Raw genomic sequence first — 246,620 nt, 5'->3', positions numbered from 1 at the left:
ATTATGTAAAAGAATTAGGTAAAATTATTGAAACTCTCAGGGACCCAGAGTCTTAGGTTTGAGTTATAAAAGCCTGGGCCCCACGCCCATGAGTTTCGGTAAGAGCAGGTGGGGCCCCAGTATTCTCAGCAGTTCTGCTCCTGAGCTCGAGCTTCCTCCCCATAATTAGGGGCTGGATGGAGGAAGAGAGATTCCATCTATAGGCTGTACTCACCAGAGCTTAGTCTCTGCAACAGGTAGGGGCAGGATGAGAAAGGATGACATTCTGTTCTTCCTGGAAAGTAGCCCTCGGATGTAGAACTAGGGAGGGAGGGAGCCCTGTGTCCTTGGGCTGCAGCAGTCTGGAGGAGAGTCATCTCACTGAAGTGGGGGGAAAGGAGTGGGTGGGGAAAGGCTCTTCCCTTCACATACCATAGACTCTTGCAGTTCTCACCGAGGTTTTGTAGATGTAAGGTAAGGGAGTTAGAGAACGCGAGGTTCAGAAAAAGAACGAGACTGGCACTTTACAGAACAGATCACCTTTAATGAGGCGAGAAGGGGCAGCAGTCAGATTAGCGAGCTGCTGCACTAACCTAAGAAAAGAGTAAGTATATATAGGCACGTATGTGAAAAGTTATTGTCTTAAGGGGATCTGTTCTTCTCCAAGGTTGTTCGGAGTAGTTATCTCTTATATGGCTGGGGCAAGGACTTTTGGAGATGGGCCAGAAGCTGGACCAGCTGGGAGCTGGGCATAATCAACCTTAATATCCATTTTTCTTCTGGTGAGAGTGTTCTTTGTTTTGCATGGAACGGTGGGGAGGGCCTGGAGGGGAGTTTTAACTCCAGGCTATTTTGAGCTGTGTGACTTTCCTTCAGTAGGTTTTCTTGAACAACTGTTTCTTCATTTGTTGTATGCTCTTAGAGCCATTTCCAGAGACTTAAACAAATCAAAATTATTTTCATTAGTTTCACTGGAGAGCTGTTTGTGGAGCTCCTTGTACTGTGAGGCCAGAAGTGGAACTCTAAACTGGGCCTGAGAAATTTTTTTTTATAAAGAGAAACTTACCCCTCATCAATTATTTGGTTACCCTAAATACAGTTCAGCCAAGAAAGGCAGATTAAATATTCGACTCCTTTTTTAACATTGTCTCAAAACAGACCAAATTAGAAAGCTGAAACTGCTGCCTATCCATTCTTCATCTTTTTCAAGACAACTCAAAATTATATGACTTCATTTGTGTTACTAGACTGAACTATTCTTAGCTGAATCTTCACAGTAAGAAGAAGCCAAGAGGCATCATGTGGACTGTTTTTCTGAAATTTTTTTCCTCAAATATACGTTGCTTTGCAGAGTGACTTCTGTGGGCTAACTTAAAAATTTATAAATCTTGCCACTTCTTCCTTAGCCTACCTTCAGAACTGTCTTCCTGAGAAAACCCCATTTCCAGTGGTCAGTAGGGGGCTTGAGGTTGCACAAGGCTTAGCTTTAAATCACTCATTTTATCTGAAGACTCAGAGAAGGTCTAACTCTTTCAAAACAAATTCAACTACTTTGCTTACTTAGTAAAGCAACTCCCACATTAAAGTTCTGATAGTTAATACAAAGTTACCTTTTGAATTGTGACATATTTTGAGTGAGAAAATAATTGTTATCTGAACACTGGCCTTTGCTTCTCTTTTCAAAGAGAGAAAAAATTATTGTAGGCTGAAACTTGTTTCATCTTTGTTATGCCAATCCCTCAAATTTGGATAATCACAAAATGAATATAGAGAAGTATAGCCTACGGAGCACATTACAGTTTTCAAGGTGCTTCATATCCACTATTTTGATTGGTTCTCTGGCCAACTCTATAGATAGAGGGGATTGTCTCCGTTTTATGGTTTAGGAAACTGAAGCTCAGAATACAGGGCTGATGCTAGGCCATTTGGGGACCTTTGGGTGAGTTAGAGAAAGGGACCCTTCAAGACACTTTACAAACTATTTGCTAAAAACTTATTTCAATGGATAAACAAATCTATGGTGATTACCATTTGAGCAACACCCCTGAGTTGGCCCACCACCTGCGCAATAGTACCTGCTGGTCTTGCTGGCGAGGTTAAGTAATTTTTCAGACATCCAAGGCCGGCAAGTGAAGGGGGTTGGGCTTAGAACCCGAGTCCTTGCTCTTCAGTCCACTGTGTTCTGATGCCTCTCTGGTTCCCTCTCTTTATGCACAGACGACAATCTTAATCAGACAGGAAGGATGAGGCCGTGTAGAAAAGAACTGACTGATGGCAAGGAGCCCTCCCGAAGCCTTTGCTTCAGCCTCTCCATGTTCTGAGAGAGGAGGAGCCAGGTAACTGTTGCTAACTGCCGTTTTCCTGCCATGTGGGCCGCAGGCAGCAGGAGAATCAAGGCCTAACAGCCAGGAGGCTCCAGGATCAGTTGGAGATCCACTTTATGTACTTAAGTAGGCTTCCCTGGTGGCTCAGATGGTAAAGAATCTGCCTGCTATGTGAGAGACCTGGGTTCGATCCCTGGGTTGAGAAGATCCCCTGGAGAAGGGAAAGGCTACCCACTCCAGTATTCTGCCCTGGAGAATTCCATGGACTGTACAGTCCAAGGGGTCGCAGAGTCGGACTGAGCAACTTTCACTTCAGACAAGAGGACCTGAGCCTTGGCCTGTTAGACTGGTGTCCTGGAGCTTTGAGTTCCTAAGAAACTAGATTCTGATTTCTTTTGTTCTTTTCTACTTTCTTTGTGATCTCTAGTAGGGATAGGCCACTTTGAGTCACCTTGGTTTTCTGAGCATACCTTCCAGTGACACTCGGCTCAGTTTGACCTGTGTGTAGAGAGTCAGTGAAAGCATCTTTCGACATTCTCTGCCCATGCTCTCCTCCTTGTAGAACGATCTTTTGTTTTGCCATTTGTCCTGACATCTGGGGTAACAGACTCTGTTCTTCATTGATTTTGGATAACAGAGTGCTTCCTTTGGAGTCAGGATTTCATTCATGGTGGCAATGACTTTTAAAATATCAGTTTATTCAAACACACCTAAAGGAGTTGTTTGCTGAATTAAGGACAGACATGCATCTGGCTTTTAGATAGAAATGTTCAGAGGTTCTTTGGAATCCAGAAGAATTAGGGGGAAAAAATGTAAATTTTCAACTGCCATAAGGTACCAAGGTATGAAATTCATTTGCTCTCCTGTTTATACATTTAATTAAAAGTATTAAGTACTTATTATATGTTAGAGAATCAACCCCTATATTATCTTGACAGAGAAAGGGAATGTTCTAGAGACTTGGAGAGTCCTTCTCAGGAATAAAGCTAGAAATTTTACTGGATCAAATGGTAAAGTTGTTTTTGACCACTAGGTGGCGATATCACCTTATGAAAATGATACTCTTCTGCGGACTGGAGGCCTCCGGTTATTTCTGAGACCGTGTGTATACAAAGAGACTTCTTTGTGAATATATGGAGGGAAAGCCATATATTATCGTTTACATAGCGATCTGACTGAAACGTTCAAGGGGACTGGCAACTCCAGGAGGGATGGGACTGTGTCTGTTGTCATGCTTATAGCCTAGCTTATAGTTCATGTATTGGGCACTCAGTAAATAAATAAAGCTTTTGAACCATTTAGATTGTCACTGGAAGAACCATTTCAAGAGTGTGGAAAATCCTGGAACATGCACAGGGGCCTAGGATTTGGAGAAGTTGGGGGCTATTGGTGATCCTGATGGATTATCAATTGAGCAGAGACTCAGCTAGGCAGCATTGGGAAGGTAGAAACATCAAGAGTGATCTGAGGCTCTTCTAATTGCTTTGTGTTTCCTAAATTTCTCTTGATGAGGAAAAGAATTTCTCCCTTTATAATCTAGGGGGTTGTAAACCAACAAATTTGAATTTTTTCCTTGCTTCTGTATTGCTTCTAATGATGGCTCTGTCTTGGAAAGGATCTCCAAAAATAATGTCCTCTTCTCTGCCTGTCATTCAGTGGTAAATTGTTTATTCTGTAATTTATTTATTGTTCATTCATTCAGTCCACAAATAGTCACTGAACAACTCTGATGTACAGAGCGCTCATCTAGACTGTGCGACCATCTCTGACCTTTTCCTATCGTGGCTCCTTTGAGTTCAGTTAATCACAATCCTACCAGCCGTAGCATCCACATCCGTGCTCCTCTCTGTTTCTTCTGCTCTCACCCTAGCCCTGGCCTCCATCTTCTTTCATGTAGGTCACTGCATCCATCCCTAATCTTTACCCCTCGCATCTATTTTTCCCATCTGTCCAGTGTGCAGATATGGTTATGTTACTCCTTTGCTGAAAACTCTCCCTTGCCCTCAGGGTCAAACCCAGCCTCTTTTGCCTTACAAAATAGGCTGTGACCCAGCTACGCCCTACTTGTCTCCCTCCATCCCAATTCCCCCTGACTTTAACATTTTATTTTATTTATTTATTTTTGGCTGTGATGGGTCTGGCTTGCGGCATGCAGGCTTCTTTCTAGGTGTAGCATTATGGTTTGGAAGTCGTAGCACAAGGGCTCTGTAGTGGAGGCATGAAGGCTTCTCTAGCTGTGGCGCATGGACTTCTTTGCCCTGTGGCATGTGGGATCTTAGTTCCCTGACCAGGGATAGAACCAGCGTCCCCTGGATTGGAAGGCAGATTCCTAACCACTGGACCACCAGGGAATTCCCTCCCCCTGACTGTCACCTTGTTCTATGTGCTCTAGCCATAGTTTTTCCTTTTGGTTCTTGTAATAAGCCCTGTTCTCTCTTACCTTCAGACTTTTTCTCCCCCCATACTTTTCCTTCAACCTATAAAATTCTTTCCTTCCTCCTTCTGCCTGGCGACTTTCTACTCCTTCTTCAGATCTCAGCTTCTGTTGTTCTTTGGGGGAGCTTTTTCTGATCACTGTCATGGTGAGGTCCCACTCTTTCTCTTTTCCTCTCATAGCCTCTGTGAGGTTCACAGCCTGTCCATTGTCACCCTCCACGGCCAGATGATCAGTCCTGAGACTGGCATCTGTCTTCACCACGTGTCTTTAGTACCTGATTGTGCCTGGCACATTGTAAGTGCTCAGTAATATATGCTGAATGAATGAATGAGTAAAAAGAACATGGTGACATATCTCCTTCCTTTGGGGGTACATATAATGCAGCAGTGTGAGCTGAGAGGTGCAAAGAAGGAGCTATAGTGGTAAGAAGGAAGGGGTACCTTGGGCGCTGCCATCTGAGGCTGAGTCTTGGTAAATGGAGATGTTTGTGGAGGTGGCCTTTGAGTGGAGGAAAGTGAGAAAAATTTGGAGGGTAGGCAAGGGGAGTAGTGTTCCCATCTGGCAAGAGTGGGAAGTAGGACTGGAGATAGCCTGTGCCCAGACAGTTCAGCCTGGAGAGAGTGGACTCTAGCTGATGGCCCTGATGGCTTTTGAACAGAGGAGCGATAGGACTAAATTAGGGCTTTAGATTCTAACATTTTAAAATTCTAAAGTTTAGAAATGGTTAATATAATGGCAGTGAAACGTAAATTGTAGAGAGACCAGTGAGACCTATTAGGAGGCTGTTATAGAAGTCAAGATGCAAGGTGACCAGGGCCTGGATCATGTAGGTGGCAATAAGAAGGGAGACAAAGGGATGCTGTGCAGAAGAAGGATTAAGAAGAAGCTGGAAAGTGGAAAGAAAAGAATGAGGGAGAGGGAAGAGTCAAAGAATTTTCAGCCTGATTCAGTGAGGGGCTGTCATTATTAGAAAGTGTGAAGTTAAAAGCAAGAATCAGTTTAAGGAGAAAGAAAGGAATTTGTCCATCAGACCTTTACAATGGAGTTCTTGCCATCCATGCTTTTCACTTACAGAAATTTTGTGCGGGGCCAAAAAATAAAACACAAGTGGGAGGGAGTGACAGGGAGAATATACGCAGCTGGTGGGGGCTATTGTGGCTCTGCACTCAGAAAAATACTTCTCAGAGGGAGTGTGAGATGGGGAAAGTGAATTTGCCTTCCCCTTTTGATTTACAATACCATGTGCATTTTATGGATGACTAAGGGCTTATTCGAGGGTAATTTTGACTATTCATAGTCTATGCTTTATATGCTGATTAGATTTGAATTCTCTGGCAAAATTTGGCTCTTTAAAATGTGTGCCAGACACTAGGCTGAGCAGTAGCAGCTACTAAGAAGACCTATCTCAGTCACTGCATTACAGAATAGTTGGGTAGAAAGATGCAAAAGCAGACACTTAGGGCTACAGTCCAGGTGAGCCATTGAAAGAAGGGGGTGGGTGCAAAGAGGAAGGGAAATTGCTGGTTAGAGAGAGCAGAGGTGGCCCAGGGCCCTGGTGTTGGAGAGAGATCAGGGTGTCATCATTAGAACAGGTAGCTGAGAGTGAAATAGGAGTGGATGAGAGCTCAGAGCAGGAGACTATTGAGGAAGGAGGGAGACTGAAGGGCACAGCTGGGTAGCATAGTCTCCCTTGGAGTCAGGAAAAGTCATAAAATAGAGGAATTTTCAGAGAAGTGAGAGGAGAGCTAAGGCAAGGGGATGAGGACTGAGATGAGGCAAGTGATATTCACAGTAAGGAAGTCAATGGTGACCTCTGAGCGAACAGTTTCAATAAGTGGTAGAAGCAGAAAAAGCGGTCCAAGAGTGAATGGTAAGAATCTGGAAGCAAAAGGAATACATGCCGCTGCTATGAAAGCTCCAGTGAAACCAACCTACATATATCCCCTAGTTCCCTAGGAAATTCCTCTGGAGAATGATTGGGATCCCTGGATGCCATGACCTCTGTCCCGGTATGACCTGTTACTGTCCACTGAAGACACATCGCCATCACAATACACTGATCCCGAAAAAGGCTTTGGTCTACATAAACTTTATATTCAAGCTTGAGTGTAACCCAGCTGAGCCACAGATCTCGGCTGTGGTTGCTGCATTTTGCACTAAACATATCCATATTATTTTCTTCCATAAGTAGAATCCACATTCCCACATGACTGCAAATGTGAACTTGCTAATAGCTTCCCTGGAGTTTACTTCTTGCAATTACCTCATCAGAATTTAGACAAGGCACCATATAACAATTTATTCCAGGATAAATTCCAGAGAGCTCTGGGTGTTTTTTTTTTTTTAGTTAATGGCTCCTTGTCCTACTTAGATTGTTCTTTTCAAGAGATTTAAATAATAAGAAAAAAAACTCTCTTTTTTTATGTACCCATATAGTTACCATTTCTGGTGTTCTCTTCATTCCTTTTGTAGATCAAGACTTCCATATGATGTTGTTGTTCTCCTTCCTTAAGACTTTAGCATCTCTTGTAGTACAGGTTTGTGGTTAAATTCAATCAGCTTTTGTAAGTCTGAGAAAATCTTTTTTTTTCACTTTCATTTTAAAAAGAAATTTTTGCTGGGTAAAGAATTCTAGGTTGACAGTTGTTTTCCTTTAAAGTTGTTGCTTCATTGTCTTCTGGCACCTATTTCTAAGTCCAGTATTGTGCTTGTCTTTGTTCCTCTGTATATAATGCGTGTGTATGTGTTTTTTCTGGCTGCTTTCAAGATTTTTCTCTTTGTCAATGGTTTTAAAACAACTTGCTTATGACATGCTTTGACATAGGTTTCTTCATGTTTCTTCTGCTTGCGGTTCACTGAGCTTCTTGGGTTTGTGGCTTTATGGGTGTATGTGTGTGTGCTCAGTCACTCATTCATGTCCTACTTTTAGCGACCCCACCAGGCCCCTCGTCCATGGGATTTTCTAGGCAAGGATCCTGGAGTGGGTTGCCATGTCCTTCTCCAGGGGATCTTCCTGACCCAGGGATTGACTCCACATCTCCTGCATTGGCAGCTGGACTCTTCACCACTGTACCACTTGGGAAATCCACGTGCATTTACAGTTTTCAACAAATTTGGGAAATTTCCAGCCATTATTGCTTCAAATATAACTTTTATCTCCTACTGCTGGAAGTTGTCCTGCAGTTCACTGATGTTCTTTTTTTTTTTTTTTTCTCTTTGTGTTTCATTTTGAATGGCTTCTATGACTATGCCTTCAAGCTCACTAATCTTTTTCTTTTTTCTACATTAATCCACTGTTAATCTCATCATATATATATATTAACCCCAGATATATTTTTTACCTTTAGATATTTGGTCTTTTTTTTTGCATCTTCCATAACTCTACTTAACATGCTCTGAAAGTGTTTCTTGAACATAAAAATATACAGTTGTTATAACTATTTTAATGTGCTGTCTACTAATTCTATAATCTGTGTCATTTCTGGACTGGTTTCTATTGATTTTTCTCATTATGGGTCACATTTTCCTTTTTCTTTGCATTCCTAGTAACTTTTATTGGATACTAGACACTGAATTTTGCCTTGTTGAATGTTGGATATTTTTGTATTCTTATAAGTATTCTTGAGTTTGTTCTGGGATGCAGTTATATTACTTAGGAAGTTTTTGATCTCTTTGGCTCTTGCTTTTAAGTTCTCTTAGATGAGAACAGAGCATCATTTAGTTTAGGGCTAATAATTCCCCACAACTGAGGTAAAACCCTTCTGAGTACCTACCCAATGCCCCCAGGAATTAGAAGGTTTTTCCAGTCTGGCTGGTGAGACTAAGAACTGGCCCTGGTCCTGTGAGAGCCTGGGAAAGATTATTAACTCTAATCCTTTTGGGTGGTTCTTTCCCCAGCCTCAGGGTACTTTCCTAATGTCTATGAGCTCATCAGCACTTAGCTGAAGATTTGAAAGGAGACCTCCGTAGATCTCTGAAGCTCTCTGTGCAGCTGTTTCCTCTCTGATGCTCTGTCCTGTGAACTCTAGCTGCCTTGGTCTCCTGACCTCCTCAGCACAGGGTCTGAAGTTGATCTCTCCAGGCAGCTGGGGCAATCAAGGGGCTCACCGTGTTGGTTGTGTTTCTCGGGATTGCCATCCTTTGTTGCTTGATGTCCAAGGTCTTGAAAACTGTTGTTTCATGTATTTTGTCTCATCTTTCAGTTGTTTCAGGTGAGAGGGAAAATCCACTCCCCAAACTGGATCCAATCCCAAGATGTTACTCTGTCTTGATGGGAGGCAGAAGTTTTTATTGTTTAAGTTTGCAAAACTTTTTGAGGGCCTCTGGAGCCCGTGGCTGTGCTAAGCCAAGCTGCTTATCCTCAGGTCAGGAAAAGGGGTGCTTCTTGAAGAGGCTGAAAGGGATTCCAACAGAACCACAAGGAAACTGAGGCATTCTAGGAGAGACAGGGGACTCTGCTTTTCTGTCAAGTCCTTGGCTCTTTTTATTGCACTGAACTCACTATTTTTCATTCCTTTGGCAGTGAAGGTTTTGTTCTCTTCTATTTTGAAACAATATCTCTCAACTTAGTTGAAATCCTGAAGCTTTTTTTTTTTTAAACTTGGTTCCTACTTAGACCCTGTTTGTGTATTTGGGTCACCAAAGGCTTCTATACCTGAGGCAAATTAAAATTTCTCAGTGGTATTTACAGCAACCAGCACCTGCTCCCATAGAAAACCATTGTGTTTTACCTTGAAGATGAATTACAGACATGCTTTTAAAAGATAAATCCTGCATTTCAAGGGTGAAAAAATACCACTTAACAAAACATTCCAGCTGGTTAAATTTAGAAGAAGAAAAAACCTGACCCAAGAATATTCTCTGGCTTTGAGCCCAGGGTATTTTTCCTTTTGGAGTGAATTTGGTACAGTTTCATTCATGTGGAGCTGTTGCCTCCCGGCATTTTATTCTGGGATGGAAGGTCAACAGCAATTGTCTTGTTGCTGAATCCAATGGACACTTCTCAGTTACTAACCTCCTTGACCTCTCAACAGTGTTTGAGATTGTTGACTATTATCTTTTCTTAATACACTGCCTGGCTTACCTTTTCCCTGTCTAGCCTTTCTTCCTCTGCCTGTCTTTTCAGCTGATATTCTTCTCAGTTCTTTTCTGAACCCTCTTCTCACAATAAACATTCTCTTTGGGCTCTTTTATCCATACCATGGCTTCATTGGGAATTCCTAAATCTATATTTTCAGCCTAAGTTATTTTCTCCTGAATTTATATCCAGTGTATTCAACCGTTCACTTGGCATCTTTGCTTGGACAGCAAGTCGGTAACTTGACCTTAGCAGGCTCAGAGTTGCTCTCATGTTCTCCATCTCTATAAATTGTACTTCTGAACCAAGCTAATTTCTCAGGTCAGAATTTCTCTTCTCTTACCTTTCAATCAACCACCAAGTCCTGTTGATTCTGCCTTTTTCCATCCATCACTTTATGACAAATAGAAGGGGAAAAAGTGAAAGCAGGGACAGATTTTATTTTTTTAGGCTCCAAAATTACTGTGGACAGTGACTGCAGCCTTGAAATTAAAAGACACTTGCTCCTTGGAAGGAAAGCTATGACAAACCTAGACAGCATATTAAAAAAGCAGAGATATCACTTTGCTGACAAAGGTCCATATAGTCAAAGCTATGGTTTTTCCAGTAGTCATGTATGGATGTGAGAGTTGGCCCATAAAGAAGGCTGAGCACCAAAGAACTGTGGTGTTGGAGAAGACTCTTGAGAGTCCCTTGGACTGCAAGGAGATCAAACCAGTCAATCCTAAAGGAAATCAATCCTGAATATTCATTGGAAGGACTGATGCTGAAGCTGAAACTCCAATACTTTGGCCATCTGATGGGAAGAACTGACTCATTGGAAAAGACCCTGATGCTGGGAAAGACTGAAGGCAGGAGGAGAAGGGGATGATAGAGGATGAGATGGTTGGATGGCAGTACCAACTCGGTGGACATGAGTTTGAGCAAACTCTGAGAGTTGGTGATGGACAGGGAAGCCTGGTATGCTATAGTCCATGATGTCGCGAAGAGTCAGACACAACTGAGCAACTGAACTGAACTGAAAGAAAATCAGTCCTGAATGTTCATTGGAAGGACTGATGCTGAAGTTCCAATACTTCAGCCCACATGAAGTGAAGAGCTGACATTGGAAAAGACCCTGATGCTGGGAAAGACTGAAAGCAAAAGAAGAGGGTGGCAGAGGATGAGATGGTTAGATAGCATAACTGATTCAATGGACATAAATTTGAGCAAACTCCAGGAGATAGTGGAGGACAGAAGTCTGGCATGCTGCACTCTGTGGGGTCACAAAGAGTAGGACGTGACTTAGCGACTGAACAACAACAATAAGCCCTACTGTTACTGCACTAGTTTTTTTTTTAAAGCTGGGTCACTGGAAAAGACTTTGCCTAATAACACTTCTGATTCCAACCCTCATGCCACCCCTCCATCTTCCCAATCCACTTTTGACACTCTAGCCAGAATGATTTTTCTAAAGCACAAAACCTGTTGGGACCTTACTTAAAATCTTTCAATGACTGTCCAACATTTAGGAGCCTGAGCTCCTTTTAATAATACCTGAAGCCCTGTAAGATGTTTATCTTCTTGTGTATTACTTCCTTCATCACACGCCAAGTTCCCTGCTGTATATCCATTGCTCTGTTCCTCAGATTCGTGAGCTTCTCTCACTTTCTGGTCCTTGAGTGTTTTGCTCTCTTTACCTGTAACACTTCCTTCACCTCCTTAGCTTGGCTAAATCGTCCTTTGGGTCTCACTTTCTTTGAGAAGTCTTCTCTGACTTGCTTTCTCATCCTGGTTTGTCCAGCTGCCCAGGCTACGTGAGATATTAATCCGTGTTTCTGCACGTTACCCTTTTTCCTCTGTTGTAACACTCATCCAGTCTTCCATCAGATTTTAAACTCCATCTTGTTCACTTCTGCATGCTCAGTGATCAGCACAAGGCTTGACACAACACAGGTGCTTATTAGCTTAGCAAACATTTGTTGAACTGATTCTTAATGTGTCAGAAGCCATGGAGGTCTTAGGCCTACCAGTTTGCAGCCTCATCACTCTGAGCAGGAAGGTCCCTGTGAATGGTGACATCCTATAATGGCTCTTCGGCTGCACTCTTATTCTTCCACTGTTTATTCACTACCCTAGCAACCTGATTCATTTAACAACTCTGAAACTCAGTTGTCTCATCTATAAATACAAAGGCTTGAACTTCCTGAAGGCACATGGTGGGATGATCTTTTTTCTTTTTTTGGTTACTAGTATTTATATATTCGGAGAAGCCAATGGCACCCCACTCCAGTGCTCTTGCCTAGAAAATCCCATGGATGGAGGAGCCTGGTGGGCTGCAGTCCATGGGGTCGCTACAAGTCGGACTCGACGGAGCGACGTCACTTTCACTTTTCACTTTCGTGCATTGGAGAAGGAAATGGCAACCCACTCCAGTGTTCTTGCCTGGAGAATCCCAGGGACGGCAGAGCCTGGTGGGCTGCCATCTATGGGGTTGCACAGAGTCGGACACGACTGAAGTGACTTAGCAGCAGCAGTATTTATATATTAGTCAATTATACTTTCTCTCCTGTGCAATGATTATTCATATGCTTTGATACATTTTTTTCTTACTGATTTGTGAGACTACTTCGTACCTATATACATATTTGCCATATATTTTGTAAATATCTTAAATTCATTAAAAATTATTTATTTATTTGCTGTGTTGGGTCTTAGTTGTGGCACACAGGATCTTCGTTGCTGCACATGGGCTTATTCTCTGGTGGCCCCGTGGCATCTGGAATCTTAGTTCCCAGACCAGGGATCGAACCCGAGTTCCCTGCATTGGAATGTGGGTTCTTAACCACTGGACTACCAGGGAAGTCCTAAACTCAGTTTTTAATTTTAAAATTTGAACTTTTTATGGCCATAGAAAAACTATTTTTATTTTTTAAAATCTTTTTCAATCATTAAAAGCTTTAAAATCCATTCTTAGCTTACCTGCTATGCAAAAGCAGGTTGGCTGGCCAGATCTGGCCCGTAGGCATAGTTTGCCAACCCCTGCACTAATATGTCAGAGAAGGCAATGGCACCCCACTCCAGTACTCTTGCCTGGAGAATCCCATGGACGGAAGAGCCTGGTGGGCTGCAGTCCATGGAGTTGCTAGGAGTCGGACACAACTGAGTGACTTCACTTTCACTTTTCACTTTCCTACATTGGAGAATGAAATGGCAACCCACTCCAGTGTTCTTGCCTGGAGAATCCCAGGGACAGGGAGCCTGGTGGGCTGCCGTCTATGGGGTCACACAGAGTCGGACACGACTGAAGTGACTTAGCAGCAGCAGCACTAATATGTTCATTACATTTGAGCCATCTTTGTGTTCCTAGAATAAATACCATTTGAATGAATCATGAATTTACTGCTGGATTTGATTTGCTATTATTTTATTTAGGATTTCTGTGTCTATATTTATAAGTCAGATTGGCCTAGCAGAGATTTAAAACTAGTTATAGGACATAGATGTATTTCATTTGACTTACATAATATTTTGAAAAGATTTGAATTGTCAATATTAAAAAATTGGGAAATACATTAAAAATTAGAGATTTCTGATTTTTAAAAAAGGAATGTGGCAAATCTGGGAGGATGTGGGCCTAGCTTTGTCACATTTTTAATAGATCTTCTTTTTCTATGTTTTCTATTTTATTAATTTCTACTCTCGTTTTTGTCTTTGGCCTTTGGTCTGTAGTTTGCTGCTGCTAACCTTATCTGGTTTTTGTCTTTGCTTAGCCTCATATCTAGGGCTGACAAATCTTCCAGCATTTCTTATAGTTCTGAAAAAGTTTTAAACTACAGAGGCATTATCTGTTTCTTGAAGGTCTAACAGAATTGGTCTCTAAAGCTGTCTGTCGTTTAGTCACGTCTGACTCTTTTGTGCCCCCGTGACTGTAGCCTGCTGGGCTTCTCTGTCCATGGAATTTCCCGGGCAAGGATACTAGAGTGGGTTGCCATTTCCATCTAAGTCTTCTATAATTTTGTCAGGTAGATTTTTTATTCCCTTTTGTATTTTATCTATGGTTAGTGATCTATTAAAAATGTCAAACTCTTGTATCAATTTTAACAATTAATACTTTCTAGAAAAGCATCAGCTCCGCCCCCCCCCAGATTTTCACATTTACAAATAAGGTTGCAATGGTTTTCTCTCATAATTTAAAGAATTACTTTTGTATCTTGGCTATCTCTCTCTTTCCTAAACTTGCTTCTTTATAGCTTTCTTTGTTTTGCCAGAATTCTGTTCTTTGAAAAGAACCAGGCCATGGTTTTATTGTTGAAGTCTATTTTCTAAAGATGAGTTTCAACTTTAAGCTTATTATTTTCTTTTAGAATTTCATCTGCATTAGCTGTTCCACTTTTAACTTTTTAAAATGTCTTTAAAGAATTTCGAAAATTGTTCTTATTTTCTAAATCAAATCATGTTTCCCCTGAACTTTTACTCTATTCTATTGATCTGTCTTCTTTCTATATTGTTTTAAGACTATTTAACATCTGGCAGTCTTTGTCCCCTTTATTATTATTTTTCAAAATTGCTTTGAATATCAGGTCAGATGATATCTTAAAGGCACTAGGTTTCTTTGATAGCTAATGTGAAAATGCACCCAAATAAATCTCTCTAGTCCCTTCCATCCAAACACTAGAAGTCCTTACTCTTCTAGAAACAGAGTCGGTCTTAAGAAAATATCTATAATCAATCTTTGTATGTGGATGTGGTGTATATGTATAGGACATTTAAGTGGGTTTTGTGTGTGTGTGTGTGTGTGTGTGTAGCATGTGGCTATGCACCTATGTATGTCCAGAGATGTGTTTATATATATGTGTGAGGTGTGTATGTGGTGTGTTGATTCGTGTGTGGGGTGTGTGTATCTATACGGTACATTTGTATATCTGGTGTATTTGTGAATGTACATCAGAAGTGTTGTGGTAGGTGTGTGTGCAGGTGTGTGTGTGCAGTGTTTACACTGTGTGTGTAGTTTGTCTACGTATGTGTGGAGTGTGTGTAAGTATAAGAGGGATACTGAGACCCATGGCCAGGGGGAGCTAGAGTGTTCAGGGCACGTCCCAAAGCCAGGCCTGGTTCTCACACTCCCTTGCCTTTTTGGAGAAAGCAGGGCCATAAACAGCGACCCTTTCTGGATGTCCCCTGTCGCCGGCAGTGTGGGTTAAAGGGCCAGTGTCTCTTGCAGTGCCGCTGCCCAGGCTCCGCTCACTTCTGTCCTCCCCCTTCCTGAGAAAAGAGCAACTTCCCCTTTAAGAGAAGGAAGCTTCATTGCTCTACTAAAGAAAGGGATCTAACGTTTGGTGGTGAGGGTGGTGGAGGTGGTGCCACCACAGGAGTTAGATTAGTATCGGAGTGGCACTGGGGTCTCCCAGCTGAACAGGTTAGCTGCTGACACGGCAGAAGGAGTCATGAGGGAACCTGCGAGGCAGCGGGACCTTGAACCCAGTGGGGGTGAAGGGCCCCGTGTGGGCCTCAGTCTTTTCTCCCCCAGGCCACATACGGATAATGTAAGTCTGCCCAGCCCTCCTGCTGGCTGTACCGTAGTACCTCTAAGATATCAACTGGTCTGATATCCAAAACAATCTGGAGAAATAATAATAGAGGGGCTAGGACTTACTGGGCTTTCCAGGTGGTGCTAGTGGTAAAGAACCCACCTGCCAATGCAGGAGACATGAGATGTGGGTTGATCCAGGGTCGGGAAGATCCCCTGGAGGAGGGCATGGCAACCCACTCTAGTATTCTTGCCTGGAGAATCCCCACGGATAGAAGAGCCTGGTGGGCTACAGTCCGTAGGGTCTTGTAGAGTTGGACACAACTGAAGTGACTTAGCACGCATGCATGCATGCAGGACTTAACAGATGTTAAATAGTCCTAAAATAATGTAGAAAGAAGACAAACCGGTCAATGGACCAGAATAGAATGTGCATCTGCCGGTTGCTCACAGCTTCCTGAGTTCAAGGTGGTCTTCCCTAGTGCAAGTGATCCCTGGCAGAGCTTTGAAGGGGCCACTGTCACCTGGGCTTGTCACTTTTCCCTTCATGGACTTCCCTTTCCCCAGGCTCTGGAATACCATACTTTCTAATTGCTACTGGGGTGAACCCCTCTCTCGGGGGCATCCTCAGGCGTGTCATGCTCCCATCTTGCTTCCACAGGTCTTCAGCACTTTCAGCCTCAGTGTCCTGTCTGCATTCTATGGCTTGAGCCTAAACTTGCCTATTTTCCCTGGCTGCATGGAGTGGCAGAGCCAGGATACCTCCCTGGCCAGAAAGGATGCCTGGACTCAGACTTCCCCAGCCAGGAGAAGGATCAGGTCCACTCAAGTCCAGGGTGCAGGTAAGTCTGTCTACTGTTGGGCTGGGGCCAGGGAAGCAGGCTTGTCCCTGCTATGGGCAGTGCTCAACAAGTGGGTGTGGAGAAAGAGGAGAAAGGGCTTTACCATGTGCCAGGATTCAAACGATCTGTGGGCCGTTACGTGAGTCATTTGCAGTTGACCACTAGTTTGTAGATTTCTGGGCTCTTCTCCAGTTTCTCCTCCCCGCTGGTGGCCAGTTGGCCCTGTGGCCTCTAGTTTCCTTGCCTGCCTCAAGAAGGCAGGTCTGTGACCTTCACTTGCCATTGGCCATGGGGCAGGCATGGAGGCCAAGGAAGAACAGAAGGAGGGTGGTCCTTGGGGCAGACAGGCCTGGGCTCAACTTTCAGCTCTGCCAGCCCTGGACAAGTCACCTGTTCTCTCTGTGTGAGATTCAGATTTATCCCTGGTGAATTGGAGCTAAAACTTCCTAGAGTTACTGGTAAAGATTAACCGAGAAGATGGCTGTAAATTGCACAGCTCAGCCACTGGCACTAGGTCCTCAATACAAAAAGCTTTATTCTCCACTTTCTCTCTTGCATCCCCCCATCTTGTCTTGAGTGGCTCAATGAGTCACAAATATCCATTTGGCAACTTCCAACACTCCCCATTTTTAGATTTACATAAGACCAGCAGCTTTCTCTCCCTCAGCAGCAACAGTCAGAGGGTTGCAGAGCAGATGTCTTGGTGTGAAACTGCTCCCAGAGGCATCCCATGAATGTTTGCTGACAAAAGAGCACAGGGGCTGTCCCTCCTTCCAGCTCTGCTTCCTCCCACCACTCAGGAGATTGGAAGGGCTTCCCTGGTGGCTCAGACAGTGAAGTGTCTGCCTACAATGCAGGAGACCCGGGTTCGATCCCTGGGTCAGGAAGATCCCCTGGAGAAGGAAATGGCAACCCACTCCAGTATTCTTGCCTGGAAAATCCCATGGACGGAGGAGCTTGGTTGGCTACTTACTGTCCATGGGGTCGCAGAGAGTCGGACACGACTGAGCGACTTCACTTCACTATCACCATCCCTCCACGTGGGCTTCGCAGTGGTAAAGAATCCGCCTGCCAATGCAGGAGGCGGGGGTTCGATCCCTAAGTCAGGAAGATTGCCTAGAGTAGAAAATGGCAACTCACTCCAGTATTCTGGCCTGGAAAAATCTCATAGACAGAGGAGCCTGGCAGGCTAGTTCTTGGCGTCCCGAAGAGTCGGATACTGCTGAGCACATCCACACCCCTCCACTCACTATACTGTGCTTTTCTTCCTCTCAGGTGCTAGGGGCCTGTCCCCCTGTCCCCTGGCACCAGGCTGCAGATGGTGGGCCATGAGGCTGGCTGGAGGAAGCTGCTCTGGTCTGGACCTGTGTGCCAGGCTGCTCCCACCCAACAGAAGGCTCAAGAAAGAGATGGAGGGGCCGGGGTCAGGGAAGGGGCCTGCAGCCTGGCTGCTGCTGGTGGCAGTGGTGGTGGGGGTCAGGGGTCCAAGCATGCAGAACATTTTCCCAACTCCCACTGCATTGGGCCAGGAGGTGCTCCTCTGTCCTTGCTTAGGGAGGGTGATTACTGGTCTGAACTTCAAAGCATGTTGAATCTGGCTAATTGCTGGCCTGAGGGTGCCAGGCGTGGGCAAGTCAGGAGTCCCAGGCCCGGCATAGAGCTGGTACTTGCAGCCCAGCCCGGGGCCTAGAGCCCCGATCGCCGGTAGGGTCGCCCGTCCACGGCTCCACCGGGAGGATCGCGGTCCCTGGCCTGTCCCGGCCGCCGTGCTGCTGTTGCAGAGGGCCCGCGGTCGCCTCCTTCCCCCCTGCCCGCGGCGGCTCGGTCAGGTGGAAATCTCCCCATTCAAACCCGCGAGGGCCAATCAGAACCCGGCGCGCCGCCGGTTCAAACATGCGCTGCAGCCGGCCTCCCGCCTGGCGGCGGAGACACTGGCGCGGGGGCGGGTGAACCTGCTGCCTCGGTTACTGGGAGCAACACAGACGCCTCGAGTTACAGGCGCCCTCGCCCTGGCCCGGCCGGAGCGGAGCCGCGGCCATGGAGCGCTCCCTGCACCGCGTCTCCCTCGGGAGCCGGCGCGCCCAGCCGGGCTTGTCCTTCTATCTCACCACCTTTGGTAAGTGCGCCGCCCGGGGTGGCTTCGCTCTGCCTGCATGCCCAGAGAGGGCAGCTCCCTCGGGGGTAGGTGAGGCCGGGAGCACCTGACTCCCGTGGTCATCCAGGAGGGGCTCAGGGCACAGGCTCAGGCCGAGCAAGCCTCTGGACACCACCTGCTGCTTGGCCATTGGTGTCAAGGGTAGTTGCTGCTGGCTCTCTTGGCTGGAATAATCATGCCCAGTTAATACTTGAGAGATTCGGTCTGCCACTGCTGAGTTTCCCATTAGCAAGCTGCTCAGGGTTAAATCAAGGTCTTGTTACTACATCTTGAGATCTGGATCCTCTTTCCTTTGGCTCAAGGACAAGACAGGTGCCAGGTCAGCCCAGGGGGCCTTGGCTTCCTGTGGGCTCACCTTGGGCGTGGCAGTGTGGTGGCTCCCGTGGACACCTGACCCTCAGCAGGAGTGGAAGGATTCTCTCCTCCAGGAGTTACCTGGCTCTCTGAAGGTTCACAGGGCTGCCCTGGGGACTGGAGGTAGAAAGAAGTGGGCAGTAGGCACCTGCTTCCAAACCCCTAGACAGCACAGCTGAGTTCCCCCAGTAACAGTGGGGCAGCAACCTTCCCAATGGTCTGGGCAAAGCCGGCCTCCCGAGTCCCCAGAATGAGGATAATTAGCCCTGGCCTAGGATGCAGCCCTTTGCAGCCCTTGTCTCCTCACTGGTTCTGCAACTCTGTGGGGAGGGAGTTATATCTCCTTCCTGAAGACTTGAGATATAGAGACGAAGGTCTCCCAATGAGCCAGTTGGTGCCTAAGCACAAGCCTTTTGAGACGCCATGTCTAGAACATTAAAAAAAAAAAAAAAAAACACTTCAAAACAGATTTTTTTAACACCAAAAACATTTTGTATTGGGATATAGCTGATTAACAATGTTGTGGGAGTTTCAAGTGAACAGTGAGGGGATTCAGCCATACATGTACATGTACAAAACAACTTTTATACAATTTTCTTTATGAAGGATGAAGTAGTTATTGCAACGTAAGTGGACTTTGCCCACATTTCAAAGACAGAGCACCGAAGGAGTTACACCCTCCCTGGGGTTCTGGCTCTCCTATTCAGAGGCTTACCTCTATCAGTACACTTGGGTGTTCACAACCTGCCTCTTCTCTGGGGGCAGGAGTGACGGAAAAGCAGTGGCTCGGCCCCTAGAAATGACCTGTGATCTGGCATCTTGGAATTCACGGGTCCAGTTGGTAGAGGGTAACAATAAGAGGAATTAACTTGCCACCGTTTGTTGCATGTTTATCTTTCGCCATGCCACATGCCAAGTGATTTCCCTGTGTCATCTCATTTAAGCCTCCCAACTGTTAGAGGCAATTCTCGTGAACCCCATGGGGATGTGGGGCTGTACCAGACAGGGAGGCTTCTGGGATGATCTGAGTTGGTAGGGCTGGGGTGGCCAGGAAAGAGTGGCAGAGCGGTGTGGTGGCAGAGGCCTTGGTACCTTAGCTGTGTCCTGATTAAAAAGTAAAAAATATGTTTCACGGTAAGATGTATTAATTGTTGAACACAGTGAGAAGAAGAAAGTGAAAATCCCCTGTAATCTGACTCCCCAGAGAAAGCCATTGTTAACATGGTTTATATCCTTCCAGACTTATTTCTGTGTGTGTGTGCCTGCCTGACTTTAACAAAATTGAGATCCTATTGTATGTACAGCTTTGTAACTCATTTCATTTCCTCACTAGTGTGGTGGGACTATTTCCTTGTATCAGCCTGTATTCCTCTGTTGAAGTAATCTCCTTGCCAGATCTGGGAAACTGGGGAGAGTCCAGCCCAGCAGGGCGTGGACGCCCTGCCCAGCCACACCTCCGGGCTGGGTTGGGTGGGTATCAGGGAAGGTTGCTGTGTGAACCTGCGACTGTGCCCTGAGTGTGCAGCAGGCGGGCAGGAGCCTGGTGGGGTGGGGAGCCTCTTGCTCCGTGTGTGTAGCCTCCTCTCAACTCTCTCCGAGGACAGACACTGGAAGAGTTTCCTCTGGTTTCCTGCATTAACTCCGTTTCCTTGACAAAATCAGCCCTCTTGCAGGCTGCTGGTTTTCTTTGTGCACTGATGACCTTTGCTTGTCTGCTTGTGAATGAGGAGTCTTATCAGAGGTTATCAAACGTGGCCAATAATTAAAAGCACCTGGAGAGCCTATTAAATATACAGATTCCTGGGGACTTCCCTGGTGGTCCAGTGGCTAAGATTTCATGCTGCTATTGTGCCAGCCCCAGGTGCGATCGCTGGTCAGGGAACTAGATCTCACGTACTGCAATGAAAAAAACAAACAAAAATATCTCACAGGCTGCAACAAAGATCCTGAATGCTGCAATTAATACCTGGTGCAGCCAAATAAATAAATAAATAGTGAAAAACAAAAGCAAAAAAACCTACAGATTCCTAGAATCTTCTCCTGAAGATCCTGGTTTAACAGGTTTGGTGTAGAGTCAAGAAGTCATAGAAGTAGTATTTTGATAATCAGCCGAGTTTGGAAGCTATAGATTCAGAGTCAGTTTTGATAGCCACCGTGGACTCCCTTAAAATGAAGGTCTTTGCTAAGCTTTCCTCAATTTCCTGGCTTTTCCCCAGCATGGCAGGTAGCTCCTGGCCTTCAGCTGTGGGCTTTGCCAGGGTGGAACCAGATGAAGCTACTGCCTAGCTGGTAGTTTTCCTGAGCACAAACAGTTAAAGGGAGGTAAATTTCCAGAATTCCTTTCAGGGAGAATGCTGTATGGAATATGTTGTGGTTTATGCATTTGTGTGTGTGTGTTTGTGTGCATGAGTACAAACCTTTGTCTCCCACTAAGGGCACCTTCAAGTAATGTTAATCGGCCATACTTTACGTTGCCTGTGGGAGATGACCTGGCTTCAGGGGAGAGGAGTAAGTAAGCTAGAGTTTGAACCTAACAACTCCAGAGGGATTTTTGCCTATGAGAAATGGTATAATTTGAAGAAGCCATTACTGGTGCACATAAGTTTTTTTTCCTTCAGGATTATATATTTTAATTTTATTAGTATATTTGCTGGCTTTAAAAAAATAGCTTTATTGAGATATAATTCACATATGTACAATTCATTCATTTAAAGTATACAATTAAGTGGTTTTCAGCATATTCACAGAGTTGTGTAACCATCACCACAGTCAATTTCAGACCATTTTTATCACTTCAGAAAGAAACACTATACCTGTTAGTTTGAAAGTGAAAGTTACTCAGTTGTGACCAACTCTTTGTGATCCCATGGACTGTAGTCTGCCAGGCTTCTCTGTCCATGGAATTCTCCAGGCCAGAATACTGGAGTGGGTAGCCGTTCCCTTCTCCGGGGGATCTTCCCAACCCAGGGATGGAACCCAGGTCTCCCGCATTGTAGGTGGATTCTTTACTGTCTGAGCCACCAAGGAAGCCCTAATTTATTACTCCCCAGTTTCCAGTCCCCTCTGTCCCTCAACTCTAAGCAATCACTAATTTACTTTCTGTCTCTATAGATTTGCTTATTTGGGATATTTCATGTAAATGGAATCATGTAACGTGTGGTCTTTTGTGACTGGCTTCTTTCACTTAGCATACTGTTTTCAAGGTTCATCCATGTTGTAGCATGTATCAACACTTCACTGATTTTTTATGGCTGGTAATATTCCATTGTATGGATATACCACATTTTGTTTATGCACTCACTAATGGAGATTGCTTCTGTCTTTTGTCTATTATGAATACTGCTCTGCTACAAACATTCATACACAATTTTTTGTGTGGACAAATATTTTCAATTCTCTTGCATATATACCTTGGAATAGAATTACTAGAAGGGACGAGAAGGCCTTCTTCAGTGAATAATGTTTAATAATAGAAGAAAACACCAAAAGGGGAAAGATTAGAGATCTCTTCAGGAAAATTGGAAACATCAAGGGAGCTTTCTGCCCCAAAATGGTCACAATAAAGGATAAAGGATAAAAAAGGCACCTAGTAGGTTCTGAAGAGATTAAGAAGAGATGGAAAGAATACATGGAAGAACTGTATAAAAAAAGATCTTAATGAACCAGATTACTACAATGGTGTGGTTAGTCACCTAGAGCCAGACATTCTAGAGTGTGAAGTCAAGTGGACCTTAAGAAGCAGCCGTTAATAAAGCTAGTAAAGATAGTGCTAAGTCGTGTGAGACTCTTGCAATCCCATGGACTGTAGCTTGCCAGGTTCCTCTGTCCTTGGGTTTCTCCAGGCAAGAATACTTGAGTGGGTTGCCATTTCCTTCTCCAGGGGAACTTCCCATAAATCTAGTGGTTGCGGTGAAATTCCAGCAGAACTATTTATGTCCCTAAAGGGCATAAATAAAGGTTTTGCATTCATTATGTCAGCAAATCTGGAAGAAGACCCAGCAGTGGCCACAGTACTGGAAAAGGTCAATCCAATTCCCAAGAAGGGTGGTACCAAAGAATGTTCTAACCAGCAGACAATTGTACTCATCTCCTGTGCTAAGGTCATGCTTAAAATCTTGCATGCTAGGCTTCAACTGTATGCAAACCAAGAGCTGTAGATGTCCAAGCTGAACTAGAGATCAAATTGCCAACATTCACTGGATTATGGGAAAAGCAAAGGAATTTCAGAAAAATATCTATCTCTGTTTCATCGACTACACTAAAGCCTTTGACCTTGTAGATCGTGACAAGCTGTGGAAAGCTCTTAGAGAGATGGGAATACCAGACCATCTTACCCGAGAAAACTGTATGCAGGTCAAGAAGCAGCAGTTGTCTGAAACCTTGTATGGAACAACTGATTGGTTCAAGATTGAGAAAGGAATATGACTAGAATGTCTGCTGTCACCCTGTTTATTTAACCGATATGCTGAGCTCATCATGAGAAATGCTGGGCTGGATGAGTTACAAGCTGGAATCAAGATAGGTGGGAGAAACATCAACAACCTCAGATATGTGGATGATACCACTCTAATGGCAGAAAGCGAAGAGGAACTAAAGAACCTCTTGATGAGGGTGAAGGAGGAGAGTGAAAGAGCTGCCTTAAGGCTAAATATTAAAAAAAACTAGGATCATGGCATCTAGCTCCATTACTTCATGGCAAAAAAAAGGGGAAAAGGTGAAAACAATGACAGATTTCTTCTTCTTGGGCTCCAAAAGCACTGTGGATGATGACTGCAGCCATGAAATCAGAAGACGATTGCTTCTTGGCAGGAAAGCGATGACAAACCTAGACAGTGTGTTGAGAATCAGAGACATTACTCTGCCGACAAAGGCCCATATAGTCAAGGCTATGCTCTTCCCAGTGGTCACATATGGTTGTGAGAGCTGGACCATAAAGAAGGCAGAATGCCAAAGAATTGATGCCTTCGAACTGTGGTGTGGAGAAGACTCCTGAGAGTCCCTTGGACAGCAAGGTGATCAAACAAGTCAATCAATCTTAAGGGAGATCAACTCTGAATATTCACTGGAAGGGCTGAAGCTGAAGCTCCAGTATTTTGGTCACCTAATGTGAACAGATGACTCATTGGAAAAGTCCTTGATGCTGGAAAAGATCGAGGGGAGGAGAAGAGGGTGTCAAAGGATGAGATGGCTGGACAGCATCACCAGTGCAATGAACATGAATTTGGGCAAACTCTGGGAGATGGTGAGGGACAGGGAGGCATGGTGTGCTGCAGTCCATGGGGTTGCAAAGAGTTGGACATGACTGGTTGACTGAACAACAACAACAGCAAGAATTGCTAGGTCAAATGGCAACTCTGTGTTTAACTGTTTGAGAAGCTATCAAACTCTCTTCCAGAGTGGTTGTACCATTTTACATTTCCATCGGCAAAGCTGAGGTTTTTGATTTCTCCACAATCTCACCAACACTTGTTATTGTCTGACTTTTTGGTTCTAGCCATCCTAGTAGATATGAAGTGGTATCTCATTAAGGTTTTGACTTGCATTTCTCTGATGACCAGTGCCATTGAGCATCTTTCATATGCTTATGGGCTAATTATATATTTGCAAAAGTTTATTCAGATTATTTGCCCATTTAATTTAAAATTAACTTAAATAGCCAATTTCAGGACTGAAAGTGAAAGTCACTCAGTTGTGTCCAACTCTTTGTGACCCCATGGACTATACAGTCCTTGGAATTCTCCAGGCCAGAATACTGGAGTGCGTAGCCTTTCCCTTTTCCACGGGATCTTCCCAACACAGGGATCAAACCCAGGTCTCCCTCATTGCAGGCAAATTCTTTACCAGCTGAGCCACAAGGAAAGCCCATGAATACTGGAGTGGGTAGCCTATCCCTTCTCCAGTGGATCTTCCGGACCCAAGAATCCAACTGGGATCTCCTGCATTGTAGGCGGATTCTTTACCAACTGAGCTATGAGGGAAGCCCTGATTCTAGGACTATTTGTTTTTTATTAAGTTACAAGGGCTCAGTGGTAAAGAGTCTGCCTGCCAAACAGGAGATGTGGGTTCAATCTCTGGGTCAAAAAGATCCCCTAGAGAAGGAAATGGCAACTCACTCCAGTATTCTTGCCTAGAAAATCCCAGGGACAGAGGAGCCTGGCAGATTACAGTCTGTGGGGTCACAAAGAGTCAGACATGACTTGAATGATTTAAACTACTACCACCAAGAGTTCTTTGTACATGCTAGATACTAGTCCCTTATCATAAATTATTTACAAAATTTTTTTTTTCAATCTGTGGGTTTTTTGACCCACTTTCTTGCTAGTTTTCTTTGAAGCACAAATGTTTTTCATTTAATGAAGTCCAGTTAATCCATTTTACATTTTGTTGCTTGTACTTTTGGTGTCAAATCTCAGCATCTACTGTCATATCCAAGATCACAGAGATTTAACTCTGTTATCTTCTAAAAGTCTTATAGTTTTGACTCTTAGATTTTGGTCTTTGAGTTTGAGTTTAAAAAGTATTTTTTAAAGAAGATTTTGAATTAATTTTTGTATATGGTGTGAGGAAAGGATCCAACTTAATTTGTGTGTATATGGTTTCCAGTTGTCTTGGGATCATTTGCTGAAAATGCCATTATATTGTCATTGGATGATCTTGGCACCTATGTTGAAAATTAATTGACCATACATACTTGAGTTTCTTTTCAGACTTTTAATTCTTTTCTATTGATCTGTCTGTCTATTCATTGGAAGGATGCTGAGAAAGATTGAAGGTAAAAGGAGAAAGGAGCAACAGAGGATGAGATGGTTAGATAGCATCACTGACTCAATGGACATGAATTTGAGCAAACTCCAGGAGACAGTGAAGGACAGAGGAGCCTGGTGTGCTGTAGTCCATGGGGTTGCACGGTCCAACAAGATTTAGTGAGTGAACAACAAAATTCTTGTGCCAGTATCACACTATCTTGACTACTGTTGCTTTGTACTAAGTTTTGAAATTGGCAAGTGTGAATCTTTCAACTTTTTTCTTCTTTTTCAAGATTATTTGACTATCTTGGATTTCCTGAGTTTCTATGTGAATTTTAGGCACAATATTTTATATAGAAAATATAAACCCAAGTTCATAAAAAGGTTTGATAAATATCTAAAGAGTATCTTCTTGAAAGGATACCAACTTATTAGCTGGCCTGAGGCAACAGATAATTAACCTACCTGGGATTCGGTCCAGGAGCTGAATGTGGTGAGTGGTCATGGAAGAGAACAGGTTGCCTTTCCTCCAGGGTGTCTGAGCCAGGAGCTGATAGGCAGTCTGGACGTGTTTTGAGGGCTGCAGGGAACTGTGAACATTGGGTGACACAAGACACAGCCCACCTCTCTTTAGGACTATTATCCCCAAATGAACCTGCAGGATAAAAGCTGCGGGTAGTGGCTTTGCGTGTCAGCTCTAGAGGAAGTGACCGGAATCTTTGGTTCGCCAGAGGGACAAAGTGAGAAAGATGTGCTTCTGAAGGCAGAGTAGACTAAGGAATGTCATTAATTTACTGGGCATCTGCTTTGTTTTTCTGTTTGTTGTGCTAGTACCATGTTAGCCGGGACTTGTCCCTCTCCTTTCTCGGCCTCATATTAGAAGCTACAGAGATAAAAAGTCCATTTCCATAGTGAGAATGAAGCTTGGGAACAGATGCCAGGAGGATGATGTGTTGGGCAGTGAGAAGTCAGGCCCTGAACTGGAGGCCCGAAACATGGCCCTGCCAGCTGCCCCTGGCTCACCCTGCTGCCCTGAGCCCGCAGTAGTCCCTGGGCTTGGCTGGGAAACCCGTTAACCATGTCTCAGGAGCTTGTCATTTGCTGGTCAGGGTTCTCAGCCTTTATTGGCCTTCCTGTCAGCTGGAGACCATTTGCTTGGGAGCCTTCAGAAACTCAGAGTTTCTGGCCTGTCAACAGCCCTTTGTTCTCTTTCCCAATTCTGCTTTTTATGTTCTTTTTCTTTCTTTTTTTGCCATGCCACGCATGGCCTGTGGGATCTTAGTTCCCTGACCAGGGGTCAAACCCTTGCCCCCTGCAGTGGAAGCACAGAACCTTAACCTCTAGACCACCAGGGAAGCCCTCTATGTTCTTTTTTTTTAAACAAAACAAAATGAAACTCTTTATTATGAAACATAGCACACAGACAGAAAGTGTCTCTCCAAATGATGTGCGGTTCAGTGGTTTATCATGAAGCAAACATGATTGCCAGAATCCAGAAGCCTTATATTTGATGTATAGTTTTTTTTCCTTTATCATTCAGTTCAAAATATTTTCTAATTTTCAAGTAATTTCTTGTTGAATTCATTGGTTATTTGGAAGTGTATTTCTTAATTTCTATGTATTGGGGATTTTAGTCGTTTTTTGTCCAATGTATTTTGGATTCTTTCAGTCCTTTGATGGCCCAGCATAATGTCAGTTTTTATAAATGTTCTGTTTGTGCTTGAAAAGATCTGTAGTAGATGGGTGTAGGGTTCTTTGTATATGTCAGGTTTAGGTCAAGTTCGCTACTTTTGTTGTTCACATATTCTGTCTTTGCTGATTTTTTTCCCCATCAGTTACTAAGTAGAAGTGGGTTAAAATTCCTGTTATGACTGTAAATTTATCAATTTCTCATTTTAGTTCTTTCATTTTCTCCTTTATGTATTTTGAAGCAATGGTAAGAGCATAAAAATTATTATCTTTCTGATGAGTTGAAACGCTTATTATTATGATCTTTTATTGTTTGAAGTCTTCTCTTTATTTTAGTGGAGATAAAGTCTACTTTTCTTGACATTGACATAGATAGCGGGTCTTCTTTTGGTTAATAATTGCATATCTCTTTCCATCGTGCTTCTTTAAATCTTTCTGTTTCTTTACATTTTAGATGCAGTGTCTATTATAAAGGGCAGGCACAGACTTGTTTTTTTTTTCTTCGTAATACAGACCTGGAATGATCTCTTCCTTTAAAATGATCTTTATTTGCTTCTGACAGGTGCTTGAGGTCACTAGCAATCTGGAATAACCTTAATTCAGTGTTAGGGACTGAGACTGAGTTGAGCTGCAGTCCTGTGTGGAACTGTTTAGCTGTGGTGTTGTTGCTGTTCAGTTGCCAAGTCACGTCTGACTCTTCGCAATCCCACGAACTGCAGCACGGCGGTCTTCCCTGTCCTTTACCACCTCCCAGTTTGCTCAAATTTATGTTCATTGAGGCAGTGATGCTGTCTAACCATCTCATCCTCTGCCACCCAATTCTCCTCCTGCCTTCAGTCTTTCCCAGCATCAGGGTCTTTTCCATTGAGTAAACTCTTCATATTAGGTGGCCAAAGTATTGGAGTTTCAGCTTCAGCTTCTGCATCAGTCCTTCCAGTAAATATTCAGGGTTGATTTCCTTTAGGATTGGCTGGTTTGATCTCCTTGCTGTCCCAGGGACTCTCAAGAGTCCTTGGATTAACATGGGACATTTCCAGATTGTGCAGTTTGGTGATGGTGAGTATGGTTTAAATCTATCAAAATTCTTTATTAAGAAAATCAAGGACCTCAAAAACTGGAAGTCTTCTTTATCCTCAGTCATACTATAGTGATTTATCTTAGAAGTGTATTTTCTTAACAATTTTTAAAGTTGAAAAATTGCTTGAGAATTGAGATCAAATTTATGTCATCCAACTGTGGAGGCAACGTGAGTATGTATTAGTTATCTACTGTGTCATAACAAATGGTCCCACTAAGTGTTGGCTTAAAAACCAACATTTTTAATCTCACTCTTTCTGTGTGTCAGGAGTTTGGGGATGGCTTAGCCAGGTGGTTTTTTCTGAGAGTCTCTCACAGAGGTTGCAGTCAAGATGCTAGCAGACTTATGCTGGCAGTGCAATCTGCTGCTGGAAGGAAAATCAGCTTGGGAAGCCACATTAATGTCAAATTTCACAGGAAGCAGAGAGTCAGATGAATGGGGTTGGATTGACCCATCAAAATTTTTATTCCACCACAGCAGCCCTCTGCTCACTGTTGTTCTGCCAGCGTGCATGCGTGCATGCTCAGTCACTCAGGCGTGGTACCATTAAACACCAGGGCCGCCTTTTCCAAATGGAACTCAAGAGTCTCCCTCCTTAAAACAAGACGTTTGAAATTCTGCAGGGCCACCTCCTGAGAGCTGGGTGGCTCCAGTTCCTCAGTGCCACTGCAGCTACCATATCTCCCTTGGAGGGCAGGGAGTGAAATTGATAACACAACCCCTCTGAGTGTTAGCAACTGGCTCCACGCAGCCCCAACCTCCTCGTGAGTTTGTCCTGTTATCATCCTCCTTCCTGTGGCTTTCAACACATGGCAGTTCTTAAGTGGGGAATTGATTTAGAGGTGAATAGAGTTTGGAGGTGACTGCTGCTCCACGCTAGCCAGACAAGTCCCTCAGATCTGTATTCTCTACAGACCCCTGGGTGGCATGAGTTCCTTTTAGGACACAGTCTTGCTGAACCCTGCATCCAGCTGTGGTCTGCAACCTCCATCTTCTTCCTTCCTTTTCTGGGTAGGTCTCTTCCTGATGGTGTCCTGAGAGTCAGAGCTCATCTTCCTGTAGCCCTCTACTTAGTAAGGTCTGCTGGACGGAATTTTTTTTTTTTAATAACTCATTTAATGTCATCTGGTAATCATCAAAATAGCAATGGTTATCTTCAAAAGTTATCACACTAGCTGTGCTACCATTTCTCAAGGTTGATCAGATACCTAGAGTCACAGACATTTCCCACACAAGATGCGTCATGTAAATCAGACTTGGTTTATCACCAGCATTTATAAAACCAGACCTAGGCAAAGAACTAGGTCTGGGGACACATGCATGGTCTTAATATAGCAAATGTTTAGCCTGCCTTGATTATTACAAAGTCATAACAGTGAGAATATTCACAGTGGATGGAATTTCTTTAGCCAGCTTCCATACCTTTATCCCTGGAGAAGACAATGGCAACCCACTCCAGTACTCTTGCCTGGAAAATCTCATGGACAGGGGAGCCTGGTGGGCTGCAGTCCATGGGGTCACAGAGTCAGACACGACTGAGGGACTTCCCTTTCACTTTTCACTTTCATGCATTGGAGAAGGAAATGGCAACCCACTCCAGTGTTCTTGCCTGGAGAATCTCAGGGACGGAGGAGCCTGGTGGGCTGCCGTCTATTGGGTCACACGACTGAAGTGACGTAACAGCAGCAGCAGCAGCAGCATACCTTTATCCCCATGGTGTCCAATGAGCCTGAAACCCCCAGGTCCTGTGCCCAGCAGAATTTGGGTTTGTTGCCATCCCTGCCTGCACTTTTGGAAGCTCGCTCTCATCAAGTATTTCTGCCATGCGGGGCCTGTTTGGCCTCCATTCACCTCTGGGATCCTGCTCCCTGCTGTGCTTCTGCAGGCTCTCTGGGTGCCCGGGGCCACCACCCTTTGTAGACAGAGTTGGTGCCCACCTGCAGCCCCATGGGAACTGGGGCCAGGCCTTTTCCAGTTCTCCTGAACACCCGATGAGGATGACTTCAGGTCCTCTAGCCTGAACTTCCTGCACACTAACAGTCCACACTCTGAGCCAGGGGAGAAGGTGGGAATATTGACAAGACCAGAGATTTGGGGGCTTGTGAGGGGCTTGATGAGCTGGTACCTAAACCCGCTGAAGGCCCTAGGGATTCAGCCTGACTTCCTCTCCTCCCAGTGGCTCATTTCTCTACACTTGGAGACATTCTTGGAGCCTGCCCTCTTTTGGGCTTCCTCTTGGCTTCTAAGCAAAGGAAAAGCCTTGTCATGTGTCTGATGGCTCTCTCTGCTCCTGGACCCCAGGGTTTCATTGGCAGAGGCAGTGGTGCACAGAAGAGTGTTGGAAAACCAGTTCTGAGCACAGGAAAGGAGCTGGAGTTTGGGCATAGTTCTGGGCTCTATCTCTGGCTTGACCTACCTTGCTACCGTTGGCCCAGGACAAGTCACCTTCCATCTCTGGGCAAGACTGTTCTGGCTACCTAATGAAAAGGTTGGACAAGGTGATTTCAGGAGCCTCAAATGTTCAAGTTGGACCATAAAGAAGGCTGAGCACTGAGGACTTTGATGCTTTCAAACTGTGGTGCTGGAGAAGACTCTTGAGAGTCCCTTGGACAGCAAGGAGATCCAACCAGTTAATCCTAAAGGAAATCAACCCTGAATATTCATTGGAAAGACTGATGCTGAAGCTGAAGCTCCAATACTTTGGCCATCTGATGCAAAGAGCCGACTCATTGGAAGAGACCCTGATGTTGGGAAAGATTGAAGGCAGGAGAAGAAGGGGGCAACAGAGGATGAGATGGTCAGATGGCATCACCGACTCAGTGGGCATCAGTTTGAGCAAACTCTGGGAAGTAGTAAAGGACGGGAGCCTGGCGTGCTGCAGTTCATGGTGTCTCAAAGAGTTGGACACGACTTAGCAACTGAACCACAGCAACAGACATTCGATGGATTGGGCTAAGGGGGAGGACAGAGAGGACGGGCATGGCTGAGGGAAGGCTCCCACACTTCATTGTACCCTCCCTCATCTGTGAGCCTGAGGATGGGCTGGAGTAGGGTTGTACTGCCCCTGGGGGCCTGGAGCCTGGGCTGCTGGGTTTGGTTTCTCTGCTGTAACAGGCTGTAGGCAACCTGGCCTTCCCTGAGGAGCCCTGCTTGCAGGGCCTGGAAGGGGAGCTGTGTGGAGCTGTGCAGACTCATCTGGTTTCTGAGTCAGTCTGCACCCCAGTCCTGTCCTCTGCTCTGGCTCCACCCTTGAGCTTGCTCAGGCCCTTGTCCTTAGCCCCTGGGCTCTCAGTTCCCTGAGGACAGGCGCTATTCAGATCTGCCCTTCCTCCCTCAGGCCTTAGTGCAGAGGCCCAGCAGAAGTTTATCAAATGGAATTAGTGATCCTTTGTGTTGGGAGATTTCTTGGTTCTGATTTCCAGGAAAGGGCTGTTGGAAGGTGATAGGTGTTGGGCAGCACAGTGGTTCCAGTGGCCACGGGAAGCCTGATGTGTTTGGGTACAGGTTGGCTTTGCACTGGTTCAGTTCAGTTCAGTCACTCAGTTGTGTCCGACTCTTTGTCACCCCATGGACCGTAGTATGCCAGGCTTCCCTGTCCATCACCAACTCCTGGAGCTTACTCAAACTCATGTTCATTGAGTCGGTGATGCCATCCAACCATCTCATCCTCTGTCATCCCCTTCTCCTCCCACCTTCAATATTATCCAGCATCAGGGTCTTTTCAAGTGAGTCAGTTCTTCACATCAGGTGGCCAAAGGATTAGAGTTTCAGCTTCAGCATCAGTCCTTCCAATGAATATTCAGGACTGATTTCGTTTAGGGTGGACTAGTTGGATCTCTTTGCAGTCCAATCGACTCTCAAGAGTCTTCTCAAACACCACAGTTCAAAAGCATCAATTCTTTGGAGCTCAGCTTTCTTTATGGAGAAGGCAATGGCACCCCACTCCAGTACTGTTGCCCGGAAAATCCCATGGATGGAGGAGCCTGGTAGGCTGCAGTCCATGGGGTCGCTAAGAGTCAGACACGACTGAGCAACTTCACTTTCACTTTCCACTTTCATGCATTGGAGAAGGAAATGGCAACCCACTCCAGTATTCTTGCCTGGAGAATCCCATGGACGGAGAAGCCTGATAGGCTGCAGTCCATGGGGTCGCACAGAATCGGACACGACTGAAGCGACTTAGCAGCAGCAGCAGCAGCAGCAGCAGCTTTTTTTATAGTCCAACTCTCACATCCATACATGACCACTGGAAAAACCATAGCTTTGACTAGACAGACCTTTGTTGGCAAAGTAATGTCTCTGCTTTTTAATACGCTGTTGAGGAGGTCATAACTTTTCTTCCAAGGAGCAAGCGTCTTTTAATTTCATGGCTGCAGTCACCATCTGCAGTGATTTTGGAGCCCCAAAATAAAGTCTGTCACTGTTTCCATTGTTTCCTTATCTATTTCCCATGAAGTGATGGGACCAGATACCATGATCTTAGTTTTCTGAATGTTGAGCTTTACGCCAACTTTTTCACTCTCCTCTTTCACTTTCATCAAGAGGCTCTTTAGTTCTTCTTCACTTTCTGCCATAAGGGTGGTGTTATCTGCATATCTGTTATTGATATTTCTCCTGGAAATCTTGATTCCAGCTTGTGCTTCACCCAGCCCAGCGTTTCTCATGATGTACTCTGCATATAAGTTAAATAAACAGGGTGACAATGTACAGCCTTGACGTACTCCTTTTCCTATTTGAAACCAGTCTGTTGCTCCATGTTCAGTTCTAACTGTTGTTTCTTGACCTGCATACAGATTTCTCAGGAGGCAGGTCAGGTGGTCTCTTTAAGAATTTTCCACAGTCCGTTGTCATCCACAGTCAAAGGCTGTGCAGAGTTTGCGCTGGTAGAGTTTCAGGGAAAAAAAAAAATGTGTTAAACACAGATGCCTTTGGATTGATGAGGTCCCATCCATGGCTGCTGGCCTTATTTGTCTGTTGCCAACCTCCCTCTCCCACCCCACACTGGATCGGGCAGGTTTTGTAGGAGGTTTCTCAGCTCTAGGGAGCCTCAAAGTGGTAATTGCTCAGACCTTGAGCTAATAATACTGTGGATTCTCCTGGCGCCTTTCATCCAAGGACCTCATCACCCTCCAGCATTATCTGATTCCCACACAGCTCAGAGAGTGTGATAACCCCTATTATTACTCCACCCCACAGCTGAGGACATTGTGGCTCTGAGAGACAAGGGTCGTTGGGGCTGGAACTGGAACAGGCCTCCTGGGCTTCTGAGATCAGTGTCCTGGGCAGGAAAGCAGCAGAGATTTCTGATGGGTGAAGAGCTGGATCAGGGTTGGCTGGAGTCTAAATTGCTTGGGACTGTAGCTTAAGCAGCCCAGAGTATGAGAGGCAAGATCATAGTGGTTGGTGGACTGCTGCAGAGCTACAGATGCAGAGCTTCCCTCCTTTCTGTGCTCTGCCTGCCCCTCCTGCAGCCACCAACAAAGCACGAACCCCAGCCACCAGCCCAGTTTCATGGGGCATGTCCAGAAATGAAGAGTTGGGATGATGAGGGATGTCTCATTGTGCCCTGAGGAATGGTGGAGAGATTTTAGACTTTGATCTAAAGAAGAGAGCCTAGAGACTGCAGAGTGAGGTCCAGTGAGTGAAAGGTACCAAGAGACCGCATTTAACTCTGTAGAGATGGGGCATTGAACAGCCAGAATTATCTCAAAAAGGAAAGAGCTCTCATTTCAGGAAGTGAGCTCCCCGTCCCTGGAGGTGATCAAGCAGAGGCAGATAACTGCTAAAAAGGTTGTCATGGATGCAGCAGATACAGGCTTTCTGGTTGATGTACTGGTTCTCTGCAGGCCCTGTGTCCACTGCGAAGACAGAGTTCCATGGCTTCTTGAGGTTCTAGGAGGAGTCTATTTGACTTGAGATGCGATTTTTCCCACATGTCATTGAGGACAAAGAGGGTCCTCTCTCTCTCTCTCTCTCTCTCTCTCTGGAGAGCTGCTGGATGCCTATGAGGATGACCTGATGTTCTGTTTTTATACTGTGTTTTTAAAAATAAAAATTGTGAAAGCCACAAGAGAAACGTCATGCCGCCCCTCAATTCTTCATCTGTATTCCAGCCCTTGTCCTTCGATTATCTTCATGTTTCCCCTCTCCGTCCCTTCCTTGCTTCCCCCTTTTCTCTCTTTCTCTTCTTTCCTGCTTTGTCTCCTCTTTAGTTTTTAAAAAATTTTTATTGAAGTATAGTTGATTTACAATGCTGTGTTGAATTGTCCTGTGTAGCAAGGCGGCTCAATTTTGCATATATATATATATTCCTTTTCACTAAGGTTTATCACAGGGTGTTGAATATAGTTCCCCACGCTATACAATAGAACCTTGCTGTTTATCCATCCTATATTTAACAGTTTGCCTCTGCTAGCCCTAGACTTCCATTCCTTCCCTCCCCTCCCCGCTCTCCTCCTTGGCAACCACAAGTCTGTTCTCCGTGTGTTTCCTCTTTAATTTATTTTTAATTATAGAAGTGCTATAGGTCATGGATATATTTGTATTGTTACAACAACTCCAGGAATGGGAGATTGAAATTCCTCTTGACTTCCCTCCCTCCAATTCCCAATCTAGTCCCTAGAGGTGATCACTGGTTTTAATTTGACATCCTTTCAGAACACACACACACACATACACAGACACCACACCAAACACAGAGAGATATATATTATGCGTATTGTTCCACGATTTGTTTTTTCCACTAAAAAACTTGTCTCAGGACCTCCTGGCAGTCAAGTGGTTAAGACTTCGTGCTTCCAATGCAGAGGGCATGGGTTCGACCCCCTGGTTGGAGAATTAAAATCCCATATGCCTCTTGGCATGGCCCCAAAATAATAATAATAATCTTGTCTCAATAATGTTCCTATTCCAGGATGCATAGCACTCTCCCATTCTTTATATCGGCCCATACTATCCCACAGCACAATTATAATTGGTTCATTTAATGATTTTCATTGATGGGTTTTTTGAGTATTTTCAACTTTTTACAGTGTTATAGAGCCACATGAGTTTTTGTCTATGATAGTTACCTGGAAGTATAATTGCTAGGTTGAAATATAAGGACATTTATATTTAATAGATATTGTAAGAAATTACCCTTCATTTACACTTCCTCCATCAGGGCCTGAGGGTATCTGTTTTCCTTTGTCTTTACCAACATTTGACATTGTCATCTCTTAGATTTCTTGCCAGTCAGATTGGGGGAAGATGATATTTGATTGTGAATTTGCATGTCTCAGATCTCCATGAGCTTGAGCTTCTTTTTGTATGTTTATTGGCCATTTTGTTATCCCTGAATTTCCAATTAGCTGTCCTTTGCTTGTTTTCCTATTGCATTGTCTCATAAATTTGTTTATGATACATTTAATTGTAACAGACATTTAAAAAGTCTCATGGAGTTAAATTCATCTCTTTTCCCTGTGACCTCTACATTTTTGTGTCTTGCTTAAGAAGGCCTTCTCCTAACTAAGAAACATGTTAAGAGACTCTTCAGTGTGCTCTGGTCCAGGGCTCCTCAACCTTTAATGTGCATGCAACTCCCTGGGGATCTTGTTAAACTGTAGACTCGGAATTCAGTAGGCCTGGGCCAGGGCTTGAGACACTGGATTTTTTAAAATCTGGTTTTGCTGGGTCTTAGTTGCAGCACACAGGATCCCAGCTGTGGCATGCAGAATCTTTAGCTGATTTGTAGCACATGGGCTCTACTTCCCCAGCCAAGGATCGAACCGGGGTGCGCTGCACTGGGAGCACAGTCTTAACCACTGGACCACCAGGCAAGTCCTGAGATGTTGAATTTCTAACTCCCATGCTTCATGAGATGTTTCTCATGCTTCCACGCTTCTCATGCTGCTGGTTCTTGGACCTCACTTTGAGTAGCAAATCTCTGTGCCAACATCAGAGACAGTCTCCTCAGCATTTCTTTAAGGAGGTCAGGATCCTGTGGAAGGATTAGGGGCAGTAGCATTGACTTTGAAAGATCTCTCTGCCCACGGCTGATCTCTTTCCGTTTGCTTTTCCCCCAACTCATTCATCCCATGTCCCTGTATTGTTACTGCCTTCCCAGAACATAGCCTAGCTGTCTGTACAGCTGGAGAGCTTTAGCCAGTCACTTAGTGTGGACTCCCGACTGAGGCCCACCCCGGGTCCTTAACTCTCAAATCTAGCCCTACTGTCATGCGGATGCAACAATTTTTCTGACTCTAACAGTGAGAGCTTGGCTACCTGGTAAGGTAGTGAGCTCCCCATCACCAGGGGAGTGTAAGATTAGGATGGAAAACCACCACTGGAGATATTGAGGCCATGAGGAGGCTTAACTAGGTGGTTTCTGAGCTCCTTTTTAACCCCAAGACTATGCAAAACCTTGAATCGCTTCACATGAACAAAAGCTCATACCTGTCAATGTCACCCCATGTTTCACCTGGCAAGGAAATGAGGTGAAGTTGTTTCTCTTGCTGTTTCCTCAGGTCAGCTAAAGCTGTCCATTGATGCCCAGGACCGGGTTCTGCGGCTGCACAGTAAGTATGGCTGTGCTCATCGGGGCTCACTGGGGAAGGGGTGGGCCACTTGACCTTCCACATGGAGCAGGAACGAGTGGAAGTGTTACGGTGGCCAAGGCTTCTTTCCCCTCTTCGTATAGTGTCCTGCCATGTGTCCATAGGAAAAAAAATGGATATTCACTTGGGACTCCTAGAGACCATCCCCTGGTCCCGGCCTGATGTGGAGTCCATGGCAGGCTGGAGCAGTCTTTGGCAACTCACCATCCTCCTTGGCTCCATTGGAGTGGGGCCACAGAAGAGCTGCCCTTACCTCCCCTTCTCCTTGCTTCCTTTCTTTCCTCTCTCTCTTTAGCTTTCTCATCTGTCCATCCGTTCACTGACGGCAGTGTAGCGTCACCGCTAGCGTCACAGTGCAGGAACACAGTGTAGCTTTCCGTCTTTGGAACCAGACTGTGTTCAGTCGTGTCCAACTCTTTGCAACACTATGGACTATAGCCTGCCAGGCTCCTCTGTCCATGGGGATTCTCCAGGCAAGAATACTGGAGTGGATTGCCATGCCCTGCTCCAGAGGGTCCTCCCAACCGGGGGATCAAACCCAGGTCTCCCGTGTTGTAGGTGAATTCTTTACCATCTGAGCCACCAGGGAAGCCCAAGAATCCTGGAGTGGGTAGCTCATCCCTTCTCCAGGGGATCTTTACGACCGAAGAGTTGAACAGGGGTCCCCTGCATTACAGGCAGATTCTTTCCCAGCTGAGCTGCCACGGAAGCTTTTGGAACCAGACTGTGCTTAGTTGCTCAGTTGTGTCTGACTCTTTGTGACCCCACAGACTGTAGCCTGCCAGGCTCCTCTGTCCATGGGGATTCTCAAGGCAAGAATACTGGAGTGGGTTGCCATGCCCTGCTCCAGGGAATCTTCCCAACCCAGGGATCAAACTGCTTTTGGAACCAGACCGCTTGTGTCCGAATCTTGGCTCTGATTCTTTTCCAGTGACCTTAAGCAAGCTCAGCTTCTCATCTGCTGGATGGTGATATTGGTACCTATCTTACGATAATAGTACCTATCTTATGGGTTGTGACAAGGATTAAAGGAGTCAATTTTAGTAAAGCACTTAGGACAGTACCCAGCATGTGGTTAACGCTCTATGAGTGTTTGTTAAGTAATACAGAAAACCATAAGTTCCCCGAATAGTGATTGAACACGTCCCTGTGCCAGGGGCTGGGGATGCCAAGGAGAAGTGCCCACCTCTGGGTGGTGCTGATAGGGTGGCTGGGACAACTTGGCAGAGGGAGTAATGTCCACACTCCGTCCTGAAGGAGGAAGGGGCCTGAGCCAGGCAGAGGGGAACAGGCAGGCCAGGCACTCCACGAAGAGGGAGCCACAGGCGCCAAGGCCGGGGGTCAGAGAGGGCATGATGCACTTGATGACTGTCTAACATGCCTGTGGCACAGAGGGGTGCAGGGGTGAGCTGGGACCAGGTTGTGACGGTCTGATGTGCCGCCCAGAGGATTCTATACTTTACCCACCAGTTATCCGTTTGTTCGTCCTTCCATCCAGCACACAAATAGTTACTGAGCTCCCGTCATGGCCCTATCCTTCTCTTTGGCCCAGCAGATCCTGCCTGTTTCTCCCACCTTCCTGGCTCTTGCTGTTCCAGGTACCCTCCACCCCCGTTCCATCCAGTTTTGTGCCCCCCTCACCCCCTGAATATATCGGGCTTGCTCGGGCCTCTGCCTTCGCACCAGCGGTTCCTTGTTTCTGAGCCTGCCTTCTCTTTGAACGCCTTTTGAAAAGTAAGTCTCCCTTCCTCTGATGTTGTAAGAAATGTGCCTGTTTTAATCTCATTAAGACTCAGGAAGGAAGGCTCATTTTGCATCATTTTTCCCTCCCAGGAACCACCGCCTGACCCACCTACAAGGCTGTTGCTTCTGCTCTGTGTCCTCATCCCAATTATACTGTATACCCTGGTGTGTCCAGGGCACAGCTGGCTTCTACAGCAGACGGGAGTGTAGTGAGAGTGGGACCAGATCTGCCTCCCCTCCACGGGGGGCCAGGGAGACCCAGGGGTTCAGCAGCAACCACACCCACAGGAAGGGTACACGCAGGAACAGAAACTAGGATGCCAGGCAGGATGGCCAGCAGGCGCCTGGGGTCCTCCGGTCCTGGCCTTGGGGGGCCAAGGTGAAGTTCCCAAGGACCAGCAGAGGGGGGTGCTCTGCCTGCCAGAGCCTGGCTGCAGCTGTGCAGCTTTTGCCGAGTGCACTTGGCCTCCCCCAGTCCATTTGTCCTGCGCAGTTTGCTTTGGCTTCACCCCAGTCTCAGGCTCTTCATCGCTTCCAGCCCGTCCCCCTCTCTCCTTTGGCCTCCTAGGCCTCACGCCTCAGGCTACAGGGGCTCCGTCTGAGCCAAGGCCTAGGGCTCAATCAAAAGCAAACAGAAAAGAGAAGAGAGGCTCAGCTTCTGTCACGTCTACTGTCTGATTTCTACAGGCCTCAGACAAACGAGCCACACTCCCATTCATGGCCAGTCATGAACCTCACCCTGCACCTATCCCTTGCCTTTATCTCTCCTTGTTTTCTTTAGCAAATCTTTTTGAGTAGTTACTTTGCCAGGCACTCTGCTAAGCACCTTAGCAGATCATGAACACATGATCTCATTTAATCTGGCCACTACTGTGTGAGGAGAAGGGGGTGACAGAGAATGAAATGGTTGGATAGTACCACCGAATCAATGGACATAAGTTTGAGCAAACCCCGGGAGATAGAGAAGGACAGGGAAACCTGGCGAGCTACAGTCCATGGGGTTGCAAAGAGTTGGACACAACTTAGCGACTGAGCAACAACAACCACGTGAAGTGGATATTATTATCACTAGCCCACTGTTATCACTGACCCATTAAAAGGGGCAAATTCAGTCTCCTGGGTGAAGCAGCTTACTCACATGGCTAGTAAGTGACGGGCTAAGTTCTCCAGCTTGGCGCCTCCATCCCAGGAGGCAGTCTTGTGGGATAGCACTGGACTGGGAGTCTAGAGGGAGGGATCCAAACCCAGCTTGTTCATTCCCATTGCTCTGTGACTGGGCAATTTTCTTGCCGCCCCATAGCCTCATGTTTGCCATTAAATGAGGGCTTGGACTCAATAAACTTTACATTCTCTCCTGGGAAGTCAGGGAATTGAATCCTGTAATGTCTCAGTGAAGGTGCTGCCTGAGCGTTGGAGATGGTGGGAGTGGGCTGGACCAGAGGGGGCTTAATTTCCAGTGGTCGTTATGCAAAGTAAGAGCCTGGTGATGATTTTCCCACTCACCTACCCCATTTTTTCCTCTGTTTAGTCATAGAAGGCAGAGGCCTGATGAGCAAGGAGCCTGGCGTCTGTGATTCCTACGTCAAGGTATATGATGAGCAGGGTGTCGGGGTGGGTATGAGTGGGGTGGGGGTTGGCGAGGGACCACCTTACTGAGTTCCAAGGTCCCAGCATATCTGTGCGCCTGGGGCCGTTCAGTGTGGCAGCTACAGTTCCATCATTTGGTCAGTAGGCATTTATTAGGCCTAGCGAGGGGCACTGAGCTGAGAGAGACCGGCTTCCTGCAAGGACTGGAACCTTACGGGTGAGCTTGTGCCTTACCACGTGGGTGAGCACCTTGAGCGTGTGGATAGAGGAAACCCAGAGGCGATCCCAAATCTTCTCATGAAAAGCAACGTCTTCACCCCTCTCCTCCCCCAAACCAGAGGCAGTTTGGCAGTTTGGGTGGTGGAGTGGAGAGAGGATATCTGAGGGCTGGAAGGTCCTGAGTGGAGACCTTACAGTGAAAACAGAGACACCACAGGGGCGGGGGCGGGTGGAAGCTACTTCCAGCTGGAGCCAAAGGCCAGGCACCTCCCAAAGCATGGCGGTCAGGTGTCAGGCGCACCACGCTGCCTTCTTCCCGCAGCCCCCAGGCTGGTAAGAGGCCCCTACGGGCCAGACCAGGGTCAGGATCAGGGTGGGAACCCAAGGCAGGCAGCGAACGACATGAGGACCAGAGCGTGGATGGGGGGGCTCTTGGCGGATGCTGACCTGGAGCCTCCTGGGAAAGGGCATCCGGCAGCTGCTGGGGACTCAGATGACAAGAGGCTATGTGCTTTGGGGAGAAACCTCTCTGCTTGGAGGAAGAGCAGTGGTGGTCAGGCTGTACCCCATCTCTGCCTGGGCCTGGGGCTGCCTCCTTGGTAACCCCCCCAAGAGGCCCTGTGCCGGCATCTGACTACAGTGCCTCCGGCCCAGGGCTCCTCTTTCTTTACCGGCATCTGGAGGACTCCACTCTGTCCTCTGCAGAGGCTGGTTTGAAGGGTGCTGGAGGAGACTAACTTGGAGATACACAGAGTCAACCATCGGGCTTAGGTGATTATGTGGCTCTGACATCATCTCACCCTTACTTTTCTCCAATTCAAGATTTCTTTGATCCCTGAAGATAATCGACTGTGCCGCCAGAAGACACAGACCGTTCCGGACTGCAGAGATCCCATCTTCCACGAGCACTTCTTCTTGTAAGAGTCTGGTGTGGCTGGGTCCTCGAGAGGAGAGGCAAGGAGTGTTTAGCTGAAACAACTCTGTCTGCCAACTCTAGAACCAGATCTAAGCAGAAAAACAGTGACTTCTAAAGGATGTCTTTGTTTTCTCATTCACTTGTATTCTCGCATCCCTGGCACCTGGCCCGGCAGCGAGGTCCACAGTGATAAGGTATCACGTGGCTGCTTCTCAGAACTAAAACGCCCAGCCCGAGGCTGGTAGCCCCTGAAAAAAGGAGGCAATTTCCCACTGTGCCTTGGGCCAAACTTTCTCCTTTAGCAGGAGGAATTTTCCAAGCTGAGGGCTGTTTTGCTTCCCCACCCGCCCCTCCGCAACTTGCTAACCTCTCTGAACCTTGGCTTCCTTATTTGTAAAATGGGGCTAATAATAGTACGGAGCTCAGAGAGAGCGGAGGTGTAGATGAGATAGTGTAACACAGTGTCCGGTGGTGTAATTATTATTATTTCTTTCCCTCCTCCCTGAACTCTGGGGCCAATGGAAAGGCAACGGACATTTTGTATTTTCTTATTAGTGAAGATTAATCATATTTTGTTATTTTCCTTGCTACACCAGGTAATTTTGCTTATGGTAGAAAAATAGAGAAGATCAGTACACAGAAAGAAGAAGAGAGAAAGTACTGTAGCCCTGCTACTCCCTGAAATGTTTTGTGGCATTTCTTTTCAGGTCTTTGAATTTGTGTGGGCGTGTGTTTACAAAGATGGAATTGTTCTATCATATCGTGTTGTAACCTCCTTTTCATCCTTAACAATGTAATGTAAACTCTTTCGTGAATATAAATATTCACATCCCACTCTATTTGGGCTCTAGTTTGTTTAACCGGCTCCTTACGGTTGGATGTTCAGGTTATTTTCAGGAGTTGCCGTTATGAGGGACTGTGTGGGGCTGGACCAGAGCTTGGCTCTGCTAACACTCTGTGCGGTTTGCTTTGCAGTCCTGTCCAAGAGGAAGACGAGCAGAAGCGCCTCCTGCTCACTGTGTGGAACAGGGCGGGTGACTCCAGGTGAGGGGAACTGCTGAGCTGAGGGGAGACCTGCTCTGGGCTTGTGGCTGGCAGCCAGACAGCTAGCATATAGTGGGGGCTCAAGTAGCGCTTGGATGAATGAATGGTAGTGGTTAAATCTGAGAGGCCGCCACCCCCGTGAGTTCCTGTCACTCCAGGTGATGCCACGGATCATGTTAGCAAGGTGCATTTACTGAGACCTTGGGGTCATCGGGACACTGTCTTGGCCACTGAAATGCCAACCAGCCTACGTGTGGCTTCTGCTCCCTATCCACCTACTTTGGGAGGGGATAACAGGCTCTGCGTGGAGGCAAACGATAGTCACAGGACACACAGGCTCAGCCCCACGGGAGTAGAAGCTCCGTGAAACACAGGCCCATTTCTCTCTAAGTCACCACTGTACCCAGTGCCTAGCACGTAGATATCTGGTGATTATTGAGTGAATGAATACAGGAATGCAATGAGTACTAGGATAGTAATATGGGACGAAGGAGAGTTCATTATGGGCTGAGGCAACCAAGGAAGGCTTCATGCAAAAAGTGGGATCTTCAACTCGGGGCAGAGTGCAAGAATGAGACGAGGAGAGTAGTAGATTGGGAAGGGCATGGCAGGCAGGGGCACAGCACGAGCTCAGGCAGGGAGGCAGGAGCATGCTCAGTGGGCTCAGGCTGCCACGAGGAGGCCAGGAGCTGCAGAGTTGTGTGTAGGAGAATCCACACGGGTCAATCTTTCAGGCAGCCCAGGACACAGGAGGTGGATGTAGTCATGAGTCACGGCGGCCAGTACAGAGCAGAGCAGAACTGCTGGGTGGTGAGGGTGAGAGTTGGCTGCTGAGGGAAGGGAAGAGGGTGAGAGCACCTGACTGTGTGGCCCGCTGTGAGCATCTGGGGCTCGTTCAGCTGGTGCACTGCAAGAAATCTGGGAGACTCTGTGGCCAGTAACATCCATGCAACAGTCGTAGAACTGAAAATGGTGACTGAAAAGGAGCCCAGGTGAATGAAAATTGACTCAATTCACCAGGTTAGACCCAGAGAATATTTGGGGACTCAATGCTTTTGGGTACCCTAAATTTGATAGCCAGTATAACTTTTCAAGTTGAGCCTTCCTCAACCTGCATTGCGGAGAAGGCAATGGCACCCCACTCCAGTACTCTTGCCTGGAAAATCCCTTGGATGGAGGAGCCTGGTAGGCTGTAGTCCATGGGGTCGCTAGGAGTCGGACACGACTGAGCAACTTCCCTTTCACTTTTCACTTTCACGCATTGGAGAAGGAAATGGCAACCCACTCCAGTGTTCTTGCCTGGAGAATCCCAGGGATGGGGTAGCCTGGTGGGCTTCTGTCTATGGGGTCTCACAGAGTCGGATACAACTGAAGCAACTTAGCAGCAGTATCAGCAACCTGCATTGATGCTTTTAAACTGTGGTGCTGAAGAAGAAAATTCTTGAGAGTCCCTTGGAGAGCAAGATGCAACCTAAGTCAGTCCTAAAGGAAATCAGCCCTGAATATTAATTGGAAGGACTGATGCTAAAGCTGAAGCTTCAACACTTTGGCCACCTGATTCGAGGAGCCAACTCATTGGAAAAGACCCTGATGCTGGGAAAGATTGAGGGCAGGAGGAGAAGGGGACGACAGAGGATGAGATGGTTGGATGGCATCATGAACTCAATGGACATAAGTTTGAGAAAACTCTGGGAGATAGTGAAGGACAGGGAAGCCTGGTGTGCTGCAATCCATGGGGTCACAAAGAATTAGACATGACTGAGCACTGAACAACAACCTGCATGGCGAAAGATCTGTCTTTCAGCAGAGTATCTACTTGTTATCGTGGACTGGTGCTCATGGCACTGTAGATCTCATTCACTGAGCTGCCATTTCGTGGCCACCCATGTGGCAACTCTGTTGCAGGTGCTGGGGACACATGGGGTCAGTCAGAGACTATCCTTCTTGGGAGAGGACCTCTGACAGAGACTTGAGGGTGTGGGTGAGGAGGAGACACAGTTGATAACAAGAGCAACCATTTCCTGGGTGTTACCACAAGCCAGGGGTTAACAGTGCCTTATCTCATTTAGTTCTTAAGACAACTCTAAGGAAAGTACAAGAAAAACATCGATTTCTGCTTTATTGACTATGCCAAAGCCTTTGACTGTGTGGATAACAATAAACTGTGGAAAATTCTGAAAGAGATGGGAATACCAGACCACCTGACCTGCCTCTTGAGAAACCTGTATGCAGGTCAGGAAGCAACAGTTAGAACTGGACATGGAACAACAGACTGGTTCCAAATAGGAAAAGGAGTACCTCAAGGCTGTATATTGTCACCCTGCTTATTTAACTTTTATGCAGAGTACATCATGAGAAACGCTGGGCTGGAAAAAGCACAAGCTGGAATCAAGATTGCAGGGAGAAATATCAATAACCCCAGATATGCAGATGACACCACCCTTATGGCAGAAAGTGAAGAGGAACTAAAAAGCCTCTTGATGAAAGTGAAAGAGGAGAGTGAAAAAGTTGGCTTAAAGCTCAACATTCAGAAAACGAAGATCATGGCATCCGGTCCCATCACTTCATGGAAAATAGATGGGGAAACAGTGTCAGACTTTATTTTGGGGGGCTCCAAAATCACTGCAGATGGTGACTGCAGCTATGAAATTAAAAGATGCTTACTCCTTGGGAGAAAAGTTATGACCAACCTAGATACCATATTGAAAAGCAGAGACATTACTTTGCCAACAAAGGTCCGTCTAGTCAAGGCTGTGGTATTTCCAGTGGTCATGTATGGATGTGAGAGTTGGACTGTGAAGAAGGCTGAGTGCTGAAGAATTGATGCTTTTGAACTGTGGCATTGGAGAAGACTCTTGAGAGTCCCTTGGACTGCAAGGAGATCCAACCAGTCCATTCTGAAGGAGATCAGCTCTGGGATTTCTTTGGAAGGAATGATGCTAAAGCTGAAACTCCAGTACTTTGGCCACCTCATGTGAAGAGCTGACTCATTGGAAAAGACTCTGATGCTGGGAGGGATTGGGGGCAGGAGGAGAAGGGGACGACAGAGGATGAGATGGCTGGATGGCATCACTGACTCGATGGACGTGAGTCTGAGTGAACTCTGGGAGTTGGTGATGGACAGGGAGGCCTGGCATGCTGCAATTCATGGGGTCTCAAAGAGTCAGACACGACTGAGCGACTGAACTGAACTGAAGGAAAGTACATGTTTGTTTTTAAGTTTTCAGAAAAGGAAACTGAAGCTAAGAAAGGGAGTAACTTGCCTAAGGTCACATGGCAGTGAACAGTAGAGGCAAGATGGAAAGCCAGGTATTTAGACCCTGGAGTCTTCAGTCTCAGCGGGTAGAGTGCAGAGGGCAGGGCCAGCATGGGGCGGGATTTGCAAACTTGTTGGTGTTGCTGGAGGTTAAAAGTAGGGATTGGCTGGAGATAAGATGAAGAGGATGGCGTAAACTAAACGGATGAGTCTATAGGTTTTCTTTGGAGTGTGAGTTTCTCCAAAGGGTCAGTAGTTCTCAGTCCTGGCAATGCATCAGAATCATCAGGGATGCTTGTGGGGAACCTCGGTTCCCAGGTAACACATCAGATTGATTCAGTCCAGATTTTCAAGGGCAGGGCGGAGGAATCTGCATTTACACAAGTTCTCAGGGTGAACCTCATGCAGCCAGTTTGGTGTTTGGGAATCTGGTCATGGGGCGATACTGAAGGGTGCTGAGCAGAGGAATGACAGGGGTGTATTTAGCTCTATCAGTCTGGTAAGTCTTGGGAAGGTTGGGGAGGAGCTGGGAGATTCTTGTGGTGATCTGTGAGAGAGATGATTTAGGGATAGAGAGGCGGGAAACAGACTCAAATGCATTTAGCAGCCTAAACCAATAGTGCTTACTGGTGATTTGGCTGTGAGCGCAGTGGGAGAAGCCAAGGATGACTCGTGGGTGGCCAGCGATGTCTCTAGCGAAGTCAAAGTGCACTGGAGGGGAAGGGAGAGCAGCTTTGGATAGGGCGGGATGGAGGTGCCTGGAGGGCAAGCAGCTGAGAGCTGTGCAGGAGAGATGCCATTGCTGATCTGGAGCGCAGGGGAGAGAGAGGTCTGTGGAGATGTGGGAGCCATGGCCGCCAAGGTGAGGGGGGAAATTTCGAGCAGCTGAGAGCGCCCAGGAAGACAGTGAGTACCCAGGACCATCAGAATCCTGTCTTAAAGGGATGGACACAGGAAGGGAAGGCCCTGAAGGAGACAGAGGAGCCGAGTGTGCCGAGTCGTTTCAGTCGTGTCCGACTCTTTGTGACCCCATGGACCATAGCCCACCAGGCTCCTCTGTCCTTGGGATTCTCCAGGCAAGAACACCGGAGTGGGTTGCCATGCCCTTCTTCATGGGCTCTTTCCAACCCAGAGATCGAACTCGCGTCTCTTATGTCTCCTGCATCGGCAGGCGAGTTCTTTACCACTAGTGCCTGGTGGGCCGCTGTCTGTAGGGTCGCACAGAGTCGGACATGACTGAAGTGACTTAACATGCATGCATGCATTGGAGAAGGAAATGGCAACCCACTCCAGTATTCCTGCCTGGAGAATCCCAGGGACAGAGGAGCCTGGTGGGCTGTCGTCTAAGGGGTCGCACAGAGTCAGACACGACGAAAGCAACTTAGCAGCAGCAGCAGTGCCATCTGGGAAGCAGACAGAGGAGGAGTGGCAGACAAACAGAAGGATGCCTGCTGAGCCCAGCGGACAGAGGCGAGGAGTGGAGCGGGTGCCAGAGGCAGACACCAAACTGTGGGAGTCGCCATTTCCCGGGCAAGAGCGGAGCGAGCCAGGCAGAGCCGGCTGGAGAAGTGGCAGCAGAGCACTTGTCGGTTTTTGGAAAAGAGAGTGAGGCTGGGGAAAGTGAGTCAGCACCCGGGGAGGCAGCGTGACAGAGGCAGTGTCTCCACTTGTTGCCTATTTTGGGAAAGTGAGATTCCTTATTAAACAAAACACAGTCAAGCTTGTGGTCACAGTCCCAACCCAAAGCTCAAAGAGGGACACAGCAGGCGCAGACAGGCCTGCTTTCTGAACAGATGGCCCTGCCCGAGGTGCCAGCTCCACAGTGACCGGCTCGGCGGGCGGGAGGCATGGTTATCGATCCATCTCTGAATGAGAAGGCCTCTGAGCTGCGGGAGACAGGCAGAGCCATTGCCGGAAACCCCTGCGCTGCTGAACACTCTCAAATCAAACTGTGTGTCTGTGAAGGACGGACATTCAACTTCACAACGTGAAGGACAATTGCAGAAGGAAGGGAGCAAACATTTATGAACCCTTCTCTGTGCCAAGCACTTTACATACATTAGCTCATTTAATCCTCACAACGACCCTGAGAGGTAGGAATTACTACTGTCTGTCTCTTCAGAGGAGAGGAAACCGAGATTTACTAAGGCCAAGGAACGTGCCCAAGGTGATATCATTGCTCTTGTTTATCAAGCACTGCATGTCCACCAAGTGTGTGGACCTTAAGCATATTTAATCATTATCTATTGTGTGAACACAGTATCCTCACAATACCATATAAGGTAGGCATTCTTAATGTTTCTCTTTTACAGGCACAGAGAGGTTAAGCAACTTGCCCAAGGTAACACAGCCAGCATGTGGTGAAAACAAGACACAAATCCAGGTAGCCTGGCATCAAGTCACATGATACAGTACACCTGACTGGCTCACACAGGTGATAAAAAGCTCCAAAGCCAAACCTTTTCTGCATCGGTGTGCTTATGCCTCAGGCCACCTCTCATAGCATTTTTAATACAGTTTTATGTCAGTCGTCCAGCTGAATATGTGGCAGTTACATTTTGAGACTGATAGGAGATGAAAGGGGGGGCATCTGTTTCATGAATTCTCGCGATCCTTCCAGGGACTGCTGTAAACATGTAGTAGAGAAACAGGACGGTCCATTGCTGGGAGGGGCAGGCTGATTTCGGCTCCTGTGGTGAGCACGGTGGGAGCTGAGGAGAACCAGGCCTCAGGGCAGTAGATTCTGGCGTAGCTCCTCCTCGCTGTGAGACCGTGGACAGGTCACTTCCCGGCTCTGGGCCCCAATTTCCTCATCTGTAAAAGGCAGTGATTTCAAAGGTTTCTTTCGACTTGGGGTTCTGTGAGTCTTTAAGAAATTATAGACATTTTCAAACATATGCAAAGTTAGAAAATATATAATAAGCCCTCACATACTTGTAGCCCAGCTTCATCAATGATCAATATGTGGCCGATTTTACTTCATTTACGGCCTCACCCACTGTCCCTTCCTCCAGTGGATTATTTTAAAGCACATCAGCTCATCTGAGCTATAGATCTCTCTAAAAGATGACTTAAAAAACAGAACAGCCACAATGCCATTATCACATTTAAAAATTAACAGTAACTCCATAATATCACTGACTATGGAACTGAACTACTTAAAAGTTTTGTTCAGTGATGTGGAAAGAGCCAAGCTGAAGCTTCTAATGTCAGTCCTGGTGTTTTCAGAACTTGTGGTAAGAGAACAGTCTTAGAATTGTGCTGTTATGCACCAAGTTAAAAAAAAAAAAACAAAAAACAACCTAAAACACACACAATATACGTTTGCAGAACATAAGCTTTTATGCTGATAGTAATTACACAGATGGAGAGGCTGTTTGCTGTACACTTTCTTTGTACCCTCTCCTCTTTCAACTACTTTATAAACCATGCCAGTGCCAAGTACAGCACCCTAAAGTTAGGAAGCTTGTGACCAGAGATGGGGACTGAGACCAAGGAAAGAGAAGATGAATGGGAAAATGTGTGTGCAGTTTAAGTCATCAAATTCAAAATAAATTGAGATTCAATGGGATAAGTCTGTAACAGAAATAGTTTAAGGCCCCTGGGAGAGAAAAGTAAAGTGCATTCCCCTAAAATAATGCATTTTCTTTTTGTTAGTGGGTCTCCTACCGTGTGCTAAAAAATAAACTGAGCCGAGTATAGCCATCTCTCCGTATCCACTGGGGATTAGTTCCAGGACCCCCGTAGATACCAAAATCCATGGATGCTCAAGTCCCTTCTATAAAGTGGTGTAGTACAGTTGGTCCTCCATATCCACGGGTTCCTCATCCTTGCGTATGGAGGACTGTCTGTACTATTGCCCGTGAATGCTCCATGAAGCCTTACCTCTGAGCCTTTGCACCAGCTGTTCCCTTTGCCTGGAATGCTCTTCCTTTCCCTCTCTCTGGCTTCACTCTCTTAGGTCTTCTTTGAACGTCTCAGTTCTAAACCACTTCTTGCCGCTCTGAGCATCCAGCATTTATTGCCTGCACTGCTCATCTGTCAATCTCGCCCTGTCTAGTGACATCCCTTGTATTGCTGCCTTGAACTGCTGTTTAAATTCCTGAGTGTTTGTCTTGTTTCCTTAATGCTGGGGCTCCTTGCCCAGAGCCTGCCAACATGGGAATGATGGATTCATCCATTTGTCAAACCTTCACCAAGTTCAGGGTTCAGCTTTCAGAAGTACCCAAGTCTTGGCCCCTGAGACTCTGTGCCTAGCAAAATTTCAGGCGATCACCAGTTCCCAAGTTTATTGCCTGACTAGTAGATTGCCATGTATTCAGGTTCCGCATAAAAGAAGTCTTTCTTCTTCCAAAGGTTTTTAAAAACAGGCTTCAGGAGTAGCTAATTGAAGAACACTTAGAGGTTCCTGTTTATGGACATTGATTGTGACAATTTGCTGGGCCTGAAGTATCATGAAATCATTGGAGGCCCCTTCGCAGGAAGCAAAGCTCATGGGAGGCTATCAACCATTTAGCATTCTCTGAGCACCAGGGGATGAAAACTCCACTTACTGAAGAGCAGGAAGAGACAGCCTTTACTACAGCTAAAGCATCGTGCCTGGGAGATTTAGACAGTTACGGCCGTACCCAGTGTGAAAGGAAAGTGTGCAGCAAGGCAGTGTGGGCACCTGGATACCAGCTGCGTTGCTCTTGAATGTGTTGACAAACAGAACGAAATCCATGATGAGGACTTTGGCAAAGTCTTGACAAGGCTTTTCTGGAGCGGCAGCTCAGGTCAGCGGCTGCCACTCATTCTGGTCACTGCGGCTGCCCCTCCAGTAGTGCCGACTTGGCCATGTACCAGGAGGGAGGAGGGTTTGTTTTTGGTGGTGGGTTGGGGGGTGGATGTGGATGGGTGGCTTTAATGGAGTGACTGCACTGTCCTCTAGGGGGAGATGATTAATCCGCCTGGTGAGATAGGAGGGGGCTGGCAAGGGGGGGTGCTCCCTCCCCCTTGTTAGTGCAAGGGGGAGGGAGCACTCGCAGCCCAGGCTGCAGGAAAGGGGGGCAGGAAGAGAGCGCGGGGAGTGAGGAGTAGCAGAATGAGAGCAGCTGGTGAGACAGGGCCCGGTGCAGAGCGTGCCTCTGCAGGGAGGGGCGCCGAGTCTCAGGATCAGCGGCCCTCATCCTGCCTCCCTGCCCCTCACTCGGCAAGGCTATCTGCGAGAACCCATTTTGCTCACTTTCGGGTGGTAGGCCGCTGCCACTCTTTCTGGAGAATCCAAACAAAGTGTATTTGTAAAGACGTTGTAGACCTCTGGTGCTCATGGGGCAGGCATGATGGGTGCCCCGTAGGATCCCCTGGACGGCTTTCTCCAGGCGCCTGTGTCCAGAACCCACCTTGAACCTTCTGGGTCTGGAGCCCGGGAGCAGGCTCTGGGGCACAAGACTCAGGCTCTTCAGGGGGTTCCATGGACTGGCTCAGGCCCCCCGCAGCCCAGTCTCCAGGGAGGCTCATCTCCAGGGAGTTAGTTCTTTACAGGCAGTTCACTCCATCCTCGGCTTTGAAATTGCACCTTCCCCAGAACTCCTTCATCCATGTGGATCCCTCAGATATTGAAGTTAACTGTCAAGGTTCTGCTCCAGTCTTTTCATTTTTAAATATTTGTCTGTTTATTTGGCTGCGTCGAGTTGTAGTGGCAGCTTGTGGGATCTTCATTGCATCGTGTGGGATCTTTCATTGCAGAGCATAGATTCTCTAGTCTGCCCGGAATGGGCTCCGGAGCTCAGGCTTTAGTAATTGCAGCAGGCGGGTTCTCTAGTTGCAACGCTCTGGCTTAGTGGCTCTGTGGCAGCGGGATCTTAGTTCCCGGACCTGGATCGAATCCGCCTCTCTTGCACTGCAAGGCAGATCCTTAACTGCTTGACCATCAGAGAAGTCCCTTCCGCTCCAGTCTTAATACCTATGTTGTTTCTCGATTAATAGCTGTTAATATTAAACCAGTCTCTGAAGGGAACTGACTTGGAGATGTGCTAAGAGAGAAGAAAAGAGAGGTGGGGAAAAAAAGCGACTCTAGTGTTAGGCTAGAGAAAGATGTGGTAGGATAGAATACTTTTGAATACATTTATACTGTTTTGTTTTGTTTTTTTTCTGATTCTGAAAGAAGTGCTTGTTCCCTATGAAAATTTAAAAATGCTAAAAAACTCTAAGGAGGAAACAAAACCCTTTCTTATCCCACCTACCAGGTACAACTATTAATATTTTGGTGGGCATCTTTCTCATTAATCTATAGATTTGTAAACTTTTTTTTCATAATAGCAGGATTATATTTTGCATTTCAGTAATGTTCATCTATACTGTCATTCTTGGGCTTCCTTGGTGGTTCAGTCGGTAATGAATCTGCCTGCGATGTGGGAGACCTGGGTTTGATCCCTGGGTTGGGAAGATTCCCTGGAGGAGGGCATGGCAACCCATTCCGGTATTTTTGCCTGGAGAATCCCTAAGGACAGAGGAGCATGGCATGCTGCAGTCCATGGGGTCAGAAAGAATCGGACATGACTGAGCAGCTAAGCACAGCACATACTGTCATTATTGAAAGCTGCCAAGTATCAATCCGTCCCTGATTGTTGGACCTTGGAACTCAGCGATGAACATTTTTCAGGAACTTTGAATTACTCTTGGTCAAGTAGGATCCAACTGAACTCAAGCCTGTCGACACAGCATGACATTCCCATGAGTCCTGACCTTGGCTCATGTCTGCTTGCCCAGCTGGCAGTCAAGTCAGATTGGAATTGGGAACTTTTGTGTGTCAGGTTGGTTTGAACCTTGATTTGAAACTGTCCAAGCACTAACCAGCTCCTGTCTGGACCCAAGACAAAGCTTCTTGAGCTTTAGGTCCCATCACTTTTCTCCTGAATTCAGCATCACCAGCTGATGTGTGAGCTGAAATTCCCTGTGGGGACCAGCTCTTCAGACCCACAGCACCAGAACAACTCAAACCTCCAACGTAGCTCTGAGCTTCTCTGATGGGTTTCCCTTGGGGCTCAACTACTGTAAGTCCTGTGACCTTAGGAAGGGGATCAACTCAGCCTCCGTTTTTTCCTTTGTGAAACGGAGAGAATAGCGCCACTCCAGCCTAACTCACAGAGTTGGAAAGATCAAATGAAATGGTGCAGGTGAAAGTGCTTTGTAAACCGCAGTGCACCAGGCAAACCTGTGTTACCCTTGACAGTTGGCCTCTTGATATAGTGCGACGAGAAGGTGCTGATGCGAGCGTCTCTTGTTCTCCCAGACAAAGTGGACTTATCGGCTGTATGAGCTTCGGGGTGAAGTCCCTTCTGACTCCGGACAAGGTGGGTCCAAGGGAAACTTCTCGTAGAGTCAGGCCATCTCGGCCGGGGCTGGTACAGGCAGAGGCGTTTGTCTGGAAGCCCTGGGGCAGGGCTTCTATCTCTGAGATGGTACCCCACTGAGACCACACTGTCACCCGCGTGACCATCGCTCCCTCATCTTAGCTCTTTGATATCACAGACCAGTTGTGTGGCGGCTCCAAGTCTTCCCAGGAGGCTCTGAGTCCAGTGTCTTCTCTAAGGACACTGGTAGGTCCTTGAGAGCTCAGAGCAGTCCCTGCCCCGGAGGATGAAGGCTGGGTGCTTCTCGTAGTCTGTTCTAGGAGCCCCTTGACGTTGTGGGCCCAGGCTTGTGTTTCTGGTCCTAGCTAGTGCTCGGGGATGGAGTGAGTGTCCTGGTGGAACTTTCCTTCAGGCAGGTGAGGACTCTGGGATCTGGAGGGCCTTGTCTCTGGGTGGCCAGACCCTTACCCACCTCTACTTGGACTGCACTCCCCGCACTGGAGGCTTTTGAGCAGGGAAGGGAGTGCTCCCCTCGCACATCCCTGGAGATGTCCTGGTGACCTGCTCCATCCTGCCACCCAGCTCTGCGTCTTGGAAGTGAAGTCCGGGGTGGGTGGCTGAGGACTCTATTCTGCATGTGGGTCACAGATATCTTAACTGCAGCCTTGGCTTTCCTTCTTGGGTGGAGATGTCCCTCCACCCCCACCTGGAGCCTGCTCAGGAGCCTCAGGTTGCCTGCTTTCCTCTCTTCCCGCCCTTCTGTTTTGTCAAGCTTTATTTTGCTCCTTCTGTGTACCAGGCTTTCCTGGTGGCTCAGGTGGTAAAGAATTTCCTGCAGTGTGGGAGACCTGGGTTTGATCCCTGGATTGAGAAGATCCCCTGGAGAAGGATATGGCAACCTACTCCAGTATTCTTGCCTGGAGAATTCCATGAACAGAGGAGCCTGGCAGGCTACAGTCCATGGGGTCACATAGAGTTAGACATGAATGAGTGACTAACACTTTCACTTTCTGTGTACTAGGAACAGTGCTAGGCACATCACAGAGCCTTGCACAGCCTAGCTGGGGAGGCGGGCCTGTGGGTTGACTTGCTCTTCAGGGACAAGAGACGGTGGGAATTCAGCAAAGGGGAGGACCCGCTCTGTCTTCAGGAAGGGCTTCCCGGAGGTGCAGGCATGGCAGCTCCCTTTGTGGAAGGGAGGCTTGCGTGTCTGTCCCTGTAGAGATTCTGCTCCTGAGGGAGGCACTCAGCGGATCGGTGGCTGCCTACCCCGTGCCCTCTGCCTTCTCTGAGAATGTCATGCCTTCTCTCACGACAGGAGGTCAATGGCTGGTACTACCTGCTGGGGGAGGCCCTGGGCCGGACCAAGCACCTGAAGGTGGCCAGGCGGAGACTGCGGCCCCTGAGAGGTGCGTGCACACCACCTTTAGCTCTGCCCAGACACTCTGCTGGCCCGGGGCTCGCCTCCTCCCTTCCTGCATGGTAGCGTCGATCACTGTGTTTTGTGGCATGAGTCACCTCACCCCAGGCCACCACTAGACCCTGGGTCCAGGAACGTCTCACGGGCACCTGCTAGAGCATAGCCTCATGTCCATCATGCCTTTACTTTTCTGGTTGGGCTTTCCTTGGAGAGGGTTGTGGCCTGACCCCAAGTGGCTCAGCTCCCTTGGCCTCTAGATCACGGAGGGCTGGGCTTCTGGACCTTCCTGTGTGGCCCCCTCCTCAGGGTCAGTGGTCTCAGGACCCCCTACAGGCTGCCTGGCTGACCTTGGGGGACCCACCTCTGCAGACAGGCTGGTGGGCCCTGCTGTGGGGCCTGAGGATTTTTGCCTTGTGCTCTGCCTTTCCTGCACACAGACCTGGCTCCTGATCTCTGCCTGGCCCGAGCTGGGGCACTGCCACACCCTGGAGGCCAGCAGTGACCTGGGCCACCACGTGGGCCTGGAACCCTGGCCTTGGCCTCTGGGTGGTCTGTGGGACGGGTGCTTAGATGCCAGTAGAGACTTTCTGACTCTGCTGTGTCACCTTCCAGAACCGTTGTTGAGGACGCCGGGAGGTGAGGATGCTGAGAACGGGGAGAAACTCAAGGTAGGTGGGCCCAAGCCTGGGCAGGACTGACGGGCCCTCAGCACTGCTCTGGGCTCTAACTTGCTTCTGGTCAGTCCCTTGGCCCAGGAGACCCCTGAACAAGGCAGCGTTTGGTGCCTGAGACTCCGAGTCACTTGGTGCTTGGAGACCCAGGAAGTTGTGCATTTTTAAGAGGTTATTTCTGTGCTTTCCTCGGGTTACTCACGCTTGATGCAGGAGTAGGGAGATAGCCAGGCTCCGGTCCCTGGAGATGGAAGTGTCTGGGTCGTACTGACTTCCAGTCTCTTGAAGTCGAATCCTCCTTCCTGAGGTCCCCTCAGACCCTTGCTTACCCCAAGTGCTGTGACCCAGCTCCCCTTCAGATTTGGCACCCCCCTACCCCTCCTCTGGTGTCATGGAGTGGCTGTCACGGAGCCTGAGACCATGAGATGGGTTCTCACTTCTTTAGGGCTTCGAATCTGGAGAGGAACCTTCCCACGGGGATTCTGGGATATTTATCCAAATCCATCTCTTTGCCGGCCATGGGAGGTGATCTCTGGTTTCCCCTAACAACTCAGACAGGGAGAAACAAGCTCCCAGCGCTTGAGCAGGCCCGCTGTTATTCCCTAACATGACCCTCAGTGCCACCTCTGAGGTGGTTGTTAACTACCAATCCCCCAGATGAATGGGATGTGTAAGGTTCAGAGATGTTAGGTCACCTTCCATGGCCACAAGCCAGCAAGTAGCAGAGGTGGCATCTGAATTACGGCTTCAGGTATGGCTGCCTCCTGCAAGTGGCCTAGTTGGGAAAACAGGACAGTGATGTTTTCCGTGAGAACATGTGACATTTAGGTGTATTATTATCTATAAGACATTTTCCGTTTCATTTACTCAAATCATTCACTCATTCATTCATTAGGGTTTTTTAAAAATATATTTATTTATTTGGCTGTGCTGGGTCTTAGTTGCAGTATGTGGGATCTTCAGTTGCGGTGTGTGGAATCTAGTTCCCTGACGGGGGATTGAACCTGGCCCCCCCCTACTTTGGGGGCGCAGAGTCTTAGCCACTGGACCACCAGGGAAGTGCCTCATTCATTAGATATTTATTGAACATCTACATGGGCCAGGCTTTGTGCCACGTGCTGACCTATAGCTGTCTACAGTTCAGAGGTCCCTGTCCTCATGTGACGTTCAGTACGGCAGCCACTAGCCACCTATGGCTACTGAGCACTTGAAATGTGGCTAGTATGACCAAAGACCTGAATTTTAAATTTTACTTAATTTGAATTAATTTTAATTTCAACTGCAACTTGTGTCTAATCGCTAACATATAGGATAGTACAGTATTAGAGTAACTTGCCAGGCCTGTTTTCTGTGGCTTCGTGCCGAGTTTCAAAGCTTTCCTCCAGCTTCAGTGTGGGAGCTGAAAGGCCCCTCTCCGTACATGCTGAGCACAGAGGGGATGGTGACCTGGGAATGTCCCTGGGGATTCATGGGAATTGTGTGAGCGTCAACACGGCAGGTTTCTAGGTGACCTGGGAGAGTCCTGCTTCAGGCCGGACTTTGCACACAGACGCATCCTTGCGAGGTTGTTTGATTTTTCTGGGTTTGTATACTCGGAGATGTCCGTAGGACTCAGCAAGCTGGGGGTGATTGTCAGAGGCTTGGTGAGGGCACAGGGAGAACCCCGAAAGGTGTGCACGGGGTGATGGAGGCTGGGAGACTGGGGTGACCTGCCCACTGTCACAGCAACCAAAGCTGGGCTGGACCGAGGGACCCTCTCTGGCATCAAGAACGTGAGTGGCGGGGTCGTTTTCCTCAGGTGGGTGGAAGGGGCTCTCGGCTCCCCAGGCTGTGCTCTACAAGTCTGAGACTAAGACTGGGGCTCTGATCCCAGCCCCATCCCGCCCTGCTTGTCATCTCAACGGCTCCAGGCCCCCACTTCTTCACCAGTAAAGGGAGGAGGCTGGATTATCTGGTGAAATCGCTTCCTGACTTGACTTTATGGTCTGTCATCAAATGGCAACCCAGAGCAGTATTCTTGCCTGGGAAACCTATGGACAGAGGAACCTGGCGGGCTACAATCTATGGGGTGGCTGAAGAGTTGGAGACAACTGAGCGACTAATGCTTTCACATCAGCTCCTTAAAGCAGCCCATGTACATGGATGAGAAAACTGACTTTTAAGTGCCTTCTGGGTGGCAGGCAGACTCCAAATGTTTCGTATTCCCTGTCTTGACCTGGAAAGTCTGTGGGTGCAGCCCCCACCCCACCCCACCACGTCCCAAGCATCCTTAAGTCCTCAGGCTGAGTTCGTTACCCGTGTTTGCTACTGAGGACCCTGGGATTTGCAGGGGGAGGCGGCGTTGTTACAGGGTGGGCCGTGTTTTCTGCCTGGGTTCTCCTCCAGCCAGGAGTGTTTGTGAGAACACTGGAATCACAAAGTGGCCCATGGCGGAGAATGCAGCCAGAACAAAGGCGCCCTCTCCCCGCCAGGGCCGGGGGAATACTAACTAGTTGACAGGAATTTTAATATAAAACTCTCCCTCTTCCTTGTCATTCGGAGGTTTCAGGAAGCCTTCGGGCTTATCGTGCAGAGGCACACAGCACAGACAGGGCTTGGGGAGGTGAGAGGTGATTTCCTGCCATTCTTCTGCGGGGCGGGCTTCCCAGGGCGGTCATGCCAGGCTGACGGGGCGCAGTGCGGGCTCCCACTGCCGTGGGGAGAGTCGGGTTTTCATGGGGCGGCGGCCGAGGCAGGACCCGCAGTCATGAACCGCTTCAATGGGCTCTGCAAGGTGTGCTCGGAGCGCCGCTACCGCCAGGTGGGTGCTTGGCCCCTGGGCGGGAGGACCAGTCCACGGGGTGTCTTTAGGGGTCAGGGGTGGGGGCGCACCAAGAAGGGCTTCTGTCCCCGCAGGGCCTTCCTTCCCTCCTCCTGCCCCTCACAGGTTCATTGTGATGTGGGGGGAGGACAGAGGCAGGAACTGGACCCCAGGTAGCCTGTACCTGCCGCGCCTCCCTAGGGGCAGCCGAGGCCAGCCCTGTGCCATCCTAACCACTGGTGGGGTGGTGTCTGAGCCGAGACCATCTAGTTGATTTTCTGTCATTTTTACTTCGGAGGAGTGTGCGTTGCAAAGAGCATCTCCAGCCCAAGATTGGAAGTGGCTAGGTGGCTGAGCAACTGGATTTGTGTTTTTTGGGGTTTTTTTTTGCTAACTTTTCCTACTTCTGATGGGATGGCAGCTCCTGTCTTGTGTCATGTATGTTCGATTGTGTTTTAGCATGTGTTGGTGTGCGCTTGTGTGTGAGATAGGCTGTGTCTATGTGTCTGTATGCACACATGTTTCTCCTCCCCGGGAGCTGTGATGCTTTGAGGTGGGTTGAGAGCTCAGCTTCACTGAGGGTTTGCCTCTGAGGCTCCACTGTTAGGATGTGGGGCAGCGTGGGAAGGATGATCCCTCAGCCCACAGGACTCTTCTGAAATGTGAGGGACATTTTTTTCTTATAAAAAAGGCATGATGTAGGCAGGGTGAAGGCAAGGGATGTCCAGATTTTGGGAATATCCAAGCTGATGGGACTGTGGGATGACTCTTTAGTATACAATGTCCCTCTGTGTTTTAATGAACAGACTGGAATCTAGGTCATGAACTCTTTCAAACAGGCAGGCTTAGGTCTGGGGAGATGCTGAGAGGGGGCCTCCTGCACCTCATGCGGGACATGTGTGTTCTCCCTGCAGTCCCCAGCTCTCAGGGCCCTCTCACCCTCCAGAGCCTGTGGAGCAGCCCTGGCGACACTGGCAACTGGGTGGTAGGGTGGTGAGACAGAGGGGGCACTGGCTGGGAGGTTGAGAAGTCCTCGGGCATGTGGGACCACAGGTCTGAGGACCGGGGCTAGCTGGCAGTTGGAGTAGGGTCAGGCATGAGTGCCCCCAAGTCTGTGCCCAGGGCTCCAAGACTGAAGTTCCAAACGGATCCTCTGCCAGAATGTGGTGCAGGGCTGAGGGCACTAGCTTTGTGCCAGACCCAGGCTCTCATCCAGTTCTGCTCTTTTTGAGCTCTGGCTCTCGTGCACGGTATCTACCTCCCTGAGCCTCAGTCTTCCCGTCAATGGAATAGGATGATGATGTGATGGTGCCTGTGAGAGTAAATGGAATGTGTGTGAAGTGCCCGGTGCAGAGTGTTCAATAAATGTGGCATTTGGGGGTTGGGGTTGAAATCTATGACCCTCCATGATAGAAGGTCTGAAACAAGGCATGAAGGTAGAATGGAGGTGCTGGCATGGGAGAGATCCGGGAGCAGTAGCAATTCCTGCTCTGGACAGGAAACAGCAAAACCCACCCTGGAAGGATGGCCTCTGCTAGGAGTCGCTGAGATCCTAGAGCTAGGGCAGGGCTGCTCCCCTTGCCTCCTGACCCTGAGAGCTTCATTTGCTTTAGACCTTGGTTTTCTTCTCTGTAAAATGGCCACACTAAAACCAGCCCCGCATCAGGGCTGCAGTGATGATCATGTTCTCTGGAGACTGTCAGCGAGGTTGGTGGTCACGATGGACAGAGCATGATCCTGCTTCCTTCTCGCAATCCCACCCCTCGCACCAAGCACACACCCTCTCTTCTTCCCCTCTTCCCAGCTGGCCTGAACTGTTATCTGGACTGGCTCTGCTCAGGCTGGTGCCGAGAAAGGCAGAGAGGTCTCCTGTCCATAGTCCTGCCTGGATGTGGGGAGCAGGCTGCTTTGTTGGCTCACCCTCCTGTTCTCCAGATTCAGCCCCGGAGGCCTGAACCCAGACTCTCAGCACTAGGCACTGGGGCCTGTTTTTCAAAGCCGTGCCCCCGGCAGGAGGGGCATGGCCCTCACTGGGGTGATGGGGAAAGTGTTGGCATCCCAGCTTGGGCCTGGGTTGAGGGTCGCCCTAAGGCCCCTAAAGTCCCCGCCGATCACCTGGAGTGGACTGGTCTCCTGTCATCGTCCCTTGGCTTCAGCCTGGGCTTTCCACACTCACTCTAGAGTTTGTTTTTCTTTCTTTCTTTCCATTTTTTTCTCTTCCTGCCTTAGCTGTGTGTTTTCCCAGAATTCTTATGGGAACGGGGTATTTTCCTGCCCCCCCTCCCCTTGTCTGTCAGATTTCCTGTTTTACAAACTCGCTTTGAATCCAGGCCCAGGGCTGGTGGGAAGCAGAGCCTCAGGGGCCTCCTGACAGCATCCAAGTGCCTTGGCCACCCCAGGCTCCCTGGCCCTCCCCTTTCCCATGCCTGGCCTTCAGGTCAACTGGCAGGTGAATGCCAGGCGCCCAACCTGGAAGAGGCAGCCCTTAAAGGAAGGAGATAGAAGTCTTCTCACAAGGCCGTGACCCTCGAGCTCCTCCAGGGTTGCTGAGCTGGCTTCCTCCTCAGCCTGCCTGGGGTGAGGGTGGGGGTGCCCTTTCCCTGTGCTGCACCAGGGCCCACCCCATGTCCAGGGAGCCAGACCCCTTTTCTGACTTCAGCTGCCTTAGTCTGTGGCTCTCATAGCCCTGCTCTGAGCAGCCAGGAATGGCTCTTGGAATAAGCAGGGGCTAGGCCTTCTGCACGCCCCCCAAAGCCTAACTGGGGTGTGCAGAGAGGGCCCGCAGCAAGGTCACACTAAACTAAACCAGCGGACCGCTGCTGGTGGGACACTGCCGTGCCATCCGCACGAACAGAGCGCTGGCTGGCTCCTGCCGTGCACCAAGTCTGTCTTCTAAAGTCAAAGCACAGAGGAGTCTTCCTAGCACCCTCCTCACCTTTTGCTCTAAGGGTCATCATGTCCCACTTTGCTTTGGAGAGGTCTGCATAAGACCAGGAATTGCCTGTTGCTTTGACAGGAGCATGCAGATGGCAGGGCCCTCTCAGGGAACTCCTGAAAGGAGGGGTTGTGGACCTGCCATGCACACAGGCCGCAGCATGCACAGGGAGGTCACCGGCTAGTTCAGGTTCAGCCGGGACTGTGCCCTCACTTGCCCCCTCACCTGGGACCTCTCACTGGATACCTGGAAGCCCTGACGGTAGATGGCCCTGAGACCCTCCCAGGATGTGTCCCCCGCCCCTTGGCCTGAGAGTGAGTGTGTGCATCCCTGTCTTCCCTCCCCTGTGTTCTGGGAGGGTAACTGGCAGCTCAGCTTCATCTCTCGGTCTTCAGCACAGGGCCAGCCCTGGGGCAATGCTCCATGAGCCGCTGGGGGAGGGAGGAAAGGACCGAGCAAGCAGTGGGGCTCAGGCGAGGTGGAGCCAGGTGGTGGAGCCAGGCAGTGCGGCAGGCCCTCAGGTAAAGGGCTAGGTCACGTGTCTGCCAGGGCTGAAGATGGTGACATGCACCTTCTGGGGCTCTGTCGGTCCCGGGCCTGGCTCACCTCCTGAGCTCCCAGCCTTCCTACTTGGCCCGCAACCCAGTGCTCAAGACGCCTGGGCCGAGATAGGGGTGGCGAGGGGCCGGCCAGCCTCCTTCTTGGCTCCAAAAACCTTGGAGAGGAAGGTGGCTCTGGGGTGGGGCCCGTGGGCTTCCCGACCTTGGAGCAGAGGCACAGCCTCCCGGCTTCTGGGATTAACTGGGCAGGGCTGTGTCCTAGATCACCATCCCGCGGGGGAAGGACGGCTTTGGCTTCACCATCTGCTGTGACTCTCCGGTCCGAGTCCAGGCCGTGGATTCTGGTGAGTGAGCATCTTGGGTGATGGCGGCCCTGGGCTTAGCAAACAAGATGTTGGAACTGAAAGGGGAGCCCCAGCCTGGATTGAAGAGTCCTGGCCTTTCAAAATGAAAAGAATAATATTTTTAAATGACCACAGATGAAAGTGAGGTCTATGAAAATACACCTACTCTTTTTTTGTTTTGTTTTGTTTTTAATCAAAGTGAAGATAGGCTTTTATATTTTGTTTCCCAGTCATTTCAAACAGGAACTAAACCTATATTTTCAGCAATGGCTGCATGGGAAAATGAGAATCATTTATGAACTTGATTTGGAATCAGTATTTTATCCTAGTCCAGCCTGATGAGCCCTTTAAAATAGTCATTCCCTCTCTACTTTTCACAAAGAAAAGACTTCTCCTAATCACAGAGTGAGCGTCCTAAGAGGAGAAGCTGGGATGTGGCGATCTGGGGGCCCCCTTTGCTTTGAGCCTGGCAGCAAGGAAGGGTTCTTGAAGGATGGGAGCTCCTGGGGAGGGAGGGGGCCTGGTGGGGAGGTTGGCAGCAGAGAGGTCAGCCAGTACAGGGTCTGCGGGCAGGGAGGAAATGAAGGCAAAGGGGCGCCTCCTTCAAGATCCTTCCTGAGCACCTCCAAGGTCAGGCCCTCATTCACAGATGAAGAAACAGAGGGGAGCAATCCTTGTCCAAGGTCACTGTGGAGGCAAAGGACCCCAGGCCCTCTGAGGGGTCGTGGGCTCCAGGAGTTTTCTTTGTCCCTACAGGGGGCCCGGCGGAGCGGGCAGGGCTGCAGCAGCTGGACACGGTGCTGCGGCTGAACGAGAGGCCTGTGGAGCACTGGAAATGCGTGGAGCTGGCTCACGAGATCCGGTGACCAGGGCGGCGGGCGGCCTGGGGCTTGGGGCTGCCTCGCACCTCCCCTCTCCTCCCCAGCCCTGGGCACACGCCTGGCCTGTCCCTCCTTCACAGCTGTGAGCCATTTGCTTTGCTCCTCAGGAAATCAGTTACTTGGCCTGAAACTGGAAGGTTCAGGCTCCAAGCGAATTTGAATCCCAGAGCAAAGAGTGGGGGAAGAAGCTCTCAGACACACCCTGTGGTTCATGGTGTGGCTCCAGGGGGTCGCTTTCTCCTTGAGCTCATTAGTTCTGCTACCTCAGAGCTAAGCCTTCTGTTTTCTAGGCTGGGTAGATGTTGCAGAGATTTTTCAGTTGTATAATTAAACAGTTAGTCTTTAAAATGTATCCTGGTACATGGTGGGTCGGTCGTGTCTGACTCTGTGCGACCCCATGGACTGCAGCCCGCCAGTCCATGGGATTCTCCATGCAAGAATACTAGAATGGGTTGCCATTTCCTTCTCCAGGGGATCTTCCCCACCCAGGGATGGAACTCAGGTCTCCCGCATTGCAGGCAGAGTCTTTACCATCTGAGCCACCAGGGAAGACTTAAAATGTATGGGACCCCTCAATTTTGACCCTCTGAGTTACAGTCCCATTTTAGGTTTGCTTCTAGAATGACTGGGTGAGGGGTTTACACAGGTGGCTTGCTTGCTTGTACTCTGTGTTCAGGAGGAATATCACTAGTTGAATCTGGTCTTCTTTCTTTATTACCAATGCCCTTCCCAGCCCCTGCCAGTCAACTTGAATTGACCTCAGGGACCCCTTTGCTGTCTCTGCTTTAGCTGGCCTCTGCATCCTTTCCTGTTCTAGCACTGGGGGCTGCCCCTGCCCCCTTCCCCTCTCTTTCTTTCTGCCCCCACAGGCCCCTACCCTGCCTGACTTAGGTCTCCCCCAGACTCAACTTCTGGAGAAGGAAATGGCAACCCATTCCAGTATTTTTGCCTGGAGAATCCTGTGGGTAGAGGAGCCTGGTGGGCTGCCGTCTATGGGGTCGCACAGAGTCGGACACAACTGAAGCGACTTAGCAGCAACAGCAGCAGACTCAACGTCTCTTTGTGATCCCCGCTCCCCGCCACTTCCAGGAGCTGCCCCAGCGAGATCATCCTGCTTGTATGGCGCATGGTCCCCCAGGTCAAGCCAGGGCCAGATGGAGGGGTCCTGCGACGAGCCTCGTGCAAGTCGACCCTCGACCTCCTGTCACCCCCCAATAAGCGGGAGAAGAACTGCACCCACGGGGCCCAGGCCCGGCCGGAGCAGCGCCACAGCTGTCACCTGGTGTGTGACAGCTCTGACGGGCTGCTGCTCGGCGGCTGGGAGCGCTACACTGAGCTGACCAAGCGCGGGAGCCAGCACACCCTGCCCGCACTATCCCGCGCCACGGCCCCCACCGACCCCAACTACATCATCCTGGCCCCGCTGAACCCCGGGAGCCAGGTATGGACGGCCGGTTCCGGGAAGGCGAAGGGCTGGGATCCCTGAGTGAAGCCACAAGAGGCAAAGACTCAGCTGTGTTGGGAAGAGCCTCCCAGGGGCTCAGTGTAGGGAGCAGGGACGCGGGGTAAGCGTTAACTCCACAGGGCCGTCCTGTCGGGCTGTCCTGGGCAGAGGGAGCAGCTGGCTCTTTGTGGTCTCAGGGCACAGATCCAGGACCAGGGGATGTCACAGGGTGGAAGATTTCACCTCTAAAGAAGGAAGCGCCTTCTGCCAGATGGCACTTTTCCATAGCAGAATGGGCCACGTGGTGGGCAGTGAGCGCCTGTCGAAGGAACTTCAAGATGGTGCGGTGGGATGATGGTGTGTGTGTATCCCAAGACACTGTTCCCCCGAGATACTCTGGGTAAAATGTGTCCTGAGGTCAAGGAAGCTTGAGAAATACCTCCTACTGTCTTCCTCTTGGAGCAGATTCCCAGTGCGTGCTCACCTGTTTGAGGCTCTGAGGGCATCTGCAGTGAAGAAGGTGGTTCACCCTTGTTCACCCGAGTGGTTCCCAAACTCCCCCGATGGCTTCACCCTTTGTAGCAGAGTTGTTAGCATCCCTAGGGCCAGTGTTCCACAGCACACGCTTTGGAACAAGTTGCCATCAAGGAAATTGGGGATCCAGCCAAGGGATTAAACTCGATGACAGCTAAAGCCTCACTATCCTCAAACATTCTGGAGGATTCTAGAGCCTGTGTTCCCTACAAGCCCCTTCTTGGCTCCTTAGCAGGATGGCGGTCTTGCCCTCATGCCCTGAGGAGCTTCCCTGCTATCCCCAGGCCAGGGCTGAGTAACCTGCCTGGTTGTCTGCCCCGTGGCTGGGCTGAGGGCTTCTCTGTCTTTCCGTTGCAGCTGCTGCGGCCTGTGTACCAGGAGGACGCCATCCCCGAAGGTGAGTCTGTCCTCTGCTGCCCTGCCCTCCGAGCCCCAGAGAGATGGCGAGGTCAGCTGCCTCCAGCTCTGGCTGGGAGGCCTTCCCAACAGAGTCAGGACCCCCCCGCAGACTGACACAGACTGTCTCCTCTTGGGCCCTCTCCTCCCTCACTGAGCCAATGTCTTTCCTCCTCGGATCCTGAACTGAGAAGGAGGCGAGGGCATCTTTTCAGAACAGCTTAGGAGACGGTGTTCAGAACTCAGGCACTCAGCTGAGATTCGCCCAACGTGGTATGTGCGTGTGCTCAGTCGCTTCAGTCCGACCCTTTGCGATCCCATGGACTGCAGCTCACCAGGCTCCTCTGTCCGTGGGATTCTGCAGGCAAGAATACTGGAGTGGGTTGCCATGCCCTTCTCCAGGGGATCTTCCCAACCCAGGGATTGAACCTGTGTCTCCTGCATCTCCTGCATTGCAGGCAGATTACTACTGAGCCACCAGGGAAGCCCCTCAACCAATGTTACTAAGTGTATGGTGCTTAGGCACCGTGGTCAGGCTGACACAGGAAAGAGGCATGGAATTCAGAGCTGGGAGGTCCCAAATTGGAGTTGTGTGAGTTTAAACAACTAATGACCCCTCACTGAACCTCGGTTTCTTTATCTATAAAACAGGGCTGATAATTCCCACTTTAGAGGGTTGTCAGAAGGGATAAGGGAGATAATGGTTTTGAGTAGCAGCCTGTTTACTGAGCGATGCTACACAGAAGATAGTTGTCTCTGAAGTGCACAAACGTCTCTGCTGTTTGAATGGATTTTTCTCTCTTGTCCAGAAAATCCTGGCTTTAGTTTTTAAGGGCCAGTGAGAGAAGCTGGTCTCAAAACCAGCACCTTCTCCCAGGAGGCCTGAGGTGTCAGAGTTGATGCTGGAGTGGGCTGGGTATTCTTTTAGGTCCTTTCTGCAATGGCTGAAGGCCAGATGGGATCTGGAAGGCTGAGACCAGCCTTACCTGGTGGTCCATGGTACTGACCCTGATTTCCTTGAGACCTCCTGCCTTGAGAATGGCCTTTTCCAAGCCACTTGCCGACCTGCTCCCTTCCAGTCCCCTCTGTCAGTAGCATGAAGATGCTTGCTGAGAGCAGGTGTCTTTTTGGGGGAAAGGGCTGCCACCAGGCTCAGGGTTGAGAATGGAAGGCATCTTCGTTCTCTCCAGGTGGGGCATTTGGGTGTTTGGGCTTGATTGGTTGGAGGTGAATCCGTGTTCCTTCCAGAGAGAAGTCTGATAATGTTTCAATGCTGAGTTGGTGCATTAGGTTAAAGAGGAGACATCACTGCTAAACAGTGACCCCATTAAGGGCAGGGCCTAGGCCTTCTCCTCTCCATGTGTCTGTGCTGGTCCCAGGGTCTGACAAACAGCAGGTACTCAACAGAATTTTAATTGAGTGACCAACTGAAGGGGATTGACTTCGGTTGCCGCTGAGGGTTTGCAGACTGCTCAGGGGGGAAGGGAGGTGGACAGGTGTGTCCCTGGAGGCGGGCAGGTGTGGATCCTTCTCGAGAGATGCCTCCTGGTGTCCTCCCAACTCCTATCCAGGCTTTGGTTCCCCTCTGACAGTACAGTACTTAGCAAACCAAGACGGGCACAGTCATGCGGGCCGTGGGAAGAGGGACAAGTGAGGAAATGATGATGCTGTTAATAACAATGGTAACTTTTGAATGCATTATATTAAGAACTTGACCTGACTTCATTTATTCTTCATGAGAATAATTATTTGGGAATTCAAGGACTTTTTTTCCTCCTTACCAGGGATCGAGCGTTACTGGCTCCTGGTCCTCGGGTTCAGAGGAAGGGGTGGAATTCAGGGCACAGATCTTCCCTTAAATGCCCTGAGGGGTCTCCAGAGGCCAAGGCTGTCAGCACTGTGCCGGCTTCTGTCCCCTCCTCTGGCTGGGCTACTTGGCCTCCTGGTCTCCTCTCAGGAGAGGAGTTTGAGCCAACCTGAGTTGAATGGGGTCTGGTGCCCTTCTGGGGCCTGGGGTGCCTGCCCGCTTGTCATTGGCATTTTCTCCCAACCTGCTGATGCCCTGGCACTGTCCCCTGCCCTGTGAAGATGGCCCAGGCTCAGATTCTCTGCTGCTGGGGTGGGATGACTACCAGGGCTCTCCTCAGAAGCTGAGTAATTACTGTGCTTAGTCAGTGAAGCAGGTGTTGAAGGGGTGGATCGGGGTTTGGACCAGAGTGTGCAAGTGATAGCATTTGGGAAAGGTAAGGAGCTTGCCTTCACAGAGCTCCGTAGCTGGGTTACAACTTGGACTGTTTCTTTAAAACAGATATTTCAAAAATCAGTTTTGAAGAATCAAGCCCACTTGCTACACATTATCCAGGGTGTGTGGACAGGGGACACGAAGACACACCACCTAGGTGAGGGTGATCCCACTTTGTACCAGTTACTGTTCAGATGACCCTAGGCAAGTCCTCCAGTCACTCCAGGCTTCAGTTGCCTTGACTATAAAATGGGACTGCTTCCCTCCTGAAGGCAGGGGTATGTGTCGAGTGGCTTACCCATGACTTTCTAGGCCCAAGGCGAAGATTCTATGATGCCCTGTGCAGCTGGGGCTCGGGAAGGAAAGAAGTGGATGCCTTTAAAGGTCAGACCGGGGGCCACAGGACCCAGATTTTGGCATTAGCAAACCCAACCCATCTGCTGCTGCTGCTGCTAAGTCGCTTCAGTCGTGTCCAACTTTGTGCGACCCCAGAGATGGCAGCCCACCAGGCTCCACCGTCCCTGGGATTCTCCAGGCAAGAAAATTGGAGTGGGTTGCCATTTCCTTCTCCAATACATGAAAGTGAAAAGTGAAAGTGAAGTTGCTCAGTCGTGTCCGACTCTTCGAAACTCCATGGACTGCAGCCTACCAGGCTCCTCCGCCCATGGTATTTTCCAGGCAAGAGTACTGGAGTGGGTTGCCATTGCCTTCTCCCCAGCCCATCTAAGTTGGGTCTGTTTTGCCTTGTCAGTCCTGTGTAGTTTCAGCTTGTCTGGTCTAGGCTTGGTTGTGTCAGATTAGACTAGTTCCAGACTGACCCTGGGATCCCCCTTCATGGTACGGTTTGTGGCTCAACATCCTCGTCTTAATGCCAGCCTTGATGAGTAGATTATTCATCGACTTGGGTTTATAATCTTCGTGCCCTCAGACTCTGGTACCATTCACCAAACCCTTGCCCATCAGGTCTCTTGTGGAAGCCCCCGCCTGCCCTGGGTCAGCAAGGTAGCAGTCCGTGTTATTTCTACTTCGCAGTGGAAAACACTCTGGCTAAGAGGGCGATGGAGCCTGTTCAGAGTTGCACAGCCAGTCTCCAAGGAGGCCAGTGCTCCAGTTCAGGTGTCTGGTCCAACTCAAACCCAGTGCCGAGCTTGAGGGCCAGGATGGGTTCTTTCAGCAGAGGCTGCCAGCACAGCGCCCTCTGGGGCTCCGTCCAGGGTCAGAGCAGATGAGGAGCTGTGAGAGTGTCTGGCCGTGCATCTGGCCCCCACCCCCATCCTGGCTCATGCTCTTTCTCCTCTAAGTGACTCCTTGAAGAGGCAGGAAGTGGTTTAGGTTATTATAGTTTGAGCGCTGCCCCAAGATACTGCTGCAATAGGTGGTCACTTGTGTGTGTGGGGGGAGGGATGACTTGTTTTCTCACCTTTCTCTGTGAGAAGGGGCAGGGGGTGGGTGGAGGAAGCAAGGGTGAAACCTTCTGAGCTGGTTTTTCCTCTGAGGCCCTGGACTGCGCGTTGGTGGGGAGCTTCCCCGAGATGTAGCTGGGGTCAGGTCGCCTGTTCACTCCCTGGTTGCCAGGATTGGGGGTGGTGAAGGAGACCTAGTGGGCTGGGCAAGCAGATCAGGAAGGGCTGGTCAGTTGCCCGCCTGGCAGCAGGGACTCTTGGAAGGGGCTCAGGTGTGTGTGGAGCTTGAATACCCTGGAGTTTGTCTCCTACTTGCTTATGTCCAAGAATTCCTGACTTTTTAGATACTCCATGTTGTGCACCTCTGCCCATTGGATGAGACACGATAAAGACCTGTGTGCCACTCCTTGTCCAGTGCAGGGCATGTGTCCTGCAGTGTCCCCTTATAGAGGGACTCCCTGCAGCCCTCGGCTCTCTTCCCTGGGGTCGGTTCATTCTCGTTCTCTCGTTTCTCCTCTCTTCTCTCTTTTCTGATGAGAATAATTTCTGATGGCCAAGCCAGGGAGTACTTCCTGTCTGTGATGAAGCCGAGGCTTCCCAGTGTCCCTGGAGCACCTGATCAACTTCCTTTGCCGAGTGAAGGAATCACAACAAGAACCACAATGAGTTAGCAGCTCACTTTCATGGCCCGTTACCCAGGTCCCAGGCGTTGTTCTAGGGGCTCTACTTGGAACCCCTCCTTTAGCACTCATGGCCAGCCCATGAGCTTGGTGCTATAACTGCAGTGAGGAAACCAAGAGTCTGAGCAGGGAAGTGAGTTGCTGGTGGTTACCAAGCGGGGAGCAGAGAAGTGGGATTTGGGTGCAGCCCTCTGGCTCTGTCATGTCTGATTCTTTGTGACGCCATGGACTGTAGCCTGCCAGGCTCCTCTGTCCATGAAATTCTCCCAGCAAGCATACTGAAGTGGGTAGCCATTCCCATCTCCAGGGGATCTTCCCCACCCAGGGATCAAACCCAGGTCTCCTGCATTGCAAGCAGATTCTTTACTGTCTGAGCCACCAGGGAAGCCCCTTCTTTTCTTTCTTTTCTTCTCTGGCTCAGAGCTGGTGGGCTTCCCTAGTAACTGGAGCTTCAGTGCCACCCCTTATCTCAGACTGACTCAGTCAGTCAGGCTGCTCCAGCTCCCTTGGCTAGTTGAGGGCTGACCCCACACGTCCTAGGAAAGCCCACTGTCTCTGCTATCACTGCGGAGATAGGACCTCCACTCTCTTTGTTTGAGGGACCTGGGAGTCAGCGGTGCTGGATGTGCCCAGGGTGGGAATGCAGGCCGGGGCGGGGGGGCGGAGGGCACACGTGCTCTGATACCTGGAGTGCTCCAGCTGGTTGATGGCTTGATGTGGGTCTATGGGCCTGGTGAGGTCAGATCTTCTGATTTTTCAAATCTGAGAGACTTTCTGATTTGTCAAAGTATGAGGCCAAACCAATAGGCCTGATTCAGGTCCTGGGCCACCTTTATCATAGCTGGCAGTTCCCTGCCCTGTCCTCGCCCTGGAGGTGGAGGTTTGCATGTCAGTATCCCTCCCAGAGTGTGAGAGAGACTTCCTTCTGAGGTCTCCCCACCTTCTCAGCACCTTGCTTAGGGCCGGGCTCAAGGTAGATGCCGTTGGAAATGGCAACTGGTGGACTGAGACCGTGTGCCCTGTTTCTGCAGAGGCGATGCCTTTGTGGGGGAAGGGGGGGATGGAAATGCCTCACAGTGCACCCCCCATCTCTGTTCCACAGAATCAGGGAGTCCCAGTAAAGGGAAGTCTTACACGGGCCTGGGGAAGAAGTGTCGGCTGATGAAGACGGTGCAGACCATGAAGGGCCGCGGGAACTACCAGAACTGCCCCGTCATGAGGCCGCACACCCCGCACTCAAGCTACGGCACCTACGTCACCCTGGCCCCCAAGGTCCTGGTGTTCCCCGTCTTCGTCCAGGTGAGCTGACGGCCGACCCCCAGGGCTCCCTCCACGGGAGGTGAGAGAGAGAGGGCCCTTTGCTCTGGGACTCAGAGATGGTGTCTTGTTCTAGGACTGGGGGAAAGCCAAAAAGCTTCGGGGCTCAGGATGCTGGGAGTAATATGGAGGGAGCAGAGGCTTCCAGGAGGAGGAACAGGAGAGTGAGGGCAGGGAGGCTTGACATCAAGGGGTCCCCCTTCCTGCTCCCCTTTCTCTGGGCACACTGCAGGCACGCTGCAGTTGCCTGTTGTATCTCGCAGGGCCTGTGTGCCGAGGCTTCTGTTCCTGGCTCCTCCAGCGCTTTGTTGTTTGGAGACGACCAAGCGAGTGAGCCTCGAGGTCTGGCATCTTGTCTGGTCTCCTTGGTCTTAGCAAACACATCTGGCCAGTACTAGCTGGTGGCCTGAGACTATTTAGATTTCTCTTCTCCTATTTTTTTCGCATTTTCCTTCTCTTCCTCTCCATTTCCAGACCTTTATTTATTCTATCACCCACATATATAACCCCTGTGAGCATTTAGATATCTTTCCTGTGCATGTCATATTAAAAACCCCAGACTGTATCGTACATTTTCTATTCTGTTGCCTTTTTTAAAACAAGAATTGCAGCATGAACATTTCCTAGATCATTAAATATTCTTTGAGTCTGTGTTTTGTAGTGGTTGGACACTATTACATGGATGTTTCATGTTTATTTAACCAGTCCTCTCTTCTATTCAGACACTTGTTTTATGTCTGCTCGTTTGTTATCGTAAATAACTGTGATGAAAATCCTCATGCGTGAATTGCCTCTCAGATTATTTTCCTTGGGAGAGATTCCTAGAAGTGAAACGACTGGGTCATAGGTCATAAACATCTTAAAGGTTCTTATACATATTTTGACAAATTGCTTTCCAGAAAGACTCTCAGTTTATCCTCTCATCAGCAACCTAGAGGAGGCATGGCCCCAAGAGCTTCATTTCTGACCATGCCTGCCTTCTCTGCTCTCCCTGGCATCCTTCTGGGTCTGTCACTGGCCAGCGGATCTTTGAATTCATACTTTTTAGGATGCATGCAGCATATCTCTGGCAGGTGATGTGCGTCTCCCCAGACAGCTCCGTAGGCAGGGTCTGCTCTTTGCCATTCTTTCCATCTCTCCTCTTTCTTGGGATGTAACCACAAAGGTCTTGGAATCCACAGGGCCTATTTTTCATTATAAAATTTTTACCAAAAAATTAAAATTGGTTTTAAAAAGTCATAAAAACTTTTGAGTTGTGAAATATATAAGCCAAAAATGGCATAACACTTAAATGGACAGTTTAATGAGTAATTGTAAAGTAGATATCCACTAAGAAAAAGGCCTAGACCATTGCCACTACCCCAGAGGCCGTGTGTCTCTCTTCCTGATTATAATACCCTCCTCGCCCAGAGATGTCCCCACTAGTCTGACTTGGTGATAATCATCTCCTTGCTTTTCTTTAGTTTTACCGCTTATATGTGCTTTTCTGTGCGTGCTAAGTCACTTTAGTCATGTCTGACTCTATGTGACTCTGTGGACGGTAGCCCACCAGGCTTCTCTGTCCATGGGATTTTCCAGGCAAGAATAGTGGAGTGGGTTGCCATGCCCTCCTCCAGGGAATCTGCCCAATCCAAGGATCGAAGCTGGATCTCTTATGTTTCCTGGATTGGCAGGAGGGTTCTTTCCCACTAAGAGTGGGAGGTGGGGCTCCGCACTGGGTATGGGGCAGGGTCATGGAGTAGGGTGAGAGGTTTGGGTGAGACTTGGTCCCTGGGAACTGACAACAGAGGAGTCAGTGAACTCAGCTCTGATGAATGTGGAGCAGGGATTGACCTGGCCTTCAAAGGCACTCAAGTGACCAAACCTGGCCTGAGGCTCTCAGGATACTGCCAGAGGTGTCCTGAGAGCCTGGGCCTGACAGCATGAATAGGGCAGGGGAGGGAGTGTGGGGCTGGGAGGGCCCGGGAGCTCAGTGCAGTCAGGGAGCTGGGGGGTGGGGAGGCCTGGCCGTGTGGTCCGACTTCCTGCGCAAGTGGCAAGTGTGTGAAGGCTGGTGGGGAAGGTCGCAGTGGCAGTTCCGCCCAGGATGAGCGCCTCTGTCTTTCTGTTTCTGTCTGTGTATGAGGGGGCGTGTGGGTTCTTGGGGTGTGGGGGCAGGGCTGGCAGTCTTCTGCGGCTGGCTTTGGCAGGCTGCCTCCCCCTCGCCCCCACCCACCTTCTCCACCAGGCCTCTTTGAACGATTGCCTTTGTTTACAGCCTTTAGATCTCTGCAACCCTGCCCGGACCCTCCTGTTGTCGGAGGAGCTGCTGCTGTACGAGGGGCGAAACAAGGCTGCCGAGGTAAGACACTCTCCTTCCCCAGGTGAGGTTTCCAGTGGGCTTCACCAGCCATCTTCCAGGCCCCTAATTTCCCCTCTTCTTGATAGTTGCAGAATTGTACAGTCAGGGTAGGAAAGACCTGAAAAATCTTCCGTGCTCTCCTCTACCAAATGACTACTCAACTTTCCCTTAGATACGTCCAGTGACGGGGCACTCACCACCTCTCAAAGCTATATAGTCGATCTTTGGCGGTCAGAAGCTTTTCCCAACCCCTAATGACATTCCACTGTTTACCCCAACTTCCTCTAAGGAGCAGAAGAGGTGGCATTTCACCCCAGCTGTGTCGAATGACTTTATGGGTGAGAAGATTAAAGCTGTTAGCCAAAGAGAATTTTGAGAAGAGCATCCATTACCTGGGTTCTCTGGGTGTGTATTAACCCAAATCACAAATCCTCTTTTGAGGGATAAGTCTATGATCTCTCTATGGCTCTAGCTCAGCCAACAGAGGCCTGGGAGTGGAGGCCACGCCGCTCTTCCTGGGAGCTGGCCCCGGTGTATCTCTTACTGGGGGGACTTCACTCACCTCCACAGTCCCCAGAGTTGGCCAGGTTCCGGCTCAGTCTTTGTGAGTTTAAGTCTACTTGGGAACAGAGGTTGGAACCCTGGGATCTGACTGGTTTCCTGAGAGCCTTGAAAAGAGAATGGGGGCTTGTTGCCAATCAGGCCCTGATTCAGAGCTGGGAGTGTGGTTTGGCTGAGTTGAGAGGCAGCTTTGGGTGGTGGAAAGATCAGGAAACTTGAAGGCAGAAAGATTACAGCCAGCTCTGTTTTGCTGCTGGCTCACTTAAGACTTCTTCCTTCTTCCTCAGTCTTCCCATCTGAATAGTGGGGGTGTGTGTGTCTCTGAGGCAGCCATGGTAGGGTCTGAGGTTGGCTGATCTCGAAGGGTGTTTCGACCTCAGCACAAATGCCTCTGGGACATTTTGTGTAGCTGCAGTGTAAGCAGGCTGCTGTCGTTTGGTTTGTTCGACAAGCAGACCAGAACTCATATTTTCCAAGTGAGCATTGTCTCTTTCAGGGGGGTTTCCCCGGGGAGACCACAGGCTTATTTCCACCACCCTGGTGTCGCTTACCACATTTCTGGACCTCCTCTTCCGGAACTTTCTTAAGAACCTTGGCATAGCTTCTGAATTGCCTCCATGGGAGTAAAACTTCATCTGTTGAGGGGGGTTTCAATTCTAAGAACAGGAAGTCCTTTGGAGCAGTTCTTGGTGAGTAAGTGTGTAGTGGAACTCAGTCAGGTAGCCAAAGGTCAGAAATGGAGGTGTGGCTGCAAATTCACAAGACTCAGAAGAAGACAGTTAGAAGCGGCAGCCACCCTGGAGTACACCTGTGTGTCCAAATGTGCTCTTTTGTTCCCTCACTCACTCACGATTAAGCCCACAAACATTAAACACTTCTTGTATAGCCTTATTGTGTACGCATTTTCCATGCTGGGTCCCTGGTGGCTCAGACGGTAAAGTGTCTGCCTACAATGCGGGAGACTGGGGTTCAATCCCTGGGTTGGGAAGATCCCCTGGAGAAGGAAATGGCAACCCACTCCAGTATTCTTGCCTGGAAAATCCCATGGACGGAGGAGCCTGGTAGGCTACATACAGTCCATGGGGTTGGAAAGAGTCGGACACGACTGAGCGACTTCACTTTCACTTTCACTTTCCATACTTGATCCCAGTTAACTCTTTTTTTTTTTCCCCTGAAATATTTAATTGTTAATCTGACTGTGCTGGGTCTTCACTGTGGCATTCAGGGTCTTTAGTTGTGGCTTGTTCCCTGAACAGGGATCTAGTTCCCTGAGCAGGGATCGAACCTTGGGCCCCTTACATTGCAAGCATGGAGCCTTAGACGATGGACCACCAGGGAAATCCTGATCCTGATTAGTTCTTGCAGCTTCCTGAAGAGAGGAACATTTGACCCCAGTCAATAGATGAAAGTAAGCCTCCAGTGAGATTAACTGGCACCCAATGGGCTTCCCAGGGTGGCACTAGGGGTAAAGAACCAGCCTGCCAATGCAGGAGACGTAAGAGATGTGGATTCGATCCCTGGGTTGGGAAGATCCCCTGGAGGAGGGCACAGCAACCCCCTCCAGTATTCTTGCCTGGAGAATCCCATGGACAGAGGAGCCTGGTAGGCTACAATCCATGGGGTCGTTAAGTGTTGGACACAACTGAAGCGACTTAGTAGGCATGCAAGAGTCTCAAGGCTCCAAAAAGATGTAGCCACAATTAGCACTTGGGCTCTCTCTGGCTCAGCAGTGCTTTCCAGGATCCCATGCTGCCTCTGGTGTATTTGTTTAAAAACGAATTAACAAACAGAAGCTGAAGCCAGGGTCTGATAATAGTTAATAGTCTATCTAAGAGTTCTTCATCCAGTGGGTCTTTGGAGCCCTAGAACTAAGAGACCCCTTCTGAAGATTGAAAGAAGAGATTTGAAGACAAGTAAAAATAATACACTCCTTTTTCTTGAAATATGATAGGAAGCAAATATGTGGATCTTGGTAGCCTGTCATGCTATTCGGGCCAAAAATACAAAGCAATTCAAGAGGAGTTTGGATAAGTTTGGAGAATCACAGTGAAGGCTGGGTCCACAGGAGTTGTCCGTTCTAACTGCTTTGCTGGAACTTTCCCGCTGATTGTCTTCCAGCCTGTTCTTGAGTCTGCTGAGACAGTCCCTCCAGACAGTGGTTTTTTTACTAGAGAGCGCTAATTTGTCTCAAGTTCTCCCTGGCGCTGTATAGAGATCTTACCTCCTGGAATGTTCCCCCTTGGTTCTTTGTCCCCTCTCTTCTCTGGGCATGCTCCACGAGCTGATCCAACCCCACACCCTGAACTGCCCTCGTCACACCTGCTCCCAGAAGTCACAGACTTGATTAATGTGCCCTGAGACCAAACTGGCGTTTGGGCACAGCCTTGTTTCTACATTCAAATACTGGTTATCGAGCATCAGCAATGGAGCCAGGCCCTGTGTTGGAAGTTCCAGGAGCTCCGTGGGGCTCAGGGACACACCCTAACTTTACATGCTGACTCACTGAGTTTACCATTAACTCAGGCACCAAGATCTTTTCTGCCAACATGCCCTTAGGTAAGATTGCTGGGAAGAAGTTTGGTTAGGACCATGTGGGATTAGTGATCCTTTAAGTTGCAAGGATTTCCTAACCAAACAAGCCCTCAACTCTTGACCCTTTGGGAAAACAGAAATGTCCTTGGAGCCAGTGTGGGGAGCCACCTGGCGGCCCCCACGGCCTGCTGTGGGAGGCAAGCCGGTCACTGGGCTGTGGAGATGGCCGTCATTGCTCTGTGGGCTGCCGTGACCTCTCGTGGGCTGCTGAGGAGGTAGGAGAGGGGGCCCACCTGCCCTCCCCAGGCACGCTGGCCTCCCTGCCCTGCCTCCCACTGTGCGCCAGCTCTGTCCTTTCCCTGACCCGACTTTTGGGGAAATTCTTCATTCAGGCCTTAATCACTTCCTGTCTAGACCACATTCTCAGCTCTGGGAATCTGGGCCAGAGCAGCGGCCTGGGTCTTTTCGCACCTTGCTAGTGGCTCTTCCAAGTGCCCTCCAGCTGGCTCTTGTGGGCTGGGGCTGGGTTTTTTTTTTTTTTTTTTTTTTAGGCTCCTCACAGACTGTCTCCTCTGACCCCTCCCCTGCCAGCTTCCCTGAGGGTCCGGAGGCCGCTTCCGGATTTCCACTGAGTCAGTCAGGGGAGTCTGAGGTTCGCCTTGTGCGTGCCTGGTGCAGAGCCTTTCTCTTTCCCGCTGCTTGGATGCTGACATCTTCTTCTCAGGAACCAACACCTAAAATCCTTCTGAACTCTGGCCCATGTTCGTCCCTGTCTTAACTTCATGATCTTGTCTCCATCACCCCTCTCTCTGGGTCCCAGCTTGGATTCTTTCACATTCAGGGATGGGACAGCTGTAGGCATGTTGCTGCCTCCCCACACAGTGAGAGCTCTAGGGTCAGCCAGACTTGGGCACCGTCCCTGCCTGTGTGGCCTCCGACAGGTCACTTAACCTCTCAGAAATACAGGGTCCTCCTCTATCCAAGAGGGCAATGATGTTTACAAGTCAGGATCCACCGAGCAGAAAGTAAGTGCTCAATAAATGGAGACTTCTGTGGGCCGTGTTGGGTCAGGGCTGTGATGGAAAGGGGGTTGGAGAGGGTCCCCACCAGGATCCCTTCCAGCCCAGCGCTCAGGAGACCTCATGTTTGGTCCCGTAGGAGAAGCCAGAGCCGCCCCGGGAGCCTCCTGCTCAAGGGTGCCCTCTGTTTCTGTGGCCTGGATTCTGTCAGATCTCTGTGTGCCAAGTCATCCTAAGAAAAACACGTGTTTTTAAATTATAAAAGTAACAGGTTCTCATTGCCAAATAATGCAAATCAAACAAATGTATAAAGTAAAATCCTCTCCACAGTGAAGACTGTGATGAGTATCTTAGACACGAAAGTATGTAGAAATATAGACAGATTTATGGGGCTTCCCTGGAGGTCAGTGGTTAAGAATCCACCTTCCAATGCAGGCGACCTGGGTTCCATCTGTGGTCAGGGATCTAAGATCCCACGTGCTGCCGGGCAGCTAAGCCCATGGGCCGCAACTACCGAGCCCAAATGATGCGATGAAGGTCCCTCATGTCAAAACTAAGACGCAGTCCAGCCAAAGAAATAAATACTTTTAAAAAATATAGACAGATGTACAGTTCTGCTTTACAAATTTGGATTATATGCTAGGTATTTTTGCACATTGCAGTATTCTGATTTATGACAAATAGATTTCCATTTCTGCCCGCATAGCTCTATTTTATTCTTTTAATAGTTGCATAAAATTCTACCATATGAAGATAGCATCATTTAGTTTATTCATCTTCTCTTAAGGGGATTTTATGTTCTTCTTTTTTTTTTATTAAAAAAATGCTACTGAGAACATCCCTACACGTTCACATTTATATGTCCTTGTAAGAATTCCTGTAGGCTAGAGTCTTAGAGGTGGAGTTGTTAGGTCATCTGCAACAGTCTGACAGCTAAACGGCAGCATGCTGACCGTCTGAACTTGAGCAACAAGCCAGCGTACACTCACTGTGGCCCTTCCATAGTGCGTGCGACCCTCTGGCGGACTCTTCCTACACCAGATGAGGTGAAATGTCAGATTTTGATACCTCAAAGGGAAGTCCACACAATTAATAATATTTTGTTTTCTTCAGAGAATCTAAAATAGGATTTTTTATTGCTTTTGACTAAAGGCCACTGCAGGATTTGCAAAACAAAGCTCAGTGTAATCCTTACTGGCATTAGAGGATCAAGTGGATTTTTTTTTAGCATAAAACTATGTGGAGCATGCCTGGTGGTTTACCTATAATGTCTAAAAATATCTTTCTCCTTTATTTTCGGAGCAGCTAATGCATCAAAGAGATAAAAGTTCTGTCCATGTCTGTATTGGAGTGTAAGTAACTGACTTTTTCTTGATGTGATTGTGCATGGATGCAGTTGAAATTATCTGCAAGGAACTTGGTAAGAACATGCATATGGCATGATGCTTCAATTCATAGTCTACACAGAGCTTGTGAGAGAAGCCCGTAGGGAGCCCGGCAGGGACTTTCCCCCTGTTTGCATGGTTTTCTCAGATGAGAAAACTGAGGCTGAAGGGATTTGGGGACTTCACCAAGTTTTCATGGCTACTTAGTGGGACAGGAGCCTCAAATTCTGACTGCAAGTCTAGTGCTTTTTCAGCCAGACACTTAGAGGGGGATGCACGTGAATGTGGTATCTCTTGCAGCTCAAGGTGGCTCCAAGCCAAGGGCCCTGGTCTGGAGATTGCAGAGGCATTTGGTCAGGAAGGTGGGCCTGTGGCGTGTCTGACTATTGAGAGGCTTGTTGTTATTCAGTTACTCAGTCATGTCTGAACCTTTGCGACCCTGTGGACTGCAGCACACCAGGCTCCCCTGTCCTTCACTATCTCCTGGAGTTTGCGCAAATTCATGTCCTTTGAGTCAGTGATGCCATCCAACCATCTCATCCCTTTTTGCCCCCTTCTCCTCCTGCCCTCAATCTTTCCCAGCATCAGGGTCTTTTCCAATGAGTTGGCTTTTTGCATCAGGTGGCCAAAGTATTGGAGCCTCATCTTCAACATCAGTCCTTCTAATGAATATTCAGAGTTGATTTCCTTTAGGATGGACTGGTTTGATCTCCTTGCTGTCCAAGGGACTCTCAAGAGTCTTCTCCAGCACCACAGTTTGAAAGCATCAATTCTTCGGTGCTCAGCCTTCTTTATGGTCCAACTCTTACATCCATACATGACCAATAGAAAAACTGTAGCTTTGACTAGACAGACCTTTGTCAGTAAAGCAATGTCTCTGCTTTTTAATATGCTGTCTAGGTTTGTCATAGCTTTCCTTCCCAGGAGCAAGTGTCTGAATTTCATGGCTGCAGTCACCATCCAAAGTGATTTTGGAGCCCAAGAAAATCTGTCACTGTTTCCACTTTCCCCGTCCATTTGCTATGTTGACAGGCAGGCAGAGGTCATCAGGCCTGGAGGTTGAGGATGAAGGATAATTTTTATTCTGTTAGGTTTTCCCACTATGAGGAGCAGGCACACTGAGCGTCTGCTCCTGGTTCTGCCCAAGATGACAGAGACACGAGATGATGGCAACTTGTTTCCTGGCCCTCCAGGGGAGCCTGTGGCTCTGGCCTCTGGGGCAGTGGGGCAGCTGGCTCTGTTTGCTCTCTCACCATGCAGGTGACACTGTTTGCCTACTCAGACCTGCTGCTCTTCACCAAGGAGGATGAGCCGGGCCGCTGCAACGTCCTAAGGAACCCCCTCTACCTCCAGAGCGTGAAGCTGCAGGAAGGTGAGTGCTTGCCCTAGGTGCCCTGGACTGCCTCCGCTCTCGCCCTGAGTCCTCCTCCTGGTCTGGGCAGCATGGATGGGATGTGCGGTCAGGCCCCGCCCGTGGACTTGGCTCTCAGTCACTGGTGTTCCAGTCTAGGCTAGCAGTCCCCGCTGTTCACCCTGAACTTTGCAGGGAGATTTCTGCTCCAGCGAGGTTTGGGGAAGGCTCGGGAGTGGAGTGGGAAGAGCGCTGGGTTCAGACAGACCTGTGTTCCAAGCTTGGCCCGGCCCCTCACTACCTGTGTCACCTCAGGCAGGTGACAAGTGTCCAGGCAAGTTCCTGGACCTCTCTGAGCCTGTTTCCTCATGTGCAAATGAGGATGCCAGTAGTAACTCAGAAGGCTGCTGTGGAGGTTAAATTAAGTTTGGTTGTTCATGCAAAGTGACTGGCTCACACCGCGCACCCAGGCAATGCTCATAGCTCTCGACTCACCACACACATCCAGGACAGGAGACCACTGCTGCTTCCCCCAGCCACATGCCCCAGGCCAGAGTCCGGGATGCTGGCGCAAGGAGCTGGCCGGAGCTGGCAAGCAGGAGCACGTGGGAGCGTGGAGCAAGTCTCTACCCGAACTTGCCACAGTGGCCCTGCCCTCCACTCGGGAATGGGAAACCAGTGGGAGTATCTGTGGAGTGGTTTGGTTTGGTGCCTGAGGTCTCTGCTGTAAGGGGCTCGGTTTCCTCTCCCAGGTTATGAAAACAACACCAGACCTGTTTGAGCCCGGGTGGCAGGGGCAGGGAGGAAAACATTACCCAGCGAAAGAATTCTGTTTTGACGGCTTGTGCTCCAGGAAAACTTCCTGCCTGTTTGCAAACCCGGCCTGCGCGCTCGGTGCCCCCACCGCTCTTCCTCCTTAGAAACCCAGGCCGTGTGAGAACCCCTACTCCCGCAGCCCCACAGGAAGCCACTTACAACTTCTCTTCTCTGCCCCTGGCTTCCTCCTGACCACTGAGCAGGGCGGCCACCGAGGGGAAAAAGCAGGTCACCTCGCTGGGGGCCGAGGCTCTCCTGCGGGGCGGGCTGGGCTTGACCAAGGTCATGGTGAGGAGCAGTCCTCTGAGCAAGTTCAGCTCAGATCCTGAGGTTCCAGGGAGCCCCCTAGTGCCTGCGGGAGGGGGGCGACTCTGCCCTTGACTTTGCTGCTGCCACCCCCCCACCCTGCCCCTCTATCCCTCACACCCAGCTTTCCCTGCACACCCATTCCCATGTCTCTCCCACCCTTTGGACACACATGCACTCACACGCCTGCCCATCCCCAGCTCACACAATCTAGGACCCTGTCAGATTTGAGGGGTGCTGGTGGGAGGCTGTGCTCGGTAATACACCTTGATTGATGATAAGAACCAAAGTGAAAAGTGTGTTAGTGGCTCAGTCATGTCTGACTCTTTGTAACACTATGGACTGTAGCCCACTAGGTTTCTCTGTCCATAGGATTCTCCAGGTAAGAATACTGGAGTAGGTAGCCATTCCCTTCTCCAGGAGATCTTCTCGACCCAGGGACTGAACCCGGGTCTCCTGCATTGCAGGCAGATTCTTTACCACCTGAGCCATCTCTTGTTCTGTTGTGCTCACCACACACGTCTGGGGTCTGCAAGCCCAGGACCCTGGCCTGCTCAGCCTCTTGCTATAAGGAGGGAGGGGAAAGAAGAGTTACAAACTGGCTGTGCATTGGGTGGGGATTGGGAGCCATACGGCAGAGGAAGAGCCGAGGGTCATAGCTGGGAGGGGGGTCCTGGGCTCCGCATTGCTGCTGACCTGGGGAACAGCGTCAGCTGGTCCTTTCTCCCTTTTCTGGACAGCAGTTTTTCTTTCAGTAGTCAGGGCTGGAACACAGTCCTTCACATTCCCTCCAGGCTCTGATGTGCTCACACGGACCTGAGATTGCTGTGAGAAGATGGCCAGCGCCCATTCATCTGGCCTCCACCTCTGGCCTGGGCCGGGGTTTGGGGAGACGGTGTGGGTGGAGTCTACTGAGAACTGGTTGAATCTTCCCTTCCTGGAGGCCACAACCCCAGGCTTGAAGGGAGAGGCAGGGTGAATGCCATCTACCACTGGGTGGCTGCTGGCCAGGGTGGGTGGTGTCAGGCCTTGGGATGTTGTGGAGAAACCTCCCCTATGCTGAGTTCCCTGTGCAGTCATGGCCTCCCGGGGCTGGAGACTGGGGGTGGCCACAGCCAGCCCTGCTCGGGAGAGATGCCCACAGCCACTGGAGCTTATTGGGTTGTTATGTGAGGGATGTGTATGTGTGTGTGTGTGCCTGTCCTGGGTTGCCAGCCAGATGTTCTGGTGCAAGGCGTCTCACCTTTCTCCAGCAGTGTCAGTCAGCAAGTACAGCAAGCGTGGCTCTCCAGGGAGCCCAGGAACTGCTGGGAGCAAAGGAAGTGGCCCAGAGACACTGAGCTCTCAAGGTGCACGTTCCAACGCTTAGACAGCTTTAGATTGCTTCCCAGGCATTTGTGGAGCTCTTGCCTGCTGCCCTGCCCTTGCTCCCTGAGACAGCCTTGTGGGTCCTGGGGTTGGAGAAGCCCAGCGATCCCTTCTCCAGCCGTTGGAGTTGGAGCCGCCGGGCCCAGTGTCCTGAGTCCTGGCGTCCACACTCCTGCCCACCTCCGCCACGCCTCCAGAGACTCGCTGCAGCAACGAGGCTGGCTTTTAGGAAATGTATCCGCGGCCTCAGCTGGAGCCTCTCTTGGCAGAATGGTCTCTGATTAACATTGCCAGTGACTCCTAAGGTTTCTTGTCTCTTTCAAATCGACCTGTGTGGGGAGTTCAGTTTGGGGCAGAGAAGACGGTAAACACAGAACACGCCCAGCCTTTCCTGTGGGCTGGGGCTGGCGAGGGCCATTCCCTGGCAGAGTAGAGTCTGCCCCACCCAGGGAACAAGGACTCTCCATGTGATGTGTCTGAAGGGTGCTTGGCTCCGCTGGCCAAGCCCACTCCCAGGGCCGGGCCCGGGCACGGAACATCGTGGGTGCCCAGTGAATGTTTGTTGGGTGAATGAACGGAGGTCCGGAGGGAGACGGGAAGCGAGGCCTGGGGTTAGGGGCCGGGGTGCATGCCTCCCTCGCTTCCGGCTGGTGGCCACTTAAACCTTGCCCTCCCTCCTCCTGCCCAGCTTCTCCCAGGCTTCAGCCGGGGCTGAAAGGCAGTGTAATGGGAACAGGCGGAGAGCTGGCGCTAACAATTGGGACATCTCCGGTCAGCCGGGGCCCATTGTGGTCTCTTCCTGCCTCTGCCGCCCACTGGCTTTGCTGTTCTTTGTGTTTCTGCATCCCAGGCGGCCCGCATCCCGCCCACAGTGTATCTTCCTGACCTGCCCTGGTCTCTCAGGATGGCCTGGAAATGTCCAGCTGGTTCTTGGGTTCCCCAACCTCCCTGAAGAGTCCATGCGCCCCGTCTTGGAGCCTCAGCCGCTTGGGTCCTGGCTGCGGGAGCGCTTGGAGTTAAATTTAGCCGGTTGACATTTTCTGAGCGTCTCCTCAGAGCCCCGCTCAGTGCTGGCCGCCAGGGTAATAGCAGAGACAGAGACATAGTCCCACTTAAGGAGCCCATGGCCTGGTGAAATGACAGATGAGTAAACCGGGAAAGGGACAGAGTATGACCTTGTGGTCAGAAATGGGCTTTGGAGGCCGGGGCTCCTCAGTTCAAGTCTCAGCTCTACCATTTGCCCACTCCCCAGGCCTCAGTTTCTACATCTGGAAAATGGAGACAACAGCCCTCCTGGCCTGTCTCACGAGTGGAGAGGACTTGGTAACTGGTTGATTTGGGATCTAAGGCCAGGCTTGAGAGAGCTCTGGAAAAGTGCCAGAGGGGTCAGACCTGGACCAGGAAGCCAGTTCTGGGCTCCCCTAGCTCGTGATTGAGGATCACCCTTGCATAGCCCATTCCCTTGTAGCTCACTTGGTAAAGAATCTACCTGCAATGAAGGAGATACAGAAGTTGTGGGTTTGATTCCTGGGTCGGAAAGGTCCCCTGGAGAAGGAAATAGCAACCCACTCCAGTATTCTTGCCTGGAGAATCCCATGGACAGAAGAGCCTGGCAAGCTACATTCCATGTGATTGCAAGAGTTGGACACATCTTAGTGACTAAACCACCTCCTAACCAGCCCAAGGTCCACATTCCTTGGTTGGGTTCACCCAGAAACCAAGTGGCTCCTTGTTAAACTTCAAAATGGTGCAAGTGGTTGGAGTGCTGGATGGAAAGCCCAAACGTATGCTGCCTCATGTCCCCTTTCCTTTACACTCGCCCCCATTTCCATACTCTGGGAAGTCCAGAGCCCACACCTGGGTTCTGGAAGGGTTTCAGGTGGGGCTGCAGTTTCTCTCCTGGCTCAGCCACCCTGCAGCCTCTTCTTTCTGCCGCTGCAGCTCCTTACAGGACCGCTGGGTTCTGAGTCTTGCTGTCCTTATGTGAGGCTCTGAGCCGTGCTGAGTGCTGCTGCCCCCATTCCGTCCTTCCCCCAGAGTGCTGCCAGCACAAGGCCAAGACATGGAGCGCATGTCAGGGAGGGTCTGCAGCAATGTGGGGGGTGTCGAAGCACAGAGAAGTTTCAAGGCAATCCATCAGTGATCCCTTGCCACTGGGAATATATGTTCTGGGTCATATCCTCCTGACCTTGGCCTCCTGTCTCCCTGAGGCTCCCAGCATGCTGGCTTTCCCCTCCCTTCTAGAACCTTCTCTTCTCTCACCACCAGCTTCTAAAACCCAAATTTCTGTTATTTTCTTACATGGATCTTTTTGTTTCTCCCTTGGCACTAAAGTCTGCTTCTGGAAAGTCAAGGAAACATCCTGGTTGTTTTCTTAAACAAAAGAAACCACCTCCCCTTGTCTCCACCCTCAGTAACACAAGTAACTGGCAGAAGCTTTGAAATTAGAGGTTTGTTCAACATGATTGACTTCTTATGCAGGGTTCCCCTCCCCCCACCAGCCCATCTCTAGGTGGGGAGAAGCAGAAGGATTTATTCTAAGTCCAAAGCATACCCCCATTTACTTAGGAGCTATTTTTATCTGACTCTGGCTGGCATCCCTAGCCTTAGGGATAGACTTGCCCAGGAAACTGCCCATATACTTGTTCCGAGAGGGCCTGGTCTCCACCCACGTGAGGGCCTCATTTACTACTTTTCTTAGGAATAGAAAAGTTTTCTCTCTTTTTTAGGGAAAAAAAAAAAATCTGTTTTTTTCCTTGCCACTTTTACTTTGCAATGCATTTTGGTTTTGGGTTTCTTGGTGTTTATTTTTCTTTTGACAATTTCTGCGATTCAAGTGTCTGTTGAGGGTTCTGCTTTGAGCCTAGCACTGGTCCTGCTTCCTCAAGGAGACAAGGGGCTGGGTCGGGCCCACGTGGTGAGCCCTTGAGAGGTAGGTGTGCAGTGGTTCAGAGTGTGGACTCTGTGGCAGGTGTTCTGGGTATAAGTCTTGGTTCTTCCCCCTTCTCCCTGAGGCGGGTTGCTCATCCCCTCTGCCTCAGCTTTCTCACATGAATCGTGGGTGAGCATACCCCCTGACTCATAGGGTGGTCATGAAGGTCCAGTTTATGCACATGAAACCTTTGGCGCCATGGTTGGCACGCAGCACTGGGTATGCGAAAGCTCTGTGGCAGCTTAAGTGTTTGCTGTTGTATGTGCTGTGTGGTTATTTCCCTCAAAAAGGACAACCTGCCCCGTGAGGGCGAATGCTTGAAATACAGGAAGTTGCTAACCACCCCTGGCCTGTGCTTAGATGAGTGGCCCGTGGGGAGGGCTGCCAGGTTCTGAGGAGCAACCTGCAGTGGTCAGGGAAGGCAGCCTGGAGGAGGCGGCAGGGCTTCCCTACCCTGGCGATCCCTTGAGCACAGCTGGTGATCCTCCACCCCCATGCCTTCGCTCATGCTGTTCCCAGCTTCCGGAGCGCCCTTTCTTCCCATCTTGAGTTCAAGCTCAAAAGGGTCCTCCTCCAGGAGGCCTTCCCCGACAGCTGGGGCTTATCTCCTGGCTCTTGTGTTTCCGAAGTACCCAGACCAAATCACTTTCTGCCCTAGGGTGGGTATTCCGTCTCAGCTGCTCTGCTGGAGGAGGGGCAAGCGGCCGACAGGTTTCCCAGCTGCTGCCCAGGTGAAGAGGGTTTGGGGAGTGGTTGAGCGTTGGATTCTAGACCAAGCGTCAGAAAACTCTGGGAGAACACATTGAGGGGTTGGGCCTGGGCTGGGAAGCCATCTCTAGGCTCCACCCAGCCTGTGACTGGGGATTCCCCTCTCCCCACTGCACAGTCCACAGAGTCCACGCATTCCTCGGTGGCTCCTTGTGGCATTTCAAAATGACACAGGCAGTGTGCTGCCTCTGTGTCCCTTACCGCCAGGGGCATGGTGAGAAAGACGCCCCCTGGGTTGGCTGACAGTCCCCTGCACCCCGTGCATGGTGCCCGGAGGCTGCTCCTGGCTGCCTCTCATGGAGGGAGAGCTCAGCACTCCTTGGAGCAGGCTGACCTGCAGGCACAGGCCTCACAGCTGTACCTCAACCTATTTAGTGACCAAGTGGGCTTTCCTCCTGAGATTTCACTGCCCCGAGAGCCTGCCCCTTCTTCCTCTTTTTACAGGAAGTACCACACACAGCCCTATGGGTGAGAGAGCTGGTGGAGCTCAAGCAAATGGTTGAGACTCTGTAGCCAATTCTAATGCAAGCGTTCCTTTTTGTTCCCTCAAAGGTTCTTCAGAAGACCTGAAGTTCTGTGTGCTGTATCTTGCAGAGGTGAGTGCTTCCCCCTGAATTTGAGGAGAGGGTTCAGTGTCCCGGGGCTGGAAGGAAGATGTTGGGCTGGGTGCGAGTGCCGGTTCTGAGGCTGTCTCCACACCTGCTCCTGTGGTGGTTCTGGGCAGGTCCACGAGGCAGCGCCCTGCTCTGCGGAATGGGACAGAGTGCTCCGCCCCAGTGTCTCTCACCTCTGTGTAGAAGAGTGGTGGACATGAACATGCTTAAAGGGGAAAGAAGGACCCTGTGGCCTCCTGCTTAGGACTTCCTGGTCTCCAGTCCCTGTAAGGGTCACAATGAGGATGTGGCCTGTCAAGTCAGGCATCACCCTATTCGTGGTGGCTAAAGAATCTGCCTGCAGTGCAGGAGACCTGGGTTCTATCCTTGGGTCGGAAAGATCCCCTGGAGAAGGCAATGACTACCCACTCCAGGATTCTTGCCTGGGAAATCCCATGGATAGAGGAGCCTGGTGGGCTACAGTCCCCAGGGTCACAAAGAGTTGGACACGACTGAGGGACTAACAACAGTCCTCTAGAGAGGGCCCTGATTCTCGTGCCCACCTCTTTTCTCCTCTCTTTCTGGAAGATACCACCTACATCCCCCTCCTGCAAGGTCTTATCAATGTTTTAAAAAGGCCTTCCCCTGGGCCAGAGAATACACATGGAAGAAACCATCCAGCATCTGATGGTGGGCTGGAGTAACACCCACTCAGTGGGTTGAATGCTCCTCTCTTCTTCAGGCTGGTTATCCCAGTCCCATCAGAAGCTCAACTGGACACTGTGCCTTTGCTGAGCTAACTGGAGGCAAACAGCTTATTGCTTGATGTGTTTTGGGAGATGAAATATCATTTATTGTTGTAGTTCAGTTGTTTGGTTGTGTCTGACTCTTTGCGACCCCATGGACCGCAGCATGCTAGGCTTCCCTGTCCTTCACCATCTCCCGGGGTTTGCTCAAACTCCTGTCCATTGAGTTGATGATGCCATCCAACCATCTTATCCTCTGTCGCCCTCTTCTCCTCCTGCCTTCAGTCTTTCCCAGCATCAGGGTCTTGTTCAGCGAGTTAGCTCTTCGCATCAGGTAGCCAAAAATATCATTACCCAGGGGTTTAATCAAAGGAGGCCTTGGTGATGGAAAAACAGAGCTACTGAGCCAAATTTTTTTTCAATTTTCAGCAAATTTTCTTACTCCTTATACCTCTGTTCATATGAGTCTGCTACTAGTTGCAAGCAGGGATTCGTTAGACCCATTCCTTCCTTCTGCTTCTGTTTGTCTGTCTTACCCAATAACAGCCCTGGGAAACTGTCCGTCTGTGGGAGAGTGCACTGGCCACACGTTATGGGTGAGGCCTAGTCTGTGCTGGCTGGCCAAGGGGAGTACACCCTTTTGAGAAGGAATTTGCATATTGTTTGTGATTGGAAGATCATTCCTTCAGTTCCAGGCATGTCCCCTTTAGGTGACCAGGCCCCTGAGGTTAAGACAGTTGATGAGATGTTAGCTTCAGGGGACAGCAGGGAGTCCAAAAGGCAGTGGACGTCGTTGGAGCTGAGCTGGGGACCCCGGCAGCCTGGGATGGCCATTTGAGGTCTGAAAAGGCATCAGTATCCTCCCGTGTCAGCGTATCCCCGCTGAGCACAGGAAGTAGCTGGTGGAGACGTTTCAGGGCTGGCGTGTTGGCCTGGAGCCGAGCGAGGAGGCTAGGAGAGGCTGGAAGGCAGGCTGGGAAGCCTCAGAGCTTTTGCCTTTCCAGCCTCACCCATCTGGATTCCAGTTCTCTCCAGCGGGGCCTGAAATGAGGCTCCCAGTTCTTTAATGCCAAGAGAGCCATTCCTGCCAGGCTGGGGTTATTTTTCCCAGAGAAAAGCACTTCTGCTCCTTGGTTTCCAGGGAGCTGTGACCTCCTAGCCCTCCAAAGACTGATGAAGGCATATTGATCCGGGCCCTTTTATTTCAGTAAAGTGTCAGGTGATCCGACCCCAAGGGGCTGGAGGATTGAAATTCACAGGCAGCCAGAAGCCTCTCTTTTCTCTTAATGGGCTGCTCTTTACAAGAGGCATGTCTGTAACACACAGAAGACAAGATCCCTGCCTACCCTGCGGCCTGGAACAGGCCTGCCAACCGTGGTTTTGAAACCCACAGAGAACTCCAGACCTGTGTCTTAGTTGGCATTTCCAGCAAGTGGTTTTTCTCTTTGTTTCCTAACACGCAGGTGGTGTCCAGAGAAGAAACCAAGGCCAGAGAGTCAGGATTTTAGGGACGGTTTTCCAGTCTGCATTGAGAGAGTGCCGACTGCCTGGGGCAGGTGGGGGTAGGGGCCGGCTGCTCTGATTGTTCCCCAGCAGTAGGTCCTGGTTAGTTATCATGCGGGTTGGTTTGACCTGAGCAGTCCTCGGCCCTGGGGCCTTAATTTCCCTGGACAGGTGTCCCTCAGCCCCTGCAAATCCTTGAGACAGATGCAGCCTATGACGGGCTGTACCAGGGGCATGGGGTCAAAGGGCACATGGGTTAGGGACTATCCGCAGAGAATTTGATCCTGGCTCTACTAATTTAAGAGTCTTCACTTTGGGGTTAGGAAGACCTAGACTGGAATCTTGACCCTGCCATTTCCTAACTGAGTGATCTGAGCAAGTCATATACTCATCTCTGAAATGAGGCTGTTGAGGCCTACCTTATAGGGTTGTTGCAGTGATTAAATGAGATTCAATAAGATACTGTGTCCAAGGCACTTAGCACAGAACCTGCCACATAGTGAGCACTCAATAAATGCTCCTGTTATTCCTGTTAGCGTCATAACAGGGGGAGAGCTTTTCGTATTCATTTACTCTCCATTAGCAACATCGCCAATGATTTATCGATCCTCTAAAATAAAAACTAAGAGGAGTATCTCACATTCTTTGTAATGTACATATACTGTTAAATAAAGAAGGCAAGATCGCAGATTCTGGAGGAGGCAGAAGACAGACTCTGAATCCCTCCTCTCCCGACACTTCTTGGGGCTGCGGACTTAACCTCTTTGAGCCTGAGTTTTCTCATCTAAAAGATGGTAACAGCTGTGTTTTTCCTTTCTCCCTATGTCGTAGGGTCACTGGGAGAATTGAATTAAGTGAGAGAACATCTGTCACAGCAAGTGAACAAACGTAAATTGTAGTAGAAGAGGTTTTCGTTTTTATAAGGATAATATTAATTCAGGAACAAGAAGGTTGAGGCAAGATTGGGTTTTAAAGAAGGAAGGCAAGAGGAGCCGGGTTTCTAGTTGGATTTGGGATTGCTCAAAAGAATCCACCTGCCAAGGCAGGAGACACAAGAGAAGTCCAGTCCTGGGTCAGGAAGATCCCCTGGAGAAGGAAATGGCTACCCACTCCTGTATTTTTGCCTGGAGAATTCCATGGACAGAGGAGCCTGGCAGGCTACAGTCTATAGGTTGCAAAGAGTTGGACACAACTCAACACACACACACACACACACACACACACAAACACACACACACACACACACACGTATGTTTGAATGCAGAGGTCTGGGCCCAGTGTTGTTCCATCTGCAGAGAGCTTAGCTCACCAGCTGGTGATCAAGGAGGCCCTGCCTCCAAGTGAGCTTCCTGAGGATGGTTTCAGGGCAGCTTACAACCTTGACCTTGGAGCCTGATATTTGAGGACACAGTGTATATGAGTGTTAAACTGATGAGTCAGGTCACAAAGTGGACCAAGAGAGACCCAGGCAGGCAGTGGGGGCCCCTGGTTTAGGCAGATGGGAATTCAGCCTTCCTGGGGGGGGCTGGCTCCAGGCTCTCCCTCTCGTCCAGGCCAGCCTCCCAAACTCCAGGCGGCACTTGGAGAGGAGGCTTGGGAGCTAGGGCCTCCCTGGAATGTGTGAGCATCTAAGATAGCCAGCCCCAAACCCTCAACTGGGCCTAGGTTTAGGTCCTTGGGGCCTCAGACACCTTCTTAAGATCATGGATGGGAAGGTGCTTTTTAAAATGGATAATTAGATAAAGGGAATTATTATTAAGGTAGAATCTGCTTCAGAACAGAAAGAGCGGGGGAAGTTGGGGCTCAGGGAGTTGAAAGGATTTGCTGAAGCCCAAATAGCTAGGTAGAGGCAGGCCTGGGAGGCTTGTGCGTGCATGCGTGTACGCTAAGTCGCTTCAGTCGTGTCCCAATTCTGTGCCACCCCATGGACTGTAGTTCACCAGGCTCCTCTGTTCATGGGATTCTCCAGGCAAGAATACTGGAGTCAGTTGCCATGCCTTCCTCCAGGGGTTCGGGCCAGGGCCAAATTTGTGGCCTTTCCACACTGGCAGCGTTTCTAAGTGAGAAGGGACCCTAGTCCCTGCCCTGCCCCTCCCCTCGCTGGGTGAATGTGACAAGACAGGGAGCAGATGGCTCTCTGATCAGCTCCTGCTCCACCTGGCTTCTCTCTGGGGCATCTTGGGGTGAGTCCTTCCTTGCAGTGGGCTGGGGATTCTAGCAAGTGGAAGTCTGTTATTAAGTGGTAGAATTGCCTCACCACGTCCACTCAGTTCCCTGAAACCAAGAGGTGGGGCTTTCTTTCTGCTCTCTTCTGATGCTTTTAGGAAGAACAACTCTGAGCACTTTGGAGCTGGCACCCTGGGAATACTTAGTTTGGGAGGTGGCCCTTGCCTAAAGGGTGGTTTCCTTGAGGGCTGGGTCAGATGGTAGGGGAGAAAAAGTGCTCAAATGCTACTCCATGAAGCTGATAACCAACCATCGCAGCTCGGAGCCTTGGCACTGGCTGTTCCTTCTGCCTGGAACGGTTTCTCCCTAGCACTTTCCTTGGCAGCTCTTTCTCATTCAGCCTTGGCTGGGTGCTGCCCCTCCAGAAAGGCTGGCTCTGTCTACTGGGCTCAGACAGGACCTCTCCCTTTCGGCCTTTCCACAGTTTGTAATTACATTGTTTAATTGTCTCTTGTCTCTGCCCCCATCCTAAGGGCAAGAACTCAGCCTCTCTTATTTCCCTCTTCACCCCCAGGGGCCTAGCACAGTCCTTGACACAAAACAGGTGCTCAATAAATATTTCTTAAACAAATGAAGTACCAATAACGAAGATAGCTGCTGTTTGTTGAAAGTGTTAGTTGCTCAGTCGTGTCTGACTCTTAGTGACCCCATGGACTGCAGCCTGCTAGGCTCCTCTGTCCATGGAATTCTCCAGGCAAGAATACTGGAGCGGGTAGCCATTCCCTTCTCCAGGGGATCCTCCCCATCCAGGGATTGAACCCAGGTCTCCTGCATTGCAGGCAGATTCTTTACCATCTGAGCCACCAGGGAAGCTGTTTGTTGACGCCTGGGTTATTGCTTGCCCTCCTGATAGCTCTGAGAGGTAGGTGACATCGTGGTTATTCCCATCTTACAGATTTCTCTGAGGTTGACAGCTAGGAAGCAACAAAGCTGAGATTCAGACCAGTCCTATCCAACTGCAAAAAAAGGAAGGATTGCATAGAATTCTACACTGTCCTTTTCTATGTTCTGAGCCATCCAGCTCACACCCTTAGCTCCCTGGATGAGTTCATCAAATCGCAGCCCTCTGCGGTTATAATCAAATTCCAGCGGAGACAGAAAGAGCTCGCCACTCCCTGCGCAGAGCGTCCTGCAGAGGATGATAACGCGGGGCATGTTGTTCCTCCCCTCCCCGCCCCCAGCACATTCTGGCTCCTTCGGGGCTGACTCCCTGGGTCCCCGCAGCTCTCTGGTGCCTGTGCTAAGGCTGGCCTGGATTTGACCTCATTCCGAGAATCTCCTGGGAGCCAGAGCTCACTGAGGCCTTGACTGGCCAAGCACTATACTAGGCCTGGATGAAAAAGGCCTTCCTAGAAGGGGTTTCGGGTCTAGTTGGGGAGATGAGATTGCAGCACTTAACAAGGTTAAATAGCAAAGCGAGATTTAAATGGCAGCAGTGCCAGAAGCTTGCATTCAACTGAGCTGAACAGTCATTGATCAGACTCAGCTCATGTGTCAGGCAGCAGCGGGGCTGTTGAAGGCCATGCGACCAGTCTCCAAAGACTCTCCGGAGGGACCCAGGTCCTGTGTGGGTACCCATTTCACCCTGGTCTTGTGATTAGATGAGTGTGCTGAGATCGGGGAGGGGTCCTCGCTCCACAGAATGTAAGGGGGGCAGAGACCTCGGCCCTCTGGGTCCCCCACGCGCTCCCCCAGCGGTCGCCTTTTGCTGCCTTTCCCCGGGGGTGACCTCACCACGGCAGTCTGCAGCTCTCCACAGGACTCCACTGTGTTGGGAACCACTGCCTCCCTCCCCCTAGGCCGTGGGCACAGGGCTTGCCAGCTGGCCCCCGAACCAGCTCCCCTGCTCGTCTGGCTGCCTCGATGTCACCGGGGATTAGTGTGCGCACTTGTGGCTTTTAGTGGTCACTCCCCACCCTGCTGCAGCCTCACCCACTGGATGGTTAGGGTTGGGCTCGGGCCGGGAGCCCCCTGAACCAGGGAGCAGCCCTGACTGCCCCTTTCTCTGTTTCCTCTGACGTCAGAAGGCAGAGTGCTTATTCACTTTGGAAGCGCACTCGCAGGAGCAGAAGAAGAGAGTGTGCTGGTGCCTGTCGGAGAACATCGCGAAGCAGCAGCAGCTGGCGACTCCGTCCCCCGACAGCAAGGTAAGGGCCTCACCGGGGGCCACAGCCCTCGTCCCCCACCATGGCCAGCCCAGACCCCCGAGCCTCCGAATTGAGCTTGGGACCAGCCCGAGTTCAGAACTTGGAACTGGGCAGCAGGCTCTTGGCAAGAAGCTGAGAGCGTCTCTCTCCTTGGCGTGTCAGTGGATCTACTGAGCGAATTCGAGGGCTCTCGGGTAGATTGGCAGAGCCGAACTGAGCGTGACCCATCAATTCTCCACCCTGTTCTCTAATTCACCTGTGGCAAGGTCTAGTTTGGGCCGGCATTCCTGCTGCTGCCAGGCACGTGGTCCCCCCTCTAGGTCGTGCCCAGGGACAGCACACTGGTGTTTAAAACTGGCCCGAGGCAGACATAATTAGGAATGGACGCTTATGGCAGAAAGAAGCCATGCTGGTTTGATGCAGGCCACAGCCAAGTGGAGGCAAGTGGAGTTTTCCGGGGACTGGGGCCCTGCCAGCTGGAGCATCAGGGAGATTAGAGACTCCCAGCTGAAGCTGACGTGGGGACGGGCAGCTGGTCCTGTGCCTGTGGAGGGTGATGGGACCAGAGCTGGACCCACTGTCCCCCAGATGCCCACGCCAGGCACAGTTGTATCCCCCATTTGTGAGTCCCTTCTCTCGCTGAACGTGCTGGCCATTTGGGAATTTGGTCTGATTGGCTGCCAAAGGAGCCAAGGTGGTTGGCCGGCCGGAATCAGGGAGAAGAAGGGAAAGGAAAGCAAGCGGCAGCTGGTCAGCTCGCAGGCCCCGCGCGGCTTCTGGCTGCATTCAGGCCGCCCTGCGCATAGCCCGGCAGGGCAGGCTGCCAAGGACGGGAGTGGGGAAAGGGACCGCACACCCCTGGCGGGGCGGTGGCGGCCAGCAGCTCCTAAAATAGTGTCTGAGAATTATATAATCTCAGATTCGACAGTTATTTTGTTTTACCACTCACTGAGCGTCCCTAGGGGTCCACCTGGGGAGAGCAGTTTCCTCTCCAAAGCGTTGTCGTGTGAAGGAAAGGCGACGGTGCGTCCACAGCTCGTAGCATGGTGCCTGGTATTCAGTAGGCGCTCAGTCAACCACAACCCAGCTGCTCCTGCTCGGCTGGCTGGCTCCCAATCTCAGCTTCTGCTACTCCACAGAGACCTGCCGAGGCTGTGGGCTGCCTGGCCTCCTTGATCTGGGGTGGGTCACAATCAGAAAACAGGCCGCTTCCTCCTCACCAGGGCGGCCGCTGGTGAGGAGGAACTTGTGTTCCTCAGTTGTCTTGTGTTTTAGGCTTAGCTCCTCCTGGTCTGCGGAAAAAGTTCTTTTGGCCTCAACTTCTGTGTCTGCTGGCTCTGGAGTAGGTTGGCAACAGCCTTCTCAGCACCTTGGGGAGTCTCTCCATCTTCGGTTGGGGAGTTGGGGGACAGTTTGAGCGACTGAAGGCAGGCTGGGTTGAGAGTGGGTCCCTGCAGGGCTGCAGGCTTGGCTGACTGACTCTGGATTTGGGGCCTGGCTTCAGGGCTGCACCAAGATATATGGGCATCTCGGGCAGGCAACAGCTGGACGTGACTCGAGATTAAAGCTCTTTTAAATGTGTGCTTAATGAGAAACTGTGCACTGGGCTGGAGGAGGGAGAAGAAAAGGGTCTAACCACCGGGATGGCCTCACATGGCCCCCTCACCTGAGAGAGGGCCCTGCCCAGCTGGCACACCCCACTTGGCCCACCCTCCTTGGGCAGCAATTAGTAACGACCTTCTGTTAGGCAGCCCCCTTATGGATCTCACTGCCCACTTTCCCTACCGACATCATACACACTTGAAGAGTCTTAGCAGTTCATTCCTTCTAGTTGCTTGCAGAATGCTCCCTGAGAGAAGTTCTAGTAAATAGGATCTTCTCCAGCCCCGCGTGGTTCCAGGAGTGTTTCAGCAAAAAAAATCACCTTAACTACCAGACCAGGTGGCTTGTCCAGCCGGCACAGGCTGTGCACCTGTGCCCAGCTCTGTCAGGTCCCGGCTGCCTTGCCGGTGACCGTGAACCTCCTTGCCCAGGGCTGGGCTGCAGTCTTTTCACTAGGCTTGCCGCCACCAGGGGAAAAAGAAGAGGGAAGGCCAAGCTGAGCCTGGACTGGCTTCTTGCACTGTGCAGAGCTCTTTTGCTTGAAATCTGTGTCGAGTCCTGACTAGAGAAGCGTGCTATTATTATTATTTTTTAATGCTATTTCTTTGTTCTTTCCGGAACTGTTCCTCCTTGTGTGCAGAACGGAAATTGCTGCCTAAGCCACTCCCTGTCCCCCCAACTCCAGTGCTTTTCTGAGAAAAGACACTTTGCAAGGCAGCTCCCCGAACTCCCGTGTTGCCCCTTCTGAACCCTGCTCCTTTCAATAGTGTTTGCTGATCCTTGGAATGAGCTGACACTCAAACATCTCAAGGAATGCAAAAGTTCTTCCCCCATTTGCAAAACATAATAAATGCGATATGCCCTGAAAAGGAAATGCTCCTGGGGAGGGACAGAGGGTACTGGAGGAAGGTGGTTTTAGAGAACAGTTGTGAGGTGGGTGTACCACTCCCTGCTGCGTCGACCTTGGGCAACAGCTTCCCGCTGGGGCCTTGGTGGCCCCATCTGCACGCTGGTCAGGTGGCTCTTCCCAGCTCCTCAAGCTTTGTGACTCCCACGAAAGCTGAGGACCCGGGGTCGTCCAGTCTCCTTTAGAGAACTCTGCCCTGGAGATTTCTGCGTCACTCGATCGCCTATGAAATGTGCCTTTAGTGGCCAGGTCTGCTCCCCTCTTGGTGGTGGGGAGGGGCGACCGTAGGCTTTCTGTGCTGTGTCTGAGGGTTGCAGTTACCTGGGGTTGCAGTGTGGGGGTCTGGGGGTCCCAGCTGGGACCAGGTGGGCATAAGGGGACGGGCAGCATTCTGACTGTGTCCCTTCTCCACGGCTCCACTGTCTTTCTCCAGCTGTCTCCTGGCTGCCCGCGGCAGGGGGGAGGCTGCTCCAGGTGCGCCTTTGTGCTCCCTCTTTCTGTAGAAATAAGTGGCTGGCTTCCTCTCCTCTTCTAGCTCCCTTCTTCTCAGCACCCTGTTCTTCCCCATCCGCACTCTTCACCCTTTCTCGCCTCGTCATCTGCCCTTGTGGGTAAACTAGCTGTCTTCTCTCACCTGGGGTAACTTCTACTAAACTCCCTACCATGGGGAATGCTGCCAAGCTAATCTGGAATAACTCACAGATGGCTGTTCAGGTTCTAAGCTAATAGGGAGAGACAGATACATATTGGGTTGGTTATTCAGTCAAATATAGGGATAAATGGCCTTCCCTGGTAGCACAGCTGGTAAAGAATCCGCCTGCAATGTAGGAGACCCCAATTTGATTCCTAGGTCAGGAAGTTACCCCAGAGAAAGGATAGGCTACCCACTTCAGTATTCTTGGGCTTCCCTGGAGGCACAGATGGTGAAGAAATCTGCCTGCAGTGTGGGAGACCTGAGTTCGATCCCTGGGTCAGGAAGATCCCCTGGAGAAGGGAATGGCTACCCACTCCAGTATTCTGGCCTGGAGAATCCCTGTGGACAGAGGAGCCTGGCGGGCTACAGTTCATGGGGTTGCAAAGAGTCAGGCATGACTGAGCGACTAAGCATATAGCACAGCCGCATAGAAATAAATGCCTGCTCTGGGCCAGACTCTGGTTTAGGTCCTCTGGGCTCCTTTGAGGGGAGCTCTTGGCTGCCCATTCATTGTCCACTCAGTGAACCTGCACTGAGCCCTTACCACGTGCAGAGCCCCAGCCCGGGCATTAGGAAGCCTCTGAGGAAAGCAGGCTTTCGACTGAGCCGTCAGGGAGGGAGAGGGTGGGGTGCAGCACGTGCTGGCTCCGTCCGTTCAGGGTGCACCCTGAGCTTAGTGCTGGGAATGCACGAAGAATCTGTCACGTTCTTTCCTTGGGAAATTGCAGTCCAGTGGTGATGACAGATATGCCAGCAGATGGTTCTAAAATAACATAGTGAGTGGTATGGGAGGTGTGAGTGCTTAACTGCTCTATGACCTCGGGTGAGGCACTGAGCCTCTCTGAGACTCGGGTTTTTCATGAGTACAGTGATTGAATGAACTGGATTCTCGTGAGGGCTAAACTCCATGTAACGTGCTCAGCAAAGAGGCGTACAAGAAGAACTCTCTGAATTATTATTAAAGTTATGTCTATATAGGAGATTCATCTAGTGGCCTTGTTTATTGAGGCTGAATGCTGCCACTTTGACCACATGTGACGACCGTTCCATGTCACTTCCCGGTAGCCACCTGCCATATTCCTGGGACCAGGCAGGGAAACTGAGGCCTCCTGGGTCTGGTCTGGCTGTAAGACTTCTCCTAGCTGTGACACCAAGGTGCATGCCACATATCATCTCCACTGCAGCACCCAGAGGTGGGGCCTTGGAGATGCCAGGGTCCGTGTGAGCACTGTAGGAAGGAGCAGGGGCAGGTCTTGGAGTCAGGCAGCCCTGGCCTGAGTCGACAGCGAAGCTAACTCCAGTTCTGTCTGGTTCCACAGAAACTCCACCCTTATGGCTCTCTCCAGCAGGAGATGGGGCCGGCCAACTCAACCAATGCTACCCAGGATAGAAGCTTTACCTCATCAGGACAGACTCTGATTGGCTGAGCAAACCCAAGGGCGGGACTCTGCTTCTGGCAACTTAACCCTTTCTTGGGCATCCCCTACCACAGAGTAACCTCACCTCAACTGGACCCAAGTCGGAGGACCAAGATGTTGGGCCTAGGGTCATCTGAAGGGAATGGCCCCACGGGTGTGTGTGGACTGGCATCAGAAGGACCACAGTGGTGTCAGAGGCCCTGTGGGCAGATGCAGACTGGATCCAAAAGCCCCAAATGGAGAAGAACCAGAAGCTTATTCCCTGCAGGGAAGGAGGAGGTGAAATAGCACGTGGGCTTCCGGTGGTTCCAGCACCTGCCTTGGGGGCAGGGGGAGAGGTCAGGAGAGGTCAGCGCTGATGGAGAACAACGCCAAGATGCCTGGCTGCCAGAAGATATCTCCACTGCTTCACTCATTTGTCATCTGTACTCAAGCATTCATTCCTTCACTCATCGGATATTTTGAGGGCATGTGCTTTATGCCAGACTCTGTGCTAGGAGCCTGAGATAACTGTGGAGAGTGAGGTGGATGTGGTCTCTGCTCTCATCTTAGTAGAAGAGTGAGCATTACGTAAAGGTTAACACACACACACACTCGCACACGTGGTTACGAACTGAGATAATCTATGAAGGGAAAGAAAGGATTCTTTCAAGAGAGAATGTTGTGTAGATGGCTATAGGGGTGGGGGAGGGGCAGGGGACAAGCCTGACTTTGAAGCTACGACCCGCAGGCCAGAAAGGAGTTAGCCAGTCAAGGACTCTGGAAGGAATGTTCCCGGCAGACCGGAACAGCCTGTGAAGAGTGCCTGAGATAGGGTAGGGGTGCAGCGTGCTGGAGGGATGGAGGCCAGGCCGCTGGAGCTTGAGTTAGTGAGGGGAAAGACCACTGGGTGCGGACCAGGTGGTTCAGGGCTGTGTTGGTTCGTGTTGTACTGAGAGTTCGGGTCTGGGCACAGTGGGAAGCCATTGAAAGCTTTTGAGAAAGGGAGTCACAGGGTCTCAGGGACCATTTCTAGAAGATGGTAGAACCCAAGGTGGGGAGTTCCTTAAGTCCTCCAGATGAGGGGCGAGGCGACCTGTCCTGGAGGGGTGCTGGGGAGGTGATTATGTGGGTGTCCAGACCCTGAGGGTAGCGGAGGCTCGGATAAGCGTCTCCTGTCCTCCACCTTTCTCACCCTCCACCATGTCTGACTTTCAGTGGATGCAAGTCAGGGCGAGGCCGTCCTCACAGAGCTCCCTCCTTGTGAGGCCTGGGTAGGGACCAGGGCCGAGTACTGAGAATGTCCCCAGGAGCTGGGAGTAGTGGGGCTTCCCCAGGCCTCAGCAGGGGTGGCCTGTGCTGTCCGTCCATCCGGTGCTGAATGGGCTGATAGGAAACTGGAATTCGGCCCCTGGGAAGCTGACTGGGTTTGCTTTCTGCGGAGCTCCCGAGACTCAGGGACCAGGGTTAAGTGTGGCTCAGCACCGCTGAGGGGAGACCCGTCTGGCTGTGAGGCTGATTGGTGACCTACCAGGGGACAGTGGTGACAGGCCAGTGTGGGGCAGCTTTCACATCCTTCTGTCCAGACAAAACTCACACACAAAGGGCACGTGTAGGAGCAGGGCCTTGCCTAGAGAGGAGGTCAGAGAGGCTGGGCTTCAGTCTAGGGAAGTCCCCTTGAACACTCGGCGTTGTGTCCTTAAGATCCTCTCTGTGTTCTGGAGAGGAGTCTTGTGCCCTGCTGGATTTGCTCAGCTGCTGTGGCTACCTGAACCTCAAGAAGGGTGGCCCTGTAGAGAATTCTTCCCTTAGCCTCCCACAGATGGCCCTTCCTCCCAGCCTAGGAAAGATCAGACATGTGGTAGCAATAATCTAACAGGGGATCAACCCGGTGCCCCACCCAGCAGGGGAATAGCCGGCCAGAGTGGGACAAGCAGTGTCTATCAGCTGAGACTCCGCCTGCAGGGTTAATTCTGAGAGGCTAAACAGCTGGGTCTGCACAGACAGCAAGCAGCATCATGTTTTCATTTGATTCCCTTACAAAATGACATTAAGGGGAGAGTGAGGCCCAGGAGAATCGCCTGTCTGGAAAGGCAGCCAGCTTTTCTCTTCTGGACCTGGGGACCTACCTCTGTCCACCACACGGGTGCAGAGGTTGGGAGCTCTGGTGGCAGGGCAACAGAGACACTAAACGCCAGAGACACTAAACGCAGCACCTGGCCCTGGGGAGGGCGCTTTCCTTCGCTTGTCCCAACAAGCTGCTGCTGGGGACGCAGCCATCAGCTCTGGGAGGGCCCTGTCTTCCCGCTGACTGTGGTGAGCCACAGCGCCATTGCTGCTCTGCCTTTCAAATCGATGAGACAATTAATTTGGCTCGACGGGCTCGAGAAGATGAAATACGATCGGGTGGCCATTGCTCCTCAACAGCCTGGTCCATCCCCAGACGTCCAGGATGATGAATGCATCGAAATTGCCTTCAAGAGCCATAATCACGGGAAACATGGCCGAGCCCCTCCCTCTACACAAATCACTCTAAGAAGCTCACACAATGGCCTCTTTCCTGATGGCCCAATTGTCTTGCAGTGTGTCTGGGGACCTACGAGCTGGGAGCACGGGAGCACAACCATTTATTGTTGGAAAGGCCATCTGTGCGATTTGAATACAAAGTGACTCTTTAAATTCCCCACCCCACCCCCTGCACATCCTTTGATCCCATTTTCTTGTTTTCTTTATTGTCTCACGCTCTGGGTCTGCTGAAACTCCCAGTCTCTGCTGCCTGGGTCCTTTGGCAGTTTGGGAATTGGGACCTGTTGGAAATAATGAAGACATTTATTTATGTATGACTTTTTTTTTTAATTATTCTCTATTTTAAATTCTTTTTCATAAATTCTGCCACCAAAGCTTGTATTTCTCATACACAGCACCTAGAGCATTCTGCAAATTGAAGGCGCAGGCAATTTCACGATGTGGGTAGGCCCCTACAGCAAGAACATGGGAATCAGAGGTGTCAACTGGGATCCCCAGGCATTATCTCCCCTAGGCCTCCCAGCAGCCCTGTTTTATGGATGCAAGAGACTAAGACTCAGAGAAGTTAAGTGATTTATCCAAGGTCACACAGCTTCCCAGCTGTGGCTGGTCCTGAGGCTGAGCTAGTCCTCCAGCCAAGGCATTTCAGCCTAATCCATTGCTCTTTCCAGATGTAACGGTTTGCCTTTTAGGGGGTGGAAGTAAAAGAAATCAATTATCTCCTTCAGGAAGAGCCAGGAGGGAAGATACCATGCATGTAGAAGTTGTGGCCCCTTAAGCTCTAGATGGAATCCTTGAGGACTAATAAAATGAGATGTCTTATTCTCTACACACTAGAGAATAAACTTCGAGTTCATATGGCCCAGGGTGGTCCAGGCTGACAAGATGAATAGCGTTACACAAGATTTGAAAAATCTGTTGTGAAAGACAAGGAGGAACTCCAGAAGACAGTCAGAAGCACTGGGACGGTCGGGTTACCCCCCTTTTCAGTCTGGCTTTCAAGAGGGCCAGCAACAGAGTCTTGGGGACCTGGTCTTGATAGAACAGAGGCTGAAGGCAGGAAGGGATAGGTTCAGCCCTTTGACCTCTGCTTGGTTAAGGGTGAGGTGAGAGCCTGCTGCAGGTTTTGGGCCCAGATTTTGCTAGTTGACTGATGCCAAATCTCAACACTAAGTACGTGTGTGCGCTCAGTCGCTTCAGTCATGTCTGACTCTTTGCAACCCTGTGGACTGTAGTCCCACCAGGCTCCTCTGTCCATGGGATTCTCCTGGCAAGAATACTAGAGTGGGTTGCTGTAGCCTCCTCCTAGGGGATCTTCCCAACCGAGGGATCAAACCCGAATCTCCTGCATTGCAGGAGGATTCTTTCCTGCCGAGCCACCAGGGAAGCCCCAATACTAAGTAACTGGGTGTCAAATGGACTAGATTTCAGATATTCTCCACGCCCCACCCCCACAGCTCCCGCTCCCCCACCAAAATTGTTTTCCAGTCTCTCCAGCTTTCCTGCCTCCCCTTGTTGCTGCCCATCTGGCTGTAGAAAGATCATCCTCTTCCCCACCTTCCTCTTGGCCTCAGCCATCTTGCTATCTTTTTTTGTTATTCTTAAAGAAGATTGCACAACCTTGCCCTCTGTCTTTACCTTATCTTTCTTCAAGCCTTTCTCTGAATAGGGCCACCATCCTCCAAATTGTTCCCAGATCCTCAGTTTAAGGGTAGAATAATACCAGTAAGTACTTTATAAGTGAGCGCTTAAGACTGTGAGCCTGGAGGAATGCCAACCTCTTCACCTACATATTCTGTCTTAATCCTCACTACAACCTCTTGAGGTTCTTTGTCATCTTTACACATTTACTCTCACTATACCCGGTTGGTAGATAAGGATGCTGAGTCTTTGAGGAGAAACTTACCCAAGGTCACACAGCCAGTGAGTGGCTAGGGTTGGAACCTGGGGGGCCCAGCCCCAGAGCACTGACTCTGGATGGCTCCATTCTACTACTTTCCAGCAACCACAGACCATCAAAGCTGGGGAGGCTGAGTAGTTCAACTCCTTGCTTCAAGACCATCCTTCGAGGCCATGGTCCCACCCTGGTTCTCTCCCTGGTTGCTCTGCCCTCCTGCTTTGAGCCCACAGCCCGGCCATTTTGAATTATTCCCCTTCTCTAAATTCCCCATGCATGTTCCTCTTGAGGCTGTTTCTCCTGCCTGATGTTGCCTGCCCTCCTCTGCTGTTCCTGCCACATACAGTCCTCAGGCTTCAAGGCTCCCTGGCTTGCCTCAGAAGTCCCTGTGTCCCCGTCTGTGCTCCATAGTGTTTTGTTCATCTTTAGCATGGTGTGTCAGGCAGCTGTGTCTCACCTGCAACACCATGAGCTTCTTGGGAGCCGGACATCCACACCCACCCTTCTCCCAGGCAGGGTCCAGGCCTCTCCTATGGCCTCTCCCTTGTCACCCTCACTGCGCTCCTCTCCCCTCCTTCTAGAGGTCAGCAATTCATGGGCTCTGCATATTTTGAGATATTTTCATAACATCTGACTATCATAAGTATTCTCATAAAATTGAGATATTAATGTTGCCTTAATTTTCCAAAGGCCCGATGGTGTGTGTGGTTCTGTGTGGTGCTTGCGTTTGGTTGACAGACCATCTATTTTTATAACTTATAAATTAGCTCTCTCTGCAGGGTTAAGTTATTTAAGCAAACTTGCATATGGTTTGTAGTGGGGATCATAGTTTATTTCTCTCTGACTCTGTTAAGCCTGATCCTTGGTAGGTACTCACTAGATGTTGTAGAATTGGATTACGGTTCAAGCCTGTCACATTCTAGAATCTAGATGAGGAAACCAAGGCTCAAAAAGGGGAAGTGACCTGGCCAGGTTCGTGGGACAAGGTAGTGGCAGGCAGAGCTAGGATTTGACTCAGGTCTGCTGACTTTCTTGGCTCAGAGTGTTTTCCATTGCACTTCAGTTTTGTAAGACCAGAGCCTGGATCCCCACTTGGTCTTAAGCAATCTAGTCTGGCCAGATTCACTTCAGGGTTGTGAATGCCTCGTATCCATACTGACTCATCAGGGAAGGAGACCTGATGGGAACTGCTCCTATGGTTCTCTCTCCCGGGTTTGTGGAGCTCTCACTGAGCTCCTTGTCCTCAGAGAAAACCAGAGTAGGATTCTGAAGATCTTGGTTCAAATCCTGATTTTGCTTGTAACTCGCTGTGTGACTTTGGGCAAATTACTTCACCTCTCTGCTCATTTGTTTCTTTACCAAGAGAAACGAGGGTATTGAATGTAGGTGATCTCTAGGAATCATCTCCAAAGCCCCAGGGCTTTTTTAACAAGAGGTTAAAAGTAAAAAGAAATGAGACATTTTGGTCTTCATATTGAAACAAGTGTGTGTGAATATTTGCAAGTGTTGTTGTTGTTTAGTTGCTAAGTCATGTCCAACTCTTTTGCAACCCCATAGACTGTAACCTGCCAGGCTCCTCTGTCCATGGGATTCTCCACGTAAGAATAATGGAGTGAGATGCCATTTCCTTCTCCAGGGGAACTTTCTGACCCACTTGGCAGGTGGATTCTTTACCGTTGGGCCGCCTGGAATGCCCATGTGCAAGTGTTGTACATGGTTAATATCCATCATGTACTTGAGTCAAGTAATGTATCAGTGGATCTTATACAGGAAGAGGTCCTCATCTCAGAACTCAAATTATAAGCACAACCCTGCTTCCTCCCAACCAAAGGTGCCTCCTTCCCGGCTTACTCCTGGGAAGACAGCACAATAGCTTTCAAGCCCAGAATCTTCTCCCATTCCTTCTTTTTTCCTGCTCACTGGACTCTTGTTTTAATTTCATGTATATAAGGATACACATATGTTCTTTAATCTCTCTAACTGCTGGTCGATGACATACAGCTAACTTTCAGTGAAAGTTGTAAGAATCGGTGTGCAATGCCTGCAGTTTCTAGTGTGGTCAGAAGTCTCCTTTAGACTTCCGCAGAAGTTGCCACTAACGCACTGTCTTTAATGTGTACCTTCTTTTGCTCAAACACTACTTAGGGTAAATTTTCTCAGTGTCTTTTAAATGTTAGTGGTTTTCCATTTTGATTAAAATATATTACAGTATAGGTTTCTGCTATTTCTCCTTGTGGGAGAACATTAAGGGTTCAGTAGGCTAGCATAGGAAACTGACCACCATTTATAACACAATTTTCGATGGGAAAATGCTTTCTGAGACCCACCATCAACTCTCAGATGAACTTTAGAAATACAGCTCCACACACACCCAACAATAGAGAATGCAATATTTACTTCATGAATGACTAGAATTTTGATAGAACTACAGAATCTTTGAGTGTGGAACCGAAAAGGCTACCCTCTCCCCCAGCGGGGTTCATCAATTAACAAGCTGATTTGTAGGAACCAAGACAAGAGAGGGGTAAGAACTCCTGGCCAGCGTCATGCAGTTGGTGCTAGAGCTGGAACTAGGACCCTCCTCCCAGCACTCCTCTTTGGGGACTTTCAGGAGCCTGACAGGTTGGGGACAGGGAGGGGCACAGATTGTCTTAGAGATGCTCTTCATCTCACTCAGCTGTGTCGTCTTAGGAAAAGTAAGTCATCGCTTTGGGCTGTAATGGAAATAGTGAGAAGTGTCCCGGCTAACGGCTTGGGGAGAGGTTGTCTAGTCAATTGGCTTGTCTGTAAATTCCCCCCACGTTCTGGCTGGAGTGGAATGAATGGGGCAGCTGTGTTTTACCTGGAGCTCTGGACAGGACAGGGCTGGCGGAGATGTTCCCTGTTCTAAAAATAGCAGTGGGAACGGAGTTGAGGGGAAGGGGAGGGGGCTCCTTCGGGACCTGGGTGGGACGCCTCACCCCCTTCCTCTTCCTGCTGGGCCCCCTGCAAGGAAGCGCGCCACGGATTCAAAGCATTTAGACCTGGAAGGGTCCTGGAGCCATCAGCGCTCACAGCCCCTCCTCAAACAGAAGAAGAGGCCTGGAAGTAGGGAAAGGACTGGCCAGCCGTCCGGGGTCCAGGGAGATGGCCACAGATGGCAAGCTGTTTTCCTGCTGTGTTTACCAGGGTGGCAGCAGGCCAGGCAAGGTTTTCTCTCCCCGCCTTTGGGAGCGCGCAGGGCCTGGGAACTCCTGGGGCCGGATGTGGTCAGGCTTCCTGATTGTCGCCCAGCAGGCGAGGAGTCCCCGGTTGGTCTGCCCTGAGCCCTGACCTCAGCCAACTGGCCCGCCAGCGCCACGCCCTCCCTGCGCTGTGGTCCTCGCCCTTGCTGACCTGTCCTTGTGTTGCCCCCTAGGCTGTCTGCAGGGAGGGAGGGCCCGCACAGAACCAGTCGGAGGACAGAGGGCCTGGTTGCTTGGGACCTTCCTCTGCCCATCCCAGGAACCTACAGGAGCAGCTAAGGTGAAGGCAGAGTCTGACTGAGGGGTGGACAGGCCAGGGTTCAGATCCCAGCTCTGCTTCTCACCAGCTATGGGATTGCTGGCAGGTCACCCAGCCTCTGTCAAATGAGAGGTTCTCTCACCGGTTCTCCTGAGGACTAAGGGGAATGGTCTGTGCAAAGTGCCTGGCGTGTAGTAAGTATGTTCAGCCATCCATACCTCTGGGTTCTGCTTCCATAGACTTAACCAACCCCAAATAGGAAAAAAAAAAAAAATTCCAGAAATTTCCCAAAACCAAAAGTTGAATTTGCTGAGCTGGCAACTATTTATATAGTGTGTGTGTGTGCTAAGTCACTTCAGTTGTGTCCGACTTTGTGACCCTATGGACTGTAGCCCACCAGGCTCCTCTGTCCATGGGATTCTCCAAGTGAGAATACTTCTTCTTCAGTGGGTTGCCATGCTCTTCTCCAGGGGATCTTCCCGACCCAGGAATTGAACCTGCATCTCTTAAGTCTCCTGCATTGGCATCCAGGGTTTTTTTTTTTTTTTTTTTTTTTATTACTAGCACCACCTGGCAAGTCCCATTTACACAATATTTCCATTGCATTTAAAATGACTTACATGGCATTTACAGGGGCTACAGTACATGGGGTCACAAAAAGTCAGACACAACTGAATGAGTTTCACCTAATCACTTGGTATTTTAAGTAATCTAGAGATGATTTAAAGTATGTGGGAGGATGTGTGTAGGTTCTATGCAAATATTGATACTATGCCATTTTGTATAAGGGACTTGCATTCCTGGATTTTGGTATCAGCTGGGGTTCCATGGATACCGAGGGACAACTGTACTTAGTAATGGTAGCTGTTGTTGCTAGATCAAATGTAAATGTGTGCTTGACTCTGCAACCCCCTTCCTCGGGTCCTTCATCCACTGGGGCGTGGCAAGTGTGGGGATTTTTTGTTAAATGCAGTTGACTTTTGTTGTATTGTTACAAAAGTAATTCATGTTTACTATGAAGAAAATATTTAATACAGTTGAACCAGGAGAAGGAAATGAAGTTCACCCTTAATCCAACACCCAGGGATAACCACTGTTAACATTTTAGGGTGTATGTCTCCTGTCGGGCATTTGTATATATACACATATATCTTATTTGCAAATTAGCATTGCTAGTGCACACAATTTTCTGACTTGTTTTTTTCCCATTTAGCAGTGTAACATCAATAAATGTTCTTCTACAACATCATTTTTAGTGCCTGCAGAGTACTTCATTGTGTAGATGAAACAGGTTTTGTTTTTAAAAAATCTCCATTAGGTCTACACAGTTTAGCTTGTTGCCAATAGGTGATGGACAGGGAGGCCTGGCGTGCTGCAATTCATGGGGTCGAAAAGAGTCGGACACGACTGAGTGACTGGACTGAACTGAATACTTCATTTTTATAAAAACCTGAGATAAAAATCTGTAGATTTAGCCTCAGTATTCAGTGTACATTTCTGACCCCCTACAAATACTTGTTGATGAATGAGCGTTTTGTAAGAATAAACTGGTAGTAGAATTTCCAGGAGACAGGATATATGTCCGTAAAGACGGTTCTTGATACCTATTGCCAAATGACTCTCCAGAATGAATGTACTGATTTATAATCCCACTTCAGATCGAGCAATTAATCCTGCTTAACCCTAGACTGTTATTTTTTAACATGGGTATTCTAGCTTCCTGGGAAACCCAAGCAAATTGAGATAGTCTGGGTAGGAGACCATTCTCCCCACACAGTCACCAACAATGTGTCTTGTTACATTTCTTAGCAGGTTCCTTTCTTGGATTACTAGAGATGTTGAATATTTATATGCCTTTTTAGTTATTTTCACTGCCTCTTTTGTGAGTGGCTTGTTCAAATCTTTTGCCCGTTTTTCTGTTGGGCTGTTTATAGTTTATTAACTCACAAGAGCCCTTTATATAAGGAGGATATTTGTATGTCATCCTTTTATTTTTTATTATTTTAAAACTATAGATGTTTCTGCTTTATAGGTAGTCATGTCTGTGAACTGCTTTGTACCAGCTTTATTGAGGTATTATTCACATATCATACAGTTCATCGATTTGAAGTGTACAACTCTATGGTCTTTTGGATAGTCACAGACTGGAGCAACCATCACCATAGTCAACTTTAGGACATTTTCATTATTTCCAAAAGAAACCACACCCTTTGGTTGTCACCCACCCATTCCCCCATCTCCCCCATCCCCATGCAACCGCCCATCTGCTTTCTGTCTCCGGGGTCGCACAGAGTCAGACACGACGGAAGCGACTTAGCAGCAGCAGATTCATTCTGGACATTTCCTATGAATGGAATCATGTAGTATTAGGTCTCTCGTGACTGGCTTTCTTCATGTAGCATGAGATTTTCAAGGTTTATCTATGTTGCAGTGTGTATCAGGACTTTACTCCTCTTGATGATGGAATAACCTTCTGTTACATGGCTATACCATGTTTCATTTATTCAGTCATCTGTTGATGAAGATTTGGGTTGCTTCCACCTTTGGGCTATTATGAACAATGCTGCCACAAGTGGTTGTGTAGAAGTTTTTGTGTGGACGGGTATTTTCATTTATTTCCTGTATGTACCTTGGAGTGGAGTCCCTGGATCAGATGGTGACTCTGTGTTTAACTCTGAGGAACTGCTAGACTTTTCTGAAGTCGCGTCATGATTTTGCCTTCCTACCATCAGCATAGAAGGATTTCTCCACATCTTCTCTAACATTTCTTATTTTCCTGTTTTTTAAATCATAGCCATCCTAGTGGGTGTGAAATTGTATCTCACAGTGGTTTTGAATTGTGTTTTTCTGTGACTAGTATCATACACATAAATTAAAAAAATTTTTTTTTTGCCTTTAGTTTTGTGGTATCCATCTCAGGCTCAGGATTATACAACATTCACTTCCCCCCACATTTGAAATTTATGGTTTACTTTTCAACTTTTAGCACTTAGTCTACTTGGAATTTACTTTGGTATATAGTGTGAGCGACAGAGGATGAGATGGCTGCATGGCATCACCCACTCGATGGACGTGAGTCTGGGTGAACTCCGGGAGTTGGTGATGGAAAGGGAGGCCTGGCATGCTACAATTCATGGGGTCGCAAAGAGTCGGACACGACTGAGTGACTGAACTGAACTGAACTGGTAGTATGAGCAAGAACGGTCTTCATTTTTTCCAAGCAGCGGTGTGCTCCAAAGCTTGTACATTGTGTTAGGATAAGTATCCTCTCATTGCTCTTCTTTAAAAACTCCTGTTGTCACATATTTATCCTCAAATGAAATTCAGTGTAAGTTTGTTCAGTCCCCACCTCCTCCCTGTGTCTCCCCCAAAATCTCCTTGAGATTTTCGTTGTAATTATATTTTAAAATACACGTCAAATTTAAGATTAAAATATACACATATTAAATACACATATACATATATTAAAATATATTTTAAAATACTAAAATATATACAATAGATAGCCAGCAAGAACCTACTATATAACGCCTTACTTAATATCTTATAATAACCTAAAATGGAAAGAGGCTAAAAAAGCATATGTATATACATACACACACTCACACATGTAAAACTGAATCACTCTGCTGTATACCTGAAACTAGCACAGCATTTAAATCAATTCTATTTTAATAAAACATTTTTAAAAAGTAACATCAGAAAAAAAAAACTATCAAAAAGTTGGGTATTGAAGTATGTAAAATACTATTTTCCCATCCAAGAATCAGATTACCACTCTTTGTTTATGCAAATCTTCTTTTAAAGTTTCAAAGGAAAAGTTTTGGGGAAAAAAATGTCCATGTTGGTTTTGTACATTGGTCGTTAAACTTATTTGAAGAAATTGAATTTATTTATTTATTTATATATTACAAATGAGAATATTTATATATGTTCCTTGATGATATACTTGTATAATACTTAATACAGATAAATCCTAAACATTACTGAGCTGAGTGAAATAAAGAAAATCTCCCAATTGATAGCTACTGCTACAAGTTTGCTGTGTTCCTCCAAATATTTTTCATACACATATGTAGACATATGCTATTTTATTTTTACTAGATGGTATCATACAAAAGTTTCTGTAACTCATTTTTTAAAGATTGATGTGTGTACATGCTAAATGGCTTCAATGGTGTCCGACTCTTTTGCGACCCCATGGACTGTAGCCCACCAGGCTCCTCTGTCCATGGGATTCTCCAGGCCAGAATACTGGAGCGGGTTGCCACGTCCTCCTCCAGGGGATCTTCTCCACCCAGGGATCGAACCCAAGTCTCATTATGTCTCCTGCATTAGCAGGCGCCACCTGGGAATGTAAATCTTTCACATCAGCCTTAGGTTCTCCGTTCTTTTTTGTAGCCAATAGACCATAATTTATTTAATTGCTCCCATATTGATGTGTGCTCAGGTTGTTTCCGATGTTTTGACATTATGAGCGTTGCTGCAGTAAATATTCTGAGAATGGCCTGTACGTTACATCTTACTGCACTTCTCTGTAGGGCAGAGCACGACACACCCCCAGAGTGCTCCACAAATGCTTTTCTTCTGTTTAAATGTGTGATCTCTCCACCATTATTGCTGTTATTCCCACTGAGCGACTAACACTTTCACTTTCATAGATGAGAAAACAAAGAAACAGGGAGGTTACTACAGTTTGCCTAATAGTGAACGACGGTGACCATTTTCCTACGTAATACTGGATGTCACAGCTTTTTAATTCTTTGTTGGTATGAGAAGGGAAAATTTATATTTTATTTTGTATGCTAAGTTGCTTCAGTCGTGTCTGACTCTTTGCAACCCCTTGGACTGTAGTCCACCAGGCTCCTCTGTCCATGGGGATTCTCCAGGCAAGAATACTGGAGTGGGTTACCATGCCCTCCTCCAACGGATCTTCCCCAACCCACCGATCGAACCCGCATCTCTTATGTCTCCTACATTGGCAGGTGAATTCTTTACCACCAGTGTCATTTTAATTTGCAATTGTTTGATTATTAGTGAGGTTGGGCTTCTCTTTATTTTTATTTGTCTTTCATATTTCTTCTTCTTTGGCTCATCAGTTAATATAATTTGCCCAGTTTTCTACTTGGGCAGTTGTTTTATTTATGATATTAGAATATTAACCATGTGCTTATTATGTAGGTTACAAATATTTTTTCCAGTTTATCATTTGTCTTTTAACTTTATTTATACTCTTTTTTTTGTCATTCAGAAGTTAACATTTTTAAATAATCAAGTATTTTTGTAGTCAACTCTGTTTTTTGATCGTAGGGGGCTGTACTTGCTGAGGACTTTCCTCTCCAAAATTATAACGAATATTCTCCTATATCTTCTTCAAGTACTTTTAACCTTTTATGTTTCACCTTCATATTTTAATTCTTCTGCACTTAATCTAGTACATGGTGTCAGATGGAACTCTTATTAATTTTTTTCCCCAAGAGTTGACCAGTTTTTTCAAACCTATTTTTTAAGTTATTCTTCCTTTACTTACTTATCATAGACCAAATGTCCACACATTAGTGGCTTGATTTCTAAATTCTTGTTTCCCTCATTAATCCATCTATTCCTACAACAGTAGTATTAAATATCCCAAGGCTAACATCTCATTGGGCTTTCCTGGTGACTCAGGTGGTAAAGAATCTGCCTGCAATGCAGGAAACCCAGGTTCAATTCCTGGGTCAGGAAGATCCCCTGGGGAAGGGAATGGCTACCCACTCCAGTATTTTTGCCTGGAGACTTCCATGGACAGAAGAGCCTGGAAGGCTACAGTCCACGGGGCTGCAAAGAGTTGGACATGCCTGAGTGACTATCGCTTTCACTTTGCAACCTCTCATTATTCTTCTGTAAAATTTCCTTGGAAGTTATATGTTGTTGTATTAGTCACTCAGTCATGACCGACTCTTTGTGACCCCATGGGCTGTAGCATGCCAGGCTTCTTTGGTAATTTTACCCAAATCTTTTTCACAAACATGTTTCACTATCGAGAATGACATCAGACCTACAAGAGCGTGTCCTCATGTCCTACAACCCACGTCAGCTGACCATACTTCTCTTTGCTTTTCTTCTCCATGACTCCTAAGTATTACTGAAATCATCTGAAATTGTACTTTCTGATTGTTACTATTCTTAAACATTAGTAAAAATCTTTTACTTAAGATTGCATATAACTTCGCAGTTACATTATATGTAGTTAAATGTCTAAATGCTTCTGGCTTCATTGCTTGCTGGTCTCTTGTATCCGAGAGCATCTTATTCTTGACTTCTGGATTTTGATTCATTTTGGTTTGGAGAGCTTTCTTGGATAAATTCGTCAGAAAAGATCTGTGGGTGGCATACGTTCTTAGTCTTTATTAAGTCTGGAAATATTTGCCCTTGTGTTTGAGTCATCTTTTCCTGAGTAGGGAATTCCGTGTTAGCAGTCTTTCCCTAGAACCTGAGAGAAGGGCTCTATTGTCCCCACATTTGGTGTTGTAAGAAGTGCAGTTCTCACCTGAATCTCTGAAGTCTCTTTATGGAAGCAAGCAGGATTTCTCTCTCTACTCTTAGGAATTTAGAAACTTCATCAGATTATTTCTAGCTGTTTGTCCTCTTTTGGGTAATTTTTCCTGGTACTCACTAGGTAAGTCCTTTCAGCCGAAAGGCCCAAGTCTTTTCTTAGTTCAGGGAAATTTTCTACTAGTTTTTGGAATAATTTATTTTCTATGTTTTTAAAAAATATATTTACTTATTTTATTTTTTAATATTTATTTGTCTGCGTCTGGTCTCAGTTGCGACACGCAGGATCTTTTAGCTGTCGCATGAGAACTCTTAGTTGCAGTATGTGGAATCTAGTTCCCCGACCAGGGATTGAACCCAGGCCCCTGCATTGGCAGCCACTGGACCACCAGGGAAGTCTGTGTTTTCTATGTTTTAAAACTTTCTCTTTCTGGATTTCCTATTGCAAATAATAATAATACCACCTAATAGTTATCAGATGTCCTTTCCTTCTGCTGTAATATTAATCTGCTTAACACTGTTGTTATTATTTCCATTTTACAGATGAAGAAACAAAGGAACAGAGAGGTTAAATAGACTGTATACACGGTCTCACAGCTAGGAGGTGTAGACCATGATCCAAATCTAGGCATCTGGCTTCAGAATCTGTGCTCTTAGCTACCACACTATACTCTCTGCCTGTCAAAACCAGCCTCTGGACTTGCCCCTGACGCTGACCTCAACAGCCTTCAGTGAAAATTTGAGTGTTGGCAGAGAGGGACTCTATAAGCAGTGGGAGATAGCATAGGAATGCTAGAATGATGGAGTTGAAAGAGACCGGGTAACTGAGCACCAGAGAGGAGCCAAGATCACCAGAGGTTCTCCAGTGAATTCAGAACTGAGACTCTTCCTGTCCGTACCCTTCCCTCTGTTCAGCCCCGCTGTTTAGGTCTCATCTCTGTCCCTGGGACTACTGCATGGTAGTAGGGGAGCTTCCAGTTCCTACTCCTCTCCCTGTAGTCACCTCTCCAAACAGCAGCCAAGGTGACCCTTCCTATAGGGCAAGCCTGGTCACTGTTTCACTGCTGAATGTTTGTTGAATGACTGCATGAATGAAAAATAATTTCAGAGTAGCTCTTGTATGTCAGACACTGTGCTAAATACTGGTGACTCCGCACACGTCAGTCAAGAATCTTCCAGTTGCCAGTGACAAGAACCCAACTCAAATTAGCTTCAGCCGGAAATGGAATTTACTGGATTTAGGAGGGTAGCCTTCAGGCATAGAGGGATTCAGGACCTTGCGCAGCATCACCAGAACTGGCATTCTTCGCTCTGTCTCTGGGCTCGACCTGTTTATGTGTTGGCTCACTCCCTTAGTGAGGGCAGATAGTTGCCAGAAGTACCAGGGTGATGGCCTTGTAGTGTGATGCCCTCGATCCTTTCAACAGTATTCCTGGGTCTGAGTCTTAGTGGTTCGAGCCGGATCATGTGCCTGTCCCAGTCGCTGAAGACTATAGGATGGGACAAAGTGCTAGACCAAGGGCTGAGTCACATGGCCATCCCTGGAGTGGGAGGTGGGTCAGTTTCACGTGAGTCACCTGTTTTGAGAGTGAGGGAAGGACGGGCAGTTTCTCAGATGGTAAAGAAGGGCAATTGGAAACTGGTCAGGCAGAGTCCCAGATGTCCTTTACTTTATGGTTCATCAGCCAACAGAGTTCTCATGTCCATAGAGCTAGTTCATAGTCTGATGTGGTGGAGGACAACTGAAGGAAAGACAGACACCAACCAAGTGTGAAAAATATGTAAGGAAAAGATGACATTTATAGTAAAGGCCCAGTGCGGGTGGTCAGGAACATGAGGCAAGGGGCAGCAGAGAGGTGGAGGCAAGATCATTCTGGGGGAGGACCTCAAGGCAGACCAGTGTGCTGAAAGCATGAGGGAGGGGAACGGAGCTGGAGATGAGGACGAGGCTGGAGGAGCCTGAGAGGCTGTGTAAGGGGTCTGAGCTTTATCCCAGGGCACTGGGAGCTGTGTGTTCGACCTGTGTCATGGAAAGCTTGCAGCCTCGTTGCAGAGAATGGTGTGGACGACGGCGAGGTGAGAGGCTGGGAGCAGTGAGGAGTCTGTCGCCCTCACCTTGGGAAGAGGTGCTGGCAGGCAGCAGGGATGAAGAGAGATGAGAGCTCTGCATGGTGCGGAGGCGGGATCTGCGAGACTGGGGATTCACTGGGTGGAGAGAGAGTTTGGGAGAGGGATGACGCCCATGCGTCTGGTTTAGGCAAATAGGCAATTGGTGGTTCCATTCTCTGAGCTGGGAGCCCCAGAGAGGAAACTGCTCAGGTGACGGGATGGTGAGTCCCCTGCAGGTGTGAGTGCTGTTATAGAGGCCTGGTTAGTGAGTTCTCATAGAAACAGCATCGTTTGCACCAGGGCTTCTTAATTCACCTGCGGTGAAGAGCCTTGTACTTAGTTAAAATGTGCACTGAGTAGGATCTCTCATGCCGGTTTGACAGCGCCGAACCCAGTCCTGTACCTCTTCAATCCAACCAGTCCATGATCTTGTACTTGGATGTCACAGCCATGTCAAGTTGCTACAGAAGTTTCCAAACACTGTTGACTTTGTTGCTTATCTTATTATAAACCAGTAACAAGCAGCTCATGGACCAGTGCATTCTGCAGACTGCATGCTGGGTAGATCTGATCTCGTTCAACCCCTGTACCCATTTTAGAGATGGGGAAATTGAGGCCCAAAGAGGGGACTGGTCTTGTCCCAGGTCTTGCATTAAACAGCAGCAAAGCCAGCATTTCAGGCCAGTCTTTCAACTGCTGACCCTCTGTTTTGGTAATTTGGCTTTAGGCCTAACAGTCCAAGCAAGCGCTTAACTTGGGGGAGTCCGGGGATTAACGATATTTAGCAGCCAAAGTCTGAAGGAGGCAATGGCACCCCATTCCAGTACTCTTGCCTGGAAAATCCCATGCACGGAGGAGCCTCGTAGGCTGCAGTCCATGGGCAGTCCATACTAAGAGTCGAACACGACTGAGAGATTTCTCTTTCACTTTTCACTTTCATGCATTGGAGAAGGAAATGGCAACCCACTACAGTATTCTTGCTTGGAGAATCCCAGGGATGGGGGAGCCTGGTGGGCTGCCGTCTATGGGGTTGCACAGAGTCGGACACGACTGAAGTGACTTAACAGCAGCAGCAGCCAAGGTCACAGAGTTGGCCTCCAAGTCTGTGCCAAACACTTCCCAGGAACTCCAGTGGTCAAGATGGGCTGACCCTGGAGCTGGCACAAGCCCAGTGGGTCGAGGATTCCTCCCCAAAGCCTGAAATCCCAGGCGGACGAGTGGCTGGTTGGACTGAAGCCAGGAAAGAAGATAGTGGTGGCTTTTGGCCATCTTGTGCTGCTATAGCCACCCAAGGTCAGGCTGATGCTGCTGAGGTGACTGTCATGCATGCCCTGGGCTGGAGGCAGAAGCCGGCCAGCCGCAGTTCTAAGGACCAGCTCTGCTGGGGGACTTTGGACTCCTGGCTTTTGCTGCATGTGGGCTTCCCCCTCACTGTGGTTGGGAGATGAAGTTCCCATGAGCAAACTGGAGATTGATCTTGCTGCCTGAAGTTCCTGAGGAAGAGGCCGACAGCAAGAGCAGAGACATTTGGGGAACACGAGTCAGGGCAGGACACACAGCTTAAGAGTGTACACCTTGGCGCCATGCTGCCATTTTTGCCATTGCTTTAGCCATGTAACCTTTCTGCCTTTAGTTTTCCCATCTGTAGGATGGGAATAATTATAGCTTGTTGCTCAATAAATGTTAGTGATTATCAGCTGTTAGTCGAACCAGGCACCGTGTTAGGCCTTCATCTATTTGACCCTCAACAGCTATTTTTGCATTTTACATTACTCTCTTCACCAACCCACTCCATCAATTCTGTCCTTTGACGGATGATGAAAGTGCAAGTGAAAGTGAAGTCGTGTCCGACTCTTCAGGACCCCGTGGACTGTAGCCCACCAGGCTCCTCCATCCATGGGACTCTCCAGGCGATAGCAGCAATGACAATACAACAATAGCCATAGCTCTTATTTACTGAGCGCCAGGCATTCCACGAGCACTACCTAACTCGTTCTCCCGCAGGGCCCACTGAGGCAGGCAGTCATAGCCCCATTTTACAGATTAGGAAACCGAGGCTCAGAGACATTAAAGTGACTTGCCCAAGATGACTCACACTCAAATTTTGGGGGGCTGCAAAGTCTATACTCTTTATAAATACCACTGCTGGAACCTAATCCTTTAGGGAGGAGCTTGTGGGGCCTGGGACTGACTTTGAAGGGGAGGAGTAGACCCAGGGGGCTACTGGACACCCATCTCCAGCCTCTTTTTAGGGATGGAAGACTGAGACCCATAACAGGGAAGGGACCTGCCCTGGGTTCTGTAGACTACAGTCCAGAACTCCCTGTGGATTTGAACCTGAGGATGGATGCTTGCTTTGTCCTGCCCCAGCCCCCTATTTGCAGCATGTGCCCCCAAGAGCAAGGCAAGTGCCCCCAGAAAGAGCCAGGAGCATGCCCTTAGCAAGCGGTAGAAGTGTGTGTCCTCTGCCCTGGTGTTAGGGCCAGAGAGGCCAGAACATGGCAGAACAGTTCTTGTTTGAAGTGTTAGCACCAAGGTCACCACCCGCCCTCCGAGTCAGAGCCCAGGCACAGGCTACTTCTCTGTCTGTGCCCATAGTTCCAAGCACGTGACAAGGGTTCAATAGTTATTGAAATAATCAGTGTCTCTTGGCCCACTCTTCTGTGGGGGTGGCCTTTGTGCATGGAGACTTGTAGACCCCCAAACCAAGGCTCTGAGACCCAATGAGTTAAAGGCCCAGAACTCCCTCAGTAGGTTAGCAAATTCAGAGCTTGGACTGGAGAGGCATATACAGATATTCCACAGTTTCCCAGGGCAGCCCAGGGCCATCAGTCTCTTCTGTCACAGGTGGGAGGAGGGCAGGGTTCTGTAGAAAGTGGGGCCTCTGTGTGGGGCCCCGGCTTCCAGTACCCCCGTCACCCATAACACAGGACTGGTCCCTTCATTGTCCAGGGAATTAAAAGCCTGAGCCTCTGCTGGTGGGGACTGGGGGTGGTCTTAGTCTGTCGCCCGCTCTGGATTCCTGGGGCCCCGCCTCCCTTGGCTTGGTGCCCTGTTTCTGCCAAGTGACATCACTGTCCTCCCCACCCTGGAATAAAATCCCAGTGGACTTTGCATCAGAAGCCAGGACGGGAAAGCTCATTAAATAGCCTTCGGCAGGTACCCTCTTGTTTTTTGGGGTTTTTTTTGAGAAGGTATTGCCAAGGCCCTGTTTCCCCCAGGTGGAGGCTGTGGGGGGAAGGAAGGTGGGCGGGTTTCCATCTGCCCGAGGCTCAGGACAGGGTCTTGCAAACACAGTTCCAGATGTCCCAGGCTTAACACAGCGGAGGCAGTGAGGGAAGACAGGGAGGGAGCCGTGCTGTGGTCCGACTGCTGGGCCGCGGCTTGGCCAGGGCGTCTGGGCCGAATCCTGCTGCTGCTGCTGCTGCGCCTCCCGAGGGGCCTCCCTGGAGCCTATGGGTGCTGCCCCTCTTAAAATGGGAGGTGCACATTCACTAGCTCCCTGCTAACCCTCCCTGGTCCTAGCCCTGGAAGCTGCTGCCAGCTTGTCTGAACAGTGAGATGTTTGCCTATATGGTTGGGCTGTGTAGCCAGCACGCTTCTCGGTACATAGCCAGAGGGCTCTGTTCTGTGGGCCGCCTTGTGCAGGGCACAGTGGATTGGGTTCGATCCGTGGCTCTGTACTTACTGGTGACCTTAAACAGGTTTAATCATCTCTTTGCCTCCGTTTACCTCTCTGTAAAATGGGGATGGGCTTCCTGGGTAGCTTAGTGGTAAAGAATCTGCCCGCCAATTCAGGAGACATGGGTTCCATTCCTGGGAAGATCCCTGGAGGAGGGCATGGCAACCCAGCCTAGTATTCTTGCGTGGAGAATCCCCACGGACAGAGGAGCCTGGCGGGCTACAGTCCATGAGGTCGCAACAGAGTTGAACATGACCGAGCGCCTAAACAACAGCAGCTAACTGGGGACACTAGACATCATAGCTAATAGGGTTGTGAAGGTTTCATGAGTCAGTAATTGGGACGTGCTTTGCGCAGTGCTGACACAGCCTAAGCGTCAAATAGGTGTTTTGTTAAATAACATATGGAGATCAGTGAGTGGGGCCCAGGCTCTGAGGGCCCAGGTGCTGACCCTGTGGGCCACCTGGATCTCACTGTTCCCAAGATCCTCCTGTCCTGAACAGCACCATCATTTATGTAGGTCTGAGGGTTCCAGTGGTCATGTTTGGATGTGAGAGTTGGACCATAAAGAAAGCTGAGCGCCGAAGAATTGATGCTTTTGAACTGTGATGTTGGAGAAGACTCTTGAGAGTCCCTTGGACTGCAAGGAAATCCAACCAGTCCATCCTAAAGGAGATCAGTCCTGGGTGTTCATTGGAAGGACTGATATTGAAGCTGAAACTCCAATACTTTGGCCACCTGATGCGAAGAGCTGACTTATTTGAAAAGACCCTGATGCTGGGAAAGATTGAAGGCAGGAGAAGGGGATGACAGAGGATGACATGGTTAGATGGCATCACCGACTCAATGGACATGGGTTTGGGTAGACTCCAGGAGTTTGTGATGGACAGGGAGGCCTGGCATGCTGTGGGTCATGGGGTCACAAAGAGTCGGACACGACTGAGCAACTGAACTGAACTGAGAGGCACTGGGATGCGACAGAAGAAGCAGTGGACTGGGGGTTGGCAAGCTCTGGTCCTGGCCCTGTCACTCACTCTCTCTGTTTCCTTGGGAAAGTCACTTACCCTCTCTGAGCCTCGTATTCACTGGCTATAAAAAGGGAATAGGAATGAAAGCTCTCCAGGTGCCCTTCTGGTTTAGGTGGCCTGACTGACAGTGACTGTCTCATCCTACCCAGGCTGCACACGGGGAGGGGCCGCGTGCTCTGTGGCTCTGCGTCTGGACCTGTGGGGAGGCAGAGGGCAGTGGCCCCCTGGGCTCCCCAGGCACTAGGTGCTCTCCCAGGCTGGCCTGGCCCCCTCCTGGGCCTCAGGGCACTTTCCTGCTGTGCCCTTTCGTCGTCATCCTAGTGGTCCGGAGCACTGATGGATGCATCCTGGATCTGTTCCCAACTCAGCGCCCTGGGTTGGCAGGGCTGCTCTGACACAGTATCCAATGATGTGCTCCCTAGTCTGACTGTGCGCCCTATGTCGTTTGGCCTGGTGAGGACAGGGTCCTGGTCTGCCAGCTCTCCACCCCATCCCCATGGCCCAGCCCAGAGCCCGGCCTGTAGCTGGCGCTTGGAACTTTATGTTGATTGAGAAGTGAAGACTCAGCTGAACTCAGGGACTCCTCTCATCTCAAGGAAGACCCTATATTCAGGCTCTCCACGCTGAGAAATCCTACCCCAAGCGCCAGATATTCCCTCCTGGGAACTGTCCGTCGCCCATTAGAACTGGCCATCTCCTAAGACTCACCTCCTTGGTTTTCCTGGACAGGAGTGGGCCCTGCTTCCCAGGAACCTGGCAAATGATAGTTTTCCAATCTGGAAGTTTCCTGGGCTGTGCAAGGACTGCCTTGGCTCAGCCCCCAGGGACAAGACGAAGTGTTGATGGGGGAGTGTAAGTGCCCAGCTCAGATGAGGGCTGTTCTGAGTTGACCCTAATAAAGGATGTTTTCTTATGTCAGCATGCATGAGTATGCTGTATATGTGAGAGAGACAGGACTAGAGAGTGGGAGACGGGCAGGGAGGCAGGCAGAGGCAGACATTCAGGGGCGCTGAGACTCATTTAGGGGGAGCAAGAGGCAGAGGGAGAGCGCTCTGGCCCAGGCTGGCTGTGGCGGAAAAGAGGACGGGGCTCCTGCCCTGTGTTTTCTGGGCTGACATCCAGGGAGCTGGCCACGAGGGTGGTAAGCATGCTCAGGTTGGAACTAGCTATGGAACAGACATCCCTGACCAGAGCCTCAGGCACAGTCCGTGGTGTGTTTGAGGACATCAGACAAGCGTCTGCAGCAGCCGTAGCCTCACCATCAAATAGCTTTGTGCTGGCAAGGCAGCTTCCTGCAGTGGTTCCGAGTGGGCATCCTGGAGTTGGATCTGTGCTGTGCTTAGGCACTCAGTCCTGTCCGACTCTTTGTGAACCCCACAGACCATAGCCGGTCAGGCTCCTCTGTCTGTGGAATTCTCCAGGCAAGAATACTGGTGTGGGTAGCCATTCCCTTCACCAGGGGACCTTTCCAACCCAGGGATTGAACCAAGGTCTCTTATGTCTCCTGCATTGGCAGATGGGTTCTTTACCACTAGCGCCACCTGGGAAGCTCCTGCAAATCCTACTGGTCTTCAAACAACAAGCTGTGGGCAGCTTCCACTGCCATTCCCCACCTCGGGTCCTTTGTAAATAGGGTAATACTAGCACCTGCCTCACGAGGTGTCAATCAGGATTAAATGAATTAATGAAGGCCAGACTCTCAGAAGAGTGCCTGCCCCACAATCACTGAATCCTCTAATAACCCCACAAGTGGGCAGGTCAAAGGCTGTCAGTCCCATTTTACAGATGAGGAGACCCAGGCTCAGAGATGGGTAGGGACTTGCTCAGTGATGTCCGGACAGCCAGGGCTGGAGCTGGAACCTGAACAGGGGACCCTCGCCTGCTGCCCCCCCATCCTCCCACTCACATGGTCCCTCTGATAGGGACATCTCCTTCACTTGTGATCCTTACTCTTGGGCTATTGTAACATGCCCCTTTCAGCCCCCGTACTCGGGGGAAGGAAGCCCCAAGCTCTCTGTCCACCTCTGATTGCCCAGACACGGCACACAAAAGTGCTAAATAAAAACATGTGTGTTGGCTGCGCTGATGGTTCGGTCGGTCGGAGGTGACTGAAGCAGCCACTCCCCCGCAGCGGGGGCTGTGGCATTCTTGGAGTCAGTGCGTTTTGGCTGCTGGACCCTGGGTTAAACTGCAGCCGCCCACTGGGATGAGAGGCGGGTTGGGGTAGGGGTGGGGGTGTGCCTGGAAAGCCTCGGTGATTGGCTCTGTCCTGCCCCTGCTGGGGGAGCCCAGAGCTGCGGCCAGTGGGTTGGGATGCCCCAGCTGGGGGAGCCTTCAGGATGTGTGTGGGGGTGCAGTCGGCTTGGGATCCTCAGTGCCCACGGGATTGCCACCGTGAAAAGTGGACACCTCTCTCTCCAGAGCAGCACTCCGGGGGTCCGGGGTGGGGCAGCCCCAGTCCTGGGGACGGGCGCGGCTGGGGAGTCAAGGCTGGTGCATGTGAGCCTGTCACCCAGGGAGCCGCTGGGCCCCTTGCCGGCTGAAGGACGGGGTGGTGGAGGACTCTTCCTCAAGACATCCCGGACTCCTGCTCAGATGAAAGTGTCTTGGGAAATTACAGAGTTTTCTGTTTGATGGAAGAAAGAAATTCAGCTTCTCTCTAGAGTGGCGGCAGCGGGCTGGACCGGGTGTGTGTTTGGGAAGGGCGCTGGAGGAGGAGGGGGAGGAAGAGGAGGAGGGCAGAGAGGAGGAGGAGGAAGAGGAGGAGGAGGGACAAGTGATGCAAGGGTTTTGAAAACGGCTACCTAGATGTGCGAGGTGGAACCTGGTCATTTGGTTCTGCTTTTCCCAGCAGGTATCGCTCCCCTGGGGAACTTGGGTAAGTCCATAAATAGCCCTGCTGACACAAAGGAGCTCTGTCTGGGGAAGGCGGCTGCTTGACACGGCCGCCGGGAGCTGCCACAGTCACGGCCGCCCGGCCGCCTGCCCGCCTGCGGGAGGAGCCAGGCGGAGAGCCGGGCGGGCGGGCTGGCAGGAACAGCAGCCAGGAGTCCCCAGGTCCCTGCTGGAGTGTGCTGGGTAGGTGCCTGGGTGCCAGGGTGCGTGTGCGGTGGGCTGGGGGCTCTTGTCCAGGCCACCCTGTGCCCCTGTTTCTATTGTTTCTTCCCCAGGGCAGCCATTGAGAGGCATGTTGCAACCAAACCATGTTATGTTCTGCTCTGAGATAGCTCTGTGTGTGTGTGTCTGTCTGTCTGTCTCGGCGGGTGGGGACCCTGCAGGGCTGGGGCGTGCTTGCACTGTGTGCTGCTACCACTTCTACACTGGTCAGCCGGCTTTTCTTGCCGAGAGAAAGGAATGTTTGGTGATCAGAAGTCCGGACGCTGAGTGGGGAGGGAGCTCTCAGCCCATGGTGCTGACCACCCACCAGGCACAAGGATGGCTGTTCTTGCCTTCCATGAGGGGAAGGAAGTGGTGCTCTCGGGGGGCTGGTCTGGGTAGAGGGCTGCGGTGGCTGATCCCTGAGGTGTCTGCTGAAATGTCCACTGAAAGTCCAGGCAGAGATAGAGATGCTCTGCCTCCTGAGCCCCTTGGGGAAGGTCTTGCACCTGCTCCTTTGGCTTCTCGCTGAGACCTGTGAGGAAGGGTGTTGTTGTTAGGGTCCGGCTCACCCCGCAGAGTTAGGTGCTGTGAGCAGAGGCCGATTCTGTTGTCCACGTGTAGAGAGCCTGCATCTCTCCTCTTGTCCTGAGGTGTCCGAGAAGAATCCTCCTGCCCTGGGAGCTCAGGGCCGAGGAGAGCCAGGTGCAGAGAGTGGAGGGGCTATGCCTCAGTTCACACAGCAGGTCTCTGGCCAGGACCAGGTTGGAGGATGTCTGCCTCCTGGAACAGCAAGGACCGGGTATGTGGGTGTCATCACCCCGACCCCAGCGATGACATTCAGTCTGGAGTCTGCCACTCCTGGCTTGAGATGCCTAGCTAAGTCTGGAGCCACTAGATCCCTCACCAAGAGCTCGCCACATCGTTCCGCCGCCCTCAGGCCTAACAGCTGGGACTATCGGACTCCCCTGTCCTCACGGCTGGAGTGGGTCTGTCTCCTGGAAGGAGGGAGCCGCAGTGCCTGGCCTGCCAGTGCCCATGGGATCCCAGCCAGGGCACTGCGGCCACAGTCAAAGTTTCCACCAGGGCCCCTTGAGTCCTCCACACCCAGCGAAGGGGCACCTCCCCTCTTCCCCAGCCCTAGCACGTGGCAAGGCTTAGCCCAGGGCGGGCCCTTTGGGGAGCCAAGTTCCACAGCAGGGCCCACTCCTGGCCCAGCCTGGCATCTGCTGTACCCGGGGGTAGGGGGCTGGTGAAGATGGAGGCAGCTGAGGTGAGTGGCCCCACTGTGGGGAGTGTCACCGGGGCTTTGAACCGGAGATGGTCGAGGGGGCTTTTGATCATCAGTGTCTGGTGTTAGTGAAACCACCCCACTTCCTTGCTTTCTTGCCTTTGCACGTGCTGTCCCCACTGCCCGGAAAGCCCGTCTCTTCTCTTCCCTTCTCTCCAGGTCTTAATCCTACCCAGCCTTCCCTAGCTAGAGCAAACATTGCAGTTGGAATATGTCCAGTGGTGGTGGTACCCACTGTGATTGCTTCATGTCTTATGAACGTGGGGTTTGAGCCTGATTCATCCTTTGGTCCCAAGGGTCCAGCCTGGGGCTCCGGGTGTGATAGGAAAGGGCTCAGGTGGGTTTCCTTGAGGACAGGCTCTGATGTCCAAGTCAGCTCTTCCTCTTCATCTCCTAGCTCTGCCTGGCAGACAGTGGGCGCTACCAATTTGGGCTCCGATGGGGAGTCCCTTTGGAGGGGCCCTCATTTCTTCACGTCGGGATGGCTCCCATAGGGCCAAGGGTTGGGGGATGGGATTTGATAGGCGATGAGGCAGGGAAAACCTTGGCTTCAGCCTGGTTGAGCCCACAGTGAAAGCCCACTCAGGGATCAGGCTGGGCTGGCCTGGGCTGGGCTGGGTGGTGTGGTGTCTACACTATGGCCTGGGCCATGGAGGGTGGAAGGGACAAGCCCCAGCTGGTTTGAATGCAGTACTTCTGGTCTTTCCCACAGACTATGGCAGCTTAGAGCTCAGATTGGGCCCCACCGGGACAGTGCCAACCAGGGAGGTGGATCGGAGGGTTGAGGGGTGGTGTGTGGTTCTCAACCAGTGGTCTGCCTGGTTCCCCAAAAGAGATACAGCTAAGGAGGGAGTGCTCACGCTCCGCTAGGTTCCTGGGGAACCTAGGGGACCCTGAAAGCCACTTCCCGTTTGGTCTCCCAAGGCCCCAGAATAACTGAGTGTGTTTACTTTCTGGCCAGATGCAGGCCTGAGGCAGACGAAGAAGAACTTGCCTGAGGTTCCATGCAACTCAGTGGCACAGTGGGGACAAGAACCCAGGTCTGTGGGTCCCCCACCCAGCTTTCTCTCCATGACACCAGCTGCATGACTCAGAGCACCTGGCTTTCATCTTGGTGCTCACTTTTGGGGGATCCCCTTAGTGACGCATTCCTTTCCAGGACCCCCACATTACTGGCTTTTCCCTTTGGAAAAGCAGTGTATATGGTAGAGAAAGCCCTGGCCCGGCCAACAGACTGGAGACCGAGGCGCAGTCTGGTCCCTGCTGGCTGGATCATCTCAGGCCAATCTCCTTTTTTCTCTGGCTCAGTTTCCCTTTTGGAGCAACCAGGGACCGCACCAGGTAGTGCCAGGCCCCTTCCTGCTATCCAGAGACTCTTCCATTCCCTGCCCACCCTCTCCTCTTCCTGGGTCCTGAGAGTCATCAGTCAAGGCCAGGGTTGGGCTTCTCGGGGAAGCGGCCCCCAACCTGTTCCTCAGGCCCTTCTGATCAGAAGCCTTCTCCTTCAAGCTGGATCCTGGGCTGAGGCAGGGAGGTTTGTTGTTGTTTGTGGAGCCAGGCCGTTTCCAAGATGTCACTGCTCAGGGAAAACCGTCATTCCTCCCAGGGATAAACAGGCTGCTTATGGCTCAGCCCGCTAAGCCTGGAGAGGTTGGAGCCGCTCACAGCAGGCCAGCCAGGCTCAGCCCCAGGGAGCCACCACCTTTGCCTGCACAACCAGCTGGGTGGGGGCAGGACTGGGGGAGAGGCGGGCTGGAGCCACGAGCCGCTTGAGAGATTGGAGCTTCCAGGCATGGAGGAGAGGGAAAGGGGTCCCAGGAGACTGTTCCTCTGGCGAGGGGCCTAGGTCATGGCCTCAGATGTGTGGAGAGCTGCCAGGTGTGCCCTCTGCTCCAGAGGGCCCAGGCTTCTCCCCTCCCCCTCTACCGTGGGCTGGCCTGCCCGCACCTGGCACTGGGGCTCGGGCTGAAAAACTGTCAGCGGCTCCCAACTTAGAAAGGTGAGAGGGGGTGGTGGTGAGTTATTTGGAACCAGGCGCACCCTCCCCCACATAGCCCCTGCTCTCTGTGGTATCATTGGTTACCTCTTGGTGGGGTTGATGTTGCTAAGTTGTGTCCGACTCTTTGTGACCCTATAGACTGTAGCTAGCCCATCAGGCTCCTGCCTCCATGGGATTTTCCAGGCAATAATATGGGAGTGGGTTGCCTCTTGGTGGGATTAGCCTCAGGCTAATAGCAGAACTCCGATAACTCCTGGCAGGGTGGCAGAGGGTAGGGGGCAGGGGAGAGGCAGAGGAAGAGCTAGGCAGAACCTCTGGGAGCCAGGTGGCTGGCCACAACCTTGAAAAAAAAGGCTGGAGTCCACCGCACAGAGGAACATGGAATGGAAGATGGTGTGTCTATCCCACTCCTCAGGTTAATGGTTTTAACTGTGTCCACGCAGAGTTCTGAAACCTCCGGTACTCAGACCTCAATTCATGAAGTTCCTCGTTGATTCAAATAGAGGCTCTGTAATTACATTCTCTGCCCCCACCCTCCGTCCCTTCCCTCCGCACGTGTCAGATGCCTACGATGTACCATGCACTGGCCAAGGGCTGGAGCTATAGTTCCAGTCTTCAGTCTAGTGCTGGGGATGGGTATGTAATGGATGGTAATAAGACAGCTTCAGTGGGGAGGCCTGGGGAGGGGAAACCCTGGGGAAGCTTCCTACCCAGCCCGGGAGCCCCAGCGATGCTTCCTGCAGGAGGTGAGACTGAATCTGGGTGCACATCTGGATGTCCATCGAAGGAGTGGGTCTTCATCCCAGTGTGCCCACCCCTCCAGGGAGGAGAGATGATTTCTAACCCAGCCATAGGAATCACCTCTATGTCTCTACTCTGGCTTATCTCAAGGAGGCTGTATAATGTTGTGTGCAGGTGCCTGGGCTCAGGACTCCCCACTTTGCAGTGGGGCAAGACCCAGAGCCTCTCGGTGCCTGCGTTTCGTTAGGCAAGGGCTCAGCCTCGCTGGGGTAATGAGATGATGTGTGTGGAGGGAGGGCTCGTGCACGCTGGCACTGAGTCATGGGGGCCATGGGGGGTCCCCTGGCACCTTCCTTTACTGGTGGCTGTTGTTGGATGAGATGCTGTGGGTGGAGTGAGGTGCTCGGCACGGGACCTGGCACAGAACGGGCAGTTGCTGAACGGAAGGTGGTACAGCAGCTTTTGGAGGGAGGACAGGGAGGAATCACTTGGAAGGTGCCATCAGACCCCGGGATGAGGGCTTTTATTTGCTCTCTAAATAAACTTTAAGTTGCAACGTTAAATTACGTCTTTCGTTTCAAGGATGGAAGTATGTCGCTGATGAATTATCACAAGGTGAACAAACTCCCCAGGTCAAGAAACAGAACATTCTAGTACCCTGGAAACCTCCCCCACCCCCTAGCTGCCACCCACCTCCGTCCCTACCACCTCAAAGAGTGCTCCTGTCCTGACTTCTCTCGTTGAGTGGTGTTGCCTGTTTTGAATTTTGTATCCGTGGAATCCTTGATTGTGTGTTCTTTTATGCTGACTTCTTTGGAGCAGCATTTTGATGGTGAAATCTGTGTGTTATTGGACGCAGTCTTATTTTGTTCACCCCCATTGCTGGGTGGTATTTCATTGTGTGACTATATCCATTCTACCATCGGCAGACTTTTGGGTTGTTGCCCGTTGACGGTCATCATGAACGGTCTTGTTACGGATATTCTCATGCATGTCTTTTGGTACACTATAATATACTTTTCTGTTGGGCAAATACCTAAGGTTTACAATTGCTGAGTCATAAAGTTATATATAATTAGCTTTAGTAGATTCCATTGTATAATTTTCTAAAGTGTAACACCAGTACACCCTCTTCAAACAAACGTAGGAGAACACCTGTTGCTCCAGGAGTCCTTACCAACAGACTTGACAATAGCTATTGTGATATCTCACTGTGGCTTTCATTTGCATTTCCTTGGTGACTAATGAGGTTTAGCACCCTTTCATATGTTGATTGTCCATTTGAATAATCTTTTTGGAAAGTTCCTGTTCAAATCTTTTCTCCAGTTTTCTGTTGGATCCTCTGTCTTTTTTCTTATTAATTTGAAGGAGCTTAAAAAATATTCTGGATATGTGTTCATTGTTGGACATGCACATTACGAATATCTCCTCCCACTCAGAGGCTTGCCTTTTCACTCTTTTCAGGGTGTCTTCTGAAGAATAGAAGTTCTTCATTTTAGTGGTCCAACCTGTCAATCTTTGTCTCTATGGAAAATATTTATTGAATCCTGTTTCTTTGCCTGTTACAAGGTTTTGGATATATTTTCCAATATTATCTTCTGGATGTTTTATGTTTCATATTTAGCTTTAAAATCCACTCGAAATAGATTCTTAGGGTGGAGACTGAGGTCAAGACTCATTTTCTCTGGGTGGATATCCAATTTATTCAAAAGATCATCCTTTCTCACTGTCGGTCACCATCATCTTTGCCAGAAATCAAGGGCAATGCATGTGTGGCTAAGCTGTTTTGAAAGATAAGTAGGAGTTCTCAGGTGGACAGAGAAGGGGAGGAAGTGCAGTGAGCACAGGTTTAGAGATGCCTGAGAGGAGACTGTGTTTGGGAAACTACCAATAGTTCAGCCCGGCTGGAGGGAAGAGGGAAGGTGGGTTGGCAGGGACAGAACACGCAGGGGAGGGAGCTGGACTGTCCCAGAGGGAAGGGGAGGGTTAAGCAGCATGCGGAGTGTACTCAGGATCCCCAGGAAAGGAGGGTGAGTTTGGAGCAGACGGTCAACCCAGACAAACCCAGCCTTGAAATCAGCTCCAGCAGAGACACAGGGTGTCTGCTTTGGGGAGGCAGTGGCGGAGGTAGCGGGCGGAGGTGCCTGGGGCCTTGGAGGGTGACTTTTGACTGCAGGTTTGCAGCTGAGTCCCATAGCCAGATAAACCTTCACGTGTTCTCCCCCACCCCTACCCCAGTCCCCCACCCGGATGCCCCCAGCACTGCAGGCACTGAAGGAGGAGTATTTTAGGGACTGGGACAGACAGACAAGGGTAGGGATGGGTCTCTGGAAAGGGGGCGTTTTCTACTCTTTCGGCGCTCGATGCACCCACCAGGATCCTGGCCTGGCCCTGGGCCCTGAGTACACACCCTCCCAGGCTGGCTGAGATTCAGAGCTGGACAGATCCCCTCTGGGAGAGGGTGGCCTGGAGAGGAGAGTCACTTGACCTGGGGCCATGCAGTGAGCCAGACTGACCTAGCCAAAGGGAAGCTGAGCACAGGCTTGGCTACCCCCAGCCTCCAGGGCCTTTCGGATAGCCTCAATCTTCTTCCCTGAAATGTACAGATAATAGCTCCGTGGGGCTGCAGTCAGAATATGTCAAGTGCCTTCTCCTGGAGTGGGAAGCGGGGGAGGGGACAGGTGATGATGGTGATGAAAGAAGGAGATATGATTACCTCCCTGCAACTGCAAGTGTTTATTGAGCACTACTGGGCTTCTCAGGCAGCGCTAGTGGTAAAGGACATGCTTGCCAGTGCAGGAGAAGTAAGAGATGTGGGTTTGATCCCTGGGTTGGGAAGATCCCCTGGAGGAAGGCAGGGCAAACCACTCCAGTATTCTTGCCTGGAGAATCCCGTGGACAGAGGAGTCTGGTAGACTACAGTCCATAGGGTCTCAAAGAGTTGGATGCGACTTAAGTGACTTAGCTCAATGTGTATTGAACACCTACCATATGCCAGGCCCTTCTGTCTGGGTGGACTCCCAACAGTACCGTGTGTAGGTACTTGCTACCTCTGTCCATTTCACAGATGAGAAAATTGAGCCTTGAAGAGGTTAAGCAGCCTACCCCAGGGCACTGAGCTAGGAGGTGGCTGGGCCGGGATAGGAACCTGGATTTGCCTGTCTCCAGACCCCTGTTCTTCATCAGCAGTAGGCTTTTCTCCTCCACCCTGGCTCTGAAAGTGCTCCCCAATTCTCCAAGCTGTTGCTTGGAGTTAAGCCTGAGATTTGGGGGTTGGTCTCCAGTGCTTGCCATGAGGGAAAATTGAGCCGCAAGAGGATGGTCATGGCCATGGGCCGAGCAGGGCTATGCCCCAGGTCCTGCCTCCTGCCCACTAGCATCCCTGCGAGGGAGGTACCACTGACTCAGCCACACGATTAAGAAGCGGGATTCAATCCGCCCTGCCTGAGTCCAGATCCTTGCCTCCTGACCACAGTTCCATTTGCGTCCTTCTCTGGGGTCCCTCTGGCTTGGCAGAGCTTTCTCGTTTGCTCAACCTAGTGTAGAACATCACAGAGAAACCACATGCTTCTGACTCTTCCCACACATCAAGGGGTCCCTGGGAGGGAGGTGGTCTGGGGATTCTGTACCAGCCCTCTGCCCACCGGGTGAGTCAGACACCCACCCCTCAATCTCCACTAACTTGGGGGTAAGAACAGGGATCAGGCATCTGGAATTGCTCAGCACTGCCTGGCCGGGCCCAGGTTGGGAGCTTGGTAAGGTCTTCTGAAGACAGAGAGGAAGGGAGAGAGGAAGAGGGAGTATAAGGGGGCAGGAAAGGAGGTCGGGGGCCGCAGGAAGAGCAGCTTAGAGCCAGCAGAGCATTCTGACTCCTTTTCTTACTCAGTTTTTGAACCTGCATAAGTTTTACAAGTTATCTGAGTCCCGGATCCCTTATTTGCAAAATGGGGCCAGTGATACTGACCTCATAATGTGGCTGGACGTGAGGCGTGTGTATAGTCGCTGTCACAGCGCCGGCGGTCTAGTAGAGGCTCACTGAACGGTCTCGCTCTTCCCGTCTCCACTCTTCTTTTTCCATTGCTTTCTGTTTTCACCATCTCTAGCTCCACCTTCCCTATCTTTACAACACCGAGTAAACATCGCTTTCAGAATAAAGTCCAAATTCTTTAACATAACCATGCTTCTGCTCCACAGATCCACCTGTGCTTCCTCAAATATTCCATGTCATCTCTGGCTTTGGCATGGATGCCCTCTCCTATCCTCTTCCCCACCTCCTCCAAGAGCCACCCCAGTCTTTCCTGCTGCCTTTATGCGTCCATAACCCCCTGAGATGATGGGAGGTGGATGGGAGATTGACATGGGCCCTTTACCTGGTGCTCTCCCCTGTAGACCCCAGGGCCTTCAGGGAGAGACACGTGTCTTGCCACCATTGGGCTCCAGTGCCCTGCACAGGCCCTGGCACGTGGCTGGCACTGGGTAGGTATTTGCTGAGTAACTCTAGGGGTGGGGGTGAGGTGGGTGAGCCTGGGACACAGTCCTGATGAGCCAAAGCAGAGCCTGCCCAGGGCCACACGAGCAGCGCAGGCCGGGACTTGGCAGGAGAGCAAAGAGCCCTCTAGCTAGGGCATCCCAGGGAGCCTTTAACTGGGCTGCATGGGATGGGTAGGAAGTGGACTTGAGGAGGGCAGGATAATAAGGAAATGAGAAAGCGCAGGTGCACACACCGGATCGGGGAGAGAAGGAAGGTGCCCCGGGGTAAGGGAGTGGTGGTGGAGCCCACAGGAGAACCGGTTCCTGAGCAGAGAGACCCAGGGTGGGGCCAAAGAGGCCCACAGGGCCGCAGTCACCTTCTGGCGGAGGCATCAGTTACCACCGGGTCAGGAAGACGCTGGGGAACTTCTGCTGTCCACGCGCATGGCTTTCAGTTGAGAAGAGGGCTGGGGCATAGAAGGGGTCTTTGGGGCTACAGGGTTGGAGGGAAGACTGCCCAGTGAGAAACTGGGCATCCAGAGGGGAGCGAGCATCTCTGCATCTCTTGCTCCACAGGGCAGGCCTGAGGCCATGTTCTTCTGACTCAGCCAGGTGGCAGCACCAAGAGGAGGGACGGTTTCTAAAAGGGGTCCCCTCTCTTCTCAGTCCTCAGGGCTTCCTCTTCCCTGTGTGTTGGCTTTGTCTGGAGAGGTTCTGAAGGGGGTGAGCTACTTCCCCTCTGTGCCTCAGTATTGCTTTCAGTACAATGAGTATGTTCCCCACTACTGTGTACTGCCTGCCTTCCTGAGCCCCTGACGGTTCCATGGGTTGTGGTGTGATTCTTCAGGGACAGAGAATTTTCAGTGTGTGGTCAAATTCCTCCTTCCCCTCTCTCCTCCTGCATTTGGTCCTCTGTTCATAGGGAGCGTGAACGGGCTAGCTGACTCCAGTGGGCTTGATGGCTACCCATTGTGGGCTAGGGGCTGCTGCTTCTTTATGGGCTTCCTTACAGAGGGAACACCGTGTATTTGAATTGGTACCATACCGGGTTCTGATCTGGATTCCAGTCCTGATTCTGTTGTGGGTTCTGTGTTGTGTGTTCTGAGGGCGTATTGCCTCCCTTCCCTGAGCCTCAGTCACCTTGTCTGTTAATGGAGGCAACTCCCCAGAATTCTTGGGGGGGAAGTTGAAAGTCGAAAAAAGGCAAGATGCCCCGGCCCTCCTGTCGGGGTCTGCTATCCAGCAGGTCTGGGATTGGACCCAGTTACAGATATTCTTAAAATGCACCCCAGATGATTCTAAATTATGTCTCTTTATTGAGAACTGATAGGCTGGATCTGTACTTTGCAGACTTTAATATGCAAATGAATCACCTGGGATCTTTAAATGTGGATTCTAATCTCGTTAAGGCCTGAGATTCTGTATTTTGTAATAGCTCCCAGGTACTGCTGCTGCTGGCTCATGAGTTATTACTTTGAGTAATAACAATTTAGATGGTTTGTGAAGTTTCTTGGGTTGCCCATTCATTCATTTATCATCAATACTTAAGATGGGGAGTGGGGAGAGGTAAGCCTAGAGGGAGAGACAAAGCCCACAAAGCCCAGACTCTTCTAGGGCTACAGAATTTGGGCTTTGTCTGGAGGGACCTGGGGAACCAGGGTTTTTAAGCCAAGGAGTGACAGGGTCAGATTCGCATTTAGAAGACTCCTTTGGCAGGATGCAGAGAGTGAGCAGAGGGGTGTGGACCACTGCTGGGAGGTCAGTGTCAATCCCAGGGCCAGATGATGTGGTATTGAGGCAAGTGGTGGTCAGTGGAGGTAGAGAGAGTGGCTTCTTCTTCTTTTTTTTTTTTAATCAACTTTATTTTTCAGAGTGGTTTTAGGAATTGAGAGGAAAGTACAGAGCATTCCCAATGCTTCCTGTCCCTGCACACACATAACCTCCCCCAGTGGAAAGATTCTTAAGATTTTACGAGAGATAATCAGGATGATTTGTTGATTGGCCATGGGGGTAGTGGAGAAGAGAGAATGATACCCAGGCCTCTGGTTCGGGCACCTGGTGGGGGTGTGATTGACTCAGAGACTCCGCGAGGAGGAATGGACTCGGGGGAAGGTCATGAGTTCAGAATGGGGCGTGTCGAGTTGGAGACACTGATGGGCCATTCGGAAGAAGGTCCCCCTCTTGTGCCTGGGCTCCAACCACCCAGGTGTCCTCTCTGCCCTCGCGGGTGCTTGCCTTCCAGGCTCTGGGGCCTTTGTGCTGTTTGCTCCTCTGTGAGCCCACCCCTGCCCCCTGAGCAGATCTCCGCCTCAGGGCCCTTTCACGGGGTGGCCTCTGCCACACGCCCCTCTGTTTTCTGCAGTTTTCCTTCACGTTATGGATTATAGTGTTCTTCAGATTGTTTCTATGGGTGATGACCTGGTTCACGCCAGTGCTTCCTCTCCAGCGTGTGAGCTCCACCAGAACAAGGATCATGTCTTTCTTGTTCTGATGTCCACAGAGCCTAGAACATTCTGAGAGAGGACAGGTCTGGGCTGGCAGCGGGTACCGGGTGTCGTCCGATGGTTGTTGCCTAGGGAATGGAGGGGTGCATGGGGGAGGGGGCCGGAGCAGGGTGTGATGAGCAGGACACAGGCCGAGAGGCCCCTGCTGGAGCAGAGGAGGGGGTCGTCGGCTCAGTTGGAGGAGATCCAGAGGAGGAAATGTCAGAACCAGGCCATGCTGCGGTGGTCCTGGCTGCCGCTGACGGAGTGCTTCGTGTACCAGCCCAGGGCTGAGCTCTGGGTGGATGTCTGCTCAGTCATTCCTCCCCAGCATGCTGTTACCTCTGAGGAAACTGGGGCCAGAGAAGTTAGCCTCGAGGTCACCCAGCCAGTAAGTGTGAAGGGGGGATCTGTCTCTGGAGCTCTCCCCATTTTAAGGTACCTGCTGCCTCCCTCCTCCTGGACTTTGCCGAACCCATCACAGTGAGGGCCGGGGAGGGAAACGGCCTGGAGGCCCCTGAGCTAGTGGCAGAGGCAGGGCGGTGGTTCCAGCCTCCGGGGGTCAAGAAGCCAAGCCTGAGGAGCTGGACTGAGGCTGAGCGGGGGTTCCCGGAAGCCAGCATTGAGCCAGCTTGCCAAACTCAGAGGAGCACCCCCATCTCAAAAGGCGAGCCTGGAGCTCAAATGGCCGGGTGGGAATCTCGTGGCCTCTCCCTTTGTCCAGCTGCTTTCCCTTTCACAGAGCTATTTCCTGTCCTTTCTCAGACTTGGTCCCCAACAGTGATCGCCTGGGATCTCACAGCTAGCAAATGATGGGGTGGGGGTTCCAGCCGGGGTCTTCCGGCCTTCTGTCCAGGCTCTTTCTGAAAATCCTGCAGAAGGGCCACCCTGAGATAGAGGCAAACCCTGGCACACCGCCCCCCACCCCAAACCCCGGCCTCCACCACCCCAGCCGAGCCCTGCCCTGCCCAATGCAGGAAGTGGTTTTCAAGGGCAGATGCGAGCCCAGCATCTGTGGTGGAGGTGATGAGTCATATTAGAGCTGCAGGTTGACTTTGGGGTCAGCCAACCTGGCTCCACATTTAGTAGCTATGTGACATTGGGCAAGTCACTTCCAGCCACCACAGGGCCCGGGGGACGTAGGTGGTGTGAGCCAGGCCTCTGGGTGTCACACCTGCCACCCTTCCCCAGCCTGTTCCGAGCCCTGGATTGGAATGGGGAGAGGATTTGATTATATCCTAAACAGCAGCTCCATTTAGAAGGCCTGGTTCATTTCCTGTGTGCTTCTAGCAGGCGAGACATGCACAGAATTAACCCTGGTCCAGCCGAGCCAAAGAAATGATGGATGGGAGAGATACACGCTCTCTGTAGCACAAGGGCAGCTTCTCGGCAGGCTCAGACCCAGGGCCCTGGGCGAGTCAGCTGGTCTCTGGGCCGCCTTGGCTGGATTCTTGGTACCCCAACCTGTTGTAACAGCTGCCTAACGGGGTGTCCCCTTCAGAGCACTCACCGCATTCCTTGAGACCAGTTGTCCAGCCTCTGCTTTTCTGCTCAGGGGAGGGCAGCGACTGTGTCTGACTTGGCCTCTGCTGTCCCCACCCCCACCCCAGGACCTAACTCAGTGCCCGGAGAATGAATGACTGCGTGGACGCGTGCTCCCCAGGCCTCCCGCCACCCCCGCGTCCTGTCACCCCGTCCAGAGCAGTCTCACACAGCTCAGCTCTGCTTGTGTCGTTTCCTTGCTCCCAGGACCAGCTCATGCCTGGCGTCCATTCTGTAACGTGGCTCTCACCTTTCTCTCCTCTCCCGTCCTAATTCTCTTCACTTGCTACCCTCTCCTCTAAGGCTTCTGAGGTTTTCTGTTCCAGAGGCTCCCTACCCCCTCAGATACCCCATACTCCAGCTTTCCTAGGAACACAGATCTGACCAAGCCTACTCAGGCGCTCACACAAAACAGAACCTGGTCTGTTCTGAGCTGGTTCTTCTTTGCCAATGTCTGCCCTGTGGGGGATGGGCCTGGGTGAAGGGCCATTGCTCACAGCCTGCCCCACCTCCGTCTAGACCCCTGGGGCTCCCCTGCCCTTGTGTGTAAAGATCCAGGGAAGTGGGAGAGACGTTTAACTGGGAGACAGGAGTTCTAGTACTGAATCAGCCTCCCATTTCTTAGGTGATTCCCTTAGCCTCTGGGACCTCAGTTTCCTGATCTCTAAGGGAATGACAACCCACTCCAGTATTCTTTCCTGGAGAATCCCATGGACCGAGGAGCCTGGCGGGCTATAGTGCATGGGGGCACAAAGAGTCAGACACGACTGAGCGACTCAACAACAATGACAAAGATAAGCCTAGACTAAGAATAGCTCCCGCTCTATCAAATGCTTCTTGTGGGCCAGGCCCCGTGAAGAGCATGAACCTAGTCCTGTGAGTTTGGTGTGATATCACGGCTCTGCTCCAGGTAAGGAATCAGGGCTCAGAGAATCCGGGGAGGCTTGGCCATATTCTCCGCACAGCTAGGAAATGACACTGCTGGAAGCAAAACCGAAGTCTGACTGGGGCTGTCTGAGCAGGAACCGCGGGTGCTGTGAGAGGCCTGGGTCCTGAGTGGTTTCTCAGCGTTCCGGGGCGGGGGCCCCTGGGGACAGAGGCACTTCCCCTCCCGGCTGTGTTTGCTTTGGCCTCGCTGAGCACCACTGGCAGAGGCCAGCTGCCTTGCATTTCTGGTTTTGGATCTGGTGCTGCACTTTTTCGAGGGGCAGGCTGCTCGGCTGCAGTCACTACTGGTGCAGGCCCTGGCCCCACTCCACCCCCAGGAAGGGGAAGGGTGGCCTGCTCCTCTCTCAGGGCCCAGTGCCAGTTCCCGAGGGCACCAATTGCTGCTTCCGACTGTCCGTGCTTCCAGATGGAGGGGTCTGGCAGAGGGGGAGGTGAGAGAACGTGGGACACCAGGGAGCTGGCGTTGCCCACAGTCTGCTTTTTCTGATGGAGAATGCTCGCTGGTGGGAGGGGGCAGGCAGGAGCTGGGCTGCCCTGGGAACTGAGATCCAAAGGGGGCTTGGGAAGAGAGAGCCAGGAGTCAGGCTCTAACCCCAGCTCAGCCCTGCGTTTACGGGTGCCTTTGGGCAAGTCCCTAGGTCACTGTCCAGGCTGGGCCCTCTGTCTTTCTGTTAGTTCAGTGGAGAGTCTCTCTGACCCCCCTGGGAACAAACTAAGGTTCCCAGATGAGATTCCCGGATTGGGGGTGCCTGGAATCACAATTGCCAACTTCGATTCTGGGAGCCTGACAGTTTGCTTCTACGGGTCCATGAGAAAGATGTGGCACTGTTTAAGTTTCATGAACAATGTTTTCATCACCACAACCACCACACCACCACCACCATCCCATTTCAGAGCTTGGGACTCTTATAGTGTACTCTCCTCGTGTGTCGCTTGGGTACCTTGGTTATTCAATTTCATAGGTGGCAAGCCAGAGGTCCAGAGGGTTTAGGGACTGGCTCTTCCTGGCCCTACTGTGTGATTCTAGGTTGGCCCCTTCTCCTTTCTGGGCCTCAGTCTCCCCATCTGTGCAGTGGGGATATGGGCTCGCCAAAGTTCCCACGTCTGAGGCTGTGTGGTCTGAGGATTTCCTGGGTGGGTAAGTCTTCACCGTGGAGCTGCGGGCAGGATTTGCAGGGCAGGCAGTCCTCGGGGTAAGTGGGCCCCTGTCTTTGCCTGTACCTGGGAACCAAACTCTGGCCAGATCATCCTGCAGTCCTCTGAGGCTCCGCCTCCTGGCTCAGCAACTTTCTCCCTCCCACAACCCAGGAGGTGGAGGTGGGAGGGGCTTTCACTTTCATCCTCCCAGGCAGTGGTTTTTACCCCACTGGCCTTTCACATCCACTCTGGTGCTCCCAGATGCCACTCTGACCCCTGACACATGGGTGCAGCAGCTGCCCTGGGCTGCAGCTGGGCCCCTTATTCCCAGATGTGAGGCCTGGCCGGCCCAGGGCTTAAAAGAGTTCCCAGCTGCAGGCATGGCCTTTCAGTCTCTGGCAGCTGTGCCATAGTGGGTAAGTACTTGCTCTTTGGGCCCAGCTTCTTCATCCGTCAAATGAACATTAGTGGTCTTTACAGTAAGAGCTCTTAACCTATGTTCTGAGGCATTTACCCTGAAATTCTGCACCTGTGTGTGTGTGGGTGTGGGTGTGTGTGTGTACGCTTATCTGTACAGTTCTCATAAATGTGTGGCATCTTCCTCTTTCATTAGTTCTGTGTCCTTGTGGCCTCTTCACGGACGGAACCTGGGCTCTGAGCAGTTCCCGATCCAGCACTCCAGGTCCTCGACTGTGATGGGGGGAGCCCAGCCTAGCCCGAGCCTGACCCACTTTCCTGTGGGGCACCCCTGACTTTCTCTGAGCCCCAGTCTTCCTGTGAGATAGCTGCTTTTCAGACTCGGAGTAAGGGCAGTATTTTCTTCTTTGCAAATGAAATCTGCAGGAACCCAGCGAAAACTCCAAGGATTCTGAGGGTGGTGTGTAAGGCAGGAATGCTTCCTCTTTTGTTTGTACGTGCGACTCCTGAGGTTCCTCCAGTCATAGTTTAAAAAGCACGGGGTGGGTGATCCCTCTCAGTGAGGTTCCACATGTCTATGACATTTGTCGAGTACTGGTATGCACAGTATTTTGAAGTTCTGGGTTTTTTTCCAGTTTACTAGTTTCAAAAAAAGCTGAACATTCAAATCAAGTTCTTCTTCAAATGACTCACTAAGGCTTTTGAAAGGCTTTGGTTCAGGTGGAAGGTATCCTTTGGCTGGGTCTGGGATTCTCTCACTTGGTAGCTGCTCTGGCTTGGGGCTTGTTTTGACTCTGGTCCATGAAGGCCAAGGATGTCTGCTCCTCATTTATTCACAGAGCGACTTACTCGCAGAAGGACCGCGACACTCCCCTTCGAGGGCCATTGGGAACATTACATGTTAGCATTAGTGACTCAGTCGTGTCTGACTCTTTGTGACCCCAGGGACTGTAGCCCACCATGCTCCTCTGTCCATGGGATTCTCCAGACAAGGATACTGGAGTGGGTTGCCATTCCTTTCTCCAAGGGATCTTCCTGACCCAGGGCTCAAATCTGGGTCTCCTACATGGCAGATGGATTTTTTTTTTAACCTTCTGAACCACCAAGAAAGCCCCCGGGGAACATTACATAAGGGGGTTTAATCTGCCACGGCTCCTGGCATATGAGAGAAGCCGTATAATGGTAACTAACCTCTCCCTTGTCTCCCTTAAATGACCAACCATGTTTTGATGGAGCGCAAGTTTCCCGAAAGCAGTGAGGGTGGAAAGCCCATATTCAGCTAAGCCAAAGGGGCTGTCGAGTCTCCACGGGGCGCTTCGGCTTTCACACCGTGGGGTACAGGCTGTGGGCTGTGGATCACTGCCTCATTTTCAGTCTCTGTGACACTGACTCGTGCGTGGTAGCCTCCTCTTGTAAGCCTTTCTCGTTTTCTCTTTATTTCACAGATGTTTGAGGGATCAGAGGCGGATGAGAAGGAAATGCCCGGGGAGAAAGGGAAGGGGCCGGGTGCCAAGGACCCCTCACCCAGCAAGGACCCGTCTCCTGGCCAGGAGCCTCTTCCCGGACAAGAGCTTCCACCCAAAGAGGACTCCTCTTCTGGCCAGAAACCTTCTGCTGACCCAGAATCAACACCCAGCAAAGACTCATCTTCTTGCAAAGAACCTCCTGTGCGCCAGGAATGCTCGCCCAGCAAGGACTCCCCACCAGGCCAGGAACACCCTGCAGCCGCAGTCTTCTCTCCATGCCAGGACCTTTCTGCTGGGCGAGAATCCTCTCCCGGCCAAGGCCCTCTGATCAGTAAAGACCTCCCTGCCCTCCAGGAAGCCCCTGCCCAGGACCTTCTGCCCCATCAAGACCTGCCCCCCGGCCAGGGTCCCCTGGCATCTGAGCCCCTTGCTGAGGAGACCACGAGCTCTGGGGACCCACCAGCAGCCACAGGGAACCCGCCCGTGGCCTCCAAGCCAAACTTCGTGATCCCCGAGGTCCGGCTGGATAGCACCTACAGCCAGAAGGCAGGGGCAGAGGGGGGCAGCTCGGGCGACGAGGAGGATGCAGAGGAGGCCGAGGAGGGGGAGGAGGACGAGGACGAAGACACAAGTGATGACAACTACGGAGAACGCGGGGAGGCCAAGCGCAGCAGCATGATCGAGACGGGCCCGGGTGCCGAGGGCGGCCTCTCGCTGCGCGTGCAGAACTCGCTGCGGCGCCGGACGCACAGCGAGGGCAGCCTGCTGCAGGAGAACCGTGGGCCCTGCTTCTCCTCCGACACCACCCTGCACTGCTCGGATGGCGAGGGCACCACATCCACCTGGGCCATGCCTTCCCCCCGCACCCTCAAGAAGGAACTGGGCCGCAATGGAGGCTCAATGCACCACCTTTCCCTCTTCTTCACAGGACACAGGAAGGTAAGGAGCCCAGTGGTGGAGGGGAACAGGGTACATGACAGGGCTGGATGGGTCCAAGAGCTGCAGGGAATGAATCTTGGCTTTGTCCCACCTCTGCTTTTGTCTCAACCTTCCAATAAGCCTTCTACCCATTTAACAGATGATAAAACTGAGGCCCAGAGGGACCAAGAAGGCAGAACTTGGATTTAAATGCAAGACTTTCTGACTCCAGATATTCTTACAGCTCCATTGTACCAGGGGAATCCACCAAAAATAGAGCAGGTATATGTGGATCTATAAGATCCAACATGCTAGCTGGAGAAATAGTTATAACTTACACTTGGTCCAAGCCTAGCCAGACTAGAAACCTGTCAGCCCACAAGCGTGACAACACATGTTTCCTCCATGCTGGTATTATTCTAAGCAATTTATATGAACTCATTAACTCTCACAGCCACCCTAGTAGGTAGACACTGTTGTTGCCTGCTACGGATGGGGAAACTGAGGTACCGGGAGGTCATGTCACTCGCGTTGGGTTGCACAGTTTATAAATGTCTGAACCAGAATTAGAATGAGGCTCCAGGGCTGGAGCTCTTAACCACCATGCTCTTTGTCTCTTGCAAATATTTATAAATAGATGAATAAGTGTTTATTGATTTCCTGCTGTGTGCCAGGCCCTGTGCTCCATGCCACAGCAGGGGCCACAGAGATGCATGAGGCTGATCTCAGCCTGTGAGGAATGTGTTCTCTGTGTGGGCCAGTGGGGTGGCCTAACAGTGGAAAGACTGCATCATGGCTTTGAAGCCCATCTGTGTTCATGCTCACTGGCTCAGTCAAGTCCAACTCTGTGACCCCATGGACTGTAGCCCGCCAGGCTCCTCTGTCCATGGCATTTTTCAGGTAAGAATACTGGAGTGTGTTGCCATTTCTTCCTCCAGGGAATCTTCCTGACTCAAGGATCGAGCCTGCATCCCTTGCTTTGGCAGATGGATTCTTTACCATTGAGCCACCTGGGAAGCCCTTGAGGCCCACTAGCCAGTTTGAATCTGGTCTCTGTCCCTCACTTACTATGTGGTCTTGGGTGAGCCACTCAGCCCTCCTGAGCCTTAGTGTCTTCTCTGAAAAGCAGAGATTAATAGCACTTACAACCCATGGCAATTGAGGGTGAGCCCAAAGAGCCTGCGGATTCCTTGGTGGCTCAGACAGTGAAAAGAATCTGCTCGCAATGCAGGAGACCTGGGTTCCATCCCTGGGTTGGGAAGATCCCCTGGAGAAGGGAATGGCAACCCACTCCAGTATTCTCGCCTAGAGAATTCTGTGGACAGAGGATACAGTTCATGGAGTCACGAAGAGTCAGACACGGCTGAGCTACTAACACTTTCACTTCACCTTCTAAAGAACTTGGTGCCTGATGTCGTTAATCTAGGCGCCAGGCAAATGCTGTGGAGGTGCTAACAGTCAGTGTGGTGCAAGGAGTTGTTAGGACAACTGTTGTGAGGCTGGGAGGGGGGTGGTGGTCATGCAGGTTCGGGGAGGAGAGACCCCAGGGCACAGGGCCACCAGGGAAGGCTTCTAGCAAAAGATGCTCCTCACCTTGGCTTTGAAAGTTGAGCAGGTTTAGAATAAACAGAGAGGATGAGGTAGGCATACTGTGAAAGAACATGACCTAGACTAGACTCTGCAGAAGTTAATTTAGCTAGAACAAGAGATTTCTACAGTGCATGGATGGCTGATGTGTGGCATGCATGCTGCCATTCCTGCCTCTAAACCTGTGGCAGACATGACTAATGGATTCCAGCACACTTCCCCACCAAATTGAGACATGGCCTCAGAAACCTCTGTAGCTTCTCAGCCACTAGCAATAAGGCCGCTGGGCACGAGGGATAACACCTTCTGCTGAAAAGTGCCTATGCTGGAAGGGTGGGTTGGGGCCCTCCAGGAAAGGGCCTGAAACTTCGTGTCCAGGAATTAGAACTAAATTCCAAAGGCAAGGGGACTGGATCCTCATCTGTAAGCACTTTTGATGTGCTCTGAAATCATCAGGGGAAGAGGTCATTAATATATAGATTTCTAATTCCCCTCCCTAGAAGCTGGAATCAGAATTTCTGGGGGACAGTGCCCAGACCCTGCGTTTTAAACCAGTCTGTCAGGGATTGGGACATTTCCCATAGTTTGAGTATCACCATCTAAGGCCATTTTTTTGGAGTCAGTTTCTATAGAGAGGAGTCCAGACCTCTGTCCTACTGAAGTGAGGCTTCAGGCCGACTCAGGCCAGGCCTGGACACTCTCCTCTGGATGACGGTTGAGGTCCAAGGACCCACACCCATCTTGGGCCTCCCAATCTCACTGTCCCCACCAGACCCTTCCAAGTTCTGTCCCATCTGCTCTTGTTCCAGTACAGATATTTCTATACAGATACATTCACACACATTCTCACATACATTTCTAGTTCCCCAAACCAGTTGATCTCAGCTCCAATTTGGGGGAAATTATTTCCGCCTGGTAGTCCAGCATGCCTAGGACAGCTCTCTCTCCCGTCCCAGCTTCCTCCTTTGGGAGCTGAAGGTTCCCACTGGCATCCTCCCATCCCCCACCCTCTGTTGGCCTGTTGTCTCCTTTCTTGGGCTTGAGTGACTAGCTGGCAGGGACCTCAGAGGCTGCCACCCTACCACTTGGCTTCTGCTTGCCAGGCCTCGAGTCCTTCAGCATTGTTCATATTCTTCTCCTTCCAGACAGCCACCTTGTCAAGTGGAAGTGCAGTCTAGGCTAGACAGAAACCCTGGTCCCCCTCCATCCCTCACTGGCAGTGGGACTTGGGCAAATCCCTGCCCTTCTCTGAGCCTGTTTCCTCATCAGTAAAATGGGTATTATGAGTAAATAGTACCTCTATCATAGGGTTACTGGGAAGATTAAAGAGCCTGACTTGGGTTAAGCATTCAGAAGAGTACCTGGCACTCAGCTCCTGCTAGGTCCTCCATAAAGGGGATCATGCTGACGACAATGGTTGTGATGAGAAAAAGGAGGACAGCAAGAGCAGTAGCAGTCCTCCCAGCATTCACCGGGCATCTCCCGCCCCCCACACCCCCTTTGTAGCCTTCACAGCACTGCCGCAAGCTGGGACCAGTTGTACTCATCTTACAGTGGGGAGTCTGAAGCCTAGGGAGAAGGGTTTGTCCCAGGCCACATGACGATGGAGCTGGACAGTGGCCTCACCCTGTCCAGTCCTCTCTGAGCCTATCCTAAACCCTGCACACCTCTAGCAGGTGAGGGGCAGCGGGTTGGTGACTGGCCGCTGGGGGAGGCGGCAGGTTTTCCTGTGACTTCCGTTTTCCCAGTTTGGGCGTGGCTTTTCAGGGAGGGTCCACGGATGCCAACCGACCACAGTTTCCAGGCAGAGCCAGGCAAGAGGTAGAGAGGAGAGGGGTGAGGTCTTCGGGCTGTGGAGTCAGACAGACTGGGTTCAGTCCCAGCTCTGCCTCCTCCCTCCTGGTCTTGAGGCCTAGGCCAAGTTTCTGAGCTTTTTTTTTTTTTTCCTGAGCTTCGATTTTCTCTTATAAAACAGGAGTGGCTAAGTCTTCAGGGAGTTGTCCCAGGGATTCAAGACGGCTGCAGTATATTGACAGCTCTGTGCTCACGGTAGTCATCCTGTGATACAATGAGACCCAGGAGGGCCAGACAGAGCTCCTGTGGCCTTCGGCCAGTCATTGTGTTGCCGTGTGGCTACACCGAGGCGGGCCATAGTGCAATCTGTCACAGAGGTGACAGTCCCAGGTTACCCCTCCCCTCTGCTGTGTTTAGGAGTATCTGACCCAGACAGACCTGAGAGATGGAACACTCTGCCGCGATCATCTTACGGGTGGGCTGCCTGAGGCCTAGAGAAGAGAAGATCCCCTGGGGTTATCCCGTGGGACATCCTGAGGCTGGCTGGCTCTTGTGCTGGCTTGAGTTGTCCCACAGCGCCCTCTGCTGCCAGGCCTGCATCTTGCCGGCTGCTCCCAAAAGGGTCCGGCAGGACAGATTTTCTGGGCCCGTGTCTGTCCTTTTTCTGGGAGTTAGGGACACTGCAAGAGCATCTGTGAATTTCACCCCAGCCTGGCCTGGCTCAGCCCAGAATCATGGGTCATTCCTTGACAGTGGGAAGAAGAGGCTGTGGCCCCTCCCTGGCGCTGCTTCCTTCTCCCCTCCTGCAGGAAGCCAGCCTGGGCAGAGGCTGCCAGGGGAGGGTGCCCACCCTGCTGCACTAAGTTTCCCATCTAGGCTGTGGTTCAGACAAGGGAGCCCCTGAGACACCTTCTAGCTCCAAGGCATGATAGCAACTTCCAGCCTCCTACCTGAAAAAGCCTAGAGGATTCGTTCCTCTGTCTAAACAAATAAGTGTAGAGTTTAGCCCCAGTGTTTCTGCAAAGTTCCATGTGGTCTGCCAGGATGGTCTGGGTCAGAGAGAGGAGCCAGGCATGGCCACATGGCCCCAGAAGTCAGGTCAGGACCAACAGGGGGAATCAGGTGAGGCCCTGCTTATAGGAGACCCCTCGGTCATGGGTGGGGTCTGCAGCCAGACCTGAAATTTTTTTTGCTACTGGCCAGCTCAGAGAGCCCGGGCAAATAGAAATGGCAACCCACTTCAGTACTCTTGCCTGGAAAATCCCATGGACAGAGGAACCTGGAAGTCTGCAGTCCATGGGGTCACAAAGAGTCGGACACGACTGAAGTGACTTAGCACACAGCTCTGGGCCTCAGTTTCCTCAGCTTTGTAAACTGGGGGGAAATAACAGCAAAAAGCTCTTAGGATTGTTGAGAAGGTTAAATGAAAGTATGACACAGCGCTTTAGCACATTGCCTGGCACGCAGTGAGTAACAGCTCGAACCACTAAAAAAACAGTTACAACCTGAAAGTAGAGAGTTATTTTGTTTGGTGGGAATGACTGGGAGCCTGGGAGATAGCATCTCAGTGTATCTGAGAAAACTGCTCCAAGGAGACAGGAGGGGAAGTCAAGCTATATACAAGTTTGCAGACAGTCTGAACATCAAAGATCAGGTATCAAGTTAAGGAATTTAGCATTCTGTGTATGGGAAGATGCAAACCTCTGGGCTCACTGAATTCATTCCTCGCGCGTGCACCCCAGCTGTCTGGGGCCGATCCTGTTTCATTAGGAGTTGGCAGATGGCTACTTCTTGCATTCCCCAGCGCCTCAGCAGTCACTGTTGGGGGGATGGGGGGGGCGGCATCTGCTAGACTGCAGTTTGGGGAGCCCTCGTTCACATTTGGAGGCCAGAGATCACTGATGGCTGTGACATTTCTTGTTTATTGATATGGCAGGAGGCAGTCTCAGTTCATATCACCATAGCTACTGGTTATCAAGCACTTCCGCAGGTGTTCATTAATCCACATAACACCCCTTGAGAGGTCCAATTATTATCCTCATTTTACAAATAAAAAAAACCGAGGCACAGAGAGGGGATATAATTTGGCTGAAGTCGATTAGCTAATAAGTGACTAAGCTAGGATTCAAATCCAGGCAGTTTAGCATTTAACTCTTATTCCATGACTATTGTAATAGTCATAGTTACAATATAAACGGTAATTATTCCTCCAGTCCCTGGAGGTGGCCGGGTGGGAGCTGGGCGGGTCTCAGGGACCTGTCTGGAGTGAAGGGCGGGCTGAGTGGTTCTGGGTTCATCTCCAGTCACCTTTCAGCACGGAGGAGCCCAGGAGCAGAGCGGGGGAGTAGATGGGAAGGAGAGACCCTTTGTGTGCTGAGCCTCAGGCAGGACTCACTGCAGCTCCCGGAGACAGGAGGCTTGGCAGCCAAGCTGAGACTGGAAATCACAGCCCCGACTTTCTGTCTCAGTCTCTTTCTGGCACACAGCACCCCCTTGGTGTGTGGGTTTTGCTGGCTACTTTGGAGGCGGACTCCCAGGGCCTGAGCTCCCTGGCCCTTCTCTCAGGCTGATTGATGAGAGCCGACCCTGGAGAAGATGACCCCCTCCCAGCAGTGGAAGGAAGAGCCTGGTTCCCAGCAGTGCAGAGCCTGGGGGTGGCGGGCGGGGCGGGAGTGGTCCCCAGGCCCATTGTGTGGGGCCGATAAAGTGCGGAAGCTGAGGTTAAATGGGAGGAAGCCCAGTGCTCTGGGCCCTTTCCCACGGGTGGGGGCTTCAGGCCTTGCCGGGCCAGGCCAGACAACTGTGCCCTGTGTGCGAGGGCGACAGTGACACCAAAATCACTGGGCGGTGAATGCTGGCAGCCCCCAGTCCCTGAGGGTGCCCTGTGTGCCAGTCGGGCCTTGGGGCCCAGACTTCATCCTGGTGAATCTCCCAAAAGCAGGGTGCATGCCTCTGCCGGAGCTAAAGAAGCTGAAACTGAGAAAGTCTGGGAACGTCTCCAGAGTTAGTGGAGGCAGCACCCATACCCAGCCTGCAAACTGTAGATCCGGAGTCCCGTACCATAGCTGGGCGTGTGCCTGTGTGTGCACGTACACACGTGTTTACAACCTTGGTGGGGCAGCTTTCTCAGGAAAGAGGCGGCATTTCCCCTGAGTCGTTCATTGAAAACCTTCAAGATGTGTCCTGTCCTTGCATCTGAGTACCAGCATCCTCTGGCGGAGAAACACAGGAGAAATTAAGAAATCACCTTAAATTCAGAGAGACCTAGATTCCAGCTGTCACATAAACGCTGGGTGTCCTTGGGCAGATGACTTAACTTCTCTGAGGTTCCTCTGAGATTAATGAGACAGTGTCTGGATAATGTCCATTCTGAGGTCTGGCCTATAGCATGAACTCCATGAATGAAGCTATAAACTCATCCATCCATCCATCCTTCCATCTCTGGGTCGTTGCCCCACTGAGGCTGGTAGCTCCGGCTATATCTGGATTAAGCCCACTTTTCCTCCCAGGATTGATAACATGGTATTTTAAAGTTCAGCCCATTTTCTTTCTTTTACAAATGAAATTGAGATCCAAGGTGTGACTCACGAGGAGTCAGAGCTGAGAGTCACACCTGGTGGCCGTCCGTCTTAGGACGTCTCAGCCACAGCTATTCCAACATCTCGATGCATTTCCTGTGCTTCTGCCCTGGGGTGGCACTGTAGGGGTCTGATTTCTTCAGGAGGAGGATGGACACACAGAGGCAGGGCAACAGAGGGCGGCCCCAGGAGAGACGGTGGGAGTCTGCAGTGGTGTGGAGGAGAGGAGGGGTGACAGGCTGGGAGGGTGTCAAGATTGGGCAAAAGAGGAGAAGGCCTTCCAGGAAGGGGGCACAGCATAGGCAAAGGGAAGGGGGGTGGAGGTAGGGCAGGGCAGAATCTGGGGGCTCAGTGGAACAGCAGGAAATAAAATTGCAGGCCATTAATCAAGCAGTGTGAAGCCTTCAAGATACATCCTTCCCAACCTGCTTTCCCTCTCCCTTGATTCATTCATTCATTCAAGTATTTCTGGAGCTCCTAACGTACACCAGGCCCAATCAAGGTGACCTAGACAGAGGTGAAGGCAGACAGGGGCCCTGCTCTTGGGAACTCACACTCCATTAGAGGAGACAGATCGGAGAGAAGCCATGTTGGATACGGCGGGGACCTCAAAGGGGTGAAGAGGGCACACGCTTGGTCTAGGGGTCAAGGAGGGCTTCCTGGGTCAGGGGGCATTTAAGCAGCTTACCTGAGGTCCAGGTCTTTGCTGAGGCTGGATCTTGGAAGGAATGGGAGGTGAGAGAGTCACCAAAACATCTCCCATGGAAGGAAGAGCGTGTGCAGAGCCTGGCTGGGAAGGTTTTTGGTTGGAATGGTTTTTGGTTGGAGGGCAGTTTGAAGAGGTTGCTGGAGCAGGGGTCAGGCCAGAGAGATAACCGACAGAGTTGTAACTGATGGTGATACGGAGCTTTCTGCCCAGACCCGAAGATGGTAAACTCTGTACATCATGTCCTGGAGTTTGGACATGATCTCAAGGGTACTTGGGAGCCATGGAAAGTTTTAAGAGACAGGCAAGAGAAAGTGAAAGTGAAGTCGCTCAGTCGTGTCCCACTCTTTGCGACCCCATGGACTGTAGCCTACGAGGCTCTTCCATCCATGGGATTTTCCAGGCAGGAGCACTGGAGTGGGTGCTATTTCCTTCTCCAGGGGATCTTCCTGAGATCAAACCTGGGTCTCCTGCATTGCAAGCAGATGTTTTTACCATCTGAGCCACCAGGGAAGCTCTCAAGGCAAGAGAGGTGCTCTTCTATGTAATAAATCACTTAACACGCTGCTGACCCATCCCCGGTCTCTTTAAAAACCTCAGAATCCTGAGTTGGTTAGTCATTATGATCTCCATGTTGAAATTAAGCACTAGAGGCTCAGAGAGGGACAGCAGTTGGCTAAGTCACACAGTAGAACCTTGACTGAAGCTTTGTCTCTGTCCTGCCCTACTGCCATGAGCGCTGTGTTTCTGGCTGTTCCTGTTCAAGCTGCATTCCTAGGTGCTCAAGGAGGACACTCCAAGAACAGGCTGCTCCTAGTAGCGGGGTCTTCCTCCCTCCACTGTTCTTCAAGGGGTGGGAGCATGGAGGTGGGGGTGGGCTGGTTGGTGGGACCTGCTAGATCCCTGAGCCTTTCTTTGCTCAGACAACAGCCCAGGCTGCAACGTGTCTATGTTTTCTCTGCAGATGAGCGGGCCTGACACAGTAGGGGACGATGATGACACCTCCCGGAAGAGAAAGAGCAAAAACCTGTACGTTGGAAAGATCTATGGTCCTCACCCTAGTGATGGGGGCGGGGGAGCGGTCCCTGCACCCCTCTCCTTGCCCTGTCCTCTGGCTTATTCTCCCTGCCCAGTGGGCCAGGGGCAGAGGCAGGGAGAAGGGGCTGCATCCAGTCCTACCCTAGACAGACACTCATGAAAAATGGGATCTTGGGACCTAGCCATGGCCCCAGGGTGAGGCCAGCCAGGGTCCTGAGCACCCAGCACCGCCCTCAGCGTCCATCCACACAGAGTGAGGCAAGGTGCAGATTTAGTGTCTGGAAGCCACAGGGAACCAAGCAAAAGCAAGCAGCCGGGTTGCCCTGGCTCTGTCCACCTGCCAAGCCAAGTGGTGGCCAAGTGACCGCGACGAGTTCTTTGCTCCCTCTGAGAAAGGGCTGACTGTCCTGGTCACGAGGGTCCCCTTTCTCCACTGAGCTCTTGAATGCTGGCAGTCCTGGGCATTGCCAGGAGGGGGTGCTGCAGGTTCAGAGAGCGGATCCCATACGCCCCCATGCCTTTCTGCCCCCACCCCCTCCACACAATTTATACTTTCGATTCGGAGGTTTGTTAGGGTGCTCATTTATTAACAGAGAGTGAGGGGTTTTCTCCACGGTCTCCTTGTACCCCAGGCCGTGGAGACTGCGGGCAGGGACAGAGGAGAAGGCGGTAAGGGACATGGTGGCCCTCAGAGGGAACCCCCTCCCCTCCAGGTCCTGTAGAGCCCATCGCAGCACACCAATTAGGCCGGCCTCAGGGTCGAGGGACGAGTCCTTCCCAGGTGCCTTCTGCCACCTTCTTCCCTGACCTCGACCTCGGCTCAGGTCCACTCCCAGAAACTCTTTCTCCCAGCTCCCCTGCCCTCTCCAGGTTCCTGCAGCAACATTGGGCTTCTCTCACTCTGCAGCCAGAACCGTTGCACTTTCTAGGGAAGGTGAAATGCACAGAGATGACTCTTTGTACCAACCATCCGGTGCAGGCGGCACCAGAATGGCTGAGGGTGGCACTCCCAGGAGTGCGGCAGTGGAGGGCAGCAGAGGGCAGGCATCCAGGGTGCTGGAGCTCTCCTGCCTCGCCCACTCTGGCCTTCTTTCCAAGTGGGGCACTGCCACTTGACGGCCCATGGCTCACATTCTTAAATGCTTAGGCGAGGACTCTTCGAATCTGCAGTGATAAATAGCTCATATTTATTGTGCTAGGCACTGTTCTGTGTGCATTTACATATATTATCTAATTTGACCTTTGCATGCACGCATGTGTGCTCAGTTATGTCTGACTCTGCGACCCCGTGGACTGCAGCCTGCCAGGATCCTCTGTCCATGGAAGTTTCCAGGCACGAATACTGGAGTGGGTTGCCATTTCCTACTCCAAAGGATCTTCCTGACTCAGGGATCAAACCTGCGTCTTTTGCAGTGGTAGGCAGATTCTGTACCACTGTGCCGCCTGCCTTTACAATACTTTAAAGAAAAGAGAAATTATTGGAGTATAGTTGCTTTATAATATTGTGTCAGTTTCTGCTGTACAGCAAAGTGAATCACTTATACAAATATCCACTCTTTATTAGATTTTCTTCCCGATTAGGTCACCACAGAGCATTGAGTAGAGTTCCCTGTGCTGAACAGTAGGTTCTCATTAGTCATCTGTTTTATACATAGCAGTGTATATATGTCAAACCCAATCTCCTAATGTGTAACCCCTCCTTGGTAACCTTAGGTTTGTTCTCTGCATCTGTGACTCTGTTTCTACTTTGCCAGTAAGTTTATCTGTACTATTTTTCTGACTTCCCTGGTGGTGCAGATGGTAAAGTATCTGCCTACAATGCGGGAGACCTGGGTTCTTACCATAATTTTTATTTTACTTTCCTTTTTTCTTATTTAACCTGTTTTACAAATGAGTAAACTGAGGCAGAAAGAGGTTAAGTTGGTTTTCCAAGGTTAAGTTGCTTTTCCAAGAGTTGAGATCTGAAACCTGGCGTGATGGCTCTAAAAAAGTAAATGTGCATAAACATATATTTAAATTTTTTTAATTTATGTTTTTCCTTCAGTGCCTGTTATTTATTTACTTATTTTTTTGGCCTCATGACGCAGCTTGTAGGATCTTAGGTCCCTGACCAGGGATCTGATCTAACCCAGGCACCCTGCAGTAGAAGCACAGAATCCTCACCACTAGGCCACCAGGGAATTCCCACAGAGCCTGTTATTTCTAAGCCGAGCACCCTGAAGGAGGTCTGCAGCACCCCTGCGAAGTAGCCTTGAGCTCCTAGTGATGGGAGCCCATTCTTCAGAGGCCACTTGCTCCGTCTTTCCGTGGCTCTGATTGGAGGAAAGTGTCCCTTTAGCTTCCTCTGGGGGCCCCAGCTCTGCTCTCTGGGCCCATGTGGGGCATCTCTGGCCTCTACCACCCTTTCTCGAGTTACCCGGGTGGCAATCAGGGACTCTCGAGGCTCTTTGCAGCTGTGCCGTGTGGCTGTGGATCTGCCTAGCTGTGCATCTAGGGACGAAAGGCTTGGCTGGGCAGGCGCTTCAGACTCCTCCAGCCACAGGGAAACACAGTGGTCTCTGAGCCAGCAAGGAGCCCAAGTGGATGGCGGCAGCCTGCAGGTTGGACCTCAGGCAAGCTCTCCTCCCGCCACCCCCCTCCCCCCAGCTTCTATGGCCTCACCTCGATAGTGGGCCAGGAGCAGGGGTCCGAAGCAGAGCACGGTGCCCCAAGAAGCTGGGCTCTCTCACTCCTAGACCCACCAAGGCTCTCAGAGGGCCTTGATCCTCACCAGAGGGCTGCCTGTCCCTGGACTCCTTGGCGTTATCTCATTGGCTTGGAATCTGCTAGAGCAGAGTCCTCACCTCCAATCAGCTGCCCTAGGACCTCAGGGTCCATGTAGGTAAGCCTGATCGCTTTTGCCCCAGCCACTGTGCTAAAGCTTTTTGTGCATTTTTTCCTTGCCTCGAAAGAATCCCAGCAGATGGTAGGTATTGTCATCATCTGTGTTCAACAGATAAGAAAGCATGACATTCAGAGAGGTTAGGTAACTTGATAAAGGGCACACAGCTGGTAACTGCTGGGGCTGGGAGCTGAACCTGAGACGGTCTTGCTGCACCACTTCTGCTCTGAACTTCCACCTGCACCACTTGCCTTCATTAAACAGGGCATCCTGTTGGTCTTAGTAACCTTTGAAGCTCGGATAACTTCAGAAGTATGCTGCCCAACGTATAAAACACATTTGAAAGTCCATTATTTAAATTTCTTTTACACTTACTTAGCTTTACGATTTTGATAACGCATTTTAAATTTCACGCATTTAATTTTTCGGTTCAGTCAGCATTTGTCGTCTTTAATCAGAAGGACAGAGATCAAAAACTAAAACAAAAAAATGTATTATTCAAAAGTCATAAGACTAAGTAGGCGTAAAAAAGTTAATTTGTTTCAAATGATGTTTTTGAGAGTTTATGGGCTTTGTACTTTTGAAGTGACTGGAGCTTAAAACTTGAAACTTCGTGGGACATCCTGCATATTCATGGGTGGGTATATCCAAAGCCGATGACGGAGACTGCGCGGTGTGCTGGCAGAAACTATTCACAGGGAGGTGCCCAGATAGGGGTCTAGGGACCAGGGAAGCAATCATGAGCAGGAGATGCTTAACCCCTTTCTCGCCAGCAGCTTGCCCACAGGCTGAAATCTGCCCCCGGGGAGTGTCAGGGCTAAAAATGGCTCTTGGCTAAAAATAGCCTGTCCTGCCACCCTGGTGGGCAGAGCCTCCCTTCCCTCCCGCCTTCCCTCCCAGCAATTTGCTGACTTGTTTTCTCCTCCTTCCCAGGGCGCTGCCATGGTAACGGGGAGGCCAGTCACAAATAAACGGTTTGGCTTCCTGCCTGGGCGGGCCCCAGAGGCCGCCCCTTCCAGACACATGCCCCTTTCACGGGCTCCCTCTCAGGGTTGGCCAGGAGGGATATTTTTTTTTCCCTGCTCCGGTCCTGGTCCCTCCCATTTCCTGGCTCCTCCTGTCTGAGTCCCAGCCTGGCCTGTGCCTGGGAGTCCAGTCGTCCGGGGGCTGGAATTCCAGTGAGTGAGTGCTCAGCTGCAGCCCGCACCGTTGCCGCCTGGTACCGGGTTGGGAACAGGAGCCTAGGGTGCTTGCAGCAGACCGTCCCGGGCAGCAAGGTGGGGGGCCCTACAGCGATGCTCCGAGGCATGTACCTCACTCGGAATGGGAACCTCCAGAGGCGGCACACCATGAAGGAGTAGGTGCCTCTCGCCCCAGCCCTCACCCTCCCGACCCTGAACTGGCAGCGGGCGAGTGGACCGGGCTCACCGACCCCCTCTCTGCTTCTGTCCCCAGAGCCAAGGACATGAAGAACAAGCTGGGCATCTTTAGGCGGCGGAACGAATCCCCTGGGGCCCAGCCAACGGGCAAGACAGACAAAGTGATGAAGTCATTCAAGTAGGTCCTCTCCGGCACCCCTGAGCCCCCTCAGACACTCCCGGGTCCCGTGGGAGCAGGGTGGCTGGTGGGCGTGTAAGGGAGAATGCAGTCGGCTTGATCCGGCTCAGCGGTGATGGAGGCTCCTGTGGACGGAGCCTCATGCCCTGCATGAGCAGCATGGATGGGGAGCCGCTGTCCCGGGAAGGACGGCCGGGGAGGGGCAGAGGTGGGGGTAGAAGTGATGCCGCTGGCCCAAAGAAAGGGGGTGGTTCCCCTCCTGTGCTCCTCATGGGGCTCAGCTACTTTCTGGGGCCAAGGACAGCTGACAGGGGTCAGCTCACTTCCTTGAGCCTCCTGGCCCCTCACGGTGCCCCTTGCCTCCCCCTCAGGCCCACTTCAGAGGAAGCGCTCAAGTGGGGCGAGTCCTTGGAGAAGCTACTGGTCCACAAGTGTAAGTGGGGCCACCCGGCCTGTTCCCTCTCCGTGTCCTGTCCCCCGTCCTCCTCTCCTCCTCTCCCAGGCTCAGAGTGCATCTGGCCCCAGAGAGGTTGCCTTTCCCTGTTTCCTGGGTCCAGTCCTGTGTCCCCGCTGTTGGGAAGGGCTGAGGCCCTTGGTCTGGCCTTGGAGCCTGCTGCTGCCAGCCCCTCTCTGTCCATGAGAGCTGGCACTGCCTGCTGGAGGCCTTTGGGACCTGTGTTCTCAGACCCATATTCCCAGAATAACAATAAACACTTCCATGTGCTGAGGGCGTACGCGGGGCCAAATGTGCCTGTCATCTCGCGGACGGGAACCCCTTCTGATCCTCACTAGGATCCAGGAGGTGGTTCCCATTTGACAGATGAGGAAACTGAGGCACCGATGGGGAGGGACCTGGCCAAGGCCCATGAAGAGGCAGTGTAGGGGTGGGGACCATATCCTGGGTTCCTGGGTCTCAGGAGCGGGTGACCTTACTAAGCCCTCAGCATCTGCACCCAGAATGAGCCAAGAGGGTCCGCTGGGGGGCCTGAGGGCAGAAGGGGCTGGTTTGGCCTCTCACCTCAGGGTCTGGGCTTCTCCTCACAGACGGTCTAGCGGTGTTCCAGGCCTTCCTCCGCACTGAGTTTAGTGAGGAGAACCTGGAATTCTGGCTGGCATGCGAGGACTTCAAGAAGGTCAAGTCACAGTCCAAGATGGCGGCCAAGGCCAAGAAGATCTTTGCTGAGTACATCGCCATTCAGGCGTGCAAGGAGGTAGGGCTTTGGGCTGGGCCCTCAGGCCCCCGTCCCCATGCCCAGCGGCCTCTCGGTGAGGGGGCTGGCTGGAAGCCTCAAGGAGGGGCTCAGCAAGGGGAGAGGCCAGAGTGACTCTTAGAGGCCAAGTGCTCAGGGTGAAGAGGAAGCAGGCTGGGGTTCCCGGGAAGAACAGAATCCTGACTGATAACACAAATGGCAACTGTCAGGGGCTGCTAGGTGCCAGGCCCATGCAAAGCCCTTCACAGATGAGCGCCATATTTACCCCTCACAACAACCTGTAATATAGGTTTTAATATTATTTTCATTTTTAAAATGAGGAGACAAAGTCTCAGAGAGCCTAATGTCTACTGAGTGCTTCCTGTGTGCCAGGCGTTATCTTTTTTAAATAAATGGATGGTGATGCTTAATGTTCACAGCTCTTTGAGGACTGTACTGTTATTCCAGCCTATAATTAAGACAGCCAGGGCTCAGAGCACTTAAGCGATTCGCTTAAGGTCACACACCTAACATGTGGCAATGCTGGGATTTGAACCCAGGTAGCCTGACCCTAGAGGTGATATTTTCAGGCCCTAAAAACTCTACCACCCGTCCAGTCAGTGACCGAACCAGGACTTGACTCTGCTAACCTATGGGGTTCCCCTCTGAACCTTACGATGTGGAGTAGAAGGGCTTGGAGATGAGAGGCTGGGCAGGTCCTGACCCGGCCCCCGGCCCCTAGGAGCAGCTTCTTGCAGGCAGCCCTGACCTCATTGCCCTCCGCCCCGCAGGTAAACCTGGACTCGTACACACGGGAGCATACCAAGGACAACCTGCAGAGTGTCACTCGGGGCTGCTTCGACCTGGCACAGAAGCGCATCTTTGGGCTCATGGAGAAGGACTCGTACCCACGCTTCCTCCGCTCGGACCTCTACCTGGACCTCATTAACCAGAAGAAGATGAGTCCCCCGCTTTAGGGGCCACGTGGGTAGAGCTCAGTGTTCACACCAGGCAGGCTGGGCCCCTTCCCACCTGCCTCCCTCCCCCCTGCGACAGAGGGGGCAAGCAAGCCCCCGGAGGCTGCGTCCGGACAGACAGACGGACATTTGGATGAGAGGCCTGGACCAAGAGAGGCCCAGGCCACTGGAGGAGTAGAGGGACTGGCCCCACTGGGTCCCCGCTGCCCTGGTACGAGGGGGCCCGAGGGCCTGGGCAGGTCAGGGGCCTGGGCTAAGACAGATCCGGAGCTGCTGCTCCCTGCTGCAGAGACTTCGCAACGACCAAGTTCCTTAAAGAACTGGCTGGCGGGGCAGGGGCTGAGGCCTGAGCTCCGGGGCTCTTCGGGGGAGCTGCTGGGGCTCACAGCTCGGACCCCTGCCTTGAGTTTTATTTATTTAAACAGTAGTTGGATGCTTGGCACGTCGTCCTGTAATAGGAAACCTTTGCCTCATCAGTTTTCCTACTTTACAAGTGCAATATTTTAACCAACGCCTTGTGAAAAAGCCGCCTTGCTGAGAAGGTGGGCACCATATTCCAGTTTCAGGGGATTCAGTGGTCCCGAGCCCCGTGGCGGGCAGCTGGGCCTGCTGGACCGATAAGGCCCAGACGGGTGGGGGCTGCAGTCTGACCTCACACCGAAATCCAGCCCCACCTGAGTGAGGGGGGTCCCCCGGGGGGCCCCGGGAAAGCATGGCACCCTCAGACCACACAGCGGCCGAGTTCTGGAGCAAATAAAAGGCCTGTGTTATTTTTTGTTCTTGACCCTTTCTGTGCGTTCCTGATTCCGAGGCTTCCCAGGGTCACTGGGGCTGGGAGGGTTGGGATGGGGGCTGCCAATCACGCTTCTCCTCTCTTGCCATCACCTGCCTCCCACCCGGTGCCAGTGCTGCTCCCTGACAATCAGTCGCCGCCTCTGTGCGTGAGTTCTGCCAAGCTTGTTCCACTTACCATCGCATCTTCCCCACAAGCCTGGGAGGTGGTGGTTATCCCCATTTTACAGATGAGGCATGTGAAACCCAGGCAAGTAAGGCGACTTGTCCAAGGTCACACAGCTGGCAGGTGGCAGCCAGCAAGGGGCTCAGCCTAAGCTTATCTGACTGCACAACCTGCTCTCTGGATTGCCATCCTCTGCTGGCTACTGGATGGAGTCCTAGCTGGGCTGCTAACTGGCTATGTGACCTTCAGCAAGTTCCTCCACTTTTTTCTGCCCTGCCACACTCTGAGATTCTAGGGGAACTTACCGGAGCACAGGGATGGTTGGTGGAGGTGGGTGAGGTCAGGATCTCAGGCAGGGTGGCAGCTGCAGGCAGGTAGGCTCACGGAGGCCTTTACAATGGAGAAAGAACTCAGGAGGTGACAGGACGGGTCCTTCTGTGGCCCTGAGGGAGACTTGCCCTCTGTACCTAACAGGAGATACACATTTAGGAAAGGCCAGGTTGAGAGGAGGCCCTGGACCGCTCGCTTAGAGAGGTGGAAGAGAGCCTGGCCAAGCTGATGCAAAAGCTGCCCCTGATGCCCACAGGTACCACCTGCGAGGGTCTGGAGGCAGGGACTAGGGTGTGGCCTGAGGTGGGGACTGGCTGCCTGGGCTGACTTAGATGAAGGCAGACAGAGTCACTGCAGGAGGACCCCATCTCTTTGGAGCTTGTTTCCTGTGTGGGGTTTCAGGTTCAGGGCTGCCCACTGGGGACTTGGAGATGCAAAGGATAGGGGGCTATGCAGCCACTCTCCTCCCTGCCTTCCCTTGCTGGTCACCCAGGGCAAGGACACCCCAGGATCCCCCTGCACATGGAGAACATCAGAAACGGTGGTCTCTGGGGTCCTAATGTCGGGCTAGGCAAACAATAGGTGTTTAATAAGTGTTGCAGCCTGTTCCCCCAGCACCGGTGTGTGAGCTCCTCTGGGAGTGGGGCTGGGTCTTCTCCCCTGTGCCGGGGGCCTGGCCAGGGAACCCTGTCTGGCTTCGTAAATGGTGAAGGGCTTTCTCAGGGCTGAGCTGCCAGTGCCTTGATGACCCAGAGGGATGGGGGACAGAGATGTGCGCCTGGATCAGAGTGAGGGATGACATTCTCAGGTGTCATCCAGGCCTGGAGATTTGGGGACCTGACACCTGGGAAAACTAAGGCCCAGAGAGGACTGCAACCCCAGAATGGTAGCCGCAGAGCTGACATCGGCACTCAGGGCTTCAGGGTCTGGGCTCACCTGGCCTTGCTGTGGTGAGGAGGGGACCCTGGGTCTGGGAGGAGACTCACCTTCCCCTTTCCCTAGGTTCCAGGGAGTCAGCCTTGGGCTGGGCCCTCCATCTTTCCCATTCCCAAGTTGCCGTGGAAACCTCAGGCCAGGAGAACCAAGTCAGGCAGATGGAATTCCCATTTCGGAAGGCCCCACTGCCTGGTTTCCATTACTCACACCCGGCGCCCTTGGCCTCCAAGCTGCTTTGGCTACACAGAACAGCTGGAGAGCAGCCTGGAAAAGCGCCTGGATCTGCCTGCCCTACCCCCACTTGGACTCCCGAGGGACTTGGGCACAGCCCTCACCGCCTTAGGCCGCAGTCCCCTTACCCGTATGGTGTCTGGACTGTTCCCCATTTCTTCTTTCACATGTGGTCTCCATCTAGCAACCCCAGGCCGGTCAAGGTGTGGGATCTGAGAGCTGTGAGGTCACCACGTCCTGTCCAGCTCCCTTCCCATCTCACAGATGGGAAGACTGAGGCAGAGGGAGGGCAGCAGCAAACGTGTAGAGGTGCAAGGCCCAGGCCCTGGAGTCAGGCTCTAGGATTCACTTAGCCCCTGGTTCTGCCACTTACTACAAGCTGCAAATCTTTGGAGAAAAAAAAAAAATCCTGTAGCCTCTCTGCCTCAGTTTTCTCATCTATAAATTGTGCAGATTGGCACCTACCTCAGAGTGGCAGTGACTCAGTGAGGCTGTTTGCAGCTAGCTGAACCCAGGGCCTGGCACAGGGACCTGCTCCTCCAGCACAAGCTGCCATCAACCATGTCACTTTCAGGGTCATGGGGAAGTGGCCAAGCTCACTCTCTACCTTCATTAGAGTGGACGGGGAGCCTGAAGACCCCAGATCCCCGTCCTTCCAGGAATGGTTTTGCTGGAGAATGAAGCCAGCCTGTTCCAGGGAGTAGGTCACAAACAGTCTGTCCCTGTACTGCTGCCCAGTCTTGGCCTGGCTGCGGGCAGCTGGGGTCAGCTGGCAAACTGGGTGTGGAGGGTGAAAAGGGGAGAGGGCAGCACAGTAGTGCCTTGCGGTGGATACCAGCAGGAGGGGATTCAGCCCTGGCCTGCCTGTGGCAACGTCACCCAGCTCTGTTGTGAACCAGTCAAGTCCTTCGTGCTACTGGCCTCTTGGCCTGGCTGGGCGCAGATACGGCCTCCTAGACTCTCCAACCTGGAAGAGACCATCCGGATCCCACTGCGGGCTGGTGCCTGGGTCCCTTCTTGGGTTTCTACTTGCATCCCTCCTGTGATGGGGAGCTCAATACCTCCAGAGGTGGCTCAGGAGCACCTGGGAGCCTCTTGGTTCTAAAGTTCTTCCCCAGTGAAGTGGGATCCTGGGGTGGAGGTGGGGCAAAGGAGGTAGGTCAGCAATAGCCTCCAGAGGCCTCCTGCTCAGCCAGGCCCCCACAGGCTCACCCAGTTAGCCATCTTCCCTCCTTCCCACCCCCTCGCCCCCACCAAACTCCCTGAGCTCCCTACTCCCCGACTCCCTGCCTGGCTCCTCCTCCCTGTATTCCTCCTGCTCACATCCTACCCTGGAAGCTCTCTGATTCACCTCTCTTCCTGCGAAGACTGCCCTCACCCCTGCCTCTCCCTCATGGCTCCCAGTCCCTCAAGCGATAGACCCTGGGGCCTCAGGGAAGGTGCTTCTGAGCTGTTGTTTTGCTTACAGTCTGCAACATCTGTGAAACATCTGGCTTTTCCTGTCTTCTCCCTGGTCAGCCAGGAAGGAGGGGAGGGGGTATCCTGGGCCCCCTGCCCCCAGGGGGGCCCCTCCCTTGGGTTGGAGGAGACAAGTTGAAGATGAAGGAGTCTGCTCAGCATGATGGGAGTGAAGGCACGGCTGGGGCTGGGGGAGGGCAGGCTCAGGCTGGAGATAAGAAATGGCAGCTCAGGCCTTACCCCCAGGGCGCTCCATGCCTCACCCTCACCCGGCCTCCAGAAGGTCTGAGTATTGTTTCCATTTCACAAGTGAGAAACTTAGGGCTTAGAGAAAGTAGACAAGGGTGTGCTGGCTGAGTAGGAACTGGGACCCCAACCCTAACTCCCAGGCAGCCTCACCTGTGCCAGTCTGAGAAGTTTAGTGGCTTCGATTGGGGGTTCTTGACTCAGATTCTCCTTGGCTTGAGGGCAGACCTTTTCTTTTTTTCCTTTTTTGGCTTAAATCATAACATTTATTCCAGAAAACATTGCAACCACTTTTGTCACTAGATTATATACAAGTAACAGTTTTAATCATTTTATTAAGATAATTCAATGCGTATCAGGGACCAAAGTTTTCCATGAAATAACAGTGGATATTTCCAAACAGAATATCTACTAATATCAGTCAGGTCACAGTTGATTGAATGATGTGATAGCCTAAGCAACAAGCACTAAGCTATATTCCTAACCGCACTTCCCCTAGAACTCAGATTAGATGTCACTTCCTCAGGGAAGCCTTCCTTGATAGCTGTAAGTAGAAGAGGGCCCCAAAGAAGAGGGCCTTTGTCTGCTCACAAAGTGCCTGTGCCTTTCTTTTAAGGCACTTATCATAGATGGTAATTACTTATACACGTGCATTCATTTCATTGCTCTCTGTCTTTTCCTCTCAACTACAAAGCCCTTGAGGGTAGAGACCATGTCTGTGTTGCTCCTTACTATTTTCCCAGAACCATTACATTGCCTGACACATAGTAAGTGCTTAATAAATACTTACTCAAAGGGTGGGAGACATATAGTAGTCCTTACCATGGTTAGTAGGTGCACAGGATGAGCTCATGAAAAAAGGTAAGAAGCTACTGAATAAGTGAAGATTGAGTTCTGTTGTGCATGACAGGAAATATAAGATAGAACTTTGTAACCTCTCTTATGAAAAGGAAATTGATATGTATGCAGCCTCGGGTTGGCATGGCATCTCCATGATCATTGGGAACCCTAGTTCCATCTATTTTGTTACTATTGCCATCTTCAAATTGTAACTTCTGCTTGATGTCCAAGACGGCTGCTTGAGCTCCAGCCATCACATCTGCATCTGGGGAGGGTGAAGGGGTAGGAAAGAGAGGGCAAAAGGTGGATGTCAATGATTTCTGAGAAAAGGCTCCCAGAAACTGTCATATAGAACTTTCTCTAATATCACATTGGCTAGGACTTGGTCACAGGGCCACCCTTCATTACAAGAGAGGCTGGAAAATGTAGTCTGAATCCAGACAGCCATATGACCAGATAAAAAACAGAGGTCCTATTACTTTGGGGTAACAGATGTGTAGAGCAGATGTTGGGGAACCACAAGGTGTTTCTGCCACAGACATCCATCCTCTTAGGGCAGTGGAGAGGAGATGTGGCAAGTGGGTGTGTGTTATCAGCTATTATCGAGCTTATGCTGCAAAACAAATCATTCCAACACTCAGCAGCTTTAAAACACCAATTACTTATGCGCCCTCATCCTTTGACAGGTCAGCTAGAGTCGGCTGATCCAGGAGGAGCTGGGCTGGACTTGGCTCTTCACCGTGGGCTGAGTTCGGCTCTGCTCCAAGTGCCCCTGCCCCTCAGCAGAAAGGTCACCAACCTACCTGGGGCAAGTTCTCATCGACATGAAAGAGGTTTTTGTTTTCCATTTTGAAATAATTATATATCCACAGGAAATTGTGCAAAGATAGTACAGAGAGGTCCCATGTGTCCATCACCTCGTTTCCCCCAACAATTACATCTTACTTAATTATAGTACAAGGTCAAAACCAGAATCTGACATTGCTGCTCTGTGTGTGTCCAGTTCCGTGTCACTTTATCCCACGTGTGGACTGTGTAACCACGACCACAATCAAGATACAGAGCTTTTTCACCGCAAAGGTCTCCCTTTATAGTCACACTCGTTGCCCCACTTCCACCATCCCTAACTCCTGGCAGCCACTAGTCTGCTCTCCATCTCTATAATTTTGTCATTTTAAGGATGTTATATAAATGGAATCACACAGCATGTGACCTTTTGAGACTGTCTTCTCCACTCACTGTAAAACCTTTGAGATCCGCCTGAGCTGTTGCCTGTGTGAATAGTTCAATTCTTTTTATTGCTGAGTGAGTAGCGTTCTTTGGTATGCATGAATAGTAGTTTGTCTCACCATTTACGTACGGAAAGACATTTTGGTTATTTCCAGTTTGGGGCTATTACATAGGAAGCTGCTATGAACCATCGTGGAGGGAGTTCTGTGTGGACACAAGTTTTCATCTCTCTAGGATCAATGTCCAGGAGTGCCGTTGGTAGATCATAAGAATGTATAGAGGTAATTAAAAAAAAAACAGTTTATTTATTTGGTTGCACCAGGTCTTAGTCGTGGCGCGTGGGATCTTTAGTTGTGGCATGAGAAGGCTTAGTTGCAGCATGTGGGATCTAATTCCCTGGCCAGGGATTGCACTCGGGCCCCTGCATCGCGAGTACAGTCGCAGCCACCGGACCAGCAGGGAAGTCCCAATACAGAGTTAATGTTTAAGAAGCTGCCAAACTGTCTCTTACCAGCTGACTGTGAGGGGTCTCTGCATCCTAGCCAGCAAGTAATGTTGCCCTACGTTTTATATTAACTGTTCCACCGGGTATGTAGTGCTGTCTCACCCAGGTCTTATTTGCTTTTCCCTAACGGCTAGTGATATTGGGCATCTTTTCACGTACTTATTGTCACCTGTATGTCCTCTGGTGAAATATCTCTTCATGTCTTTTGCCCATTTTCTAATCAGAATGTTTGCTTTTTCACTGTTTAGTTTGAGAGCCCCTCTATATATTCAGTGTATGTTCAGTTCAGTTCAGTTCAGTCGCTCAGTCGTGTCTGACTCTTTGCGACCCCATGAACCGCAGCACGCCAGGCCTCCCTGTCCATCACCAACTCCCGGAGTTTACTCAAAATCATGTCCATCAAGTCGATGATGCCATCCAACCATCTCATCTTCTGTCGTCCCCTTCTCCTCCTGCCCTCAATCTTTTCCAGCATCAGGGTCTTTTCCAATGAGTCAGCTCTTCACATCAGGTGGCCAAAGTATTGGAGTTTCAGCTTCAGCATCAGTCCTTCCAATGAATATTCAGGACTGGTGTCCTTTGAAATGGACTGGTTGGATCTCTTTGCAGTACAAGGGCCTCTCAAGAGTCTTCTTCAACACCACAGTTCAAAAGCATCAATTCTTCGGTGCTCAGCTTTCTTTATAGTCCAACTCTCACATCCATACATGACCACTGGAAAAACCATGTATGTTTTCTATGTATGAATACTTAGCAAAATATCGGATTTGCAAATAATTTCTCTCCATCTGTAGCTTGTCCTTTCATCCTCCTAATAGCATCTTTTTCAAAGAAAAGCTTTGGATTTTGTTCAAGGCCAATTTACCTTTTTTTCTTTTTTCTTTTATGGATCATGCTTTTGGTGTTACATCTAGGAACTTTTCACCAAGCCCTAGGTCCTGAAGATTTTCTCCTATGTTTTCTTCTAAAAGTTGTATAGTTTCACATGTAACATCTATGATCCCTTTTGAGTTAATTCTTGTACACAATGTGAGATTTAAGTTGAGGTTTATTTTTTGCATAAAGACATACAATTGCTCCAGCACCATTTATTGGAAAGAATATCCTTCATCCACTGATTTATTTTTTTTTTTAAATAACAACTCAATCGGGATGTAATCACATATACAATTCACCTATTTAAATGATACAACTTAATGGTTTTTAGTATATTCACAGAGTTGTACAGCCATCACCACAATAAATTTTAGAACATTGTCATCAGCCTCTAAAAAACGTCCACACCTATTAGGTGTCACTCCCTTCCCCATATCCCTTCCCCATATCCCTTCCCACCCAGCCTTGGGCAACCAGGAATCTACTTTCGATCTCTACATGTTTGCCTTTGCTAGACATTTCACATAAGTGGAAATCCTACAGCATAGTCTTTTCTGTCTGACTTCTTTCACTTAGCATAATGTTTTCAAATTCATTGTTTTATAGCATGGATCAGTACTTCATCTCTTTTTAATGCCTGATAGTATTCCAATGCACATATCACATTTCAAATATGACAAACTATACCACATTTTATTTATCCATTCATCAACTGAGGGATGTTGGGGTTGTTTTCATGTTTTGTTTATTATGGACAATGTTGCTATGAACCCTCATGTACAAGTTTTTGTGTGGAAATACATTTTCTGTCCTCTTGGGTATATACCTAGATGTGGAGCTACTGAGTCATAAACTCAAGCTTAAACGTTTGAGGACTTGCCAAACTACCAGATTACATTCCCACCAGCAGTGCATAAGCATTCCAATCTCTCCACATCTTTACCAAGATTTGTTGTAATTTTTTTTTATAGCCATCCTATCATTGAATTTCTTTTACATCTTTGTCAAAAATCAATTGGCCATACTTGTATGGGTCTATTTCTAGATTCTCTGTTCTGTTTCATTGATTTACATTTCTATCCTTCCATCCATGCCACACAGTCTTGAGTACTGTAGCTATGGTGGTGGTGATGGTTTAGTCACTAAATTGTGTGTGACTCTTTGGGATCCCATGGACTGTAGCCCGCCGGGCTTCTCTGTCCATGAGATCCTCCAGGCAAGAATGCTGGAGTAGGTTACCATTTCCTTCTCCAGGGGGATCTTCCTGACCGAGGGATTGAACCTGTGTCCCCTGCATTGCAGGCAGTCTCCCGCGTTGAAGCAGATTCTTTACTGTTGAGCCACCAGGGAACCCCACTGTGTAGCTATATAAGTCTTAAAATCGAGCATACCTATGTTACTTACACATAGGAAAAGGAGCACATCAAGGCTGTATATTGTCATCTGCTTATTTAACTTATATGCAGAGTACATCATGAGAAACGCTGGGCTGGAGGAAGCACAGGCTGGAATCAAGATTGCCGGGAGAAATATCAGTAACCTCAGATATGCAGATGGCACTACCCTTATGGCAGAAAGTGAAGAACTAAAGAGCATCTTGATGAAAGTGAAAGAGGAGAGTGAAAAAGTTGGCTTGCAACTCAACATTCAGAAAACTAATATCATGGCATCAGGTCCCATCACTTCATACCAAATAGATAGGGAAACAGTGGAAACAGTAGCTGACTTTATTTTGGGGGGCTCCAAAATCACTGCAGATGGTGACTGCACCCATGAAATTAAAAGACGCTTACTCCTTGGAAGGAAAGTTATGACCAACCTAGACAGCATATTAAAAAGCAGAGACATTACGTTGCCAACAAAGGTCCGTCCAGTCAAGGCTATGATTTTTCCAGTGGTCATGTACGGATGTGAGAGTTGGAATATAAAGAAAGCTGAACACAGAAGAATTGATGCTTTTGAACTGTGGTGTTGGAGAAGACTCCTCAGAGTCCCTTGGACTGCAAGGAGATCCCACTAGTCCATCCTAAAGGAGATCAGTCCTGAGTGTTCATTGGAAGGACTGGTGTTGAAGCTGAAACTCCAATACTTTGGCCACCTGATGCAAAGAACTGACTCATTTGAAAAGACCCTGATGGTGGGAAAGATTGAGGGCAGGAGGAGAAGGGGACGACAGACGATGAGATGGTTAGATGGCATCACTGACTCGATGGACATGAGTTTGAGTAAACTCTGGGAGTTGCTGATGGACAGGGAGGCCTGGTGTGCTGCAATCCATGGGGTCATAAAGAGTTGGACATAACTGAACGACTGAACTGAACTGAACTGAACTGATGTTACACAGATACAGTCTTCAAAAGTCCTTCCTGGGAGCGCCCAGTCAATCAGATATGGGTTCTAGGAAGACCCATGGGCTGTGGGTGCCTGCAGCCTGGAGAGAAGAGCTTAGTTCTGGTGAAATACACAGAGGCAGATCATCCTTCTGCACCCTTGACATTAGGAGTAGCCATGTGACTTGTTTTGGCCAATGGGGTGGTAGCAGACAAGTTTCAGAGGCTTAAAATACACTTGCGCCTGAAAGAAAAATTAGTGCCAATTCTACACAATCCCTTCCAGAAAATAGAAGAGAAGGGAGCTCTTCTCAATTTTTTTAAGGAAGCCAGTATTACCTTGATACCCAAACCAAAAAAGATAGTAGAAAGAAAGAAAATTACAGATCAATATTCCTTATGTATATGATGCAAAAATGCCTAACAAAATATTAGCAAATATAACTCATCAATATATTTTAAAAATTATACATCATTGCCAAGTGAAGTTTATCCCAGTGACGTGAAGCTGATTCAATACTCAAAAATCGATCAGTGTAAGCCACCACATTCACAGGGTAAAGAAGAGAGTCATACGATCATATGAATTGATAAAAAATTTAACAAAATTCAAACTCCTAATATACAAATGATAAGTAAGGCCTTCCTTACTGAATAATCAGTCATCAAATTCCCAGACTCTGAGTTTTAAAAATAGGATTTAATGTACTCAATTTGGTACATTGCCATTATTTTTCCCAAGAATTTAATTCACCAGCCTTTCTGTGGGTGACAGCCATGCTTGTGTTCATGAGGGCACTCAGAAAACTTTAGAACCTGGTCTCCAGAGACCTCTCCAGCCTCATTATCCTCGTATCTCCTCCCTGTCTCTGCCCACGCATACACACCAGGCAGGAAACTTCCACCCCAGGGCCTCTGCATACACTCTTCTCTGCCTGAAACACAGTTCCTGGGTCTCTATCCTTGGCCATCTCCTCCTTAACATTTGATACTCAGGTCAAGGGGTGCGTCCTCCAAGAGCCCGTTGCTGACTTCCCAAATCTGGAGGAGGGCTCTTCTCTGGGCCCTCTCAGTTCTGTGCTCAGGTGCCCCAGCCCTGGAGTTGCCTCATCACTTGTCTCTGTTCATCCTAGACGGTGAGCCCCTGTAGGGCTAGAATTGAATGGCTGTCTGGGTCCCCAAAATCCACCCCAGGGCCTTGAAAGCAGGCTCTTGAAAGCTGACCTGAATGGCTGCAGGCTCAGTGTCTTTACAGCCCTCAGGCAGAGCCTCTGGAGTCACTAATGATGTCACTGCTGAGAAGCCCCCTTCCTGGGGTGGGGTGGGGTGTTCTGAAGGTACCTCTCTCCATCCTCACCAGCCCTTGGCTCTCCTCTTAGGGCTGTGACTACCCCTTAGGGAGGAGATTCAAAGGAGGCCCGAGGAGTGAAGGCATCTCTGGCACCGACTGCAGGCAAGCTGTGGCTTTGAAGGTCAGGAAAGCCTTGCCCGACATTCAAGGACCTGCTCAGCTAAGTCTGAGCTGCCCTTGGAGACTCCCTTCCTGCTCTCCCAACAGACGTCCCACAGCCTTCCACTGCTCTGTTCAGCCTCCTCCCTCCTCCCTTTACTTCAGCTGTTCCTCTCACCTGGACTGCCTTTCCCTCTTTCTCTTTGCTTTGCCTGTTCTTCCAGGCCCTTCCTCCCAAACTCACCACTGGCCGTGTCTATAAGTTTGCACCAAGCCTCTGCCCTAGGGAATTATAGCCAGCCTCGAATTTTCCACAAAATATTTTGTGGGTGTTGAGTTTGGACCTCCCTGAGAGGGAGCTGGGAGCTGGCCAAGCTGGACTTCGCCCAGAGTAGTGGCCGGGAAGAGGGGGGCAGGTCCTGATCCCTGGAAGGAGGTGAGCAGCTGGACCCCAGCACTCCAGGGTGGGGGTGGGGGGCTATTTTTAGCCACTGGTTCCTGGCAGGCCTGGCCTGGTTTGAGCCTGCAGGGAGGACAATGGGCCACTGAGGCCGGGCGGAGGGTTAACGACAGCAGTCAGAAGCAGGGGTACAGAGGTTGTCCACCCCCAACGCTGATCGGCAGGAAAAGCTTCCAGGGTGAGCTCTTTGTCAGACTTCCTGCAAAGCCAGGTGCGGGGCCAGCTGCGTATTCCAGAAGGCTGTCGTCATGAGCAGCAGCACCAGCATCGTTTCTTGAGGCCTTTCTGTGGACCGGACACCGTGCTAAGCACGGCAGCTGCTGGATCATCTTTCTCAGCCTTGTCCTACAATCGCAGGAACCTGAGGCTCAGCTCAGAGAGGTGAATATCTTGCTCACCAAGAGAAGCAGTCAGGATGCAATCCCAGGTCCTGTCTGTCTCTTTCTGAGGGTGGGACACTGCAGCGCCTGCCATACTGCAGAGCCGGCCACCCCTCGCCCTCCCCGTCTCAGACCCATCCTGGGACCTGGGGGCTTGCCTGCCCAATGGCTCTGACTACATGAATGACCTTGGGCACCATAATGGCTCTGACTACATGAATGACCTTGGGCACCATAATGGCTCTGACTACATGAATGACCTTGGGCACCATCACTTGCCTTCCCTGGGCCTCAGTTACTCATCTGTGAAATGGAGGGGAGCCTTCCTTTCAGGGCTATGGAGGGTCGAACCGGAGGCCACGTAGGTGCTCCAGAGGGGGCCACCAAGGAGGAAGGGACATGCACGGTTGGGTCTCTCTGCTTGCCAGCATTTGCTGACTTCAGGAGCCTATGAACCATAGTTCTGTTTATCTTGGAAGTGTTCACCCAGGAAATACCCTCCGCACCTCTCAGGATGCAGTACAAGGCTTTGAGGGATAAACAGGCCAGCTCTGTGCAGTGCCTTGGGGGAATTCAGTCTGTAAAGGGAGACAAGCGCACGAACATGATAAGAGCGCAATGAGGGACATCAAAACCTCTGTATCGCTTCCCTGGCTGCCCTGCGAGAGCGGGAAGGCGGGGTGGTTGACCAACCACAGAGCGTCGTCTCACAGTTCTGGAGGCCAGAAGTCCAAGGTCAAGGTGTCTGCAGGGTTGCTTCTCCGGGGCTTGCAGATAGCACCAGCCTGCTCCCCGTGTTTGCACATGGTCTTCTCTTTGTGTGAGTCTGGGACTGAATTTCCCCTTCTGATAAGGGCAGTATCACTGGATTTACACCCACCCTCAGGACCTCATTCTAACTTAATCACCCCTTCAAAGGCCCTGTCTGCAAACAGGCACATTCTGCGTTCCTGGGGGTTGGGACTTCAACGTAGGAACTTGGGAGGGGACACAGTTCAGGCCAGAGCAACGGCTCTGTGAGATAACAGTCAGCAGCTGCCTTTGCAGTGACTACTCTGTCTCAGGTGGGTCCCCACACCCACACCCGGGGTCTCCAAACAACCAGCCAGCCAAACTTCTTCAACGTAACAGGAAGAGGGGACGGTCTCTGAGCCTGGGAGGGTGGGGGAAGGGAGGAATTTCCAGAACATTCCCAGAGGTCAGGTTTCCCCTACTCCCAGCTGGCAGAGATTCTCTCGGGGGAGGGATAATTGAAAAATTCCTAAGAATTGTGCTGCCTGCCTCTGAATGTCAGCTTGTTTTGTACTCAGCTCAGGAATTGCTCTCTGCTGTTTGCAGAAGGGCAGCAAACTCTGTTTTCCAAATTAACTCTGCATTGTAAGGCCCTTTGGGATGAGGTAGGGGACAGATGGGAGCCGCAGGGGCTGAGAGCAAGGAGGACCTATGCGTGGACATAAAGCTGTGCGTGCATGCTCAGTCCTGTCTGACTCTTGCGACCCCATGAACTGTAGCCCACCAGGCTCCTCTGTCCACAGGATTTCTCAGGCAAGAATACTAGAATTGATTGCTATTTCCTCCTCTAGGGGATCTTCCCAACCTGGGGATTTTCCCAACCCAGGGATTGAATTTACATCTCCTGCTTGGCAGGTGGGTTCTTTACCACTGAGCTACCAGAGAAGCCTTATGGGTGGACATAAGCCCTACTGAAATCCACAAGGACTGTGGGGAAGACATGCCAGGCTGGTGAGTGGGGACTAAATTTATCCAGATAAGACAGCAGTGACAGGAGGGCTGGGGGCCACCAGGCAGCTCCACCTGGGAAGAAGACACCTACACTGGCCTAGAGGGGTGGGCATCAAGGCAGGCTTCCTGGAGGAGGTGAAGACTAAAGTGGGTCTTCAGGTGTGAGTCAGAAATTGCCAGAGGAGACCAATGACATCCCAAGCCCAAAATCCTGTGGGACATAAGCCTGATGTCTCTGCCAACTGTGGATCCGCCTTGCTAAAGGGTCCCCTGTGTGCCAGGCCTGGACTAAGCTCTTCCCACAGGTAATGAAACCAGGTGCCCACGTGGGACTGGCTGTAACTGATGTGCAGGGTGAGGAGGTTCAAGGAGAGAGCACAGTGGGTACCGGCCAGACCGAGAATGCTCTGGAATGCTCCAGCATAAAGGACTTTATGCCAGTGTGGGAATGGGGGAAGGGGAGGCTTTGAGCAGGGGAGGGTGGAGTGAGGTGAGTCCCACAGGGAAGTATCTGATGGTGGTGGCCTGTGCAGGGGTAGACACGGAGTGGAGAATAGTACCACAGAACTCAGAGCGAGGCAGCTGGGAGGTCACGGAGGGCCTCTCCGGGCCCGGTGGTTGGTGTGGCCACCCATTGGCAACTTGATGACTGTCCCGCCTGTTCCAGGGAGGACTTCATGGTGACTTTCCAAGAACTGCTGTTTCTCTTTCTTCTGCAGCTTCTCTTGGGGCCAGGAGGGGAGGGACCTTTGGACTGGTCAAGCCTGCTGTAACTCGTGCCTACCAGGGCAGCAGGGGATGGGAACGGGACATACATCAATCAAGTGCCTCCCGGTGCCAGGCCTGTGCCAAGTGCTTCACACACCCGCCTGTGGTCCCTCAACCGTCCCAGGAGGCAGCTGTTGTTATTCCCCATTTCACAGAGGAGGAAACTGAGGCTCAGGGAGGGAGGGGGACTTGCCCAAGGTCTCTAGGCTGGGAAGGTCTGAAGCCTGAGTCTTTCTGCTGGAAAAGCCTATCTCCCATGGAGCTCCCTTTGGCCCCTGCTGGGTTGCCTCAGTTTCTAAGAAGTAGGAGGCGAGCCTCTAGCAGCTCTAGCTGCCTGAGGATAGAAGGGATCTGTGGGTAGGAGGGTGCCTGGCCTGGCTGAGCTGCCAGGAAGGATGGAGAGGGAGACAGGGAAAAGCCCCACACATTGCCCACGCACTCCTGGCACCAATTCTGGGCCTGTGTCTCTACAGACATGAAAGAGGCAGAGGCTTCATGGAGCTAAAAGCCCACAAGCCCCCCTGATTCCTCTGTCTGATCCTCACAGCCAAGAGTGTGCCTGTCTGTCTCCAGGGACTTCCTCTCTCTCCTCGTGGCTGCCAGGGGCCTCCTTCACCTCCGTCTCCCCCTGAGCCTGTTTCCTCCTCTGATAAAATGCAATAATCGTGCCCCCTGGATGGGTGGGTATGAAAGGGAAATGAGGCCAAGTTTGTGGAGAGCCTGGCCTTCCCTGATAGCTCAGTTGGTAAAGAATCTGCCTGCAATGCAGGAGACCCCGGTTCAATTCCTGGGCCGGGAAGATCTGCTAGAGAAGAGATAGGCTACCCACTCCAGTATTCTCGGGCTTCCCTTGTGGCTCACCTGTGAAGAACTTTCACTTTTGCTGGGAATGCTATGGGCTCTGCTTGCTGGCTCTGGTACTGAAGGTCAGCCTGCTGTGGGGAGGAGGTGGGCTGGACTCTAGCTCCTGCTCTGTGGGTAGCACTGGGCCTCAGGCTTCTCTCAACTTGAGCTTCATTGTCTGCATCTCTTTGGATGGGAGATTTTAGGACTGGGTGTCACCAGGGGCAAAAAAGTTTAGTTCTGATATTTGGGGCAGGGTCTGGTGGGGAGTAAGTGTGTAACACGGCCCCTTCCTTTCAACTTCTTCCTCTGAGTGTTGTGCTTTCCCTAACTAATTACCCTGGAAAAAATCTCAAAAAGGCGCCACTCGGAAGTGTGCCAGAGGAGGTGGGGACCCCAACACAGACCTCCTTCCAGACGTGCTTCTGGCCTGATCACAGCATCAAACACACACAATACACACCCCTCACCCTACACAGAGCACACATCAAACATCACATACACACACACAAACCATACCACAAATATTCTACACATGAACATACAAACACAACACACACACACACTGATCACAGCATCAAACACACACAATATACACGAAATGAACCAAGCACACACATACACACCCCTCACCCTACACAGAGCACACATCAAACATCACACACACACACAAAACCATACCACAAATATTCTACACATGAACATACAAACACAACACGTACACATACTCCACCACATGTGTCACACACAGAGACCATATTCACACACACACACACACACACACACACACCAGCAGAACTCCGGTGCATTTCGCATCCTTTGATTGAGAAAATGCACTTCGACAAAAGCTCTGTGATACTTGAAGTCATCTGTATATTGTTCATCCTGACAGTGTCTTCAGACACTTGGAAACCAGCCATTGAAATGCACATCAAACACATTCTTCATCCTGGTCCCGGGTCCTGTGGGTCCAGGCTCGCCCAGCGGGCATGCTGTATGACCCAGGGCTCTGGGGCGCAAGCATGGAGACCCGGTTCAGCCACCGTTCGGTCACCTTCTTCCAGTGGGGTTTTGGGTCCCTCTTGCTCCATTACCACCCTGCCTGAGGCATGGCCTCCCCTCTCCACATCACGGGCCTGAGGTTGTGAGCGTGTATGTGAGTGAGCATTTGTGTGTGTGTCAGGGGAGGGAGGCAGGCAGCCTTCGAGCTGCCATATCTATGAGCTCATAAACCTGTGTCCTGAAGGATCCTCCTGCAGAGAAACTTCCCCGCCAGCTCCACCCAGAAGGCAGAGCAGATGGAAACTTGGAGCAAGCCCTCATCTTGGGTCAGGGAAGAAAATATTCTTTTTTCCCCTTCTCTCTAAAAATATGCTCAGGCCTTTTTTTGAGTCTTGAATGCAATAAAAACCAGCTGTGGCTCAGAATGGCCTCTGCAGCCTTTGCCTAGGGAGAAGGAAAACAAATACAGCGACTGGAGGCGGGGACGACGGCTGTGTCCAGGCGCTGGGCCCGGGCTCTGGCCACCTCCCGCCTGGAATTGGGCCCCGAAAGGGCATGGAGCAGTCCCTGTCCATTCGTCCGGCTGTGGGCTCAGGGCACCAGGGTCATTTAGCCTTTTCTCTTTTAATGCTTGGTGCTGAGGTTGGGAAGATGACAAGAGGTGAGTGTGACTTAGACTCTGCTCCCAGGGACCTCCCCATCTCCTGGAGGAGACAGGGGGCACTCAAGAAGAGCTAACCTAAGGGAGTCCTCTGGTAGCCTAGAGGAGGAGAGACTGTGTCTGATTTGGGGAGAAGGGAGACTTCCTATCGCAGGTGATGTTTGGATGAACTCAAAAGAAGGAGGCATGAAAGGATTGATGATGAAGCTGAAGCTCCGGTACTTCGGTCACCTGATGCGAAGAGCAGACATTGGAAAAGACCCTGATGTTGGGAAAGACTGAAGGCAGGAGGAGAAGGGGACGACAGAGGATGAGATGGTTGGATGGCATCACCGACTCGATGGACATGGGTTTGAGCAAACTCTGGGAGATGGTGAAGGACAGGGAGGCCTAGTGTGCTGCATACCATGGGATCACAAAGAGTTGAACACGACTGAGTGACTAAAGGAAAACAAAGAAAAGAGGCAAAGAAGGGTGTTCTAGGAGGAAGGACCAGAATCAACGAAGGCCTGGGGATGGGGCCAGTGGACCAGAATGTAAGGCAAATGTGGGAGCACAAGGCAAGATCAACTTGGGGAGGTAGATTGGGACCCTGGATGCTAGGAGTTATATTGGCTAATAGGGAGCCATGGAAGGTGCTTGAGCAGAGGAGGGACTTGTCTAGAGGGAGGGCTGCTTGGAGGATATTTGGAGGGGAAGGCTGGTTGCCTAGTAGGAGCTGAGGTTTTTTTGAGGAGTCTCTTAAAGAGGGAGTCAAAGCTTCCAAGTCAATTTCCTGGTATCCTGCTCGTTTCAGGACACAGACCCTTCTGGAGGAGAGTGTGGGGAGGACCCAGGAGGTCTGGCTTCTAGTTCTGACTCTGACATGGACTCATGTGTTCTTGAATAGATCCTCACCCTTCCTAGGCCCTGACTTTCCCACGTGCACGATGGGACCATGAAGTCTTGACCTTTCCTTGGAATATCAGCTCTGGGCAGGCTGAGGCTGCCCTGATGACAGATGGGGAAAAGCATGCCAGCTGGGTGGGGAGCCAGGCTCCTAGGTTCCAGTCTCCAGAGGACTGCTTCTCGTGTGGATTTGTGGTTTTGGGGGCCCACTGGGCCTGGCTCCTGACCACAGCTCGGTCCCAAGAAAGCTACCTCCCCCATAAGCCTTGCCACTGGTAAGAGGCCTGGGCTGGGGTCGGGGCTCAGGGGCCTGCCCTCCCTTCCTGGGGAAATAGCTTCAGATAGCCTCAAGCTGGGACCATTATGTCATCATGTCTACTTTCCGACATCAGCATCTCCTTGAGGATGGGTCTGTTACCCTTTGGAAAAAGATAAAACCGGGGCTCCAGCCTGGAAAATCCCATGGACAGAGGAGCCTGGTAGGCTGCAGTCCATGGGGTCATGAAGAGTCAGACACGACTGAGCGACTTCACTTTCACCTTTCACTTTCATGCATTGGAGAAGGAAATGGCAACCCACTCCAGTTTTCTTGCCTGGAGAATCCCAGGGACGGGGGAGCCTGGTGGGCTGCCGTCTCTGGGGTCGAACAGAGTCGGACGTGACTGAAGCGACTTAGCAGCAGCAGCAGCAGAGGAGGAGTGACTTTCCCCAGGACGCACAGCAGATACAGAGCAGAGCTGGGTTGTGAGCCCTGGTCTGAATATTGCTGGCTCCTCTGCCCCTGGTCCTTCTCCTTCCTGCCACTCCTGCTCTCCCAGCCAGACGTAAGCTCTTGCTCACCATCAGATCTCAGGGTCTCAACTGGGCACACAGTGGGTGCTCAGGAAATGCTTATGGGATGGATGGATGGACAGATGGATGAATGGATGGACAGATGGCCTAGGGAGAAAATACAGGCTGGGCCAGCACCTCCTCATCCAAAGCTCTTTCCTGGCCAGCAGAGATGCCCCTCTTTAGGCAACCCCAATGCACTGGCCCTTTGACCTGCTCCAGTGTTCTTGCCTGGAAAATCCCAGGGACGGTGGAGCCTGGTGGGTTGCCGCCATGGGGTCGCACAGAGTTGGACACGACTGAAGCGACTTAGCAGCAGCAGCAGCAGTTCCCATGCAGTGACCCAGGGAGGTCTGCTCCCCCGCCCCCACCATGCCCAGCTCAGCAAGGTGAGTGGACACCAGGGCAGACCCTTGGTGGTGGTCAGTAGTTACCTCAAGGCTGCTGGGGTTACCAAGAGCGGTTAAGGACCCGTGAAAAATTAGAAGGTGCCCTAGAGTGGCAGATCAGCTCAAAGTCTGTTGGTTACCTGCCAGGCTGCTTCCTGGATCAACTAATCCACCAGCCCTGGGTGCCCCCACCCCTCCGCCAACATTTTCTGGAGCCTCTGAGCTGTGCCAGAGCTATGAGGGGGCAGCAGCCCCTGGAGGCAGGTGCCTCTGGCTTCAAGGCAGGTCTGCCATCCTCTGGGCCCTGGGCTCCTCACAATCTTGTCCCCGAAGCTCCCCAGCCAGAATGGAATCCCCACTTTCTTCTGCCTTAGGCCAGATGCCTCCTACCTTCCAGGACTTGAGTTTGTCCTGATAGCCAGCCCCTCACCTCCTCTGCAGCTTCTCAAAGACCCACGGCAACCTGGAGGCGCAGAGAAGTAATGATGATAAAGTCAATGATATTTTCAGTACATTTTATGGAGCATTAACTAAGTACCAGGAACCTTCTAAATACCTTGCATTCACTACTCCTCTTAATCCTCACAATAAGCCTAAGAACTAGCTAATCATACAGATTCCTGACAAGAAGCACAAGGATTTATTCAGTGCGTCTCCAACTTGTGGGCTCGTTGGAATTACCAGGGAGGCATCAAAAAAAGCTGGTGCTTGTGTTCTACCTACAAGGGGTGTGATTCAGTTGGTCTGGGGTGTTGGCCTAGGCTTTGAAATTTTTAAAAGATCCCGGAAGATTCTAATGTGCTGACCAGCACAGGAACCAACAGTTATCTTGATGGGTTTGATGAAGGGCCTTTTTTTTTTTCAAACACTTTTTTGGAGGTGTAGTTAACATATATACTAAGGGCCATATATTTAAAATATATACTTTGATAAGTTTTTTTCTTAGCATCTTAACCATTTCTAAGTATACAGTTCAGTAAGGCTAAGTATATTCACACTGTCGGGCAGTGGGTCTCCAGAACTTTTTCATCTTGTGAAAATGAAATTCTGTGCCCATTAATCAACTTCTCCCCATTTCCCACCTCCTCATCCCTGGAAGCCACCTCACTACTTTCTGTCTCTGTGACTTCAGGCACCCCACTTATCTCTAGGTACCCTGTGTAAGTGGAATCATACAGGATTTGTCTTTTTGTGACTGGTTTATTTCACTCACCATGATGTCCTCAGTTCAGTTCAGTCACTCAGTCGTGTCCGACTCTTTGTGACCCCGTGAACTGCAGCACGCCAGGCCTCCCTGTCCATCACCAACTCCTGGAGTCCACCCAAACTCATGTCCACTGAGTCAGTGATGCCATCCAACCATCTCATCCTCTGTCGTCCTCCTGCCCTCAATCTTTCCCAGCATCAGGATGTGCTCAAGGTCCATCCATTTCCTTCCTTTTAAGACTACTATTCCATTCTATGTGTACACCACATTTTGCTTATCCATTCATCCATGAGTGGACACTTGGGATATTTCCACATTTTGGCTATTGTGAATAATGCTGCTATGAACATAGCTGTACAAATATCTTGCTGAGACTGTGTTTTCAATTCTTTGGGATATATACCCAGAAGTGGGATTGCTGGATCACATGGTAATTCTTGGGGGCTTCCCAGGTGGCACTAGTAAAGAACCCATCTGCCAACGCAGGATACATGAGAGGCAGGTTTGATCCCTGGGTCGGGAAGATCCCCTGGAGGAGAGCATGGCAACCCACTCCAGTATTCTTGCCTGGAGAATCCCATGGACAGAGGAGCCTGGCGGGCTATAGTTCATAGGGTCGAAAATAATTGGACACGACTGAAACGACTTAGCACACATGCACACACGAATGGTAATTCTATTTTGAATTTCTTGAGGATCTGCAATACTGTTTTCCATAGAAGCTGTGCCATTTTACATTCCCATTAACTTCACACACGTCCCAATTTCTCCGCATCCTCACCAGCAGTTATCTTCTGTTTTTATGATAGTGACCATCCTCACAACAGATGTGAGTGCTATCTTATTGCGGTTTTGATTTGCCATTTCTCTAACAATTCATGATGGAGAGCATCTTTTTGTGTGTTTGTTGGGCATTTGTTTATCATCTTGGGAGAATAATGAAAGGGTATTCTACTGAAGTATGGTGAGGGGGTTAAAGGACCCAGTTGCAGGTGGTGATGACTCAAGAGACCAGCCACAGCAGGAAGCTGGGAGCTCATTAGGCCTGAAGGGACAAGAGGCTGGCATTGTGTTGCCAGAAGCCCCCAGAGCAGGAGGTGTGGGATGAAGGCATTCTGATGGGAGCGGGGACCCTGGGAGGGGGACACGGCCACAGCCGGGACTGTGGCCCAGCAGAGGGAGCGTGGACACCCCCTGACCTCTCTCCCCTCCTCCCACACTTGGATCTTCAGTCTGGGTGGAGTCAGCCTCCTGAGGACCAGGCAGGGAGAGGTGAGAATGAATCTAGGGGGCAAAGGGCGGGGCAAACCAAATTACTCCCCCACCCGCACAGAGATGTTACGGTGCTAGCTCCATTTCCTAGCTGAGGACCCTGAGTCAAGTTCCGCACAGCTTGGAGGTTGCCAGACCAAGATGTGGGCCCTGGTCTTGGTGATGCCAGACCGAATATTCCAGCCATTAGACCGCACTGCCTCCAGACAGCGCTCAGTGAAGTGTGGGAGGGGCGCTCCCTTGGCCAGGGTACCAGACCCACCCTTGAGCTTGGCTAAGGCTGATCCAGCTCTTTCTCCCTCCTTCCTTTTCCACTGAGAAAGCAACAGGGGTTGAATGGTGATTCTGTTCTGGGTGAGGGTGGGAGCAGGGAGGGAACCGTCACGGGATAAAGACACCCAGCCCTGCCGAGCTCTTTGAGAAAGACACCAAAGCCTAGACCTGAAAGTGAACCGCAGGCTCTCTGGATGAAGCGTGTCTAGAAGGAGGAGCTGAGGCCCTGTCCTCACGGCTGTTCTAGAGACCGGTTTGTCCTGACTGCTGTCCCAGGGCTCCTTCAGTGTAGCTGAGCCCACTCTGCTCATCAGAGCTGCTCCTTGTGGTGCCCTCGCCTCCTGGAGACCCCCAAGTAGAAAGATACTGGATTGTGGGTCAGTCTCATCCATCCGTGAAAGCAAGCTCCCTGGGCTGCTGTTTCCAGCCTGTTGCTGGTTCGCGATGCTCCACCAAACGCCAGACCAAGAAAGACACTGGGCTGGTGGGTGACACAGGTACCCAGCCCGGCAGGAGGAGTGTTTTCAAGCGCTTTGGTGGCAGCAGTGTCCTCTGTGTGGCCCAGTTGGGCAGGGTGATCACTTTCCTCTCTTTCCATCCACCAGCCCTGGGTTCCCTGTGCCTGGGGGGGCCTCCCTTGTGCCGACAGCCCAGAGGCCCTCTGACACTTGATCTGGAAGAGTCCCAGGTTCTGGAGTCTCCCAACAGCAAGGGCTCCTGACCATACCCAGGTCCGGCTCTCACTCTGGAGATGGGAAGACTGAAGTCCGGAGGCACTGAGGAGCTTGTCTGAGGTGGTCCTGAGATGATTCAAGGTGCCGGATGCCGGCGCTGCTGGGGGTTGGCATGCTCTCAGCCCTTTCTTCCCACCCCTTCCCTGGAGCTCTGCTTGGCAAGCACTTGCTACTTGCATTTTTGCAAAGTGATGTCATCTGCAGATAATGGTTTTTCCGTTCCTGGTGGAGCAGGAGTTCCAGATATTGTGCCTTGGAGGAGGGGCTCAGGAAAACAGATTGTCCACCCCTCAGGCATGGGGGTGTTGAGTAGATCCCCCCCCACCATCATCCCACAGCCATGTCTGCGTTGCAGAAGGCAGACCCATGGTCTCAGGCCTCCTGATGTCCCAACCCCTAAATGACCAAAACTGCAAAAGTCCCAGAGAGGAGCTTCTTATCTTCTTCTTGGTACAGGTGGGCATCTGAGGCCCAGAGAGGGCAGGCCTTCCCCAGGCTCACACAGCATTTCAAGGCAAACCTGGACTTACCCCCAGAACATCCTGGGTCACTCGCATGTAATTCAAGGTCTCCTAGCCTCAGCACTGTTGACATTTTGGGCAAAGGGTGGGGGCTGTCTGTGCATTGCAGAATGCTTAGCAGCCTCCCTGACCTCTACCCACTAGATGCTGGTAGCACCCCTCAACCAAGTCGTGACAACCAAAAATGTGTCCGGCCATTGCCAAATGTCCCTTCCCACCCTCAGGAGAGAGCAAAATTGTCCTCTTTTGAGAATCACTGTCATAACTGTGGTACCTGGCAGCGATCTCATATTCCACCACCCTCCATTTTTAGATATTTTGGGGGGAGTTGGTGTAATAGGAGAGGCTGGGGAAAATTCCTTTTGTCCCCAAGAGGAAAGTAACCCTCCACCTCCCGAGCCCTTTAGCCACTGCTAAAGGAGAGGGTTCCCGAATTTGAAGCCCAAAGGGTCTTTGTCTAAGGACCCGACTCTGCTGGAGACACCTTCAGGATGTTAAGGCAGTGCTGGAGACGGGGAGGGGGTGGGAGGGGTTGAGGGGCTGGCCAGGGTCCAGGGCCTCCTCCTGTCTAGAAACACTGCTTTCTCTGATCACTTTTCTTGGCACAAAACTGCTGATTTATTTTCTTGGGGAAATAAAAATAAATGCTAGCTTTTGTAATCACATCCCCGATCCTATCTGGAAAGATCAGGCTTTCAGAGCTTGGCGGCCTGAGCTCTGAGTGCTGTGTCTGGCAGAACCTGGAATCACGATGGATGCTTGAACATCGGAACAGGCACAGCTGACATATCCTTTCCTGTTACAAGTTTCCTTGGAATGTTAGCAGCCCCGGGAGGCAGTCCGTGGGCAGGCGGAATTTGGTGGAAAGAAGCCCTGGATAGGCTAAAAGGCCAGCTCAGCTTCTGACTCGTGTGATTTTGAGTCTTTGCTCTTTTCCTCTACAGGCCTTGATTTCCCCATCTGTGAAATGGGACAAGGAGTGTTTCTTAATGTGTGGTTCATGGAACACATTCCTCAGAATCACATAGGGAATGTGTTTAAAATGCGCATTCCTGATTCCTCCCCTACATGTCCTAAAGTTTGATGAGTTTCCAGTTGATTTCAGTGTGCTTTCTTTTGGGGATGTATGTGTGTATGTGTGTGTGTGTGCACGCACGTGTGCATACACTCAGTCACTCATTTGGGTCTCTCTGCAACCTCATGGACCACCAGGCTCCTCTGTCCATGGAATTTTCCAGGCAAGAGTACTTGAGTGGGTTTCCATTTTCTACTCCAGGGGATCTTCCTGACCCAGGGATCAAACCTGCATCTCTTGCGTCTCCTGCATTGGTAGGCAGATTCTTTTCCACTGCACCAGCCAGGAAGCCCTAGCCGTGAAGACTTTTGGGGATCCAATGCCCAAAAGACTCATCTTCCTTCCTGGCCTTCAGTTTGAACACATTACATTTTTCAGGGTCTCCTTTCCCCCCTTATAACCAAGTATAAGGGTCTTGTTTGAGGCGAGAGGGTAAACTTATGTGGTGGTTCGGCACTGGGCATCGTTCCTGAAAATTATCTGCTCTCAAGCTCTTGGCAAGATCTCTGGGGTCCTCCATCCAACTGAAGTCACTGTTAAAGCACTTTATTCCTACAATGATGAAATTCTAGCTGCTAGTTACAGAGTTTGGTTTCAAAATTGTGCCATTTATTATTTTTGTTGGATTGGCTTGTAAACCCTTGTATAGTCATACATCATTTATAACTGTATTATTCCACAAGAATGCATTTTCCAGATGAGATTTATTCCTTCTGTGAAAAACTAAAAAAAAAATTCTTTCTTTCTTTTTATATTAAATGGAAGGCTTTCCCAATGTGTTACCTATTTACACCATCTTAAATGGAGATCAAGTAACATAATTGTACTCTTTCTTCGTGTGCACGATCCTTGCAGGGACTCCTAAATTATGTGATCTGTCACAAAAAGTCCTCCAAGACACTAAATCTCTGTGTTTACTGTTAAAAGTTTTGTTTTGCTTTTGTTTTTATATTTTAAAACATTTCTTCTTCATGGCATGATCATGATGATGCCCTCTAGTGGGAAACCAATAATCCATGAGTGTTAAAATTGCATTTTAAGAGTTAATTAAACAACAAATGAGAAGATTCTCTGATGAGTTAAGGGCTTGAACCTTTTCTTTTATTTTGGCAGCTGGGAGAATGGGGTAGTTTTATCTTTGTAATTTAAAGCCCAGCTCCCTCTGATGGCTTTCTGGATAAACGAGAAGTTAGTGTAGATACATTTTTCCATGTAACAAACTGACATTCCAGGTGGACCTGTTTTGCTTCTGAATTAGAGATGCTTTGATTTCTTGCTTCTGCTCACCCTGTTCTTGGAGCAGCTGCTCCACCCCTAGCCTAGGACACATGAGCCAGTTCCATTGATCCGCTTGGGCACTGAGATCCTCTAGCCAGGAGATTTGCAACTAGAATCCAAAACTGGAAAAAGTCACCTATGGGGAGCTGACCCTGTAGACCATGGGACTCAGCGGGAGACCGCTGTGGGGAGCTGCTCGCTTGGGTCATGGGCAAGTCTAGAGTGAATCCAGAAGGGAGGATGGGGACTGTCCCCACCCTCCACCCTGAGCAGAGATGCAGGGAGTGCCGCGTCTGTATGTTTGTGCACGTGTGTGTGTGTGTGTGCTGCTGCTGGTGGTGGTGGTGGTAAAACATAAGGGTCCCAAGACTCTGAAAGAGGGGCTTGCTTTGGTCAAGTCACAGAAAACCAGGGCAGGGAGAGTCCTGGTGGAGGTCTGGCGATCTCTGCATCTGGGAGATGAGACCCTGGGAGGGCCAGAGACTGACCCAAGGCCATCCAGAAGGGATGAGGCTAAGCTGAACTCGATCTCTGTCATGCTTGTTCTGCTTTGCTATCTGGGCAACTGGCTCAGAGGACGGACAGGCCACGTCTCCCCTGTCTCTTCTGCTGGGAATCTGAGGACGAGGCAGATGCTGGCATGGCATAATTTGTTCCAAACGCCTCTCCAACAGCTGGTCATGGTGTCTACAACTCCGTCATCTTCCATTTCCAGAAGCAGCTCTGGGCAGGTGCACACCGTGCATCTTGTTCACAGGAAAGCTTAATGAATGATTTGAAAAATCCAAGATAAGGAAACCCACAGTCACCGAGTCCTCAGGCAATCTACAGCCAGCACATGGCCTTAGGAAGATAGCCCAATCGCTCCCATTTTACAGGTGAGGAAGCTGAGGCTCAGGGACATGAGCTGAGTTGCCTGGGGTCACAAAGCATGTCAGGAGCAGCTCTCAAATCTGCTTCCAGAGCCCAGGTTCCTTGCTCTAAAGAGAACGGGTACTGAGTTCTGGAGCCAGGGATAGGCTGAGGTGACGGGCAGGTTACTAAGTGAGCTGGTCTCACAGAATCATTCAGCAGAAATTGTCTGGGCCTCGGAATCAGAGCCAACTGGTTCCATAACCTTGGACTCCTTTCTGTGCCTCAGTTCCCTCACTTCCAAAGGAGGGTGGGACTGGATGTTCCCTGGGATCCTAGAGAACTCTGTGGGCTAAGAGTGGGCCTAGGCTCTGGAGCCTGAGTTGGGAAGACCTAGAGGCAGTAGCTGACAGTCTGCCCTTGGTCCATATGCCAAGGAAATGGACAGTGAGGGAAGGGATGCTGTAGCTCAAGGGCTTGGCTTCAAATCCCCCTGCTCCACTTGCTACTACCATGTGGGCTCAAGGAGGTTAAATTAATGGCTCCAGCCTCAGTTTCCTCATCTATAAAATGGGGATAATCATAGTATCTACCCCATATTAAGGATTAAAGAGGTTAATACATGTACAATCAGAGCAGTGCCCCGGCACTAGTAAGCGTCCAGTGTGTGTTCCTTATTGTTGCCCCGCTCCACATTCACACTTGCTGGGGTGAGCAGGTTTAAACTCCTAGTTCCTGCTGAACATCCACCTCCTCCCAGAGGCGGTGGCAGCTCTGGGATGCAGCAGTTGGTCCCCGTGGGCCTGTTTCCTGGCCAGAGTGAGTCCATGATCACTCAGACCTGACACATAGCCCGGCCACCCCCGCTGGGACCGCAGGCGGCCAGTCTTAGGCTAAAAATAGTACTTTCATGAATGGAGCCAGGCAGGGCCGAACTGCAGACCCACAATTCGGTTTGTGTTAAAACCGACTCTCCAGCTCTCCGGCCCCGCCCCTCGGCCCCGCCCCTTCTGCGACGCCGACGGGGGAGACTCATTCAGGGTTCCGGGGGTGGGGGGTGGTCTGCGTGGTGGGGGAGGGGCTGAGGGTTGGCGGGGAGTGAAATGATGGGTCCTTTAACGATAAAGGGGCTCAGTTTCTCTGTGACTTTGAGAGGTAGGAAGGAAAATCTCATTCGATAAGAAGGAACTGGAAGTTTTCAGAGTTCACAGCCGGGGTTGTGTAGTCAGATGTGGGCTCTGGATCCGAGTCTCGGCCCGAAGTCTCTTCCCCTCCACCCTGTGCTGCCATGGCTCGGCCCGCGGGGGCACGGATGCTCCCTGGGGTGGGGGCTGGCCTGAGCGGGCTTCCTTCTGTCTCTGAGGCCTGCAGGTGGGGCTCTCTCCTGAGGATCAGGGTCAGACGGGAGGGTCCAGCTCAGGCAGCAGCAGAAATGGAGCTCAAGTTGAGCTGGAGACCACCAGCTGGGGCGCGAGGGGGAGGGGAAGGCCTGGGATGGACTAGCTGAGCAGCGGGTCGCAGAGGGAAGCCGGCAGGCGTCAGCAGACCAGAGAGCAGCTGGCAGGTGGAGAGGCGGTATGAAGCAGGAACTCAGGTCCCGCCCACCGGCCCTCCCCCCGCCCCCAAAACGGGATGAAGCCTGGCCGAGCCATGGCCCTGCTAAAGTCCCTTCCGGGCCCTTACTGCTGGGTCATCTGTCCCCTACTAGACTGCGAGCTTTCTGAGGGCACAGCGCTTTGGAATAAATGAGGAAATGGGACTTTGGCTCAGGATCCCAGATAATCCTGTTCTTTCCTCGAGAAGGATTGGGGGCCCCTAAGGGCTTCCCTTGTGGCTCAACTGGTAAAGAAATCTGCCTGCAATGTGGGAGACCTGGGTTCCATCCCTGGGTTGGGAAGATCCCTTGGAGAGGGGAGAGGCCACCCACTCCAGTATTCTGGCCTGGAGAATTTCATGGACTGTATAGTCCATGGGGTCACAAAGAGTTGGACACAACTGAGCGACTTTCACACGGGGGCGGGAACGGGAGATGGAGGACAAAGGTCCAACTTAGCTCAGGGACAGCATGGTCTCCTTGACCCTGAATTCAGAACACACTACCCCCTTCCCTGACCCTCAGAGAGAGCCGTGCCCAAAGAGGGGTGGACAGCCCCTGACCAAAGAAAAAGCAAAAGATTAAGGATGGTGACCCTGCTCCTTCCAAGTTCCTCAAGTTAGGTTCCACATTGGCCCAAAGTGAGCCTGTTACAGACCAGGGTTCTTAGCCTTCCTTAATCAATAGAAATTGATAAGAGGCCAGATAAGAAATTCAGGCAAAGCTTTACTGGGGGCTCCTGGCACCCCACTCCAGTACTCTTGCCTGGAAAATCCCATGGGCGGAGGAGCCTGATAGGCTGCAGTCCAGGGGGTCACGAAGAGTCGGACATGACTAAGCGACTTCACTTTCACTTTTCACTTTCATGCATTGAAGAAGGAAATGGCAACCCACTCCAGTGTTCTTGCCTGGAGAGTCCCAGGGACAGGGGAGCCTGGTGGGCTGCCATCTATGGGGTCGCACAGAGTCGGACACGACTGAAGCGCCTTAGCAGCAGCAGCTACAGCACCAGCAACTAACAAGTTTCCTTGCCCACTCCCCAAGGTAGAGGGAGGCAAGCTGGTGCCTTACGGGGGTGAGGGTAGGGGTGGGTTCAGGGGTCAGTCTGGAGGGGTGACCTAGGTGGTTTGCCCACCCCTCTGTGGTGCTGTGTGCAGGGGGCATGTGCATTCCCTGTCTTTGCCCTTGGCTCTTCAGAAGTAGCAGCTGGGTTATTTGGTCATTTTGTCAGTGATTCACCAAACATTCACATTGGGATAGAAGTCACCTGTTTTCAGGTAGGGGTAACTGAGGCCAAGAGAGACTGCAGGGTTTATTCAGGGTGATTAAATTTATTCAGGGTGATTTCTTCCTGGAGATTCAGAGTCAGATCTGGGCTTCGTGGCTCCTGCATCTGAGCTGCACCCACTGCCTCCCTCTGTGCGCACTCAGCTCCCGTGTTCTCAGTAGCTGGCCCATCGACCCGGGCTGCGGATATTCAATGCCTTTCACAGCTTTCTCTCATTTCCAAGTTTTCCCTCTGCAACAATGGCTTAGGGGATTCCTAAGCCAGTCCAGGACCCATGTGCCTGGAACGAGAGACGCATGTGAGGAGCAGAGATCCTGCCAGGTCACTTCCAGCCAGCAGGTTACACGAGGAAATGAGGAAAACAGCATCTCCACTGCAGCTCGGCCAGGGCTCTGGAGTCTGGAAAGCTCTTTGGAGGACTGGAGGGTGGTCCTTTGGAGTAGCCTGCCCTAGTGCCCGCCGGGGAGGCTTCTCGAGTCCTCTCTGCTTCTTCCTTCGCTGGCCACTGTCCCCTGCTGTGTCCTCTCTTCTCCATCTCAGGGCTTCTGTTTCTTCGTGACCTCTGCCTCCTCATGTCTACGGCTCCTGTGAGCGTACGCCTTCGGTAGCCCCAGACTTTCTCTTTCTTCGTGTATCTCTCGGCTTTGACTCCCACCCCCAGCTTCTCAATTTATACTCGTTGTCCCCTTAGGAGAGGACTTGCTTGGCTTGGAAGTCCCAGACAGGTGATGGAGTAAATGAACTCTCATACGAGGTCTCTGATTCTTTGACATGAATTTTGTGTCCAGCAATTCCATTCAATTTCATACTAACTTGTAGAGTTCGTGCAGACCCCAGGGGTTTAGGGCTCAGTCCCACAAGACTGTCTCCACTTCAGAAACTCTTCACAAGTCCCAGGGACCCCCTATATTCCCAACCGGCTCTTAATTCTCGAGTTCCCACAACCCCTTCTCCTCAGGTTCCATAATTTGCTAGAACAACTCACAAAACTCAGGAACGTGCTTTACTGTTATGGGTTTGTCATAAAGGACACAACTCACAGCAGCCAAATGGAAGAGGAAGAAATATGGTGGAGGACAGAATATGGTGGAGGATGAGTAGCAGTATCCAGCCCTCTTCAGGCACGCCACCCTCCCAGCAAGTTGATATAGTCACTAACCAAGAAGCTCTCTCAACTCTGTTGTTTAGGGTTTTTCTTAAAAAATTAAAGTTGGTCTTCCCTTGTAGCTCAGTTGGTAAAGAATCCGCCTGCAATGTGGGAGACCCCAGTTTGATTCCTGGGTCGGGAAGATCTGCTGGAGAAGGGATAGGATACCCACTCCAGTATTCCTGGGCTTCTCTTGTGGCTCAGCTGGTAAAGAATCCACCTGCAATGTGGGAGACCTGGGTTCGATCCCTGGGTTGGAAAGATCTCCTGAAGAAGGGAAAGGCTACCCACTCCAGTATTCTGGCCTGGAGAATTCCATGGACTGTCAGACTCTAAATTCTGTTATTTAGGGTTTTTCTTAAAAAATTGAAGTTTCATTATCTAGACATGATAGATTTAATCCTTGATCATTGGTGATTGAACTCAATCTCCAACCTCTCTCCTCTCCCAGAGTTTAGGGGTAAGGACAGCCAGCTCCCATTCTGAACTTGTCTAGGGTCTCCCCATGGGTCTTCTTATTAGCATACTAAAGAAATACCAAGGGATTTAGGACCTCTGGGCAGGAATCAGGGACAAAAACCAAATATTAATTTTTTTTTATTATACCTACTGGCCACATCTCTGGTCACTAGCAAACTTCAAGATTGGCTACTCATCGGTCAAACACCCACTTTTGTCCAGGCAGCCCTGGCTGGGATAAAAAGGATGGCTCAGTGTAGTGTGTGGTGGCCCAGGAGTATGCTGCTTAAGCACATGGCCTGGGCATGGACCTGGCAGGGACAGAAGTGTCTGGGCCACTGAGGATTACTCAGCTTGGCTGATCAGTTCAGTTCAGTTGCTCAGTCATGTCCGACTCTTTGCGACCCCATGGACTGCAGCACACCAGGCCTCCCTGTCCATCGCCAACTCCTGGAGTTCACCCAAACTCATGTCCATTGAGTCGGTGATGCCATCCAACCATCTCATCCTCTGTTGTCCCCTTCTCTTCCCGCCTTCAATCTTTCCCAGCATCAGTGTCTTTTCAAATGAGTCAGTTCTTTGCATCAGGTGGCCAAAGGATTGGAGTTTCAGCTTCAGCATCAGTCCTTCCAAAGAATATTCAGGACGGGTCTTCTTTAGGATGGACTGGTTGGATCTCCTGTACCAGCCTGGCTGGCACAGGGACAAATAGGGCAAGAATCATTAAGTATGCTGTCTTCAGAAATCCTCTCTCCCCTACTCCTTTCTTCTCACCATCTCTCCTTTGCTATTTGAATGGACACAATTGGAAAGAAAACAATTGTCTGTGTATTTAGCCGTCCCGAAACTGGTTATCAGTCAATATGGTCCATCCCCTCTCCACGTGGATTCCTTCCACCCCACCCACTTCGCTCTTCCTCCTCATGTCTGCCAGACACTCACATCTGCTGTTAGTTGCTGAAATAGGCAGAGCCGTTTCCCAGCGAGGGGGCTTCACGCACGCTCTTCACGCTCTTCCCTCTGCCTGGTGTGCCTTCCCCCACCTCCATCTTGTGTTAGTTGCTCAGTCATGTCCGAGTCTTTGTGACCCCATGGACTGTAGCCCACCAGGCTCCTCTGTCCATGGGGTTTTCCCAGCAAGAATACTGGAGTGGATTGCCACTCCCTTCTCCAGAGGCTCTCCCCCGACCCAGGGATGGAACCCAGGTCTCCCATGTTACAGGTAGATTCTTTACCTGACCCTGGCTAACTCCCCCTCCCTAGGCCTCGCCTGCCTCCTGCTCCGAATGACAGGGTCCTCTTACATGTGCCTATTGTACTTTTCCTTAATAATACCCATCAGCCTTTGTAATGATAAACTTCTTTGCATGATTGTTTACCAAATCACCAGACAACATGTTCCAGGAAGGAGGTATTGGACCTGTTTTGATCAGCACCATATAAAAGCATCTAGAACAGGCTTGGATTACTAGATAGCTATTCAGTGAATGAACAAAATTGAATCAGAGATAATTATGATAAAAAAAGGCGGCTTATATGTATATACATGAATTAGAAAAATAGGAACACTTAATAGTAGCCAATTAAAATATACTCAATAGTAGCCAATTAAAAAATACATTATAGTCGTCTACCATGGAATTTATACAGCCACTAAAATCACAATTTAAAAGCATATTTATGTCCAACATCATTAGTCACTGGGGAAATGAGAATCAAAACCACAATGGTTATAATTTAAGAAACAAGAGAAAAATAGCCAGTGTTGGTGAGGATGTGGAGAAACTGGAATCCTCTTACATTGTTGATGGGAATGTAAAATGGTGTTGCCACTGTGGAAAACAGTCTGGCAGCTCCTCAAAAAGCTAAATATAGAATTACCATAACCCAGCAATTCTACTGCTACATATATATCCAAGAGAAATGAAAACATTTGTCCACACAAAACCTTGTCGTACGCAGATGCTCAAAACAGCATTACTCATAATATCCCCAAAATGGAAACCATCCAAATGTTGATCAATGAATGAGTAGACCAGGAAAATATGGCATATCCATACAATAAGCCATTATTCAGTCATAGAAAGGAAGTACTGTTACCCGCTGCAACAGGGATGAAACTTGTGAACATGATGCTAAGTGAAAGAAGTCAGACATAATCCCATTCATTATGATTCCATTTATATGACTTATACAGAATGGCAAGTCCATAGATAGAAAGTAGATTAGTGGTTGTCAGAAGATCAGGGAAGGGGAGACTTGGGACTAACCACTAACAGGTACCAGTTTCTTTTGGGGCTGATTGAAACGTTCTGGGATGAGATAATGGTGATGAGTGTGCAACATAGTGAAAATAGCAAAACCACTGAACGGCACATTTTAAAAGGATGATTTTATGCTATGTGAATCGTATCTCAGAAAATTAATTAAAAGTGTATTCCATAATAGAGGAGAGACTCATGATGTGTTACAGGGAGAACACAGGCTACATAACCTAGCTACGATATCTACTACAGTCAACATATACCACAGTTTCTAAAAATTTTTAGAGTAGCAGATAGATATATACAGCCACAAACTTAGATATGTTTGTCCAATTTGTCTTGATTTTTAAAGTGGGCAAGTGGGAAATTTGGTATCATTTGGGGTTCCTTCCCTCTGCCTCTGTCCACTTAGCCAGAGGAGCCCCTACCCCTCCTTCCTTGGGGATGGGGGTTGGGAAAGTTGGGGGGTCTGGGGTTCAGCCTCCCTAGACCCTCCTCTTTCCCAATTGGGAAGCCCCTCCCTCTCCTCTCTCCCACCCGCTCCGGCTCCGCTCGTCCTCTGCCTCCCTAATCTCAGTGTTTAAAGCCACAGACCCCTCTCCCACACCCCAAGAACACTTGGGACAAACTCATCTGTGAAATGGGGATGCAGTGGGCTACCCTGCAGGGTCACAACCAGAACTGGTTCAGAGGTGAACCAGAGGTGAACGGAGGTCCCTGCCGGCATTTAGGGGGCCTGCCCTCTGCCCCATCCTCCAGGTGCTGTGTCTCTAAGTGGGCCCAGAGCTGTGTGTTTTGGCCTGGTGTGTCCCCACGTCTGGAAAGCCCTGCTTACTGGCGCACTTCAGCTTCTGGATTATGGAAATCGCCCCCGCTGCCCCCCACCCTCTATGTCTGGGCAGCCGACAGCTGGAATTCCATGGCCAGGCTTGCAGGAAGCTGGGGGTCCGGGCTGCGAGGTGGAAGACTGCCTCTCCAGAGAGCTGCTGGGATGAGGTCTGGCTGGCTCCCCTCTCCACCTCGGGGCCAGCACTCCTGCTAACCTCATTTGACGTCGATATTTCTGGTTTACTGGGAACCAAGCAGAACCCGTGAGTCCTCAGCATGTGAGAGGCTGAGGTTTTCTCTGCTACTGTCTGCCTGGCGCCCTGCTGGCCCTTCCAGAGGAGCCAAGGACTTGGGTTTGCAGAGGTCTGGAGCAGAAGGAAATGAGGGGGGCCCTATTCCCCGCTCCTGGCCTGGGAGCAGAACGGCCTCAGCCTCTACAGTGGGGCAGTGAGAGGCCATTCTCCTGGGCCAGGCCCTCCCTCTGGAGGTAGAGTCCAGCTTTCCAGCCTCACTAGCTGCGTGACTGTGACCTCAGGCAGAGCCGTCTGCCTCTCTCTGCCTCCTGAGCCCAGGTGTATGTAGGTAGGGGAGGAAAAATAATGTTCCCTCTACCCTTCTGAGTTCTTAGCGGAGACCCCTGTCGTAAAAGACATTGAGAAGAGGAAAACAAACAGAAGTTTATGAACATGTATCCCTCGGGCACACAGCAGCCAAAGCCAGAAAGAGTCACTCCCTGAGGTGGCCTAGAGCTCAGACTGAAACACCAACTTAATAGGGAAAGAGGCGGAAGGATGCAGCTCCCTTAGAGGAGAGGAAATGAGTTTTAGGGAAGATGAATGGACTCCTAGAAGAATAGACTGGACGTGTGACAGTCTGATGGAGCTTGCGTGGCTGTGGAATTGACTTCTAGTCTCTTCGTGTCTAGATTCAATCTGCCTCCCTCGCCCTGTTGAGGACACTCCAGGGGAGGAGATTGATGATATTTTAGTTCCTTTTGCAGGATCTGTCTGGAGGCAGATAAGGAGAGTTCAGAGGAAGTCTGTCCCCGCATTTGCTGCCTTTTAAGTGCCCACCCACTCCAGTGTTCTTGCCTGGAGAATCCCATGGATGGGGAAGCCTGGTGGGCTGCAGTCCGTGGGGTCGCACAGAGTCAGACACGACTGAAGCGACTTAGTAGTAGTAGCAGTAAGTGCCTACAACTCAAAATAATTGACATACCAGAGATATATATTGGGATGGCACATTCTACTCTTCATGAAGAAAGGGAGGAGTGATTCTGCACCGTGTGTGTGTGTAAATGTGTGTATACATGTGTGTACACACTTGTGTGCTTGTGCATGAGTAAGAGCTAGGGGGCTCTGGTGATGTGGGGGAGCATTTTCGGTTGTCACAATGATGGAGGCAGGATGCTGTTGGGGTATAGAGGGCACAAAGCACTAAATGTCCCGCTCTGCATGGGATGGTCCAAGCAGTGAGGGCTGGTTGTCTCTCACAGAAAATCTAGGCAAGATAATTACCAAGGTCTGAGAAAGCTGAGCGCCGAAGAATTGATGCTTTTGAACTGTGGTGTTGGAGAAGACTCTTGAGAGTCCCTTGGACTGCAAGGAGATCCAACCAGTCCATCCTAAAGGAGATCAGTCCTGGGTGTTCATTGCAAGGACTGATGCTGAGGCTGAAACTCCAGTACTTTGGCCACTTCATGCAAAGAGTTGACTCATTGGAAAAGACTCTGATGCTGGGAGGGATTGGGGGCAGGAGGAGAAGGGGACGCCAGAGGATGAGATGGCTGGATGGCATCACTGATTCGATGGACGTGAGTCTGAGTGAACTCCGGGAGTTGGTGATGGACAGGGAGGCCTGGCGTGCTGCAATTCATGGGGCTGCAAAGAGTCGGACACCACTGAGCGACTGATCTGATAGATAACCATGGGAACCACTTAGCGGCACTTTGAATGACAGGTTTTGAGGCCTGGTGTGCTGCAATTCATGGGGTCACAGAGTCAGACACGACTGAGTGACTGAACTGAACTAACTGAGACTTTTAATATTTTAAGATCATTACTGGAAAACAGGCTTATTCCTACTTAATCCAAGGAAGAATTTCCTTGTGCTGTTATGGTTATGGTGCCAAGGAATGAAGACCCATCAAAGGCCCCACTGCCCTGGAAAAGGGTGGTGGTTGCTGGTTTAGTCGCTAAGTTGTGTCTGACACTTTGGGACCCCACAGACTGTAGCCCTCCAGGCTCCTCCTTCCATGGGATTTCTAGGCAAGAATACTGGAGTAGATTGCCATTTCCTTCTCCCAGGGATCTCCCTAACCAAGGAACTGAACCTGTGTCTCCTGCTTGGCAGGTGGATTCTTTATCACTGGGTCACCTGGGAAGCTGGAAAAGGGTGGGTCTAGTTAAATAGAAAGCCCCTCCATCTGTGTGAAGATGGGAAAGTTTGGGATGAAAGGCTGGTGGAAGCAGAATTCCTATCCCTGACCAACTAGAGTTGGGGGTAGGAGGAGGGGTGTGGGATGGGAGGAGGAGAGAGGAGACCCTTGTGTGTCCAGAGCTGGGCCCTTGGGTGGCCGAGGCTCTATGAAGCAAATTGAGCAGGGAAAATTCTTGGAGGTGTGGGGTAGGGGAGAAAAGGATGTTCAAAAACAGTGATGTCAAATGTTCAATATAAAGTTGTGTTCAGAAGTGTGTACATTTTCCCACATTCCATCTTCCTGTTAAATCTAGGGCACATTCCCAGGTGTCTGGGGGAGTGAGTTTTTCCTGGCTAACGAGGGAGGAAGGGGCCCAGTGGTGCATCCCAGTAATTGCACCAAGGAACTGAGACAGCTCTCCTGGGGCTCGTGAATGATCCGCACTGAATCAACTCTGAGGAGTTTGAAAGCAGGGAGACCACAGGAAGGCAGAACCCTCGTGCTGTAATCTTGGAGAGGACCTTCAGCTGGAGAGAAAGATTCCTGGTAGTCCAGTAATTATAGTCCTAATGATGACTAGCATTTACTGAGCGCTTACCATCAGCAGGTTTGAAGAGGCGGGTATGACAGTGGTTAAGTAAGCAGATTCCCAGTTTAGGTTTCCTGGGTCTAAATTCCAGCCCTACCTTGTCTGCCTGTGGGGCCCTGGCAGGTTACACACACTTCTCCAAGTGCTGGCTTCCCCATCTGGAATGGTGGCAGTCTCAGTGCTTACCTTAGAGGCCGATTAAATAACATAACTCACATAAGGCTCAGCGCACTGTCTGGGACACTGATTTCTCGGTAGAATCAGAGGTTGTTGCAATGATGGTCACTGCTGCATTATCACAGGTGGCGGAGGGGGAGACTGCAGCTGACACTCAGGTTTCCATATATCCTCTCATTTAATTCTCACATCAATTCCATGAGGCAAATGTTTTATATACAGATGGAAGTGTTTTATTTGCAGTTCCATGAGGCCAATGTTTTATTGTACAGATGAAAATATGGAGGCTTAGAGAGGCTCAGAGACTTCCCCCAAGGTCACACAGCTAGCAATTCTGGGTTTGAGCTCAGGCCTCTCTGACCTGGTGGTCCTGCTCCTCGTCCTCCTCCAGGCAGTCTCCGGATTGTCTAGCAGTGGGGTGAGATGCCTTGATAAGTCAAGAGACTCCCATCAACAGGCACTGGAAGAGGATTTTCCTACTCTGGGAAGGAGCACAGATGACTTTTGGCTCCAGGACTCAATGCTGTGACTCAATTTTAGTTTTTGGGAAGGGTTGTGGGAATTGTTGATGAGCTTCCAGGCCTGGGTCATGAGGTTTAAGAGCCAGGGGGTGCTAAGAAGGCCTGCAGACCCAGAAGGCCACTGTGCTGGCCTTAACACATATGGAGGTGGGGTGTGTGGCGTGTGTGTGTGTGTGTGTGTGTGTGTGTGTGTGTGTGGGTGCGCACGCGCATGTGCTGAATCAACACTGTTTTATTTTCTTCATCAAGGGCCCCGGCCCTGCTGCTGTGGTCGCCTCACAAGGAATAGTCTGCACTCAGGGTCACAGGTGGTGACACAGGAAATGGGCACAAAATTCCAGGAAGAATAACAGGGGAGGGCTGGAGGCTTGGTGACCACTGTACCCCTGGCATTCTTTATGCAGAAAACTTGACCCTCCTACTCTCCAGGGCTGGCCAGGGGGATCCCTGCTTGGGAGACAGTGATCTTGGGAGCTCCATGGTGGGGGCCCAGGGGCCTGGGAGCAGGAGATAGTGAGTTAGGACCAGTTGTGCCACCAACCCACAGGGGGACCTTCGCTTCCGCCATCCAGACAAGAAAGGACGGGGGCTAGGCTCCTGGGTGGTGGGGAGGGCCCTGGATGTCTGGCTCGACATCCTTGGAATTCCCCAAGCCGGGAAGGCTCAGGAGTATTCCCCTAAAAGGCCCGGTGGGGGAATGACTAGCTCAAGGAAGCATTATTGCATCAAAGAATAGGAAAGCAATACGGTGCAGAAATTTCCGGTAGGAAAGTTTCCTGGGTTGGGAATGGGAATGGGGGGCGCTTTCTTCCTGTTTAGTGTGTGAAACATGTGATCTCTCCGGGGACAAAGAATAGCTGCTACCACCTCAGTCAGGATGGAGTGTGAGAAAATAGGCTGGAATTATAGCAAGAAGGCTTAAGGTTAGACACCTAGTTTAACCAGACAAAGCACTCGGATCACTTACTCTGAGAGGGATTCAGCCTGAAGTTGTAAACAGGTTTAACAAGGCTTAGAGAAATCCACAGAAGCTTCACTCAAAGGCAGAAATATGGGGAAGATAAGCTTTCAAATCAACAAGGGAATTAGTCATATCGGCCATATTCCTAGTACCGTGCTGGGCATCTTGGCAATGGGTACCTGGTTCTTAGGTACAGAACAGATGTCCCTAACTCCAGGATCAGTCCCAGGTACCCATTTCCCAGAAACTTGTAGCACAAAGCTGGAAGAGAGTCTGAAAACCAATCAAAGCCCCCCCTCCAAAAATTTTTTTCAAAATTCAAATCCAGGATGTAGTATTTATTGAGCACTTGCTGAGTGCTAAGCCCTTTGCATGCATGAGATCATGGAATTCATGAATGAAATACTACATTCACTGTTTTGGGGAGAAAGAAGTGGGCTCAGAGAGGCTGTGTCCCATGCCCGGGACCACACGGCAGTCAAGCGGCAGAACCGTCTTTCCTCAAGGTGCCACGTGTTCCCAGGCTGGATGTCCAAGCTTGGCACCTTCCGCATTCCTCTTCTGTGCCAGGCGCTGTGCCGTATGGTGGGGGTTCTAGGGGCAACCGGCCAGCCCCAATCCTCATGAATTTACCCTCGATGGCTGGTTCAGAGGAGGAATTCTTGCTGTTGGAAATTTGGTGTCTGCAGACTATTCCAGAAGCATCCAAGGCAGTGAGAAGCCTGGGCAGGGGTGCAGGGACTCAAGGAAGTTGAGATCCAAGAAGACAGCAGGAGATGGAGACCTTCTGTGGGAAGGTGGTCAGGCTAGGTGAGGATGGAGTCCCTGAACCCAGGATCAGTCGTAGCGGGGAGGGCACCATGGATGGAGATCTCCGAGGAGCATCTGGCTGGAGCGCCTGGGTGTCCAGCATCCCAGACATGCGATGAACAGCGCCCTCGGAGACAGGATGCGGAGGTGATTAGGCGCACAGACTTTGGAACTGGGCAGATCGGGACTCAACCCGACTCTAGTTCTGTGTGACCTTGGACAAATTCCTTGCCCTCTCTGAGGCTCAGTTTCTCCAACCGATAAACAAGAATACTTTGCTTGAAACGGTTGGCCCTGTGCTTGACATGTTATAAGCCCTCCATCTATGGGGGCTGTTCTCATTCAGTTATGACTGGGCATAACTGCCTCTGTCTGCTTTCTGGTCTCCGTTTCACAGATAAGAGAATATCTTCCGAGCAGCTCTGAGAGGCCATGGCTCCGTCAGAGACTCTGGGCCGGGGCTGACCAGGGCCCAGTCCCCACGGAGATCAAATTTCCAGCCCCTTTGTGGAGCCAAGTAAACACAGGGGAGACAGCAAGGCTCCCTCCGCTGCCCACTAACAACCAGATTCCTGAACCACCGCAGCCGCGGCTGCTCACTCTGATTGCGTCTGGCTCCAGTGTCCCCAGGCCCTGCTGCCGTCACCCTCATGAGACCCTGAGGTTTGAGGTGGGGGTGTGGAAGAGGCGTTGCAAGCCAGTTTCGTGGTGGCGGTGGCGGCCAGTCTGTCAGCTGCTTCCAGGAGCAGATGGCCTGTCTCTCAGAGTTTTCCGTTCCAGCTCTTCCTTCCTCTCTTGGTCATTTCATGGACCGCTAAAGCTGCTGACAGATGAGATAGAGCCCAGGATGCTAAGCAAACTCCCTCCCCCAGCCCTGAAACGGCTGCATCCCCATTATCTGAGGCCAAGGCCAGTGGCCCTAATTTTATAATCTCTCAATTCTTCTGTTCTCTGACTTTTTACTTTCCAAGAGAAATTAGCATGTTATTTACTGAGCACGTCTACGTACTAGGCATAGGTGAGCAAGACACAAAATCCCAGTCTTCAAGGATTTCTTGAAGGATCATTTCTGCCTGATGAACTCCTATCCACTCTTCAAAGTCCAGTTCGAATATCTTCCTCCATTTCTCCATGCTATTCATCTCATGCCACTTCCTCAAGTATTCTCTGCATGATCGTGTGAGCTTTTTGGCAGTTCTCTGGGGCCAAGCTCTCTTTTGCTTGAGGAGCTTCACTGGGGCTGATGCTGCCACCTCCAATTCCTCCTACCTCTCATTCCCAAGCAAACCATAATCACTCTTCAGAACTCAGGACCCTTGGACTTTACCCTCAAGGCCATTACGATGCTCAAGATCCCCAAGGTGCCCTGTTGGTTATGTTTTTACGGTATGCTATTTGATTCCTGGCCATCTCCCTCTCTGGAATGTACATTCCACGGGGACAAGAAGAGTGTGTCTTTGTTCACATCTGTCTTCATGAGTCTGGTATGTGGAGGACTCTCAATATACATCTGCTAAACAGACCCCTCCTCCAGGAAGTCTTCCCTGATTTCCCCAGACAGTTTCTCTCCCGTCTGCATATTTCTCATCACTTTCTTTCTTGTCTTACTTTGTTTATGAATTTTTAAATTCTAGAATATTTATACACAGAAGAAAGTGCCTAAAATATATGTATAGTTTAACAAATAATTATAAAGCAAACACCAACTTAAGTACCACCCAGGTTAAGATTTAGAGCATAGTCAGAAACTAGATCCCCCCGTGTGTCTTTCTCATCCCACTGGAGTCAGTGCTGATCTTCTGGTCATTTCTTGCTTTATTTTATAGTGTTGTTTCTACAGAGGACTTCCCAAACCATGGAGTTTCATTTGCCCACTTTTTTGACCTTGATGTGTATAGAATCACCTGCACATATTCTTGTGCGAGCTTGGCCTCTTCGGCTCAATATTATGTTTGTGAGGCTCAGCCACATTGGGGTGTGTACTTGCAGTTCTTTAACTTTCTTTGAGTGTAGTTTTTTTTTAATCATATGACATCATTTATTTATTCATTCTACTGCCAATAGACATTTTCACTATGCCGCTATAAACTTTCTGTTTTGTCTCCTGGAGCACACGTGCACTCAGATTTTAGGGTCTATACCTAGGACTGGGACTTCTGGGTCGTAGGATATGCAATTTTATGAAATAATGCCAACAAACACTTTTTCTAACAAATACGTCCCCAAAGGTTTAAAGAACTCTTTTAAAAAGTAACTTTGAGATATCACTTTACATGCAATAAAATACACCCATTTTAATGTATATTTTGATGTGTTTTGACAGGTTTCTCTGGTGGCTCAGACAGTAAAGAATCTGTCTGCAATGCAGGCGGGAAACCCTAGTTCGATCCCTGGGTTGGAAAGATCCCCTGGAGAAGAGAATGACTATCCACTCCCGTATTCTTACATGGAGAATTCCATGGATAGAGAAACCTGGCGGGCTACAGTCCATGGGACCACAAAGAGTCAGACATGACTGAGAGACGAAAGTTTTCCTTCTTTCCTTATACATCTTTGTAACCACCACCACCATCAAGATACAGAACATGACTGTCACCTCCAAAAGTTCCTTCATGACCCTTTCCTGACAATGTCTGCCACCTCTGGCCTCAGTCCACACTGGTCTGCTTACTGTCACTATAGATTAGATCTGCCTTTTCCAGACACTGATGTATATATGGGGATCATGCTGTTCAACTAATATAATGAGTGATTCTAAACGTGAGTTAAGAAATACAGGGGGAAAAAGCAATTTTTGTTTAAGTGGTGCTAGTGGTAAAGAACCCACCTGCCAATGCAGGAGACCTAAGAGATGTTTGATCCCTGGGTGGGGAAGATCCCCTGGAGGAAGGCATGGCAACCCACTCCAGTATTCTTGCCTGGAGAATCCCATGGACAGGGGAGCCTGGAGGGCTACAGTCCATAGGGTTGCAAAGAGTCGGACACGACTGAAGTGACTTAGTATAACTATAGTGTGTAGTATTTTGTATCTGGCCTCTGCCAGTCAGTGTAACATTTCTGAGATTCATCCACATGTGCGTATGAGCAGGTCACTGTGGATCAGTGTTCTATTGTGTGGATATGCCGGTTGTTTACACAGTCATCAGTTGATTGACACTTGGATAATTTCCAATTGGGGGTATTACAGATGAAGTTACTATGAATAGCCATGAACAAGTCTTTATGAGGACATTTGTTTTTATTTCTCCAAGATAAATACTGCAGAGTGGATTTGCTGGGTGATGTGGTAAATGCATGCTTAACTGGATAAGCAGCTGTCAACCTGTTTTCAAAGAATCATTTTCTATCCTCACCAGCAATATACGAGAATTCCGGTGGCTCTATATCTTTGTCAGCACCAGCACCTGGTATATTGTCAGTAATTTTCGTTTTAACCATTCTGGTGACTAGCATCTCACTGTCATTTGTCCTTACATTTCTCTAATGACAAATGACGTCAAGCATCTTATGTGCTTATTGGTTATTTGTGTATCTTCTTTTGTGAAGTGTCTGTTCAAATATATTTTTAAAAATGGTTTATCTTTTTGGTATTAATTTGAAAGAGTTCTTTGTATATTTCGGATACAAGTTCTTTGTCAGAACATTGTATCATGAATATTTTCCCCCAGTTGGTGGTTAACTTTTACTATTTAACAATGTCTTTAAAGAGCAGAAGTTTAAATTTTGATGAAGTTCAATTAAGACTTTTTTGTTTACATTTACTGCATTTTGTGTCCTTTATAGGAAATTCTTGCCTAATCCAAGGTTGAAAGAATTTCTTCTATATTTTCTTCTAGAAATTTTATAATTTTAGCTTTTATGCCTCAGTCTATGATCTACTTCACGTCAGTTTTTTGTATATGGCGCAAGGTAAATGTCAAGTTCTTTTATTTTTTTATATTGATTCCTTCTGGAATTATTTTGGCACTTTTGTCGAAATCAACTGGCCCTGTGTGTTTGGGTCTGTTTGGGAACTCTCTATTCTCTTCCATTGATCTTTATATCAGTAATTTCGCAAGTGGCACCCTGCCTCAATCACTACAGTGTCATCGTAGGTGTGAAATCAGGTTGTCTAAGTCCTTCAAATTTGCTCTTCTTTTCTGAGCTTCATCAAGTAGAAGCTTAGATAATTGATTTGAAACCTATCTTGTGTCTAGTACAAACATCTGAAGCTATAAATTTCCCCTTAAGCAGTTCCTAAGCTGCATCCCATTCATTTCAGTCCCTTCGCCTAAGCTTCAGTTTCCCCGTATGCCTACTTTCCGAGATTTTGTAACCAGTCCCTACTTTGCAAAGGGAAGAACCCTACAAGTGGGCTCTTAACTTCCACTGCTGCTCCTTCTAATTCATTTCCTCCAGAACAGCCAGAGGGAGGTTTTGAGAGTAAATCCATTACATGCTTGCTCTGACCCTGCTCCACCACGTTCTTACAACTTTCCACTAGCTCCCCTTTCTACTTAGGAAAATACCCAAGCCCCTGTCAAGGCTGTGCACGATCCGGCTCCCACCCACCTCCTGGATCTCATTTTCTCTCTCCCACCTGGTCCTTTTATCACATTTCAGGTGCTCTGGCTTTTTTTGTTTCTCTCAACTCATGAAGCCCTTTCCTTGCCTCTGAGCCTCTGTAAATACGATTCCTGTGGCCTGGAATGCTGTCCCCCTGTATCAGTTAACTGTTGCCAGGTAACAAACCATCCCCAAACCTAGTGACTTAAAAAAATAATCATCCCTCTTTCTCTGCCGCCACGGGCTCGCACAGAGGCTGAGGCTCAGGTGCGTTCAAGATTTGGCTCCACCGGTAACCCACCTCCATGGCGGAGGAGGGCATTGCTGCTGGAGGTGTAGTGGACATTAATACTGCTTTGCAACAGGTGCTGAAGGCTGCCCTCATCCACGATGGAATTCCAGCGTGTGGAAGTCACGAAGCTGCCAAGGCTTTAGACGAGCACCAAGCCCATCCACGTGTGCTTGTGTCCAACTGTGATGAGCCTACGTATGTCAAGTTGGTGGAGGCCCTTTGTGGTGAGCATCAAATCAGCCTTATCGAGGTTGATAACAACAAGAAACTCAGGGAATGGGTAGGCCTCTGTAAAACTGACAGAGAGGGAAAACCCCATCAAGTTGTGTGGTGGTTAAGGACTATGGCAAAGAATCTCGGGCCAAGGACGTCATCGAGGAGTACTTCAAATGCAAGAAATGATGAAATAAAAAACGGAGTTCTTGTTTAAAAAAAAAAATCCATGTTTTCTTAGGAGGCAGTGAGACAGCCAAATTGCCCTGCTGGTCTGGTTAGGGATTGGTTGACCTTGCTTGGGGCCTCTCATGCATCTTCGGTCAGTGGTGGGTTGGGTAGTGGCCCTGCTGACCTTGGCTGGGTTCCCTTACATGAAGGTGATTCGAGGGCTGTTGACTGGTCTAGCCTGGCCTTGGCTACAAAGGCTGAAACAACTTGACTCTCATCCATGTGTCTCTTGCACCTCTCCAGCAGGCTTGCTGGGGGTGAAGGCAGGAGTCCGGGGGAAGGTAAACTCCTGAAAGCATGTTTTCAAGCCTCAGTGTAGGTCAGGTCTCCTGAAAGCTATTGCCACAGCAAGTCCATGGCCAAGCCTAGATTCAAGATGGGGAAATAGACTGTGCGACTTTAGTGAGAAGAGCTGCAAGGTCACAGGACCTTGCGAAGGAGAAAAGCGGGAGCATCTTCACCCCTGCCCCTTCTTTCTACCTAGTACCTTCTCATCCTCTGTCTCCTCCTTGAAGAATTCTTCTCTGACCATCCTGGGGGCAACAGTCACCCCCCAGGTTTTCTCAGTCACATTCCTGGGTTGCTTTCTTCACAGTCCTCAGCTGTAATTCCCTCACGTGGGTGTGTGTATTTCCTGTGTCCTGACGGGGGAGCAGGGGGGCCACGTCTGTGCACCCTTTGTGTCCCCAGACTCAGCCCAGGGCCCAGCACAAAGTAAGCCCCCTGCAAATATTCACGCACCCACCAATGAACCAGCAGGGCCACGTTCTCAGGGGAAATTGAAGCTGTGACTTGGGGCAGTGAGTCCCCTTCCCTGAGTGGCCAGGTCCCAGGAGTGGGGTCTCACATAAAGCAGCCCCCACACTCGGCCTGGATGCCCGAGCTGTGCTTGCTGTGTCTGGAATGAAGCTCATGAGTCAGGTTGACCTGGTGGCCTCTCTCCGGCTAGAAAGTCACTCTCTTCGCTTCCAAGGTCAGGTCACTCTGTCTCGGGGGACTCATAAGCCTTGTTCTACTGTCCTTCATCCTTAAAATAGATTTTAAAGCCTGCCCTGCAGAGTGAGGACATCTGGAGTTTCAGAACCGGGAGGTCAGAGCCAGTGGGTCCCACTTCCCTGCGGGGGTCGAGGCCACAGGGACTACTTGGTGGGACATCAGAAGACCCTGGCTTGACCCATCACATCCCCCTGGGGCTTCCAGATCCCGTCTTCCTTGTTGTGGCCTAGGGACACCCAGAAGCTGATATCATTTGGGACAATATATTGGAAGTGAGATAGTGAACTGGACCTTCTTCATTTTCTCCAGCATTAATTTTAATAATAGTATAGTCGGTCCCATCCCCCACCCTAGCCTCCTTACCCACCGTTACACTTTCCACAATTTCAGTTACCTGTGGCCAACTGCAGTCCAAAAACATTGGGCTGGCTGAAAGGTTGTTAGGATTTTTCCATAACATTATTCTGTAAGATGTTACAGGAAAACCCAAACAAACTTTTTGGCCACCGCAATATTAAATGGGGTGGCTCAGATGGTAAAGAATACATTTGCAATGAGGGAGATCTGGGTTAGATCCCTGGATTGGGAAGATCCCCTGGAGGAGGACATGGCAACCCATTCCAGTACTCTTGCCTGGAGAATCCCATGGACAGAGGAGCCTGACGGGCTACAGTCCATAATGTTGCAAAGAGTTGGACACAAATGAGTGACTGCTGCTGCTGCTGCTAAGTCGCTTCAGTCGTGTCCGACTCTGTGCAACCCCATAGACGGCAGCCCACCAGGCTCCCCAATCCCTGGGGATTCTCCAGGCAAGAACACTGGAGTGGGTTGCCATTTCCTTCTCCAGTGCCTGAAAGTGAAAAGTGAAAGTGAAGTCACTCAGTCGTGTCTGACTCTTCGCAACCCCATAGCTGAAGCCTACCAGGCTCCTCCGTCCATGGGGTTTTCCAGGCGAGAGTACTAGAGTGGGTTGCTATCGCCTTCTCGGAAATGAGTGACTAAGCACACAATATTTGATGGAAGCTCTAGAAATAGACAGTTTTTTCTTCAGTTTTAAGTCACACTGTTCTAAGTAGTGTGGTGAAATAGTCTCCCACCATCCCTCTCAGTCCTGCCCAGGATGAGAACTAACATGGGTGTGTGTGCTCAGTCGTCATGTCTGACTCTTTGCAGCCCCATGGACTGTAGTCCACCAGACTCCTCTGTTCATGGAATTTTCCAGGCAAGAATACTAGCGTGGGTTGCCATTTCCTTCCCCAGGGGATCTTCCCTATCCAAGGATCGAGCCCGAGTCTCTTGTGTCTCCTGCATTGAAAGGCAGATTCTTTACCACTACACCACCTGGGAAGCCCCATTTTACTTAAAAATGGCACCAAAGATCCAGAGCAATGATGCCAGGGATTTGGATCTGCCAAAGAGAAGCCATAAAGTGCTTCCCGTAAGTGAAGAGGTGAAAATTCTGAACTTAATTAAGAAAAAAATAAGTACTTGCTGAAGTTGCTGACATCGAAGCAAATCTCTCCTTGAAATTGTGAAGAAGCAAAATGAAATTCTTGCCATTTTGCTTTTGGACTGCAGACTGTTAAATTAGGGCCACAGCACACGATGAGTGCTTAGTGAAGATGGAAAAGGCGTCCAATCTGTAAAATGCTTTGAATGAGAGAGACCACATTCACGTAACTTTTATTATTGTGTGTTGTCATTATTGTTCTCTTCTATTATCAGTTACTGTTGTTAATCTCTTACTGGGTCTAATTTATAAATTAAATTTTATCATAGGAGAAAGCATAGGGTATACGGAGTTCGGTAGTATCCGTGGTTTCAACTATGTACCTTGGTCTTGGAACATACGCAGCGTGGATGACCGCTGCGACGCTAATAATCATAGTAACTACAGAACTGATGCTTTTGAGCTGTGGTGCTGGAGGAGACTCTTGAGAGCCCCTTGGATGGCAGGGAGATCAAACTGGTCAATCCTAAAGGAAATCAACCCTGAATATTCATCAGCAGGACTGGTGCTGAAGATCCAATACTTTGGCCACCTGAAGCAAAGAGCCTCTTCTCTGGAAATGACCCTGATGCTGGGAGAGAATAAGGAGAGGAGGAGAAGGGGGCCGCAGAGAATGAGATGTTGGATGGCATCACTGACTCACTGGACCTGAGTTTGAGCAAGCTCCAGGAGACGGTGAAGGACAGGGAAATCTGGCCTGCTGCAGTCCATGGGGCCGTAGAGAGTTGGACACGACTTAGTGACTGAACAACAACAAGAACAATTTCCTTGGCCTGTGTGATGTGTAAGATATTTTGCATATCTTGGCTGATTCGAGTCTCACAATGTGTGACTTGGTAACGCTACTGACCCATTTGACAGATGGGGAAACAGAGGGCACTGGGGTGTGTCTGAGGTTGTAAAGCAGAGATTTGAATTCAGGTCAGTTTACTGCGGAAGCCAGTGGCCTCATCCATCACCAGCCCCAGATGCCCCTCTGTCTCCCCTCCGGCACCCAGGGCCTAGACCACACCTCTGGCTCTTCTCCTCCCACCCTGCAACTTGGACCCTGCAGTGTTTGTGTCTGAGCCTCTTTGTCCTCCTCTTCCCCAGGGGCTGACCCCTTGGTCACTCAGCAACTGCCCAGCTGGCCCCTGGGTCTGGCTGCTGCTTCAGGGTGAGAGGGCCCTCTGGGAGCTGGAATGGCTGCCCTGTCGGGGGCCTCTGTCTCTTCCTTAACTGGGACCCGCCGCCTCTGCAGCCCCCGAGAGTTCGCGAGGCCATGGGCCAAGTCCTTGGCAGAGCGGCTGGCTGAGGATGCTGAGTGGAAGCAGATGCACCCGGGCCGCTTCTGGACTGCTGCCGGAGGAGCCCGCAGGGCTGGGAGGACGCTGGGTGCCGGAGTGAAGGCTGGGCTCGGGACAAAGCTGCCTCGGAGACAAATATTTTAATGTTTGGTTTGAGAATGAAATCAAGCCTTTATTTTTGTGTTCTAAGCCAAAGGTAATTAGCCATGGAACTCGAACTCTGGTGTGTCTCCCAGAGGGGGAGACTGAGGCCCGGGGCAGGGACTTGCCCCAGGTCAGCCGGGTCACTCTGTGAACTCTGACACACTATACGAGCTAGGGTTGGGACTGGGGTGCCCAGTCTTTTCTACTGGCAAGGAACCTTTGGGTATCTTTATTGTGTGGCCTGAGTGACACAAGAGACGCCCCCGCCCTCCTAGGAAGGGGAAGATTGCCAGTGTCCACCTGCCCAGTGGGTGAGCTCCAGCCTCAAGACCACAGTGCGCACCTTAACCGCTTACTGGCAAACAGACACATCCCGGGGGACGAGGAGTCTCAGCCTTTCTTCTGGGGTCTTTTGGGAGAGACAGCTCTGAACTGGGAATGGGAACCCTGGGCTCCAGTCCTGAGTTTGTGCCTGATGTGCTGTGTGAACTTGGGCAAGCTGTTGTTTTCCTCCTCCTGGCCTTAGTTTTCCCACCTGTAGAATGGGGATGGCCAGAAGCCCTGACCAGCATGGCCCATGGGGTTTGTATAAAACCCAAAGCGGAGGCGGGGGTGGTGGTTGGAAGTGAAATCTTTGCAGACTAAAGCACTGGGCACCAGGAGAGGCTTGTATGGAGCAACAATATCTCACCCAGGGTGATTGCAGACACATCCGAGCCTCCCTGCTCCCTCTTGCAGCTGTGGTGGGTCCTCCCTCAGGTAGGTGTGCAGGTCACCTTAGGACGCCTGCTTCACACCTTCACAAACCACTGGGTCCTGGCTGTACCCGGGAGAGGGCGCAAGGCCATGGGGTCACTCGGGTAGGAAACATCTTCTCGTCTGATGAGAATTCAGCACAGTTTAGCATGTTGAAACAAATACGGATCTATTATGGAACAGAAGGAGAATTTGGCTCACATTGTGAAGATGAAGCACAAGGCTGAGGAGATTTCAGGGCAATGGCAGCCTTTGCCCCATCCGCTTGTGCCCCCCTCCCCCCGCCACCCCAAACCACTGCATTTCCCATTCTCCTTCTGTAGAAGAGGGACTTGTGGGAGAAACTCCCTGTGGCCCTGAGACCGCCCAAGTCAACCCAGAAAGCTGGAATTTCTGGTTAATACCCCCCAGGAGAAGGCAATGGCACCCCACTCCAGTACTCTTGCCTGGAAAATCCCATGGACGGAGGAGCCTGGTAGGCTGCAGTCCATGGGGTTGCTAAGAGTCGGATACGACTGAGCGACTTCACTTTCACTTTTCACTTTCATGCATCGGAGAAGGAAATGGCAACCCACTCCAGTGTTCTTGCCTGGAGAATCCCAGGGACGGGGGAGCCTGGTGGGCTGCCGTCTATGGGGTCGCACAGACTCGGACACGACTGAAGTGACTTAGCAGGCTCCTTCCTCCATCAAATTCCAATCTTCTTAATTATTATAAATATGCCATTCAGAAGTCTTGGTTAAATATCAGAGCTCATTTCCCTTCCTTAGAGATGAGCTCAGATATTTGTTGTTAAAAAAAGGAATTATGGTCGTCGTTATCACCATTATCGCCATCATCCTCTTCTTGCACAGGCAGATATTAGAATTTGGTTTTCTGAGGAAGCCAGACTTGAGCAACACTAATATTCTTTGGAAGGACTGATGCTGAAGCTGAAACTCCAATACTTTGGCCAACTGATGCGAAGAATTGACTCACTGGAAAAAACCCTGATGCTGGGGAAGATTGAAGGCAGGAAGAGAAGGGGATGACAGAGGATGAGATGGTTGGATGGCATTACTGACACGATGGACATGAGTTTGAGTAGATTCCGGCAGTTGGTGATGGAGAGGGAGGCCTGGCATGCTGCAGTCCATGGGGTTGCAAAGAGTCGGACATGACCGAGTGACTGAACTGAACTGATCTGAGTCTCACCTGGAAAGGCTGAAGCTCTGAAATATTGAATTTGGCAGACATCCACAGGCACACAGATCTCCCAGGGACCTTGTTGGAACGTAGATTTCTACTCAGAGACCCAGTAATCTCTCAGATGAGAGATGATGCTGGTCCTGGGGCCACCCCAGGGCCCCACAGCCAGCCAAGGATGGAGTTGGTGGAGGTGCCAGCCTTCTCCCCAGCAGCAGCCTGGCCACCCTCCTTCCTCCTGCTGTTCGGTGTGGCCTGGAAAGCACCGGATGGCCTGGGACAGGCTCAGGTGGTGCTACATCCAAAAGAACCAGGCCCGCTCTGTCTTAAGAATTAGGGAATTGTTGGCTTAGTGGTAGAGAATCTGTCTGCCAATGCAGGACAGGCAGGGCAAGTGGGCTTGATTCCTGGGTCTGGAAGATCCCTTGGAGTAGGATAGGGCAACCCACTCCAGTATTCTTGCCTAGAAAATTCCATGGACAGAGGAGCCTGGGGGACTACAGTCCATGGGATCGCAGAGTCGGACACTGCTGAGTGACTGAGCGCGCACACACAACCTCCAGTGCAGTAAGTGATGCAGGCAGGACCCATGGAGGCGTGTGAAGAGCAAGGGGTGAAAGTTGTTGGGGAACAGGATATTCACAGTCTTAAAGCATCACCCCAAAGGTGACTTGTTAATGACGGAGGGGCCCTCAGTCTGGGCCCCAGACATGCTGAGATGGGCTGATGGTGGGTTCAGAGCTTGATGGAAGCGTTTGGCCTGAAGCTGACATGGGAACCCCGTGGGACATTCCGTGGGACATCTGGCTGGGATTCCTCAAAGGGTCTAAGGTCATGAGGAATGGAGCAGGGGAGGCACACTGCCTAATGTCGTAAGTGACGCTTCACCGGATCCTGGATCGGGAAGAATAAGCAGCCACGGAGCATGTTTGGGAGGCAGGGGAGGAAATGTGAGCATGGACATTGTGTTGGGTGATTTGCCCAAAGAATGTTGATTATCTGGGGCTTGCGTTTGTGTAGGAGAATGTCCTTGTTCCTGGGAGACGCACGCTGAAGGGTTTGGGGTTGAAGTATCGTGAGAAATATAGTAGTTGGATGGTTTGGCAAAATGCTGAGCTCTGTGTGTGTGTGTGTGTGTGTGTGTGTGTGAGAGCGAGAGAAAGATGAAGACAGAGAGACGGAGGAGGAGCAGGGAGAGAGAGGTGGCCTGGGTGTGGCAAGATGTTAAAAGTTGGTGGATCTACATGAAGAGTATGCTTTCCACTATTCAGTGTGCTAGAAACTTTTAAAAAAAATTTCAAAGAATCATTAAAAAAAAAAAAAAGGCACTGAGAAGCCATACATCTTTAGTGAAATCTCTCTAAGATATAAATGCAGGACTGGCATAACAGAAAATGTCTTAAATATCCTCTTCATCCATCCACCACTCAAAATCTCACTTTTTATGAGGTCGTCTTCTCATAGACCTCCTCTTGTCTCTCTTTCTGAATCCCTCTTTTCAAAGGCTGGACGTTTGGGTGTGTAGACTTACTCTGGCATGGACATGCCACGTGGCCTTGACCAAACTGCTGAAACCTTCCTGCACCTGTTTCCTCGTTTGTAAAATAGGAGAGATTATTGGTGCCTACCTGCAGCATCGTTGTGGGGATTAAAAGTTATCCTAGTTCCCAGGGAGCACCTAGCTGATAGCAAGAGCTCAGTAAGTGACATGATCGCCCGAGACAGGTGGTCTGTGGCCTTTGGGGGATGCTCAGCTAAGTGAGGGCTGTCACCATGGTGGCTTCCCAGGCATCTCTGACTGCCCATCCCACGATGGGCAGCCGGACATCCACGCTCAGACCACATCACATGGGACCATTGCACAGAACTGCCTGCTTGAGCTTGGGCTTTGCCAGCTGTGACCACCAGGTGGCAGCATTTAATGGCAGCCGCTCCCCTTTCCCCAGGCTCTCTGCCCAGGTGGAAATGCAGGGGCCACCCTGAGCCAACTTGAGGTCTTGCTGCACCCAGGATGGACTCTGTATGAGCGAGAAATAGATCTGTGTGGTTTTAAGCCTCTTGGATGTAGACTTCGTTTGTTTCCAGGACAACCTTATCTGTTCCATTTGACAACGCTGGCTTGCCCTGTCCCCAGCTCAGGCTCCCTGGAATGTCCATCTAGAGGAAGGGCAGTCTTAACCGGGCCTTCTCAAGCGTCTCTGACTCCCAGCCAATGCCCTTACCCTGTTAGACGCCTCCAAGCTCAGCTCTGCCGCCCCAGCAGTCCCTTTGCCTTGGTCGAGGGTCACTACAGCGTGACCACAGAGAGGGCTGCCCCGTTTTCCCCAAATATAGGCTCTTATCAGCCTCATCTGCTGCAGGACATTTGGTCATTGCCTTAGTCTAGACACCAGAATTTAAAATCTCTTGTCAGCTTATATACTGAGGAAGTTGGGTCAAGCAGTATCAGGGCCAAAATTCCTCTGCCTCCAGCACAGCTGCTGCGGCAGCTCCATCAGAGATGAAGTTTATTGGAAGGAAAACCAGGGACAAGGGAGGAGCCCTGGATGGGGAGCCAGAAAGCCTGGGCTCCAGCCCTGGTTCTGCTTTTCATTGTGTGAGCTCAGGGGGTCCCTTCCTTTCCCTTCCTGCCTCAGGGCCTTTGCACAGGTTATTCCTTTTGCCGGAGTGCTCTCCCCAGCTCCTTCCCTCCTCACCTGCTTGACTTGCTCAGCCATTACAGCTCAGCCTGAAACACGGGGTCATTGTGTTCCACGCACCCCGCTCGCTGCCTTAGAGCACACACTTGTTTGCTTTAATTACTTTAATTAAAGTAATTACTTTAATTTCTCATTCAGAGACTGTCTCCCCCTAGGCTCTGAGCTCTGTGAAAGTGACAATCTGTCTGTGACCCCATTAAGGTTTGGCAAAGGAGTGAGTGATGTGTGTGTGTCTGACCTTTGAGAGCCTCTTTGGAAGCCTGGGCATAGGGGGATGGAGGGTGGTGTTTCAAGGTGCCCAGCCCAGCCCTCCCAGGAGCTGCGGGAGGGTCCCTCTCTCCCAGCTCCCTTGGCAAGGGTTCAGTTCAGTTCAGTTCAGTCGCTCAGTCGTGTCCGACTCTTTGTGACCCCATGAATCGAAGCACGCCAGGCCTCCCTGTCCATCACTATCTCCCGGAGTTCACTCAGACTCACGTCCATCGAGTCGGTGAGGCCATCCAGCCATCTCATCCTCTGTTGTCCCCTTTTCCTCCTGCCCCCAAACCCTCCCAGCATCAGAGTCTTTTCCAATGAGTCAACTCTTCGCATCAGGTGGCCAAAGTACTGGAGTTTCAGCTTTAGCATCATTCCTTCCAAAGAATACCCAGGACTGATCTCCTTTAGAATGGACTGGTTGGATCTTCTTGCAGTCCAAGGGACTCTGAAGAGTCTTCTCCAATACCACAGTTCAAAAGCATCAATTCTTCAGCACTCAGCTTTCTTCACAGTCCAACTCTCACATCCATACATGACCACTGGAAAACCATAGCCTTGACTAGATGGACCTTTGTTGGCAAAGTAATGTCTCTGCTTTTCATTATGCTATCTAGGTTGGTCATAGCTTTTCTTCCAAGGAGCAAGTGTCTTTTAATTTCATGGTTGCAGTCACCATCTGCAGTGATTTTGGAGCCCCCCAAAAATAAAGTCTGACACTGTTTCCACTGTTTCCCCATCTATTTCCCATGAAGTGATGGGACCAGATGCCATGATCTTCGTTTTCTGAATATTGAGCTTTAAGCCAACTTTTTCACTCTCCTCTTTCACTCTCATCAGGAGGCTTTTTAGTTCCTCTTCACTTCCTGCCATAAGGGTGGTGTCATCTGCATATCTGAGGTTATTGATATTTCTCCCGGCAATCTTGATTCCAGCTTGTGCTTCTTCCAGCCCAGCGTTTCTCATAATGTACTCTGCATAGAAGTTAAATAAGCAGAGTGACAATATACAGCCTTGATGTACTCCTTTTCCTATTTGGAACCATTCTGTTGTTCCATGTCCAGTTCTAACTGTTGCTTCCTGACCTGCATACAAATTTCTCAAGAGGCAGGTCAGGTGGTCTGGTATTCCCACCTCTTTCAGAATTTTCCACAGTTTCTTGTGATCCACACAGTCAAAGGCTTTGGCATAGTCAATAAAGCAGAAATAGATGTTTTTCTGGAACTCTCTTGCTTTTTCGACGACCCAACGGATGTTGGCAATTTGATCTCTGGTTCCTCTGCCTTTTCTAAAACCAGCTTGAACATCAGGAAGTTCACGGTTCATGTATTGCTGAAGCCTGGCTTGGAGAATTTTGAGCATTACTTTACTAGCATGTGAGATGAGTGCAATTGTGCGGTAGTTTGAGCATTCTTTGGCATTGCCTTTCTTTGGGATTGGAATGAAAACACCTTTTCCAGTCCTGTGGCCACTGCTGAGTTTTCCAAATTAGCTGGCATATTGAGTGCAGCACTTTCACAGCATCATCTTTCAGGATTTGACATAGCTCAACTGGAATTCGATCACCTCTACTAGCTTTGTTCGTAGCGATGCTTCCTAAGGCCCACTTGACTTCGCATTCCAGGCAAGGGTTAAGCCCAGCCTAAGTGACTTGGTCCTGTGCTGCCCCCTGGTGTCCACCTCTAAGGTTAGTCCCAGACCCTCCCATTCCTGAGAAGAAACTGCCTGGGGGCTTTTCCTGCCTTGTCTTGATCATTTCTGACAGATGATGGTTATTATTGCCCATTTTAGGAATGAAGAAAGCCCACATCTGTCCGTTTCTTTGGAAAATATTTGTTGAGTACCTATTATTTGTCAGACACTTTGCTAGGGCTTCCCTTGTGGCTCAGCTGATAAAGAATCCGCCTGCAATGCAGGAGACCTGGGTTCGGTCCCTGGGTCAGGAAGCTCCCCTGGAGAAGGGAAAGGCTACCCACTCCAGTGTTCTGGCCTGGAGAGTTCCATGGACTGTATTGACCATGGGATCACAAAGAGTCGGACACGACTGAGTGATTTTCACTTTCACTTTGCTAGGAGCTGGTGCTTCACTGACGAATTTTCTGCCCTCATCAAGCTTCCATTTTGGTCTGTGATGGGGAAGGAAGGTAGTAAATAGTGAACAAGATAGTAAGCAAATGCACAGCACTGTGTATGTGTGCATGAGTGTGTGCACCTGTGTATGCATATGTGTGCATGTACATACGTGTCTATGTACACATATGCATGTATTTGTGCTTGCATGTAGCAGCTTAGATGTTAACTGACTTGTCCCAGCTCACAGAGATGCTGCTGGATTTGAGCCCAGTTGTCAGGATCATACATAAGCCCTAACTCCATGGTATGTGCTTATCCTCACAACAACCTTACTTTATCCTATCGTGCAGATGGGGAAAAAAAGCACAGAGAGGCTAAATAACTTAGTGACCCAAGGTCACTTAGCCGCTGAATGGTGGAACTGGACTTGAACCCAGGTGCTTTGGCTGCAGAGCCTGTCTTCTTAACACCATGCTACACAAACTCTGTGAGTTTTGGTCTTTAGGGCTTCAGTGATGGTGGCCACAAAGCCAGTGCCACCCTCTCCTCCCACCCAGCCAAGAAGGATCAGAAGAGCCCATCTTGGCCCGTCTCCTGTCTCCAAACTATCCAAGATAATTGAGTCACCTCTTGTCCCACTACTTGGAGAGAGTGGGTAGGAGTGGGTGCCGTGGATGGTCCCTGCTCTCAGGGAGCCTGATGACCTGGCCGTGGGTGGAGAACAACCCTGCTGGGCTGTGAGGTGAGGAGCTCAGGTACAGGGGGCAGGGAAGGCTTCCTGAAGGAAGTGAGGGTGGCGCTGGGCCCAGAAAATTGAGTAGGATTCAGATGTACATTTCCATGAGGGAATAGGGTGAGCTGAGGCTTGTAGGGAGGAAGCGTGAAGCTGCCCATGGCTCTGAACTTCAGGGCTTGTCTGCCAAGCTGAGAAGCCTGACTGCCTATGGGCTGGGAGCCTTGATGGAAAGGATAGGGCCAGGTCTGGGCTTTGGAAGAGCCTCTGGCTGCAGAGTGAATGGTGGGCTGGGGCAGTGAGATCTGAATCAGGCCTGTTGCAGGCGTCCAGGTGAGAAGGATGGAGACAGCCAGGGGACAGAGATGACGGGCTCACGGAGGCTGAAGCCAAGGTGAGTTGGAATCACCTGGCTTTCCCCCACTTCCCTCATCTCTCTGATTTCCATTCCTCCAATTTCCACCTCGCTCACTCTATTCTTTGCTCTTGCCTTATTAAAGAAAAATTATGCTGACACTTATTCAAATGCTGAAGACTTTATTCAAGACTATTGCAGTAGGGAAGAGAGATTGGACTCAGCTCTGAGGGCAGCAAAAATAGCTGGGAACTTGTAAGCAAGGAGCAGAGTGAGGGGTCAGTGGACAGAAAGTTACCAAGAGGAGGCTTCAAGGATAGGGAAGTCCTTGCTAAACTGGCCTAACAGGATTCTGCTAAAGGCAGGCCAAGGACTTGGATGTCAAGGGGAGAGGGGTTCTTGCTAGACTGACTCAGGAGTTTTTGCTAAAAACGTATACATATTTGCGACCAGGCATACATGCACATATGCACACAGACATATACACAAGAACTCATATACATTCACACACCCATACGTACATATACACACAGGTACACAGATGCACACGTGCACACCATACACGCACCCATGCCCAAGCAATGTCTACATGAGCACACACACAATGTATACATGGGTGTTGCACACGACACCCTGGCTGAGCCCCTCCTCCTGTGGCCGCAGCCACTTGCTGGGGCTCCTTGCGTATGTGGCTCGAGCTTGAGCAGGTGCCCCAATGATCCTCTGCTGCCACCTTGTGGCCATTTCCCAGATAGCAGCACTTAGGAGGCCCTGGTTTTTCCCAGGTTCCCGTCCATCTGTTCAGTTCAGTTCAGTTGCTCAGTCATGACTGTCCGACTCTTTGGGACCCCATGGACTGCAGCACATCAGGCTTCCCTGTCCATTCTCCCAGAGTTTGCTCAAACTCATGTTCATCGCGTTGGTGAGGGCATCCAACCATCTCATCCTCTGTCGTCCCCTTCTCCTCCTGCCTTCAATCTTTCCCAGCATCAGGGTCTTCTCCAATGAATCAGTCCTTCGCATCAGGTGGCTAAAGTACTGGAGCTTCAGCATCAGTCCTTCCAATGAATATTCAAGACTGATTTCCTTTAGGATTGACTTCCATCCCTATGAAGACCCAGATCCAGCCCTGGAAAATTCAGAGCGGCCCCCCACTCGGTTTTGCCAACTGCTGTGGGTGATCAGTGGGGTCTGGGGCAGGGTGATGACCCAACACTCTCCACTACCCCCTAATCCTTTTCATGCCCCCTCACCTCCAGGCCCCCGTGATGCTGTTCTGTCTATGTGGGCCCCACCCACACCCTCCATCTCCCCCGCTGCTCTGTGAGCCCTTTAGGGGCTGTTGCTGTGCTCCTCTCAGGACCTGGGGACTCCCACGGCCTCTGGAACAGACAGGTGCTCAGTGAGTGGGGGGGCGGGAGGGAAAAGATGGGCTTGATCAACTGTTACCAGGGGAGCTGTAGGCTCTGCCCACCCCAGCAGACAACCGACCCAAGTTTTAGCAAGGAGAGAGAACAAAGGCATGAGATTTTTTTCACAATCTTTTTTTTTTTTTTTTACAATCTTTTAATCTTGCCCTAAGTTATTACTTGTTTACTGATATTTTTATTAGAAAACAGAGGGAGTCTTCATCTCTAAATGCCCCCTCAACGGCAAGAGTTATTGCATATGATCTCTGTCACCTCCTCTTAAGTTATAATGGGGGAGGGGTGCGCTTTGCAAGGGGATGTTTAAACAAGGAGAGAAACCTCCCTGGCGCCGGGCTGAAAACTCAGTGCTGGCAACCTCCGACAACTACTGGATATGATTTGGAGCAGGTAATAGAAGGAGCTTTATGCAAACCCCTTCAACTGATGTCTTATAAAGGAACGTATTTGGAAACTTATAAAGAAACGTATTTAGTCTTTCTAAAGTCTGGCAAGAGGAAGGGCATCTTTTCTGTTATTTGGCTGAAAATTAATTTTAAAATGTTATTTGAATGCTCCTTATGTGCCAGTTACTGCTGCAAGGTGCTGGGATAGAGTCATGAGTGAAGCAGGCAGAATTCCTACCTTCTTGGGTCTCATGTTACAGAAGGGGAGACAGAGAGTAAACGAATCAACAGAGATGTGTGAAATCCTGCCAGTTAAGGATAAGGAGACAGAGAAAAATAAAGCAGGGTGGGGAGACAGTGACCAGGGACAGTTTGGGGTGCTGTGCTTAGTCGCTCAGTTGTGTCTGACTCTTTGTGATCCCATAGACTGTAGCCCGCCAGGTTCCTCTGTCCATGGGATTCTCCAGGCAGGAATACTGGAGTGGGTTGCCATTTCCTTCCCCAGGCGACCTTCCCGACCCAGGGATTGAACCAGTGTCTCCTGCAATGAGGCAGATTCTTTATCATCGGAGCCACCAGGTGGCCTAAAAGAGGCCTCTCTGAGGAAATGACACAGGTGACTCCGAAAACGAGTCAGCAGGCAGGAGGGACACTGCTTTGTTCCTTGTACACTTTGTGTCTTGAATAAAATATTTTGATTTTTTTAATCCTTGAAAATTGCACAAGTAATTTAGGTTTACTATAGACATTTTAAAAGTACAAGTAAACAACAACAAAATGCACCCACAATTGCTTTACCTGCAGGTACACTCACGCCCAGAGTGGGGACTCCTTTTTTTAAACAAATTTTTTATTTTTAATTGAAGGATAATTGCTTTACAGTATCGTGTTGGTTTCTATCAAACATCCACATGAATCAGCCATAGGTTTACCCATGTCCCCTCCCACTTAAACATCCCTCCCTCCTCCCTTCCCATCCCGCCTCTCTAGGTTGTTGCTGAGCCCTACTTTGAGTTCCCTGAGTCACACAGCACACTCCCATTGGCTGTGTATTGCACGTATGGTGGTGTATGTTTCCACATTACTCTCTCCATACCTCCTACCCTCTGCCTCCTCCCTGCCCTGCCCATGTCCGTAAGTCTGTTCTCTCTGTCTGTGTTTCCATTGCTGCTGTGCAAATCGGTTCATCTGTACTATCTTTCTGGGTTCCGTATATATGCGTTAGTATATGATATTTCTTTTTCTCTTTCTGACTTACTTCACTCTGTATGACAGAGTCTAGGTTCATCCGGGGTCTCCTTTTGGTGTCTACGCTGGATACAGTTTAAGACTGATTCACCCTGACTCTGAGAAATGAACTTGGGAACGGCTGTGTGATTGCCTTTTCTGAGCCGAGCACCCACCGTGCCTTGGGTAGTCCTGTCCTACACAAGTTTCCTGGAGTCATTTATGTCATCCGGCCCCCACTGTGCCCACAAGAGGTGGGCATCAAGGGCAGCAGCAGACATACACTGTGGGAAGACCGTCCCCAGGCAAATGTAAGCAGCCGCTGTGCTGAAAGGACTGACCAGTCAGAGAGATGGCTAGGTGATTCCGCACTAGAGAAACTGGATCACGCCAAATAAGGAGTGTTTGGATTCATTTGAAGTCCAATAACTACATGTTAAAACAAATCAGTCTGCTGTAGAGCAGAGACAAGCACATTATAAATCCAACTATACTTCAATAAATTAAAAAACAAACAAACAAAAAACAGTACTACCCATTGGTCGAGCAAGATAGCAGGCTGGATGGTACCAGGTGTGGGAGTGTGCGTGGGAATCAGCCCTGGAACAGCAGCGGCGGAGGGCTGCTGGTGCAAACGGAACGACCGTTCTGGAGAGCACTCGGGAACCTGCACCCCACTCCTCGATTTATAGCCTGAAGACGTTCCCACCCAGGAGAGCTGTTTTGGGATGAATGGGAAACAAGGCGCTGCGGGTGTCTGGCCCTGGGAGAAGAAGCGAGTCAACCTGGAGGACGCCCAAGCTGGGATGCCATTGGTAAACAGCAGCAACCAAAGAGACGGATGGACAGCACTGGGGGAGAGATCTTAAGGCAGGGTTAAGTGAAAAAGTAAGAAATAGAACAAGGTGGATAGAGCAGCACCATCCGGGTAACATTAGCTCTGACCGTTTGGACATTCAGAATCACATAGACAGTTCTGCTTGCTCTCCATCTCATTCCGCCCTGGTCCCCATTATGAAACTGCCTTTTCTACCTGGATAATTTCTAGGACTTTTTTTTTTTTTTAAACTAGTTTGAAACTTTTGCCATCGTGTTGCTGGGAATGTCCTGGTACACAGTTGTTTCTGCAGCTCAGCAGAGTTTCTTAGTGTTGTTTCTTTAATTCTAGAGTTTATTGCATTTGTTCTGGGTTCTCAGTAACGAACACCATTTTTTTTTTCATTCATCAGCTATCTCCTGCATTTTTCTAAAAGGACCATATTATCGATTGTAATTTTTATTTACTTGTCTTTTCCCTTCTGTGTTCTTCTCTGAACCTATTCAGTTATCCATGGCATCAGTTCCAGTGTTCACTGCCGCCAGTGTGGCTTGGGTCCTGCCATTGTGTTTCTGGTTCCCTTGTTGCCCTCTATTGTCTCGCCCACTCCCTTCTGCTTCTCATCTTGTTGCTTTCTCCAGGTCCTGTGCCTTCTTGGGCTCCACAAGGGTAAATGGTGGGTCATTTGGGGAGGTTTAATCACCTCCTGGACACTGTTCTATTTCTCTTTTCCCCCCCATAATTTCCATTTTTTTTTTTTTTTTATGCACCCACTGCTGCCCTGCACAGGACTTGGCCTCTCACAAGTACAGCATCAAATACAGCCAGCTTTGTACTCTTTCTTCACCTTCTGTGCAACGTGTGAAGGTTAGAGAGGACAGCTACCAGAGTCCTGGTTGGCAAAGACCCTGGATTGGGGAACAGGAAGTAGGAAAGCTTGGAAGCATCTTCCTGTTTTTTCTCATCCAGATGGTACTTTGTGCTGGGAACCTATAAAGAGGGGGTCTTTAAGAAACCCAAACTGAATCAAGTGACTCCCTTCTTAAAGCTATTGATCCACTCCCCATTTCCTTCTTGTTAAAGTCTGAGTCCCTCAACCTGATTTATGGTTCTCTCCAGGAGACCCCAGTTTGATCCCTATAATGGGAAGATCTGCTGGAGAAAGGATAGGCAACCCACGCCAGTATTCTTGGGCTTTCCTTGTGGCTCAGCTGGTAAAGAATCCGCCTACAATGCAGAAGACCTGGGTTCAATCCTGGGGTTGGTAAGATCCCCTGGAGAAGGGAAAGGGTACCCACTCCAGTAATCTGGCCTGAAGAATTCCATGGACTGTATAGTCCGTGGGGTTGCAAAGAGTCAGACACAACTGAGTGACTTTCACTTTTCCACTTTCCAGGCTCCTCATGCCCTCCTCTTCCTGGTTCCCCTGGTTGTCTTCGAACTCTGTGTGGCTTCCCGAACCCTCCACGCTCTCCACAGACCTCTGTGCGTTTACACAAGCTGCTCCCTGGGGCAACGGCCTTCCCCTGCCCACTCCCTCTCTACTTGGAGAAGACCAATAAGCCAGGGCTCAGGTGCATCTCCTGCAGGAACTTGGCTCTCATAGTCTGATGGATGAGGTCCCTCCGCCCTCACCCTGTGCTGCGGTCTTTCATCCAATCTTTCCTTACACGTCTGCTGGATCTGATTTAGTTTCTGACACTCTAGCACCCCTTCTTACACCCTCCTGTGAGGTGGAGAAGCCCCATCCTGTGACAGACAGGTCTTGTTCACTGTGTCCGCAGGGCCCAGCCGTTGGTACTCAATCAACGCTCAAAACTTAACATGTTAGGAGCGCATAGCTACTACCATCGCAAACCTGAGCTTCCAGTGCTTCCACTAGAGGGCAGCACTACACAGACGTCGCCTTGAGACCCAGTTCCAACAGCAGGCGGTGCGGGGCTTCCCCGCAGGGCAGTCAGGAGGGCCCCCAGCCCGAGCAGGGCAGCTCCAGAGTGTTCCAGACCTTCTGATCAAGGTCCTTTAGTTCTGCCTTTGGCCTGCCCCAGGACCATACATCCCACCTAGTTCAGTTTTCTTAAGAACATTTTAGAATTCAGGAAAGGGATTATGAGGGCCAAGGAAAGGGAGGGGCTTTGTCCTGGTGGAGGAAAAGGTGCTCGGTGGCGACCAGGAGGAGCTCGGACTAAGCCTTCAAGGCTTGCTTAGGAAATGCAAGGGCGGGACGAACATCCTACAAAATTGGACATTTACTAAACTATTCATTTTTGGCTTAGCATTTAAAACAAAAAAGCACATTACCTAAATTGCTTGAGAAATCTGAAAAGACCTGTGCATAATCTATCTTTGCAAAGACAGAAACTCAATCTGCCTCTGCTCGTGGGAACAGAATATAAAAACAATCTCCGGCTCTGGGGTCTGAATGGTGAGGAGGTGGGCAGTAGGGGGACAGTGCCAGCCCTGCAAGGTAAGGTGGGCAGAAATTAACACTCCAAACTGCCCTCTTCCAAACTGTCATTTCGCCAGGTTAAAAAAAGCTATTCCCAATCAGGCTGCTTCTGATGGCCTCCGAGCTGATGTGGAAGCCGCCAAATATGTGTATTTGTGGAGTTCTAAGTAGGTCAGATATTTCTGTCGCTAATTATTACTTGTGAAAAAATATGTCGTGAGCTTGCCGCAGGGAGAGAGTATTGAAAGCAGCATTGATCTTCGGAAACTCCAGCCAGATTTATCCGCACAGGGCTGGCATCCCGAGGACTGTCGAAAGAGGAGGAAACATCCTAAATCCAGGTCCGCAGGGGCAGTTGCCGGAATTCCAACAGGAAGACCAGAAACCTGGGTTCTAGCCCTTGATTTTTAAAAAAATGTATATATTTTTAAATGAAGGATAATTGCTTTACAGAATTCTGTTTAGTCAAACCTCAACATGAATCAGACATAGGCACACATATGTCCCCTCCCTCTTGAACCTCCCTCCCATCTCCCTCCCCATCTCAACCCTCTAGGTTGATACAGAGCCCCTGTTTGAGTTTCCTGAGACATACAGCAAATTCCCATTGACTATCTATTTTACATATGGTGATGTGAGTTTCCATGTTACTCTCTCCATACATCTCACCCTCTCCTCCCCTCTCCCCGTGTCCATAAGTCTGTTCTCTATGTCTGTTTCTCCATTCAGTCAGTCAGTTCAATCGCTCAGTCATGTCCAACTCTTTGCGACCCCATGGACTGCAGCACGCCAGGCCTCCCTGTCCATCACCAACTCAAACTCATGCCAGTTGGTAATGCCATCCAGCCATCTCATTCTCTGTCATCCCCTTCTCCTCCTGCCCTCAATCTTTCCCAGCATCAGGGTCTTTTCCAATGAGTCAGCTTTTCGCATCAGGTAGCCAAAGTATCAGAGTTTCAGCTTCAGCATCAGTCCTTCCAATGAACATTCAGGACTGATCTCCTTTAGGATGGGCTGGTTGGATCTCCTTGCAGTCCAAGGGACTCTCAAGAGTCTTCTCCAACACCACAGTTCAAAAGCATCCCGGCAAATTAGCCCTTGATTTTCACATCCCTCTTCCAAGCTTCAGTTTTCTCATTGGGTTAAATTTTATACTCAGTGCAAAGGTTCTGATGCCATGACCTCCTCAGTGGAAAGTCACTTTCAGGGGACCTGAGATTTCCCTTCTGTTTAAGGGATACGTGGGACTTGTCTGGTGCTCCAGTGGTCCAGGGCTCCCAATGTAGGGGATGCGGGTTTGACCCTTGGTTGAGGAACTAAGATCCCATGGGACACACGGCATGGCCAAAAAAAAAAGAAACCGCACTAAGGGATATGTTTTTCTGTTCTGGTAGAGTCAGACAAGGAATCAGTTCAGAAATGAGATTAAAAAAAATTTGGCATTGAATATTAGCAGGAAATTTTGCTGGATTTTCTTGGATTAGACCCACGTGCCTAAATATTTGCTGAGTGATGAATATGTGTTGAATGTTGTGACAGGCGTGTTGGGCACACAAATGGGTATGACTCTGCCCACTTCTTTGTAGATATAGGATTGGTAGCTCCTTCTTATTGAGTTTCAGGGGCTGGGGTGATTTGTCCAAGGTTACACACACAGTAAGTAGTAGAGATTCAAACCCAGCTTCTTGCATCAGTATCCTAAACCAGCCCCCATAGCTGTGCTTGAATGAGTGGTTAGGAGGGCAAAGATAGCCCCTCCCCGTCTCCTAGATGTAAAACCTGGATACTGGGGCAAGATGCTGCTCTAATTAGTTTTATTTTACAGGCTCAGAGACTTGTCAATGCTTTATGCAAAGTTATGCAGAATATGCAAATCAGGGGTGACTGTGGTTATGTTGTTACCACGACAGCACCTGTGAATCTCTGATCTGGAAAGTTCTGCCTGCAGAGCATCGTGGTGGCATGGGCTGTGGGCAGGGTCCTAGGCTGCTTTTCACAAAGTCACACTCACTCTCAAGTCTCTTCTAAGAGTTGTGTCCAGGAGTTCGAATGTAAGTGCCCTTACCATACTGACAGTATTAACCCCAAATATCTGGGCAGGAGGGTTTCCCAGGTGGCTCTGCAGTAAAGAATATGCCTGCCAATCCAGGAGACACAGGAGATAAGAGTTCGTTCACTGAGTGGGGAAGGTCCCCTGGAGGACGGAATGGCAACCCACTCCAGTATTCTTGCCTGGAAATCCCATGGACAGAGGAGCCTGGTGGGCTACAGTCCATAGGGTGGCAAAGAGTCGGACATGACTGAGCGACTGAGCATGCACGCCCACTTCTGGAATGAATTCAGTTGATCTGAAAAGTTCTTGTTTTTGTTTTTAAACAGGGGAGTCTCAGTTTCCTTGCCTTCAAAATGGGTGTGTTGGTCTCAGTGATCTTTAAGGTCCTGTGATAACTAGGAATCTTCGGAGTCCTGCACTGAGACTTCTGGACATTACCATCCTCTCTCTCTCTCTTCAGTACTCTGCTTGTATTCTCTTTAGCCCTGCTCCACCTCTCTCCAGCACTCCTCACCACCTCCCACCGCCACCCGCCACCTTGCCATTCATGCTCCCCTGCAAGCCATTTGCCCTGTGGAACCTCCTGTACCTTTTTTTTTTTTTGGCCTCTCGTGCTTTGCACATGCTCTTCTCTCCCTGGAATGCCTTTTCCTCTCCAATGTCTAACTCCTTCTCTTCCCTCATGGGCCAGTTGATCATTTAATTTCTTTCTTTTTTTCGGCTGTACCATGCAGCATGTGGGATCTTAGTTCCTTGACGAGGGATAGAACCTCTGTGGTGAAAGCCCTGAGTCTTAACCGCTGGACCACCAAGGAATTCCCCTTCACGAACCAGCTGAGTGTCACCTACTCCTGACAAGCACCCCTTGCGGAGCAGGTAGCTTCATCCCATTCTCTTAAAAAAATTATTTCTTTTGGCTGTGTTGTATCTTGGTTGCAATATGCAGGATCTAATACCCCAACCAGGGATAGAACCTGGGCCCCCTGCATGGGGAGTGCAGAGCCTTAGCCTCTAGGCTACCAGGGAAATCCTTCATCTTGGCCTCTTGATAGCATTTACTAGTTGGCTACTCAGGAGATAGTAAGCCCAGGAGTGGTAAGCCCACTGGGGACAGAGGCCCCAGGCATAGGGCCCAAGACTGTCAGAGTAGCCATGCATTCATATTTAAGGGATTTACAAATCAAAGAATAAACATATCCCCTCATTTTAGTTTAGAATTGTCCAAAGGAAGCGGTTGCCATGAACTCCCTCTACCTAGCTTGTGACTTTAGATTAAAAATAGGTATAGGGACACCAGGCTCCTCTAACTCCCTAATATGAATTTTAATTTTTAATAACTTGAGAAATCAGTGAACTATACCTATGGGAAAATGATGAGGAATCAGCCACATAAATTAATGGAAAGTATGTGTTCACATTATCTAACTATATTAAGTGTGAATAACAATTAATTATGGATTCTACATGCAGTCTTATCTCCAAGAATTCAATGTGAAGAAATTTAAAAAGTCATTCTTCACCCCTCTATGCTCCACCCCAGGCCATAACATAAAAAGCAATGGCCAAAGAAGTTTCCATAATTTATGAAAATCATCATCTTAGAGAAAAAATACCTCTCATTAGGAGCATAATAACTTGGAAAGAGAAACTGCACCCAAGTATGGTTGTTGATGCTGCTGCAGTCTCCTGACCGCCCTTCCCTTTCCCCCTGCATTTATTCCTTCTCCATTCATGCCCTGTACTCTGTGATGTGGTCTAGTCAGTGGGTAAGAACATGAACTCTAGAGCTGGATTGAGTTAGAAACCAAGTTCATTTACTCTCGCAGCTGTGTGGCCTCAGGCAAGTTGCTTAACCTCTCTGTGCCCCCACTTGTCTGTAAAATGGAGATAACAATAGCTCCCATCGTATAGGGCTGGTATGTGTGTGTGTGCATGCATGTGCAAAGGTAGGAAATAAGCCAATACATGTATAGTGCTTAGTACAGAGCCTAAGCACCCTATCGGTAGAAACGTGACGTAACGTGAAGTCGCTCAGTCGTGTCCGACTCCTAGCGACCCCATGGACTGCAGCCCACCAGGCTCCTCCATCCATGGGATTTTCCAGGCAAAAGTACTGGAGTGGGTTGCCATTGCCTTCTCCAATCGGTAGAAAGATAGATGACAAATAGTTTTGCATCTTTAAGAGGCTCATGATGTCCCAAGCAGAGGGATGCCTGTGCCTTGGGCTCTCGGAGGAGAAAAGGAGCAGGCGCCCAGCCTGTGGAGGAGACAGGTGTGGGCTCCGCATCAACGGACAGGGTGGATTCTGCTTTTGTATCAGTCTTGTTGTGCTTCCACCACCTTCTTCCAGGGTGTGAACCTGGCGTTAAAGCCTGGTGCCACTTAAGACAGACTGAGTTTCTGTCCTTGGAGAGTTTGCTCGCTGGTGAGGGAGAAGAGACTATAAATAAGCAAGCTCATTTAAAATTACAAATAGCGTGTGTTACATATGGAGTGAGGAAGGTGCTATGATAGGGAGCGATGGGGCTTCCCACAGAAGGGGGACGCGGGACATTTAGGTCACGATCGGAAGGGTAAGGAGGAGCCGGGGTAGGAAGGCTGGGGCCGGAAGCTTTCGGGTCTTGGCTTGTGTGCTATTCTCTCCTGGGATTGGTCTTTCTCTGTTTCCATTTTTTAAAGTGTGGTCCTGCCACAGCAGACTGCAGAGTCAACGTAGATGAAAACACTGCCATCAAGGATGTAGAAAACTCGATTGACGGTGGCATAGACTTGACCACAGTTTACGCTAATCGAAATGCCACGAGACAGTGGGGAAAGGACCGAGTTTAGACATCTGGCCTGCTCAAGGAAGAAAAAGAAACGAATTCTGCCTTACCCTACACCAATGCTGGACTCCAAGACTGATTAAAGACATTAAGTTAAAACTCTAAAGGAGGTGGAAGAAAGTTGGGGATAATAGGTTTCTGATTTGGGCAGGGGCAGGGTGGGAAAAGATTTCCTAACCAAGACCAAAAAGGTGCAATGAGCCAAAACATTGTTAAATTGTGCTGTTTCAAAAATTAAAGACTTGTGTTCAGCAAAGGAGAGCATAGACCAAGTAGGGAAACCCAAGCTGCGCATACATCATACATCTGTATTACGTATAAAAATGATTATTACCTATAATGTACAAAAGACTCCTTCTGGTCATTGACGGGCTTTCCTTGTGGCTCAGCTGGTAAAGAATCCACGTGCCATGTGGGAGACCTGGGTTCGATCCCTGGGTTGGGAAGATCCCCTGGAGAAGGGAAAAGCCAATGAAGGGAAAACTCCAGTAAATTCAATACAAATGGCCACCAAGCTCGTGAAGATACACACAAACGTGCTAACATCCAAGATACACAAATGAAAACAGCACAGGGAAGCCACCTTCTAAACCTCAAAACGATGATGCTTGGAAAGGTAGATGCCACCAAGGATGCCAGGACCAGGGGTGCAGCTGGGAGCCACTCTCAGGAGGCCAAGGATGGCAGCATGAGGGCAGCTGGCCCGGAGGCCAAGGGCCTCCTGAATGCCGGTTGCTGCCCCACAACCAGCCATGCCTGTGGCCTAGGGCTGGCTGTGCCTGGAAAACGGGGCTGTTGTTACTTAGTCGCTCAGTTGTGCCTGATTCTTTGGAACCCCCTGGACTGCAGCCTTCCAGGCTCCTGTGTCCATGGGATTTCTCAGGCAAGAATACTGGACTGGGTTGACATTTCCTTCAGGGATTCTTCCTGACCCTGGGATTGAACCCGCATCTCCTGCACTAGCATAAGGATTTCCTCCCAAATTACACATTTTACCACCACCAGCCTGGCTATGTAGGACAGCATCCGCCTGAAGGGGGAGCCTTTTGCTGGTTCACTCAGGGCCACCATTTGGGCTCCAAAATCCCGGGCCTGTGGGAAGCCATTCACCTACACTTAAGGAAATTAGACACTTATCCAGCAAGATGACTCCTAGATGTCCATCTCAGAGACATCACGTTGGACCAAAGGGATCCTTCATGAAGCTGCCACAGCAGCTAAGTGTGGAGGGTCGGGGAGTCTGGAGGCGACCCACAAGTCCGTCACTGGGGGAAGGGATGAGAAAAATGACTTTGAGTTCTCACCATGGAATACTGTGCGTGGTTAGAAGCAACTATTACACGCCACTGAACACACCTTGGTGCTGAGTGGAGAAAAAAAATAAAAAGAACCAGCCTGAGAGCTATAACATAGAATTAGTCATGTTAATTAAAAGCATATACAAGCACAGAACAGCATGACATGCTCTGTAAGGATTCATACATATTTAAGAATATATTTCAACCACATCAGTAAGATGCTTCCAAGGGGAAGAGAATGATAGTGGGGAATCAGGGATGAAAGAGAAACAAAAGTTGAAAAACAGAACCATGAACCTGAGGGAAGGGTCCTGACCAGTTCAACAGGGAGGATACGCTGGGGGCAAGGAGATGAGGGCCTTTGCTTCCGGCCCCTGAGACTGATAAAGGTGGAAAAGACAACCAAACTGATATAAAAGCAGAATCCACCCGCTGAGGTTGAGTCCTTCAAGTGCATGCGTGCTCAGCCATGTCCAACTCTTTGCAAGTCTATGGACTGCAGCCCGCCAGGCTCTTCTGTCCACAGGATTTTCCAGGTAAGAATACTGGAGTGGGTTGCCATTTACTCTTCCAGGGAATCTTCCTGACCCAGGGATTGAACCCATGTTTCTGTGTCCCCTGCAGGCAGATTCTTTACCACTTGGGCTACTGGGAAGCCTCTCCTTCGTGGGCTGGGCACCATTTCTCCTCTGAGAGCCCCAGGTATGTGCTCCACTCTGCTTGGGACACCATGAGCCTCTTGAAGAGGGAAAATCATTTGTCATCTACCTTCCTACCGTTGCAAACAGCAGGCCCTCACAAAAGCTTGTGGATGGACTCCCTCGCAGTTTAGAGCAGCAGGGCACCCCACACACTGATGTCAACTCAGGGCAGAGGGGACGGCGGGCGCCCTGACCACGGCCTCCAGTCCACGCACTTGGCCCATTGATGGCTCGCCTTTCACAGTGTCCATCTCTGTGATAATTACTTGTTCATTTGAAGGTTCCCCCACCAATCTGTCGGTGTCCTGATGGAAGGACCAAGCCTGTCTGGCTTCTTCCTGGATCCTTGCACCCCATTGGCTCTGACCTGTTGACTGTGCTCATTATCAGAGGTCACACAGATATATTAAAACATGAACAGATATTGAGCAAATGGCAGAATCTGCGTCTTTGGAGAGCAAGTCGTATCCTGTGTCATTCTGCAGAGACGCACGTATTTCTTGGAAGGAATAATGCCTCTCAAGGGAACGAAAAGGCCATCCTTTGATGCATTAGGTCCCCGTGGGTGATGACATTAGGTCTGTGGCTTTCCAGAGTGAATCTACTAAGCCTTAGGACTGGCACCAGCATGGCCACTGGATTCTAACTCTCCACTGAATGCCAAGACTTAGTAAGACACAAAAATCAAGTGTAAGTTGCTGAGCTGGAAGATATGATTAGTGTTTATGACCGGGTGGGAGGAGTGTTTATGACAGACAGGCTGGAAGAGGAGCTCATTGGCTGCTCCGCATGCCTTTTCATGTACACAAACTCATTGCCATGGCAATTGTTTTCCCCTCAAGTTCCCTCCAAGCAGCCATTTGTGTTTCTTGATTTCTACACAAAGATGACCTTGTTAGGTCCTGTTAGGCAGAAACAAGACAAACGCACCAACAACACAGGCTCCCCATATCCAGTTTCCCTTGGGCTAATCACAACATGCCTGAGATGCCCCTTCAGGTGGCTTAAAATGAGAAGCTTGATGGTTAATTTAAATAACAGGCAGTGTCAGCTCCACCATCTGCGAAGGGCCCCCAACCCCTCAGCTGTTCCCCTTCGGCAGAGGATCTGTCTTCTGGCTCAGCAAGATTATAAAAGCCCCGGGCCAGGCGACCCCAGGGCTCCCCCAAGTGCCAGTGCTGGACTCGTCACGACTGGGTCTTTCTGGGGACCTGCAGTGCCTGACCCAATGCCCAGCATCCCCTTTGGCCTGGCAGTTTACCGATTTCATCCTTTTTCCTCCCTACTGAAGGAAACCCGATTGACTTGACCCATTATTGCTGTTCTGTTAATGACTGGCATAAATATTACCTTCTGATGACACAGAATTTTGAATCCCCAAAAAACATTGGCTGAGTTATTTTACTGTCTTGTTTTTCCAAACAGTCTTGTTTTCATTCTTCTAAGATTTTAGGGGGGCCACACCCTGGGGTGGTGAGGTGAGAGTGAGCCAAGCAGGTCTCTTTCTTCCAGAGAAAGTCTCCAACCTGGAGGGGGCGCGGTCCAGCAAGACCCGGCGCAGGTCCTCGGCTGCCTTTGCGAGGGGAACCTTATTCATGGCAGGGAGGCTGCGGCCACCAGGGGGCAGCATTCACCACGCTGGGATAGAGACAGGTGTGGGCCCCAGCTGCTACCCCGGTCGCCCCCGACCCCAGGCGGGGTCTGGTTTGGTGAATGAGCCATATTGAACTCCCAGAAGCATGCGAGAAGCACCAGCCACGGGGGGCTGGAGCTTATCTATAAACTCCATGATGAGTCTCTCCACGAACCTGGGGAGGAGAGGGAGGTGAGAATGGTAGAGAAAGAGAGCGTCACAAAACAGTGGGTGGAGGTAAGGGCACAGGGCTCAACTCTTCCATCCCTTCCTTCACCTGACACATTTTCTGAGCTCCTACTCCGAGCCACACATGGGCACTTTCCCAGAGATGAACTAAAAGACAGAAGGTTAAAATAAAACCATCAGTCATTTAGCCTTTTGGAAGAAACAGTGGGGGATTTGCAGAGCCCCACCTTTCTGGTAGGAGTTCTGTGCTCTACCCTGCAGGGCAGGGTGGGACATGGCTTCACAGAACAGAGGTACCACCCTAGAGGTGAGAAACGCACCCAGAGCTCTCCTGACACTTGAAGACCTCCAAGATAATGCTGGTTACTTTTCTGGTTTTCTGGAATGCCGGCTTCAAAGCGTGCAGCCATCCTGCAGCAAACATCACGTCATTTCCTCCTAATTTTTCTTTCTGGCTCCAAACCAATGGGGTTCCTTTGTCTATGGCCTAAAGGGAAACCAGGGCGACCATGAAAAATTACATTTTATAAACCTGCTGTTTTATAACTGTATTTATGAAGCTACAAAACAAACAAAAAGGAACTGATGAACAGGACCTCAAAAGAGGGTGATTTTGGTTAAGATCAGAAATCCAACTTAATCTCGTTTAAGAGAGCAAAGTGATTTATTGATTCACCGTCTCAGGAACAGGGATGGCTAACAAATAAAATACTCTGTTTCAGGCTTCCCTGGTGGCTCAGCTGGTAAAGAATCTGCCTGCAACGCAGGACACATTGGTTCGATTCCTGTATTGGGAAGATCCCCTGAAGGAGGGCATGACAATCCACCCCAGTATTCTTGCCTGGAGAATCCCATGGACAGAGGAACCTAGTGGGGGTGGGGAGTGGGGGAATGGGGGAGTGGGGGAGTAGGGGGTGGGGGGATTGTGGGGGTGGGGAGTACAATCCACAGGGTTGCAAAGAGTCGGCTGCGACTGAGCACACACGCAGGTTGGAATAAAGGTTTTATTTGTCTTCCATAATGTTCAGAAGTGGGCAGCCCAGGGCAGTTGAGAGGGTTTAAAACTGTCCCCCAGCCTCAGCTTGCCCTCTCAGCCCCAGCCTGTTGCTGTGGTGGTGAGGAAGTTGGGAGTCCTTAGCCCATACCCACAGGGGTGGGAGGCGAAACAAACATGGAAAAGGCAAAAGGAAGGAGGCTGCACTATTAACCTAAAGTAGGGGCTCCTGACCTCCACGAGAGCTTGCCTGGCGTCCTCTGTCTGGATTTTTCCACCTCTTCCTTCCCTCATGCACTTGCTCCCTGAAAACGTTGAAACCTTATATGAAATGAAACAACTGGCTTCTCCACGAACAACAGTCCCTTCAACTAGCTTTTTTCTTCCCTAAATATTTCTTTAATATTGTACTTTTTATTTCAAGACATTTCAACAACCCCCCTAAAGGATCTCAACATTTTCCCTGAACTAGAAAAATAAAAAATGAAACACTCTGCTGAGAAGAAAAGGAAAATTGTATGTTATTTTGTTTACACTAGTGTACAGAAAATCTTTACAGATCTTCACGTGGCCTTGGTGATTTTCCATTGTGATATGGAAAGAGAAATGGATAAACGGGACTTTGCAACCAATCTCAGGGGATTTCTTTTCTATTTAGGTGACCCCTGAAAGGCTTCTGAGCATAGAGTTATTTTTGAAAGAAAAGAGGAAATGCTGAGGGGCGGCCACCATTAACAATAGTTCACCCAGATGCTAACTAATTCTGATGTTTGCTGGGTTTTATTTTTATTTAATCTGATACTTGGATATAATTGTTGGCATTTTGTTTTTGACCTTAAACCAGTATAATTCATCTTGGGCTTGCCAAGAGAGGCAGTGGGCTGTCAGTGATCAAGATGCAATCTATTTTCTTAAATTTATGACTTAAATTATGTTTATCGAGATGATGTTGAGTGAGGTTCATGGGGGAAGGGGTGGGCATGTGGCTCTGCTTTGCTCTTCACTCACTTTGATCATAATTTACCCTTCGATCACCTGGAATAGGAGCTTATTTCTGATCACCCAAATCTTCCACCAAGAGGCCTCGGGAAGAACTTGAGCCACGTCCTGACCTGTGAATTCTGGATGCAAAAAGGGTAGATTCAGAATGAAGAACTGCTTTCTTAAAATTCTGAGCTATGTAAATTCTTGGTATAGTGGACTGAGTATTGCGCTGGGAGTCAGTTAATGCAATCCTCCAAAAAGCCTTAAGAAGAAAGTTGTTATCATGCCCATTTTACAGATGAAAGTACTGAGACTTGGAGAATTGAACTTATTTGCCCAAATCGGCAAACAGTGGAGACTTGGAGCCTTGGATTCAAGCACAGGCTCCTCCCTTAGAGGCTGGGATCTCAAAGACCAAGCGAACCTTGCTGTGTGACTTCAGGTAAATCCCCTCCAGTCTCTGGGCCCTGGTTTACTCTTCTCTAAAACAAGAGGGCTTGCCTGGCTGGTTTCTAGGATCCTTTCTAGCGTTGACTACAGATAACATTCCATGATCTTCCTCAAAGTCTAGCAGGCATCCAGACTTAAGTAGGAGGTTGCAGTCAAGTTTCCTCTCCAGAGTCTGAAGAAAGAGAATTTAGTATGGATGGAAAGAAATAGCATTTATCAGGGGAATATGTGTGCTATTAATACATATTTTACACATGTACTTGACTGCCATTCTATCTTTACCATAACTTAATAAGGTAGGTATTTTTATCATCCCCATTTTACAGGCATAGAAACCGAGGTTCAGAGAAGGACTGTGGCTTGTTCCAGGTCACACAGTTGAGGAGTGATGGAGCCAGGATTAGCCTCCAGATTCCCACAGAAGCCTGTTCTTCCCTTATCAAAGCACAGCCTGTAATCACCTGATTATCTGTGTCCAGTCTAGACCATGAGTTCTGAGGGGCAAGGACTGTGTTTTAGCCTCTCTGTCTGTTGATGGGGCTGCAGTATGCTGTGCTGTGCTTAGTCATTCAGTCGTGTCCGACTCTGTGACCCATTGGGCTATAACCTGCTGGGTTCCCCTGTCCACGGGATTTTTCAGGCAAGAATACAGGAGTGGTTGCCGTTCTCTTCCCCAACGGATCTTCCCAACCTAGGGACTGAACACGAGTCTCTTGTGTCTCCTGCACTGCAGGCAGATTCTTTATCTGCTGGGCCATCAGGGAAGCCCTGTCTGTCAAGGGGACTGCAGAGGGTCTGGCCTGAAATAGGTGATCAATAAACATTGTCCAGTGGATGTGTGAGTGTGGCACCCCAGTGCTCACTCTAACCACTGAGGTGACTGCATAGTTGGAAGGGAAAAAAAAAGCAAGTGTGGGGAGCGGGGCTCAGAAACAGTCTTTATTTACAGGGTCAACATCATGAACTGACTCAGTTCTCAAACCTAGATGCTCACCCTCTTTCACAAGTTCAGAACTGAGCTCAAATTGAGCAAATGTTTTGTTGAAAGTCTTTTATTTTCTCTAAATAAACTCCTAGTAAACCAGGAGGCCTGTGACCTCATTCTCTTTTCATGCCGCTGTAATGTAGTTAGAAAGCTTACTCTTGAGTTTTTTTTCTTTGTGCTTTTCAATAGTTTCAAAATTTTTGTATAATGATTTTTTAAAAGCAAATTAAGTGCTTACTTGTTTTAACGCAAGATCAATAATGACATTGGATCTTCATCCTTCAATGCTTTGGAAAGCAGCAAAGTGGTGATTGGGGGTTGTATATTCAAAAGGCACTGAATTAAAGAGTACTTAAAAAAAAAAGAATAAGAAAAAAAAGGAAATGACTCTATGGAGCAGAAGGCAGAACAAGTGGAAAACCTGCTGCTACCGCTGATACCCACAAGAGGGCGCCAGGGTCACCAGGAAGGCAAAAGTCAAGCCTAATTATCCACTTCTGCTGCAACTGAGACCCCTTCTATGCAAAGGAGCTGGTTCTGGAACATCAACCATGATTTAGCCTCTCCTGGACTTCGAAGTTTAAGTTAGTCTCCTTCTCCTCCTCTTGTCAGTTGAGCCCACAAGGGTTTCCACCCCTGGGGCATCTGTGATTCTCTTTTACCTAGCGGGGGGTACTGTTGGCATTTTAGGGGTGTGTGTGTGTGTGTGTGTGTGTGTTGGGCAAGCAGAGGTGTAAACAGGCTCCACAATCTGTAAAACAGCTGGCCGCACACCTGAGAAGTCCTTCATGAAGATATGGCCTTCCCCACAATAGCACTCCCTTTTAAAACTCTGGGTCTCCAACAAGCATATTAAAGACATATTTCACCAAACTTGTCGAAGTCAACTTGGCTTTTGAGAGTAGATGAGGGAAAGCCAATGAACACATAACAGATGTGTATCATCTCCCGAAGAGGGGAGTGGCAGGAGAGCCCAGGGTGGGAAAGCTGGGAGCCTATCTTTTCTCCACCACACTGAGTCACCTTGCCCAAAACCCACTGTGGACATTTTGCTTATGTTGTCTCATTTAGGACCACAAAAGTCCTGGGAAGGAGGCACTACTCTCCCCACTTTACAGATGGGAAAACTGAGGCCTAGAGAAGTTAAGTCATCTGCCCAACATCCCCCTCCCACCCCCTGCCCCTAGCACTTCAAGGATACATGGAAGCAAGACTTTAACCCCAAAAGAGCCCAGGCTTCACTGCTCCTGCTGTTGCCTCTATTGAGGCAGATCCAGGCCTAGGAGTTGACTGTCCAGAGAAGGGATAAAAAAGCAGGGGTGGGTTGGAACTCAAGCTCCTGACTCAGGAGGCCAAATTATCCACTTTAGACCCCAGCAGGCTGCGGGGAGGCCATCAGTGGTTCAAGTGTTCTGTGAGCTGGTACATGAAGTCTTTTATGTTTTTTTCCCATTAATGCATTCTGTACTTACACTTCTTACTATAATTACTGTGCGGTAATTAACAAGGGAAAATAACACATCTGGGTCTATGCTGCAACTCCAAACAGATGCACGAGATGCAGAGGCACGTGGAGGCCCTTTCAGTTATTTGACAAATAGGTCTTGAGCACCCACTAAGTAGCAGCTTGCTGAGGTGCCAGAGGTCCTCAGAGAGCCACCTGAGCAAGGTCTCTGGCGGGAGGGTGGGGGGTGGGTGGCAGATAGACAGTGGGTGTGTAAACACATCAGAGATGTCAGTTTATGATAAGTGCTATGAAGACAATAAGGCTCAGGGACATGTGGCCAAAGCAGTCTCTTCCTGGAGGTGCCACGTGAGCTGTGGCCTGCGGAGATCCAGGGAGAAGCAAGCCAGGCTGGAGGACGGGCAAGTGCCAAGGCCCCCGGTGAGAGTGGCTGACCCAGGCCTTCTCTCCTCTCTCCATCCTGGCAAAGGAACCCCCAGAAAGCCCCTGCCCTGGGGGTCTGGTGGCCCTGACGCCCAGGGCCGTGTTTGAAAGCCACCCTGCAAACGGTCAGACCCTGACAAAGGCCTGCTCTGCCCCTAGCCCCGGGGGCGCCCTCCAATATCTTTTCTTTCATTTGCAGTCACTTTGCTGGGGAGCATTCCAGGTAGAGCACACAGAAGGTACAAATGCTGGAGTCAGGAGAGGGTGTGGAAATTAGGGGACCGGAAAAGAGTTGGTGGGGCTGAAGCTGGGGTGTGAGGGAAAGGGCCGGGGAGCTGAGGGACGAGCTGGATCCGGGGGGCAGTCCAGGGGTAAGTGCTTTCCTGGGGGGCAGAGGGGACTTGCTCTCCTTGGTGGTGGTATTATCATTCCCCACATAGAGGTGACTTGCCTCTTAGGCTGGAGGCTGGAAGCACCCAGTGCCTGGGTGGGAGGGAAGCCCCCAGCCAGTGCCGCCTCAGCCTCCTTCACTCTCCCCCACCTCCCACTATTGCAGGAAAGGGGACCCCTTCTAGGGCCCGAAACTGGGCTCTTGTCTAACACTCGGAAATGAATTGTCTGAGGAGACACATCTGCTGACAAAGCAAGAGATTTTACTGGGAAAGGGCACCCGGGTGGAGAGCAGTAGGGTAAGGGAACCCAGGAGAACAGCTCTGCTGCGTGGCTCACAGTCTCGGGTTTTATGATGATGGGATTAGTTTCTGGGTGGTCTTTGGCCAATCATTCTAATTCAGAGTCTTTCCTAGTGGCGCATGCATCGCTCAGCCAAGATGGATGCTAGCGAGAGGGGTTCTGGGAAGTGGATGGACACGTGGTGTCTCCTTTTAACCTTTCCCAAGCTCTTCGGGTTGGTGGTGGCTTATTAGTTCTGTACTCCTTATCAGGATCTCCTGTCATAAAACAACTCATGCAAATAGTTACTATGGTGTCTGGCCAGGGTGGGTGGTTTCAATCTGTGTGCTTCTCCTAACACCACCCTGGTCCAGACACCCAGAGAGGCTTCCCAAGGCCGCACCGTCCACCAAGGGATGGAGCCAGAATTTGGAAAGGGGAATCCCTGAGGGTAGTGGGGACACTGGGACCTTCCCAGAGGTCGGGACTGGGCCATTGGGAAGGCAGAGGCTGGGGAGGGGAGGGGCAGGGCTCTGGGGAAGGGACAGTGTTGGGAGAAGGTACCCCAGGACTTGGCCTGCACACCCTTTCAAACAAGACTAACCCCCCAGCCAGGCCACGAGGCCTCTCCTTCCTGGGGTCTCAGTTCCTCCACCTGGGCAGGTGGGGTTGGACCCAAAGCCCTCTTCCAGCCCTTTCTGTTGGGTTCTCTAAATCCTCGGTCCCCTGCTTCCTAGTTTGGGGGTGGGGGTGGTTTCTTGCTCTTTGTTTGCGGTGGGGGTGGGTGGGTGGGCGCGGTGAGAAATGCCTCTTCTAGACAGACGTGGTCTCCACCAGGCTCTGTGATTCTGTGCGCATCCTCCCCTCCTCCTTCACCCTTCCTCCTCACTCCCCACCCCCATCCTGCTGCCTTCTCTGGGCCCGGAGGCACCCTCTAGAATTAGCTCTCCCGCCCCAGGCTCCCTCGTAAACTCTCCCCGAGGGTCCCTCTCTCCCTCTGAGGAGGCGGAGCCACTGGGGACGTCCCCAGGCAGCCGTGCTGAGTGCTCTGCCCCGGGGTACAGGCTGGAGGTGCCTAGTCAGCGCTGCCGCGGCGCTGGGTCCTGCGGGCTGGGCGGGGGTGCCCGGGGCGGGTGGGGGCGGTGCTGGTGGTGAGCTGGGCTCTGGTACCACCCCACCCTCCAACCGGGGAAAGCTCGCTGGGAAACCGACATTGGCTTTACATCTGACTTGCGGTTGACCTTGGACCCTCTCGGATCTGTTTCCTCGTTAGTAAAATACGGAGATCATAACAGTACTAACCTCCAGAATGAATGCGTGCTGGCCAAAACCGCTACGGTAAGCTAGGGTTCTGTACCATATATTGGGGGAGGGTCTCCTTTTATGGACGCGCCGGAGTGGCCTGAAGTGTTAGTCCTGTCTGACTCTTTGCAACCCCATGGACTGTAGCCCGCCAGGCTCCTCTGTCGGTGGGATTCTCCAGGCAAGAACACTGAAGTGAGTTGCCATGCCCTTCTCCAGCGGATCTTCCCAACCCAGGATAGAACCCAGGTCTCCTGGATTGCGGGCAGATTCTTTACTATCTGAGCCAGAATACTGATGGTGTCCAGAGTGGTGTCAGATTTGGAAGCAAGCCGCCTGAGTTCCAATCTCAGTGGCCTTGACAGGTCACTCTGTTTTTTCTGGGCCTCAGTTTCCTCCTTTGTGAATTGGGGATGCTGTTAGTAATGCCTCCTGCCTTAGTTTGAGAATTCTGTGTGTTCATTCGTGTGAAGAGTGACGGGTACAAGAAGTGCCCGTGAAGTATTAACTCTTGTCTCTGTCGTCCAGTTCTGTAGGTGGGGTAGAGGCCCACCTTCCTGTGCTTTGACTCGGGGGTGCACCGCTGATCACAGGTCCCCCTGCAGCTCCTTCAGGGAGTCAGGCTCACTGACTGGGGTGCCACCCGTTTTGCTCCCCTGTTGACCTCTGCTCCCGGCCCACTCCCGTGTCCTCGCCAGGTTGTTCTGCTGAGAATGATGCACCACCCTGGGTGGAGGCAGAGATGCCCAGTGGTGGACTAGCTCTGAGCTTTTGAGGGAGTTTAAGGCAGTTAAAGTCAGATTCAGGCCCTTGACCTAGAGGGCACCCCTTGTCTGGACTGTTGGGGGCAATGGGGAGAACCCTGGGCTCTGAACTATGCCTGGAAGCTCCTGCTGGCTTTGCCAAGTGGTGAAAAGATCCCAGGCTATGGAGGCAGACAGACCTGGGCTAGAATTCCGTCCCAACCACTTATGCTCCGGGTCCTTAGGCAAATACTTCCCTTCTCAGAGCTCTGTTGTCTTAACCGTAAATGAAACAGTAACAGCTACCTCCTGGGGGTAATTGCAAAGCTTAGAGGTAATTATGCAAAGCCCCTGCCATCATGTCTGGTAACTGGCATGACACGGTAACTGGCATTAGGGTTATTATCATTTCTGCATGAACTTGTGTGTGTCTCCTACCTTCTCTGAGCTTCATTTTCCCCAGCCTGGTGATGAGAAGGCTGATCAGATCTTTAATGCTGTGGTGGATCTAAACTTCGGTGATACTTATGGAGACGGAAGATGCTGGTGGTGACCTGCCCACGTCCGCTCGGCACTTGCTGGATCTGTTCACACCTAAGGCTTCCTAACTCACACACCTGGAACTCTGCCTGAGAGCTTGCTCTGGCTGCAGCAGCAAACTTGGCCTGCACGTGGGGATGACCAGAAAAGTCAGGGAGTTAATGCCGCAGGAGCGATCGTCAAGCACTGAAGGATGAGAACTGGTGAATGTATATCCCGACTTCCTCACTTCCTGGTGGGCAGCTTTGAGACCTTTCAGTTGTATGCCTCCTGTTGTTGCCCAGCTGGAGGGACCCCAGTTGCCCACAGGAGCGACCTGCTCTTCACATCCCCGATGTGGCTTCCTTCCCTCCCGAGCCAGGTCCCTGCCCCTTAGTGATGCCTCCCGGATCAGCTGCCATAGAAACTGTGTGCTCGTCGCTGGAGCTTAGTGTCTCCTGGAGTGGTCCTGGCATGGTGGTCATCATCAGCCCTGGAGGCTTTGAGGGGCACAAGCCTGGGTGGAAAACAAATCTCCCTCCCCCGAAGATCAAGTCCAAAGGATGCCTCTTCCAGGAGCACTGAAGAGATAGACATCTGTCTGTCTTGTACCACCTTGGTGCTGGTACCATCTTAAAAGACTGTTTGAAACGTATCCTGAGTGAAACGACCAGGGCTGGGAATGCTGAGTGCAGGAATGAGTGAATGAGCATTGACCCACGGATCTCCCTCCACATTGCTGCTGCCTCCAGGCTTACGACAAGGAAGGCCTGGCAACACTTAGGGTTGTGGGGAAGGAGCAAGTTGTTTGAACAAGGGAGTCATGATTCGCAATCAAAGCAGTAATAAGAGCCCAGACATCATGAGTTCACCTGTCTAGGTCACAAATTACCTTCACATCTAAGATCTCACTTAATATCCCCAACGACCTGACCAGGAAGATTTTCTTCTAATTACTATGATTATTAGTTGTATCATCATTACCCTCATTTCATCTTACTGTAGGATGCAGCCAGCGCCTCCTGAGTCCTGACAGACATGAATAATCAATCAAGGTGTTCTCACCCACTGAGCCTCAGCTCCTTCTCCATCTAGCACTGTAGGCAGGGGCTACCAATCAACTGACATGAAAGCCGAAGCCCATTTTGCTTCCCTGGCTAGCAGCTTTCCTGACAACAATAAATTCTTATTAAATTAAATTGAAAGGCTCAAGGAAGAAGAAGCAAGCTAGGCTCTGGGCCTGTGTCTCCTGATGCCCACCCAGTCCAACACTCTGAGTGCAGACATCAGTTAGAAGGCTGCTTCATTAAGAAAGTTTCCTTCATTTCTCTAACTTAGTGAGACAGCCCCAGATACTGTGATGATACATATACACACACTGACAGATACACACACCCTTTCTCCAAGGTAGACTTCCCTTAAAACTTAAAAAAGAAAAAAATCAGGACTTTTCTGGCAGCCCAGCAGTTAAGACTCCTTCCTTCCAATGCAGGTGGTATGGGTTCGATCTCTGGTTGGAGAAATAAGATTCCATATGTCTTGCAGCCAAAGGGAAAAAAAAACAACAACAACCCTATTCCTGTGGTGATAGTTACACAACTCTGTAAATATACCAAAAACCATTGTACATAAAGCAAGCAAATTGTATGGTGTGTAAATTACAACTCAATAAAAAATTTAAAAAGTCACCGAGCAGTGTTGGCAAGGAGATCAGGCAAAAGGGAGTTTGGGGATTGGCCAGTTGCTTCAGCCAGGTAGACGGGCTTCCTAAACCACGCAGTGGGGCCAGACACCACAGGGAGGCCCTGCGCAGTAATGAATTAATCACTGATAACAAAGACTCAAAGTTACTCTTATCTCTAAACAGGGAAATGCTTTTTGACTAGCAAATTGGAAATTTTCATTTTCATCACTGCAAAAGCATGAATTTTCTCTTGCTTTGTTACTTCTCAGATAGAAAGTGTTCCTTTTAGAGTCTAGAACCGGCAGCTGAAGGCCCCTACCTCATGGGTCCCTGCTGGCTAGAGTGGGGAGAGGGCTTACTGAGCCCCCAGAGCAGGGACACTTGCCTGAGCCATGTGACCTCCCTGAACCTCAGTCTCTTCATCTGGAGAATCCAATGCTTGCTCCTGTCTGACTGCCACTGTGTAGGGTGGTGGGGTTGGTTACCAACTGAGTAACTTTGGGTAAATTACTTTGCTTCTCTGGCATTAGTTTTCCTATTTAAAAAAGGAAATGATGACATCTTTTTTGACAAGATATGGAGTGGATTACATGCAATGTGTATGCAAAAGCTGTACCTGGGAGACACAGAGCAGCACTGAATCTCTGAATCTTGTTAGTCCTCTCCCACTCATCTCACTGAATTGTTGTAAAATTCAAGGAAATGATTCATGAGAAAATGCTATGACACCTGTGCTGTCAGTTAGAACTTTCAGCAATGATAGAAATGTTTTCTGTGTTCGGTGTCCAAGACTCCTGAAATGTTGCTCATGTGCTCAAGTACTGTCTTTTACATTTTATTGCATTTAAATCCATTGATATTTAAAAGCCACATGTGGCTAGTAGCCACTAGGGTGGACTTGGCACATTTAAACATAGAGCAATAATCTTTAAGAAGTAAATCTCTTCACCCCCTCCCCCAACACCTTCATCAGAGTCAATACTTTGGCACGAAAAAGTCATTGTTGCCTAACTATGTACAAATTAAAGAAGACAAATTAAAGACCAGGAACCTTAGTTGCTTTTGTTCAGTTGCTCAGTCGTGTCCAACTCTGCAACCCCATGGACAGCAGCATGACACAGGCTTCCCTGTCCTTCACAACTCCTGGAGCTTGCTTGAACTCATGTACGTTGAGTTAGTGATGCCATCCAACCCTCTCATCCTCTGTCATCCCCTTCTCCTCCTGCCCTCAATCTTTCCCAGCATCAGGGTCTTTTCTAATAAGTTGGCTTTTTGCATCAAGTGGCCAAACTATTGGAGTTTCAGCTTCAGTATCAGTCCTTCCAATGAATGTTCACAATTAATTTCGTTTAGGATTGACTGGTTTGATTTCCTTGCAATCCAAGGGACTCTCAAGAGTTTTCTGCAATACCACAGTTCAAAAGCATCAATTCTTCAGCTCTCAGCCTTCATTATGGTCCAACTCTCACATCCATACATGACTACTGGAAAAACCACAGCTTTGACCTGGTAACACACCACAAATAAGATGGAAGAGTAGAAGGGTGTGTACTCATCTTCTCCTGCAAGAACACCAAATCACAGCTAGCCACTGAACAACCATCAACAGGAGAATTCTGGATTCCACCAAAAAAAGATACCCCATGTCCAATGGCAAAGGAGAAGCCCCAAGAAGATGGTAGGAGGGGCTCAATCATGTTTAAAGTCAAATCTCAGACCCGCCAGAGATGCTTGGAGGGCACAAACAAAAATTTGTGCTCACCTGGATGAAGGGAAAGAAGCAGTGACTCCCACAAGAGACCAAACCAGACCTGCCTTTGAGTGTCTGAGTGTCTCCTGCAGAGGCACGGGTCAGCAGTGACCTGCCAAGGGGACAGGAGCTTTGGCTGCAGTGGACCTGGAAGGCATGGCATGTAGCATAATTCCTCTCAGAGGAGGTCGCCATTAGCTTCACTATAGAGCGGCCAAGCAGATGACACAAACTGGAGAACAATGATAGCAAAGAAGTTCTCACATTGTTGGAAAATTTTTAGGACCCACAACAGATTTCTCAACCTGGGGATCTGGAAAAGGGACTGAGAACCCCCAGGGAATCTGACTTTGGAGGCTAGCAGGATTTGATTACAAAACTTCCACAGGACTGGGAAACAGACTCTTTGAGGGCACATACAAAACCTTGTGCACACCAGGACCCAGGAGAAAGGAGCAGGGACCCCACAAGAGGCTGAGCCAGATCTGCCTATGAGTGTCCAGAAGTCTCTGGTGGAGGCATGGGTTGACAGTGGCCTGTCTCAGGGTCAGGGCACTGACTACAACAGTCCTGGGAGCCACAGCTTGCTGGCATAAGTCTTTTTGAAGGAGGTCCCCATTAAAACTCAACATTCAGAAAACTAAGATCATAGCATCTGGTCCCATCACTTCATGGCAAATAGATAGGGAAACAGTGGAAATGGTGACAGACTTTATTTTGGGGGGCTTCAGAATCACTGTAGATGGTGACTGCAGCCATGAAATTAAAAGACGCTTGCTTCTTGGAAGGAAAGCTATGACCAACCTAGACAGCATACTAAGAAGCAGAGACATTACTTTTCCAACAAATGTCTGTCTACTCAAAGCTATGGTTTTTCCAGTGGTCATGTATGGATATGAGAGTTGGACTATAAAGAAAACTGAGTGCCAAAGAACTGATGCTTTTGAACTGTGGTGTTGGAGAAGACTCTTGAGAGTCCCTTGGACTGCAAGGAGACCCAACCAGTCCTTCCTAAAGGACATCAGTCCTGAATATTCATCGGAAGGACTGATGCTGAAGCTGAAACTCCAATACTTTGGACACCTGATGTGAAGAACTGACTCATTGGAAAAGACCCTGATGCTGGGAAAGATTGAGGGCAGGAGGAGAAGGGGACGACAGAGGATGAGGTGGTGGGATGGCATCACTTACTTAATGGACATGAGTTTGAGTAGATTCTGGGAGTTGATGATGGACAGGGAGGCCTGGTGTGCTGCAGTCCATGGGTTGCAAAGAATCAGACATGATGAGCTAAGCGACTGAACTGAACCTGAACTGAACTAAACTGAGCAGAGAGGAAACACAGCCCCACCCATCAGCAGAAGTTGGATTAAAGATTTACTGAGTTTGGCCCCACCCATCAGAAGAAAACCCAGTTTTCCCCCACAGCCAGTCCCTCGCATCAGGAAACTTCCACAAGCCTCTTATCCTCATCTATCAAAGGGCAAATGGGATGAAAACCACAATCAGAGAAAACTAACCAAACTGATCACATGGATCACAGCCTTGTATAATTCAATGAAACTATGAGCCATGCCATGTAGGGTCACCCAAGACGGATGGGTCATGGTGGAGAGTTCTGACAAAACGTGGTCCACTGGAGAAGGGAATGGCAAACTGCTTCAGGAACCTTAGAGAAGAAGCCAAAGTGAAGTCGCTCAGTCCTGTCCGACTCTGTGACCCCATGGACTGTAGCCCACCAGGCTCCTCTGTCCATGGAATTTTCTAGGCAAGAGTACTGGAGTGGGTTGCCATTTCCTTCTCCAGGGGATCGCCCCAACCCAGGGATCGAATCCAGATCTCCCACATTGTGGGTAGAGGCTTTACCATCTGAGCCACCAGGGAATCCCTGAGACAAAGCCAAGCGTGCCATTTTTTATGGAAAAAATCAAGACCCAGAAAGGGTGGCACAACTTGCCCAGTGACACAAGACTAGGTCTCCTGATTCCTGTTGGAGAACTGTCTCCACCAGTGAGAAGGGTTCCCCAGCCATAGTAGGTGAATTGATTTTCCTTCTACCTGGGGACTTCCCTGGTGGCTCAGACGGTAAAGCATCTGCTTCAGCATGGGAGACCTGGGTTCAATCCCTGGGTTGGGAAGATCTCCTGAAGAAGGAAATGGCAACCCACTCCAGTATTTTTGCCTGGAAAAATCCCATGGACGGAGAAGTGTGGTAGGCTACATACAGTCCATGGGGTCGCAAGGGTCGCAAAGAGTCAGACACGACTGAGCGACTTCACTTCACTACTTCTTCTACCTAGGTACAAGGTTGCAGATGACCTGCAGGTTGAACCCTTTTTGAAGTCTCAGTCTGAGTCCACCTTAATTACTGTTAAAACTCTTCCTGGTATAAGTGCCCCATTTGACAGACTAATAATTAGATTTTTGTTCTTTCCTGTTGCCAGGAGAATTCCACAAAGCAGGCACAGATCTCCCCAGAGAGAGGATGTGTCAGAATAAGGGATGTTCCTATGACCTGGGAACCTGGGAGTGCAGTGGTTAAGCCTTCAGATGACTGACAGCCAGCCTGGGCCCTAGACAGGCAAAGCTCTGAGTTGTACTGATTGCTATCTGCTCTTCTTAGAACTGCAAGGAGGCCTTTGGGGGTGAATCTGGTCCAGTGAAGTCCCAACAAAAGCACATGGTGAGAGATAATGAAGATTAAGGGAGAAGTTTCCAAAAAGCCCAACAGAGAAATGGATTAACTGAGATATTATCTTATCAAAAGTGAAGGCAGAAATAGCCTGTCTAGAAGCAGAACCTTTCCCAGTGAGGGGATTGCCCGTAAAAATCATCATGTGTATTATCTAATCTAAGATGGTTTTAGTACTTAAAGCAAGACACTGCTCAGGTGCTATCAGAGCACTTTCTACAACTTTGCAGCCAATGTGCTAATAGGCAACACAAACCTTGTGCAGAACATGCAGCGTGTTCCTCTAGGGACAGCCTGGCTGCCGACCCTGGGGGCGTGACGGGGGTCAGGCCGCAGAGCCCTAGGAGCTGAAAGCATTGTTGAGAGCTGCCACTGCCTGGCCCTGCGGACTGGACATCTGCCTTCACCTTCTGGGACCTCAGTCTGCTGTTCGTAAACAAGAACAGAGTTAGGAGTGACCCACGTGCCTCTGAAGGCTTTAACATCTGCTCAGGGCTCCGGGTTCATGGAACTACCTAGTTTCCTGAATAAGCCATGTGGTTTCACTACTCAGGGCTCAACACCAGCTCAGTTTATCCTGTTTGTTGGTTTTCTTGATTATTGTCTGTTTCCTCCACTGGGATGTCAGCTTTTCAAGGATGAGAGACTGTCTGCTTTGTTCACTGATGTGTTGAGGGTTCACCCAGCCCTAGTTCAGTGACTGGTACATGTCTGCATGCCTGCTAAATCGCTTCAGTTGTGTCTGACTCTGTGTGACCCAAAGGACTGCAGCCTGCTAGGCTTCTCTGTCCATGGGATTCTCCAGGCAAGAATCCTGGAGGGGGTTACCATGCCCTCCTCCAGGGGATCTTCCCGACCCAGGGATCAAATCCGATTTCCTGCCCTGGCAGGCAGGTTCTTTACTACTCACCACCTGGGAAGCCCCACCTGGCTCATGGTAGCTGCCGAATAAACAAGTGTTGAAGGCTCAATGGATCATAGACCCAGATGCAAGAGCTTAAACTAAAAAGCTTTTAGAAGGAAATGTAAATTTTTGTGACCTTGGGTTAGGTAGTGCTTTCTTGGATATGACACTACAAGCACAAGTAACTGAAGAAAAGTAACTATTTGAACTACATCAGAATAAAAAAAGTGTGCTTCAAAACACACTATTAAGAAAGTGAAAAACAACCCACAGAATGGAAGAAAATGTCTGCAAATCATATATCTGATAAGGGTCTAGTATTTATAACTATATAAAGGACGCTTACAACTCAACAACAAAAAGACAAAAGACTAAAAAAACGGACAAAGGATTTGAAAAGACATTATTCCAAAGAACATACACAAATGCCCATAAGCTCTGAAAAGTTACAGTGGTAAGTTACCATTAGTTATCAAAGAATGCAAGTCAAAACCACAATGAGTACTACTGTACACCCACAAGGATGATTAGAATCAAAAGTCAGATAATAACTAGTGCTAATGAGGATGTGAAGAGGTTGAATTCCTCTTAATTGCTGGGGGGAGTTTAGAATGCAACAGCCACTTTTCCACTTTGGAAAACAGTTTGCTTAGAAAATTAAACACCGAGTTACCATATAAACCAACAATTCCACTCCTAGGTCCATACCCAACAGAAAAAGTGGATGGAAAGTTCCCAAATGTCCATCAGCTGATGAATAGACGAATAAGCTATGGTGTATCCCTGTGCACGTGTGCTAAGTCACTTTAGTCGTGTCTGCCTCTTTGAGACCCTGTGGACTATAGCCCGCCGGGGTCCTCCGTCCATGGGGTTCTCCAGGCAAGAGTACTGGAGTAGGTTGCCATCCCCCTCCACGGTGTATCCATGTGTGTATGTGCCTAGTCGCTTGGTCGTGTCTAACTCTTTGTGACCCAGTGGACTGCAACCTGCCAGTTACCTCTGTCCATGCGGATTCTTCAGGCAAAAATACTGGAGTGGGTTGCCATGCCCTCCTCCAGGGAATCTTCCCAACCCGGGTATCGAACCCAGGTTTCCCACATTGCAGGTGGATTCTTTACCATCTGAGCTACCAAGGAATACCCTGGTATATCCATACTACATGCTAAATTTGGCAATAAAAAGGAATGCAGTATTAATACGTTACAACATGGATGAACTCTGAAAACATGATGTTAAGTGAAAGAAATTGGTCACCAAAGACCGTACATTCCGTGGTTTCATTTATGTGAAATTCCTAGAAAAGGCAAATTCACAGAAAGGGAAAGTAGATTAGTGGTTGCGGGAGGAGGGAATGGAGAGGGGTTGTGAATGGTTATTAGGCTTCTTCTAAGGGAGATGAAAATGTCCTAAAATTAAACTGTGGTGTTGGTAGCACAACCCTGTGAATTTACTAAGACCTTTGAATTGTTCATTTTAAATGGGTGAATTATAGGGTATATGAATATATCACTAGAACTTCTTTAAAAAAAAAAACAAACCAACAACAGCTATGGAAAACCAGGAAATGATGGTGTCTGGGCTGAGCCCTGTGGTGTGAGCAGGGAGGGAAGTAGAGTTTGGGTGGGATGCGGGCGTCACAGAGAAGCAGAAGGAGAGTGAGTGCTTTGTGAAGGAGGAGCCCCTGGCGAAGTCCCCAGGGGTAGAAGGAATCCTGAAGGAAGGGCAGCAGAGTGGGGAGGAAGCAGGAGGGCCGGGAGGAAGCCAGAGTGCGTCCTGGGCAGGTAGGACAAGAGAAGGAGCTCAAGCACCCCTCCACCTGCAGAAAATGCAGCCCACTTTCAACCTCTCTAGACTCTTCGTGTCTTGAGGGAATCAGACAGCGAGTGCCCTGGGCAAGAAGCCAGGTTTTTAGACTGGACTTAGTTAAATGTAAGCAAATCCTGGGTGCCACAGTCACCCAGATGCCAGGATTGTGAGTTGAGGGCTCTGCTCTTGCCAGTTGCCTTGGCAGGGGCGGGGAGGACCAGCATGATGCCAGCCTCCCCTAAAATGCACGTGCGTGTGGGAACGCATGTGTGTTCATGAACATACACACGTGCACACACTCACGAACGTGTGCACGTACACCCACGCTTACACACAGACACGCATCACAGGATCTAGTAGCACAAACGCATATGCACATGTGCACACCCACATACTGCACACACACACACACACTCACAAGCATGCATGTATATGCATAAGCGCACACACTCTCACACATGGCCCGCACGCGTACACACAGGCAGGCACACATGGGTCCACACGTGCCTGCACACACTCTCACACACACGTCCAGAGTGGGGCACAGGATCTCTTTTGCTGCCTCTGGGAGCTCCATAGGGTGCCTGTGAGCTCTAGTTTCTGAGTGGCAAGCCCGTTCCTCACCCACGTGGCCGCCCTTTCTATCACTCTTCCCTGGCTCGGATCCACTGTGTCAACAAAATGTGTCTTTTGCTAACACTGTTGGCATTCTGCATTTTCTTCTAGGGGTTGCTGCAGGCTGCCGAGTGATTCACACACGAACAAGCGTTCTTTTCTCATGCGATTGGTCTCCTTTCCTTTCTCCCAGTTTGTTGTCTTTCCTATAAATCCATGTGCTCACTAACTTCTGAGTGCATTTCCTTCCTCTCTGTCACCTCGAGTCTAATCTGATGGCCAGGCCTTCTCTGTAGGGGCTTCTACTCTGATGGAATCACCTTCTTGATTCTTGGTCACGGGTTTTTGTGAGTCTGGACATCTTAACCCAGAGTATTTGAAGCCCTCCGGTTATAACCCCAGCTCTGCTATTGGGACATACCTTTGCCTCTAGAGGTGATACTCCATCCTGTCTGGGGCTGGAGAGAGCTGAGCGGGACCCAGCACAGTGTCTGTCCCGCTCTGGCAGTGCCAGAGACCTGAATGTCTTGGCAATGCTAGCAATGTGGCCATCCTTTCAAACAATGGTTTTTAACATTTGTTTGAGCATTCGTTCAGAAGAGGGATGGAGTGGGCCTGGGTGAGGAACAGAACAGGCCCTCTGTTGGAAGCCTTGGACTAGTGCACCAACGAATTCAGCTCGGGCCCAGACATGCATATCTAACTCTTCTAGTCCATTAACACTGTTGGGGCCTGGTGACGGACCCTCCTCTTACGCCCCGGGAGAACATCCTGGGGAGCACCATCCCCTTCCAAGTGGTTTCTGAGAGTATTCCTTCTAAGACACCCTTGGAGTTTATGTCTTTAGGAAACCTCCTGGTTGGGCTGCAGACTGAGCATAGAGGGGAGGGGCAGCATATTCCAGGGGCACATGGGGTGGTGTAGACCCACATCTGAGTGATCCTGTTGTTTCTCCTCTTTTGTACATCGCTCCCCTCCTCCAACACCGCCGGGGCTGCCTGACCGCAGAATGAAGCCCCAGTTCCTCAGCCTGGCACCTAAGGCCCTCATGACTGGGGGTTCAGCAGGACATTTTGTCTTGTGTGGCTCTTCTTTAGCCCCTGGAGCTTAGACCTGCTGTCCCCAAGCTCTCCTGACTGTGTCTCCACTCATTCTGTGCCTCTGCAACTGAGATCTGTTGGAGCCCATCCACAGCTCCTCGCTGGGGACGCAGCAGTGCACACGTCCCAGCAGCGAGAATCTGCATTGCTTCCCCGAAGCTTTCGGAGGTCACCAGGGCGCACTTTGCTGCCAGGATGAACAACAGGCTTGCTGAAAACCAATCTGCTCCACGTGACAGCCGAGGTCAGGACCCTGGTCTATGGTGATTTTGCTGTATGCTTAACACCTACCCCAGGACTTGGCAAATAGTAGGTGTTCAAAAGATCTGTTAACGAATGAATGGCTAAATGAATAGTCACAGGGAGCTGGAGCCTTCTCAGGTAAGTGAGGGTCTGGGCTGGCTCATCCTGTCTGCGACCTGGTTCATTTTCCTAGAATATGGCTCAGATTCAGCAGCCGGGTGCCCAGGTCACATGTAAATTAGTGGCAGGGGGCACTTTTCAAATGGGGGCTTTAGATCTGGAATTTGCTTTCTGGAAGGTGCCCCCAGTTTTCAGCTTTGTCAATCCAGGGGCCAGACGCTTGGGTTTCCAGTTGAAAAACAACAGCTGTGAATATTAAATGAGTCTCATACACCGGGAGAGTCTTCGATCGGTAGAATGTGTATAAATTTCAATAATAATGGGGATGCATTCATCAGACCTATCAATCATTACCCCCTGTGCCGCTAAGACATTTCTCAATGTCAGACAGAAGCCTGGCAGACATGTTTTCTGGAATCCAGCTGCATGGCCAAAGGCCCGTGGCCCTCACTGAGGGCAATCCCCTTCTCCACCCAGGCCTTAGTCTCCCC

The 246,620-nt window shown here is 50.2% G+C and overlaps 1 protein-coding gene, 1 non-coding gene and 1 pseudogene across 10 annotated transcripts; 2 read left to right on the top strand and 1 right to left on the bottom strand.

The window, feature by feature from the left end:
* The first annotated feature begins 16,050 nt into the window (after positions 1-16,050).
* RGS3 (regulator of G protein signaling 3) lies at positions 16,051-155,563 on the top strand. 9 transcript variants are annotated; one of them, XM_005902468.2, is made up of 23 exons: positions 16,051-16,168; positions 36,695-36,745; positions 40,056-40,114; positions 41,156-41,250; positions 42,225-42,293; positions 52,823-52,883; positions 54,202-54,292; positions 54,916-54,971; positions 61,532-61,613; positions 62,370-62,475; positions 63,584-63,935; positions 64,830-64,869; positions 70,296-70,492; positions 72,768-72,851; positions 79,609-79,720; positions 86,442-86,485; positions 92,982-93,104; positions 138,533-139,492; positions 148,101-148,165; positions 152,511-152,612; positions 152,984-153,045; positions 153,657-153,823; positions 154,594-155,563. In XM_005902468.2, the coding sequence occupies exons 1-23, from the start codon at positions 16,066-16,068 to the stop codon at positions 154,777-154,779; spliced, it is 3,267 nt and encodes a 1,088-aa protein (XP_005902530.1). In that variant the 5' UTR covers positions 16,051-16,065; the 3' UTR covers positions 154,780-155,563. The 9 variants fall into 9 exon arrangements, with proteins under 9 accessions (XP_005902530.1, XP_005902533.1, XP_070231151.1 ...); XM_070375050.1 differs by lacking the exon at positions 16,051-16,168 and adding an exon at positions 18,131-18,284 and having other exon boundaries at positions 52,763-52,883; XM_070375052.1 differs by lacking the exon at positions 16,051-16,168 and adding an exon at positions 18,132-18,284.
* Positions 29,450-29,581, bottom strand: LOC138989021 (small nucleolar RNA SNORA72). The gene has a single exon (XR_011465267.1). It is a non-coding gene; the product is annotated as a small nucleolar RNA SNORA72 (small nucleolar RNA).
* Positions 155,564-199,253: 43,690 nt separating the features above from the next.
* Positions 199,254-199,642, top strand: LOC102276008 (small ribosomal subunit protein eS12-like; annotated as a pseudogene).
* The last annotated feature ends 46,978 nt before the right edge of the window (positions 199,643-246,620 follow it).

This window comes from Bos mutus, chromosome 8, assembly GCF_027580195.1.
Source record: "Bos mutus isolate GX-2022 chromosome 8, NWIPB_WYAK_1.1, whole genome shotgun sequence".
NCBI lineage: Eukaryota > Metazoa > Chordata > Mammalia > Artiodactyla > Bovidae > Bos > Bos mutus.
The sequence above is the reverse complement of the archived record's forward strand: the minus strand, read 5'-3'. Positions and strand labels throughout refer to the sequence as shown.

Excerpts from the sequence above, each read along its gene's own strand:
- RGS3 (XM_070375050.1), top strand. The coding sequence starts at position 18,206 with ATGGAGCGCTCCCTGCACCGCGTCTCCCTCGGGAGCCGGCGCGCCCAG. Across the intron at positions 64,870-70,295 it reads GGAGGACGCCATCCCCGAAG|AATCAGGGAGTCCCAGTAAA; the intron begins GTGAGTCTGTCC and ends TCTGTTCCACAG. Across the intron at positions 70,493-72,767 it reads TGTTCCCCGTCTTCGTCCAG|CCTTTAGATCTCTGCAACCC; the intron begins GTGAGCTGACGG and ends CTTTGTTTACAG.